This window comes from Siniperca chuatsi, linkage group LG6, assembly GCF_020085105.1.
Source record: "Siniperca chuatsi isolate FFG_IHB_CAS linkage group LG6, ASM2008510v1, whole genome shotgun sequence".
In the NCBI taxonomy this organism is placed as follows: domain Eukaryota; kingdom Metazoa; phylum Chordata; class Actinopteri; order Centrarchiformes; family Sinipercidae; genus Siniperca; species Siniperca chuatsi.
In genome coordinates this window covers 4,151,139-4,437,980 of record NC_058047.1, presented here as the reverse complement: position 1 = coordinate 4,437,980, position 286,842 = coordinate 4,151,139, and the positions used below count along the sequence as shown (strand labels likewise).

The 286,842-nt window shown below is 39.5% G+C and overlaps 6 protein-coding genes, 1 long non-coding RNA gene and 1 other non-coding gene across 11 annotated transcripts; 6 read left to right on the top strand and 2 right to left on the bottom strand.

The window, feature by feature from the left end:
• Positions 1 to 8,927: 8,927 nt before the first annotated feature.
• Positions 8,928 to 11,231, top strand: LOC122878021 (regulator of G-protein signaling 5-like). The gene is made up of 5 exons (XM_044200311.1): positions 8,928 to 9,080; positions 9,595 to 9,678; positions 9,786 to 9,847; positions 10,001 to 10,167; positions 10,436 to 11,231. Exons 1-5 carry the CDS (start codon positions 9,037 to 9,039, stop codon positions 10,649 to 10,651), a joined length of 573 nt encoding a protein of 190 aa, XP_044056246.1. The 5' UTR covers positions 8,928 to 9,036; the 3' UTR covers positions 10,652 to 11,231.
• Positions 11,232 to 23,727: 12,496 nt separating this feature from the next.
• LOC122877806 lies at positions 23,728 to 26,200 on the bottom strand. Its single transcript, XR_006378353.1, has 2 exons — positions 26,070 to 26,200; positions 23,728 to 25,879 (listed from the first exon to the last, which is right to left on the bottom strand). It is a non-coding gene; the product is annotated as an uncharacterized LOC122877806 (long non-coding RNA).
• A 5,335-nt stretch (positions 26,201 to 31,535) lies between these two features.
• rgs5a (regulator of G protein signaling 5a) lies at positions 31,536 to 42,863 on the top strand. The gene is made up of 5 exons (XM_044199891.1): positions 31,536 to 31,689; positions 32,619 to 32,732; positions 33,905 to 33,966; positions 37,566 to 37,732; positions 39,708 to 42,863. Exons 1-5 carry the CDS (start codon positions 31,646 to 31,648, stop codon positions 39,870 to 39,872), a joined length of 552 nt encoding a protein of 183 aa, XP_044055826.1. The 5' UTR covers positions 31,536 to 31,645; the 3' UTR covers positions 39,873 to 42,863.
• Positions 42,864 to 57,238: 14,375 nt separating this feature from the next.
• On the bottom strand, positions 57,239 to 64,285 carry rgs4 (regulator of G protein signaling 4). The gene is made up of 5 exons (XM_044200266.1): positions 64,115 to 64,285; positions 63,702 to 63,803; positions 61,708 to 61,772; positions 59,784 to 59,947; positions 57,239 to 58,866 (listed from the first exon to the last, which is right to left on the bottom strand). The coding sequence occupies exons 1-5, from the start codon at positions 64,156 to 64,158 to the stop codon at positions 58,621 to 58,623; spliced, it is 621 nt and encodes a 206-aa protein (XP_044056201.1). The 5' UTR covers positions 64,159 to 64,285; the 3' UTR covers positions 57,239 to 58,620.
• A 16,173-nt stretch (positions 64,286 to 80,458) lies between these two features.
• On the top strand, positions 80,459 to 86,557 carry LOC122877699 (fetuin-B-like). The gene is made up of 7 exons (XM_044199596.1): positions 80,459 to 80,740; positions 82,001 to 82,114; positions 82,444 to 82,531; positions 82,802 to 82,968; positions 83,664 to 83,777; positions 84,346 to 84,432; positions 85,305 to 86,557. Exons 1-7 carry the CDS (start codon positions 80,525 to 80,527, stop codon positions 86,043 to 86,045), a joined length of 1,527 nt encoding a protein of 508 aa, XP_044055531.1. The 5' UTR covers positions 80,459 to 80,524; the 3' UTR covers positions 86,046 to 86,557.
• A 1,760-nt stretch (positions 86,558 to 88,317) lies between these two features.
• On the top strand, positions 88,318 to 92,218 carry LOC122878025 (fetuin-B-like). The gene is made up of 7 exons (XM_044200319.1): positions 88,318 to 88,774; positions 88,989 to 89,102; positions 89,353 to 89,431; positions 89,962 to 90,128; positions 90,561 to 90,674; positions 91,166 to 91,300; positions 91,767 to 92,218. The coding sequence occupies exons 1-7, from the start codon at positions 88,577 to 88,579 to the stop codon at positions 92,022 to 92,024; spliced, it is 1,065 nt and encodes a 354-aa protein (XP_044056254.1). The 5' UTR covers positions 88,318 to 88,576; the 3' UTR covers positions 92,025 to 92,218.
• A 1,268-nt stretch (positions 92,219 to 93,486) lies between these two features.
• trnah-gug lies at positions 93,487 to 93,558 on the top strand. The gene has a single exon. It is a non-coding gene; the product is annotated as a tRNA-His (tRNA).
• A 7,015-nt stretch (positions 93,559 to 100,573) lies between these two features.
• nos1apa (nitric oxide synthase 1 (neuronal) adaptor protein a) lies at positions 100,574 to 277,178 on the top strand. 4 transcript variants are annotated; one of them, XM_044198866.1, is made up of 13 exons: positions 100,611 to 101,103; positions 101,499 to 101,570; positions 162,248 to 162,340; positions 165,434 to 165,492; positions 195,895 to 196,003; positions 208,835 to 208,976; positions 215,182 to 215,399; positions 229,853 to 230,014; positions 245,374 to 245,539; positions 249,033 to 249,209; positions 271,448 to 271,644; positions 271,826 to 271,950; positions 275,464 to 277,178. In XM_044198866.1, the coding sequence occupies exons 1-13, from the start codon at positions 100,999 to 101,001 to the stop codon at positions 276,125 to 276,127; spliced, it is 2,289 nt and encodes a 762-aa protein (XP_044054801.1). In that variant the 5' UTR covers positions 100,611 to 100,998; the 3' UTR covers positions 276,128 to 277,178. The 4 variants fall into 4 exon arrangements, with proteins under 4 accessions (XP_044054803.1, XP_044054804.1, XP_044054801.1 ...); XM_044198867.1 differs by having other exon boundaries at positions 100,615 to 101,103; positions 215,230 to 215,399; XM_044198868.1 differs by lacking the exons at positions 271,448 to 271,644; positions 271,826 to 271,950; positions 275,464 to 277,178 and having other exon boundaries at positions 100,574 to 101,103; positions 249,033 to 251,805.
• The last annotated feature ends 9,664 nt before the right edge of the window (positions 277,179 to 286,842 follow it).

The following is a 286,842-nucleotide window of genomic DNA, read 5'->3' as shown; positions in this document are numbered from 1 at the left end:
GATCCCCGAAGGGAAACTCTTTGTTACAGCAGCTCGCCTTTACGTCAGTGCACACAGGAGAAAGTACTAGCAAAAAATATAATACAATACACTATAAAACAGGTCAGAAAATAAATTAAGTACCAGGTGGGTATAAGTATAAGATAAAATAAGTGTGAAGTACAAAGTGGGTTTACCGGTTGATGATGATAATACGGTATGATAATAATACAATGTAATAATATTAGTAATAAGTAGTAGTGCGTACTGTCAAGTTAAGTGTAGCCTATTAAGATTATTATGAGACGGTGGATATTGCACAGCAGTAATGGAGGTATGAATAATATCAATATCAATAAATAGGAAAAACTAAATATTGCACAGGAATATTACACAGAATATTGCACATATTATTTCAAGTATTGCAGAGATGTTAATGATCAATGTCCAGTTTAGCTCTGTGGTGCTTTTTGGGGGGATGAGTCTTCCGCTGAAGGTGCTCCTTTGTTTGACCAGCACATCATGGAGTGGGTGGGAGACACCGTCCAAGATGGCGTGTAATTTGGCCAGCATCTTCCTCTCTGACACCACCAACAGAGAGTCCTTCCTGGCCCTTCCTGTACAGAGCTTGAGTGACATGACTGATTCTCTGACAAGCACTATCATGAGGATTACATTTTGGGTTTTGAATAAAATATCTGGTCAACTATTAGATGGACTGCCATGACATTTGGTACAAACATTCATGTTCCCCACATGATGACTTTAATCTAACCAGCAATCTAACAAAGCCACCACCAGGTCAATATTTCACTTAGCTAGTGAAATATCTCAGCATCTTCTTAATGGAACAAAAACTGCTAAAGACATACTGTACAAAGAACACAAACAAACAAAGAATCCTAATCACTTTGGTGATCTCCTATTCAACTAGTGCCATCATCAGCTCAAAATATCAATTTGTCCATACTTTGGTTTGTGGCCAGTTACCTGCAAAATTAATGACTTTCCAATCGGTACTTTGTGTTTAGTGCTAATTAGCAAATGTTAGCATGCTAACACCTAAAGCCAAGATGGTGACCATGGTAAACATTACCTGCTAAACATCAGTATGTTAACATTGTGAATATGAGCATGTTGCTTGGCTGTAGACTCTGAGTCTTGTTATAAAATAAGAGCTACCACCTGGTACTGTGCAGTATCCAGCTGACTAATGCTTGTGTGACTTCTGCTATACTACCTGAGGTATAACTGCACACTGCACTGATGGTGCACACTGTACTACTTCCATTCACAGTTTCAATTCTTGAAACTTGAGAATTCAGACACCTTGTAGTAACAACAGTAAAGTGCATGCACATCTTACATAACTAAACAGAGAAAGAATGGAGGTCAAATTCCAACTTAAACAGAAAATTGAAGAAAAAGCTAATAGAGCTCAAGACATGACGTTTGAACATAAAGTGATTTCTGATATTAAGTAGTGCAAAAACAACAATGTAATGAACACCAGCAAAGAAAAACAAAAATTATTTCACAGATTATCACTTTAAATCTCAGGACAGTTTGCATATTGTAGGCTCGGTTGACCTCTGTCTAAACAGCCCCCTGGGAGTAGTTACAGATTATAGTAGTGTTGCTGAGAGGGGAGCCCACTCCAGTGGTTATTGTTTAACAGCCACAGTGAGCATCTGGCTGGGCCTGCGGCAGGCTGCTCCTCTCCTCCCCAGAGGACGATCAGACAGATGAGCAACCTGAGGCTCCTGCATGCACACTGCCAGGCGGACTCCCACAGAGACCAAACAGGACCACTTTACAAATGTTGGGAGGTTTGGGAAAATGGCAACTATACGTTTTTTTTAATTTTAGACAAATTGTGAATATAAGGTCCTATCTGGGTGGATCACATTTCTCAAATCTAATATTTAGCATCCCAACCAAAACTGTCATGTATTTGAAACCAAACGATTTTGTTAAACTTGATCATTATTCCAGAGGAAGTGACTGAGACACAGAAACATTTTATGTTTTGAAAAGAATTTTAAATTCTAGTCCAGATCATGAACCCTCGCATAGCCAGACTACATCTTGTGAACCCAGTTTTTAATATGAGATTTTAGCAAATATCTGGGTGTTTTTTACACTGAAGGTTGCATAATTACAGTATCCTTATAAAACACATTATTAAGAAGACATTTTTCATAGGACAGGGCACTGTAATCAGTTTAAGGCACAAGAAATCTCAAATGCAATGTAAGGCACAATAGCTGTCCCTTCCTCACACAGGAACCCGCTAGCAAACGTTCAATCAACAGGTCACCATAAAAAGATGTCGAGCGGTGTGTGGTGCTAGGCTTTATAGAGGTGATGATGTCATAGCTGTGCCCCAGGTTCTCCTGCGCCCTGTTTGGCAGTTCGTCTAATAGAAATCCAGTGTTTGGATTCAAGTCTAAATCTCACGTCTAACTGTGAATTATTGGCCTTTGTTACCCATTCACGCCTCGGTCAAGGCTTTGCCTTTCCCAAGTAGGCCGCTGTCTTTGTCCTCCACACGTGTTGAGGCCCAACAGCACTAATTAACACGTTATCTTTCTTGTTTAATCCGTTCAAAAAAGGAGGTGTAAAAACCTCTCAGCAATTCCTCTTTCTGTTCGAATGTTTTCTTCACTCGTTCACTTATTCATTAAATGGGCTTTCAACTGTCCCCTTCCGATCTTTACTGAGTCACCGCTCTGAGGGACCTTCAGAGAAAGGAAAATAAAAACAAACAAGCCAATGTAATGCTGGGAAACATTACAGACACTTCCTGTGGCATTGACCTGAGACTAGGATCTTGGTTTTTTTTCTATTTCACCTTCTCTTCTCCAACACATCCAGGCCATGAACACAAACAAGCCACAAACACGGGGCTGTTACTCTAATATGATTGCTTCTGCTGTGTTTTCATCACTTCCTCAGGCATAAAGTCACACCAAGAACACCCACCAGGGAAGCTTGTCCACATTTGTCTCCATTTAGTTTCATTGATTGCACAGTGAGGCTGCACACATGCATCAGTAGCCTGGCAGTACACTGGAAATTCACACATAAGACAACTTTGAGTATGTCATCAGAACAGCTGCTCAGTGTGTTTGTTCTTCAGCCTAATGTGTACATTCTGTATTGTGAAAGTGATTTGCAATCGGCATCACAAAGCAAAGTACATTTAACAGCTGGTTAATGCTTCATGTGGAAACAAAGGAGTGCAGCGTCCTTGTTGGAGCATGTGGAGAGCACAATCGTTTTTTAGCTGTGTCATCAATAGAAACACAAGGAGCGAGATGTTCATCCTGTTTGTTACTATCTGTTCAACATCAAACCTAGTCTCAAATTCTGACTCAGTCAATCTTACCTTGATAGAAAAAATCATTGAGTTGCCAGTTTATAAGGTAAACCTAGATAAAAAATAATGCAGTCTAATACAACAGCCCTGCATTAAATCTAACCTTCATAAAGGTTATAATGTTCAGCTTTTTTTGGAAATATTTTAGAGAGAAAGTCACCACCCGTAGGCTTGAATGGTGTCTCGGACAAGTTTGAGTACTACAATGGCTTCCAACAGTGCAATAGTGGTGTGAGAAGATTCTAGCTTGGATGTTTTGATACTTTTTTCACAGTAAAATTGGGTCACAGTCATCCACTTGAGTGCTGTCCATATTACGGACCTACGCAAATCTGAAAGTCTCACAGAATTCAGCTTAACTGACCTTTTAACCTCAGTGAGATGCATGCAAGCTAGTTTTGAGCAGCACAACACAGTTTTTGCACATTATGTGCTGTAAAAATCACCTCCATTAACATAATATGCCAACAAGAATGTATGTGATTATGTGTACAGTGCAATAAGAATAATGTGGAGGTCGTCTTTAAGAAGAGAGAGCATTTCTTTTGTGTATTCCTATTTCCCGTCTGACACAGGTATGGTACTAATGGGGCTAGATTCTAATTCTGGTTCCAGAACTGCTGTGGTAATCATTTAATAGCGATAAGTAGACTTTCCTCAGTTCCTTGGCCTAATTTTTATGGTAATGGGAAGCTCTTAACCTCAGAAGGAAAGTTGGCTAATAACAGATTGCCATCAGGGTGTAATTTACCATCAAATAACTTACTATTATTGCCTGTTGGTGGTCTATTTGTTTCGGGCTGCTCTGTTACCGACAATGGGGTGAAAGAGAGGTATCAGGGACCTCATCTGATTTATTTGTCATTTTCTCTTTACTGACAATACTTCATGGAGGGTGGCATAACAGCATCCCCTGAAGAGAGGATGATCCAAATCCTACTTTCTCATCTCCGCAGCAGAACCCGGATGGAGGTGAACTGTGAAAGGAGCATGCTGAGCTGAGGATGAGCTTTCTCTCCATCACAGCTGAGCCCAAATTAAACTGAAAGGTCTTCACCAGGCTTGAGATGGACAGCCTGAGATAGAAAAGGACTTCCAATTTCAGGTAGCGTGAGGTAAAGGGGCTTAGTCCGAATGCAAATAATATGAACAGAAGTGTGGGCTGAGGTAAAGTAGGGCCCTGGGACGCAAGTGTCCTAAACTGGCCTCAGCGTCGATTCTGTCCCAGAGGTGATGAAGCAAGCTAGGAGTGAGATCTTACCTTTCATTTGAAACTCAGTCAGACGGGTAAATGTCACTTCTGGTTTATCAGGATTTGCTGGTGATGCGTTTCTTTGGTGCTATTTAATATTCTAACTTGAAACTTTCAAGATAAATTGTGTTCAGGTTTTTTTTTTCAGAATTCTCATAAGGGCCATTTTGAAATTCAGAGCAAATGACTGTTGTCCAAAGAGTTTCTAAAAAAAAATAGTAAATCAACAATGGAAGTCTTTCCTTCATAAGCCACATTCAGTCAGCCTCAAAACTGCTGCAGAGATAAATTTGTTGAGCTCTTTAACTGTCCGTCTGTAACAGCTTCATTCAACCCAAAGTCAACAGGTAACCAATGATTGCAGACAGGTGAGCACAGACACAGAGATGAGGCATCAGCGCTGGGAGCAGTGACAAACATATGAAGGATTCAAATAATAAGACTGAAACCCAGTGTGACATGTCAATAAAGGTTGCACATTTGAAACAATCGAGTAAGCGAAAGGTGGACATCAGAACATGTTGCTAAATTTGGTGGTAAAGTTAAAGCAATTTTTAGATGGCTAGGTAAAATACACAGAAACAAATTCAAGCACTTTCAAGTACTGCAGCACTGAACTCCTTGGATATTGTCAAAAATTGTAACTGCGTCATTTTCAAACAAACAACTAATTCTTTTCCCACTGAAGGTTGTGTGCACTTGTTGTCTCTAGACAAAATGCATCGTTTTAAATTAAGCTATAGTCAAAAATCACCACAGCTTTAATATAGTCTCTGAGATGTTGTTGAAAAAATGGTTATTTGCAACTTTGACATCAAAAATACTTTTTCTGTTTTAACAAATGTCTTTTGACTTGCAAATCATTACTGTGGACAGTTGATCAAGAAAATCTCATGTATTTGAATTTTGTCCAACACTGACAGTGTCTAAAGTAGAGCATTATATGTAGTAACAGATCTGACTGCAACTTGTAACTGTCCAGTTACTCTCCTAAACTCTTTCTAGGATGGAATACTAGGCACTGTGCAGAGTGATGTACTATAAACAACAGTTAAAGTTACCCATCACATACAGATGAGCACAATCATTTCTCGGTACAATTAATGCATCAAATGCGAGGGTCACGTATCCACAAATCAGCCTATAACACACACATGCATGAGCATTGTAAATAACAAATAAATTGTCCAGGCTGCCTACAAGGGATCCAGTCCTCATCAACACCCATCACATACAATAGGTTACAGTGCTAAGAGTGAATAATACAGTTAATTGGGAATAGCCCTTACCTTAAAACAGAAGCGACCACAGATGCCTGTTTTTTTTCCTTGACCTTTGAGTTAAAGTTGGTGAAGTTTATGATATTGCGCCGCCACGCATCGATGGTGATGACAAGAATAGCATGCATGCCGGTATCTTTATTAGAGTCACTCTCATGCATGAGTCATACATCAATGGTCTAATATTACGAATGATCCATGATTATGAAGATATGGAAAAATAGAAATGCATGGCAAAAACACTCACAATTTCACAAATCGTGTTTTCAGGGGAGCTCATATCTGGCTCGCCTGTAGTTCGCACCCTGATTATCATTGTTACATGCAAAGTACACAGGGATGGCTAGCATAGAAGTGGCATGTTCAATATATCCATATTTTTTTAGCAGTGTGAAAAAAATGTTTTTCAACTTAATTTTGAGTGTTTTTAGTGTTACATCTGATGTAAAGTGATATTTCCAGTTTAATAGCTTGATGCATGTGTGTGTGTGTTGTATCAGCCAGCTTCAAGGACAGTGAATCCCCAGCTTCCAGAAAACCCCTTTGCTCAACAATATTATACACCTTGGCTCTTTAATTCCCCCTTTCCGGTTGTCCTTTGTCATTGGGACTGACAGAAGCGCAGAAGTGTGCTGACATCACAGTATGAGCGTATGAGTAGGTGAGTGGGTGGCCGGGTTCCCTCTGGCTTCTCAAGCAACCCTTTGTTCTTTCCTAGCAATTAATGGTGCAGTTAAATCCTCCCCAGCATAATGAATTAGACAGGTTAAGTAATCCCTGTGCAGTTGTCTTTCTTCCCAGCCGGAGCCATCCACTCGACATTAGCTGACTCAACCCAATCAGTGCTGCGTTGTCTTGGTACACTGTGAGCTCTTGCTAAATGCTTGTGTATCACAGGCAGTGCCCTTTGCACTGCATCCTTTTAAGCCCCGGGATATCCTTAGTCTGGACCAAACACTTTTAAGGATAATTTGTAAATTTTGCCTTTCAGAACGACCCAAGTGAATAGCTATTCCAAAAATGACTAATATGAATTTTTTTCGGATCTTCCACCTCGATGGTCATGGTCTCGGTAAGCTTTGGCAACTAAACATCTTGACTGAAGGTTAGGAAAAGATCTTGATGATTAAAGGAAAAAAAATATTGACTGTTGGCAGGAGATTTCCAGTCATCTAACAAGTCTGTTTCCACTATTGTATCTGAGAGGACACCATCATCATTCACACAACTACAAAAGGTTGCTTGTCTGGAAAATGCAAGGTTGTTTTAAGCATTTAAGCAAATAAACAAAGAGATCTTTTTTCTGATAAATAAACTATCTAACTCATTCCCACTTCCTCTTTAAAGAGTCAGTCTGTTCAAATTATATAGTTTTCTTTTTGTCAAAAAATTGCATGAAAAGACCAAACCAAAAATTAGTGGATACTACTAACAAGTATTGCCTTTGTATCTAAAGCCTTGTAGAGCTTATTCCTCTTTGCTATAGAGCTCCTTTGTTGTTGTTGTTCAGAAACCATAAAAACACATGAGCTATACCATTGCAGTGGGTGACATGTTCCTTTTTTAAGATGGACATGGGCTCTGTAGTTTATCTTCACTCAATCCCATATACACTGATGCTGATGCCGTAATTACACATTAGTGCACAAATGTGTCCCATCCCCATCCCATCCCCCCCATATTTGCTAAAAACTACAGTGCCCAGCTGTTTTAGGAAATTATTTAGCTTAAACTGCTGTACGTAATTGTGAGGGTTACGTCTTCATTAGCAACCAATGGGCTTAGGGCTGAGAGCCACAGATACGGTAGGGCAGTTGGAAGGAGAAAGAAAGAGAAAGTAGTAAATAACTACTTTAATTGTACAACAGATGTCATTGACAATTACTTTTGTGTTGATTTGAGATGTACAGATCAATAATCAGTTAGGGGGAGAGGGAGGCACAATGCAAAGACCACGTAGAATAGTAATTGTAGTATTAATATTAATAAATTAGTAATAATAGGAATGACAGCTATAGGAAAAATAATGTCAGCATCACATTATTTTAGATATACACAATAGGTGCAATTGGGAAATAGTGGATGAAGTGCTCTGATTCCTGTAATGGCTCTGGTGGCTCTAGGTCTTCTTGTAGCATTAGGAGGAAAAACAACAAATTCAAACAAATTCTGCTTTAATCAGCTAACTTCTCTATTTTGGAAATATTCCAGCTAGAGGCCACTGTAAAGCAGTGCAAGTAACGTGTTATAGTCATTACCATTCTTCAGTCACGTATTGCCTTCGATTAGCTAATGTCTTTTTAATCTGAATTATATGACATCTCCTAGATAGGCAACCTGTAGCTCGCCATATGGGAAACGGTCCCACTTCAGCTTTATTGTGTTGAGCAGTTGGTTGTACATCTAGCTTGCTAACAGTGATATAATTAAACAGAGTCAATACAACATTTCCTTCCCATCATTCTGTGGAATTAGCACTTTTATCGGGCCCATAAAGAGTCTGAGTGCGATTGTGTTTACCACTAGAAAGGTTCTTTATCATCCTGCCTATTTCTTCAATTATGTACCAGGAACAAAGGAGCAAAGGAGCTGTCGAGAAGGGATTTGAAAACACAGGATGTTATTAGTGATTGGGTTACAAAATATCTAAAAGCTGGCTTTCCAGAGCCCATATGCACAACACTAAATATATACATACAGTATTATCACATCTACACACTGGATGGAGGGTTTATTTTCTACTTTCATGTGTGTAAATAAGTTTAAAAGAGAAGGGTGAAAACAAAACACAAAGTTTCACTGTGGCGTGTTTTCAGGGACGTGCAAGGAAAACATAGCATAGACTATCAGTGGCTTTTATCATTTTACAGTAATTTCCCAGCCTTGTCCTTGCATATCCTCCCCCATTTTATGACTTTGTCTCCCTACCCTCCCTCCCTCTTTCTCTTGTTCTCTCTCTACCTCTCCGTGATTGGCTGAGAGGGCTGATGACATGTCAGAGGCAGGGGAGGTAGGACTATAAAACCTCTGTTCCGGCTCTGTTCAGACACGCAGAAAATCTTGCTCCCTACTGAGCTTTACCAAACGGATATTTAAACGTCACCCGACAGAGACACCACCACTACCAGCTCCAAACTGCTGCGATGTGTAAAGGACTAGCATCACTGCCTACCTGCTGCTTGGAAAGGTACATGAAGCTTTATGCAAACACTCACATGGCTGAATTTTGGGGATTTGGATAACAGGATATGGAAGACAGCACTGCTGTTTTATCTTTGAGCATCTGCGTGTGAGCATTTGGGAAGCTAAAAGAGAATGTCAGTTTCAGGTTATACTACTTCTATCATCAACTTATAAACCCACTTGGTACTGCACACTTATTTTATTTTTTCACTTATTTTATTTTATACTTACCCATTTGGTACTATATTTATTTGGTTACCTGTATTATAGTGTACTATAGTGTATTATATTTTTTTGCTAGTACTTCTACTCCTTGTGTGCACTGACGTGATAGCGAGCTGCTGTAACAAAAGAGTGTCCCCTCGGGGATCAATAAAGTATTTCTGATTCTGATTCTGAAATTTAGACCTTGCACTCTGTGCTGAATGTGCTGAATTTCACTGCACAGTAATGGGTTGTCAGTATGCAGTTAAGGTCTTGTGAAAAAATGTATCTAACCTGTTTTCTTTTCCTCACAGGGCCAAGGAGCTGAAAGCAAGGCTGGGAAGCATTTTGCAGAAAACCAATTGGAATATTTCTGGCTGCAAAACAGGGCAAAATAAGTAAGCATCATACATACTGTACTACATATTAGTATCAGTTCATTATTGTCACTGTGTTCTTGATTTATATTCTGGGTTAAATCTAACCTTGCTTCATCTATTTTCAGGCCAACTCTGGAGGAATGCCTTAGGTGGAAACAGTCCTTCGAAAAACTCCTGTCTAGCAAATGTAAGTAAACATTTAGATTTTTGCATTTTTTGACACATTTACACACAAAAAAGCAAATGCCAGTAAACTCATTCTGTAGACACACTTACAGACACATGCTGCCCCTGCGGGACTATTATGTACCAAGTAATCAAATTTCCTCTCTTTCCTCAGATGGACTGTGTGCCTTCACAACCTTCCTGGTATCGGAGTTCAGCGAGGAGAACATTGCGTTCTACTTTGCCTGTGAGGATTACAGGAGTACCAAGTCTCCTGCCAAACTACCAGCCAAAGCCCAGAAGATCTATGATGAATTCATCGGCAGCGACGCTCCCCGGGAGGTAAGGAAACACCAAATCTGAACAAAGGATTGAAATATGAATCTTAAAAGTTAGATGATGAGGCCCCCAAAACACACATTAATGCTAAATGCACCCACAGTTCTACCAACACTGCAAAACAGTACATTTTACCATTTCTCTTTTACACCAAAGCATTGATTTCCAGTTATATGCCCAGTTAGACACTGTCCATATAGCCATTAACCTCTCCAAAATGGACCCAAACCAAAGACTAATGTGGTTCTGTCTCCTTATCCCTTTTTACCAGATTAACATTGACCACGAAACCCGTGACATCACCAAAGCCAACATGCTGGTGCTGTCACCTTCTTGCTTCGACCTGGCCCAGCACAAGATCTACATGCTCATGGCCAAAGACTGCTACCCTCGCTTCCTCCGCTCTCCAGCCTACAGGGATCTAGTGTGCCAAGCCACACCAAGTGCCAAGGCCACCAAGCAGCTCCGGGAGGAAAAGAAGGCGTGAAATCTCTATGTGAGCCGATGGAGGATTGTTAGTGGTCACCTCAAGGGTTGAGAAGGCATGGCATTAAGTGCTGCATCATGAAGTTGGACGTGGTTGCAGACACAGAGATAGTAATGAGAGCAGCGTGGATGGCCGTATTCTGTAGACGCCATCTATTCAAAGATAAGGATAAAGTGAAAAGGAAAATAGAAGAAAAGTTGATGCCTTAAGTGGACTGTTGTGTGAATACAGATGACGTTTGGACAGCAAAGTCTAGAGAGTAGAGTGACAATCAAACAGGAGGTCAGGAGAAGTGGGAAATGCACTTTTCTTTGCCATTAGGCAAACTTTTGTGGTTATAATGTGCAATGTCTGTCAAAATCTTACACTGTTTGTGAACAGGCATGTAGGGTACTCTATGATTTTGTATTTATTTGTATTTATTTGCCTGTAATATACAGTATTTGTTGCATTTTTACCAAACAAATAAGAAAAAAAATGTGTAATATAATTTATAATATAATATTTATATCACTGTTGTCTTTTTTTTACGTGCCAGCAAATAAACTAAATTATTTGAAAAATAAAGTATGAAAAAATACTAAATGTGTTGTCCTTATTGAACAAAATCATGGTTTAAATATTATTTTGATCTTCGGGGTATAAGATGAGTTTCTGAGCAGAGCCACATACTTGTGTACAATACAGTAACAGTAACGAAAAATACATTTCACTTATTATGACACGTCCACCATTGGCATTTTCAGTATCTCATTTAGCCCGGTGACATAGATGAAACATCAAATGTAAACTTACAGTATGGTCAGGGGAAGTTTGCACGTAGTTGTTCAAATACCCTGCTTGTTTAATCATTCACATTACCTGATATAAAAATGACTGATATACTGTATTTGCTCTATTATGAGGCACTCTGCAGCCGATGTTGTGCAGAACTGTTATTCACCTAGGAAACTGCTCTGCTCTATGTCATAAAGAACTCAGACAATGACAGCATCCGTCTGCTCTGAGCTTTTGTCCCACATTGTGTGAATGAGAAACAGCTTTCTAGCAAACAGGAAGCACAAAGATATGATGTGACAACATTAACGTAATAGGAAGAGCAATAAAACTTATTATTACCTTAGCAACTGTTTGCACTAGCCATCGACTTCAGGTAATAAATTACAGCAAAGCTGTTACCAGGCTGGAGCACAACCACAGCTGTCTGCAAACCAAGCAGGTAGAAAAAACATAACAGAGAAATAACACAAAACCCTCCAAAGCCCTCTAGTTAGGTAATAATGACATTGACTGCAGTGACAATGCTGGTTATCTAATTTGTTCTCATTAAAATGTTAACTATTACCATTATGATTACTTTGGTAAAGTGCATTTCACCTGGAGGTGGAGTACAAAATGTGGCCGAATGTCTACTTTGTGTATTCAGATGTCATCAGTGTAGAGTGGAGCCAGTGTCAGGTGGACAACAGCTGGCCCACAGGCCTGATGCATATGAACATCTCATAATGCTGCTTCCCTCTCCATAGTAACCCTTTGACATTTGTATCTAGATCTAAGCATAGCAATGACCATCTGTAATACTGGTTTTACTGTATAAGTTTTGACATATTTTGATCAATATTGCAGGGGACATCCAAGAGGTATATGTTCAGTTTTCAAGACAGAATATTTCTTTTACAATAAAGGGAGAGGAGAAAAATACTTTGATTTTATGTGTTAAATAAATCCCCAAATTTCCCAGTCACCTAAATCACTTGCTACAGAGTGAAGACAAAACTGGATGCACTTGAAATGTTGGTTATGATTCTGTACTGCACTGTAAAAATGTGTGTGCATGCTTTTGTGAGTATGTTGGGTATGTTGTTGAACCAAGAAGTAACTGCTAGATTTACAGTAATAGATGTCTGTGTAATACCTTTTTAGCCCCTTTAAGCTCATTGTTTTGGTTTTATGGCCCACACATTTACTTTATGGTTCAGTCTCTGCCACAGTTTTCTGCTGGTGAACGTAGAGTATTTAGCAGCTAGAGACTCTGATATTTTTCTTAGGAGTTGGTGAAGACCACACCAGAGTTTAAAGGAGATTGCAAATTGAACTTACATTCATCAAGCAGACAGAAACGTAGATCCAAATAAATGCTAATTTTGCTCCATGTCTAATGGATGTGAAAGTACGTATCTGTTTGCTAACACATTAGCCATAGATTCTATAAGATGGTGAAATGTGGTGGCTGTGTATCTGTCAGCTTGTTTTGAGTATTTCTGCCCCCTTATGGCCACAAACAAATTAATGCAGCTTTAAAATTCACCCTTGTTTTCATTACCAAACAAGTGGTTTAGTTAATATGGCTAAAGACTAACTTGATGCTAAATCTTGCAGGGTGGAATGCATTTTCCTCTATGGCTTGAAAATTCAAGTCTGTTGCATGTGTGGCCACACCAAAATGTAATGTAACATCGGACCATTGTGTATCGTGAAGTGTTGCGTTTCACAATGGATGGTTAGATGACAGCGAACAAGATTTTCATTTATTTACACACACATATTACAACTGCTAACTACTCATGGCCAGTTTGGACTTTCACTGACTGTTTGGAAAGAAATGCTTTTCTTGGGGTAAAACAGACCACTAGGCCTCTGCCAGTTTCAGCCAGTTTAGCCCAGTCTGATTAACAGTCTAATTAATATTGAAATGTAATTTAAATTCTTGCCGTATAAGTGGTAAACTGATGTTCTCTAATGAGGCAGATATTGTGAAAAGTCACTACAGTTTTATCCACGTGCCGTTAATACCAAAAGGAGTGAAAAGGCCAATAATACAATTTTAGCATTTTTAGTCACATTTATGCCCATAAATAGCACTCAATGTGCTCAAAGCTAACACCCAGCTGACCCCTCCACGGCGTAGGATTTCTCCAGAAGACAAATACTGTACAAGGACACAAAACTGAATTAGTTCGATTTTTTTTCTCTTTTGTTTCCGACTTTGGACACGGAAATAATGTTATTAAACAAATTAATGTTTTACATGTTTGTTTCGTAACATAAGGCCACAGAGCTAAACACAAGGGTGTTTGTTTTTTGTTTTTGTTATTTCTTAGTCACTAAAAACCTTTTTAAGATACTGTTTTGTGAAATACTATAACATTTATTACATGTTATAAAATCATCATCATTGCATTTTGGGTGTTAAGTAGTAAAGTAGTTTAGTAGCTTAGATTTATCCCAGTAAAATATGTCACTGTATGCCCTGTTGGTTGCCCTTCATCCACCAGTAGTGTGTGGTATAATCATGAAGTGACAATGACATCTGGTGGTTTGAACTGCAATAACTATTTGCCATCTGGAAATTTGATCAGTCATTTAAATCTCATTGTATGACCATTTGGCAACACAAATGCCGAAATGGTATATAAATTCAGTATTGACCCATTGACTCATGACATCTTTTCAAACCAGTGGTTCCCAAACTGGGGGTCAGGTCCCAAAAGGAAAGTAATGACAGAGACATAAAAAAACCTGAAATTGTGTGAAATACTTGATACATTTACCCCACCGAGCCTATAAAAAATGTATTAATGAAACATTTCAAGACAGAAAAATCACTCTTTGGTTGCTCATGACTCATTCCCACACCAAGGCCATAACCTGTGATGACGAGTCTCAAGTAGATATTATTTCAGAAAAGAAAATGTTCTTCAGGCACTCTAAGGTAGAGCCAGGAGAGGAGTTATATTAAAAGCCCTTATTTAGTCAGGCATATTATTTAAAATGCATTTCAATCTCGGAGGTCCACATCAGGGCAGAAAGGGTCAAAACGAATTTTTAACACCTGTGTTTACACCAATACGCTAAATAGGCAATACACCGGGAATGAACAACATCGTATCACATAATGAAATAACCAACATATACAGAGAACACAGCACAAGGACATCAAAACTAATAGCATAAAAATATAAAAGAAATAATGACTTTACAAATCATATCACGTAGGATGATGCAGCCCCATCAGTAAGTACAGTTAGAAAGTTGTTTATTAGAAGGGTTTATAATCTATTTTCCAATTAATTTTCTTCCCAAGCCAAGAAGGTTGGGAACCACAATCTTAAACAGATTTATTTACCATTTGACTTTTTTTTTGCTAGAAGCAGATTTTAAAATTAGCTTTTTAAGGGTGATAGAGAAGCACTGGCTGCCTGAATGTGGGTTTCTTTCAAAGCACTGGGGGGCAGTAGAGGCTGTGAATAAACCTAAACATACACTCCTGTCTGATTTAGTTTTTCCTCCATTGTCTTTCTCACTTCTGACCTTTAATGACATCTCAAACAAGATAATAGAGATATTGAGCAGAGGGCTAAGATGAAACCTAAACGACCAAGGTCAGGAGGGGAGGGTGAGGAAGAGAGGATGGAGGTTTGGGTGGAGTTTAAAGAGGAAGGTGTACCTTCTAAATTGCTTTTTTTTTTTTTATCAATTCTGCTTTTTAAGGTAAACGGCTACTTCAAAATAAAAATAGAATCAATATAAAATACAAGTGGTCAAATAAAACATAACTAAATTGAAATAAATGACATTTAGGACATGTGCTCCATGTCCTAAGCATACTGTACTGAACCCTGTGACCTTGAGTTTAAAATAGGTGCCGAGAACACACAATGTTCTGCATGTTTCTGTAAGGTTGAGGCGCGACCCCCTTGGTGGCCGTTAAGACGAGAGCAGATCTGGAGTAGATGACCCACAGTGCACATTCCTCAGTATCTCCCCCAGGACTGGACATGTGCTGTGCATCTTCCCGACGCAGACACACCTCATTGTGGCCTAAACCTCCGGAGGGCCTTCTTTTCCTCCCATAGTATGTCCCTCGCCTCCCCTCATGCATGCCTTCTCCACAAAAACTAATTTTTTGAGCCGTTCTTTACGTTATTGTAACAGAGTAGAAATCAAGGAGCAGCATTTGAAAAGAGTAAAAACTGCAGTAGGAGAGCAGATAGAAAGGATGAGAGGATTCGTGATAAACATATTATCATATTATACATATTAAACATATTATAACACAGATGAGTGAGCAAGAACAGAGAGAGACGAGAGGAAGGAACACAACGGCAACAGCATATTACACTCCAAAGCGTGGGAAATCTCCTGGTGTGGGTCCCTTGTGAAAAAGGAAAACTGTGCTATGTATTTACTCTCAGTTCTTCAGGGTTCACATCCTCTGTCCTCTCAGGATCACACTGGCCTGGAAAAAAGGCTTCACATACTGAATATCTGCTGCATCTTTCATTTTCCATATTAATGTATCATTTAACTTTACCATGTATGTATTTCAGTAATGAGTGGCAGTTTTTCAGTTTCGGTATGATTGATATATTCTCGCAGCGAAGGTTCTGGAAAATGTCATGATGTATCATGACACTACTTAAATACTTAAATACATGTTTAATTTAAATTTTTTCCAACTCCTTTGGACTGAAGCCTTAAGAATGGCTAATAGCCATCAGCATAAGCAGTGGTGGAATATAACTAGTAAGTACATTTACTCAAGTACTGTAGTACAATTTTGAGGTACTTGTATTTCATTTAAATGTTTCCATTTTCTGCTACTTTATACTGTTTATGCCTTGATGCATAGTTAATACAATTTAATAATATAATTTATAATTATATATTTGGAGTATTTTTGCATTGTTGAATTAGATCCTTTACTTAAAAAGTAAAAGTACTGAGTACTTCATCCACCACTGAGTGCTGTCATTTTCAGACTGTTCAGCACATGTTGCTCATAACAAGGCAAAGTATTGCACTTAATAGAGAGTAAAGTAACTTAAAATATGCACAAATAGATAAATGAACAGAAGATAAAGAATAAATGGAGCAAATATTTAGATAATAATAGTAAAGATAACAAAAGGACAAATGATTAAATAAGGAAACAAAAGAATATACCTATAGCTCTCTATGTTATGTCACATACGTTTAAAATGTCGTGTAGCAATCCACTGTATCGACATGAGGTTATTGAGCTTACTTTGGATGGAACTGCAGCAGAGTGTTGCTGTATATAAATCCACTCTAAGCACATACAGGTTTAGATGACTATTTCATGTCAGCTATAGTTTTTATTTTTCACCCAGTGTGACCTTAATCCTTTGTCTAAGCCTTTCCCAGCATACATTGTGTTCTGTGAAGGCTCCACGATTTATCTTTTTTTCCGTATGTGTCTTTTTTATGGTCATCACTTTGAACTCTTCGAAGATCTTGAAAGCACATCTGCCAGATCTAATCGCATGTGTTTTACCAAAATGCCATTGTTGATGTATTTCTGTTGTAGACGCTTCAATAATTAAGACCAGATGTTTGAACAATAACAAAGCCGGCCTTGCAACACATCTCTTGATTCCGAGATGTTTCGAATAGAACAAAAAGCTCATTCATTCCCTAACTCACACTGAACTGTGAAATGTTTGTACATATTTTCAGAATTTACTGCTCTGTGCCTCATTTATTCTCTCTGGATCAAAAGCCAACTATTGTAATTAAAATTTGAACCAGGTCGGACAGTCACTGCTTATAAATGTGGATTTTCAAAGTGGGATTAGACAGCACTTATACTGAGAGAGTTCAAGTGAAGTTAAAACATTAATTGCAATGAATTTATCTTTTGTTAGTCCCAAAAAAATGCAACGTTATGTAATGTGGCAAATGTCAACAGTCTGGAAAATCATGACAGTATCTCCCATTATCTGCATCAGCGGAGTGAACAGTGGTTAAATCCCACCGACAAGGATAGACCAACAGAATAGATGGTAAACAGCTAAACTACAGCTTGAACTAACAACTTGTTTCGTCTTGTAAAGTTAGGATTGTCATTTATGCCTTCATGTGCATTCTTTATTAAAAAAAATTGAAATGTGCTTTATGTTGTTTGTCTAGATTTTGTCTTTATCTTTTATTTTTCAATTTTTACAGTTAACATCATCCTGCCTATTAACTGCAGATAAAAACTAGCAATCTGGCTACGTCTGGCACATTTCTATCATAATTATGTCAAATAATGTGCATCGCCCCTGATAAATAAACAAAGTACCATGATTGGAAATGCTCTCCATACTCTTCTGTTGAGTATTGATCAGGTTTGGCAGGTTGTAGCTTGCCAATGGCATCTAATTGAATTACTTCTGTATATAATGTATTAATTCACGTTAGCTGGTCATTCAGTCAGTTTTTGGTAAATGGACTGTACTTACATACACTGTGTGGTATGTAGACAACTCTCTTCACATGTTTTTATGTAGAAGCCTGTTTTTCATGGTTTGGCGTCTTAGTTCCAATTAACGTAATTCTTAATGCTACAGGATACAATGATATTTCAGACAATAGTGTGCTTCCAACTCAGCCCAGTATCCGTAAGAATTACATCCATATTGGACAATTCCAAACCTCGTAATTTATGTCGAATGTCAACGTTCAGTGCAAATGCACAAAGTAGTTTATCCTTGATGTAGTGAGGCAAAAAGGAAGGGTGTGGAGGTTGGTTTGGTGGATGAAAATGTAGCACGTCTGGATTTCATGCAGGAAAGGTTTTGCAGAATCATCTAATATCTGCATTCTTGTCTGGCAATAGGGATTTCCAACTTTATGTCAGGAGTTTCTGTTTGTCCCTTTCCTGTTTAATTATGACAATACCCCGTCCACAAAACCAGTTCCATAAAGAAAAGCTTTTCCCAGTTTAGTGTGGAAGAACTTGACTGGCCTGCACAGAGCCCTGACCTCAACCCCATTCAACACCTTCGGTATGAACTGGAACACCAACTCAGTGTTGGACCTCACTGATGCTCTTGTGGCTGAATGGGAGAAAACTCCTGCAGCCAGATTCCAAAATTTGGTGGAAAGCCATCCTAGAGGAGTGGAGGTTGTTCAATCACCATATGGTTTTGGAATAATCATATTCGGGTGTAATGTTCAGGTGTCCACATAGTTTTGACCATGTGTACTTTATTTATTAAAATGGGAGACTTATGATGATGTAGATCTATTGAAATGGTATACTGTATGTTGCAGAAACTTTCATGTCTATTCTGTCGGGGACTGCATCAGTGTTTGAGTTCTGATAGAGGCAAAAATATAGTAACATACACAGCACAGGCCTACATCATGTAACTCTGAGAGCTGAGACCGTCACCTGATTAAACCTCCTCTTGAAGTGCATTAATCCCTCCTCAATGTGTACAAGACATAATGTCCGTGAGCTCCATAGGCAAACACACTGTTAAGGCTTTCCACCATGTGAGTAAACACGTGTCTGTTCACTGGCGGCACACAGAGCAACACCAGCCAAGCAATCACCTCAAACTGTTGCTATTTTCCATATCCAGGCTTAGTTTTACTGTCATGTTTGGTTTGGCTTTTTGCTGAATGCCAATTATACCCTGAGGCTATTTGGTCAGATTTGTGTCTAGATCTCTGAAAACCAAACTCACTTACAGGCCTGAAATAATTGTCTTGTGATAATCACTGTTGCTCTAAACTTGAGGTTCATTTGATCTGATATAGATGTGGAAGTTTCTTAGCTGTCAAACACACAGGAATAACTTCTGCAGTTGGACAGTGTTTCTCATGCATTTCTGTCCAGCTCATGTATTTTCATGTGTTTTATGTAGCTGTAATTCTTAAACAAAACCTTAGCTGCCATTGAAACTGTCAACAACAGCTGGAATGAAATCCAAACTGTAAATGTATGAAAGCACAAATAGTACTGCAAAAGGAGTACTGGGTTTACCGTGATACTGTAAATTATATTTTCTATTGGTTTAGCCGGTGTAATCTGTGTTACATAAAAAGAAGCCCAGCAACAGATCCATTGTTAGCCTTTAGCGCTGACCTCTCCAATGGAAAATCCTTTTTCTCTCTAAACAAAGAATGCAATTTATTTCTCTAAGGCAGGAATGATAACGAATACATCATTATTTATCCTCTGATTTCTTCCCCCCTCAGTGTTAAGGCCACGATTCCGTAACAGACAAATCCGTCGTAATTCAAGAGAAAACAGTCTTTGTAGCTCTTCTCTGCCCCCCGTAAGCTCCAGGTTCACCGGAAAAGCCTTTGCAAATAAACAACTTAATGAAAACAATTAATGGTGCTGTGGGAAAAGCAATTTAATTTCCTCTCGCAGGCCTGTGGACAGAGCACTGAGAAACTGGACACCTCCTTTATCACCCTGCCTCATGCCTGAGGTTCAGCACGGCCGCCTTAGCAAGAAAGCGAGAACAGGGGTTTGTAGAAACTTTCTCCCAAATTGTATTCGGTCTGGCACCTGTAAAGTGCAAAGTCCATGGCTGATAATGTTAAAAATGCACTTACAATTTCCTGAACGTGTCATGGCTTTAATTCAGTGCTGTTAGTGATGACCTCTGTGACCTCCTTCCCTCCCTCTCTGTCATCATACAGACATGTTTTCTGTATAAGCACTTAGCATAGACGAGTACGATAGTTATCTCACGATCATGGGATAGTTATATCATATCCTGTGCATTGGAAAATTAACTGAACTGTGTTTTTTTTATCAGCTCCTTAACATCTGTTTGCTCTTTGACTATACTAAAAGGAATGAATGTGTTGGAGGTGATTTTTTTTGTCAGTCTTTCACTCCAACAGAAATTCTGAAACTGAAAGGTATTCACAGGATGGACACAATAACAACAAATACTAATATACAAATACTTACAAATTTTTTAGGCCAATGTTTGCTGTGTTGTTGTATTTGAATGCATTATACGTCGAGGTGTTTATGTTATTCTGTCCACACTGCATGTGTATGGAGAAAAAAATACTATAGGCGTGATATAAAATGAATGTAGATCTTATCAATGCCACTCCAACAGATTTTAAAAACTAAACATGATAAGTTTCAGTACGGGAATATTCCACCATCCATCTAACCAGTGCCTGTTCATGGTCTTGAGGCACTGAGAAATCCAAGCATGCATTAGGTGAGATGCAGGGTGCACCTGTGTCCAATTGCTATAGCATTGATTGACTGAAAAAAACAACACCTTTGATGTTTCAAGGTGTTGGATTTTCAAATCTACCTGAGGAACAAGAGTATGCTTAAGCATGTCATCTATACAGGACGTTTAGTATGTTACCTCTCTCTAAAAATCAGGCTAACACACAGTAGAGCAGTCAGGAGAGGTTTCCAGTCGTATGATGGTTTGTTTTATGCTAATAATTCAAAATTAATAATAATACCAAACAAAAAAAACTGTTAAAGCCCTTTTTGAGAATTCCTTACTTTGTCAACTCCTAGCAATAGTATCAAAAAAAGACATTGTGGTACAACCCCATAAATCTGCCCTTTGCACACTGGCAATAAATGGGCTAAAAGCAACACGTGGACTGGTTGGTCAAATTTTTCTGCAAACAGTCATTTATGCCATTAGAATAATTTCAAAGATTTTGCAATCACATGTAAATTCTACACATCAGGGCTTTTAGGACTGTTTTTAAGCCTGCAGAGAAGCAAGACATGCATTGCACAACAGTGACTGCAACTCATTATCAGAAAGATTTTGCCGACAGGAGTTTATAAGGAAGACATTACCTCCATAGTGTGTTGGCCAAACCTTCTAGCCTGGAGTACCAGGCATTCTCAGGATTAAGGAATCAAAGATTAAGGAATAAGAACTGATCTGGGTTCAGCAAACAAAATGGCAACAATAAGGCCCCATTCAGTATTTACCACAGAACCCCAGCTGCTGACCTGCTGACATCACTGTGAGACTTTTTTAAATCTGATTCACACATATACATTCTCCTCCAGAGCTCCCTTGCCTTGCAGTGTTTATCTCTGAGCTCCCATTGTTGACCTTTAAACAGTGGGAAGTGAGCAAAATGTCAGGAGAACTGTCGGCAATCTCCATAATCTGAGCCAAGGAGTCATAACAAACTGAAAGATTAGTCCAGGATCGTCACTCACTGGTATTTCTGGAATAATGTCAAATGCCAAGATTACACTCGCCTTCCTGTTTGGCAAAAAAGCATCTGGCAACCATGTAGCAGTCGCCTTATTTTCTTCCCTGGAAGACAGCAATCATGGCAAATACCACACTCAGTGAAAAAAAATCATGATAGCATAATAGAAGGATGATGGTTGTGATGCAAATAATGTGTTACCATTTCAAAAATGGAGTGATAAGTTTCCACTCATCTGAGTTCAAAGGGGTAATTGTTGTCGTTAATAGGTAATACCAGTGAACTAAAAACAGGTGTTGCTGTGTACAAGTACAACAGGAATTCTTCATGAATAGATCCAACAACCAGAGTTCCAAATATGTGATTTCAGCCAACTCTGGCTGCATAACACCTGTTATGGCTTTAAAAATTAAAGCAGTTTTTGTGAGCATTTGTATTAATCAAAAAACAATGTTACAATGTTCAGGTTCAGTGGAATCCAGTAGAAAAACAAGAGCTCAAAATCTTGCAAATAAGCTCAATACAACAATAACTGCATAATTGATACTTACTGCATATCACATATTTGTCAGGTTGTTAATTGCAATCAACTGCCTTTTGATACAATATATATCTTTATTATGCCATTTGGGGACCATTACTTTTGAAAAACAGTGTTTTATGGTGTTGTCTGAGCTTTCAGATGGCCATTACGTCTATAAATTGAGCGTAGAGCTTCTGTCAGTATGGTAAACAAAGCACCTGGATGCCAACTGGTGCCAGTTTATTTGAACAGCGGTGCAGCTAGTGCTGTTGGCCTAAGTACACATCCACTCAAAGGCCTGTCCCTTCCTGAACTTTGGCTTCCAGGAAATTCTGTAATGAAAGCAAACCTCCTATGTAGCTTTGTGTGCTTGTCTTGTCTGTGCAGGCGGATTGGAGCTGTACCGTCACAAATAAACAAATAAAATACAGCATTGTTTAAAGCCGCCAGGGGATATGCCCTCACTATACTTTTTTTCTTTCACCACATGGTACAAAGTCACTTAACTATGCACTCTGCTACTGGCTCAAAATCTGAAAAGCAATGTAAAGAGATGTTGAGGAAAAGTTTTGCTATTGCTAAAGTATGACACTGTGCTCCAAAAGTTAATTATTTTTTTAATAAATTATGAATGCAAATTGGATGATCTGAAAGAGTCTATTTTACCTTAAGATTACACTTCAGTATAAGCTTGTGAACAGAGCATATAGTCAGAAGTACCATAGAGTTATTATATTACATTAGTTAATTTTGTTTCTTACCTTTCATGGAGTCAGTGACTTTTTGATGGCCTCAATCAAAGTTTTCAATGACTCTGGTTTAAAAAAAATAATAAAAACCGTACCAGGCTTTATTATTGGTTGTGGGATAAAACTGTGAAGCCAAGACCGCCTGATGTTTCAGTCAGTTTCAGTAAGTGCTGCCCTTATATAACTGGCAGGTCTCTTTTGTCTTGAAATTATGAATGCAAATTGGATGATCTGAAAGAGTCTATTTTACCTTAAGACTAAACTTCAGTATAAGCTTGTGAACAGAGCATATAGTCAGAAGTACCATAGAGTTATTATATTCCATTAGTTAATTTTGTTTCTTACCTTTCATGGAGTCAGTGACTTTTTGATGGCCTCAATCAAAGTTTTCAATGACTCTGGTTTAAAGAAAATAATAAAAACCGTACCAGGCTTTATTATTGGTTGTGGGATAAAACTGTGAAACCAAGACGGCCTGATGTTTCAGTCAGTTTCAGTAAGTGCTGCCCTTATATAACTGGCAGGTCTCTTTTGTCTGGCTGGCTGCAACAACGGTGTTAATAACATAGTACTGAAACCAGTGTTTTATGAATACATTGCTGTGCCAACAAATATCCCATTCAATAGCTACTGGCTGCAAATCAAAGTAAGCCTCAGGCTCATTTGAGCAACTCATCTCTTTCTTTTCAGTAGTCTGAATGTTCTTTGGAACAAGGAATGTTTATTTGTTAGTGTTAAACTGAAATTAGAATTTTCCATGTGGTTCCTCACTGGCAGATTTTGAGGATTGTTTACTTTCAATGTTCTCGTTTTGCACACTTTACATAAATCAATTACTCAAGTTAAATAAAGTCCACTCAAGTTACTCAGTAAGTTATATGTTAAAGTAATATTTTAAACCGCTTTATTAAAAAGAATGTAGCAGTCCTCTTTTCGTTAGATTTGAGGGCTGCATTTGATACAATTGATCATGGCATTTTAATCAATCGACTTGAGAAATGGGTTGGTCTCTCTGGCACAGTGTTCAACTGGTTTCACTCATACCTGTCTGAAAGAATTCTTTGTTAGTTTAGATGTCTGTCATAGACACTTGACATAAAATACGGCGTTCTGCAGGGAAGCATTCTGGGTCCTATTCTCTTTTGTTTATACATGCTCCCTCTGGACAACATAATTAAATCACCATAATGTCAAATATCACAGACTTTACATCTTTGTTTCACCAGACAACCACAGATCTTTAAATGCTCTTTTTACCTGTCTCACTGACTAAAAAGCTATGAGGAGAAAACAGAAATTTTACTCATTGAAAAAAAAAAAAAAAACAGCCCCTCCAAAAAGCAGAAGGGCAGAGACTTGAGTCAGTGCTTGCTAGCCTGTCGAAGCAAATCAGACACGTTACTGATCTGGGAGTGGTTTTAGACTCTGATCTTAACTTTATTAGCAATTTTAAACAAGGTCACAAAAATTATAGTTTTTCCATCTGAGGAACATTGCCAAAATTAGATCATTTAACTCAGAATGATGCTGAATTGCTGATACATTCTTTTATTACTAGTCGCTTAAACTACAACTCTCTATTCACTGGTCTCCCTAAAAAGTCTAAGAAAATGACAGATAATTCACAACGCTGCAGCCAGGATTTTGACCAATACAAAAAAAGCGAGATCACATTACCCCTCTCCTCGCATCACTGCAGTGGCTCCCTGCATCTTCTGGAATTGATTTTAAAGTCCTTTTACTTGTGTACAAAGCATTACATAATCTAGCACCCTCACACATTAGGGAATGCCTCTCATTTTATGTCCCAGCAAGAACTCAGATTTTCCACTGCCTTTTTAGAAGATACTAAAGTGTCTCACAAGAAATCTGGGGAGGTTGCTTTCTGTTTTTATGGCCCTAAAATGTGGAAAGCCCTCCCTTAGTATTTTTAAAAATAAAGACCTCTTTTTAACTTTTCTAATTTGGGTTGATATTGCTGGTATCATTTAACTGTTATTTTCTTTTGCCTTTGTTTATTATTGATGTCTTGTGAAGCACTTTGTCCTGCATCTTTGCATGAGATATGCTGTAAAAATAAAATTTTGTATTATTATTATTATTATTATTATTCCATCTCATGCATTCTATTTTAATCTTTATTTAAATTTTACTATTATGATCAAGAGGGTTTTATTGGGTGGAAGACCTCATGCTGACGGCCTGGGGGCAGGACAGAAATGGGGCCGGGAACCTCAGGCGGACAGCCCCTGTTGTTGCAGCCCAACAGGGAGATCAGGAGGATGTTGCAGCTCAAGAGGATCGTGTGACTGCTGCAGCACAGAGTTCAGGAGGTTGCGGCCCAACCGGACCAGGGTATGGCTGCAATCCAGCAGTGGTAGGAGTTTGCTGCATCTCAGAGAGTTCAGCTCAACTAGAACTGGAGATGGTTGCGGCCCAAGACATGGCTGCTACGATCGAACAGGGAGTTCAGGGAGCTGCTGCAGCACCGAGGGTTCAGGAGGTTGCTGCAACTCAGGAACTAGTGTCTGTTACAGCTTAGCAGGAACAGGCAAGACTGATGACAGCACAGGCTCAGTGGGTTGCTGCACCCATGAACAGTAGGACCTCCACGGCGCAGGGCAGCAGTGAGGCGCGACGTTGGCGGGAGCCACGCTGGACAGGAACAGACTGAGGTGCAGGCTGGCTAGCAGGCCAGAAACCAAGCTGGCGGCCTCCAAAAGCCAGACAAGTTCCTTCAAATGTGGTCAGGGTTTGGGTCAGCTCAGGACAGGCTGGTTGTAGACCAACGTACCTGAGCTTAACTGACAGAGGGCTAGCATGCTGGTTGTTAGTAGACCGGAGTGAAGGCTGAGGTCTCTGGGTAAAAAGGAAGTCCGTGACCCAGGAATGGCCTCCCTCAGCCCCGGCAATGCTGACGACCTTGCTTTGACTCTGGAAATGACGGCCTCTCGGCAGAAGTCTTCAACTTCCTCCCAAATGTCCCTGAAGCAGATCAAATCGCAGATCATTTGATATTCCTCCTCCCAGTAGTCTGCTGGGTCCATGTTTCTGGTCAGTCCGTACTGTTATAATTAGTCAAGCCAGGAAACAGGGTATACCAGGAAACAGGACCCAAACACAGACTAGCAGGCAGAGCTGGTACAGATCACTATTTATTAACAAAAAGGCTTACACTGGAGAAGGCAGGCAACAGTAGCTCACAGCAGGTAAGCAAGCTCAAACAGAAGAAACAAAATCCAATGGTGGACAGGCAAAATCCACAAACAGGGAAACAACAAACCAGATGGACAGAGGTGCAACACCGATCTGACACAGAACAAAGCAAGAACACAGACTAAATACACTCAGGTAGGGGAGACAACAAGACACAGGTGAAACTAATAGACACTGGTGAAACTAATCAAAGCAATCAGCGACAGGAAGCAAAACTACCAGACTTATGAGGGTAGGAGAATTTCAAAATAAAACAGGAAATCAATTAGACACAAACCCAAAACCATGACATAAGAGAATTTTAATCCAGCTTTAGTTGTTACTAATGGAAATTGAATTGCAAGAGCTTAGATTGTGACATTCATTAAAAACATTTCCCCATTATGTTGATAACAAGTGTAATTTTGGCGGCATTATGGTTCTCACAAAACATATTTGCTGTTGCAAAGCTGTCTGAGCAAATGAAAAGACGTGACCTGTAGAACGCCCTGCTGTGTCCATGTTTATACCAGGGGAACCCACAGTAGCAACAGACCTGCTACAACTGGCACCCAACGCAACCTGGCAGAAGAAAACAACATGACTGATCCGCAGCAGGGCGTATTGGTATGGACCTCATCGGGCCATTTCACCGGAGCGCACGTGGATATCGCTTTGTGTTAGTTCTGGTAGATTACGTAACGCAATATCACGAAGCAGTGCATCTACGCACCATCTCTGCAAAGAGCGTGGCACAGATACTGTTTCAGGTCATCTCCCAAGTCGGGATCGCGAAAGAGATCCTGAATGACAAAGGCACCTCAATTATGTCATGCACACTGAGAGAACTTTCCAGATTATTGGGCATCAAGTCAATTCGAACCAGCGTGTACCACCCTCAGACCGACAGTCTCGTCGAGCTTCTGAACAAAACCTTGAAGTCCATGATCCGTAAATTTGTGCACAAGGACGAGCGCAATTGAGATAGTGGCTATATCCTCTGTTATTTGCAGTGTGGTAGGTACCTCAGGCCTCCATGGGATTTTCTCCCTTCGAGCTGCTGTTCGGCAGAAAACCACAGGGGGTTCTGGACCTAGTTAGAGAAAACTTGGAGGAGGGTCTGAGCAAGAACGAGGTTAAATATGTTCTGGACCTGAGACTAAAAGTCCACACAGTAGAGCAGCTGTCACGGGAGAATTTGCTCCAGGTCCAGGAATGCAAACAACACTTGTACAACAGAGGGGCTAGGTTAAGGCAATTCACAGATATAGTGCTTATATTGCTCCCTTCTTCCAACTCCAAATTACTCGCCAGGTGGCAAGGACCCTTTGTGGTCACACGGCGAGTGGGCGACGTAGACTATGAGGTTGTGCGGTCAGACAGGAGAGGGGCAACGCAAATTTACCACCTCAGCCTCTTCAAAGCATGGAGAGAGACGTTTCTCTGGTGACAATGGTGAAAGAGAGAGATGAATTGGGGCCTGAGGTTTTAAAATCGACCAATCCTGCCTCTCTCTCTCTCTTATGACGACCATCTCAGACAGCAGAGTCAAGTTGCAACGGTGTTTTGCTGATGTGTTCTCCCCCCTGCCGGGTAGCACAAATCTCATAGAGCACACTGAGACTCACCTGGACGGTGCTTTCACAGCCCTACCACAAACAAAAAGTGGTTCAGGAAGAATTAAAGGCCATGCTGAAGATAGGGGTAATAGAAGAGTCCAACAGTGCCTGGTGTAGCCCCATCCTTCTTCAAGAAGGATGGGACTATATGGTTCTGTGTGGACTATCGCAAGGTGAATGACGTGTTACGCTTTGATGCCTATCGGATGCCCCGGGTCAACGAACTCCTGGATCGGTTAGGCAATGCTCGTTTTTTAATGTTTCTGGATTTGACCTATAGCTACTGACAGATTCCCTTGTCTCCAGAGTCTAAGGAGAAAACGGCCTTCTCCACTCCCCACGTACGGGTTGTACCAATTTGTCACACTTCCGTTCAGGTTGTTTGGGTCCCGGCCACCTTCCAACACCTCATGGACCAGGTGCTGCATCCAAATGCCGCATATGCGGCCGCCTACCAGGATGATGTTATCATCCACAGAAACAGCTGGGCAGAGCCTGCGCGGCAGGGGGCCACGTGCTAGAGTCACTGTGGCAGGCCGGGCTCACCGGCAACCATAAGAAGTGTGCGGTTAGACAGAGGGAGGCACGGTATCTGGGGTACCACTTGGGCGGAGGGCAGATGCGTCCCCAGGTAGATAAAACAGCTGCGATCACCACTTGCCCAAGGCCCAAGTCCAAAATAGAGGTGAGGTGGTTCTTGGGGCTGGAGCGGTGCCAGATGGCGTTCGATAGGGTGAAACAAGCCCTCTGTGGGGAGCTACTCCTCCACACACCTAACGTCTCTTTCCCTTTTGTCCTGCAGATTGATGCATCGAACAAAGGAGTGGGGACTGTTTTGTCCCAGCAGGTGCAGGGGAGTCGACCGCCAGATCGTTTACATCAGCTGGAAACTGTCAGAGAGGGAGGCCAGGTACCAGTACCATCGAGAAAGAGTGCCTGGCCATCCAGAGCACAATCAAGGCCCTGTGGTATTACCTGCTGGGGCGCCCATTCACCCTCTGTTCGGGCCACCCGGATCACTCGGTGGTATCTCGCCCTGCAGCCAATTAACTTCAAGTTGGTCCATAGGGGGGTAGGTTAGGCCGGATGGCTCCCTGGCCTAAGGGCGGTGGGGGTATGTGGAGGTGGGTGTGGTTAGCTGTTAGCTGCAGAGGGAGAGGTGGCAGAGTGGCTCAGGTGAGCAGCGTCAGGGAGAGATAATTGTCACAGCTGTGTCTTGTTGACTAATTATGCTCTTCCCTTGCTGGGCCTGAGGGACTGACAGACACACACAGACAAGACAGTCAGCCACGCTGGCTGTGGAACTTTGGACTTTTGGTGTAAACGGTGATAAGAAGAAGAGGATCTCAACCAGCGCGACCAAGCCGGGCAAGCCAGAGGTGTGGTGGTTGAGTGTTTTGTTGGTTACTGAAATATGTGTGTGTGAGCCGTTTGAGCAAATAAAAAGACGTGACCCGTGCAACGCCCTGCTGTGTCCATGTTTGTGCCAGGGGAACCCACAGTAGCAACAGACCTGCTACAATAACATATTAAATAAATGAGAGCACATCCAGCTCATAATAACAAAAAATCTGTGCTTGTGTTACTTTCTAACACGCCAGGTTTTTCAGCAACATCATTTACAATAGATCTATCACACCACGTGTCCTCTCCTTGATTCTCCTCCCCATGTGACTGGTCTGAATAAATGAAAACAATGTGATTCACTGGATTTCTTACTGAATAAAATCCACCTATGTGTTTGGAGGCTGACTTTCATTGCTGTTATGGCCTTGAAATAATAAATGAATAAAAAAAGAAATGAAAAAAATTTTACAAATTAAAAGAGTGAAAAACTCTGTCGATGAAAAAGCTTGTGGGCATGTAATGCTTTTGTTATCATCAGAATGTCCAAACAGATAGCTGTTATCCAGTTCCTCCAAACATATAATAAAAATGTCAAGGATTAAAAAAAAATAGAGAGGCTGGTCCAAAATAAAGCAGAAGCTAGTAGCATGAAACTACTAAAAGGAATACCAACTATAATTCTGACACAGGGACATTGAAAATTTAAGAGCGGATTGTGTTCACATCCAAACTACTTTTTATTTCCTCTAAAATGATACATGAGAGACTGTCCTCAGCAGAACAACAGCAGTGGCTGTATGTTCAAACACTCACAACAACCTGTGTTTATGTTTTCCTCAAGCAACCCAGAATTGGTCCCCCCTGACTAATGCTAATTGTGATGAATTTATGCCATAGGTGGTTTGAAGTTAATTTTGAGGGGGATTGCGATGTGGATTAATAGCCCGAACAATCAATGATCTGGCTGTTGGACAATTGGATCAATTTCTGATTTTTTTTGGTTGACTGGGGCAATGGCTTGGAGGTTAAGGCGTCGACCATAAACCGCAACGTCCCTGGTTCAGGTTGGCTGGGGACCTTTGTTGCCCATCTTTCTCCCCTCATTTCCTGTCATCTCTCTATTGTCAAAATCTCTAATAAAGACATGCAATGTCCAATTGAAGTTTTGGTCAGCTGTCTTGCAGTTTGAGAAATTCCCACATTCCTGCTATAAAAAGATCCATTATAAACTGCAAAGAGCTTGTTTTAATATTACCGAAGTAGTATTTTTGTAACCATATTGTGTGTCTGCATTGACCATATACTGTTACTGAGTTATTGTAACACACAAGATTAGTAAAAGTGTACACTGTCTGCCCAGCTTTAAAAAAGTAGGGTGGTAGGATAGCATATAAAGTATTGGATATTTAACCTCAATACCTTTTTTGGTACAGACCAAAACCAAGCAGTGAATATAAACAACTGTCAAATACCAAAAGTTGAGATCAAATGTCTGGTCAGATTCTTTGATTAGAGAGTTCCTGATTTAAATTGAAGATTTGCCAGTTTAAAGCACTAAACATTTGAGAAGTTTGCCTTCTTTTGTTAAAAGAATAATAGTTTTTTTTAGAAAAACTGGTTTATGCTTCTTAAAGTAAGGTACTGTATCAGAAAAAAGTCTGGCTTAGTATTGTTACCAACAATTAGGCATTGTATCAACACTAGTATCAAAAATTTCTAACTACAAATTTCTAACTTTAACCATCCTGTCCTGTTGTCTAAACTTAAGCCAGACCTTAATCATAGAGGTGGCTAATCACGAAATGCTTATATGAGTAACTTTTATAACAGCCAAATGGGTTGTTTTTATACGCAAATGACCTGTTTGTTTCTCTGTGGTTAAATGACTGGATGTGTAGCATGGCAGAGCAAGGCCAAATTAAAATCTATAATAAAATACAATATGTTAGTTACTGCATTTCAAAGTTGGTCAAAAAGGCAATGACCAGCTCTGCTCCAACTAAAGTTAAAACATGAACTAAATTTGAGTTACAAAGATTGGATGCAACTTTAATGTTAGTTCTGTAGAAATTGAGCCATTGTAGCAGAAAGTAGTAAAATGATAAACCATGAAAAAGAAAAAGAACAGAGCAAATAGGCATTAAATGATTGTAACTGACAAATGAAAAAAACATTACATCATGTTAATTAGAAATGTATTAATGAAAATATAGCAAAAGCTCACTGACAATGTGATACATACTGTGATAAATAGCATCTAACATCAAATTTTTCTTAAATAGAACTTTAATATCAATGCTTGCATCCTGCACACTGGTCCTGGATCTGTTGGTTAATTGAAACCTCAAAGCAAACAGCCATTCACATCTGAAAACCCGCCCTTCCTCAGCCAGGCTCCTCAGCTGCCCGTGCTGTACACATTCCAGTCTGATTGGCTTAGTTGTTGGCCCAAAGCCCAAAGGGAGTCTGTATAAAACTCCCCATGTGCTGAAAGCCAGAGTCAGAAAGCAAAAGCGACTCTAAGACTCACAGGGGTCTAACAGGAAGACTGAATTCATTCTGAAATACTGCAACTGAAAAGCGCTGGAAAATGTGTAAAGGATTAGCTGCCTTACCCCAAACCTGCCTGGAAAGGTGAGACCTGCATCATCACATTATCTTTCCTGTCATGTCTTAACAGTGTGTTCCTCTGATGTGGTTTGGATCCGTTAAAGTTCGAATATATTTCAAATCTCTTAAGAGTGGTTCTAATCATACTATGTCCAATTAGATTTAAAAACATAAACTGTAAATCCATGTTGCCTTCATTCTTGGGTCAAGAGTTTCCAGCTGAAAGAGTAAAAAGGCTTAAAGTTCATCTTTTTGGACTTTTGGACTGAAATGAATTTTTGTTTCCTGGAAAAACAACAGACTTGTTGGCCTGAAGAACTGTTTCATCTGTGTTATACCAGTTTTTATGCTAACTTGAATGTGTTTTGCTTTTATTTTATTACAATAGCTTAAGAAGATTACTCAAGAGAGTCAGAGAAATGTATTATGTTGCTTATGCACGCAAACTTGTGGGGAGGTCAGAGCGGTTTCTAAACACACAAAATCAGAGAAAACTATTTTAACAAAGTCTACTCTGGTCAAAACATGACTACATGACAATAAAACATTTTCACCATTTGGTTAATATTGGTTTTAGAATGTGATACTGATCAGATATTGTGCTGGATTAAAATACAAAACACTGAGTGTAACATTTTTACATTACAGATAATGTCTAGAGTAACTTTATAATCAAATAAATAGTTTTGTCTGAATATGAGAATTTTGAACTTTTGTTTTTGGCCTTAACTGGTACTTTTTCCCTTCTGTTGCCTCATATTTATAGTTTTTGTAGCAAATTAAGTTTCAAATTTGATTAATCAGCCAGCTGACATGCTTATATATTTAATCTTAGTGTCTTGTATAAATACAACATACCAGAGTCATGTCATGACTAGATTATTATTACTTTTGTGTCTAAGTTAAAACAATTACTTTGTCACACAAGTCATGTTCTGCTTTCTGTCTTCTAGGGCTAAGGAGATCAAGTCGAAATTGGGTGTTTTACTGCAGAAGCCAGAAAATGCCATCGACCTCATTATCCCCTACCCCGAGAAGCCGGAGAAGAAGCCGGAGAAGCTGCACAAGTGAGTGTCTTTCTCTGCTTCTGTCTCAGAGAGATAAATGTCTGTGGAGATGGAGAATGTTTGCCAGAGTGTTAACCAGATAATTGATGGTAAAGTGGCAGAGCAGAGCCCGTGAGCAGGTACGAGATGTGGAGATCAAAGGACATTAAACCTCTCCAGACACTGACTGTGCTCAGACGTCAGTGTTAGATGCTACAAAGCTTTAGATACTTACCTTTTATTAGGCATTACCCTGAAAAGACTAGATTAGACATAAATGATGTATTATATGTTGAACACACTTTACTTTTTTTCCTTTATTCTTGTTATACCATACACTTATATAGCAATGTTGAAGGAAAGTTTGCAGTTTTGCCCTGCCTTGGTTTTTCCTTTTTAACATATTGATAATTTGTGTTAGCCCTTATTTCTTCTGCACATAGATAACAGCAAATGCTTTTACAATCTCATCATTCTGTTTGTTTGACTTGACTTGAATTTATAATTACTGCAGATATGTTCCACACTTTATCCCCACACTATTAAGTTTGAATACGAGCTAGAAATCCATCCCAGTGCTCATTAAGCATTTGCTTGAGATCATATTAAAATGAATGGTAGATGACAGTTCTGTTCTTTTACTAAGACACCTGTTTGGACGCACCACTCACTGGCCTGGCATTGGTCCTTCCAGTTAATTTTCAAACTTGAACAATATTGCAGCTGCTTTGGAAACCTTCTCCTAAAGGTGAGAGAAAGGACATGCAGTTTCAGAATCGTAGCTCCTCCTTTAAATTGTTCAGAGTTTCAGCCCAGTATCTAAATGCTCCCCAGGATTGGTCCCACGCATGCACCAGACGCAATCTATTCTCAGTGGATGTTTCCAGACTTGAATCTGCAGCGCAAACTGAGATCAAAGGATGCAGTCTGGCTTTGTGAGACTAGAAACATGCGTCAATTGTGTATCGTAATATTATGGCTTGTTGTTTGAAGCTTTTCAGCAACAGTGACTCACTCTGTAGATGATTGAGACTAATTCATGGTTGAAATCAAAAAGATTTTGCATTTCAGGAGAGAATGTGTCAGTGACCGTTAAAATGAAAGGGGTTTCTCAGAAGCTTCTTGTCATCAAATTTTCCTCACAAACACTTTTGCTGAAGCTTCCTGACTGAGTTGTATTATTTTGTGTGCAGGCCTACTCCTGAGGAGGCTGCTCAGTGGCGTGAGAGTCTGGACCGAGTCCTGACCAACAGCTGTAGGTCTACCGTCTCTTAATCTCTCTTTTACTCACTCTCTCTCTCACTCACTCACTCACACACACACACACACACACACACACACACACACATTTATTTGTGTCACTGTAGGTGGCATTGCATCAACTTACACTCATTCCCTGGAGGCTTACCCTAACTTAAATGATAACCTACCTGCCTAGCCTAAAACCTTACCCAACGCTTAACCAAAACATCAAGTCTTAACCCCACCATTTAGCGACATACCTTGTGGGGTAACAGCTTGTTGTCCTAATATGGGATCTGAATCCCCATAATGTGACTACATGAACAGATTAGTACGGGGTATCTATTGTATTTTAATTGTATCTCATTATCTCACAGATTTAATGAACTTGCATTCAGGAGTGGTAGAGTTTCGGATTGAATGTATTTTGTCCATCGTGTGATGTGACTGATGAAAAACTATTACATATTATACATATTTCTCAGCAAACATTGTCACATTACTCTAAAAACCTTTTAAACCTACTCAGTTAAAAAAAAATGATAACCTTGCTGATTTCCTCAAGGAAATAACAGATGTAATGTTGCTTGTTCACATGTAGCGGCCATCTTTTTCTTCTAATAATAATAATAATAATGATGCTATTTCTGCACACCAACTTTTTACACATAGCTGTGGATGCTCAGTTATTTCCCCACAACAAGCAACCTCCTTGTTAAAATCCAAAAATAGAACACATTTCCCATGTTAAGGTAGCCAGTTACTTAAACTCTACAATGACTCTGCTTTGTTGGCTTCCTCACAACCAAACACTCATCATTATTTCTAGTATATATTATATACTATCCAAAGCTGTGGTCTTCATTATGTAACAGCTGGCACTTCACTTTAACGTTAAGCATTCAAATAAGAGAAAACATATCCTTCTCTGAGGTCTGGTATCTTGTAGACTGTTTAAACAGGTACAGTACACCTAGCAGGGTTTGGTTTCCATAACAACAAAACAGCTCATATGCTTTTTATTTTTTATATTTATATTGTTACACATCAATGTGACCAGTAGTTTGTTTAATTGAATGATGCAGATAATGACAATGTGGTTTTTATTATTGTCTCATGCATATAAATATTGTATACCCACCCTGCATGGACTTACAAGACACCCCAAACAGCACAAGCATTTTCAAATGATACTAAATAGTCCAAAAACATCTCCTACAGTCGTTTTTATTGCACTGTATCACATCTTAACTAAACTTCAGTTGCATTTCTCGAATTTTCAATACCCAATTTGGATTTAGACCGTTGCAGATATTTGCAACGGTCTAAATCTGATACATGACGAAGTAATCCAGGATCACCTTTCTCCCAAGAAGTATTTTGCTAATGTGAAACTGTTATATAATCATAATTTGCAGGCGATAAGTTTACATTAATATAGTTTAAACTGAATGTGTAGACTGAGAAAAATGTAAGCATTGCTCAATGGGAGAAAAACACATTTACTACCACCACCACCACACATACCAGAAACCAACCTCTGGCTCCACTGTTTACTTCACAAAGTGTACCAAAAGCCTGAGAGCCAGCAAGACTGATGATTAACTCTAATGGGTAATGGTATTTAGCGGTACATGTAAACTGTCCTACTAATAAGTCACTTAAGTTGCCCCTGTGGATCAAACAGATGCACGTACAGATGTTACTGACCAGCTGATACATGTGAACAGAGAAACATTTTCTCTGCAGAGCTAAGTAGGTGGTAAAAGACCTTTCTAAGTGGCTCCTTCAGCACAGTCTAGGGCAGAGAGATGGATGTTTCTCCTGTGCTTACAAGCTTGGATGTATCGGCCCATGGAGGTTGTGTGTGTTATGGTAACATCTCCAGGGAGAAGTCTAAATGATTCCAGCGTTGATTTATGGCACAGTTGCGGCAAACTGCTGCACTGTGATTGTTTGCCTACATGAGATTTTACATTAACATTATTCTTTATAGCTTCTCCCTTGTTAATTCCCATGTGATTCTCAGTGAGTTATTACCTCACAGATGCAGCACTACACCCCCTTTGCCTTAAAATTTTAAATTGCAGAATGCAATGTATATTATGCAACAGGAAATAATGTATGATTACTCAGATAAAAAGACTGCACTTGTAGAAAAATGAATCTCATGTTCATGTCTGTGCAGTTTTTAATTACAGGAATTTTTCAGTGTTTCTTTACTTGAAAGATTACGCAGCTAGTTCCACCTATGAGGGGCAGTGAAGTTGATTACAACTTACTGAAGTTAATTTTACAAGAACATCTAGCAGATTTATGCTGACATTGAAGTAAAATATTAGAATAAATGCATGAATAACAAACAAACACTAAACATGAGGCCACATTTTCTGCTGATTGTTGCAGCTCTGATACACAAACAGCTTGTCATCAGTGCCTGTGTGCTTCTCTTTTTGTGTGTCGTTGTACTGAAGGTAAAAAAAAAAAAAAGCTGCAGCTTGATTGCGACTCAGTGCTATTTTGAACCAAACTACCCATTCAGATTGCAGATAAAAGGCCATAGCAGAATGCTTATCATCTGCAGCACATGCTCGTTCAGACAATGGGACCTCTCTCAGGCATTATGTTAAATTACAATGGTCGTCGCTGAAATGAGTGGTTGTTTCATCAAGCCTTATTTTTGATCCCTATTTTGACTGTGGTTATCTGTGCTTTTACATTTATCCAAATAAAAGTTTTGTTTCAATTTTGCACACTTTCTTTGACATTTCTGAAAGGTAGTAGTTATTGTAAAGTAAAGTTGTAAGTTTAGTTTAATTATTTTGACTAAATGTTTTTAATTACTTGTGAAGTTTTAAAGAAGTCTCTGGATGTTTTTTCTCCCTTTATGATACATAAAACATCTACAGTTTCCTGATCTCTGTTTTGGGTCCACAAAGAAAGTTGTTGAAAAGCTAATACTAAAATATGCATCACCATTTTATCACCATTTTATGATGTTAATTGTGTTTTCTTTTCATTTTCCACTACTTTACTTCTGCAAATCATACAATAAAAGCTTTAGACATGGAATCTGTCAGACACCTAGGCCCAAAAAGTCATTATTTTGTTATATAATAAAATCCGTCATGGCTTTATTCAAACATGACAGCACCATTATGGAAAGAGCCACAATTCTCATGTGATATTTGGCATCTGGTAGGTGAGAGGCAGTAGTGTCACTGCCTGAAAACAGGTGTGACTGGGAAAATGATATTAAGGAAGAAGAGTGTTCTCAGTTCTCTAACTGGCTGCATCACGATGGATTTTAAAATTTATTATTATTATTATTTTAAAACTTATCTCTTCTGACTGGCAGATTCTCCAATAAAGTTTCTTATCAATTTCATAATAGATTACAAGGAATATAGAATTCTGGTGTTAATTTTATACAGTCCAAAGGTGCCCAAGCAGAGATTAAAAATGACAAACATCAGTTTGTGACTAATTTCTTTTTGGTCTTGTGCTTTGCTAAATAATCATCGCAGTTGGCGTAGATGAAAGCCGTTAATTTTGGGAAGGAGACAGATGGTTTGATGATTGTTGTGGTTTTCCTTTTTATCTTTCCATCAGATGGTCTGACTGCTTTCCGTAGCTTCCTGCAGTCTGAGTTCAGTGATGAGAATATTGAGTTCTGGATGGCCTGCGAGGACTTCAAAAAGGCCAAGAACCCTGTGAAGATGGCCGCCAAGGCCAAGAAGATATATGAAGACTTCATCCAGTCTGAGGGACCAAGAGAGGTCAGGGACTCCTGTGACTTGCCCCTTTTTATGAGCTCAATTTGACATGAAATAGAAAGGGTTCATTAAGTTAATGATGGGTACCAATGTTTAAATTATGAGCTCTCATTTTAATATGAAATGAAAGTCGCTGAAACTGGTTCACCCATTAGTTGGCAACAATCTCATACTTAAAAGATTATATAGTACACAGACATACTGTATTCTGTATTCAGTCACTCATTTTAAAAATGTTAATTCTGTGCAATTCTGCACTGCCACAATTAACCACAGTTACAAAGCAGTTTAATGTAGAGACATTGCTTTTTTAAGGTCAAATCTGTTTCTAAATGTGCAGAGTTCTAGATGTTAAATCCACATTCCTTGGAAGATGCCCTCAGTATGTTGGCAATGCATGAAAGCAGAGATTTTCTCAACACCTGTCCAGGAGTTGGAATAACAGTGTACTTAAAATAAAAAAGAATTTATTGTTGGAGACAAAGGTGCCTGTATAACAATTTGCACACATTTGAAGGAGTAAGTCTTTATCTAATCAGTGAACGAATGTGTAGAGGAGAAATACAGACGTGCTTGAGTGTAAACAGATGAGGTCATAGACGGAGAATGTACTGAGACTCTGCACTGAACAGCACAAGCGCGAGAACACACGTAATAAACACAAACATGCTTAGCACGTTTTCTGTAATAATTCCATCTTGGCTTAGGGACTTGACTTCTACTTCACTACATTTCAGTGCGATCCTTTTACTGACCTATAGTTATCTGATGGCTCTAGTTACTATAGTTAGTTTAACAAATTAAAAGAACACTTGTTCGCTTTCTTTCTAAGAGTTAGATGATAAGACCGATAACACTCTCCTGTTTGTACGCTAAATATGAAGCTGCCACCTGCAAGCAGTTAGCTTAGCTTAGCACAAAGACTGGAAACAATGGTGGACAGCTAACCTGGCTCTGTCCAAAGGTAACAAAATCTGCCTACTAGCACCTCTAAAGCTCATTTATGAACAAAATCTTACTCATTTGTTAATTCATACAAAAACCAAAGTGTAAAAATGGCATGTTTAATGGATGGACTAAACAAAAACTGACATCAGAAATTAAAAACTGGGCTTCTTTTATTATGATTGGGCGGGCTTGAGGCTCTGATTTGGCTACTTGGTGTCAGTCAAATCTGGCAACACTGACTGAGATAGTGAGACATAGTGAGCATATAAAATATAGTTGTTAAATAAATCTTGGATCTCCAAAATCCAGGCAGCAATAATGTGATGCATTGCAAGTTTCAACTCCAACAGTATAATGAAGTAGTCACAACCCAACTACAACAATAAAATACAACTTCACATTACACATTTATGCAAGAACAAGTTCAAACTCTTAAAAAGAACCATCATGTTTCATCTCTCTATTGTCCACTTGATAATAGTCAGAAAATGCTCAAAAAATACTTTTAAAAAGTTTAGATTGCAGTTTGATTTATCAAAATTTACTGCTAATACTTGTTTTCTTTCACTTAGGATGCAAACCTAAATTCTAATGTACTATTTTTAGTAATTATTTTTCTCCTTAATAGACCTAGATTTATTACAGAATTTGCTTACAATTTTAAACCAGTTGTTGTAAACATCGGGTCTCTGTTAGGTCTTTTCCTTGGAATAATATTCTAGCACACAGGACTTGATGTAGTATGTTTATATTTCATTTGGAATAAACATAACAACTGGCTAGTTAAAATAAGGAGTGAATAAATAAAATTCAATAGTATCTTGCCTAAAATGGCATTATGCTAATGTGGAATCATCCTCTTCCTCTTCCTCTCCCTGAGTCCTCTCTTGCAGACACAGCATCACAATTCTGCATATATTTACTGTATATCGTCAATATTCGTATTTACCATCAATACTTGCCGTTTTTTTCATCTTCATCCTCACTTTAGTTGTTTCTGATAGCATGTCCTGTCGTCCTCCCACCACAGGTGAACATTGATCACTTCACCAAGGATGTGACCCTGAGGAACCTGGTGGATCTCTCCCCTGCGACTTTTGACCTGGCCCAGAAGAGGATCTACGCCCTGATGGAGAAAGACTCCTTCGGTCGTTTCCTCCGGTCTGAGCAGTACCAGGAGCTCCTGGTCAATTAAACCTGAAAGAGTTAAAGGAGCTGGGGTGGGGTGGGGTTGTGGGGTGTAGAGATTTCAAATAGCAGTTACATAACCTGAAAATAATACTAAACTACTTACGATAACTTTGTTTATTCTAATAAACTACCATTGTGTAAGACAGCTCAAGAACTGAATACTTTTATTTTACAAAACAAAACAGGAAGGGTGAGAAAATGATATTTCTAAATTATACTTCAAATGCAACTAAATGGAAAGACTGCCTTTTGAAATAGCCCTACCTCCCCACCCAACACACACACACACACACACATGTTCTTAAACTTCTATACTCACGAAGACCTTCCATTGACAACAATCAACTTTTGGATGCAATTGCAAAGTATGTTCATAATATAATCACTTAAAAACATTATCTGGCTCACACTTGTGCATCAAGATGTTGTTGTAGCTTTGCCAGACCTGTCTAGACAGATGTATAGTTTTGTGTAAGCAGGACCCTATTGACTACCATGCATTCTGTAGCATACGCCAAGGAGGACTTTCTGACAAAGAGCACTAACAATGTCAGCAAAAAGGAGGCTTGCTCTGGTAATGGTTTCACTAGGTGAGAAGGGAGAATATTACTAGTCTTGCTTTGACCTGCTCCGTATTGTCTTAGCTATCAACAAACAATATCTGGTCTGAAAGATCCACAAAGCATCCCAAGTAGACCAATCCCAATTTTGCAGTGTTCGCACTGAGAGTTCCTACATGTACTGTAGTTACATTTTGGAAAAGCAGCATCACTGGTACAGCTGGACAGTACAGTATGGAGACATTACAGTATGGAGAGCGTCTTTGGTAGCACAACACTGACGCATAAGTATAGATTTGCCTTAATGCAGGGCTGTTTCAGGCCATTTTGATGCCCTAGGCCAGAAATCCACTAGCGCCCTTTATAATAATAATAAGCTTAATTTATAGAGCACTTATCAAAACAAAGTACAAAGTGCTTCACAGAGAGAGAAAATAAAATACCACAGTGATTGATAAAATACATGAAGGGCAAAAGACCCCTGCCTGAAGATCTTAGGGGATTGATCTCTTCATTTAATATTTTCTGACAAATACATTAAAAATTAACTTCTCAACTTCTGGTCTGTGTCATGTCATTAGCGCCACAGGGGACCGCCTAGCTCACCTATGCCTAAAAACGGCCATGCCTTAATGTTGTTTTCAATGGAATGCAAACTTTTAGGGGTCACATTATAAACTAAATCAGAATGAACCAAATTAAAATATGACTAAAGAAAAAGTATTTTGTAGTTTTGTCAAACAAATAGCTTGACCCCAAAAAGATTCACCTTAAATGTAGATGAACGTTAAATCCTTTCAAAACAATACATAACCCAGTTTTGGCCGTCCTTCCCTTGCCACAGATATAAAAGTCTCATTCAGACAGACGTCAGAGTGGCATTTTGAGTGCCTGTAAAGGACATGACCTATAACATTTTCAGTCTATGGGAGAAAACCATTTGGAAACTCTAAATAGTTACAACATTATAACAGTTACACAGCTGGCTGTTTTAAATCAGTGGATTAGTTTAATATTTTTGAGAGATTTGTTTTCCAGCAAGGACCAAATATTTTTTCAATTTAATAAAAGAATCTGTAACATAGTGGGCCTTATCAATGTGTGACTAATAATTATCACACAACTCTCTATTTGTCTCTTCCACTCTCTCACACGGACATAGACAGTAAGTTTGGATTTTCACCAAACCCCCCTTTTGGTGGCGATGCATCCTGTGAGAGTCATCCTTGAGAACAGTGCTGGATGGTTGGCTCAGTGGTCGAGCTCCTTGGCTACCACTAAACTGCAAGTTGCTAAGATGGGAAAATCAAGTAGGAGGGAATCTCAGAAAAAGAAGTAATCAGAGCAGTGGTTTTAACAGAGAAAGGGTCTTTTTCCCATGTGATAATACCAAAGTTGTATGTATGCATGCAGAGTCACTAAAAAGGTCCAGACCTGGTTTTAGTGCACCAGTAAAAAAAACATGGGAGACAGAACTTGCAGGTTTGCAGCACTGGACAATGCCAATACTGGTTATTGAGAATCCTTTTATTATGGTCTTTGAATTACAAGCCATGGAGCACATCATATTTAAAGTCTAATATCAAAAGTCACAGTTGATCAATCCGACGTTATATGTACTTTTCACTTTTCTTGTGCACTTATTTTCCAGGTTTACACGTCACACCACAAGTTATCATTCACTACTACATATTATAACAAAACACTGGTATTTGCCTAATTTACACTAAGCTGAGACATAGACGGATGAGATGGTGGATTTGGTGTTGGTGTGCAATGTTTAAGTGTCCTAAATATATCATATCCATCAATATATCATAAAGTGTGATTATATTTACTTGTTAATGCTTTTTTGTATTAAACAAAAGCATATATGTCTGAATCAAGACATGACTATTGTTATCTAGATATTCAGCATTTTATAAGTCCTTATTGTTGTCTAAAATGCAACTCTTCCGCACAAATCTGAAATACTGAAAATACTATTGATCAGGAGTGAATTTTTGAATATATTACTTAAAAGGGCATTGGAACGACCAACAAATCTAAAAAATCGGAGCAATTTAAAAAAAAACAGCATTGACGAGGGTTTATGGCACAGATTGGACAGTCTGGTGTCATAACCTTAAGTGTCATCAATCAATCAATCAAGTCAACAATCATATCACAGAAAAATCAATAAGGGCTTAACAGTGCTGAGTATGCATTATTTGATGTAGCCTTGCATGTACGTTTTGGAGTCGACCACATAAAAATATATATGCATACAATTCCTGAAGATGTATTTATTTTTACGTGTAAATATCGACCATTTACAAGCAATTGTGTCTAAGTTATTTTTAAATACAACAATGAAACCCATGGTTCTTTGAATGGCGAGCTGGCAAGGATTCTTCCCAGAGTCTTTTCATTGTTATAAAAGAGGAAACACCTGATTTGCAATTGTCACTTTGTTTTTCTTTATTAGATACCTATTTGTAATATGTGTGTACCATTGGCGGCTGGTGACTCAAAAAATTGGGGAGGACAGGAGGACAACCAACCCCTGGCATCATATTATTTTACACTAGTTGGCTACGTATCTCTACTTTGTTATGTTCAACAGAAAATTAAACAGTAAAACGATAGCTTACAAGATTTCTTATAAACAACTTCATTTTATTCAATCCTGTTGTTTCCAGATTAACCATACAGGCCTAATGCAGAAGAAAGAGTATTTATCAAGGGTGTGAGACGTAACAAGAAGCAGGCCTCAACACCTGTGAAGGAAAGAGTGGTGACTGATGATGACCCGATTTCCATTTAGACAAACAAGGCTTACTTCCAATTCCACGATGCATTATCACAAGTACAGGTTCACCAGGGCATGATAAAGTAGTGTGTGGTTTCTGTTAAGAGAAATTAAATATACATATAAGTAAACAGCTGGCAATTATCCTTAACAAAGTAGTTTAAACACACCAGCTCTATTTCTAAGCTCAAAGGAAATATCAAAGTAATTATCACAACACCATTGGAACCCATGTTGAAACACTAGGTGCAATTTTCTGAAACGGCCACTATCAGGTTAAGACCATCATGGGGAATTATGAGAATGAGCCACTGCCCACTACTATGAAAGACACTCACAAATGTATCAATAAGCCAACTAGCAATATCCTCCAGCAGTGCAGCAGTCTGATGTCCATACCGGGATCCAGTCCCGGGTGAGCAGAGTGCAGGTGCACGTCGGCTGCCACACACCACCGTACTCCCGCTGTGGGTCCAACCCGGACAGCTGAGGCAGCAAGGCCCAAGGCCGCGTCAGCAGAGCGGAGCCGTCCGTCCGCTCCCCAACGGCATCCTGCTGCGATCCCCATTCCAAATTCATTCTCGCCATTAGCTTAACAGTCATTCAGGGCTGCTACAACAAGCTAACTGTTATGTTGGCTAACGTAAGTAGCTACTGCTAGATAAAAAAAGGGAAATGTAAATCTGAAAAAATGTATGTAAAATGTAATTTTTTAGTGATGTGTTTAAAAGTAGTTTGCAATTTGCACATTATAATTTCTTTTCTAATGTGCTGGTACTGTATGAATCGCTTTACCGCCAGTTCGTCACACTCACATACAAATTTGCAAATTATCATTGGACCAATGCAATGTCAATATTGTATTCTGGTTGTTGATTGGTTAGGGAGGACGTCCTCCATTGGAGCATCATTTTAGGCATTTTGGCCAATAAGAGATTAGCATGAAAAAAAAATAAGTACATTAAATTGATATAAGAGATCCAGCCCTAAGGAGGACAGTAGGAGGATCCTCCTCTGCCTCCCACCCCCGCTTCACATAGACTGCCTGTTCCCCTCTTCCCTGCAGGTGTTGCTGTTGAAGCATTTTAATCAGAATTTCAATAATGGAGTGAGAGAAAAATTATTTTATAAAATTATACTGAGATTTTGGTAATGGTTTATGGCAACCAATTACATTTTTTCATATTTTGATCTCCCTCTTGCCTCTCAAAAATGCCTCTATGGACCAGCCTCCTGAAGTCTTTAAGACAGCAATGAAAAACTAGAACATACTCAGGAAACGCATTGCCACAAAATCCTCCAAATTAGTTTTTTCAATAATGAAAATGTTAATGGGGCCCTGTGGAGTTTTCTTGTAAAGAAGTTATGTTTACATTCAGTTTTACTCACCAAAATGCATTGTGTGTATCCTTGAGCTCTAAAAAATGTGTTGAGTGCATTTCCTTCCTCATAAAACATTTGCAAAGTCGATTTTTTTTTGTATTTTAAATCCTGCATTGCTTACATCCATGCTGACTTGCTAGCTGTCTTCTTCTTTCCTGTCTTTGCTGGTGCATTGAAGCATACAGTATCCTGAAGCGTTACCGTTACCCATCGATCAGTGGAACAGTGTGACACCATTGGTAGGACTGTGTATCACATTGTGCACATGCATGAGATAAACAAAACAGGGACATAGTGCTACTAGAGGTCTAAAACTCCACAAGGAACCTTTAAGTTCTTAGGTGACAAATTTGTCAAATTCTCTGGTTTATGACTAAATACTTAATAATGATATCCCCATCAGCCACAGCTGCACCTTGTGTTTAGTACTAATTAGCAAGTGTTAGCACGCTAACACGCTAAAATAAAACGGTAAACATGGTAAACATTTTACCTGCTAAAGGTCAGCTTGTTAGCATTGTCATTATATGAGCATTTTAGCATGCTGATGTTAGCATTTAGCTCGAAGCAACGCTCTGCCTAGCAGCCTCTAGCATGGATGACTTTTAACTCTTGTTCAAAGCAAAAAACAAATGAATGAAACAAATAGATTTTTTTTTAACTTAACACGTGACACATGGTGTCTCCAGCTGTACCTTTTTTAGGAAAGTGTAATATATGAGAGGTTCACGCTGTCCCCAAAGATACCACCCCATCTATGCAAGCAGTCCAACTAGAGTTGCTATAGGGAAGTGACAAGGACATGATCCCTCAGTGGCTTCCCACCAATGTCAAAACTGGTGAAAATTGAAAATATGTAATTTACAAAGAGTTTGGTGGGCCAGGGTTTAACATTTCACAAAATTTTAATGAATTCTGTTAAGTAGTTCTGGAATTATCTTTGGAACTATCAAACAAACACAAACAGACAAACAAGACTGGAAACAAAAGGGAAAAATGCCTCAAACTGTCAAAGGAAAATAGCTTTAAGAATACAGATTATTTGATAAATCTGTTCCCTCTTTTTGTATTTCCTCCTTAGAGTAAATTAATAGTTTTAAAGAACAAAGCAGCATGTTAAGAGTACGGCAGTAAAACACGTCAGCGATGAGTGTAAAACAGCGGAAACAGATGCGGCTAAGGAACTGGCTGCCAACACAAACACTGTCAGAGGCTTGCATAGACGCATCCATTACTACCGCACTTCCTAGAAATAGATGGAAACGGTCAGATGCCTTGGGTCCCCAAAGGACGTTTCTGAAAAAGTTTTTGTTGAGTTTAACTCACTGCTTTTACATGTACGGTACTCTGTCACATTTACAGAGGCATCGTAGTAGCTTCTCAGAAAAGTGAGCATGTGTGAGTACAGAGGTCTAAAATGATGTAATGCCAAAAGGTTTAAATGTTTCCCAAAACAGACATTTTTTATGCTAACAAGTATCTGTTACTGTTCTTGAAACCATGTACTAATGTAACCTAAGAATCTCTTTTTTTATTTCACTTGATACGTGACCTTATTTTCCTCCACATGTGCCAAAATACAAAGAGGTATTTTACTCTGACAGGAGTGCGTGATAAGGTTTTAGTGATAAAGTTTTCATAGAAAGATTAAATGCATATGCTTTGCCAGCAGTAATGATTAGCCCTGTAAGCACAAGCAGACATTTTCAAATCTGTTTCTTGGAGCAACAACAGTGATCAGACTTGACATAAGAAACCACACGTTATACCTAAATGTAAGTTTAATATGGTCGTCTCTTTCTGGGATTCAGTTTCATTCTATGGGAGAGACATCTATGTAGAAAGTTATACAGACATGTTGAGAGCTAGACTTGGGAAAAACAGACTATTTTACACTCCGGGGAGTACAAATCTGTGATGATGGATTAAGACCATAAAACTATACAGTGCTGTATATGTTTACTCAAGCTTCAATAAAAGGCAGAGGGCATGGGTGCTGCAGCATCAGTTAGCACACAGGGAGCTGATTGCTCACTTAGTCCCTCATTAAAGACGACAACACTTCTCAAGTTGTTGACAACATTGTGGCAAAGAGTTTTCATGGCTTCAGGGCTTTTAATACACTTTGGAGAAAAATAATGATCTGTTTTCATGTGTGAGAAAATAAAAGAGTCATTTCCCCAGTGATATCAGTGGCTGGCAGCGCTACACCCACAGGGTTCCTTGGTAAAGGTCTGAGCAGTTTGAGCTGTCCACAGAACTGACAACACATGAACTGCTTACTTAAGAGTGAAGGTAACATCACTGCTTTAAAAGCTGCCAATTCTTTCCACATCAGAATCATGCTGCACTCAAGTGTTTTTCTGACATGAGGAGTACACATTATGCTTGGCATCCAGTTTTAATTTGTGTGAACCCTATTGCTAGGTGACTGCCAATGAAAATGGACTTTGACTTGTTCCCTTTTTAAAAATGAAAAAAATAAATTGTGCGTGTGAGAGAATGATGACATTTAGGAATGAGAAAGAGGTAAACAAAATTTCCAATAATACTGTAAAAAATCCAAAAAGGAACTTGCATCGCTGACAATTTTAAGAAATATCCTGTTTTCCACTGAACAAGTAGTGAGTATTGATACAAGAAGTACAAGCCTGACATGAGCAAATATTTGAAACCACCAAAAAGCCTTCTGGACATGGTGAAGTGAGGAGAACTTGGAATGAGGAAACATGTGTGAAAGAGCAGTTTTACCTAGTCCTCTGAGAACCACTGCACAATGCAAAAAGATGGGGGGCGTGTCTCTGCAGACCGGATACTTTGAATGGGCTGGGTAACTGTCAATAACTTTTTTATTTGGCCAGTCAGAGGCTTACAATCCTCTGTCAATCAAAAACAATTTTCTCCAATTAGCAGCCTGAACCAGTTTTTGATTCGGCTAATCATCTTTCTCGTAGGGAGAAGGGGGAGGTTTGACACAAAGAAGCAAAGTTGCCTTTTTCTTAATGTTTAGTTCCTAAGTTAAAGTGCCTACTTCATACAATGGAACCCTACTACGCATGCTCAAACCCCATTGGGTCACAGAACTAGGGGCCTGAGGAAGGAGGACTGCAGTTGGACCCTTCTCTGCCCACCGTGTCATGGTACAGCTGTACCATTACTAGTGTCTCTGTCTGTTTGTCCCCTGTGTTTGTCTGTATGTGTGTGTGGGTGTGTGTGCTGGCGGGGCGCGGCCTCCCGTGAACTTCCAATCAGAGACTGACAACACCTGCTACTCATCTGTTGCTGCTCACCTGCTCTCCATCCACCAATCAACACCTTGCAGTATATCTACCCGGCTCTTCTCACCAGTCTTTGCCAGATTGTCCATTTCCCAAATAGTACTAAGTCTTGGCCTCTGACTTGCTGCATAGAAAGATTTCCTGCATGTTTTCTGGAACCCTGACTAACACTTTAACTCCATGTGTTCAAGTTCATTCCTCCAATCTACTCAGTGGCTCTCCAGAAATATCTTACCACAGATCCTCCACTGCTCCATTTCAGCCTGCTGTCATCGCTCCGCCTGCCTGCTCTCACCAGTCTCTTGCCAGCCAGCTGTCCTCGCCCAGTCCACCTGCTCACGGCAATTGCTTCCACACACCTGGCTACCCTTTGTGTTTACAATAAACCAAACTAACCATTTCAACTCTCTCTGTGTCAGTCGTGTTTTTGGGTCCAGCCTCTGTGTACCATAACACACCAGGCATGATCCTGGAAAAATTAAGGCTTGTTAGCTAATGCTGGAACACATGATCCATTTTTTGCTTGATTATCTAAACAAATCACTTTTTTGTGCAGTGGCCTTTCTAAAATAAGCAGTGGTGAACCTCGTGTTTTGATCAAAGAGTTGATAAGCCATAAGCAGACGGCGTTAGCTAGCACACTAGCTAGTTGAACTGATTGGCCGAATTTAAAAAATGATTGACAGTTACATGCCCTCTCAAAGTCTCTGGTCTGTAGAGATACAAACTTGGAGGGGGGAGTAAAAGCTTGCCACAAATTTACCAAAAAATAAGGCCAACTAGGAGGTCCCTTAAGCAGCCAGTCTCTGACCCAATCAGAGAATCTGGCAGCTTCAACAACATCTGGATGTGTAGCAGGTTTTGGTGCTATCCAGTTCAGCAAGCCTTGTACAGTCAGTGTCATGGATAGGATTTTTTTTTTATATACCAAATAAACATAGGCAAACTTAAATAAGATTGTATTAGTCAGTGAAGATTGATAATTACAATAGAATAAACAATAGAAACAAAATACAGCTTTTAATCTTGAGAGCAGACAACAATTTTCACAGCTGCATTAACAAATGTGGGGTCAGCTGGTTGCCTCTGTGGAGAGCGAGGTAGCAGGTGAGGAGACTCATGCTACAACAAGTCAAGCAGCACGACAGCAGAGGAGGGGTGCCAGTGGCCAGAAGACCACTTCCTACAAAAACAAAAAGCTGACTTTTCCACAACGCAGTAAGAGCTGCACACAGTCAGATGTACAAATAACTCTCTGTACTGCCACATTCACTGAATGGACTCTCGGGCACATCCACTGTGCATCCCCATAAGTAATCACCACTGAGACTGGCAAATGCAGTGGAGCAGCAGTCTACTCCTCCACTTCCCCAGTCTGAGGACAAAATTGTCTCTGCATGGGACCCTGTGTGATCCACAAGTGTTCCCTTCAGTTACCGTATGCCGCCTTGTGAGCAATTAAACCAAAATAGACTTTCATTAATGTGTTTTATGTGGTATAATTTCCTGTTTGATACATAATAAATTTGAAAGCCCAGTTGTTGGGTCACTTTATATTGCATCACAAATGATGCAATATAAACATGCAGCATAATTTCTTTGCTGCTTTTATTTCCTCAACCTGCAAAAGAAGGTAGTGTATACTGCCGTACACTGTGTCATGACCAGCTCATACTGTATGCTGTGGCAGATAGCGGGAGAGATGCAAAGGATATGTTTAACTATTTTCTTTACAAAACATAAACTAAAATGCAAAAAAGAGATGAGAAAAGAAAATCACTGAGATCAGTGTTATAGGGGAGAGGATGTGTGAGGGATGTGGTGTGCAAAAATAAACAAAACCAAATGTAAAGTATGGATGGGGCCTCCCCAAGGGGACTGAGGTGGCAGCTTTTATAGTTGCTATGGAGCATTGGGCCCAGGTGCTCCCACTTGTACTAAGGTGACTAAGATCAAGCGAGCAAAGCATCCATCAATATCCATGGTAACAGATGTTTCTAGCTTATAGAGGAGAGTGCATCCCACAGTTTTACCTGTGGGATGCACTACCTCACAGCTGTGATTCTGACTGTGGAGTGAAGAGGGAAGGCCTCTCACATGCCCACCAGCTGCCCTCAGTTTGTCTCTCTGGCCTTCACACCTGCTCCTTATCAGCTAATCATCCTGCTGACCTGCTGCCTGCCTGCACCTCATATTCCAATCAAGCTTCCTGTATGTATAACATGCCCTCAACACACTTATGAAAGAGCTGGCTTTGTTACCTTGCTTGTCTGTCTTCAAGTGATTATTTCACCCACAATCTTTTGAGTGTCAAACACACCTTGAAGATGGTGTGTAAAATGTTTGTAGTTTTCTGTATTATGGAGAAGGTGCTGGCCATTTTCTCTGAATTGAACCGCCCATCATTATTTGAACAAATAGCACTTGCAGAGGTAGCACAGGTAATGTAATCTGAGTGCCATTGATTGCCTCAGCCCCTTGCTCTTTGCCACAATTAATAATCTGCTTGTAAAGTCAATATATGACTAAACCAGCAAATTAATTAAAGACAGAGGAGGAGTAGACCCAATGACATGAGGTTACTTATCACATAAGACAAATAAGTAGGCTTTAGGTTATATGGGAATGGCAGAATAATAGGAGGGAAAGGTCAAATTTTCATTAGTCAGAACAAGAGTTTATGTTTTTTGGCATATTTCTGTTTTGCCTCAACAATGCAGGTTGGATAAGATGGGAAGTCCTCCCTTTATTTCAAATAGGGAGGACAAGTATTCATTACTAGGACTGCACTTTATGTTCCCCAAAGTCTCTCTCACCCAAGGTAAGCCATAACTTTCAATGAATATTTGTACCCTATTTTTCTTTACTGTGGTCACAAAGTTCTCTCATAAAAATCATCTCTGCCCGTCTGCACTTAAATATTTTCACATTTTTGCCAATGAAAAGATCCTGAAAGAACATTCTTTGTTCTTTCGGGACCTGATCCCATGCCATTTTCTCAGTACAGAGAGTTTTTGTAAATATGACAATTAAGAAGGGATAAGTCGACGTAGCTCTACAAATGATGTCTACATTACACAGATTAAGAAAACTTCTTTTTAAAGAGTCAAACTTCATATCAATTTTATTTTATTGGTGCTTTTTAGTTTAATTTTCTAATCAAGTTCTTATTTTTACCAGTGTGTGTCATGTATTTTTTCATATTTAATTATTTAACTGTAACAATCATTTCAAAGAATTCACTGTCATCATAGGTGCCAAATTAAGTTTTTCCCAGGGGTTGCCTGAAACCTGAATCTATATATAATGCTTACAATGTGCAAAGACCACATCATCACCAGTGCCAACTAAGTTTAATCAATACCAAAGAAAGTAATCAGCTCAAATAAATCAGGATTGACATACTACAACTAGGCTTCACACACATGCATACACACACACACCCATCACATACACACATGCTCAGATTGGATTTGAAGCTATTTAAACAAGAGAAACTAATGCAATTGACCATAAAGTGCATTCAATCCAGACACTGTTACACTAGTACAGCTACCATTAATGGCTCACTCACTACAGATGTCCACTGACTGGTGATGTTGGTGTCCCTTGACTGCCCACAGTTTTTCTGTTTTTCAAAAGGTCTAGCTGATAAATGATGGGATGTTGTTACCGTTTAATGGCATTGGTTTGAAAGTCTTTGTGCAATCCATTTTGGTCAGACAGCTGTTTCATAAAGTGATGCAAAATGACACAATTGCATCACTTTATGAAACCACTGAGTTATGCAATCCAAGGGGAGTATCGGATGACTCCAAGAAAGTTTAAATATAGGAATGGACACAAGTCACAGTTAATCTCACTGCTTTGACATCATGTCCGATCCACACAGTATTTATCTTCATTGGACCACGGTTCTCCTGATATGGTCACCCTGCAGTATGATTTTTTTTTTTTTCTTTTTTTCCTGTGGATTCCTCACAATTACCAGTGGGTGTCCAAGCACCCATGTCATCGCCACACACGACGTCATTATCATTATAAAAATGTAGAGTCAAACACAATACTCGGAATCAATATCCACATCAAAAGTATCAACTTCAAAGACTGCAGTGTCACTCATCCCTACAAGGTATGTGGGAGCCAAACCCGGTACTTTATTGAGCATACCTACCGATGAATAATGGCATAACAAAAGCAATATAGTGTAAATGCATGCAAAGTACAAATGCCGCAAAACAGGCCAGGTCATTATTTTAATACTTGTTACATACACACAGCCTCCCTCTGTCCATCACAAACCACTACTCAAAAATCCACTGCCTTCAGTAATGCATCGATGCACTGAACAATGGTATATAAATTGCTTTGCCATATAATTAAAAGCATATGTTTTGGTTGTGTGTTTGTGTTGCCCTGTTTTTCTGATACTGTTGCTTCCTTCGTTCTTCATCTTCACTGGCAGTTTTGATGAAGAGGAGGGGAAAAAAAGGAAATCATTTAGCATAACATTTTTTGAGATGGAGTATTTGTATAGTTATTGCCAACAGCAAGAGGAATGGCATTGTCACAAGAACCCCATTACACAAAGTCAGAGTGGAGCATCAATAGTTTAAGAGCAGCATAGAGAAGCAAAATAGATTTCACCTACAGGTACAGACTCTTATTCTACCCATACAGTGTCCCATAAATGCTTAGTGAATATATTATCACTGCACACAGTCAAATGTCAAAACATGTCACTAGGCTGTCACAAACCTGATATTTCAGCCTTCCACAGATAATAGCACCAGCACAAACATAACACAATAACAAAAACAAACAGACACAGTGAGATGAATCCCCTTAGCCCTGCAGTGTTTATTATTCAAACTTCTATATTAATAAACCAGAGCTCCAGACATGCAGCCCTAGGGATGTATGTATGAGTGCATGCGCGTGTTCATGTGATAGAGATAAGTGGCTTTGCGTGTGCATGTGTTAGCGTGTACGTGCTTCCTTGCATGCATGATCAAATTAGAGCACCAGATCCTCCTGTCAGATTTTAATTAGCAGGCCTCACAGCTGCTTGGCGTTAGGAAGGCAGGAGAGAACATCCAGCAATAAGCAGGTTAACTCTGAATGAAGCTCCGATCAGGCCTGAAAGCTTGAGCCTGAACAGACTCTGGCTAGTATTACAGCTGCAGGCGAAGAAAAGCACACTAACACAAGCCTTTTATAACATAACCCCTACATCACATGCTGTAGCTATGTTTAATCTAAATTAAAATGTAATGTAGCATACTGTGTGGTCAATGGAGAGAAATCACTCTACACACAGGAGCTGGTGAATGGTATCATTATTTCATTATTGCGATGTATTTCCTTTTAAAACAGCATGTTAGGGTGTTAACATACTGAACTGAAAAGACGGTGAACATGGTAAACAATGTAACTGCTTAACATCAGAATGTTAGCATGATCACTGTGAGCCTGTTAGCATGCTGATGTTAGCTTTTAGCTCAAAGCACCACTGTGCCTAAGTACAGCCTGACAGAGCTGCTAGCATGGTTGTAGACTCTGTCTTGTTTTTCCTGTAAGTACCAGCAATGGTGGCTTTGTGGCCATTTTGCCACTAGTTTTTAGCCACTTTTGTTTTTTCTATGTCGGAGGTATCGTAGCTGTCTGAAATAATGTAGAAAGGACTAAAATAGGAATTCTGAGAGGCCACCACTGACTGTGTATGTTGAAGCCACAACCAGTCCAGGTACTGGCATGGCAGCAGTAGTGAATGAGAAGCCAGAGGTGGCAAACAAGAGGCTTGCCACCTCTGGATTGTTAACTGAAGAGGTTTGTCCCCAGCGTTACTGTATTTATGTGGAAAACGAAGGCAAAAATATCTGCTCCAATCTTTCTGTTCTGAATGTTTATGTGAAGTTTGCAGGCTGACTCCCAGAGGAACAAACTTTTTTAAGGTCTGATTTTAACACCGACTTCAACTGGTTGTAAAGTAGTTTGATCTTACTTGCATTCATATGCAGTTATAGCTTCAATATATTTGTCTTAACTTCTGTCCCTTTTTAAATAATCTTCAGAGACAAAAGGGAAATTCTGACTTAAATCATTGTTTTTCCGTTCAACTGTGGCTCACTTTTAAACACTACGTATGTCAACTGTATGTCGCTCACTCATTTAGATCAATTTCAGCTACAACCAAAAAGTTCAGTGTTGTATTCATCACTGTGCATTTGTTTGATAGAAATGTGTGGGCTGGATGTTTAATTCTGGAACAGGTGGTCGGGGCCTTTGGGGGCTCACGTATTGCATTGACAAGCCTTTTTTATATCTGTAAGAAAAGCTGTTGGAAGTAGGTGAGTGAGGCTTTGTGTGCAGTAATTATGACTGTCTGCACATTTCTCACTATCAGCATGAGTCCTGGTCTCAACATAAAGTAGTACTTGGAGTATGTGACGTCCAAATTTACATACGTTGGATTTCTCCTATCAATAAAAGTCAAGCAAAAAATTTCATCACCCGCCAAAGAATTTGATTGAAAATAAAGGGCCTGTGACGAGAGCTTTTGGTCTGTTAGATAAACATTTTGTGTAGAATTTGTTTTAATTGTCATTCAACTATAGTGGAGTTTAGTATTCAAAACAAGTTGAATCCTGAAGCACAGTGTTAGCACCCTGCTGGCAGAAACAAAGTGTTCAGTAATGATTCAACTTATGCGCAGTGAAATGACTGCAAACTGTGTGTGCTGTCTGAATGGATGAGAAGCAGATGAGCTTCATGGCTCACAGAAGTTAATGTAACTCAATAAAAGGAGGTCAGTTATACAAGAAGATCAGATATGGTTACCAAAAGTCAAACATTCTCTGTTGTCTCACTGAGATTTCCAACTTGCCTCTGAAAAGTTGTCCATCATTGTACTGCAGCATTTATTTATTTTTTTAGTAACTTCTGGTTAGAGTTATGGATAAAGGGCCCAGTTCAGAGGTACAACTTCCATACCTACCAAAGTGACATTAGCGTGTCCTAATAGGGCATGTCCTACTCCTCTTTTATTCAAAATGCAAAAAAACGTATGTTTACATTACCCGACTGTCTCAAGTAATATAACGGCATTAGACATTCAGTTAAAAATAGGAATTAGTGTGACCTGGTTGGGTGCACAAAGCAACTTAGTTTCAGAGGCTAATTGTCATGTCCTGAAATGGATCGTTCTTGTTTTTTGGTTAAGATGTCAGAGTATCTGCTGCTGACATGACAAAGAGGAAGAGCTGATTTTTACATTTTAAGGGGTGTCAGTCTGGCAATTAAACCCATATCATCCTGCCTTAATAAGCTGTTACACCACCAACAGTGATTTAATCATTCTTGGTTTTAATGGAGAATTTAAGTCACCTTTTATTTTTCCTCTCTTTATGCTGTCTCAATGGATTCACCATACTGATCACAATAAAACCTTTAAATCTTTGGAATTTCCATCATCATGGTCAAGTACTGGCATTAAATATCACTACAAAAATATTGTCCATTTGTAGCTCCAGTCTAAAATGTGAATGTTTCGGTCCACATTCTAGCTGCTGGCCCCCTCACTACTCCTACACTCTCATTCATTTTAGATGACAGATACGAATTCACACAAGCACACCAGCCCCAGTGGATTTATCACTTTCTTGTAGACTCCTGTGTTTTACTTGCAGAATCCAAGCATACTGAGGCTGACATACATACAGCAGTATATCAGACAGAAATTTGAATTTGTTCCTGTGCAGACATGAGTGTGTGTGTACGTTCTTTCCTTTTATGTATGCATGACTCTTCCTCAGGAGGAATTTTGCTAAAAATGGCACAACTGCCACTGCAATCATCTTGTCAAAGGATAAATTAATCAGCAACACAGGATAAATAGCAGCATCAGCTCAGCATACTCAGGATGTTTTCAAAGACTAACCCATTTTCGGCCTGCATGGAATAATTGGCGCTATATAAATAAAATTGAATTGAAAAACTCCTGGAGTACTAATCCACTTTGAAGCGCCTGCATGTATAACACAGATTCTGCCTCTAAAAAAACTACCTAGGCATCTTATATTCTATTTTTGTGCCTTTACTAAGCAGCAAAGCAGGCAGCCGGAATAAACCGACAGTAAACATTTAAGCATGTTTGCCCTCTCTCTGTCAAAGTTAGATGTGCTGATGATTAAATTTAAGCAAGTTTATTTATTGTATAGTGCGTCATGGTCCCAGATGTGTTGCCCTTAAATAGGCATGGAGTTAGGCTGTGAATGTGAATTCAGCTGCAGTAAACAGCCTTAGCTTCATGACAAATAAATTGACAGGGTGAACCAGTCTTAGACACAGAGGAGGCTTTTAAAGTTTAAAACTAAGATTTAAATGTCTGTAATAACTGTTTTGCACTCAGTGTTAAAAGCATTAAATTCTAAGGTTTTCAACATGCCTTGCCAAGATCCAAATCTTCTCTTTCAGCTTTGCATGCTGGGATGTCTGACACTGATTTTGAGAGGGATCTGAAGATGAAAAGATGCTCAAATCACCGCAAACCAATCTGGGTGGGAACTAACCAGGGTCAACCAACCAGTCAGCTAACTGGTGTGCTGCCATACATGTGTTTTGGGGTTTTTCTTGGTCAGATGTCAAGTCACTTAAGGACTTCTGTTTTATCAGCAAAAGAGGTACAGCCATGGAAAGTTTTGGATTTGAACTATCTCTTGATATGATAATAAAAAGCTTTCTTTCTTGTGTCATGACTGTCTTCTGGTGATTATTAGATACTAGTGTTAGATTCTGATGTGTAATCATTTATAATCTTCAGAAATTATACAGTGTCTGAGATTGCAGAGACCACCTTATGTCTACTGATTATAGATGATTACTGCATGATTACGAAGAGACAGTCTGAATTATGTCGAATTCATGAAAAAAACGTGTTGAAATCGTACAATAACTCACATGATCTCAACATTAAAAAATGTATTATGAAATAATGATCTTGTAATCATGAGAAGGTAAAGCCTGAAGTCGAGTTCATGAAATAAAAAATCGAATTGAGCACAATGAAGACAACTTATGTGTACAACAATACAGTTCATTAATCAGAAAAATCTAAATCAGAAATCACATAAGTTCTACAACCCACAATTAACTTCTGATCATCTGCATGTTGATCAGAAGTTAATTGTGATGTTGATCACATTTATAAAAAGGTAAGCTAATGCAACATTATTATTATTTTTTTATTATTATTATTATTATTATTATATCAAGTACAGACTCGCAGAGCTGCTAGCATGGCTGTAGACTCTTATTCAAGTTGAAAAGCATCCATCTGAAACAGACTAGCCACACAAAGTTCTGATTATCCAACACGTCATTTTATTTGTGAATAGTCACAGATATGATATAAATAGGACAATGACATCATTTAATAAATATCTATATTCAGTATCAAGTTTTCTATCCATCACAGCATACATTGATAAAGCATTTTAGTATGCAAGGTCACCAAAATACATTCAATTAAAGTGAACATACTATTAAGTACCCTGCACAAATTACAGTTAATAAACATCTTTAAATCAAGCAAATGAGTCACAATTAGACCTTTTCTCTTACTGTTTGGTAGCTATATGACATGCAACAGAAAATCAATACTGTACCATTGAAGCATGTGAAAAATTCCTAGTAGACATAGACAAGGTCAACATTTGCACGGTGCAGAGATCTTGTCAAGATGTTTATACAGTAGACGCAGAGTACGGGTTTCTGGCACAACTTCCAACAATTCCAGAGGTCAAAACACCAGTAACACTTGTAGCATATAGAACACCTTTAATGTTAGAACAATGTGTTTCGGCTTGTGGCCTTCTAAAGACTGTTGACAGCCAAAACTCACTGCGGATGAATACATGATGGTTAATTTAATGTAGCTCCAAAAAATAAACATGCCCACATCACCTGTACTGGGTTAATGGTCATCATCATAATTAAACATTGATGTTTTTAATACTGATAGGTTAGTCATTTGACTTTTATTTTGGTGTCTGTGTTCTCATCAATCACAGTTAAGTTGGGTCATTCTTATAAAGAACTTGATATTACTTTAAAGATATAACAAGTGTACATTATTACTTAAATAAATCCTTTACACTGCTCCACGGACAACATGCTCCACTGGCAGTAGGGTTGTTTGAAGGTGTGTCTGTTGGGTGGAGGTAGCTTTACCTGTTAGGGTTAGCTTTACCTTTTATCTGTTGTGAGTATCAATATAACCTTGCCATGCCAGGAAAGCAGGTTATGTTTTGCAGTGAAACCAGAAGCAAAAGCTAAGCTTTATAATGCAAACATTTAAACAGTCTTTTTATTGTACGTTGAAATATTAAAATATTTAGTCAGTTTCTATCAACTTTTGTGATTTGGAAAAATACATGACAGCTGATGATGAATGCAGAAATGGGAAATATTAAAATATATTTTTTCTGGTATAAGCACATCTGGACATACAGTAGCCACTTCAAACCCTTAAATGACTACCAAACTTCCAGGAAATAACGGCAAGTAAAAGCGCATCAAAAAAGAAAGTCTTGACCACATGTCACATTAACCTTCTAAACCACCGGGTTTTCTATTCTATAAGCACCGGACACGAACAAAACCAATCTTTACTAATGTCTACCTTCTCATACATAATCAGTCTTTGGCACGTTCTTCTAGTCTTCCCTGTTTGTCTGCCGTTTAGGCACCGCCAGTTAACGCCTGCCTGTTCTCAGCACAGTCACAGTTTTTCTTCTCCTTCTTCTCCCGAGCAGCAGTGGGCTGTGTCTGACACAGATCCTGGATCAGTTTGGAGTTGAGGAAGCGCCTGTAGGAGTCTTTCTCCATCAAGGTGACGATCATCTTCTGCGCCTCGTCGAAACAAGACCAGCATGCATTCTCGACGTTCTGCCTAGTTTCTTCTCTGGTTGCTGCGTCCAAGTTTACCTTTAATTACATAGAATGACAGGAAAGAAAGAGTTAAGATACTAAAACATTTCACAAGCATTTCAAGAGCATGAACTTGTAATTTGCATACATGGTAAAATACAGTTGGAAGGGAAAAGTCACTCGGGAAAGCAGAATATTAACTTTTATTGCTCCTCTAACATCTAAAAAACTTATTGGAGCTTGAGTGATTATTGTTGATGTTTGGCCACAGAACCACCATTAGGGAAACCAATAAAACTCAGCAAAAACTAAAAGTAATAAGGCTTTGATAGAAAAAAGACAATACACTGAAATTCCTGACCGTTTTTGGAAAGTATCGTTATAGCAAAAACAATTTGGGGAAAAATATGAAAAAACACTGTCACACGGAAAAGGACAAGCTCTTGTGAAAAGTGGAACAAAATACCCTTTCATGTCTATATTCTCTGTTTATTTTATTTTCCATTTTATTTTCATTAAGAGAAAACCCAATGGACTGAACTAAGTAGTGCGCCAAGATTCCTTCAACCAAGCTAAGCATCCAACTTCCCAGGATAATGATACCATAGAGTTTTAGCCTTTAATCAGAAAGGTGACTGAATGGTCATTAGTATAGAAGTGTTGTTGTGCATGTGCATATTCATAGCTTCGCAGTAACAAACAGCTTCAAGTATTCACTTAATTGAAGGACAATGTGCAGTTGCATTAATAAGCTTTTTTAGCCTCTCTTTCTTTGCCTTTTATAGAATCATTTCTGGCTTGTTTTGTCTTCCAAAGTTTCCACTTTGTAAGCCTTTTAAAGAAATGCTCTATAAATAAGCTTAATTTAGTGTTACATTTTTGTGGATACATTTTCCTCACACTGATCAAGCGCACTGATAGTTTCACATTTTATGTCACCAGTGTTGTCATATGTTTCTGATAAAAGTCATTACCTCATTAGGAGCATCTGCCGCAATATATTGCTGGTAGATCTGCTTGGCTCTAGTCGGCAACTTGGAAGGTGCAGTCTTCTTGTAGTCTTCGCAGGCGACCCAGAAGTCCATGTTCTCCTCGCTGAACTCTGACCTCAGAAAGCTGGCAAAGACCATACGACCCACTAACACGGACAGAAAAAAATATAGACCCATGAGTGCCGGTGTAGAGGTTTGTGATAACACACATTGACAAGGATGATTGATGCTGTGTTGAAGAATCATTCACAGGGTGTAATAAATGTTGTAATATATTGATGCTCCTTTAAAAGAATAAGAAAATACAGCCTCGTCATAAGTCAAAGGTAAATAAAATGACCTAAATCTGGCATACTTGCTTGCCAGACTTGTGACGAATGATGCAGCAGAATGAGTTACGCCGGTCCGATTTTCACACTTGCCAAAAGCTAGCCAAAATGCTGCTAACTAGCCTGGGCCAATGTGAAAGCCATATATTGGTTTGAATCAGCTCCCAATTGCTCATAAGGTGCCAGAAAACAGCGGAGTAATAAATCATTAATACATTCATTTTGAGGCATTAGTATAATTACAGCTGGACAACACCAGAAAGTGCTACATCAAGCTGCTTTTTAGGCTGTGTGTCCATGGGCCAGATTTGGCAGGACTTCAGCTGGATTGCTTTACAGCACAAAACTGAAATACAGAGCTGTTCTCCACTCACAGATGGAGCTAAAGTTTTTCAGAGTTTCTGGCAATAGAAAATTCTTAAGAGTGAGCAATGGATGAAAAAGTCACTTCAAACTAAGAGAAAATAAACACTCAACAAGCAAAGCCGGGGCGCACGAAAGCAGCATAATTATACTGAGTTATTACATTTTACCAAGAGAAAATAAATCCTAGCATCAATAATTGCATCCTGTCTTTTTAGATAGGCAAGTGTTTTCCAATATCCAAACCAGTTAATAAAAGAACACATTACACACAGATCTGAGCCTTTGTAGAAGTCATTTTTATCAAATTGATTAACTTCAGCACTACTGCTCCAAAATCCTACATGACTAAGAGGACAGATGGAGGAGACCATTGAGGCCGCAATAAGATAAACAAAAGAAGATCGATCCAATGAGAGCTGACAGATGAAGTCGGAAAGGAAGGAAGGAAGACACGACAATGTTGGAGGTCAGTGGATGAGGTCATGGAACGGAGGAGGTCAGAACTCAGCTGGTTCCCTCAAGGCCATTGCTCCCCTTTTGTGTCTACACACAGTATAATTCTCAGAGGGCTTATGCACACACACACACACACAGACACACATAAATTCAGCACTGGTCAGCATGCCCTGAGGGGCCACTGAGTAGTGCCTTGAGACACGTAGCAGAAGACCAGAGCATGAGAATGCGTCGAAGTGTGTGTGTGTGTGTGTGTGTGTGTGTGTGTGTGCGCTCAATTTACATGTTTGTTTCCCCCAGCCAAGTCTCCTTAACTTTCCTTTGACATCATGAAGACAGAATTAACGTGTCTCAATTAGCACTGGTCAAAAACCGATACATCTTCTGTACTAAAGCTATTTTATTTCTAACTTTGCGCCTTACAAAGAGTGAAGAAAGAGATTAAGCATCACTTTTGAGATTGCCAAAATCTTACTGGCAACCATTAGTGAGGAATGTGAAGGTCAGGGCCTTGTCTGATAATATTCCCATGATCGCAGCGCCATCATGTCACATGAGAATGGTGATGTTTCGTTTTGAGGAGTTTTTTTCATAAACCCTGAGAGAGATTCTGCTGGAGAACCAATGAGTCAAGCATCCGCTTGACAGTGTCAACATTATTAGTGTCAGACAAAGTCCTTTGAGCTTGCTTTGGCTTTGAACACAAGCTTGTTCTAGTTCAGGTTTTAGGTGTGAAACAATAATGTAACACTTACTTTCACTGCTCATCACGTGGCTGAAAGACTCCTTCCATTTCTCCACCTCAGCTGTAGTAGGCACCCTAAAACACAGATAAAGAGAGGCTTTTAAATAAGGTTGCACAGACTTTCAGAGTGGGGAGTTTAAAAGAAAAGCTGCAATATGTATGCAACTTTTTCTATGTAAACTATACAGTAAATTACATTTCACGTAGACTCACAAAATTTGTGTTCAGGATGTATTTGATCTGGTTTCATTTAGGGTTTTATCATCTTGATCCCAAGCAGCATGTATTCCCATTGGGAAGTTTGCATAAAACCATTTCTGTTTTGTTATATATAAATATGGTTTAATAAGGTAATTGTTGCAGCATTACTTTGTCCATTGACCAGGTTGAGAAACCACCGTGCTGGCTTCCTGTCATCCCACCCAAACAAATACAAAAAAAAACTATTTGAAATATTGTCTCCGAGAAGTATTTCCATCACAGTAAGACAGCCTTGTATGAAGGTTTTCCTTTGGTTCTAAAGAAGTACAGCTCATTGAAGTCCCAGCTACACCAATTCACTGATCAATAATGGCAGACAACGCATGCTAGTATGATTAGATTTGCTGTCATTTTCAAAACCTAAAGTAATGCCTCCTTAAAGATTGAATCACCTCAGAAACAACAGCATTATTGAAAATAATCAATAGCTATACCTGGTTAGAAAAGAATGTTCTATATTCATATACAGTACTAGAACAATGCATGCCACAGAGGCTCTACAGCATGTCTGTGTTGTGAATGGAATGAGTGATACTGCTGCTGAACAATGATAGCAGGAAAACTGAATATTGATTATCTGTAACTGTCTCTGAATGGGTTCCATGTTACTGAAAAGGAAATACTAAGTGGCTTCCTGAGGGCAGGTCATTATGGCCTGAATAAGCCCAAAGATAGATAGATAGATAGATAGATAGATAGATAGATAGATAGATAGATAGATATTCTAACAGAGTAATTATATGTAAGTAATATCAGTTATGAAGGCTTTAGAAATGTTCTCCATGGTAGCACAAACCAACACCTACACTACAATTACACACACGAAAGGAGACGCAGACTGTTTTCAAAACAAAACAAAGCAAGTGCCACTGAACCAAAAAATTCAAAAATCAAGCAGGAAATTATCTATTTCTCATTCAATAAAATGGCTTTTCAGCTTAGTGAGTCAATGCCAGCTCTCTTTCCAAATCAACCCATTCATCTCTTTTCAAAAAAAAACCTCAGACAACTTAAATGAAATCCTGAAATAAAGTACCAATGATTCATTCAGAAGCATGTACGTCAATATTGAAGGTCTAAAGTTTGAACAGTGGCACCAGCCGAGATTTTCCTCTTTGACCGTGGGGAGACTATTAAATCTGTCAAGTCTTAAGATTCAAGCCCCAATCACCAGTGTTAAAATCAAAGCCAAGTTGCCAGTCATTTTTGATTTTGTTAAGTCATTTAATTAGTGATTAGTGATCAAGATATGTGTCTTGTGGCCAAGAAAAAAAGTAATGGGGTTTTGGACTTAAACAAGGTGGATAAAAAGTAGTTCTGTCAATGAAAATTGCCCTCAAAATGTCAAAATATTAAAGTCCCCACCTACAGTGATTAAAGATAACTACTGAATAAATGGAACACATTTATCATAAAGCAGTATTTATCACCTTATAACTGGGGAAATGTATCCTCCTAGTGGTTGCTAACACAACCTTCATCACATTTCCCAAGTATTTGCCTATGGAGTGCTTCCAGATGGAAATGCAATTCATAAATTCCTTTTTAATGCAACATGTACCGAACCCCTCTCAAGAAACATGAATGTGGAGTTTGTTGCTTTAATCATAATCCTTGTGAATGTGATTAAAATCTCTTTTTGAGCTCCTGGGAGAGCGGCTTGATGTGGGATCGGAAGAATAAACACAATTAAATATTTTAAAACATCCACAAATTGAACTAGCAGAGACTACTTCCTCTGACCTCTTCGCAGCAGCAGTCTTGTCTTTCATCTGCTTCTGATCGGCTGCTTGGGGTTCAGGCTTCTGGAGTAAGAAGCTTATTTTGTGCTTGATGTCTTTGGCACTGTGGAGAGGCAGATCAGAAGACAGTGAGTGAAATGCATTTGGAAGATTTTAGTTTGTTTGTAGTAAGAATGTCTGTCTGCGCAAAGACTTGTTTGTATGAAGCTCTGCTTTATGTAAACAAGTGGTTAACAACTGGTTCCTCTTTTTCTATATTTAACTGTTGTTCAAATAGTAAGTGTTTTACTTGAAATAATAAAGATAAAGCTCATAAAAATCAGCATGTACACAGCTTCAGATACATAAAAGCTTCATTTTACTACAGTTATTTTAACAGGAATATAATAACATTTTTATCTTAATTGGTCTTACCTTTTCAAGCATGTTGCAGGAAGTGTTGCAAGTCCTTTACACATGGTTGAATGCTAAAGATCCAAAGTCAGTACTGTTGTTGTAAATGACTGTGTGTTATTGCGAGCAGCGAAGTTTTTACAGCAACGTTATCCAGTATTAGACAGGAGGCTTCGGGTGTCTCCACCCCCAACAGTTGTTTTATACCTCCAGAGTGCAGAAGGACAGAAAACTGACCAATCAAACCAGACCGGGAGAGAGAGAGAGAGAGAAAAAAAACAGGGAGGGAGGGAGAGAGGGAGAGAAATTGGGGGAATTTTACAGAAGATGGGATTGTATGTAACCAAAACAAAAGGTGTTTTCCACTGAGGGAGGCGTCGCAAGCACTTGAGGAGTTACTGAAGTCACCCCTCTGTGGAAGAAAGCTTTATCAAACAGAGCAAAAATAAAATCCAGGCACGGATGCTGTCATCAGTCTGTGATTGTCAATGCATTCAAGGAGGTGGGGAATGTTGTATTAATTTTTATTGGTGGACCCACTTTCCAAATTCCTGCAGCAAATAATTGTATACTAGAAAGTATATACTACGTGTCGTAGTATTTTTGCAGTTCACAAAACAACAATTGACTTTTCTGTTTTGCAATAACGGGACATTTTGCAATACGTGGTCTAACGTGCATGAATATGCAATATCTGCGAAAACCACAGTATAATTCGGACATTGACTGTAGTATACAAAAACCAGTGTACTTGGTGCCATTTTGTTCTAATAGAAAATGATTCAATACATTCACCAACAGATCAAACTGTCAGTCGAACTGTGACTGTGGAAAATCACTGCCAGTTAAACTTCATAAAGAAAGAGCAATATGTTTTTCTAAAGATTTGGTACTTTCTTGTTTTCTGACATCTTCTTGGACCTGTCTCACCACCATCCTCAACATACTGTACTACATACTTCACTGTTTTGAACTGACCAGAAATGATGCGAAACATGCAACAGGGACAACACATTCTTGTTTTGTTCTCCTGGGGCTGTCTCACCATGCACCACCTGCAATTTATTTTACATTTGCAGCTGTGAGTAGCTCATCCATTTTTGCATAGCACTGTATTACTGATGGTGTCCATCAACAGCACATGCATCAAGTTGAGTTATTCTGCATACTACATACTTTTTTGAGTGCTTAATTGCGTAGCTTTTACAGTGTCAGCATACTCAAAACCTGCATAGAATTAGTTTGTAATACGGAAATGGGACACAGCTCATATGTTGTGGCAGCAGTGCATTGTGGTCCAATGTGTTCAAGCTGATGGTGGAGTATTTGGTATTTCTGCAATAGTTGATTATACATGACAGACATCATCAGTCCAAAATATCCTCTCTTATGTTTTTTTAGGGACGGACATAGTATATGTCAATATATGTTGAAATTATCTTACCATTTTTGACCACGTCTAATAATAATAATCAACTTGGTCAAACAAAGATGAAGACAGCAGTCAAATGAATAGAATGTGCCACAGCATCTTAAAAAGAACTGGCCTTTTTTGTCTGCTGCTAAGCAACCGTTAGAGGAAATCCAGCCATCTGGAAGTCTGAAGAGTTCTCTAACAGATTTGCCTCCTTCTCTGTCTCTACACATCACAATGTAATCCAAACCTGTTCTGACCTTAACAGCTTAAAACAGGATTGCTGTCCATCCATGAATCCAGAATCCAGCTCAACAGCACAGCAAGTGATTTTAAAATCTTGTTTTGTTTGCTTATTTGTCTTCAATATGAATTCAATATTAAATAGATAATTCAAACCTAAACTACTGCTTAAGCACACCTCTTTTTTTTTTATTATGAAGCACTTGAGCTGTATCCTCCAATCATTGCCCCTTGTTGCTTCTTTGTAAAGTAAGTGCTGAGGGACTGTGAATCCTCTCAGAGACAACAAGCTGTGCAGATTGCTTTGATCTGCTCATTCATCTCAACCTGAGAGGACAAACTAATTCAACATCTGCAGCCTCACTCCCAGGTAATAAACAAATGGGATTAAGCTATAGGCAAGCACATGAAAGTTCAAAGTGTAGAGGCTAACACTCTGCATTTAAATAAATGCATGCATGAAAATAAGCATCACCTCCCTCTTTACTTCTCTCTGTCTCCCGGCGCCTATTTTACACATGACCTCATATCTAAATCTGTAGCCCTGAGCAGTTGTTTCTTTTATCTGATGCCTAAAAGCAGCTTGGATTCTTTTCTCCAAGTGATCGAAGAGCAGCTGAAGCAAAAACATACCTTTCTGATTTGTAGCCAACACATGTAGGCATTTAAAGCATGGAGGGCTGCCAAAGGTTCACTTTAAAGGAGGAATAAATTGAAACAGTGTGGCCAATTTTTAAAAATTGACTACAATCAGAGAGGAGGTCATAATGGTTGTTTATGCATTTGGCAAATGGTCTTCTGAATGATGAATGTGCTGGCTCCCTATAATCTACTGACAAGTATTTTACACAGTTTTAAATGCATTTTCCTAAAAAAAAAAAAAATGAAATATAACAAAGACCACCCTCATGTCTTACAAAGTCATAGGAAAAATACATTTTCAGGGAAACATGGTGCTTCTTTGATGACATTTGTCTATGTTTTATATTTTACATATCAGAAGAAATGTTCATATGTATTATATCTGCAAATGTTCACAGCCATCATTTTAACTGGACTGTCTGTGGAAACTAAAATGGTTCAGATATGGTTAAGATCAGGTTATTAAGATCATTTTATTAGGTTAAGAAAAACATCAACCCTGTCTACTATGCCACCAGACTGAAAAGTAGTGTTAAAAATATTCTGACAAAACAAATCCAACTTACAAGATTTTTCCTAAGCTTTCGACCACACGATCTTTATCAGTGGATGGAGTTAGCTTAGTTGTCACTTGACAGTTTGCAATTAAATTTCACTTGGACTTTAACAGTGTGACAGGTCTATTTGGTTTCTGTCGACGAGGGGTTGATTATGACTTCTGCCTTGCAATCTCCTGTTGCTAACTGGCGCTCATCCAGACAGCAGGATACGATTAGAGCACCACAGGCCAGGCTTACACAGCAGCAAGGTGATGATGGCTATGTGTGTTCCTGGTTCACACACATCGCACCTGAGAAGCCTGCCCCATCGCTCAACAAGCCTTTTCAACAGTATCTCATCAAGTGCTGCAGCAGCTAGACACAGATATGCAGGTGTTAGGTAAGACCTGTTGATGGACAGCAACAAATGCACGGAAAGGCAGTACAAACTGGGCAGAACCAGGATTCTAAATTTCAGAGATGAAAGACAAAAATGATACTTGAAGAAAATGCAATCAGGATGCAAAGTGAAAGGAGACAGCAAGTATAAATACATTATTTAAGTTCATTCAATTATTAAATTATACAAGTAGTATATTTTACTCAGTAACAGTATATTTTCCTTTTGTATGGTTGTGGTATCATGTCCTCAGTATTTAGAAAGGACATACATACTGTTCCTAGCCCTTCTTAGAGCGTGAGACTGCTAGTGCCTCACCCACATGAATATGTTCAGCCCATTCTCATTCCCAGGGTGTCAAATACAGACGCACAAGTTACCCTTTAGCGTTTGTATGAGGCACACATGGCAGCGAGAAAGCCTTAAGGAAGTCAGGCGACATAGTATAATGAGCGACATAAGGAGCGAGGGGAGGTGGTGGGATGGATGGATGGCACAAACAAACAGGACTTTCACCCAGCAGACCGGGGTTCATGTCATGTCATGTGAAACGAAAAGTTAACGTTGGGTTATTAAGTCTAACCAACACGTGACTTAGAAGTCACATGACTTCCCCCTACCTAACCAAGTAGTTTCTGAAAGCGTCTCCTACAGATGCTAAAGGCTACCATGTGTGTCCATGTACAACGCTGAGGGGTGTGACAAAACGTCAGTATATGACGCCCTGGGAATGAGAACGGGTTGACATTCCATATCTATTGTGAAGAGATTATGATATTATTGTGTGAGCAAAATTCTCATATTGATTTGACAGATGTACAAGATGAAAGCTAGCTTATGCATACAACAAGGCTATCCAGCCTGTAATTGTTAAGATAAGCTGCTCTTGATTAAAAGCGTTTGATGTATCAATGGACTGACTAATATGAATATTTGTTGATATGTTAATAGACTAGGAATCTATAGCCATGCTAGTGGTTCTGTCTGGGTGTACAAAAATTAAGGGAATCAACAAAGTTATTAGAATTCATCCTGTGGGGGACATGAATGTCTGTATCAAATTTCATGACAATCCATTCAATAGTTGTGGAGAAATTTCACTCAAAACCACAAATGACTACCTCATGGTGGTGATCGAGGAAAAGTCAGGGGATCACCAAAGTCGGTAGGATTCATTGTCTGAGAACCATTAATGTCTGTACTGAATTGTGTGCCAGTCCATATAGTACATGTTGATATATTTCACTGGATAATTGAAAACTTCTCGACCTCTTGATGGTGCACGCAGCAATACATTTCCCTAAAATATATTTAGCTAATGCAAATAAGTTGTGTTCGAAAGTAAGTCACACACTCAGTCCAGCAACAGGGTGGCTGTTCTCAGCCAAATGGAAGCTCACAGCATGACACCCCTTTGGTGCCCTGAGGTGTAAAAACACAGTGACACAAAATGGATTCATATGGGCATTTTCAGAGTTATGGTTAGGTTAACCAACTAAACTACTCGGTTCAGGTTTGGGAAAGATTTTTTCAAGTCTATCATACTCACATTACCGTATGTGTAATTGAGATTCAGCTTTCAGTTAAACATTGTCATTTAACCACAGTGTTAGCATGGACACTTGATGAGGGCAGCTTTAATTGATAAATGTGTAAATGACTGTAGGCAAGAGACGAAAGGCGAACTGCCAAGTCACACTGTGTACGCCCACAGAACAGTCATTATTTGCACAACCACAAGAGGTCACTTGACGGGAAAATGAAGGTCATTTTGGCATTTTATGATGCTAGCGAAGTCTGCAGGAAGGTAACTGTGAGGCATCAGTGTTAACCACCCAAACTAATCTGACTGTTAATTTCCCTTAATATATTTTACATACATTTCTATTTTTCCAAACCACCACTCAAAAAATAACTCCTAATTTGTTGTAATTATAGCCTCCTGACCATAAGTTACCTCAGAATACCCTTGTCTGTGGGTCATGTGATGGGAATTAGCCTCCGGTGTTGATGGTGTTTATATATAGATTCAGAGTAAAAATCCAATTTGTGCTGGAGGCTTTCAGCATGTTGTGTTTCCAAAGCAATGATGCGTTGTCGCTGCGAGTGTTGTTTTGACCAAAACAAGACAGCTGAATGAGATTAGCAGCATTGCAAGTTATTTCAGGTAACAGGTTAGTAGGAAGGCAATCATTCGAGTTGAAAAAAGTGTGTTTAATGTGTGTTGGTGTGGGTCACATCACAGTTGCAATTTCATTAATGGCTCCAAAGGTCAAGAGGAGCCAAGGCAGCATCAGGGCAGTGGATACGGACCCTCATAAACCACATCAGGTGACAGGGAATGGCCGTGGTAAAGTGGCTTAGTCTCAATAAATTATCCCACTCACGCCTCTCATCATCCCCGTTGATCTTACAGCTCCTCAGAAGAGGGAAGCCAAAGCCCTTCATAAGCCATATACTTCATTCCCATCAGTCAGGTAGAGGACAGTTAGCGAAGGATAATTGCATCTCTCTTATGGTCAAGAGCTGCATCTGTCATCATGAGACATACTCAAAGTGTAGGGCAGGATGTGGAAATTAAAGAGGGCAGCTAGCAGTCCCAGTCTGACATCATTATTCCATTGTGACTTTGCTTGTTTTCTGTGCTCTGTTTACCGAAAGCAATGGCTGGCAGCATATCCCAGTTCACATATGGGTCTGCATTACAGCAGTTTTCATAGCAACATTCAAAACATCCTGATTATTCCTGAAAATATTTAAAACTGGGATATGACACTCCATATGAAGAGTGTATGGAGTGGACATGAACTTAATCTGAACCTCAGTTGTCCTCTCATAAATGACTCACCAGGTAAGTGAAGCAGAGCAGGATGCACTTCGTCATCCCCCTGGATGACACCTCTACCGTGACAGCATGGGCAATACATCTTCCCATTCCACACCTTTACCCTCTAGTGGATGAGAAACAGAGAAAACGTGTTAGGGAGGAAAAAGGTTGTAATGGTCAGAGTAAGGTGGTGTTTAGCTGGGTGGGGCTACAGGCACTGAGGACCTCTGCTTACACATTCAGATGAATTGTTCTGGCTTGGTGTAGTACTTAAAACGCTCACTCCAACTGCACCAACTACACTGATATACTAGTTAATTAGGTACACCTATACAAACCACTCTGCCTATTATATACATGAGACTAACTTCAGAATTTCAGAAACAGAAGTGTCTCAGTGTGATGTAATTAGTTGAATCTGGTCCTTTCTGGTACAGTATCAATATAGTACAGAATATTATAAAATTCACAAAGGTATGATTCATTATAAGGGCTGATTGAGATTATACTGTACATGTAATAAGGACCAAGAGTCCCAAACGCACTACTTTGAGGTAAATACTAACATCAGCAAGCTAACATGCTCACAACGACAACGTTGACATGTTGTTTGGCCGGTAATGTCAGGTAACATCTGAATACTAACACAAAGTGCACCTGAGGCTGATGAGAATGTGATTATTTTTGATGATGGTGCCAGACAAAAATTTAGGGGATCACATAAGTTCCACAAATCATCCTGTGGGAAACATCACTGTACCAAATTCTACAGCAATCCATCCAATAGCTGTTTGAACATTTCACTTAAAGCTAGAAATGGTGGCATTGTCGTGGTGGCTGTACAATGTCTGTACAAATATTTGGTGCTTATCCATCTAGTAAATGTTGAGATATTTCACTGGATAAGGGCAAACTTTGACTCCGTGACACAGGATGAAAAGTCAGCAGATCAGCAAAATGTTTAGGTTTCATCTTCTGGTGACCTTAAATATTTGTACAAAATGTTATGGCAATCCATCCAGTAGTTGCTGAGGACCAAAGCAGTGGATTGACCGACCGATCAACATTTTTATCCCTAAAGTCACGATGCTAGCATAGCTAAAAAGGTAACTCAGTGTATATACGATTGATGCATTTACTCACACAAATTTTTGACTGGTGAAGTTTGAGTGTCTTTCACTTGCCTGCACTTCATGCTGCAGTTTCTTTTTTCTGTGTTTTCTCTGATCCATCCCCTCTTGTTTTCTAGCAGCAAATATAGAAGTTTTCATGACATGGCTAAAGTTAGGCAATTGCTGCAAGTGAAGGTAGAATTTTTCAAGTCAACAAAAATTCACTCTCACACAATGCAGGCTCCTCCACTCCAACCTCTCCACACAAGGACCTAGACAGGACCAGAACAGTTGTTTTATGAAAATGTCACAGCTGCTAACTTTGAGGAGGTTTGTCTGGCATGACAGTTCAAACACCAGCTGGCTCCAATAATAAAGGGTTGCTCAGACATTACTCTGAAGACGGTTTTCATTATGCGCCCTCAGCTGTGACAATTAGCATATCGAATCCAAACAAAGAAGTAGACTTTTCCAGCTTCAGCTAAATGACCCGTAGCACAGAACCCATGGTGCTAGTGCAGAGGAAGAGAGAAGGATTGTTTATAGACCTCATCAGTAAGTCGGTCATGGCGGGCCATAATGAGCTGTGATGAGGCTACGTGTGGAACAGCATACAGGTTAAGATACCTATCAGAACTGCTGCTGTTGGGTTCAGAGCTTTGATCTAAAGTGGAGCGCGATGATGGATGAGTCACTGAGCTGTGTGTGTTTGTGTGCATGCTTGAATCTGTGTGATGTTTATGTGCTTGGCGCTGTGTAGATGTGTGAGTTTGCAGTGGGATTGCCTGCATGTGGTGTATAAAAGCATTTTTGTGTATTTGTATGGCTGTGGAGGGAGATTAAGTGCTATGCAGTGTGTTTTGTCTCCTTGTGTAGAAGTCATAAACACCTGGCTTAATGGGAGCCACTCTGACTGTGTGACAAACAATATAACGCTGCTAGATACATGCACACATAGCCACACTTTTCCTTTTTTGGCTTTATGCTTTAATAAAAATTTCACTGTCAACCTCAGTAATGCCAAGCCACTGTCTGTCACAGCTGTTTAGAGCTCTGTGAACTTGTAAAATGACATTTACTGGACTTGCTGTTGTCAGATTTTCAAATTCTTGCAAGCAGTCCGAGTTATACCAAACCTGATAATTGATAACATGTTGCTACCACCTTCTCGTTAGTGCATAAAAAAAGACATCACTTTGTAATGTTTCGCATGTCCACTTAACCTGCTTTGGAAATAAAACAATTAAATTATGAATTTGAACACCTCTGCATTTGACAGAAATATTTTAATGATGATGGATTTTGGCCTGCACTTGACACCTAAAATCTGTTGTCTGTGTTTAACAAAGCCTCACTTCAGTACAGAACTGGCCCCTCTGGTTTTGACGCATTTCACATTTGTGGTCCATGAATAGCGCATTCACCACAACTCTCTTCATCAGTAAGTGAAATGGCAAAATGACCACTTGAAGAAACCAATTAAAAATTGGGAGTTTGAGAGTGCTTTCAGAACAACTGTTGATCCCATTTAAGTCTTTTTGTATCAAATATAGATATACTCCTACATAAATAATTCGTGTTGGTAATTTGAAACCTGCCGTAATGATTGTCATGATTGTATTAGTATTATGCTCCATTTATTATATTGCACAAATCAAGCTCTGTTGGTGATAATCAGCAGTCAGCTTGACCATGACCTAACGGTTACAGTTTAATGGTTCATAAAGTAGTCACTGCTGTACAATGTAGTATATGTACACATTAACACACACACCATCTTTCTATAAATATCATTACATCCGTGGTTATGTCATATAAACACTGACAATTATAGTCGGAGACACATTGACCACAGGCCCCTCTGGAGACTAACTTAAGACTGTAAGTCTGCAGACGGCCTGTGAGTGTTCTGTGGTGCCATAATGTGACCAATAGTCAGCTATGTCATAGCCTACAGGCCACAGCTGTTGTACTGGAGGATGGTCGGTGTAATAATAAACATCAGCGTCTCATATGAATGGAGGAAAAAAAAGGGAACCTCTGCTTATTGTGATAATGTCAGAGTGCATATGGTTTATTACGCATCCAGCATGTTTTTAATATGAGTAGACAATGTGTCAGACCTTATATTTCTTCTTTCCAGTGCAATATATCAGTGGTAAATATCACTGGGGTTCCTGAAAGAAAGTATACAACCCATGGTGTACTGCGGTCATTCTGCAAACAACATCAACGCAACCAAAGTGTGGTAATTATCTATCCCCAACCCAAGTGATACATGTACGTATGTACCTTGTGTATTTTGGATCCCATTGTGGTCTGTCTGCCAACTAAGGTCTTACAAATCTTTCAAATTCAAACTTGTTGTCTGCAACATGAGCTGCAGGTAAAATAACAACAAAATAACTTCCAAACGCAAAATGCCAGAAGTTTTTGGTACTTACTGATGCACTAAACAATTCTAGCTCTGCTGGATTGTGCCATTATGCTGGCCAGAAATAATACTGCAAGAATATTAGTTTAGGAAGGCAGTGTAGTTGAAAATGTAAAAGAATATGGGCAGACCTCATATTCCAATGTGTAAAATATTGTAATAGAGTTGTAGTATCACTCCCAGCTAGCAGTGTCAGAACCAAGAACCAAGTTTTGTTGAATCAATCAGTAGTAAGCAGTGTTGTCAAGACTACCACCACGAATACGGTATGGAAGCCCCCTCATCGCAATACACACACACAAAAATGTATATATTTTTGTATTTTGTGCATAATGTATTATGTATTTCTGTCTCGTAAGTGATGTCTGTCAGTCTTCATTTTGGGATTCAAAAAGCTGTGAAATGTGCTTTCTAATGTGCAAATTTCCCGTGTGTTTACGTGTATTCGTGTGTGTTTGTCGTCTGTCCATTTACTGCCAATAAAATGGTCACACCAGGTCCTGCGTCATGAGGTGTGTAATTTGGGGCATTAAGGGGCAGTCACTGATCTCGTCTTCCTTGTTTGTCATGGAAAAAGCTATTTCAGGCCATTTTCCTCTAAACTGTTGTTCAACCTCACACTTAAGCGCAAGGACGAGAGCATTTTAGACAAATGTGTAGACTTAAATTTGGGATTGAACTTTGTGGCTGATTTATGCAAGTTAAAACCCTGTTTTGCTTTTTAACCATGTCAAAGGTTTTTTTACATCTCAGTTTATTTGGATAGTAATGTGACTTTCAAAATCATTCATTATTAGAGTTAGGATCCTCATTCTGTGCTGAAGAAAATGGCTTTTTGAGCATCTATGTTTTGTTGTTACATAATAATTCAATGTCTGCATGAATTTAAAAACTCTTAACAAAAATGACCAGTCTTCCAGAGTCAAATGCATATTCATGCACACACCTTTTCCAGAACGGCTCAGTAATGCAATTTAAGGAAGGAACAACTGTTTTCTATGTTTTAAATCAAAAAGTAAGTTCTTCATTCCCCATGAAGTATTCAGGCACTCGCTGGCCACTCAGTAACAACATGTACTGCTCTCTCCCTCCAAGCTTCATTAAAATCAGACTGGCTGTGTAGCAGTTACATCCTCCATTGAGTCACCTTATTAAGAGGTATAACTGGTAAACACTCCATACAGAGCGAGTCATAGAAAAATGAGAGACATCCTGCAGATATAAACAAACGAAAGATTAGGGGGAGTTATTAGATAATTAGAATAGTTAGAATTAGAATAAGTTATCTTTCAAATCAAACATCCCGTTCCACATTTTTTGACTTAAACATTAAACATGTCATGTGATATGCTACTTCAATACATCCTAAGAACAAACATTACTGGGACCACTACAGAGAATTGCAGATGAACATTTAACAGACACAAAACAAGGGCAAATTGCACTCAGCTGCAAAACTTATGGGCATGTTTGCACTGTAATATCATTAGCGCAATATCTTTTGTGAATCGGACCTTGAGACGGGGCAGAAAGCGGTTGCAAATGATACGCAATTCATGGTGCTATCAGCGACCGCAATTCATTAATTCTTTCTGAATTCGCCTGTGTGTGTGTGTGTGTGTGTGTGTGTGTGTGTGTGTGTGTGTGTGTGTGTGTGTGTCAGGATGCTGTATAGAGCACTCAGTGAACTGTGCTGTATCTCCTTGAGGGAGGACTGGCCCACCGGCACAGTGAACAGAGGGTCAGCACAGAGCAGCGATGGGAAACAACAGCAACTGTAATCTAATGTACAGCTCAGTGTATTAAAATAAACCAGTTTGCAACCATTTAAATACTGCTCGCTCCACCCTCCCCTTCCAAGCATGTAGGAGAAACTATGGTGGCTGCGAAACTCGCTAAAACACTAAAGGCCCTATCTACAGCCAGTGTTTGGTTAGTCTGTTCTGGGCTACTGTAGAAACATGGTGGTGCAACATGGCGACCTCCGTGGAAGGGGACCCGCTCCCTCTGAAGATATAAACAGCTTATTCTAAGGTAATGAAAACACAGCGATTCTTATTTTCAGGTGATTGTACACTAATGAAAACATACTTATGACAATAGATCCTCCTAAATTGTTACACACTGGTCCTTTAACATTATAATATTGTAAATATAATTGAGGACAAACATGGGAAAGACTCCTCTTGGTGGGCAGATTTCAATTCCCAAACAGTGTTTTGGTCAACACTAACTAGTGTTCTAAAACAATGCACAAGGTATATTAAATTGCACATTACCCTAGCAAAGACACTGATGCTTTACACTAGTTAGGTTACTGGTGAAATCAGCCTAACAATGGGTTAAACTGAGTATTTGGTAAGTCATAAATGTGATAGTGTACTTTGCAGTGTCCTAACATAGAAAATAATGGAGAGGGTTGTTCTTCACCTCCACCTTGTTCATTATTGTCTTTAAACAAGTCATCTCATCATCATCATCATCATTATCACTTACATAGTAGTGGTAATGTCACTTAACTAGTATTTTAAGTATGTTGTTACCTTGTGTACAAGTGAGTAGCAGATTTGTGTTTATAGTACTTGTTTGATTTGATTTATTATATCACAAATCATTGTTTGCTGAGGAAACAGGTGAGATATACACCTCTTTACAGTGTGGAAAATACGGTACATAATGTTTTTACAATGTAATTTTTTAATGGGGAGGAGGGGGCAGAAGACCAACCTGTACACTAAAGCATGTCTGATAACAGGAATAGAATTAAAGTATGTCTCTGAAATATGAGTTTCGAGTACAGTAAAATCCCTTAATCTGAGTCGCATCTTCCTTTACAAGAACACAAGTATAAATACATTTGTATTAATTCATCAATTTATTTCATCATTTACATTTTTGGACAAGACAAAGTCATTTTTAAATCAGGAGTTCAAACACTTATTGTGCAAAACCAAACTGGGCAGTAGAGGAGTAGAGGAAATGATGATGGACCAAAGTTGAAAAGTTTGTGAATTCTTCTCACTATGTGTGAGTTAAACCAAGTGTCAGTTGTTAGTCAGACGTTGCAATATACTGTAGCACCACCTTGTGTCTTATATAAGACAGTGTACTCTCAAAGTACATCCCTGAGAACTGACACAGTAGTTCTAGGAACTGAAAGGAAGACTTGGCTAATTTTCAACCTTATCTTTATGTACTTGTCACAATTATATTTTCATGTTTGTAAACTGAATCTAAATCCTACGCCTGATGATTCACTCACAGGCCAAGCAATATGTTTTCTTGGTTTCAAAGCCAAAGCTTTATTCTTACTTCTTTCTTTATCTGGACAAGATAGCAGAGGTATAACAGCATCAGCCTCTGTCCTTTTTGCTCTGAGTGCCAAAGTCCTCTTTGCTAGTCACCAGAGAAAGAAAACTGTTGATGGATGAAAAACGAGCTATTCAATTTTTACTGCTTTGGGGGCAAAACAAAGTAAAGTTTAGACTAAAGAGGAAAGGCCATGTTGTTACACAAATCGAAATAGTTTCTTTTGTGTAGACTTAGCTTATTATGCTGAGTTTATTAGTCTCACCTCAGTTGAAATTTTAACATCCTAGTTAGTATGTACGTTAAGAATGTTTAGCATGTTGTGTTGATAGCATGCTAATGCTAAAAATCGATGCAACAGAGGCCAAAATATCCTGATTTTTAGTCCCAAGACCATAATGGACACCATAATACATCTCAGTAGCATCTTTTGTTTGATCCTCCCTGACTAGGTCATCTGCTATATAACATTATTCTGTCATTTTTAACCTGTTGGTCAAAAATTAGGAGATCACAAAACTCACTAGGATCCTCTGGGGGACCATTAATGTCTGTAACATTCATAGCATCATGGCATTCCATCCAGAACTTTAATTTATTGTATAACAATGCATCATATTTTAAATGATCAGTGGTTTTCAAAAGCATAATCAAATAACTATAACTGTCAAATATAAGTAAGAAATATATTTTTCTCTGAAATCATGTGGCTTAGAAGTAGCATAAAATAGATATAATCAAGTAAAGTAACAGATCGACCAACAATCTCTAGCGTGGCTAAAAATGAACACTAATCCTACACGTAACCTTAACCTGTGCAGGATGGAGGTGTCCCGTTTACATTTTCACCCTTGCCCCATACAGAGTCTGTGTGCAAACTAGTTCTGCTGGTCTGTGTTTGCATTATCACAGGCAACTGACATGGCATATTAACAATACATAAGGAAAAATTCTTTAAAACAAGAAAAATTAAATGTTCTTGGATCCAAATCCCTCTCATCTGAAGTTTTTTACTGAGTCGTTGCTTTATTCCAGCAATGGATGTGTCAATGCCCTAGAAGTCATTTCACTCTCTGACAAATCAGTCTCACAAATAAAACAAACACAATTTTAGTGTGACACTATTCACCAATGCAATGAACACCATGCATGCAAATAAAATTGACAAGTATGTTTTTTTCCCCCATGAAATAGCTGTAGAGGAACTGTACTACCCCTTTAGAAAGTAAATATGTGGAGGTCATATTCAAATGGCCAGTATGTCAACCTACACTGACTTGCGTTCAGTTCTAGTGCTTTTCCACTAAATTAGCTCTGGTTCTTGAACTGGTTCTGTTCAAGATTCTTGAACCTTGGTGCTATCTAACGAACCAGCCCGCGTTTCTACCAGTTTTGAGCGGAACCATTGTAATCAAAGATGCGTCGTCAACAGAGGGCGTTACACAATGACCAGTAGAATTAGAATATGACATGCCCACTTTGGTTCGCAAGAAAAACCTGCTATTTTTTGGTTCCAGCTGAGAACTAACTTTTCGGGTTCTAGTGACAAATCCAGTGAGTTATTCGGACCATCAGGGGGAAAGTGAGAAATATGCACAAATCTATCCTAATGTAATTTATTCCCATACAGGCTGCTCAGAGTAATCGCAGTCAGCGTCTCTTCTTGCAGCAGCACACCGTCTCTCCATCTCCTCCACACTATGCACACACAGGCAGGAGTGAGAGTGAGTTACTATGGTAATGAGGACGCTCTGTAACTTGGCAATAACACAGTAGGAGAACAAGGTGGGGTGGTAGAGAACATAGGCACAGTTGCAGCAGGCTTAGTAGTGATAAGACGGTCATTTCAGTCACCCGCCACTAGTGAACCGACTCATGTAGCTCCAGCTGTGAGATGTTTATTGTCCCACCCAACAGTGAAGTTAAATAACCGCCCTTGAGCGGTCATGTCCAAACAGTTCTGTGTCTTACGCAGAAATTGCAACAGAGCAGCTGCACAAGAAATATTGATTTTTAGCCTGGTGATTCCATGGATTGTTTATTTTGTTATGACAGAGGTCAAATGTTTCACTCACTGCAGTGCCTGCACCTACAGCCAAAAAATCAAAAAATATCTCTTTCCCTTCAACATAACTGTTGATCTTTTAGAAGTGATTTTGGGTGAAAGTTTAGGAATGTGCTGAATGTAATATGTCTCCGTTCATGACCTCTGCTTATATCTTCCTCATTTCATCCTCATAGCCTCCAAAACAAATTGATACTCTGCAAACCCTGGTTAACATTCAGTGATATCATTTTTCTAATAGTTACTCTTATAGTATCGGCACATAGCTACTAAAACATGACTGAAGTGTGGTTAAAGTTAAGCAATTGAAAGTACTTGGTTAAGGAAGGGTAGGGAAAGATTGTGGTGAATGTTTCCAGCCATTCCAATCATGATTTGTGTGTCAGGTAACGTTAACCCACAACCTAACATTAGTTACATTACTTGCTGTGTTGTTGTTCGCTCTATATCATGGTATTTCTCATGATATTGGATTTCTCCAGAATCACGTACCCCACCTTTAAGGAAAAGTACCAAAACAGTTTTAAAGGTCTTGCATTCAAAATCCTACTGAAGTAAAATACAGAGGTTTTATCAGCAAAATGTACTTCAAAAAGTAAAATCAAAAGTAAAATGTCTACCGTGCATGCTACTGTAGCCTTCAAGTCTTTGAAATCACTGGTGAGCCAACTTACTCTAAGCCCACTCTATGTATCATTATATACTGTATATATCTAGTGTATTATATAATGTCTTGTAGAATAAAGGGGGATTTATAGCTGTGGGCAATGGCAACATTTTAAAATCATAGAAATGCTCCAGTCAATGAAAAGTCTGAGGTCACTGCAGCTGCATTGCTTTCTGCTTTACTGTGATATAATCAAGGCATATACACCCCAGAGATGTCAATAGATTTAATGATGACAATGGTGACCTGATACTGCTTTGGTCAGCTGGTTGTAGAATGAGCACTATGTTTGAATGGAGTTCTAAATACTCACTTTGATCATTTTACACCATTCTTTAACTTTTAGATTATGACTACTGTGTTATTGCATCTTGTAAACGCTGCTTTCCTGAACAAGCACTAAGCCTACATTCAGAGCCAAGAGTGGATCAAGTGACTTCCAGCCCACTGACCGTCCCTATTGATCACAGAGAAGAGAGTATAACTGCAGGGCTGATTATCTCCCACCTGATAAGAGCCATTGTGCAAGTCTGTACAGGAGCTGATTGGTTGGCAGATAGATCAACTGATGCAGCATTCCTTGATAGGACTGTGTGTTTTGAGAGGGGGTAGGGGTCAATGGTTATGTTTACCTGAGATGACAGGCAGTGCAGTGTGTGTGTGGGGGCTTACAGTAAACAGTAGCAGAAGGTATAAAAGGTCACCCTATCCCTCTCTGGGCATCTCTCCTACCAGCCTGTGTGTGTTTGAGAGAGACAGACTTATCCCAGGCCTTTACCATGAAGCACTGCGTGCTGTTGTCGCTGCTGTTGGTGTTGGGGTGTGTGCACGTCCACGGTGCACCGGTGGAGCAGGGTGGCTTGGAGCAGGGGTCATGTGAAGATGCATCTGCGAAGGGTGCTGCAGAACTGGCTCTCACCAAGATCAACCAGGACCGGCAGGAGGGCTACATCTTCAGCCTGCACCGCCTGTCCAACGTCCACACGACGAAACATGTGAGTCATGCCGCTGAGCGCCACTGTGACACTGAACACAATCCAATTAATTTAATATTATTGATGCAGTATACTGTTTCCCTATAGAGTAGACCAATGCTATTTAGGGAGGAATTCCTTTCCTTTATTTTCTAGTCCAGTGCCAGACCTTGGAATAGCTGCCAACATCTCCAATTTGTTCAGTTATTAAAACAAAACGAAGAATTAATGGTTGACGTTAGTACCATCCATATCTGTCAGATCTGGAGATACAGCCACAGACAGCTTTACAATGGATTTCATTAAATAAATCCCCAGTTTAAGCCAATTATTAATAAATTATTCATGAGAGAAATTGTTATCTCAAATATCCATTTGTCTATTTCATTGTAAAGTGCATGAGTGTGAAACACTGTTGGTTAAAGTTGGTTAAACCAAGAGATAGCTCTACAAATGGACAGTTGAGTAATACAGCTAAGTATAATGTTCATTCTTGTTGTCACTTACAAGTGAAGGTTTAGGTAAGTGGGTTAAAGAGGACATGTTGAAATCCTGTGTGATGGGATGTGATGTGATGTGTGTTTATAAATATACTGTATGTCTACAATTAAGCTAACAAGTAAAAGATGATTATAACAAATAGGTATGAAGCCAAAACTATGCAAATAAGATCCAGGTTTCCATGATGGGACCATAAAACTCTCAGTTGAAACCCACAATAGTTCTTTTTCTAGTGACCAACCACAAATGTTTAACAGCAGTGAATCTTTAGTGTTTGCATGAAATTACAGCAACAAGTGCGAGACCCCGAAAACAAAGTTATACATAAAAAGCTAAGACAAGGACAATTCATAAGAGATGATTAAAGGAAAGTGACTAAAGGTGATGTTTGAATATTATAAATCAGTATTCACAGATCGCCAGATCTCATGTGGCAGGTCATCCCAAAATTAGTTTCAGGGTCAAATTCATTAGAAGTTAATTATGAGTGTAATTACGAATCAGACATCAAACATTTAAGCAAAGGATGTTATTAATGACGTGTCAGCTATGTAGTAGAAGACGGATCTGTTTTGATTGTGTGAAAGATCAGGCGATACCAAGGATTACGGGAATGGTAACAGTTGTCATGTAAATGTGAGAAACTGATTTTAGGGCTTCATTTGTCATTTGAACCATCACACAATGACACATTTTCCTACCCAGTGGAAGGTAATTTCCATTAGGATGCTATTGACTGTAATTATTGCTTGATAATTGCATATGTGTGTACATTCACAGGGAGAGAACGGCGTGGTTTTCTACCTGACTCTGGATGTTGTTGAGACCAACTGCAGCGTTCTCAGCAGGAAGGACTGGAAGACCTGCGAGGCTCGTCCCACCCATGACACACCGGTTAGAAAACACACGTACCCACCACATACTGTATAAAATGGTACACACACACATATTCATGACATGAATGACATTCTTGCATGCACACACACACAATACAAGGTTTATTTGGGCTTTTTCATTATTTTAATTCTATTCCATTTCAATTGCTTGTGTGCCTAAAATGCCTTAAATCAACATGTCTTACTGTATTAACATAACGAGCACTACACTTTCTTGCTCATCCATAAAGAGTAGTTCTTAAGTTAGTCTAGTCAAGTCTTCTTTGTTTGCATACGTGCAGCACACTGAAATATTGTATGTGCTTATTATTGTATTGGTCTTTGCAGGTATATGGACAGTGCAAAGCTGCCATCTACATCAGTAAGGTGAACAGAGTGGTGCGTCTCTACAAATACAACTGCGTTGTCAGACCAGGTAAAAAAATACTAATAATAAAAGCAAATACGAGAACTCGTGTTTTCTTTTATTTTCAAATGAAATAAGACATCTACTCCCACACTCATTGAGTATTTGAAAATGAAAAATTCTGCCAATGGAGTGAAACAGTTCCACTCTTTTCAGTTCAGCTGGACTTGTTTGACTCTTGTTTTGGAAATAAGTGAAATATATAACAGATTTCGCGTTTTAAGACTAAGATTTTGTGCAGTGCAAAACAATCTTATGATCGCTTTTCTCTATGCTCAGTTCCTGCAGCTAAGGTGCACGAACTGTGTCCTGACTGTTCTTCTCTTATCGCCATGGACAACGCTGAGGTTCAGAAGGCTGTGTCTCTCTCACTGGAGAAGTTCAACAGAGAGAGCGGGTTGGCAAATCGTTTCGCTCTGCTCAAAGTCAGCCGCGCCACTGCCGGGGTAAGTTTTCCACATCAAGATATCATGTGACATACTGTATGGTCCCATCTTTCAGTATATTGTGTATATATTTGCCATGTTTGCCACAGAAAGTTATGTTGAGAGGGAGGATGAATGCTCCTGAAGCTAATACCTCAGTGCTTTTTTATAACACCCAAAAAATATCTAAACTCTTGAGGAGTTGAAATGCAGCAGAGCACAGCTCTCAATCATTACATGAAACCCATTTTTTACAGCATCAAATAACTAATTAAAACCAAACCTATCAGAAAAGTGAACATTTGAACATCCATCAGCGTGATAAGAACTACCTAAACTGACAGAAACTGCCATCTTTGTGAAAAAAAAGAAGTATACTTTTGAGTTTTTAGCTTGGCCCATGTCCCATCCGCTAACATGGAGGGGGCGGGGGCAGCCAGCCACCAGGGGGCGATCGAGATGTTTTGGCTTCACTTTTAGGGAGCTGACATGTCTTCCATCTCTGTATATATATCTCTACAGTCAATGGGTGCACTGCTTCCCTCTCAATCCCCATGACCTACCCCTCTTGTGTGCGTTCGATGGTTTGCGCTCCCACCTCCTGCTCTTCCATCAACTTCTGACCAAGGATCTCATATTGTTGTGTCTATTCCTTTGTTAAAGGTTTTCTTTCTTTCTTTCTGTGTGTGTGTGTGTGTGTGTGTGTGTGTATCCAGATGGCCATGTCGATGTATTACTATGTACAGTACACCATCCAGGAGACCACCTGTCCCATGACCACAGAAGCAGTGACGGCTGATAAGTGCCCCCTCATGGAGTGCGAGTTCGCTGTGAGTCATGACAAATTGTTAATTCACAGTATATTTGAATATTTTATCTTTTAACTATTAATTGTATTACATTATTTATATATTTTAACTTTGAGAATTTGTTTTGCATGTTGAAAAGAGATAATCCTTGTTAATTAGTGCTTTGGTCCTTTAGTTAAACATTCAGTCCATTCATTACAGCTACTACTTCTCAAGGCTGTGTCTCTACATGCTACTTGCTCTACAAGTCGAACTTTATTTGGCTTGTATTTTCACAGAACCTGTTGAGAGAAATAATAAAATTGAAGACCAGTTTTTAGTCTGGCTTTTCAGTTTTAAGTGTAATAAATCAGGGAATTATTTGAGTTTTTAACACTGTAACCAAAGACCTCCAGAAGCATCCTTCTGTTTCCTCTCATAACTCTGGATCAGTATGCTTTGGGTTCATATCAGTGAGTAAGTTTATGATAGTAAAGGATTACTCTGAAATTCAGTTTTTTTAACTCTTAAACTCTAGTAAAGCCACAGGCATAACCATTCCTCCACTCTCGCCTCTCTTACTTGTTTTTTCTTGTTCTTCTCTCCTCAGCACAAGGGCTTCTGTAAGGCATCCCTCTTCTACTCTCCCACTCGTGATGCTGAGACCAGTGTAAACTGTGAGATCTATGAGCCTGAGGTAAGACTCACTGAGCCATGTTAAAACACAGTGTCATATTGATTTACTTATTTTCTTTTTTTAATGTCTTTCTGTAGTAAAAGGAAAAAGCATACATTAATTATTCTTTGTTTTAAATGTATGAGAATAAATAAATGTCATTCTTTCAGAGATGTAGATTTGAGACTTGGACTCGAGTAACAAAAAATGAAGACTTGAATTTGTCCCTACTGATTTGTCCTGACTTGAGACTTGGATAAAAAATCTCAAGTTTGGTAGAATACCAGAACAATAAAAATGAATAATACAGTTACAGGCAGGCCATGCATAGTTGCATCCACAGATTTTGAAGTTTTATTATTAGTCCCTGTTACTTTAAATGACATGGTCTCAGCTATGTAAACAGTATTTACACCATCTGTAAAGATTCAGAAAATAAGCTAGTACTGTAAGTAATAATTTCTAATCTTAACATTGTAGTTACCAAAGTAATTGCTGAGATCTGGGAATACGGTGACATCCAATGGAGCAAAAACGTGATCATTCAAACGATCAGACAGGTTGTCTGGCACTGCCTGTCTTCCTTAAAACGATGATCTCAGCAGTTATTTTGGTGATAACAATTGTATCATACAGAAACAATAGCCAACCCTACAAAAATAAGATCCAAGTCGTATTTAAGTGGAATTCTTCTTCAGAACATGCTCTGAAAGACTTGAGACTTGGACTTGCTCCAAAAGACTTAATGACAGCTCTGCATTCTTCTTATGCAGTTAATGTTATGTCTTTATGGTTTATAACCATGGTGGATGTAGCAGAGGTTACACACATCTTAAATCCTACCAATTTACCCAAATTGTACACATCACTCATTTAAACTCTGTGTTCTCCAGGCTGCTGATAGAGAGAAGAAACTGCACCTGCTGGGCGGAGAGACTGACCACAGCCACAAAGATACACAGGCACACAACCACGACGGCACACCCACTGCCAACCAGACACACACACACGACCACGTGCACGACCACACCAAGAGTCACGCTCATCACGACAAAACCCACAAGCACGCTGACAACAGCGGCCACCACCACACACACGACCATGATGCGGGCAGCAGCCACAGACACGCTCACGACCACTCCCATGACCACGGGCATGGCCACGATCACGTGCACACTCATCACGCCAAGGCACACAACCACAGCGGCGACTCGCCCAACCAACACCACGACTACAAGCATGCCGATGGCGAGCACACCCACGAGCACGACCACGAGCTCGCTCTGGACCACGACCACAAGCATGCTCACCTGCACGAGCACGAGCACCACCACCATCACCATCAGCACGACCACGAGGTCGCAGCCCACGACCAACCAAAGGGCATAGTGAGGATACTGCCCGCCATGGACCAGCCCACGACCCTGCCTTCCTTCCCTGATGTCCCCGCTGGTGGCCCTGAGGTGGGAGTCACCCTGCCCCTCAAGCCCGACCCCCAGATCCCCGGACAGATGGAACCCACCATCCAGGCCTTCCCCACCTCAGTCTCAGCCCAGTGCAGTCCCTCGGTGGCAGTAGCCACCCTGGTGGAGAGACTCTTCACTGAGGACCCCATGTTCAAGCCAGCTGCATAAGGTTGTCCTTGGAACTCACTTGGGAACTGAATGGATCTTGAAAAAACTCACAGACTGAAGTTTAGTGAAGACAGGAAAACACTTAACAGATTTGCTCCAGACATATTGATAGACAATTTCACACACCACGACTGCTTCCCTGGGTCATTCTCAGGCAAAATGGTGGTTTATTAAAAGCACATAACTATTCCTGTCTCTCTTCACTTCAACCACATAATAAAGGCCAAGTGCATTAAAAAAAAAAACACACAACATTAACATCAACCAGTTTTTTCCATTTTCTCTGTTGGTAGGAAATTGGTCATAAACAATAAAATAATAAAACCACTAAACTGGTCATTTCCATTTTACAATCCTCAGAGACAACAAAACTGTAAAAACTGACCGTAACATGCTTACATTCTTCTTCATGAGTCAATGTACAATCAACCCGGCAAACATGAAAGTTTTCTATGTTTGTATGTTATCTGTGCTTGGCTGCACAAAATAATAAATGATACCACAAATACTCATCCAGTGTTTTTTGTATTGAATTCAATGCACTTGTTCCCTCACAACCGACTCTCCCTGTGTTTCCTGTCACTGATATCACAAGTGTCACTGGCGTCAAACAAAACGGCATGAAAATAATCTTTAAAAAGCTTGTGGTTACATGACAAGCAGCAGATGGATTTTCTAAACAACACATTATCTACCGTGAGAAGTGGCTGTTTTATTAATTTGCTGACAGTAACTGAAGTACACCAAAATAAAATGTATTTTTTTCTTTTCCCGGATAATATCAATGTACATTGTTACCTACAGTACATAATGTAATTAATGCATTTAAAGTTTACAGTTAACAGTAATCTTTTCTTTTTTAATCATATTCAAACTGATTCAGAGCATCAAGTAATGTTTGTATTGTTGCCGTTCTGAACTTAGCCTCTTTGTCTCTGACCTTTCTTGTGTCTATATGTAAGAGAAAAGAGGGATACAGAGCTGGAGCACAAACTCCATAAGAATGTGAGAAACTAAAAAAAAGCACTTAGATTGTGCAGACCTCCACAGGCCACAGAATCATCTGAATTTGAATAATAGAAAACTTTTTAATCTGCATCTTGATCCAGATCTACATTGGAATTTACATAGTAAAAGACAAGCATGCTGATATTTTGAGAAAACCTCAATCCTGGAAAATATAAGGGATATATATATATATATATATATATGCTGTATATACTGTAATTATATGGCAAAAACTCAAGTGAATTAGACTCATGACCACTGAGTTATTCTATTCAAATGTTTCATTTTGGCATAGCGCCACCTAGTGTGAGGGTGAACAAAATTTGGTTGCAATAGTATATGTTCAAAAATGATGGCTGTTACATGTAATAGGCCAAGCCTGGACAATTTTGGCAAACCATTATATGAAAACTGTGTAGAATATGAAAGGAGGAGTCACTGAAGTATGGTGCAGATTGGGTGCCAACCTGCTCAAAGTAGTTTATGGGCTCCTGCTAATAGACGAACATTACCTCAGAGGCAGAAATAATTGTTAACTTTGTGTAGCTTTCACACATCAGATAAAACAACAGTAGCTCTAGAACAGTATGAACTACACTCACCCACTCTATGTATATTATCTTTGTAGCCCCTAAACACCACCCACACATAACTGACAACTGCAATTCTGGTAAGTTGCAAAAGTGAAAAAAAAAAAATGCTTTCACAATAATGACACATTTTGTAGTTTGCACTCCAAATATAATGCACATTAATATAACTTGTGTACTAATATGTGGTCAAGCATTTTTATTTTATTTATTTTAGAGGTGCAAAAATACGTTAAAATAATTAACATATGGACAGCGGAGAAGTGGCTGAAGTAGCCGTTTGAAAAGTTTCTACATTTCGATCCTTGATTTCACCATGACTCGTAGTTCTGTTGTAACTGTTGTGAGTCCAAGCTGACAACAGCTCACATTCTGTGCTGAGGAGCAAGCTGCAAACGTTTCACTGTTGTTAATTGTTGGTAACCAAAACATACAATAGGTTTTTCAATGAGGCATTCCTTTAAACTAGGCTCTATGGAATTTGTCACATTAAAGAAATTAAATTAGCTGTACTGTATTCGATGAGTTTTTCTTTGTTTGAGTTAATTTCCCCTGTTGCCCAGTGCACTCTGACCCTTCAGTCAGTCTGAGCCAGCCATTGGCCTTCAGAGCAGCAGATAGCAGCTGTTTGCTCATCCTTTGGGAAAGAGGGGAAAGTCCAGCATCAGCCTCACATGTGTCTGTCCAAACCCTGTCCAGAAAAACTAGGATAACAGGTCTTGCAAAGGGTGATTTAAAGACCAGGGCCTGTCTTAGTCTAAATGTTAAATTACCCAGGCTAGGCTTTAGTAATTCAGTTGGGTAAAATTAGGGGTTTATTTGATCCAGTCTGTGTGTGTGTGTGTGTGCGTGCGTGCGTGTGTGTGTGTGTGTGTGTGTGTGTGTGTGTGTGTGTGTGTGTGTGTGTGTGTGTGTGTGTGTGTGTGTTAGAGGATGAGTGTGTACCTGTTGGTCCTGTGTCTGGCTTTGCTGCAGCAGGAGGGAATAGCCAGGCCAGACCCTCCAGGCTGCAATAGCCCTGAGGTGGTGAGGGTGGCAGAAGAGGCCCTGGAGCAGATCAACCAGGACCGGACAAACGGATACATCCTGAGCCTCAACAGACTGTATGACCTCTCTCACACTCCTGAAAAGGTGAGGGCGAATACTCGTGCACACACACATGCACACACAAAAACATGAGCAGGGTTGTACACCATCTTGCATCTTGAAAGGTGCAACAGTATTTGCAGAAAGAGGGTGGAAGCAGTCGATGGGCAGGCAGCAGCCCAGAAGCAAATACGAAGAAAATTAACTGTGTGTGTGTGTGTGTGTGTGTGCGTGTGTGTGTGTGTCTGTGTGTGTCCAGGAGAAAGGTGGGTCACTCTACAAACTGACCATCGATGTCATGGAGACCAAATGCCACATCACCAGCAGGAAACCATGGAAACAATGTGAAGTCAGAGATATTGGTGATGTTCCAGTAAGTGCCACATGGTGGTGTATCTTCACTCTTCAGAATCAACACAATGACTGCTTTATTTGTGGGCCATTACAGGCTTAACCTCAACCCAATTATTTAGGCTTTTTTAAAATATTAGATCATTTTCACAAGTCCAAATTCCATTCAGTGTGAAATCACTTTCCATGTTTGTTTGTTGACCTGGTTATTAGTTTGGTTATGCAGTATGTGCATGTATCTATACTTACATCTGTATGCTTGTGTCCTTCAGGTGTATGGAGAATGTGAGGTATCTGCCTACGTCGACTCTAAAGTCAAACTTCAAAATTACTCGTGTGCACTTCGTGAAGGTAGATCGATGGAGTCATTTACACTCATATTTCATTCGTTTGATAACACCAAAACACAAGTCTCTGTGCTAGAAAGTGTTGCAAGTCTATTTTGTTGGCACTTTACCGCTTTGATTTTGTAAATGTTAGTGAGGTGTGAAATTAGAGATGCTGACATACATTGAATTCTTTCTCTATATATGCTCTGTCCCAAAATACCTCCCTGAGGCAAGTAAACATGTCATCCATGAGTGATTACGCAGAGTTGCAGTTGGATATTAAAGTAAATATATGTCACTGACAAAGTACTATCGGTTTTAATTTTTTTTACATTTTTTTACACAATTTGGCTAAGTGAAGGAAAACACACCTGGATAAAGCAAACTGTCAGAGGGAAGCTGAACATAGCTGAAAGGGTTCATACTGCAGGATGGAGGTTGGGAGTTAGGAGTACATGTAAACCATACAAAGTGCCTGGGTTGAATCCTCAACAAACACCTTGCTTCAGCTACATTCCACTGACCTTTGACCCTGTTAATTCTTGTGTTTAGTTCCTGCTACTGCGGTGGTGGATGTGTGTCCGGACTGTCCCACGGCTGACAACTTGAATGAGCCCGTTGTCAAGGAGACAGCCAATCTCTCCCTGCAGAGGTTCAATGAAGAGAGCCGCCTGGCCAACTACTTTACTCTGGAAAACATTACAAGAGCCAGTTCACAGGTAAAGAAAAAAACTAAATAATCAAGTAATCAACTAAAGGATGCCTGTTCCGAGTGAAGATTCTGTGTACAGACAAGAGAGTTCATGTTTTAACTACAGACTACATTTCCTACAGACCATGTAGCTCTTGTTGCAAAGTAGATATTTTTTCGTTGGTTTTTATCAGGTTCATCCTTCTAGACTTGAGTCCACCTGAGGCTACACCTTCACTGTTCTGTGCTCTTAAAGGGGTTGGCCACTTAAATGTGGCAACTTTTTACTTTGAAAAGTATCAGGGAACAGTTTTGATGTTATGTGTGTGGCACTTTTATCAGATTGATTATATTTGGTTTTATATTACATCTAAAACTTTCCAACCTTATTATTTTATCATTCTTATTTTGGTAAGCAGTTGACCGGTGTGGGTATGCATGGCTTTGTGTGCTTTGTCAGTGGGTTGTCGGTCCATCGTACTTTGTGGAGTTCACCATTCTGGAGACGGTGTGTTCAAAGAAAACAGATGCCAATGAACTGAGCAACTGCCCACCTATGGACTGTCAGTTTGCTGTGAGTCACACGCACACGCACACACACAAATGTATTTAGGGTGTTTCAATATATGATTTACTGCACTTACTCAGCACAAGTTCTTCAAACAGGGCTTTCCACAGTCTAAAGCTGAACAAGACTGTTGGATGTGAAATTGGCCTGAAATACAGTCTGGCTGTTAGATGCTTGTTTTAAAAAAAGCCGTATTGATGGAAGACCGCTCCAAGAACTCCCTAGAAATGGAAATACAAAATGTAGATTTTATTCAGTCTGTATTTTCACTCTTGTGTAAATTCCCAAAAGAACTTAAGGCCTCAAATGCTCTTTTATTGCCATTATTTAAATTCTTTTTATGTGTCTTGTCTTCGCTGTGGTGGTTGTTGCTTGTGTACACCACCTTGGTTCCACCCATACTCCACTCCATTGCAGAATCTTTTCTGGCTCTAAACACGATGCCGCCACAAGTTGTAAATCCAGGCTCAGCTATTCTTGATTTTCTTTTCTCGCAGCATAGAGGCTTCTGTTTGGGATCACACGAGGCCCATGAGGACCAGTTTGAAATCAGACTCCCTGTCGGAAAGAAGGACAGCTCATTTCAGAATCAGAGGCCTGTAGAGGTGAAGTGTGAGATCTACGAACCTCAGGTACCTGCTTCAACTGCACTTATGCACCACACAATAGGACTTAATGTATCTGATCTTTAAAATTTTAAATGGACATAAACAACAAACTAATTCTTCTACCAATCTATTAATCTATAAATCTAAATTTCAGACATCCTGATATCAGAGGCATCTCTGATGTCAGGATATCTGAAATTTAGATTTATGAAGGCTTTTAGATTTCTTCAAAGTTCCAGTAATCAATATAGTTTATTTGATCACTGAATCAAACACTGTGTATAAAGTGAAAAGGGTCGCTTATAATGATGAGCACACAGAGAAATACCATCCAATTCTGCAGCTCTACAGTGCTTTTGCTGTTTAGAGAGAGAGTTTTATGGTACAGTCTCACCACTGACATCAACTTGTTCCTTTACAGTTTCCTGAGGTCAGTAGAAGCTGAAATAGTGAGCCACACTCTATCTTTCTCTTTCCTCTTCCTCTGTAGGCTGCCGCTGTGGAGGAGCAGGCCCATGCAAAAGCACATGGGGTGCACATGGGGCATCAGCACGACAATCACACACACCTGCACCCCCATGAGCACACGCACTCCGTCACACCCAGCTCAGACCTCACTGTCTCCAAGCCAAGGGGCTCCCTCGGGACTGTGGTGGATCAGCCTGCTCCTCTCAGATTTTCCCCAGCAGCCAGCTCCTGCCCCGGACCGCACAGACACCATCTGGGCTTAGACAAACTCAAGCTCTGATTGGCCGGACCAGGACGGTTGATCTTTGATCAGCTATTCAGCTACATTTTTCCTGCATGTTGTAATTAGTTAAGAAAGACAAGAAATTGCAACCTAGAAGTAATATATGGTAGTAAGGCAGTAAATTATACCCACAATAATCTGTGGAAATAATCAGATTACAGTGATTGTTTGATTAAAGCATTTACATAACAGGAAGTTGTATCATTTTCTGGCATAACATGAGAATTCTTTGGCAGGTTATGCAAATATATCTGAACAGGGTTCTGTGGAGACATTTCAAAAATGTAACTTAAGTTAATGATCATTTAACTGATCATAAAAGATTACTTACACTGCACATACTGGAATAGTACATTGTATTACATACATTGTACATGAGGTTTTCAAACTGTGAGGCACGCCTACACGGGGGGGGCGCAGGAGAGTTGAGGGAAACGGACAGAGAGACGTCACGTGAGGCAAAGATAATCCGTGATTAAACGTCCGTGAATCTGCTTAGAAGTCATAGAAAAACGACTCCTTATCACTCCTGAACTTGCCTGAGAATCATCACATTTTTAAGTTTTCTTCAGCATCAGAGTAATCCAGTGCTACTGCAAACAGGAATTGCTAACAGCTTATTCGGCATACTTTTAATGGTGCCAATTTGCCAAAATGTCAAATTTATTTGAGGGGGGGTCCCACAGTGTCAGACTCATGCTTTGTAGATTATTATAAAGGATTTGTTGGTGTATTTCTCAGAAATATATTTTCCAAAGATTGACAGATACTAAATTATCAGATTTGTGTAGAGTGTGTACAGTACAGATGTGTTACGGTTACTGACTTATCAACTGACAGCTGATTTTTTTTTTGTATTCTGTTTTGTTTCAAACCTTTGAAAGTGAAAACCCATTTAACAATATTTGCTGTGATTTTACATATTTAGTGTTATTCAAAGTACAGTATTAAGCTTTCTGCCTCAATGAAATTGAACTGAGTAGGTAAAATAGTTATGTAAAATCATGTCCAACAAGGACTGGTGAGGTGGGGAAAGTCTGGGGCATCTGTATTGGCTGTGTGACACAGCTGGGGTTGTTAACGCGGATCAGGGTGTGAGGCTTTAAAAAATCATATTATGTCCACCTTATCACCCCTTTCCCACCCAGTGTGACTTGAATCAACACTGCTGATGATATAAATGCTGATAGGCTACAACTGTTTAAACACGTTTTCAACTGTTTACATGCATATTTTGATATTTTTGTGATTCGAAATGAACCTTCATACGGTTTAAACTACATTTGTGGGGAAACAGAAAGCTCAGTTGAGACCCGCACACTGAGCGGGGATGAGTAGGATTGGGCTGTATGAGTAATTCTAGCTCAACATGATAACACTGTAACACACGTCGCCTCTGTCACTACACGCAGATCTCAGTCAGGTGTCTTCGTTTCGTCGGCAGTCTCCTGTCTAGCTCGCCGTGATCGTATAGTGGTTAGTACTCTGCGTTGTGGCCGCAGCAACCCCGGTTCGAATCCGGGTCACGGCAGCCTTTTGAGGGGGCCACTTCGGTTCCTGTCCAGTGTCATTCAAGAAGGTATTCGTTTGCTTTGCAAAACATATTTCACTTCAGGCTTAGAAGAACCTGTTGCTAACAAGTAATCACAACTGCAGAGAAGGTGCCACAAATTAATTAAATTGCCTAAGAACAATGTAATGCTGAGGCACTTTCTTTTACTTTTGCTCCAATGTAATATTGTACGTTTTACTGCTCCACTACTAGATACAGTACTTCTACATATATATAAAAGTATTTAGCAGCATATAGACCAGCTACAACATTAGAATATGTTAAAATATAAACTATATTAATGTAATTAATAACATCATTTGTTATAATACTAAAATTCTAAATGTAGGACTTAAATTATAGTATTGCAACTTTTAGTTAAGTAAATTATTTGAATACTTTTTCCACCTATGAGGCCTGCACAGTATGAGTCCAGCACAATGCATAGGCTGAAGATGATTAAAAGTAAGAAACAAACACAGCATGAAAAGTGCATCACAGTCGCAGTCACAGTCTTCTCAAGTGAAGATGGCAGTTGAAAAAATGACACTGAATGAGCATGTAAACTGACTGCCATTCAGAAACCACTTTAATCTAAGGTCAACCCATATCGGCTTTAGTGAACAGGTTTCGGATGTGTAATAGCGTTGTCCACAAGAACGCAGGCACAGTAAAGTGTAAAAACACTGATGATGTTCCAGTTTTCCAAGATGATGACATGTACATGCACACTTCTGGGTTCATGACTAGCAGGAAAAACTCCACGACCCCCAGACCTAAACATCAGCAGACGTCTACTGCAGACGTCATCATGTCATCAATCTGATTTTGGCCTTGAAGGTACAGTTACTCAAAAAGGGAGAATTGGAGTGTGTCTTTGCTTTACAGACATTATGAGTACATAAAGTAAAATATATATATATTTTAAAAGACAAAGAAATGTGCTTTTGGGGGTCAAGGGCCCCAGGAAATGGAAAAAGAGAGAAATCCCAGGGCACTATGAGCCCTCAGTAAATTGCATGGTTGACACAGGGTGTCTAGCTTACTCACATAAAATTCACATAATGTCCAGTTTTCCACTTGTTTGTCATACTCCAAAGAAAGAAAACAACAGGAACAAGTGATGAAACGGTATGGTGGAGTTATTGTGTGTATCTCAATCACTCTCTATGTGTGTGTGCAGACATATCTCATCAAGACTTTTCTTCTTGGCCTGTATATCAGACTGAAAATGGATCACACCTCTTGCCCTCGATAGGTTTACTGCTGTGTGTTAGGCACCGGACTGAGTCAAGAGGCCCACAACAGAAGAGCATTGCTGTGATTTGTGGCGACAGTTTCATAGGCCTGTTAAGGCCGAAGCACACAATGTGCTCGGTAGACTGAGAGAATGTGAAACAGTTCGGGAGAAGAACAAATATTTGGACCTCAGTCTCCAGGGGAAGCTGGTTGAATACAAATTAATTTACTCATTCATAAAAGAGTCCTCTGGCAGCCAAGCAACAAAGACAAAGTGACTAATGTTTACTGTTACACAACACAGAGCGATCCAAGGAAAAGAAAACGCAGAGCAGTAGCTCACACAGTAAGTGTTGTATTGTGCTCTTGACATTGTTCTCTGAATGTGATTAATTAAAGGCAGTGCAACATAGATGTAGCCACTTTCATCTGTTTCTAATGTTCAAATACATGTTTTCTTTTCTTTTAAATTTTAAAATTAAATCATGATGTATCAAGTAGTTTAAGAGATAAGCCGTTGCTTGAAAATATCCGTCATCAGTCCTACTTAAAGTATGTTTTCTGGGCACAATAAAATGAATGTATTGAAATTATAAGACATACCAGTCAATAAAGAGGATACATTATGAAATTGTGAATTCATTCAACATTGTGCAGTTTTCCCACATGCTGTTCAAGGAAACTGTACTGCCTCTTTACTCACTTCTGTCAGACAATTTCACTGATCATATTTGTAGAAGTAATTCACACTAAAAAAAATACAACTTAGAGATCTGCTTGTGCAAATGCATATTTGTCTTTCTTATGTGAATTTCCATTGCAAATTTACATAAATAGATTATTTTGGCTAAAGAAGTTGTTCTGCACTTCATAATGTGTCCACATGGTGTCACCCTTACTTCTGTTTTCACTTCATAACCATGCCATCAATCTGCAACGGAGAGTCATGATTTAAACATACTGATGTAACATTTAAAATGTTACTTCCTTCTGATGTGTAATAGGTGAAGAAAGCAGGCAGTGTCTGAGAGAAAAACATGAGATGGGCTTCGGTGTATGGTGTTGTCATACATTTTGTCAGTTCAGTTCCTGATATATACAGTATTTGGTCCATGGTCAGTAGTCTGTTTCAGTGGTTATCAAACTTGGGGTTGAGACGATCAGGGGGACTCAAGAGAAATTTGAGGGCTTATCAGATACTTCTGTTAAGGTTTTTCCTCAAAAATGTTTTATCTTCTCTTGAGAAATACTGGATACTTTCACCTTTTGAGGCTTGTAAAAATCCTTTGAATGAAATAATTGAAATAGGAAAATCTTTCTTTGATTAAAGTGCTCACATCCCACGCTAAGACCTTAACATGTGATGAGGGATGACAAGTAGACATTATTTTATTTTAAGGCATCACAAGTCAAAAAGGTTGGGAACCACTGGACTTTTTCATTGCTTCTGTACTGTTTAAAAAAGCCATTTCATACCAGGACTTTTTACTTTAGTTTATGAGTGATGGCAATGTCATCTGGTCAGTCTACCAGTTCAGTCCAGATTGAAATATCCCAACAACTACTGGATGGATTGCCATAAAATGTTGCACATTCATGGTGCCCAGAAGATAAATCCTACTGACTTTACAGATCCCCTGACTTTTCATCTAGCGCCACCATGAGAAGTGCTGCTCTGTATGCCACATGAGTTAGATGTACTGAAAAGTCATGAACAAAGCATTAAAATAGTTTAAATAAGCACTGCAATATTATGTGTGTAGTAGGTGTTGGTTGCACTTCTATAAGGTTATTACTGAGCCCTCTGGAGTCATTGTAAGCCTAATTTAACCAAACATCTCCATGAAGAGATCCTCTTTTCCAAACATCGGAGCCATCTAAACACTCCGTGTTAATTACATGACTGGAAATGAAAGTATTCAAATGAATACTATGCTGAACATGTTCCTTTTTGACTGTATACTCAGCTTTCTAACACAACAAAGAGTCATTTAACTGCTGTCTGAGCACATTACTCAATTAACGCTGGTTTACAAGAGCCTTGTATGTACGTAGATAATGGATTTTGTTGGCACCCCTGAGTGTGAGCTGCAATTTCTCTGTTCTGTTAATATTCCATGTTGCAACACAGCTTCAGGCACAGTTATACATGTATTGTTGTCATCATTTGTCCCACTGCTTTCCTCCTTGTCTGTCTTCTTCACTAAAACGCTCCTAGGAGAAGTGGATCTACTCCTCTAGTTGTGTGCCCCACATTCTTTGAAAATCACCATTATTAATTCAGCTTAAGAGACCCTCAAGATGTGTAAGGCTGTGTGTGTGTGTGTGTGTGTGTGTGTGCGCGCGCACTGACGTGTGCATACTTGTGCGCAGACAGTCTTGTACACACACAGTCATTTGTGTGTGTGCTTGCTGTTGCTTGTGGCTGAGAGAGATGCCAGAGAGAAGGTATCCAAGCTTCAGGGCTCCTGCTGACACACTGACCTCACACTGAGTGGAGTTGGCACCAAAAGAAAACCAAAGCTCTGTTTCACACTGAAAGATGAAGCTGGTGTGTTCAGATTAATCCACTCGAGAGCATTTTCAAAAAATTCTGTTTTTGGATGTGAAAAATACCAGCTTAGTGTGGACGGAGGAAATAGCTCTTAATAGATTAGTGTGAAAATAATCTAAGGATGTGAACAAAATCTCTTCCAATTTACTATTGAGTGTACTACATTTACTGTCCACCATTTTATTTGCGTGTCTGAATTCTGAGTGTATAAATGTATCCACTTTATGTTGCCCTCAAAAATTCCGCAATGGAATGAAAAAAGTGCTTTCTGCTAACAACATTTTATAGATGTGAAAATTACAGTTGCCATATCCTTACCTGAGGGCATCTGTCAGTGATGATGCAAAATGATAATGATAATTAAGTGTCCAAAATCTCTACTTGGAAAGATGCTATAATCATGTAAAAATGTATCTTTAAATGATAGCAAATGATGCATTTTAGGTCTGCCATACCAAATTTGAGGGTTTGCGGATGCTATTAGAAATTTTGAGATTATGCCACTTGTAAACACAGACACCTGTGAACAGCAGCTTTAAAACTGCAGCTATCCATTTTCTAAACCACTTGTGCTGTTGAGTCTCTTGGGAGGCTGAAGCCTATCCCAGCATGCATTGGGCAGGAGGCGGCGTACACCCTAGACAGGTCACCGGTGTTAGGCCTAACGCAGTTCACCTCAAACAGTTACAATTTTACCATATCCTCACCTGAGGGCAAACACATCATTACATCTGACGTGTCCAATACATGTAACACACACTGTCTTATGTAGGATTACTGGTATTGTGTAGAAACTAACTCCATGACATACTAGCAGGCAGAGGTCTGCCCAGATTGTAGAAAGCTTTGTGGTATAGCTCACCCAGTCTGTCAGTTCTCTGCAGAGAGAGACTATAGTATTGCAGCCATTTGTTGTTGTTGTTTTTTTTGCTATGTGGCTGTGAAAGCCTTACATGTTACCTTTTGGCTTTTAAGAGGAACCATGCTGTTATTGTGCACTGATCTCCAAACCTACTTCATGTTGGAAGCATATGCTTTAAAAGCCAAAGCCCTAATCAACAGATCAACATGTATTTGAAGACCTGGCAGGGATTAGGTTGCTCTCTATCCTTTTTAAAGAGCCTTAAGAGCACACAGGGTCCCTGAGAGGGGAATTGGTTGTATTCAGCAATAATTCCTCATGCAGAGACAGCAGCTGTTCTTGTCTGCCATCTAGCTGTTTTGCTGTCATGAGAGCAAGGTGGTCGTGACCTCAGGGACTTTTAAAGAAAAATAGCATAACACAGCAGCTCTTATGTAGATAATATCCTTCAAAATACTGCATATAGAATCAAATGAGGCAATAATATGAGTGCTGTGTGGGCCTCAATGTCAACATTGTGCTTGAAAACCTGAGGCTTAGTCATTTAAAGCTTGGAGATAGTCTCATATTGTTTGTACTATTTCTGTTCAAAGATGCATCACCTAGGCAGCTTTCAGAAATTAAAGGAGGGAATTCATTGTGATGAATGACGATGATGTTTTAATTTGTGTGAAGCAAGACAACAATTCTGAGTAAATCATATGCAACATCATCCTACTACCGTATGAGCCCTCAAGACACCATTAGCAGCAGTACTTTATATATTTCCAAAGAGGTGGTGAGAATGTGAATTACTGCTGCCCCACTTCCCCTTCCCTCCCCGCCTGGGACCACCTTTAGGGGAGTGCTGCCTCTTTACTCGCAGGGCGACACAGATGGTCTGTGCATTATACAACATGACAACTGCATTAAACATGAACACAGCTCTACTGTGTCCACTGACCACATATCACTGTGGTTTATGGAAGGTCTCTCGTACCGAAGATGCTTTTATTCCAGATGCTTGAACAGAATGTGCTGAGGATGCTCAGTGTGAAGGATCTTTTTTAAATGACCAACAACACCAGCATGTTGCCATTGTACACGTCCTAAATTGGCAACATCAATTGTATGTTTTGACCGGATTGTATTTAGGCTGATAATATTATATCAGTGTCTCATTTTAATGTAAATGGACCTGCGGACAGTTAAATACATACAGTATCTCCTCTATTAATCTATGTGATTTGTGTATAAGCATACTTGTTTTAACTTATAGGATCTGAGGTCACTTTTGCTATTTTGATTTACATACAGTAATGAATAGAAGTCCTTGATTTTTACCTAAAAGCCATTTTTCACATTAAGATTAAGGTTAGAAAACTGCATTTAATCCTTAAAAAACTAAAGTGACGCTTTAGATGTTATGTGTCTGTCCTTAAATGTTTGATTATTAAAGCAGCCTGTCCACTAATGATGGAAAAAGCACAAATTTAGAAAACACGTGTATTTAAACTCAGAGGTTTAAGGGATTTTAAGTTTATATATAAGATTTAATATAAGAGGGTTATGTATAAATAATGGGATCAAAAAATGGGGAGACAATATTTCTGCTTTAAAATAACTTCAAAAAGGTAAGATTATACCCTTGTGTCAGGTTTTTTCCAACTCATTTCTATATGTTATGAGGGGTGAGTGTTTTACAAAAAATGCATATAAGCCTTTTATTGAACAATTCAGGGATTTCATTATATATATACATATATATATATATATATATATATATATATATATATGCCAGAGAAAGAAAAATTGAAAGAGAGAAATCATAATTTCTTATTCTTACATTTTCATCTTTTATGATATCTCTATAGGTGCTAACATATATGGCCACTAGTTGGTAGCCTTGCTCTTTTTATTTTATTCAGAGGCAGAGGTTTGTGATTAATACACATCAACCCCTTCTGTAAAGCCATATTAACGTTTCTTATTCGCATCGGATTAGAGTTTAATTCCTAAAGTGTAAATTACCATCTCATCTTCTAGCCAGTATCTTTGATCATTTATAATATAATAGCCAACAGGTAATTTATTTTCCTAGTATGCATATTGTGCTAAAAAACATTGCAAGTTAATGTTTCACCTCTGTTAATAACAAAGCCAAGGTTTATATAATAAAAATGTGAATATAAAGGAGGTGACACCACTCCTTTGTTTACCTGAGTGAAATTCAGGTTTTTCCCCTGTGTGTGTGTGTGTGTGTGAGCGTGTGTGTGTGGAGGGTGGGAGGGGAGAGAGGGGGCAGGTACCAGACTTTGAGCCCCTCCTCCAGAGAGCCACGGTGCGCCTCTGTTCCAATGGAAACAGGTGGGATCCCCGGACTCCTCCAATCACACCCTCCCTCCGTGCTGGGGGATAGTCCAGGGCAGGAGGCAGGACCCAACCAACTTCCACACTCACCACAGGAAAAGTCGTGAAAACACATCTGTCCCAGCGTGTCGCTGTTTCTGGTTCCTGCATGTGTTTTTAAAGCTGTTACGGTGAATATTTGCAGGGCAGCAGTTCGCCGGAGGCTGGAGAAGTAGTTGCCGCCACTTGGCCGCTGTTGAGGGCGGTGTAGTAGCGTTGTAATGCTGGGACAGTTTGCTGCGATGGAGAACATGTAACGTTACTAACCGGATTTGGAATTGTCTTTTCTTGGATTACTCCCTCGACTCGACTCGGTTCATTTCCCTTTGATATTCTCTTGGTTCCTCTGGTAGTGTGGAAGGTAAATACTTTGAAAATGCCTGGAAAAACAAAGTACAACCTCGTTGACGATGGGCATGATTTGAGGATCCCGTTGCACAACGAGGAAGCTTTCCAGCATGGGATCAACTTCGAGGCAAAGGTAAATTCTCAAGCAGCTGTACAAGTGTAGATAGATAGCCAGTTAACGTTCGGTTAGTCGTTAATGTCTATGTATGCTTTTGAGCGTTGTCTTCGTTAACGTAAGCCAACCTGTCTACTCTGTAAATTTAAAACTATTTTGTATTCAAAACTGGTCAAGATTACTGAAATAACGTTTGGCGACTTTTTTTGGGGGGGGGGGCCAGAAATCTAATTGTGAGAGATTTGGCTAGCTAGTAAAGCAAGTTGTTAGCTAGTTGAGGGAACGAAGTTGCGCAGAGTCAATCATTAACTTAAATGGACACTTGAACTGTTTCAGTAAATAAAAATCAAGTGAATGCCAACTATTGTTTCATTAATGTGTTGTACCTGTCATATTTACCTTCCCGACGACAGTACATCGGCAGTCTGGATGTGACGCGGCCGAGCAGCCGAGTTGAGATTGTGGCTGCGATGAGAAGGATAAGGGTGAGTGGAACCTGGACAAAACTCCCTGTCAAATTATGCAATTTTTCACATCCTCGCTCATCAGCTAATGAGCATATCTGGTAGAATATGACAAGGGGTGTTTTAGGATTAACTGTGGTCCACTGCTACATTTGGCATATGTATGCTTGAATAAACAGCAACTTACTGTATATCAGGAAAGCGTCAACTTTTTGAATTGGTTGACTGTCCTCCCTGGTGAAGCTATTTTTGATGGAAGAATGTGAGGAATTGAAACACTACAAAAGTGCTTGTGGTTTGGTTTTTATTTCTGATGCCAAATGAAAAGAGCACCATAATTGTTAAAGTGTAATGTTGCTTTGGGGGATTTTGCCCACTAGCACTGGTAGAGAAATTTGTTCAGTTGATTTGTGAAATATACTATATATAATTGTATGCAAAATGCACGAAATGAGGATTTGAATAATGGTCGGACTACTTGGTGACCTTTCCCTCTGGAGCCCCAGAGAATGGCATGACAAATCTCCAAAAGGAGGCATAAAGATGTGTTAAATAGATGATTGTACACACAATTACAGTGTTATCATTTAGACATAGAAGGTATGAAAGCACGTTGGCGTTTAACCGTGCAGACTTTGTACTGTCTCGGACACGGCTTACTTGGCGGGAGGTTTGGTCTCCCATGTGCTCTGTCACTGTTTTGAAGCAATGCACTGGAGTGTGATCTCTCCCCCTCTCTCTCCCGCTTTCTATTATGTAAACCTAAGATTTACAGCTTTTTCAGCTCCAGAAAGTAGACTTAATCTTAATCAGTGTGTCTGCCAGCTTGGCAGCGGTTTGCTTAGCAACCTAATAGGTTGTGCCAGTGGTGTAGAGGTATTTGAGGATTGTGGTGATGAACTGGTAGGTGTATAGTGTTTAATAGATGATTTCTTCAAACCCACACACACAGTAAAGGATAAGCTCACATTTTGTTTGTATTTTATTACTTAATGATTTTAAGGGGAGAGCAAAACTTGGCAAAACAGCAGGGTAAAATAAGGGTTATAAGGAATTAATGTATCATCAGTTCACTTTTCCTGACATTTTATTTCAAGCAACTGCCATTTTCTATTAAACTGACTGTCGGTTAGCAGCGTCAGTGGCAGTCGGAGTGCAGTCTTAAAGTGCGTGTTGTTATGTGATGAGGTTCATTCCAGCGGGACACCCTCTCTGATATACATGTGTGTACACACTGTTGAGCATAAGTTGCAAAATGTTCTTATTGCCCTTTTCAGGGAAGTGACCCGCTCCTACAAAGTGGACCTCCCAGTGTGCTACCATGGCAGCTGTTGTTGGCAGGGAAACAGGCTTTGGTTTGGCCCCTCCAGTGTGAAAGTGGTTTGACATTGGCTTGAGAACACAATGGAGGGAAACCACAGGTATCTAACTTGGAAGGGAGGTCACACTGGAAAGCATGGGACTGCTGGAGTAGCTCAGAAGGCATTTGTTTTACTTGAGTAGCAAGTAAGCCAAAGCAACCTTAAAGCCAGAGTGCGGAACTTTTGTCCCCCCCTTCTGGCAGTGAGAGTAATTACACAAACGCTGTTGACGCGTGCTTATGATGTATGCCTACAGTGAGCTCTCCCCAGGCTCGTGTTCAGAAATAGTTACAGAAATACAGAGACATTTCCACAGTTCCAAGACAATAATCCATTATTTAGGTAGAGTAAATGTAATAGCTACATAGCCTACTCTAAATATTTTACCAACCTGTCCAAGAGCAGCAACATGACCTCTGTGTCTGCCCTCATCGTTCTCTCTGTGCTCTCTGGCGAGGAAAAGCTAAAGCTACACCAATGTCCGTGTTTGTCTTTACCGCCGATCGTTTCTTTTTTGGACTATAATCCTTCCTCTGAACGTCGAGTTTCTTTTTTATCCGGAGCATTAGCCACTTTTCCTCGACACTTCTTAGGTTCGGTGGGGGGGGGGGGATGAGAGTCAGTGTCAGTAGGGGTCCTGGGCCTTGTTGATGAGGCCAGCTGCAGATGGAAAGAAACTGTTTTTGTGGCGTGAGGGGAGTGTCTCACACAGTTTGTGTCTGGGGTGGGAGGGTCAGCCACAATCTCTCCAGCTCGCCTCAGAGTCCTGGAGGCATACAGGTCGTGGAGGGAAGGAAGATTACAGCCAGTCACCTTCTCGGCGGGTTCTTCCTGTAATCCACAACCATCTCGACTGTCTTAAGAGCGTTGAGCTCCAGGTTGTTCTGACTGCACCAGGTCACCAGACAGTCAGTCTCCCACATGTAGGCAGACTCATCCCCATCAGAGATGAGCCCAATGAGGGTGGTGTCATCCGCAAACTTCAGGAGTTTGACGGACTGGTGACTGGATGTACAGCTGTTGGTGTACAGGGAGAAGAGCAGAGGGGAAAGAACGCAGCCTTGAGGGGAACCGGTGCTGATGGTCCAGGAGTCAGAGACATGTTTCCCCAGCCTCACGTTCTGCCTCCTGTTGGACAGGAAGTCTGTGATCCACCTGCAGGTGGAGTCAGGCACACTCAGCTGGGAGAGCTTGTCCTGTAGCAGGGCCGGGATGATGGTGTTGAAGGCAGAGCTGAAATCCACAAACAGGATCCTGGTGCAGGTTCCTGAGGAGTCCAGGGGCTAGAGGAAGAAGTGGAAGGCCATGTTTACTGCATCGTCTACAGACATGTTGGCTCTGTAGGCAAACTGCAGGGGGTCCAGGTGTGGGTCTGTGATAGCTTTGAGGTGGGACAACACAAGGCGCTCAAAAGACTTCATTACCACAGAGGTCAGGGCAACGGGTCTGTAGTCATTAAGTCCAGCAGTCCTTGGTTTTCTTTGGGGACGGGGATGATGGTGGAGGATTTGAAGCAGGCTGGCACATGGCATGTCTCCAGTGAGGTGTTAGTCTGTGAACACTGGAGACAGCTGATCAGCACAGTGCTTCAGGGTGGATAAGGAGAGAAAGTCTGGTCCAGCTGCTTTGTGGGGGTTCTGCCTCCTGAACAGTCTGTTGACGTCCCTCTCCAGGATGGAGAGAGTCATTGTTGCAGTAGGGGAGGGTGGAGCCTCTGGGGTGGGCAGTTGTGGAAAGGCCCAGGCCCCTGCTGAGGTGGGGGATGTGGGCTGGAGCTGGTGGATGGATTCACGGGGGATGGTGTCAGGACTGTCCCATTGTCTCTCAAAGCGACAGTAGAACTAATTCAGTTGGTTGGCCAGGTGCGAGTCGTTAATGGAGTGGGGGGGCTTAGGTTTGTAGTTAGCCCCCCCTCTAGAGTCGATTGCTGAGAACCGGTGTTGTAGTCTCTCGACGAGTACCGTTGTTTAGCTTCTCTCACAGCCTTGCTAAACTTGTACTTTGACTCACTAAACCTGTCCCTGTCTCCACTCCTGAACGCTTCTTCCTTTTCCAACCTTAGCTGTCTGAGTTTAGCTGTGAACCAGGGTTTGTTATTGTTGTAACTCACCCTGGTGCGTGATGGTGCACAGCAGTCCTCACAGAAGCTGATGTATGATGTCACAGCCTCTGTGAACTCATGCACGAAATAAACTCACGCGGGGAGTAGAAGGGTTTACAGTTTAGGAATAATTATTCCAGATCAAGAGAAGAGTGCTGTTGAATCATTGTCACATCGTTACACTAGCCACTGTTGATGTTAAAACAGATACCTCCACCTTTCGTTTTGCTGGAAAGTTCTGTGTTGTGATCTGCTCTGAAGAGTTGGAAGCCTGCCAGTTGCAGCGCAGAGTCCGGTATCGATCCACACAGCCACGTCTCCGGAAAGTGTAAAACAGAAGATGAATAAAAGTCTATGTTTTTCCTCATCAGTAGCTGAAGTTCATCCAGTTTATTGCACAGTGAGCGCACGTTGGAGAGAAATATTCCCAGTAACGGTGTGCAAAGTTCACGCTGACAGAGGTGCACAAGCGCACCGGCACGCTTCCCTCTCCTCCGGCGTTTCACTGCACGAGCAAAGGTGAGAGCACCTTTGACCAGAATGTCCATTAATTCCACTGATGGAAGCAGAAAAGATGGAAATAAGCCTGCTGGTGTAGTTCCCTCTCTGGTGAAAGAGATATCATGCAGCTCTTTTGATTCCGATTCTTTTGATTCCGATTCTTTTGATTCCGATTCAGAAACGGATTCCACCTTTTTATTCAATCCTTGTTGAGTAAGAAAAGAAACCAAAAGGCAGAAATGACCTTTATGATGTCATAAAATTGCCTAGAATTCCCACAATGTTTGCTCCCATTTGAGTTGGGTGTTTAACCAAAACACTGTGAATCAATATCGTGGTCTTGATTTATATAGGATTGAAGCAACAAAAAAAAAAGAGGCTTTAGTTAGAGAAATTATTGTTTTTACTCCCTAAACCGCTGGATGTTTTTACTGTGAAGCAGATCCAGAAAGTACTGGAGAAGTGTTTGCTGACAAAGCATGGTAAAGGCACAGATCAGAGACCTCTACTCTGTCTGTTGAATGAGCGGGAATACACAGGTACATCTAAAGAATGACACTGTAGACTACATTACGACTACATTAATATGAGAGTTTTTGTGACACAGGTCTTTAGTCTATGATGGTGAATAGAAAGATTCCCAGACCACTCGAAAGCCTTTCCACACTCAAGCATGCCTGTTCAGTTACTACGAGAAGTGGATGTAAACGTTTGGATTCAGATGTTCAGTCATTTAGTCTAGCAGTCTTGGTAGTCTTAATGTAGCCACAGAAAGTTTTTTTTATTTTTTTATTTTTTTTTACTTCTTCACTTTGAAAAAAGTCAACTCTGACACTGCTTTTGGCTACATCAAGCACAGTCTTTGCTTACCATTTTAAAAGAACTTCAGGGACAATGAAGCACAGATTCTATAGTCTAGTTTCTAGTTTGCACTTTCATGTAACTTTTGATGCCTTGTGGAGTTTCTGAAAGAAAGTTTTGTAAAATGATGCTCCCCACAGTGTCTGCTCGTTTCCAAGATTTCTATCAGCCTCTCTTTCTGCAGAGTCAGTCAGAGCTATGCTGGTTGCCAGGCAACCGGTTGATGTATGGTGTCATTGTTCATTGTGTGCATGAGTCACCTGTAAGCCAGTGGCTGATAACAAACTAATGACATGGCAAAGCAGGAAATAGCCACCTACAGTGGAGCAATACGTGCGGTGCTGCAGGATCTGGCGTAGTTTGTCAACCCCACACACACACACACACACACACACACACACACACACGTTTAGTTAGTAGATAATAGTTATAGTTTATCACAGATGGAGAAACAATTTAAGATTCACTTGGTGTATGCGAATTGTTCCCTTTTCTGTTTTAAGATTGCAACTCTCGATTATTTTCGTTCTTTATTATTATTTTTGTTATGATTGTGATTGTTTTTTGTGATTATTTGATCAATTAATTGTTGTGAAGTAGTAAAAATGCAAATCACATTTTTTAGAAGAATTTTTGCAGCTGAAACGAGAGATGTGTGACATTTCTGCTTGATTAATGATTTAAAAGGTGAATTGATTAATAAAATTGTTGATTAATTTTCTGTCAACACACAAATCAATTGATGGACTAATCATTTCAGCACCAGTTCTGGTGTTCTCCATGTTTTAGCTATAAAAGAACTGTAGATAAATGATGTCAACCATCTGATATGGATTGAACAAGCTTTTTTCTTGTTGTCAGCTGAAGTCCACACTGAGACGAACATGCTGTGTAATATAAAGGTCCTTATAAATTAAATTTATTATTATCACCAACTGGCAAGACCGGTAGCAGCTTATCTGGTTAAAAGGAGATGAGACCTTTACAGTGAATTAAAGGGATTAATTTCTCATTAATCTGCCTTTGCTGGGTTAACTGGCCGTAAGAAGATGGAGCAGCATGGGATGAGAAGATTAGGTGTGTCTGTGGAGACATCTGAGGAGACTGAAAGAGCACAGTGGTGGTGCTGGAGTGGGAAAAAGAGAGAAATGGAAATCCTTTGTCCATCCCTCCAGCTGCCAGGCTGAACAGTGTGGACCAGGACCTTTGTGGGTTCACCGGGCATCTTTTAAACACCAAACAATTAACTGGTGGTAAGAAAACACAGTGGGAGTTCATTAATCTGGGTTCATTTTACACTTTAGTGTCCCGTTATTGTCTTAACACTTGAGTGGTACAGTGTAGTGAGATATGGAGTGCAGAAATGGACAGGATGCAGCATATTAATGTTTTAATGATGAGTCATTGCGTAATAACATGAGCAAATTCAAAATGTCAAAAATAAATGACTCTTAACTTACTAGCGTTGAAACCGATGAAAACTGATGAACATGATTATTTTTCTAACCAACTGTCAAGGTAAATGATTTATAGGGATGTTAACAAGGAAAAAGTCAAAAAGAATCCTCACATTTTAAAAAAACAAGCTGTAACAAGCAAATGTTTGATGTTTTTACTTGATAAATGACTGGAGTGATCAGTTTTTAAAACTCATATATGTCAGCACCTAATTTTTTGTCAGTTGAATGATTTATAGGGTAATTGTTTCAGCAGTACGTGTTATGTGATACTTATACAGGTCCACACAGGCCTTTTCATCACGACAAGGATAAAACCTTGGAAAAAGAGTTTTTGCAAGGAATTTCTGAAATTTCAAATGATTAAATATCAACGACTAAATTCATCCATCTTGCCAAATTGTCCCTGTAGGGATCAATACAGTATCACATTAACATGAACTAGCTGTAATCATTGCGTTGAGGCAACACTATTACCTGTTCCAGCTAAGCTAAATGACTCAGTGAAGTAATTACATGGTTGTTAGTGCCTTTGATTTAGACTTTGCATATTATGCTCTATCTACTGTGTGCACAAAAAAATACACACTTACAGTATTTACACTCATAATGTAGGCTAGCGGTGGCTGTATTTACTTAAGAACTGTCCCACCACTCCACTGTTCTGGCTTTGTCTGGAATTTATGATGGCATCCTTATTTAAAAGTCTTCACAGGGTTGTTTTAATATAGAACCAGTGGGTAGTTCATGAGAATGACAAATAATCACAAAAATGAAATAAATAAATGAGGAAAAAAGATGATGATAATGTTTAAGTGACAATCATAAATAGATAATAAAGTGAAAATGATATCTGTATTGTTGTTTATTTTGGCCATTGTCTCAAATATCTGCTTTTAATTAGTGGCTTCTGGCGTTAACCTGCCTTAGTTTGATTGATGTTAACAATATATAGAGGCTCAATCCCTGTCCAGTTAATCCACCCAGATTAATATATGTGCTTTTCAGCAGACATTTCTTGCATTAAGAAAAAAGGACCTCATTTATTTATGCTGCTGTTGCATTTCATCAGCACATTGTCATACTCTGCAGCCTCTTTACAATTATTCATCACAGGAATGACTTAGTGAGAATAGTTAATTAGTGAGAACTCTGGGTGACTGGTATTTTTGTAGTGTGATCCTATTTACAAAAGTAGATGACCATAAAGTTGCACTGTAACTAATTTACTCTAAAACTCCCCGAAAAGTGGTTTCATCCATTTAAAAAAGTTACAGCAGAAAAAGCATCTTTGAAGAACCAGCATTTGCTGAAAAATATATTCATAGCCACAATTATTGTGGCCAAAAACCACACGAAAACTCAGCCAATCCCAGTTTATTAAGCTTGGCTGCCATTCTCGATACATGCCTGTGTACTGTCCTCACTCACCACAGCAACAATGGAGTAGCAGCTCTGTCTGTTAAACACATCTGAGTAACAGACGAGGCTGAATCACTCTGAGGAATAACGCTGCAGATGTAACACTGTCATGTCAGGTCAGAGGAAACACACATGCTTCTTAGGCTGCTTCTGTCTGTACTTGCCTCACACACGCTCACATGCAACCCTCCCAGTTTACCTAAACACATTATAAACCATCACATGAAGTGTCTTCAGGTAGAGGAGTGTAAAGCTCACTAAACTGCTGGAGGACTCTTTCAATTACACACTTGGTATCATTTTTTTGTTCTTGACTAATGTAACTCTCCTTGCATGGTACGGAGAACGATGTCCATGGTACTTTGAATGAAGATGCCCTTCACTCAAAACTAAAGAGGTTATTCATTCCCTGAGTTAAATCCTGTAATCCTAAATCACTAACCCCGTCCAGCAGGGGTTCTGTGTGTCATTTGTCGTGGGGTGCCTAAAATTACTCGCAATAAGTGGGTCACATTTTGATTTTGAACTGAAAATGGTAACAGCGTCATTTGGGTGAATATTCTCATCCGCTGGATGACACTGAAGAATTTGTGCAGCTTGTCAACAGAAGTTGTTTGACTGGTTAATAAAAAGTTGTTTGCTCTCAACAATGCTTGCGTGCTTTACAGATCCTTGATATTAGCTTCCTGTTACAAAGACATGAGCTACTGAAGAAGTCCAGCTGGTCAATATTAACATTAAAATTACTTCAACTGGATGCAGACTCTAATGGGTAAAGTGTATCCAGGTCAAACTAACTTCAGCAGCACATCGATGACTTTGTCCTCACACATCCCCATGATTGTGTCTAACTTCTTCAGTTAGCTCGACTTTTCCCAACTTGAAATAACTTGGGAGGTTTTTTTGTTTCCTTTGACATGGCGATGTGCTGCTCTGAATAATTACAGCAAAGCAAATGTACAATATGATTGATCAATCAATTAGGGCTGCAAGTAATGATTATTTTCATCATGGATTAATCTGCTAATTAACCTGATTTATGATTAACTGTTTGGTTTATAAAACATCAGAAATAAGTAAAACATTTCCATCCTCATTTCCCAGAGAACAAGATGATGTCTTCAAATTTCCTTTTATGAGCTACCGACCCACAAACCCCCAAAGATATTCAATTTACTCTAATGTAAGATAAGAAAAAGCAGCCCAAATCTCACATTTGAGAAGCTGGAACCATCAAATACTTTTTGCTAAAAAAAATTACTCAAACGATTAATCTGTTATCAAAATAGTTGCTGAATACTTTCCCATTGACCGACTAATACATTAATCTTTCACCTGCTGCTTATTAACATTCTAGAAGAGTTATGATCAATCCTTTGCTTTGTAGCCAAACCCCCAACAACATAGCAAAAATCCAAAAAAAATTTAGAGCTTGGTGTGCTCCCTGTGTGTACTGTGACAGAAACTGTAAGCAAAATGCTGTTGATAGAGAAACAGACAGTGGGAAAAAAGTGGAGAAAGGGTCACCTCAACTGGCAGTTTGTGTTTTGTGCCTCAAATCCGAGCTCAAGGGGGAAAATAGATAAAAATGCATTATTTCAGCCATGTAAGATTTCGTTAGAAAACAGACAAATTGATATCTGTTAAAAAATGGAAGGATTTAGAAAATAAATAAATCGGGAAGGACAGTCTTGCATTGCACCTCACAGTAGAAACTAGATAGCGGGAGCATCTGCTAGTCTATAAAGGTTATCACCACATTTTTCAGACATGAATGAAGACCAGAGGTCTATTGAAAATCATGCAGTCTGTGGCACATCAGCACACGAAGTGGCCTGCTTGTCTAGCACCTGTGTATAATTTGGAAATCTGTTTTTCAGTAAAGAAAGTCATTTTGAAGCATGAATTCAGGAAATGGTGATGGAGGGGTTTGTCTGGAAAGATGATCTCAGATTTCTCTTCCTGAAGAATATTGTGTTTGTCCCCCTCCCTGCTGTTTTGAAGTCAGTAAAGATTCTTGTTAAACTTTTTTTTCATGTATGAATATCTTTGAAGAACATTGTAAAGCATCTCTTTGTGTACTTCAAGCCCTTTCTCTTTTCTACCCTGAGCTCAGAGATATTGTTCAGAGACCTTTTTCTTACTTAAGGTCACAGTTGAAAGGTCAAAAAGTGAGCCAATAATGACCCGTGCATGGTTCGTTACCCTCCCTCCCTTTACTCCCGCTACTCCTCAACTTCTGATTTTCTGCACTGAGGGGATTGGATTGGTGGATCAATTGAGCATGATGGGTATTTGTGTAGATCATGTTAATGTGTTATTCAGCACTTGCTTAGTGTTACGTTTATTTACACAGTTGCCACTATCTCCTGTACTGACTTGCTGTCAGTGAAGTGTTTAGGAGGCAGGCTGTAAATCCCACATAAGCTGAGTGTATTTAAAAAGTGGCTAATGCTTAACTAGCTTTATTGTTGACAAGACAGTAAATGGGTTGGTGAGCTGCTGACTATTCAAAGGTGTGAGCTGTTCTAGGGTCTCCTCGCAGTTGGACCTGCCTGGAATACCTCCACTGGCACTCAACTGACTCCTTTCAACATGAAAGAGTAGTGGTTCTGCTCCAAGCTCCTTCTGGATGTCCGAGCACCTCACCCTGTCTTTAAGGGTCTGGACACCCTGCGATTTGCCGCTTGTATCTGTGATCTCATTCTTTCGGTCAGTACCCAGAGCTCATGACCATAGGTGAGGGTTGGATCGACCTGTTAATTGGGAGCTTCACCTTCAGGCTCAGTTCCTTCACCACCATAATAACAACATGTATGCTAACATATGCTGGATAACATAGCCTCATGGTCGACTAAAAATTACACTGAAAATAACTAGCACAGCAAAACTGTCAGACTGAAACAGAGTAGTAACAAAGTGGCAAGTCAGTCTGAATATCAGGCTGCTCTTACCCTTTTTTGTGTGTGTATGTGTGTATTCTATACTGTATTACTGTATACATACACCTCCTGCCTGGTTTCCTCAGTGAAGCTCAGGACTGTAAGTCAAGCATCAATCAATTTTGCTCCTGACCGGTCTGTCTCTCTCTACCACCAGCTTTATGGTTTTCAAATTCTCCTCGTCTTGCTCTCCATCTCTCTTCTCCCCAATCCCACCTTTTCTCTCCCTTTCCATCATCTCTTTATATTATCCCCCTCTCGGTAGAGTTCAATGGTGCCGACCCCCTTTTCATCCCCCATGCTGTCCTTTTCCTCGAACAATCTGTTAAGCCCTTCACATTGTACTGCCCTTCATCAGAGGCTGAGTGAAACATTGGATGATTCACGGGTTCTTTCCTCAGAAATAGGGGGGACTTTGTCTGCCCCTCCTGTAACTAAAGGAGACACAGACTTAATTTGATCCCTCCCTTCTCATAATTAATGTCCGCTGTGCCACCGAAATATATCTCATCCCGCAGAATTTTTATTAACATTTTAATCCCGAGAACATTAAATAACCCAGAGATAAATATCCAAGAACCAGGTCCTTGCTCCTGGTCATAGGAGGAGGGATGGTGCTGCTGATAATGTCACTGTAGACAGGAAATCGCTTAATAAATTGAAAAAGGAGGTAGACATTTTCCTTTTTGTTTTTATTTATTTCAACCTTGTGGGGATATGCAACCAATAAATGACAGTAAATCTCATAAACTTTCAGGACGTTTTACCTTTCACAACAGTGTTTCAGGGAGGATCTTGAATCTCTATATAGATATACAGTATATTTGCTGCTGGTTTATTCAGGGAATGAATCCTGATCCAGTGAATTTGAATGTTTGCGCATGATGAAGATATCCTCCTTTTTGAGGATAACACACACACCACCCTCCTTAGCCTCCAAACTGGCAATGACAAAGTAGGCAAACAGTCTCAAACTGAGTTGTCAGCAGTATTAACTGCACTCCAATTACATCTTTACCTCCTTTGATCCCTCCCTCCATCTTTTCGTTTTTGCTTGTATTTCTGAAACACTCCGATGCTGCTGTTCACAACCCACTGCTCATCTTCTTTCTCTGACAAGATAATGTAATGTAATAGCACACAGATGCTGCAGAATTCCCTCCCAGCGTTTCACTTTCTTTTTCCTAACCCACACAGACACTACAAGCATCGCCCCATGCATCACCTGACTCTTCACCCCCTCTTGTAAATGTCAGCAATAAATTGGGGAATGAGTCTGGGTTGTGCCATGAGCCAGGCGGTGTGACGGTGGTGATCTAGGTGATTTGGGGGGGGGGGGGTTTGAGTCTGTTGCGACTTTGACATGGTTGCCCTGCAGCATCAACATGGGAAGTTGCAGTGGAAAAGATGCGGCGCCTGGCAGCAAGGAGAGCTTTCAGAAGTATAGGAAAGGTCAACTTCAGAGGAACATCACTGTGATGTCCATTAGTTGTCTAAACTAAATACCTGCTTTGACATCAGTCAAATGTTGACGGAATGTTTAATTTGCTAGAAAGTTTCAATCCTTAGTGCCTTTTCACACAGGCAGGTTGCTCAGGAGAAATGCTTTTAAACTGCAACAATACAACTATGCAATGGAAGTCTTTCGCATGACATGTTTTGGCAGCTGTTAAAGACAGGCAGGGGCAGGTTTCAGAAAGATTTCATCACATGAAATATACAGTATTTACTGACTGCAGTCACCTCGCACATTATGCGAAAAAACACAACCTAGGCGGAGAAGTCCCATGATGATCTTGATGCTCTTTTAGAGCTTTTTCCTCACTAACAAATAGAAGACATAGGGAAATACTGAACTGCTGCTTCAAATTTAAAGATTTTGGCACAAGACCATAGCTATTACCAGCTTCATGCCCTTTCCTACCAGAGTCAGTGTCTTACTGAGAGTTTCACACATTATTGTGAAACCAGTGTGTTGTCTGTGTATGTAATGTGATGTAAGATGATTCAGTTGTATGTAAGTGAACTATTCAGTCCAGTATGTCCCAAATGTTATAAGTTTTTCTACAGGACAGAGGAAGGCATTTGACCAATTAGCGAGCCAGAAAACTGATATCACCTTCAAATAAAATGATAATTTTTTTCATTCTGAGCTGTTGACCTTCAGTACTATTTCTTTTACATGCTGTAGTGTGAAAGTACAGGATATAATGCAACCCCAGTTAGCAAGTAAGTAAGTGTTGGGCAATCTGTGCAAGTCTGTGCATAATCATATAGATCAGGATCGTAGGTTTTGCTGCTTTTCTTTGTTTTGTATCATTGTAACATGGATATCTTTGCATTTTAGACTGTGGGTTGGACAAAACAAGCATTGTGAAGACAACACTGGGGATTTTTTAATAAATAATTCATCAATTAATTGAAAAAATAATAAGACATGATAATAAAAATAATCACCAGTGCCAATTCAACCACTGTGGAGACTAAGTTTGTCCTGTAACTGTCCTGTCAGTAACCATGGTGGTCTGAAGAATCAGTGTGACTGTGTGCGTCCGTATGGCAGACCAGAGGAGCCTGAGATGCCCCCCCTGAGGTGTGAGGATGCAGACTTTTGGTGGCTGGTGTTTAACTGCTGTCTGGATTGCTGTGTGGTTGTCTACTGTGCGTCTGCTTGGGGGTGTTAATCTAGTATTCATCTATCACCTCATCCCCTTGATTTTCTGTCTTTCATGACACTCGGCCTATTGTATGTATCCCTGTGTTGGTGAGATGACCTCCAACCTGATTCTTTGGTTAATTTAGAGCTGCAATTCAGGCTCTTCATTGGCAGTTCTTCGGCACATGTTTGCCCTTTCCTGTACTAAAGTGTGGCTAGTCTAAGAAGGCAAGATTGAAGGAAAACAAGCAGTCAGACAGAGATTACAATGACGTTTTGGCACCTCCAGCTACAGTTTGACAGGATTACAAACCACTCATCGACAGACCACACACACACATGATTGCTTTGGCAACCAGCTCTTCAGTCTCGGTGCTTCCCTTCCCTCTAAGGCCAGCTCCCCTCCACTTTCATTGGCCTCTTTATTATCTGCACAGCATCCACTTTACAGTTGAAAGTGGACTATTTATGAACGCCTTCAGGAACAGGTGGAGAATCAAGACATCCAGAGATGCACAGGAACAAAGTTCTCCCTCTGGCTACTTTTTTCTACTCCAGCTCCTCATCTCATTCTTTCCTCTTATCCTTTATTTAGCTTACCTCTCTAGATTTCCTCTCCTGCTGCCACATCCACATCTTTTAGCTCTCCTTCTCCACCTCTAGTCCCTTTCCTACCTCCTCTTTTCATCCTAATCCTTCCCTGCCCTCCTCCCTCTTTCTTTTCATCCTCAACACCCTAAGTTCCCCTTCCCCCTCTACTCCTCCCTCTTGTATTCATCTGGCTTCTTTTTCCTGTCCCTCTCCTCTTCATTCTCCTTTAGTTCTTCCTCCCTCTTCATTCCTCCCCCTCCATATCTTCATCTTGCCCCTTCTCTTTCTCTTAATTATGCTCCTCTGCCTCCTCTCCTCCCTCCCCCCAGTGTAGTTTCGAGCATTGTTGGATAGCTCGTCTTCCCTGCATACTGCCTGCATACTTGGCGTGGTTTTCATAGCTCAACTTTCAGCGAGAGTGACTCTTCCCCTCTATCATAGACTGTATATAAAGATGGACGACATGACAGCTCTCCAAACGTGAAGCCAAAACATCTCGATCGCCCCCTGGTGGCGGGCTGCAGTATAGGTCATAAACCCCGCCCCTCCACGTTAAAAATACATTTTTCACAAATATGGTTTCTGTCATTTTAGGTAGTTCTTATCACGCTGAAGTATGTTCAAGTGTTAATTTTTCGAATAAGTTTGGTTCTAATTAGTTATTTGATGCTATAAAAAGGGGGTTTCACATCATGATTGACAGCTGAGGCCGGCTCGCGATTGAGTCGGTCGGTTGTATGGGCAGGACCTCAATACTGCGGCACCAATGCTGAATGATAACAGTCCAAAAAATTTGCTTTACAGTGATTAAAAAAAAATGAGAAAAGCAGCACATCTTCAAAGATATGCTGCCATTATCAAAATGTGTTGCCTAATTTTCTGTCGACTATTTGTTTCAGCAGCTGTAATAGATATTGGGTCATTCTGTGTCAAATCAGATGTTTTTGTTTACGTTTTAGATATTGTTCAAACGTACGTATATGCTATTTGAGACCAAAAAATAAGTTCTGTAAAATCTTTTGGCTGAATTGAGAATTGCATCAATTGCAACAGTGTACAACAGATCTAAATGATTGAAAGGCCAAGCAGATCTTTTCATTACTGGCCCTTGAAAATGGAAAAAAGTGCAAAATGGGTGGTTTTGGGGACCCAGGAAGTCCCCCAAAGTACATACATATGGACGTTTCCATACTTCTGGGTGAAAATCCATTATTTGATGGATGCTATACCAAATTTCAGTGCCTCTAACATAAACAGAATCCAATATATGGCAATAGATAGATAGAAGAATGGACCCATTTAATGTATTTAAGTATGGGCATTGTTTCTCTTCTTTATAATGAGCACTGTTTATATATATGTTATATATTTGGTTAAAGTACATTGAGAGATTAGAATTGCTTTAGAAATGCTTTTTGTTCTGTTGTTAAGAGAAAGTCTAAATATACAGTTTAATCGTAATCCGTTATCTTTCTATTAAAGGGATGGACCATCCAAAGCGGTTAATTCACTTATCATTTACCCTTTCACATGTAAATGAAAACAATTAATTTAGAAAGCTAGTAGGTTCTGGTTCTGGGACTGGTTCTTAGAAAACTCAGAAACACCTAAAAAATGACCCTAAAAGTACTCCAAACAGTTTCAGATATTGCGAAGCCAAATGATTACATTATTTGAGTTTAACAGATGAATATGTACCTCATTATCTCTTAGATTTTCAAAAAGCTGAAGCTTATAAAGAGCACATAAAGTTTCTTTAATGAAATTGCTGAAGGGAAAGGAGGACATACTGTATTTAGATAAATATTTGACTTCTACCCACAGTGCACTTGTTTGGCCTCAGAACACTTGGATTATGCTGCATGATGCTTTTGGAGTCCTTTCATGGTCAGGCTTTGGTCTCTTTGGAACTGGTTACCAGCTATGTTTGTTGTTTTGTCGTTGCTCTTGGTAACTTATTGTAAATAATTAGTGAATTTTTGATTTGGAGCGAACATTTCCTTTTAAAGTCACCTCTGTCTGAGTCGAGGCCTTTCTGCTACTTTCTGTTCATCCTGTACACTCACAGACATGGGTATATGAAAGCACACACTCCGTGGCACAGTGCTGAGTGATAATGTTATGCAGTCATCTGACGCTCCCAGGCTGACCTTGGAGCTGCCCTCATCTATCAGCTCCGGGCCTCGGCATTATCTTGCCGCTACAACCGTCCCTCCTCCCATCTGGTCTTGGCGGCTGCGTCTCAATCCTGCAGTTGGCCCTCCTGTCCTTATCTTCTTCCCTTTGCTGTATCTTAATGCTGCAAGCAGCCCATCCAAACACCTCTCCTAACCTCGGTTGTATTTCGGCGCACCCAGTCCTTGCCCCCTTCTGTCCTCGGTTACATTTCAGTGCTGCAGCTAACCTTCTTGCCTCCTTTTGCATTTCCTCTAGTCAAATTCAAGACTGCCAAATAATGATCCTCACTTCCATTAATCCTTTTAAAATGTCACAGGTGTTTTAGAGCCAGACGTCTCTTTGCCATGGGAGGTTTAGGAAATAACTGTATTTGACAGCAAAGTAAATAACAGTGTTAAAACCATCATCACCCCGTACTTCCATGGTACAATAGTAATATTAAATACTATAGAGCTGTCTTGTATGCTTTACGTGTTCTGTTCCTGCGAAGGTTTCCTCTGGCTGTAACTGCCGCCACACGGGCTGTCACATTTTTTATGCACAAAAAATTGGACAAGCCGAGGAGAGTATCAGAGCACATCCTCTTAGCATTGCTTCAAATGATTCCCCTGCCTTTTAGATTGGCACAGATGAGAGAGTCAAGGAAATAGGATGATAGGGAGGTTACAGAGATTGTTAGCTCTCCTGTGTGTGTGTGTGTGTGTGTGTGTGTGTGTCTGTGTGTGTGTGTGTGCTGGAAGGATGAAATGATGTTGCCCTCCAATATGGTTTTAATGAAACCCTTTCCCCTCCACAGACACTTTCATTAAAGCTGCAGGCTGCTGCTGTCAGCCCTCCTTTACTCATAGACACTGTGTGGATAAACTCCTCCTCAGAAACCCCTGAACCCACAAACATTCTTCATTCCATTATTATTTTTTTTCTGTCTTTTGTCTTACTTGTTTTCTACTCTCTCTCAAACTGTATTGCTTGTTATTGTCTCCCTTTATTTCTCCATCCCTCGCTGTCCTTCCCTCTTACAATTTTATTCAGTTTCTTTCTGCTTCAAACATTTAATTGGCAAAACAGTTTATCTGGAACAATGCAAACAAAAACCCACTCTTGTAAAACAGCTTTTACATTTAACATATTGAGATGATTATATGATTTGAAAACATCGAATGTATAATAGCGCAAAACATTTTCATTTATAATCAAAGTTGTAATTAAATTTAATTCATAATGATGCATACCAGCACTTAGAGGTAATTATGTTATCAACTGCTTAGAATGTGAAGATTTGCTGATATTCTCTGTTTTTATTTCTGTATATATATGTAAATTGAATATCTTTGGATTTTAGACTGTTGGTCATATAAAAACAAGCATTCTGAAGACCTCACTTTGGGCTCGGGAAAGTTTGCTGAGCCTTTTTTACCATTTGCTGACATCTTATCAATTGAACTATTAACCGATTAATAAAAAAGAAAAGAAGGAAATAGTCGGATTAACTGATAAAAAAAAATTCGTCCCTTGCAGCTCTATCTCCATTGTAATGATGGACGACAGTGACTGCATGGTTTGATATCAATCTTGGTATCGTCCCAAAATATCATCCCACTCACTTATCTCTGTAACGCTGTGGTCTCGCTGCCTGCTCTTCGCTGTGGTTTTTCTCCCCAGCTGACATGCCCGTCATTGTCCTGCTGTACACGGTGTCTGAGGGGGAACGGGGAGAAGATGATATATATCTTGCCGATTGTCTTATTCACAGCTCAAAGGAGAGCATGTCGCTTAATTGATTCTAGTTTAGTCTGGTGGGGTAAAGTAGCATGGAGGCCATCCATCACTGTCATCACCATCCATCACCACGTTGTTGGAGATAGAAAGGATTAAAAACACAAGTAGAGGCTCAAAATTAAGAGGTGAGAAACACTAACTCAGTGTCTCTTCTTTTACCTCTTTTACCTTTTCAGTTCCTCCCAGCCTGTCTACATTTTATGCACTCTCTCCTCTCTGTCTTCAGGGTCTCGTCAAGTCTTGAAAAAGTCTGTAGAGGTCTTAAATAGATGTTTGGCTGGCATTACATGTTGTGTTACCCTACAGCCCTTTGATGTTTCACATATATCCAAATAATGTTGTAGTAAACTTGATTTGTTTGGTCTGAGTTTGGGAGTGATGCTGTAGATACCTCAGCTTTGGGCAGTAAAGTTGATTTATTCCTGCATCCAATTAGCAGTAGCTGCATATGTTAGACTCTAATAGGGCAGACAGCATGGAGGATTATAGCATGCAACCAAGTTCTGAAAGGTCTTTTTTGAAAGGTCTGAAACCATTTTTTTTCAGTTACAAAATTAGTTTTGAATTTCATTTGAATGGGCATTAAATCATCTGAAACTTGCTGACACCCTTACTCTTTGCCTGTTTTCTCTCTCTCTGCTGTATATCTGTTTAACAGAGAAACTGCAATTAGTAAGCGATTAATTCACATGTAGGCCACCTCTGTGCCTCTGGACAGGGTTGGCTTTTCAGTCCCCACCTCCTCTTCTCCACATCTCAATGTGTCCTTGGGCAAGACACTGAACCCCAAATTGCTCCCGATGGTTGGCCAGCACCCTGCGTGGTAGCTCGCTGCCATCAGTGTGTAGGTGAATGCGCTTTGGATAAAAGCGTTGTATAAATGTAGCCTTTTACCATTTACTGGCCAGGCTACTGTAGAGTTTTGGGTCGAGGCCAGTTGCTGCTACAGAGACACCTGTAGTTTCCACCACTCCTCTATCCAACCCTTATTTCCTCTGTTTTTCTGTGTTGGTGAAGAGTTTGAAGGATCCAGAAAGTCCAATTATAACATTCTCCTCACTATGGTGGTTTTAGCTAGCTTTCTGTCCATTCAGCCAAGCTGCTGTGTTGCCTCATTTCCCCAAAATTTGTTTGTTTGTTGTGCTGTAAATTTCTGAATCAATTGCATTTTTTGAGATCAACTTTTTTCTGCTGGTTTACCTGGTCTCTTGAAGAATCGCTCACAAGATACACCATCATTAAGAGACTGAGTGACACATGGAGTATGTGCTGGACAGCAGCCAGGGACTCATGCCAGCCTTACTTATTGTGGTGTCAGATATGCATTAGAAAAACATTTGAGACTTTTGAGGACCAGGTCCACATGGAGTAAATTTATTGAGCAATGTCTTCAGTCTGTCGTGAGCTGCAGAGAATGACAGGGTGCTTTCAGTTACTCAGCTGAATCTTCTTTTTGTGCTGCACTACTTGTATGTTCCTTCAATATGTATGTCGACATGGTTTTGTCTGTTCTTTGTGTGTCAGATTTTGCTGCATAAAAACTAGTTTTCTGCAAACATAGATCATTCTCTTTAATCGTTTAAGTGCAAAATTGATATTACGACCACATATGTGCCATGCACAAATATGTGTATGTTGACAAAAAAATAATTAAGCATACATTAGCTTAATTACTGGCTTAATTATCGTTAATTATGTGAATATGTCACAGTGCCTCCTTTCTTTTGAGAAGGAATGGCTTGAAAATGTCACATTTGGTTTGTTTACCAGCTACTGAAAAGAGATATCAATGACCCAGAAAAGGGGTTTTAAAAATATACCAGTATGGTGTTTGACCTTCACTTAACTGTAGGATTTCTCAAATATTTTCATGTCACAGACATCCTGATAAAAAGCCATAAGCCAAACCCCTCATTTTTTAAGATTCAGCCCTCTGCAGCCTATCAGTATTTAGTGTTATAGAAATGATTAGTTTCATCAGCCTTACTTTTCATGGCCGCAGTTTGCTGACTATTGTTTTACTCTAAATGGGTCAATTTGGCACTTTTAGTTAAGTTCATGCCGGTCAGGTTTTTAAAACTGCAGTCTTTCTTGGCCAGCTGCCAGCATTTCTTATCTCACATTAATGCACAAAATGGTTGGCAAAGTTCTGTTTTTGAGCTCAATGAAATGATGTTTTTGTATGATAATAAAATTATGGGTTAATGTACTTGGAGAGAAAACACAGGCATTGCAGCTTATGATGGCATTGCAGCCTCCATTACAATAATTTAACTGAAACTTCCAGAAAAGATATGTTATTGGAAGGCACTGACCTCTTCAATGTAAGATCCATAAAACGATACAATCTCATTCTTACCATCTCCATTGAACCTGAGCTGTAAGAAATTATTCAGGCTTGTAATTTTTCACAACTCTCATTCACTTGCAATGGGCGATTACCATTCTCTCATCCATTCCCAGACTTTTGTCTCTCTACTCGCATACTTGAATAGTCCTTTAACATTGTGCGCCTTTTCTGCTCATATGCTGCATTGCAGAGTATTGCCTTCAGCCATCCTTACATGAGTTTGTCAGAATTGTTTCCTGTTAACAAGCTCCTGTCAACCAGATCGATAATAACAAAACCCATCCAGCACAGAGCTTTTCATTAGCAGCAGATTTTTAAATATTTAATTTAGAAACACAGATTTTCCTCCTTATGCAGGACTCCCAGTGTTCATAGATCACTGGAGTGCAAACAGAAAGGTTAGTAATATTTATCACTTGTTCTTATTAGGCTCAAAACAAACACATATAATGAATGCAGGAAATTGTCTCTTAAGTATTACAAATAACAATGTTCTCAAGACATACAGTATGAGTTACTGAACCTGATGCTGAGAACAGAAAAGAAGTGAAAGCAAACAGACCTTGACAGTGTAAAACTTATGTTTGGTTTAACTTGAAGACTCTCCGATGTGCAGTAAGTTATCAAAGTTTCAAACACAAATCCAGCAATCCAGCTCCCTTTTGTCCCGCAGGTTTTTCGAAAGACAAACTCCGTCTGAGTGGAAATCATTTTCGAGGTCTGCTGTGACTCTTCCAACTCAGACTTGTCACAAAAATTGCCCTTGCAAAGCAGTATGATGAAATTTCATCAGGATTTCTCTCTCCCCCTGCATTCTGTCGTGGAATAAGAATAACTTCAGGGGCAGCTTCAGACCCTGACTGCACTCGGTTAACCTCAGCAAAGTTTCCAAAACTGAGTCTAATGAATCAAGTTGTGCTGTGGATTTTGAGTCATCAGAGGCCAGCTGCTGTGTTGATAAGGCAGCATCAGAGAGCAGACATTGCAATGCCCATGCACACAAGGAACATGCATGATCAATCATTTAACAGATGTATGACTGCTGTGTTTGTGTGCCTGATTTACTTTCACTAATCGAGGCGGCTTGTTTCAGTGATGTGGGCTTTTTATCTCATTAGCTGGTTGTGCGAAATAGAGCCTGTTAGAGGGCAGATCATGGCTTCACGCCTGCCACTGAGGGAGAGAAAATCTAAGGAGGAGGATATGCCTGAAGAAGGAAAGGGAGGGGGAAAGTAGGAAAAACATATATAACAGGAGAGAGAAATTAATGAAGAAGAACATGTGAATGAATGAGGATACAAACCAAAGAACACTGTGTTCTGCTGTTGAGGATTTGACTGGAAGTCATGGGTGGATTCTTCAAAACAAGTTTTCAAAAATACTCATGCTGGTGGGACAGGAGACAAACGGAGTCCTTTAGAGTAACGATACCTTAGCCATTACCACTGTAGTGTATTTGTTTTTTCCATAAAATGTCAGAAAATACTTCCTAGAGCCCAGGGTAATATCTTGTGATTGTGTGTTCTGTCTGACAAATAGTTCAACATTAAAAGTATTCAATTTTAAATAGTATAGCCTAAAAACAGAGAAATGCAGCAAATTGTCACCTTTTGAGAAGCTCGAACCAGATAATGTTTTAGCAGTTTTGCTTGGTAAATAAATTGGATAATTTCAATTTTCAAAATAGTTATTTCATTTTCTAACTAACAGATTAATTGACTGCTTGTTTCAGCACTATTCTTGAGTGAACTTTTGATTAGGCTGCATATACAGGGCAGTTCTAAGGTGAGCGTGGGCTTCAATTCAATTTGCAGCACAGCATCATTAGACAGTCACCCTCTGGAAAATGATGGCTATATCCCTTGCAGCTTTTTAAGGCTTAAAAGCATCTTTTCCTACCACATTAATGGAGAATTAAGCCATGGAGAGGTAAGGTTTATGTGTAAGTAAGTAAAGTTTATTTAATATAGCACTTTTCACAGAGCAAGGTCACAAAGCCCTTCACAAAAGTAAAATTGTTAAAAATAACCCCATAAAGACCTTAAAGGCAAGACAAAGGCCAGTTTGAATAAATGAGTCTAGAGATAGCAGAATGTAAGTCTATAGGAAGAGTGTTCCACAGTGTTGGAGCCACCACTTCAAAGGCAAGATCACCTTTTATTTTCAGTCAAGCTCAAGGGACAACCAGTAAGCCCTGGTCAGAAGACCTAAGTGACCTACTGGTGATATAAGGGTGGAAAAATTCATCCTGAACCTGATGAGAAGCCAATGTAAAGAAGATAAGATGGTTAACAGCCTTGCAGCAGTGTTCTGGACCATTTTTGTGTGTGTGTGTGTGTGTGTGTGTACTGTATCCTGTTCTTTTAGATTGGCATTAGTAAACTCTCTCTCAGTCAGCATTGAACAAAATAAACACACATTGTTCTATTTTGGGACTACTTTGGTGTCGTGTTTACCCCGAGACAAGTCCCATATTAACAGATGGAAAACAAAACATGCTGAAAGTAAGCCAGCATAACAACATGTCGGAATATTACCATAAATCAACAGAGATCAATAGACCTATGTTATGTGATATGCAGCATGAATAAAACAAGATGTTGAAAAGTCATACTTGCACGAGAAGTTGAGCAAATACCAGCATATGGCAGGACATACTGTACACACAACAAGATGCCATGGGAATGTTTATATAGTGTGTGTGTGCATGCGTGTGTGTTGAGGTGGTGTCTGTTGTGGGTACAGGAGTGCAGGTAGAATTGTTTTTGTAAGGTGTGGTTAAGAGGTTAAGATGTGTGTAATGTCAACATTTCCATTCACCCACCCTCCCTCTGTTGAATTCTGGGATAGCTTTAATATAGCTGGCCAGAGTGTTACTGTGTGTGTCTGTGTGTGTGTGTGTGTGTGTGTGTGTGTGTGTGTGTACTGGAAGTATATGTTGGTTTCAGGAAGGAGATTTTATGGAAGGGAAATGGGAGAACAATACCTCTGGCCACAGTGTAGGACAGTCAGTGAGGCAGTGAACTGCCTGACTGCTCTGCAAAAAATGACGCACTCAGCAGGAGAAATTCTTGTGCACAGGCTCTAAAGCTGCACCCTCCAAGATTTTATTGCAACAAAACCTAAAATTGAAAGCCCCAGTGGTTGGCGCAAAAGGCTGCAATGTCCATTACAGCCTCACAATACGAAATTCTTTGATGGAATGGACCAACAAGTCTGCCAAACCAAACAACAAAATTCGTTAGTCCATGCATCCCTGAATGGCACATGAAAGCGTATTCTGATTGGACGCCACAACCGACAGGACGACACTTCTGTTTGAAAAATAAAATCGGTTTGGGTTCTTATATCGCTGTGGTTAAGATTTTGTTAGGTTTATGCACAAAACCATTTGGTTAGGGTTGGGGAAAGGGTTGAAATAAACATTTTAAGGTTAGGGGACCTTCATCGTCATGGTTACAGTAGAAACGACTTGGTTAAGGTCATGGAATGACCATGGTTATGGTTAAAAGAAACCAACGCTGACTGTTGGTAGGAAACAGGAAATCAACAGTGGTTTCCTGTGTTAATGTCCGATGTTTTGTATAGCGTCACCTGACGTCATCCTTTGCTCCTCATGGACAAGATTCATAATTACTTCGGCCGCTACACAGCTTTGTCACTTGAATGTAAATGTTTTTTCTGCGCATTTGCTGAAACGACTCGTGCTCTCGTTCTTCTTGAGAGGACAGTCTCAAACGGACAGTGAACAGACAGTTTGCTGGCACTAAAATTGTGATGGGGGTGGTGCAGGAGGAAAGGTCACGTGGTTTGGGTTTATCCCCCTTTGGAGCCTCTATGTGCTCTTTAAATTTAATCGCAATTTGCTGGTTATATTTTAAGATATCTTGTGTAAAAGTGGACAAGTTTGCCCTCAAGGTTGCGCTTAAAGTAAAGGTCATGGAGAATCCAAAAGGGAAAGAGTTTCTTGAGTGAATGTACTCTGTGAACGTCTTGCGGCATGGGGCTAACATTTCCTAAACTAAAACTTTAGAGAGACATTTAAACAGTTCCCTAAAGAGACTAGAACAAGTACTTCATTCAGAAAAGTTAAAGTTTTTGAATGCATTGCTTTCATTCATTTGGCAGATGCTTTTGTCCAAAACGGCTGCCCCCTTTTCAGAAAACCCACCATAAATTTATAAAAGAACATAACATTTTGTGACATATAAGTGTTTATTACAGTCAGTGTCACAAAAAATTCCCTGAATTGCCAATACTTCCATGAGATAAGGCAACTTGATCATGTCAATGTACCGTACATTGCCTTAACAAGTGTAAGTTTTGATCTCAGTTTATCCACCACAGTAGAAAGAGAATCTGACAGAGGGTAAAAATACAGGATTAAATACCTTGGAAAGCATCATTTTTTGCAGTGCTTCAATCCCTTTTGTTCTAATTTAAGAAAGGAACACAATAAGTGATGGACCTTGTAGGAAAAAAGGAAGCAGAGGAGGAAGTGGATGAAGGGCTCTGAGACCAAACATAGCTTAGATACTGACAGAGATACAGTAGCAGAGCCACAAGCAGGACAGCTAACACTGTAGTCTTTTTGAACAATTACGTCACATTCGTTTCTTGAATATGCTTGAAGGTGACTTTTTTATTACTTCTGTACTTCAGGCTTCCTCGGGGGATGTTTTCTGTACTTTAAATCTTCTAAAACATCACTTTAAACTTCTCACGGTGCAGAGCTGAGGTAGAAAGGAGCCGCTGGAATGCTGTTAGTGGCTACAGTCTGATCCTCAGTGCTCTTTGGAGCTAGTCTAATTTTCCATCTCACCAGAGACTCAGGATAATTAGTCCCAATGAGGGATTACCTTCCGGTCACTGCACATTTCAGATTGGCCAGACAAAATGGCCGCCCTGCGTGACCCCAGATGCCACAGATCTGTGAGTGAACTCTTGACTGGCTGGCTGGAAAGCAGGGAGGCTGGTTGGTTGACACCAGCTGACCATATTTTGTTTGATTAACTGACGAGTGGATTTGTATACTGATTACTTAGTATTGCACTCACTGAGCTGAAAGTGCTACTAATCAATGAACGAACCAGTTGTGAAAATAATTTCCTGCTGCATGCTTATTTTGTTGCATGTAGTCACATGTATTGGATTATTTCTTCTTACGTGTGCAGAGTAATGCACACTAACTAAAACCAGTGTCCAGTTTTATGGCAGCTAATGTTTTTGTCTTCTTTGCCTTTTATCACAGGGTCAGAGTTGAATTGATGATGCATTACTGCCTAAACAGTTTCATCTTGTGGCTTCCTTAGAGCTCTACATAATTTACAACTTCCTAATTGTCTTGTAGATAAAGTGCCTTGACGTTGGGGCCCTAACTGACAAGGAGAAGCCAATTGTTTAATGTTGTATGCGGGCTGATTGGCCAGCCTGCTGAGTTATTGGTTAAATGTCACTGGCAATGTGGAGAAATTACTTTTAGTTTCTTGGTAGACTTGCAGGGCTGGGAGATGTGGAAAGTGCTGACTGACTGATATCTCAGGATCTCAGAATACTCAGTGCAGTTTAATCCAATAGATGCATGTGAAAGCCTTAAAGGGACAGTTCACCCCAAAATCAAAAATACATATTTTTCCTCTTACCTGTAGTGCTATTTATCCATCTAGATGGTTTTGGTGTGAGTTGCCGAGTTTTGGAGATATCGGTCGTAGAGATGTCTGCCTTTTTGGAGTATAATGGACCTAGATGGCAAGTGCCAAAAAAAAAAAAAATCAATTTGAAAAACTGAACATCAAAGTCTCTTTCCAGAAATCATGACCCGCTTACTCAAGATAAGCCAGTTTCTGCTTTGGAATATACATTAGTGTATCCAAGCAAAATCAGACTTAAAGGGACCGTTCACCCCAAAATCACGACCTTGTTGTGAGCACTTTCATGTAGGAACTATTTTCTTTCTACCAATAGTTCCTACATAAAAGTGCTCACAACAAGGTCGTGATTTTGGGGTGAACGGTCCCTTTAAGTCTGATTTTGCTTGGATACACTAATGTATATTCCAAAGCGGAAATTGGCAGCTAATGAGATATTGTCCACAAACAGCTGCCACTGCAGGGTTATTGACATATTTACATTGTTTTGCATATATTTATAATAAAAAATGAATCAATATGCTTAGGAAGGCAAATGATGGCTTAGGGTTCTGTTTTTATGCTGACAGTACAGGTACTGTATTAACAACATCAGCAAAAAATGTGTGACCTGAAAAATTTACTCATTTGGAAATTTCTAATCAAAGCCTTCCCCTTTTTTAATCAGAATATTTAGTATTGGGAACCATTAATAACTTTTACTATGACAAACAATTGATCATAATAAACCAGATTTAGAATTGAAGTTTATTTGCAGTTTTATACATAAAACATGGATGATTTTGTTTTCAGATACTTTTGTAAGAATAACTCTGTAATTCATAACTGAATTAATAATAACCACTGTCAACTTACAGCAAGGTGGGCCTGGGTTTGAATCTTGGCTGTTGTCCTTTCTGACTGGAGTTCAGAGTTCTCTGTAGACTCATGGATTTCCTGCAGATGCACTGGTTTCCCCCCACAGTCCAAAGACAAGGAAATAACATGAAGACAATATCGTAGAAAAGGTTTCAGTCGTAGTCATCTGGACACTGTTTTCAGAATCAAGACGTTTCGGCTCCCATCCGGAAGTCATTCTCAATTGAGAATGACTTCCGGATGGGAGCCGAAACGTGATGACTACGACTGAAACCTTCTCTACGATAGAACACTCCTGGACGAATGAGGGATTATTGTGAAGACAATAGGTTTAAATCTCAGTGTGAGTGAGTTTTACTCTTTATGTAAATTAAGTATATTTACATTGCTAATTAAATCTAATTTGCCAGACTTGCACAGGCAAAATGGCTGGCAGCCAAAAAGATACAACTCATTTGGTTTTGATTGTTGGAATATCCACACAATTTTTTGTGAAGAAATTTCTCATCCTCTACTTGTGTAGATGGACTGATTTTGACACCACTATACAACGTTTTGTTTTTCTGATGGAACCAGTTAATCCTCTGAATGATATGCCTTAGTTTATGGGGACAAACATCTGCATTTCAGTCCATCTTCCTCATTTAACAATTGTCCTTGTTATGTCTTTCTTTAATGTCCTCACATTGCAACTGTCAAGCTGTGTCTCATGGTGTGGAGTACCATAATTATCATTGTACAGACAGGTTTACAGGCAACTAATAATTTTGGCCCTAGATGAATGGACAGATGGACGGATCGATGATTGATCTCTGCACACTGTAAGATCATAAATGCCTGTATTAACAACCATAACAAATTCCAGCCATGACTGGGCAGTCTGAAATTTAACAGCATTTTTTTCATGTTCTTAGGTCATGTAAGGGAACATAAATGATAAAACAGAATAGTTCACAAATATGTTATCTTCACTTACTATCAAACACCCCTTTTATAAGAATTTCCTATTTATTTTATTAGAAGAAAGAGGTTAGGAATTAATAACAAAATAAATGAAAATACGGTGATGATGATATTTAAATCATACAAAATGAAAAGCCATAACATCTCACAGTTGGTGTTTCTAGTTATATTAGTCACATTTAATTGGTTGACTTGCACCACTCTGTCACTGTTGATTTGGCTGCAGTATATTCATTAGGGGCTCCTAGTGCCTGTACAGTTTCGAAGTTTGATAGCACATCCTCAAAGCTTAACATTGTAACCTGTTATTAAAATATTCATAAGCCCGACTATCAGAGAGCTTTGAAGTGTGCTGGCACCTGTGGCAGAATTATCTATGAAGAAAAAGGCTGCTGTTTAAAACATGCTGCATATCCTGTTCCCATTTGAAATTTAACAATGGCATTTATATTCCCTGAATCTTCCTGAAAAACGTTGGGGGGCGGGACAAGTTTGATCATGTGGCAAAAGCTCTGGACAAAGAAGCTTGGCCAGGTTGAAAAATTTCAAGTTCCTGTGGCTAAACGTCAGAGCACAATTTGTGAATTTGCAGCTTTCTAATAAAAGTGGTCGTACACTCAATTTCTCTGTTATCAGCCTGCTGTCGTGTTCACATCCCCAACTCAGTCTGTAACATAATCCCCCTCCTGCTTAACAGGAAAAGGTCCTGAGTCAGTCTCTAGAAACAATGGTGTGATTCTGACACACTCTCTAAACCACAGTAGCAATTTTTAGTTCAATGCGAAAGTCCTTCAGTGGGCATCCTGTCCTTTTTGTTCATGCATGATTGGCTAATGGGTCGTTCCTGGCTCTCAGTAGTGAATTAAAGTATTAGCTAATGCATAATGACATAGGAGGACTGTGCTCATGGTGAAGGCCTTTCTGCTGTAGCATGCTATACTTCTTCTTTAGCAGTGCTATTAAACAGTGATCGTGTGCTAATAAGGGGGGTGGAATGCGGCCCACCTGCTCCCCCTCCATCAACCCCCCTGTGATGATAAATTGCCCGACCCAGTGAGCTGTGATAGCTTGGTTTATTCGCAGAATTATTCACTACAGCTCACCTGCATACTTTTGCTCGTTATTGACAACCAAAGACTGAAAATATAAATTGGGATCAACTAGGGTTTTCATTCAGGGTCATGCAGTGTAGCTGGCCAAATGTCAGCTAGCATAGTTGGAGTGAGTGTTCATTTTCTTTTTTTTAGTTTATTTGCTTTTTAAACTGCGGCTCTCCAGCCTTTCAGTGCTGTGCTTTGCTGATAAACAACGTGAAATATATCCAAGAAGTTGCTTTGAAATGATTGATGAAGTCTAGTGTGGTACAAGAGAAGGTAGCAGCACATTCAGAGCTGCAGATTCAAGGTGCTCACTGCATCAGTTATGAGGGGCATGGTGTGATTACATACAATATTTAGTTTGACATAGAGCCATCTTTGATTTAGATTTTTCTCTCTCTATTATTATTTTTTTCTACTTGAACAAAACCTCAAGTAGGAATAATAAAGGCTTAATTAAAATAGGTAGTGACATTGCTGCCAAATAATCTGTGAAGCTGGTACTGAAATCTGCAGCCAGGGCTATTGCAGATAACATTGCTGTTGATTGATTGAATGTTGCTGTAGATTTCCTTGAATTGGACTAATGTTCTGGTCTAGTGTTGAACTGATTTGAACGACCCTTTAATTAAGCTTCCTGCTGATTGGCTGGATAATTTTCACAATAAACATGCTAAGCATGCACTTCAAAGGTTTCACATTGACCTGATTTTTTACATATTCTTAAACATTATACCATTATACTGGAAATCGAATATCAATCACAATTTATTTATATTATAGTATATTGTGTTGTAATTCACACAGTGTAAAACTAAGGTGTTAAATAGTGCTGTATAGCTTATGATAGTAGACTTCAAAGTGCCTACATCAGAATGATCAAAATAATTACAAACCCTTGTAATGAATGGAGTATGAAGTTAATATCATTACAGGTCAGAAAACGGTAATCCAACGAACACAGGAATAATTACAGCTCTGAATGTTTCTGAACTGTCAGGGGGCTTGCAAATGAGCTGCTTGGATACTTGCGGAAGTTTGATTTGGATTAACATTTGTGCACATGAATAGGTGAGTCATCTTTGCCCCAGTACATCAAAACATCATTAGTGCTAGTTTTTTCTCAAAATTAAGACTGATTTTCCAATAAACCCTGTTGCTTTTGGATGCTTCTTTCACCCCTGAGTTTTTTCATTGTTCACTTCCCTCTGCTGAAAACTTTGAAATCTCCAACTCCATTCACTTCAGTTAACAGCAGAGAACCATTTTGATTCAGTTCATTTGATTCTTTTTATTCGCTTTTAGAAATTGGCCCTGCCACAACAGCAGCAGTCTTAAGCCATACTCCCCCACCTCACATACTAATGAACTATGAGAATAAAAACCCAGATGTAATAAAATATATCACTAACTGCATTAAATATGCAACTAGTTATACAGCTATAACTGCATGAGTAGGCTGTAGGCTAGAAAGATGTCTGACCACAGCTGAAACAGTGGCAAGCCAGTAGCAATCATCTTTTTAAGCCTAGGTGTTGATTTTTTCAAATGAAATGTTAAGATTTAGCAGTTACCCAGGTCACAGGGCCATGTTTCCATTATGTCTGGGATGAAGGTAGAGCGCTGTATTTTCAGAAAAATTATTTGTCAGTGTTGTGTTCCTCTTTCCAGACTAACAAGGGAAGTACTATTGATTAACTCCTTTAGCCAGGAAAGTAGCATTGTGTGTTTTCTTCTTCCTCTTTTGTCACCGGCCTAGCAAGTCCTGCTATCATAATCAGAGACGCTATTCAATTCTGACAGCTGTGGACTTTTCCACTTAACTAGACAGGAAAACATTTTCCATGCTACCACTGGGAAGGTTTTTTTTTTTTTTTAGCAAATCTGGAAAGTCTGCAGACCTAACGTGTCATTCTGAGCACAGGCAACATCTTAATATCCTTAACAAATTTGCTGTATGCCTAAAAGCCATACTCTGTTTTAAAATGGAAAGCGGGTAGAAACTTGTACTACAGTGCCATTATTAATACAAGCTTGGAAAGCTTTCATTCTGTGCCTCCCTCAAAGGTGTAAGGAATTACATTGTCAGATTTTGTAGGTTATAAGTATGGTCATGCACAATTAATGATATATTTCTATTCATTTTTTTCAGTCTTTGTTTTCTTTGGAGTTTTTTATCTTCCAGTCTCTAATCTAGTGATGTTTCTGATTTGATTTCTTATGAATGGCAGAGCCTGTACTCACTCATTTCAGCTCCATGTTATCTCAACATGAGACTAAATGACATCCAATTGGGAAAATGAAACTAAGTGTCCCGCCTGGGTTGTCTTGCTCCCCAGGCAAGTATCATGTGGAGCTGATCAACTGCAGGATGCTAGCAGCCTCTTGAACACTTGAACACTTTATTAAGATGGATCTGTCTAGCCTGCCTTGTACTGATGACAGTGACACAGACTGCTCGTCTCAGCCTCAAGGCCAAGAGTGTAACATCAACCCCGGATAAAGGCTTTTTCATTTTAGAGACAGATTGAAAAGGGCTAACTCAGTTAAGTGGCTTGTAAGTGCATTGTAAGATTTAAAAATTACTTGGCAGCTATATCCCTCCACCTCACTCCAATCTAATGCTAAACTCCCATTCCACTTCATGTAAACAATCTCCTTTTCCTTGATTGTCTCTTGCATTTGTTTCACTTTCTCCTTGCAACCCTTCTTCTCCGTCATTTTGTAAGTCAAGATACTACACGTATAGTTATGAGGCAGGAGACATGAGAAAATTGTCTCAATATTTAGCAGGAGACACATCATATGCACTCCCCCTCTTCCCTGAGTACTTGATACAGCTCCTGATCATGCTAATTAAAGTAGATATCACCACTGATGCTGAAAGAATTAAGAGGTTTTGAAATTAAACTTTTTCTCCCAAATGTGTTTCGTCTCTTGTGTTTATCACACCACGGGTAATAGATGGAAGACGTGGATCTATTTGCATTGCTAATTTTATTTGAATAAAATGTTAACTGTGCCCATAGGCGCAGGCCAACTGTAGAAGGAGAATGAAAGTGAGTTGAGACTCTGATCATGTGAGCGGGGAGATTTAGAAGCCTACAGGTTGGAGAAGTGGTTTGAACTGGTTCAGATCCCTGGGAAACAGAAATCTCTGTGGGGAAAGTTAGAGGAGCAACACTCCTTTTTCTCAAGAAGTCACGGTAGTTTCCTTGAATGAAACTGTCCTAGCTCAATGACCAGCAGTAGAAGACTGTGATTACATGGGCGGCGCCCAGGTCTTATCTGAGTGTTTGTAACAGTGTGTGAAGCTGTGTCTTGAGGCAAAGAGACCAACCAAGCTTGGCAAAGCAATCCTGAAAGGGAACATTTTTATCTGTTTGGATATGAGGTGGAATTTGTGTTGAAATGTTATCAAGCCCTCAAACAATTTGGAAACACAAGCTCTATTTGATTGTGTCTGTGTGTGTGTGTGTGTGTGTGTGTGTGTGTGTGTGTGTATGTGTATGCAGCTGTGCTCATTACATACTGTAGGATTGTAGATGTACTGTGTGGATGTTGACCTGTTATTGGGCAAGCAGCCAACATCTTATTTAGTAGAAGGAAAACACAGTTCCTGTGTTTGTGGTTTTATCTTTCCTCAGTACAACTTTGCATAACGTGATTAACTAAAGTATTATAACTACAGGTGGAATAAGAATGAGGTAGAAATGGCCCTAAATTGGTACTGGTCCCTGATTGGTCAGAACTGAAATACCATTAAGCCACTGGGCAGTTGGTGCTGCTCTCAGTATTTAAAAAAACCTCACTCTCACACAGCCTACTGTAAAATTAATTTTATCTGCTCATAATTATGATTTAATTAATTTGTAAGTAGCATATGACAATGTGGTTCATTGTGGTTCTGTTTTCATTCTGTGGACAGATTAAAACACCCGGAAATATGGGCTCACTTTAGAGCTAAGTCAGTGAAAATCCTGATTACTTATTTTGTACCGCTCTGTGGTTCATTCACTCTGGGGTGACGCGAGGTGGAGATGCATCTGCACGATTTGAATCTTTCAACTTAAGTGAAAAATTTGCACGAATCCCGTGGCTTTATGAATCTGCTTCATAATCTTGGTGCATTGTTTGTTCAAACGGTTCAGGAAAGTGTGTTGGTCTTCAAATTGTGTACTTAAAATATGAAATGGTAATTCTGCAACTATCAGATGGATTTCGTTTCCTGTCAAGAGTCAAACCTGGCAGACAGCACCTCTTTTCAGGCAGGAGTGGAATTAATGCCCCAAAGCCAGATTGAAAACCACTTGGACTCTTATTAACACCCATTTATGACTAACGAGTCGCTCCTCTGTCACAACACTAAGAGCTCATTTGTTTTGAACTATACTTTGAACTGTTATCTAATGACAAAGTTGTCCACAGCTAATGCAATTCCCCACTTCCTGTCTCATTGCCAAAACTTTCAATAGGTCTGAGTCCATCCATCAGAACAAGCCTCATCAGGGCAAGCCAGGCAGTCGTATCAAAAATAATGTGCTCTTCATAATGGGATAGCCATAATGTTCCTCACAGTTTGGGGTATTAACTGAGTTCATACATCACCCACACTGTAGGAACTGTGGGCTAGTTTGGCATAGAAGCACCCCTGGGATGATAGGGAGGTACGCTGCATACCATAGGTAGCTAATGATCAAGATAACTGCAGTGAACTAATGTAAGGTGAGTGAGTAGGGTTTTCCTCATGGGTGTTAATTAGAGGTTGGGTTGTTTTTCTCACAGATACTTAAAATGTATAGGATGGTTTTCATACATGAGGGAAACGAACTGGAAAGTTACAGAGAGATAGTATGGGAAAAGAGGTTTAGTGTTGAGTTAATGTGGTTAAATGTTGAGGAAATAAAAGAAAATAAGAATGAAAATGGAGAGTGGTGAGAGATTTCAGTAGTCAGTATCAAACAAGGATAAAGGCAACCGCTCCCCTCCCCCAAGACATGTTCCTTGCTGCATTGGAAAGGCCTCTAAAACAACATTTGAGGAGCATCATTCCAAAAACAAGATATCTAGTATCTTAAGTAAGCTCTATGTATTTTTCCACATGGCTGAGCTAAAGAGACGAAGTTACTGACTGAGATTGTTTTCCACAGGTATTGACGTGGCATTCTTGGAGTGAATGTACTTTGACCGATAATGGACATGGCAGTACACTGTATCGCTTTTTATCCTTTTTTATGCCCAGTATGGTGTCCACTTTTCTGTATTACACCATCTGTCCATTCGTTTGGTGTGACCAACATATTCTAAAAACTAATAGCTAAATTGACATTAAGTGCACATTCACTCCCCCAAAAAGAAGAAACCATTCGTCATTTAGATATAAAATCTGTGATGCGCATTCATGTTCTCAAGAACCAGAAAGCTGTGAATTTCGGAGACTCCATGAGCTTTCCTGTATTAAGAGTTCCTGTAGTATGTAATTGCAGAAAAAAAACCCCAACCCTCAAACTCCATTCAGGTGCTGCGCCTTGTCACTGGGACGAAACTGTTAGGGGATTGTTGCAACACGGTCCGTTTCTCTTGTAACAGAGGAAGTCACTTACCAGCGCATTGCTGCTAACTGTACTTGCTGCCATTAGCTAGTTACCTAACATAGCGGTCATATTAGCTGACTCTACATGGACTGGGAACTCGGAGTACCGGGGGAGTGTTAGTGTTTGTGAACACCGCTAGCACAGGAGCTTTGGACCGACAGGAGGAGGAGGTTTTCAGGCCCGGGGCGGGGACCCAGTGGGGGATGCTGCTGGGGAGCGGGGCCAGAATGAGTACCAGACCGGAACCAGGCGAGCAGGCAGGTGTGGAAGTCAGGGCATGTAGTCACCACTAGTTGGCAGTGCAAGCAAGATTAATAGCCTGGGTGCAGTTATTCGTTACTTAGTTGTAAATGCACAGTATTTGCAGTGCTCATTTTTGCCTCCAACAGGAACAAATCTTTAAATTTGATCAACCAATGACCTTTCCCCTAATGCCAAAATTAGGTCACATTTTCGCTAACTACTCTACACAATGATTTCTCTAACAAAACACAGGTATACGCCAAAAGAGAAGGCTGAGTACAAGGAAAAAAATGTAGAAAAGAAGGTAAAAAGGCCCACATTCTTACCCCAAGGATATCATCAAATCAAAACCACCTATCTTCAGATTAATAGTGAACCAAATAGAAGTATGTTGGCCTGAGACAGTGTTAGCCACTCTGACTTCTATAAAAAGACAGTAAAATTTTTAATTGTACCAATTGTCACCAAGGTAAACAGGCGTAGATAGAAGCTGGCTACATTGCTTTGGAATTAACTTAATTATGCAAGCTTTGGAATATAGTCTATTGACAGTATGTGTAGGATCAGATTTAGGCACGCTCACGTCTGCTATATATGTGCTGTATATAGACCAGCATGCCATGCATTTCCTCATGTAATCCCAGCCTTGTACTAGGTATTACGTGTGATAAATCATTGGCCCCAAGGTGAGATTTATGAAAGACCACAATTAGTTTGCATACATTCAGTGTTCCTATAGCCTTCTCAGGCCTTTCTTACAAAGTCAGTCATAATGAGATTATCTGATTGAATGAAGGATAAATGTAGCCTAACCTCTTCAAATGAAACATAGGACTTGGTAAGACGGTGTAGTCCCTCATTCGTCCAGGAGTGTTCCATCGACTGAAACCTTTTCTACGATAGGACTTGGTATACATAGTTCCTTACTAGCTCAACTGTTCACTTTGGCTCTGGCTGCCAATAACAGTGCCCTGGGAGACAGTGAAGCATGAAGCTGGAAGTGGAGAGGGAAAACCAGGGCATCCAGGGCAAACACACACAGGCAGGCACTCACACCTACAAGAGAGAGAGAGAGAGAAAAAAAGTATATCTGTGAATGCTGGTAGTCAGGAGGAGATGGAAAAACTCCTGGGAGCAAATAAGACACACACACATGTTCTCACCTTTCCAGTGACCATGTTATTTACCATTACTGAGTTTCACATCTGCTGAAAAATTTTCAGTCAAGCATGAAAGCAAGCTTGTCCTTGCTCAGCATCAATGCCATTCTTCACATTATGCAAATCAGGCTAGGATCGGATCGAAGATTGGGAGAGGTCCCACAATCTCAACATCGACAATGGTGGCAATGATGATAATGATGACAGCAAAAGTCATTACCATAGTTACCATGCTAAGTTGCTTAAGGGGAACAGCTGGAGCTGTAGGAGGATATATATATATATATATATATATATATATATATATATATATATATATATGAGAGAGACAGAGAGAGAGAGAGAGAGAGAGAGAGAGCTCTGTAAGCAGGTGTTATATATTATATTATTATTATTATTTCATCTATGAGTTTGAAGATAAATTAGTTATTAGTTAACATGGCCACAATCATTTTGTTCTCTGTCACAACAATTGTGAGGTCAGCAGGAGAATTACCCCGTTCACACTACAAAGTAATCTACCAGGAGTATGCGCTTGCATGTATTTGATTGCACTGCCTGATGGTGTTACTTTGCATGTAGCGAAAGTTGAGACCCCAGCTGTGCTAACAAACTGGCTTCATTGAAAGGAATGCATTTTTTTGACACAGTGCTATTGGCACTGATTTTTAATTGCTATTATAAATTATATTATTTAGTAGTCCAAAGGAATTTCTGAGTCCACTGAGAAAGTTAGTCATGTCCTGATACCCACCCTCATTAAGTCATATTAGCAGTCCTGTCATGTGGTGACCCACCGGAGGTTTGGCCCCTGTCTCTGTTGGGGCTCTGCCCTGAAATTTCAGAAGCATTGGTTTAGATAATGACTAACCACATTGTTGGGTCAGTAATGAAGAGTTGTCATTAGTGTTTGTGTGTCAGTGTGTGAATTAATATTACTTTCTTTTCAGTACATTGACCAGGTTAAACCAGAGTTGAGCTTAGTGTGGTTTCATGTAATGAGACCTTAAAGCCTCTGTTCCATTCCATTCAGCTGGCAAGCTTGAAAGTGTCCAGCTTTTTACATAAATGCACTTATCTAACAACCTCATTTATAGTTGAAAGTGAGAAAATATACGTTTTCTTTTTAAAAGCCCATTAAAGTCTGGAAGCATTTTAGGACTTAAAGTAAGACATCACAAGAATACATTATCATGGAAGGATGATCACACTGAATTGGTATTCTGCTTTAAATGTATACTAATATTTCAGATATTAAAGTACATGTAGCCTATATATCAAATACATGCAGTCCACTTTCAGCTGTTTAGCTTAAAAGTGTCTGTTTCTTTGACAAACTGCGTCTAGATAGCTTCTTATTCTGACTAACTTCAAGTGATGCTGGAGGTAAAGAAAAAACGATTTCAGTGTTAAGTGCAGCTCTGAAGCCAGAGTTGGTAGTTGCGTAGCTGAAAGCGAAGCATCGGCCCGTGAGCTCAGCAAAGAGAAATCCAGCGAATGCTGTCAGCTTTGATACCATTCTTCCTGGAGAAGCTGAGGCTTTGAAATGCACTCCAATTACAGTAACTTTGCCTTGCAAAGCTAAGCCTGTATCACTGTGTAAGCATGCCAGCCTGCCATGTTTTATACTCCCTATAAGTTCAAGAGAGCTGTCTGAGAATGGTTCTACCTGCGTGAGTGCATGCATGAATAAAAATGTGTGTCAAGAAGAGCGAGGCCCAGTCTAACTTTGGCGGTGTGTCAGAACATTTGCTGACAAAGAGGGAGTGCTTCGGGTGGTGTGTCTGATAGCTGCCCACTCATATCAGCACACAGAAAGGATGGGTGGGAGAGGGGGGAGGTGGGATTGTTTGGTCCGGACACAAAAATGCAAAGTAGAAATGACTTCTTCTACATTTTTGCATGAAAGACTGAAGAATTCCTCTTCTACAACAGATGGCTGTTTAAAACTGCTAGTACATGTATGAACACACTTAAATCAAAATGTTTAGCTATTTTAATAATCAGTTTTTCTCTATTAATAATCAGTTGTGTAAAATGTATACCATTTGTAGGATTCAGCTACTCAAGTGAATAGTTGCAGCTTTCTCAATTTCATGTCTCTACAAAATGACAACCTGTAAGGACAAAATAAGCAGTTGGAAAAGCTGTGTATTTGCCCATATTTTGGCGAAAATAAGTAATCTGAACATACTGAGAATATGAATGGGCAGTGAAGAAGAGGATTATGCTGCTGAAGTGAATTGAAAAGTTTTGGATGTATTGATACTTTTTTTCTGCCTTTTAAAACTGGTCATTGTTGGAATCCACTGAAACCAACATGAATTAAGGTGACCACAGTCACTGTGCTCTGTGAGGGACGAACTTTATTACACTTAACTTTTCCATTCATAGTGGATGGCTCTATGATACTCGAAAGACCATCTCGGATTATTGACACAACTGAACAGGCAGCGGCTGCAGCATCAGTAAGTCATGTGTTGGTGTGTTGAGCCAGCCTGGGCAGTGTTCATACTTCTATGCTGGCAGCATTCTCCTGCTCCTCTTTGCTGGGGCGCCTGGGCCTTTTCAGTTCTTCCCACTTTACTCCCTGAAGTTGAAACAAATATCAGGAGCAAAGCAAGCTGCCAGTCAGCCTCAGCCTCAGCCTCCCTCTGCTGCTTTTTCCTTGGTCTGCTGAGCACGCATGAGTCCAGGTCGGCCCCACATCACAGCGACCACAACTGCCATTGTAAGACTGCTCTGCAACTGCTCAGTCTACAGGGACAGAACACTGGAATGGAGGTGCCTCTTTAATTTTTTTTCTTAAACATTTATCTTTTGAAAGTCCCTCCCCTGGGCATGTGCACAAAAAGCCCCCCGCCCAATTGCCCGCTCTTTAAGTCTACAAATGTGACCATATGTGAGCATTTTGCCTCTACTTACTACTGTGTTGGATGTTATATGTTTCTTGCACAAAGGGTAATCTGATACTTCACTATACAAACCCAGCTTGTGGTGTAGAGAAAGGGATGGTTCAAAGGTTTATTTAATTTCATGTAAATAAAGGTGTTGTTTGCAGGGCAATCAATCATTTTATTGGACAAACAGGATAGGTGGCTTCATACCTGCACATTTATATCTACAAGCCAGCTGCTCCACTGCAGGCTGACTTAACACCCCACATCTAACAGCATCAGTGTCTGTCTGTTGTCCGTTGGCGTCACCAGATGTGAGGGTATTAATTTGAATCCCTGTGATGAAATGGGAGACAAGGAATAACATTTTAAAACCTGAAACCCTTTGGAATAACTGAAAATTAGATTACTCCACTCTCTGTGGAGCAGTTGAATAATAATGTTGCAGCATTAAAGGAATTCTTAATTTGCACAAAGGCGCTTTGACATATCTTCCTTAATCATAGCCTTTTTTATCAGGAGAAACATCGATGGGGGAAATGTACGATGCCCTTTGCTAATGGAAATGCCTCAATGGAATGTTTGATGTTTGCCTGTGGGGTAAATGATAACCAGACTGGGTTATTGGGGAATATTCTGAAGTAAGCCTTTCTGAATTACATCAGAATCTGCTTTCAAGATTGAGAATGCTTTCTTTTTGCAAAAGCGACATGCCAAACTGAGCATCTCTTCGTCTATACTGGGTTTAACTTTCATTTTCCTGTATTGTTTGAATCCTATTGAGAAAGCCTTATCTAGGGCTGGCTTCTGCTCTAATGGAGGGGATCACTGAGGATCACTATCGCTAATGCAATATTCTCTATTCCATATCTAATATTACCTGTCTGTGGAGAAGAAGCAAGGCTGACAAGAAGAGAGATAGCTGGCTTTTTTCTGTTGGCCTGTATGGCTCTTTCTGATTTTCTGTTCTCAGTCTCCCGCCACATGAAGCTCAAAGTACTCTTTGCTTTGCAGACACCAAAAGCACCGTTCTGAATTCAAGTTTCACCGCTTCTTTCTCTCTTTCTCTTTCTGCCAATTACAGACCCCTCATCGTCTGATTGACGCATTCCTATCAGCATCACACCTCCAACCTATTCAGGAATCTCACTGCTGAGTGCTGGACCTTTCATATTCAATCTTGTGCAAAACAGCTCGCCTTTCCTTTCTCGCTCCCTCTTTCCAGCAGTCTCGTAATTTTGTTTAGACAAAGGATTTCTTCCCTCCTCCAAATCCATTTGAATTCACCAGCAAGTGCTGTAAGGGAAATCCAATTTTTGCCACCAACCTATGGTGTGGAAGAACAAAGCAGGGCATTTGCATGGAGTGCAGGGGAAATGGTGTGATGTGTGGGAGATGAAACCAAGAATTCCCCTGATTGCTTTACTGATCTGGATATTGAATAGGTTTCGTAGTGGAATGTAAATCAAGTGCTCAAAGAAATTGCTCTGAAAATAGAAATCGGCTAAATAAACCAATAAAAAATAAGAAAGGACAAAAATAATTAAATGGCAAGGAGGTGAGGTACGAATTATGAGCTTGATACTACATAAGTGAAAAGGTTCTTGTTATTTTTACAGACCTTTTACAAAGCTTTCAGTACAGTAAAAGCTACTTCCCAGAATGAAATGGGCTTGGAAATGAATTAGAGTGTGACTATAGGTCAGGTTTGAAAGCATTTTGAAAGTGGAAATGTTTTAGTCGTTTTAGTGGAAATTGTTGGCCTATACATTGGAGGGATTTCTCCAGTTGTAGAAAAGAAAGAAAAAACAGCAAATTTGTCGCTCATTCAAAATGTGCAGAGATAACCATAATCTTCTCTGAAAGTAGAAATACTCATTGTAGTCATAGGTCAGTTGCATCTCAGTTCTCAGGGGTCTGTGACCAAGATGGAAAAATAAGGCTACTTATCCATCACCCTGGACATATGGGTTTGCCATTCAGTTGACCACAAGAGGGGTGCGGCTGCATTTGATTCACAAGCTAACTGATTGCACTGGAATGTCTCACTCTATATCTTTCAGTCAGTCTGCACTTTCAGCTGCATTTTCACCAACTTTGTCAAATCTATTTGAGTGTGCTGTACAAATAAATTGTATGTTTGGGAATCAGTTGTAATCAGATGACTAAGGTTTACAAAATTGGGAAATACATGTAGTACAAGACAGTTTAGACTTATGACGGGTGCATTGTTGAACAACTGGTGTCTGACACTGTCTGATTTGCTCAGATGGAATAAACTCTATTCATCTGCTGTATTAGACACGGTATCTGGTATATCTTTGTTGGGGGAAACTCGTTTGACACAGGAAGTTTTATGTTTACCGTTTGTGTTGCAGAGAGAGAGGAAGAACTAGGTTGCTAGGTGTGCTATCAACAAAACATAGAAGCAGAAACAATGACCTACAAGTGGGAAGTGTCTTGCAGAAAATACATCACAAATTTAAAAAAAATTAACTAAATTAGCATTAATTGATTTTTCTGGCCACTCTTACCACAGGGAAACAAGGTATAGACACAACAATCACCTCACACATCATCTTGTACATATGTTTTGGCAAACGTGTTACATACCGCATACAGTTATACACCTGTTTACACATCGCACAGATACAGAGCAACATTATAATTCATTTTGTGTTTCATGCCACCTGGAAAATGTTAGTCCAATATTAACTCTCCTTTCAGCTCTGTTGTGGTCTCCACTAACTTCTGAGGGAAATACTGTATGTGGGCTAAACCAAAACAGTAATGTTGCAGTACCAAAACAAGGAGCTGAAAGACGCTAAAAAATCTCAGTAGAGCTGAGGGGAACTGCAGATTCGGGTGATAATTCTCTGTGGGTTTGTCTCTACAAATGACCCCTTTCACACTGCACAGTTATTTGACCCATTGTTAATATTTTAAAAAAGTAAATGTAAATAATAATCTCCAAAAATACCACTTTAAACTTAATTTTGATGAGAGCTGAAGTAAATTATCAATTCATTGATTAGTGCCAAACATTTGCTGGTTCCAGCTTCTCAATTATGCTGCCCTTTTCTGTTTTATATCATTGTAAATTGAATATCTTTACTTGCAGACTGTTGGTCAGACAAAACAAGCACTTTGAAGGTGTCAGGGCTCTGAGAAAATATGAAAAACAATCAATAGATGAATCAATAGTGAAAATAAGCATCAGTTGCTGTCCTCATTTAGACTTTATTTATTCTCATTTTTGATGTATTTAGAGTTGAAGAATGCCTCCCTGCCTCTCTGCCCTGGAGCTTTCTCTCCTCTCTTTCCCCTGCAGGGAAACCAGTGGTACAGCTGATAAGATTGTCGAACATGGAGCCTCTGCCCATAGCTCACCACAGCTCCGGTATTCACACAGGTCCTCCTTACTTGCTGTGTAAATGAAGGAAAGTACAGGCTGTTGGTGCTTCGTATAACAGCAATACCATGAGATAAGATAGCAGAGCAGAACAGAGGAACCCTTCTACCTTTAGTGGCTTGAATATCAGTAACGGTGCAGAGGAGACACAGAGTTGGTACAGTAATACACTGTGTATGTCTGTGCTGTGTGTTTTGTGTGTGACAGCTCCCCCTGGCTCTCTGTGGGTTCCTCCCTTGCCAGGTTATTTTAGGCTTTATTTGGCTTTTGGTGGAATAATCTCAATGGAAGAGGAACAACTGCTGGGAAAAGTGTATCCTGGAGCATCCTTCCTCTTTATATGTGTGTCTGTTTTTTTTTTTTTGTGAGCGGTGGTGACATTTATATATATTTATATATATAAATAATATTTATATTTTTTGTTAGTACTTCTATTCCTGTGTGCACTGATGTAAAGGCGAGCTGCTGTAACAAAAGAGTTTCCCCTCTGGGATCAATAAAGTATTTCTGATTCTGATTTGTCTGTGAAAATCCTTGTTCTTCCTAGTGTGTGTGTGTGTGTGTGTGTGTGTGTTTGTTTGCCTGTGTGTGTGTATGTCTCTACTTGTATATACATGCCTGCAAGCATCCATGATTGTGTGTATGTACCCGAGTTGGTGTTTTTTTTTTTTTACTGCAGGGGTGTGTGTCTCGTCTGATACGTGAGCTTGTGGCAGCAGTGGCAGTCCAAGACAATAAAAAGACCATTTCCTTGACTCTGCAGGGAGCAGGAATGCTGCGGTCATCAGTCTGATGCCCACATTACTGTACGGCTTTTAACAGGAGCCTTTATAGATGGAGCAGAAGTACTGACCTCTGTGGCCAGCTACCGCCGTCTTTGTTAGCCGTGGATGATGGGGAAGAAAGAAAAAGCTCTGTTCCTGCAAGAAAAAAATGGTGTGCAAAGAGAGACATTTTCGAGAGAGGAAAGTGTGGAAGTAGATGAGATAGAGATGCTTTGGTCTCTAATCCTGGAACTATAACCACTTGGCGACGGCTCTCATCCAAAGTGCCTTACATTAACCTGATTTGAATAACGTGTCCAGTAAAAATGGCCCCAGTGGAAGTGTGAGTCTGAACCCAGAAAGCCCTGGTACCTTGCTCTACCCAGTAAGCTACATCACTGCGGGTGAATCACAGTAGATGATACTGCAAATCTGTAAGACACTCTAGTTGTGAGGAGCAAAGATAGCCAGTTAGATAACAGGCATTTTCACATTTTCAGACTTGCAGTCTGGAGGTAAATAATTGCCAGTGTCACATCCAAACAACCGTAATGGCCGATAATGAGCAACTGGTCTTTGCCAGGACAAACAATAGATGATTCTGCTCTATTTTCTCTTCCTGTCTTGTTTCCTCAGCAAGCTCGGCATAGCAAGGAGAGAGTGATACAAACACAACTTTCTTTGTTGCACACATGTATCTGGAGGAAGACGTGCATATGTTGTTTTACGGAGTATACTAGAGAATATTAGGATTAGTCATTGTGATGTTTATAAACCAATTTGTCGCTGGCTGATTGTTACTGATATGTTATCGTTAATTTCTTGCCTGCTGTACCGTTGCCTGCAGTGGCATAGTTGCAATGCATGCTGTCATCCATAGCTACTATTTATCTAAAGTCACAGTTCATTCTCATCCATTCCATTCTCTAGGACAGCTTAGAGAATGGGCGTGACTGGATTTCACGTCAGTTTCAAAAACAACAAGCCAGTTTGTTTCAGTATGTGGCTCATTGGCCTTAATTCTTAATATAACAGTTTAGGCACTCAATACTGGAAGATTGTCAATAAGAAAAAATAAATAACGAAAATAAATAACACAAATTTAAGACTCTAAACTGTTGAGAATTCCTGAACGATTGCAGCTTGCACTTGTTTACAGGGCACTGAGGGCAGGCACAATGGACTGACTAAAATGCACACGAGAAGGCGCATTGTAGCGGGGCTCAAGCACTTTGACCATATATTTAAATCCAAACAGGATAACGATGACCCTAGCCATACATCAACACTGGAATGATGAATGATGAATGAAAATGTTGAAGTCCTCCAAGAATGTGCAAGTGTGTGAGTAAATTCAATCCCTCTGAAAATGTGTGTAATGACTAGAAGATATGAGCTCACAGATGCTCACAGCTTGAGCAAATCCACAAGTAGGAATGTGTGGAAAATCTCCAAATCCAGATGTGCCCAGCTGATGCAGACACATCCACATGGAGCTGGATGCTGTAAACATACCTGAAAATATTGACTCATGACTTCATCCTCATTTTCAGTACTTTTGAAAAATGTATTCAAATTCAGGCTGCAGCTCCACACAATGCGGAATAAGTGTTCCACTACCTTAAGGCACTGTATCTTTTAAATAGGGAATTGTGATTATATAGTCATGTATTGAAATCCCCTTACAGGTTTGAAAGCTTTATTTACCTAAGGCCTGATGGACTATTACAGTGTATAATCTTCTCATTAAGCTGCCATGAATCTGCCTCTGGGTACTCTTTAGACCTCCCTTGTTGGCAGGCGCCACTGTTTATAATCCCCAAATAATATTCCCCTTGTAATACTTGATATTGTTGTGTATATTTAGCTTTTTGTCAGCAAAAGCGGAAGCAAACTCTCCCTCAAAAGCAATGGCATTCCTCTAATCCAATGCTAATTGCCCTTGTAAAACACAGTTTACCACTATTTAATAATATTGTAGAGAAGGTACATGACACATTTTATATGATCCACTTTGAGTGATTTATTAAATGTGAACTCTGTTAATGACACCCTTTGCAGTTCCTTCTCAAACTAATATTTCACCCTAAGGTGTATTTAATGTGTACAAACAGGATGTCCGCCTTTAGTGCCGTCAGATACATTGTGGGCGACTTCATTAAACTGCCAATTAAAGCTGTAAGAGCTGATAATCCCTTACTGTGTCTTCTGAAGGGCTTTATCATGACAGCCAGTAGCACTGCCCACGCTGTAATTTAATTCCAGCCAAGACCACCTTGTCAACAGCAGAGGTTCCTCTATGTAATTGGTTGTCTGGTGGCTTTGCTTTTTCGCTTCCTGTTTGTGATTGTGTGTCTCTACATGTGTTTTTCTTACTGAGGTGAGGAGATTAAAGCTGCACTGGGAGCCTTGGTGACGTAGAGATTCGGCAAGTGTTGTTTTGTGTTTGCTTTGGGCATTGTTCTCTTGTGTTCTGGAGTTGTGAAAATGGTTCAGCTCTTGGCCGGCCTTTTGTTGAGGTTTCCAGTCCAATGTGTGGTGAAGTGCTGTGATATGGAGGAAATGTTAGCAACATGGGATCTGAGGCCTGACTACTTGGCTCTACAACATTGTCCACAGGATGCCATGACCTTCTGAACCAACAACCCAAGTCTAGATGGACTCTGCCAGCTTCTAAAACAATGCTTCCTCAATTATGAAATAATGTTAAATGTCCAGCAGTCCTTATAAGACAAATTCATAGTACACACAAGATGTATACATAAGGCAAGATGTTTTGTAAAATTCCTTTGGTTTCAGCAGCCTTAAATTACAGAATGTCTCATTTCCACTAAACATTAGATTCAGCAAAAATGTATTAAATATATAAATTCCATATATTGAATTAACACATACATGACTGATTTTTTGTGACTGTTTTTGTAATTGGTAAGTTAAAAGAAAGTTTCATGTCAAGTTTTCATGTTTTTTTAGCAATGTCAGTTGCTTGCTTCTTGTATTTATAGAAGCTTTCTGGAAAAGCCAATACACCTACTGGCTGTGAAAATGCTATTTGTCTGCTTACAGTCCAGTTCTGTTCCAACCTAGATGCCATGATAGCACCAGAGCAGTGTGCTGCTATAAGCACTTTTGTAAGTGTCGCTTTGGTGATCTGTGACTTGCAGTCATAGTTTCGGATAAGTTAAGGTGAAATACCAATCATCCCTGGAATTGGATATAACAGCCCCTTACCCACCTTTTATTTATCACTGCCTATACACAAAATGATGCTAGTAAAGTGGTACAGTGTACTTTAGAGGTTAAACCTTTTGGCAGAAATGCGCCGAATAATAAAAAGAAGTGCAGAAGTGTTTTTTAGAGAGCCTCAGTCTGCATCTTTTTGTCTGTTTCTGCTATTTCCATGTCCTGTGCTTTGTCTGCCTGTTTTTTATTCAAACCACCTGACAGTGTCTTGAGTCCTTCAGACTTTGAGTAATAAATGGGCCCAATGCTGGAATAAAAGGCTTTTATTAGCTGCATGGTGAAAGAATGAAACCTCCTTGCCATACTGCAGACATAAATAAAAAAACACTGAATGTCTACAGAGAACAGCAGCCACCCCACATTAAAGCTACTGTAGTCTGTGAACACACGCACACACACTGAGTCATTTGGCATGTGTCACTGTGGAATTTAGAGTAAGACTGACTGGCAGCTTTTTACATGGTAATGAGTGTGTCTCTCATCGGACCAGACGTTCACAGAATTGGAATCTTTACACAAGAAAGGTTGGTTTAGATAAAGAGACAATTTAAATTACTACCATCAGACCTAATTGATTCATGTTATTATATCACTTTTAAAACAGCTGTCTGGTTTATTTAGATTGGTTTTGGTGTTTGTAATTGCAAACTGCCTCTTGAGCAGCAATAATGTGAATGAACTGAAAGCTTTCTTGGCTTTCTCTTTTTCATAATTTTTTGAAGTTGTTGTTGGAGTTTAGTATCATCTCTGGTCCCAAACAGACTCTGTAGACTTCTAAAACATTTGCTGTCAAAGCCTTGTTTTCGTTGGGACTAGTCCATTTGAAAACTACAAAGAGATAAAGAAACACTGATGATTTCAGATTTGACATATTTACAGACAGAAATAGCACAGATAATGAAAGAAATGCAGAGAGAACGTGTCTTCCATCCCTCTTGATATCATGCTGTGTATGAGTCAAACAAATGGAGGAAGGGAAAAAGAGTTTCCATAACCTACTTTCTGGCCCTTCGGGCTTTTCATCCTGCTGTGCTTACTCAACAGGTTGCGTTGATACTGATGTGGGTACTCAAGTGCCACCTCATCCTCCAATTAAAATCTCTGTGGTATTGAGGTAGAAATGATGTTTGGCAACAAAAAAAAGTTACTTTATTTTGTTGCGATGCAGCTTTGCATATAATGTTGCTATAATGTGGCAGTAATTTTGACTTTGCAGTTTGCACTAAATTGTTACTACTTTACTTTGTGAATATAACAGAAATGGGGATACTGTTTCTGTTCCAATGTTTTATTGATATATAACATGAAATATTTAGGGTCAGAAAATCTAAGGCCACCACTGTTTCAGGTTTGATACTGGCTAATTATATGTAACTGACTGTTCGCTTAACCCTTCCTTTAAACAGAAATTGCCCAATCATAGCTTAGCAACTGTACCCAGGCACTGCAGGTGTGTCAAGCTTTAGATTTCTCAACACGCTGAAGCGATGTGCATGGGACTCTAGTGAGAGCGATGCTTAGTTTGAAAGGATGTGCTGTTTTTTTTCATTCCAAAATCAAATACACAAGAGCAAAAGTCCAAGGAATGTATTAAACGGTGTGACTGATTTAATGTATGCATGCCTGGCTAACTAGTTCACTGCCTATAGTACTAACCTGCCATTACTTCCAAGGCCAAGGAGCGTTAGCTAACTATGCTGTTTTATGGGGTTATGTTAGAAAACCTCCCGTTCAGGACTGGAAAATCCATTGGAAGGAAGCTGGTCCCGGATGCTAATATAATGTTTAGCCTAAACTTTAAGCCTTAAGCGTTTCTGTCCTGCTCTTCATTAGATTTGGGGAAGTTCACACATCTGCAACTCCAGCCACACTACCTGAGATAGTGTTATGTTTGGGTTGCTTGTCCAGTTATGTTTTTCAATAGTAAAAATTTGAACAGGGTTTTATTTGAATAACATAATATCCGATCTTACATTTTTATCACCATTCTGTGCTATAATACTAGCTATACGTTGCAGTACAGAAACTGTTATTTGTTTGTCTTCTCATGGATCGCAAACTGGTGAGGATGGTGACTTTTTGCATGGGACATATAGTTTTATCCTCAGTCTTTTATAGTATGATATCATTAGCCACCCATGGCAAGTGTATGACCCTTTTACAGGGTCCTCGATTTAAAAGACGCAATTTTCAACCAACTCACGTCTTCACATCACTTTTGTCTACCCTTGTCTGAAATCAAGGACTCATTGTTTCAAAGGTGACCACAAATTTAAACTCGTAATTCTGCAGCATTATCATTGTAAACTGCATACATGCCATGCTAGACTGGAAAGCTTGACAGGTGTAGCAACAGTAACTAAGGGGGTCGGGGCTTCATTTGGCGAAGGGGCAGTTGGCTGTGATTGTAGTTGAGTTTTAGTTCAGTTCTATAAATAAGTGGAGTACAATAAAAATGATGGTCTTGTTTTGACATAATCAGTAGTTCCACTTACATCTGACATATTCATCATCAAATAAAATCTATTATGAATGAAAGAAAGCTGTAATCTCTCTAGCCGATGAGGGCCATTAGCCGCTTCAGCTTTTATACAGCAGTGCCCTGAAAATGAAAGCTCGCTGGAAGTGATTTGTCAATACACCAACTGCCTCTAAATTGAGTTTGTCTCTCTATCCTTTTGGGGAAAAGAGAGATTTCTCCTCTGACATGGTTCAATAAGAGCAAAGAAAAGTCTCTGTAACTCATCTCCTCTCTCTTCCTGCTCTTACTACATTAGGTGGAGGAAAACTGATAGGGAAAAGGTAGAAGCTGATGAGAGAGACTGACGGGAAGGCTGAAATTACCTTAAATGACCTTAGCAGCTCACTTTCATCTATGCCTTTGATAGTAAATCCGTCCTCTGAAAACCCTTCATCATATAATTGTCTGGAAGATGTTACATCTTCAATTCAGCTTGCCACAAACAAACAGTGTATTGATCAATTTCACAGACAATCCGCCAACTGAATAGCACTGCACCCATTGTAACAGAGATAGAAGACAGACTAGCTAAAGAGATTTCTAATGATATAATCTGATATATCATCATCTTACGCTTTAGACAGTAAGTCAGACGGGCATTGATCGGGCTGACAGAAATCTCTAACTGTCGAATGAGACACAGATGTTCCTGATCTGATTCTTTAGATGTCACGATAAACATCTGTTGTCTTTGAAGCTTCTCTATGCATGGATCCATCCAACATGGGTACAGATATATGACCTCAGATGCAACAGATGGAGAGAAAGAAAAGAGATCGGTCAGGCGAGAGGCAGAGATGGGGAGACAGTTTTGAACTATGCATTAATGCTGTGACAGTCGACAGAAAAATAGATTTCTCTCATTTCCTATAGGACACAACAGGAGACTGTGCCAACAGTCTTGGAAAGTCTAATTTATCGAGCCTGAAGACTAAACTTCAGAGTTAAATTTTCCACGCTGGAGACAGTCCAGATGTTGAAATGTCTTCTTCATGGATGTTTTTTATGTATTAGTGATGCATGTTGGACCAAACTAGACCCTCTACTTGGCAAAGAGAAAACTGTTTGTTTGTGGTTGACTGCCAGTCTTTATGGGGTTTTTTTTGTGGGACAAAACGTGCTCACGTGATCACAACAGGTGTTGTTGCAGAATACAGCAACTGACAACTCACTGCTATAAACTACCACTGTCAGACTCGTAACTGACGGAATTGGCTTGGAGGAGCCCACAGCATCAGCTCTCTGTTCACATTCAGTCAACTGTTTGCATCACTTTATCAAAGGCATACAATGAAACCATTAGTTCTTTGGATTGTTCTTTTCCCCCAACTGTGCTACTGTACAAGATGTACATTTTATGGACAAAAGTATGTGGACAAGGGAACAAAATGTATGGACACCCCAATAATAGAACATTTCATTCCAAAACCATGGGCATTAGTCTGCTGATATAACAGCCTCCACTCTTCTGCAAAGGCCTTCCACCAGAGTTTGGACCCTGGCTGCAGAAATCTTCTCTAATTCAGACACAAAAGCATTAGTGAGGTCGACCACTGATGTTGAGCGATGAGGCCTGGCTCACAGTTCCGGTTGATCACAAAGTTGTTGGATGGAGTTGATTTCCGGGCTCTATGAAGGCCAGTCAAGTTATTCCACACCAAACTGGGAAAACCATTTCTTTATGAACCTGTCTTTGTGCACGGGAGCATTGTCATGCTAAAACAGTAAGGGATGTGTGATTGAGGCTAATCGCGCCTACAAAAGACATTTGAAGACTTGATCATAAAAAGCTAACGTGGCAGATTTATGGATATACAGTGTCTTTGATCAAAAGCCTCATCAAAACCACACAGTTGGAAAACTAGGCAAAACTATTACATTGCATGTACATACTGTGAATAAACAAACAGTACTTGTAACATGTACGCATACTTTAACCTTCTTGACCTTGGAAATGGCAGTTGGCATAACAGCCTCACCTCAAGGTCCACTTAGTAGCTCTTCTGGAGCCTTCAGTCGTATCTAATGATCTATCACAGGATCTTCCTCAGCAGATTGATATGAACAAAAGCTCCAGAACAGCTACTAAGTGGACCTTGTGGTGAGATTGTTTTGCCAATGTACATATACTTTAGCAGAGTCACATCATATATCACTGTTTAAACTATTTTGCCTTTTCATAGTTCCTTCTATGAAAAGACACGCTCAAAATACTTTTTTACATGAGTGTAATGTGATTTTAAATTGGTTTTCCTGAGAATTTTTACAATATATTGCTCTTCTTGTTAGACGCTAAAAGTACAGGCCAATTTGTTCTTTTGTGTGTGGTGTTGCGCATACCAATATATATTCAATTGCAAATTTTGGCTTTGATTCAAAGACACTGCAGTGTCGCTGAGATTGATGAAACATGATGGACCCTGTAGCGTCTTAAGCACAAATAGTTTTGGAAAATGAAATGCCTTTTCATAAACAACATTGCTTGAGATTGAATCAGCCACCGGTCTGTGGAAAAAAGGGGTGGGGGGAGAGGCATGGGGTGATGTGGACAGAAAATATATGATAGGGGGAGAGAGCGTGAGGAGCAAGTGAGTGTAAAAGAAAGGAAAAATGTGCTCTATCAATATGGCTGTGGGAATGGGAGTAAAAAATGACAGAGTGGTAAGAGAGGAAAAATGAACATACACAGATCCACTAGAATGACCAGCAGTAAAAGAATATGATTAAAATGGATGGTTAAAAAGAAAAAAAGACTTCAAGGGGGTTGATGTATAGGAGAGAGAAAGTGATGAAAGCTTTGTGGTTGGCAGGAAAGAGAGACGTATTTGGTGGTGCAGGAGCCTGAGCAAGACGGTGTCTCTGGGGAGTTGACTTGGGAGCTGTCTAATCAGAAGATGCAACAGAAGCTCTTCACAGATGAGTGGCTATGTGACACTGGCTGATGCTTTGGTTCTGTAGTAGAGAAACCCTGTAATTGCATTGAACTGTTATTTTCCTGTTATTTTGAAGTGGAATTGTGCAAGCTCACCCATATGTGGGTGAGATCTGCAGTAATGCATCATGAGCTTTAGAAAATGTGCATTAGAAAAGTGAGAGCAGTTTTTAAATCAGGGAAAATGGTCTGTCTTGGACATACTTGGAGTTGATTTGTAGAGCTGCCACTTTTATTGGACATTTGAACTATCTTTTGAATGTGAGAAAAAATTAATACTGGATTTGTAGTGATTTGAAATGATCTGTTCAAAATTCACAGTCTATAATTACAATGCCAAAGCATCTGGAAAGCAATCGCATTAGTATGGCAACATATGCATTCAATCCCGTAGACGACAAAATTGTCTCCTGACTTCAGTCAAATTGTCGTATATTAATGTGACCCTGACAACAATTCACCAGGAGTGAACAGGCATATCAACCCACAAAAAGCAACATTTTGGAGCAACATTAGCGTCCAAGTTTGATTATCCGGTCTGGGCCAATAAACAGTGTTTATCATATTACACTTGCTATGATATTTGTGAGATATTGCTGAACATTCCTTTTACCTTTAAAATACAACCTCCTCTATTTAGCTACATTATGATGAGATCAGAGTAGGTGGATAACAGCAGCCTGTACCAGTGTATGGTACATGTCGTTGACAGCCCTGTGCTACTGTACTAATGTCCTGTTTGCTTTGTTTTCTCTCCTGTGCTTATGATGTCATAAATTCAATCAAATTTACATTTTATCATTGTGTTTGCAAGAGGAAAAATAGAGAAAAGGATAACAAAAAATGGCTACGTTTATACTGTTATACTGTTGTACGTTTAGACCGCTCACGTCTGATTTTTATAACTTAAATATTGGACTAAATGTGTTATTATTTGTACAGTTAATATTTTTGCTTTTCATGCCTTTTCTGCTTCGTGTTCTGCAGCAGCACAGGGGACTTCCAAAATAAAATAAAAAAACAGAGATGGTTGACAAGAAGTCTTGTATAAAGGTTGTAGTGAAATAGGGGGGTAAAAATGAACTAAAGAAGACACTTCTCCTCACTACAGGAGTGCTCTAGTTTCTTCCTGTGGTGAAGAACAGACACAGTGAGCTTTTTATATTGTAGCTGTGGAGGCCTTCCTCCAATAGCTCTTATTGTTGGTTTTCTCCTTCTTCGTCTGGCAGTCCCTCTGGCTCTTCCTAGGGGAAGTGTTAGAGATATTGCCTGCCTCCTCTTTCTGGGTGATTTAAGGGTGTTCTGATTGGTTCATGGTTCTCAGGTGTATCTACAGTCGGTCCAAGTGCCCAAAGACTCAAGTAATCTTTTGATGAACTTTTGCAGGTACATGTTAGGCCAGGGTGTAAAAATCACTGATCCTTGCACACCTCCGAGCTCCAATGTTGTTATATTCTGGTGGTCAGTCCAAGCACAAAGTAAAGCACTTTAAGTCACATGGGATATGCCATATGTTAGACCCCTACTGATGTACATCTAATGTTGTAAAATGACATAACTGATTGGGAGACCAGTGACCTTAAAATAAATATTCTACCAGAGAATACAGAGAAGAGGGAAAAAAAATATCTTCCAGTGCATATGCAGTAAAAAAAAATAGTCTAAAGTATGACCAGTAACTTCAGGTGCTCTATGAAGGATAAAACCACATGCATTTCAGTTCATCAAGCACCTAATGACAACACGACAGTTTGCGCATTTAAGAGACCTCGACTTTCAGTTTGTGTAATTATGAGCTTAATGATCTGAGCTGTTAATTAAACTTCATATTCTCACTATATTATTGCTTCTCCCTCCCCCATCTCTCCTTCTCTCTTTGTCTCCTTTTCTCTCCCCTTTTACTCTCTCTATTATTCTTTACTTATTATTCTTTATCCTTTTCCTTCTCTTTAGAGTAGACATTAGATGGATCTGGGCTCATGACTGGCCAGGGAGAAAACTTGTTGCTCAGAAGGTTTGGAGCAAATTGGCATGTGGCATAATGGAGCTTCTTGGTCGAGTGTGTTTGTCTGTGCATGCGCAGACAGAAGAGGCCTGGCTGACATAGCAGAGCTGGACACCATGCCAGCAGGAACTGTGTTCCCTGTATAAATGATGGACAAGAAGTTTGACAACAGTAACACCATAATCATCTCAGAAAGGCCTTTGTCAATGAGCTAAATAAATACTGTAGCTTGTTTAACAGCAGACCAGGCACCCTTTACCTCAGCCAACACTTTCCGCTGCCCTGCTGAGATCATTGAACACTCACATTGACTGCCGTTAGTTGACCTCATGGTGTACTGTGTGTGTCGGCATGTGTCTGCATGTATATTTGAATCTTTTATTTTGCTCCCTGTACATTCAGCCTCCCTCAATGAATTGTGGTCATCAACAGAAATGCAGGCTTTTATTGTGCTCTCCTAGCTTCCGGCTGATATTTCTGAGAGTGAAAATAGGACGCTATTGTGCTGGTGTGTTGGCGTCTTTGTTGCCAAAATGATGGATTATACTAGAAACAGGAGGAAAGGACCTTTAGGAAATAACCACCCGTTTATCAGGAAATAGTGTGCGCAAATGTTAAACTGACTTATTTGCATGATGGATGAGCCTATTCTTGGACTTAAGTATTCATTTCATTTCAGTTTGTTTCCATGTTCGCTAATATCCTGTCACTGGTTGACATACCGTAACACTCCATCTCCAAACTGCTGCACGTAAGCAAATCCTGTTTACTGTAACCCAGAGCAGCCAAACGCAGGAATAAATACCTGTTTGCACGAGACCAGTTTCCCAATCAAAAGCGAATTTCTATTATCATCAAATGTAAAACAGAAAAATTACCTATAGGGCTGCCTCTAACAACTATTTTTTAGTCAGTTAATCTCTCCGTATATATTTTATAATTAAATCAGTAATTTGACAAAAACGAATTTAACTCTTCACAGCCTTCCCCTGTGGATGGTGTTGGCCAAGGTCCAGAATGAACATTCCCCCTCAATTCTGTAATTAAAAATAAATTCTAAATGTGTAGGCCTAAACTGTAAAAAAAAAACAATAATGACAAAAGATCATCACAATTTACCACAGCCCAATGTGATATCTTCAAATAGCTAATATAGCAGTAAAAAAAACCTAACCTCCTGAAAAAAACTATCCCATTTACAAATATATGGAACGTAGAAAAGCAAAACCAAGTCTGAGTTTTTCATATGCTTAGTTTTTAGTCAGTCATTAAAAAAACTTTTTGTAAGCTGATACCGGAGCTGCTGATTCATTTCAAGATCTACTTGAAATAGGAACACTTCAATATAAAACAGATCACATTAAAGAAGTAATACTACTTCATGAGATCTTGAATAAAAACACAGGAAGGTCACATCTCAGAATACTGGACTAATTACGATCCAGTTGATCCTGAACAACAGCTGTTAGTATGACAGACACACACAGGGCTAAACTGCATTCTGGCTTGGCGCAGCATTGTCTTACCTACAGAGTTTGCCTCTGTTGAGTCTTTTTGTTGTTTTTTCTCTTGCTTTTTGTCTTCCTTTTATGGCAAAAACATATTGAGGCTGCAGTTAAAATTATGAATTTAATAGCCTTTTAGGTGCAAATTCAGGAGGCTCATCTAGCAGCGAGATTGGGGATTATCCTAAATGACCTAAACTGTGTGTGTGATCTGTTATCTGTGCTCATTAAAACGTCCTCACCACCTCGTCTGGTCTAGAGGTGCTGCATTTGGGGAAAAGTCAGACTGAATGAATTGCCTGTTGTGGAAAAGGAATGCCTGTGCGATTCCTCAAGTGCAGCAGTTTCCGTGGTACAAGTGTTTTAATTACATGCATCTCACATTATACAGATAGATGCAGAGGTGATATTATAAATCATATCACAGCTTTATCTTGGAATGGAAGCTGAAAGCACTAGGAAGAGTGCGAGCTGTGTGGTGGCTGATGTGAATTCAATGCTGGGGCCGTATCAGACAGGAATAGACAAGCTTATTAGAGTTAAGTGCTTTCTGTCATATTGTGCTGCATACACTTAGCCAGTCAAACACCGCATGAAATCTGTTAAATTGCCACTGTAATCATCTCTGCGTAGGTCAGTCATGCAATCCATCAGGCTTAGCAATGTTTAAATCTGGCATAGGACTGGTGTAGGACAGTCAACATTACAGCAGATTACACACCCATAAAACTCTGACACATAAACATGCACTTTGAGACTTGAGAATAATGGTTGTGCTTCAGCTTTCTCTAAATTTCTGTATGAAAATATAGGAGTGTGTATGTGTCTGTGTGTTTCCTGTCTTTTGTTGAAGGTATCAACAGGTTGTTGAGTACAGTGGTTAGAATAATTTGCACTCTTTTTCCAGCACTGTAGGAAGAAAATGGTGAAATGTTCTTCCCTGTAGACTGTATTACTAAAGGTGCCATGTGGAGTTTTCATTGTAAAAAAAAAAAAAAAAAAAAAAAGTATTCTTAACAGTATACTTTACATTCAGGGTTTCTTACCAAATTCATTGAGTTTTGTGTCACCTCATCCGTTCAGCCTGTCGTATTAATGTTAGCCAATTTCTTGTTGGGAGGGGGAATTATTTGTAAATGGGATAGTTTTTTTCAGGAGGTTAGGTTTTTTTTACTGCTCTATTAGCTATTTGAAGATCTTTTGTCTTTTTTTTAACAGTTTAGGCCTACACATTTAAAATGTATTTTTAATTACAGAATTGAGGGGGAATGTTCATTCTGGACCTTGGCCAACACCATCCACAGGGGAAGGCTATGAAGAGTTAAATTCTTTTTTTTTTTTTCAAATTACCAATTTAATTACAAAATATATACTGAGAGATTAACTGATAATAAAAAAAAGAGTTGTTAGAGGCAGCCCTATAGGTCATTTCCACAGTGCCAGTATTGGTTAACAACTCTGTATGGTATCTTGAAGTTTGTAAAGAACTTTGTTGGCCAAAAGGCTTCTCAGTGCCTCAAATGATATTTGGGCTGTGGTCAGAAAAAGGACGGGGAAAAAAGATCTCACACACACACACACACACACACACACATATCAGTATGATGATGATTAATAATAAGCATTTTGTTTGGCAATTTTCTACAATAAAGTGTACAAAGTTCATTAAAACGAGGACATTTATTAAACAGCAACAACAGAAAAAAGCTTACACGAGAAAAGCTAATACATCAGAATTTTTTTACAGTTTAATTTTTATATGCATTACAGTTTGTATACTGAGAGGGAGGAAGACTCTTTTTTTTCTCTTCAGACTAGTGAACTGTGATAATGATGGTCTACTTTACGCAGTGGGTTTCTGAATCTATCCAGAGGTAATGTCAGTAAATTATGTGTGTGTGTGTGTGTGTGTGCGCATGCGTGTGCGTGTTTACTTGTACTTGCTACATAGTGAGGACTGAAACACGTTTTTTACCTACAGAGTGAGGACATTTTTTGAAAGTGGGGACATTTTGGCCGGTCCTCACAATTTCAAAGGGCTGTTTGAAGGTTAAGACTTGGTTTTAAGGGTTAGGTTAGAATTAGACAATGGTTAGGGTGAGGGTAAGGGTTAGGGTTAGGCATTTAGTTGTGATGGTTAAGGTTAGGGTAGGGGCTAGGGAATGCATTATGTCAATGTGTGTGTGTGTGTGTGTGTGTGTGTGTGTGTGTATGTAGCTGAATGTGAGGTGTTGTGAAGTGCTTTTAAGTGCTCTCAGGTTAAAAGCTGTATTGGGCTGTCTATTTATCATTCACTATATGTCCACCTATCTATGAACAATACCCAAAAGAATCATTATAGCAAATAAAGGGCTGGAACTAGCATTCCCCCCCTTTTCAATAAACCAATTGATTTTTTTGACGAATTGATAAATTGTTTAGTATAACATGGCTGAAAATAAGGACAAATGCTCACTACAAAGCTGCTAGAGCCTAATGTGTCATCGTCCAATTGCTTATTTTGTCTTAACAGTTAAAAACTAAATGGATTTGGTTTATAATATGAGTTCGAGTAAAGCTGCAATTCCTCTCATTAGAGAAACTGGAACCCAAAGCATCTAAATTGTTGTAGATTAATTTTCTGCTAATCGACTAATCAGTTAATTGACTCATAGTTTTAGCACTTCTACACATAATTTTACAAAGCAGGCTGGGAGCTGCTGTGAACCCCTCATAGATAGGATCCTCTGTAAACCTCACACGTTTTGTTCATCAGTCAACTAACAAACACACTGAGAGTCAGGACTGTTGTGTTTGTAACCCAGGGTTGAGGAGCTGATTGGGTTCAAGTCCAGCTTTGTTAAAGCTCCTCGACTTGATTTTTCAGAGTGCTGACGAGGCCCCGAGTTCTGCATTCTGTCATCTTCTATTATACTGCGACCCTTCGTACACATACAGTCACTGCGTCAGCTTGCAGTCAGACACATTTCAAATGTAGTTTTTATTTTACTCCGTGCCCTGGTATGAGTCAGGGGCACAACACACAATGTAGATGTTGAACGCTGAACATCTGAATTATTGTAGATGTTGAACATATGCTGATTAGAATGACCTCTATATTCATTAAAATGAGTTTTGTAAATGTAAGCACAGATGTCCATAGTCAGGCACAGTTTCTGCCTTCATAAAATGTTTTCTTTAGAAATTAGACTTACACCTCTGATATCACTTTAAAACTGTCTGAAACTGTTTTCATATTTATACCGTAACATGTCATTATATCTAGAGCTGAAACGAATACTTGATTCATTTATTAGTTGATCAACAGAAAATAATCAGAAACTATTTTAATAAAATTATTGTTCATTTTTTTCAAGCAAAAAAGCCTCATAAAATAAAATTTCAGAAGTTCAGAGGAGTGACAAACAAAAACTATTAAAGCTTGACATCTTAGATTTTGCTGTACACACATACGGTTACTTAAGAATCCTGTTTTTTCTCTTGTGCACAACTGAAGAACAGCCCTTTTTAAATGCTGTTATAAACCTAAGGGGAGTGCGTTATGTCACTGCTTCCATGTGAACTGGAGTCTTGAAGTCTTTTTTTACAAGGGAAATGCAACTAAATTAGACAAAACCTGGTCAATATAAGTCCAGAGTGAAACTACAGAGAACAGAGTAAAGAACAGAGAGGGCGACTGACATCTACAATGGCAGGAATATTGACAGATTGATTGACAGAAAGTGGCAGCAAGCAGTTGGGAAAGCATGACAGCTAAAGTTCAAAAAAGCATCTACACTTTTGTGTAGATTTGATTTAAAGGCGACTGAATGCAAACACAGCAAGTGATGAACACAATCAGACGTTTTCTTTATACTGTATCAGCAGTGCATATTTTTGTGTTACCGATGCCTGAACCGTAGAATTTTGGCAGCTCCAAGTGATATAGCGCATGGTCACTTTTGAAGGCTTAAAGAACCTGGGGTGGCATCAGTCAGCTGACTGTTTTTTAGTGCTGGAGGTGGTGAAGTAAGTCAGCTAGTTTGAACGGAATACTGTCTCACTGCTGTTGCCGTTTTGTTGCTGTCTTAAGTTTCGATTTCTCACTTCCTTGCACTGACCAGCTTTTCCACGAGCATCAATACCTGAGACCAGAATTTAATTTGAGCAAACAAGGTGAATCTTGCAGCATCTCAGGGTCGAAGGCTCATGACTTAGGCTGCTTTTCTGCATAAAATAGCTGACCAGTGCAGCATTAATGAGCGTCCACTTTCAGAAGCACAATAATGTATCACCCAGCAAGACACACCAACTAGCCAACTCAGCAATAGACAGACAGACGGCACTTGGAGCTGATGTCTCTCCAGGCTACTGCGACAGGTGGTTCTATACGACTCAATTACATCCCACTGCTTCAGAACCATCAACATGCAGAGGAGATGTAGGCAGTCGCCTGGCTGCACGTGTGTTTGCATATGCATGAATATGAACACAGGATTCCTACAATAACATAAAGCCAAATTATCCACCTTTTACACCTGCTTTGTATTTGATATGCAAACAGTGTGTTTCCATACTGTATTGACTGTAGTTGCCTGCTGCAGTGCTGTTGTTTGACAGTGCTCACAGCTCCATTAGAGGAGTGGAGACGATGGAAGCTGTCTTAGTCTGATCTATGGTGTGTAAATTGACTGTGACAGAGGTCTGCCGATCATGCTGTGTTCATTCAGCAGGGCTGTTTGGCATTTTCTGTGATAATTCTGTCATTAGTGTGAAACATTGAATTGGAGTGGATGGGAATGCCTGCTCTATTAGTATGATTCTTAGGTGGCAAGGTGTGAAAGAATAACTTCAATTTTTTATATGTTTCTTTGCATAATTCGAAAGGTGGACTTGACCTGCAGTCACACCAGGATCTGACTACTCCAGTCAGAGTTTCTCTACTGTTGGCCACAAAGCAGCTTCACTCAAGCACTTGTTTGGGGTTAAGTGCCTCGCTCAAATTAATTTTAGGGTCCTTCAGTTTTTCCAGCAAACTTTAAATGATACTTCTAGAGCTGGATATTGAACACTAGTCATTTTTGAATACTGACTTGTGTTGTAGCACTGATTGCCTGTCAAGTATTGAAAGCTGACGTATAATGCTTGGAATATAATAGTCTAAAACGTCTAGTTTGGCGGTCATAGCATATAAATGGGCTTATAGGAACCCACAAATTAATATTGCCAGATCCAGAATGCCACGTATTCAAACATATTACAATGTTTACAGCAAAATGTATAAATCACTAAAAAAAAACTTGTACTATATATTTATAATAATGGAGAAATCATAATAAATACCAATTAGATATTCCATCTTGCCTTCTTTTCCAGACTTTTGAAACAAGGTTAGAACATTTAAACATCAAAATTAAACATCCTCTCCAATTTCTTTGTTCAACACAATGGCCCCATGTAACTGTGTTTTAAACACATTTTGTGTGAACAAAATGTGTAAATTAACATTTCATTTCATCATATTCTGATACCGTCTTCAGCTCTATAATGTTTTTTCTGCCTCTAGACATGACTCAAACGGACTGACCCATCTTCAAATTTTTGAGAGGCTGTAGCAATGTCAGTCTACCCTCATCCCCCAAAATATTAATACATCTCTGTCTGTCTTCTGTCTGCAGTATGAGTTCAAGGTGAAAAACATCAAGAAGAAAAAAGTCAACATCGTGGTGTCTGTAGACGGCGTGAAAGTCAACTTGAGGAAAAAGAAAAAAGTGAGTGACCTTTTTTATTTGATCTCTATTTCTTACTTGGAAAAGAAGGACCTTCTCCTTGGGTGCATTTAATGTGTTTTGGTAGTGTCATGTCAAATTAAAAGCAGCAGATTTTGATCCTATAGCAGGGTATACTGCCAAGAAGAAGAAAAATCTGAATATTTTTGTACTAACGAGCCAATGTCAATTTCAATATAGGCTACAATGTCTTTTATTTGGCTTTGATTGGCTCTCTTTCTCATTATAACAACATATGAAAGTTTCTTGTTTCTTGGTGCTAAAACACTAGATGTTGGGTTAGTCACTTTAAAGAACCAGACCAGATCCATTTCCTATATCCTGCATCTGGCAGGAGGTGGTGATCGATCCTCGTCTTAATTAGACGACGGACAGAGGTGAGCATTGAGACATTGCAAGGGAGGACAAAGGGCCTGAGAGTAATCGAAAGTATGGGGGAGGAAGTAGAAGAAAAGAGGGACAGATGTTGAAGAGTAAAGAAAAGCGAGAAAGAAAGCGAAAGAAAGGAGCGAGAAATAAACCTGAAGAAGCTGGAGGAGGGGGTGCTGAGACTGGAGACAAGTGGATCTGTGTTTCCAGGTGTGGTGAGGTTGACAGCTGTAATCCACAGAGACAGACTGGAGTCGACTTCACTCGCTGAGAATCACAGAGAGTCTGACAGGTGGGAAACCAGTAGATAGGATCAAAGGGAAGTTAATTTAGTAGTGCTGCCTATCCTCCTCACCAGCATTCAGTTTTTCATTTTAATTCATTAATCCAGACTTGAAACCATTCACTGGTTTTCAGCTCTGCTGGACAGAGTCCTCTAAAATGTATTTAATATTTAATAACCGTAGTGACTGTCAACCATCATCTTGTGTTTAAACTGTTGCCCAATTCAGACAGATTATATGTGCAGGGCCAGAGACTCGTATTCAATTGTTTTACCGGTCTGCATGTTGATAGGGAGACAAGGTAGATCAAAAATCTGATAGCTGGCAGTTAGCGTGGCCAGACTTTCTCATCTGATTTTTTTTTACCATCCACTGAACTTTCCCTGGTTCCTTAGAGCATTATGAAATGTATGGACTTCTGAAGACTTGTTGATCTTTTTGCATTGAGTGTGGGGTTGAGATGCAGACAATCATCCCTCTAAATTCACTGTACAAAGTTGCTGCCTCAGCTAGAAAGTTGCCACCAGTTTCTGCTAAAAATGTTTAAATTGATCTAACCTGACATTTTTATAAGCATCTACTACAATTTATCTAAATAAGTCTGCAGCTCAAAGAATGACATCTGTTGAAAGGTTCACCAAACAGTCATCAAACACTGTAATTACTATATGTTGGACTCAGCTAATCTACATACAACAAAAATGGCAATTTTGGATATGTGGGATTTGTTGTCTCAATGGCCCTCTAAGGGACAGCCTATTCATTACACCAATATAAATGCTCACTTGTGTAAGTGTGTGTGCCTGTCTACATATCCATATTCTTTTGTGTGTGAACAGTTGTGTGTGGATGGTACATCATTTGGAGAATATGTGGAATATTACTATGATCATATACCCATACCCTAGCTGATATTTTTGTATCAGACCTGCCTGATAGCGGATGGTATGTGCCACTCTTAAATCTAATTTCATAGCTGTTTTTATATACTTTTTATGTTGGTGTAGTCAAGGTGGAATCCCTGCCTTATCAGAAATGGTTGATATTAGATTACGAATAACTGATGTTAATTAAAAGATCAGTATCGACTGAATACATCAGCAAACTATAATCTCCACTCAGCTGTTGATGGGAGAAAAATGCTTTTTGAAGTGAGATGGGGAGTGTGTACTGTAAATTGCAGGAAACATGCCATTTATTGCTACTTTTTCAAATCAACTGATCATAAATTGGTGGCGCATCCTACTGCTGCCAGTGATGGTGTTCCCTCTGTGTTTGGTTCTGTTTGGGTTCACTGCAGTTTTAATAAGGTTTAATACAGTTGCCAAGCGGGAGGAGCTATTTCAGGCTACGCTGTCTCTGGAAGTAGAAGTTCTGTTCATTTTCTCCTCACACCGTGTTTGGTGACTCACAAACTCTCCTGTTTGATTCATCAGTACAAAAGAAATTTACAGTGGGTAAAGTTAAGAAACCAATGAATCCTCCCACTTCGCAACTCTATTATCCTCAGGTCTATTAAGATCAGCTCTGACTGTCCTTGAGTCGCTTTCAGATTGGGTCTCTTTAAAAAAATTAATTAATTAATTTATGCCCGTTGGGTCCAGGTAGGCTTTCCACCGGTCCATTTCGGATCAGAACCAAAGTTTGAAGTAAATGCATTTTAATATTGCATGTAATAAATGAGTGAAGCAATGATAATGAAAACAAGTCCTGAAAATGGATCAGGTCCAAAGTTTGAAGCCATGAAAATATCTACTTTTATTGTCTGTGATGGAAATGATCTGAATGAACATCCCTTATGTGTTCTATTGGCTGATGGGGTAAATATTAAAGCCATCATCGAAGGCTCAATGTCAAATTAATTGGCTGGCTGGAATGAAAGGCTGGTCGTTAGAAGGATGTTTTGCCTCCACCTGTTTTCTTGTCTCGTTTGCTCCCTGGTCGGAAAGCTGAAATGTCAAGTGTGACGGTCAGCAATCTATTTACATCTCTGAGTACGTCGGAGGCAAAGAAAGACCGCAGATAGGAGTGATTGAATGACTGAGTCAACAAAGGTCTGTGGAGATAGAAATCAATATGAATAATTCCTGTGCTCACGTGTTGACATTTTGATTGTGACATTAAACTGGAAGGTAGATTTAATCAAATGGACAGACAGTTAGGCAAAAGGAAAAGGAAAAATTGAAATAAATGTCTTAAAGATGGAAATGTTAGAATTATATCTACATCAATAGATGATGCAGTTCACTCTTGATTATGATACAAGGGACAGAAATGTATGTATGTATTTTATTTATTTATTTATTTATTTACAATTTTTGGTTTAGTTTTCAACTGTCCGAAGGCGTTTTCCCTTCCTTCAGTCCTTAGCTTTATGTATTAAAAATTTGGTTTGAACTAACATTTTTATTTATTTCCACAGAAGAAGGAGTGGATGTGGGATGAGAGCAAGATGATGGTGATGCAGGATCCCATTTACAGGTAAGCTCGACACAAGCTTTCATTTGTACATAACATTTAAATTCTTTAACTCAATGTGAAATGCTAATATACATTTTTTTAATTCTTATTGTAACGCCTTCAGTCCTTGTGGCTCATTCCAAACGAATTTTAATCCAAACTTGATTAAATACACTGTGGTGGCTCAGGAAATGAGCATCCTTTGTCTCTGTCACTGCAAGCGTTTCCATTTTGGAGAAAGAAGGATATTGTAGCTTGCTGATGATAACTTTTACTGACTCCAGAACAGAGCAGCACAAAGGTTTCAGAAAAATAGATGAGTTATTAGGAAGTGTGGATGCATAAACACAGTGTTATCGGAGAGTAGAGGGCCACTGATAACATGGAATACAGAAATGTGACAGCAAAATTTGGTGAGTCAGAGATAGTTTTTTGACTATGGCTGAACAATACATTCAGTTCTTTTTAATATTGCATTTTGAGAAAAGATGCAATAAAGGCATTTTGAAAAATGCATTTTAATAATGCATGTAATAAATGAGTGAAGCAATGATAATGAAAACAAGTCCTGAAATTGACTGTTGTATTGTAATCATGACAATATTGACACAAACGTTTCACTTATATATATACAATATTTCCAGCCATTTTGGAACATTATCACCTCCGCTGTTCATTGTTCAAAGATTAAAACATACTATAAAAGTTCCTCACTTAACATCTCCACTCTCTTTGAAGTGTCATCAATTATTTGAACCTGAGATAACCCAGTATACCTTTTAACAAGCTAGTACTGTTCTCAAACAATATATCACATTTTTCTATAGTGGTCGTCTGCTTTTGTTAGTAACAACACAGTTCTATCAAAATCACAGTGTGATGTTTTATCCACATCTTACAACAGCCTGAGTTTCTCGGTGGGAGCTCGAATTGAGGCACCTCATTTGCTCCAAATGGTTTCGATCAAGACACTGTGACCCCACCCTTCCTCAGTAGGGTAGTTAGGTTTGGGTGGGGGCTCTCTGACTGCTCCATGATGTGCTTGTGGGGTTGGTAGCTTCATTACCACACCCCCAGTTGGCAGCATAAAGTCCTCAGTCTCTTTGTTTTGCCTGGCCATTCTTAGATGAACACATAAATAATAGATATTTTCAAGGGGACTTAGGTTTAAGGCATTTAAATTTCTCAGTCTTAGGGTTTAGATGCCAACATGATATTTCTAAGAATAATGTTAATAATATTTATAAAACTTGGGACCTGTAACCATAAGATTCAGTTCATTCAGTCCATTTGCTGCAGGGGTGTATCAGTAGTCCTTTGATATGAACTTATACCACCCTCTGTTGTCGGCTGTGTAGACATGCTACACACACATACGCAGACACACACACACACAGTTGCACAGTGCTGAGAGGCAGCTAAAGTGGTGGCTCGGCACCATTAATCTCTCTTTCTCATAGACACACATTCATACATGCAGTCACATAGAAGTTTGGTCAAACCAGTGAAAGGTGCATGAGGAACACTCATGTTCTATAGAGGAATAGAAAGAAAGCTGAAGTCTGGTTTTGCCACAGACACACACCGTTCATATTCTGTATTGAATGACTCATACTTTCTCCCTACCCACACACACACACACACACACACACACACACACACACACACACACACACACACAAACACTCACTCTCACTCTCACTCCCAGGCGGGCACAGCTCAGAAGTGCGTCCAGGAGCCCAGTTGGGGCTTCGGGCTTTGGAAATGATTCTGTCAGAAAGATGGATTTTGCCTGGCTGTTTGTGTAAGCATCTCTGAGCTTATAAATTCGGAAAGATTTTGTTTGGTTGGATATGCCGTAGGTTGCCCTGCTCATCTGAGCCTTATGCACAGTTTGTGATATTACAGTCACAAAGTTTCCCCACAGGAGGAGGCTGGGTAGCAGGGGGGGACGTAAAGCAGAGTACAATGGGTAAGCCTCATCAATCTGTCGTTGACATCTGCTGAGCTGAGTCTGACAGATCCTGGAGACATCTTATCTTTTCTGTTCAACATATCACAAGATGATGGCTCAAACTCAAGCTTCACTCATTAAATATATGGCCTTTGCTGTGTGAAAAAGCACCTGTGCTCATTTTACCATATAAGTGATTAAATTTAATCTGATGTCAGTGGAGGCTAGACTTCAGTATCGTTTAAGCAATAGCTCACGACTCCGCTTCGCGTCGGGCCGAACAACGCCCCTTAGCTGTGATATAATCACAATTTATCACGGCCTGGAGTGAGCTATTGCTTTTGCAGTTACCAAGTATGGCAATATGAAAGTTATAGACACATTCCAATTTAAACAGTTTTTATTAATATGTTCATAAAGCATTGTTCTTACAAAGAAATAGGCCCTCCTGGCTGCTTGCACATAGTGCAACGTACTAGCTTTTTTTTTTTTAATCACAGATTGATTTCATGATTTGGCTATTTATTTATATTAATTTTTATGTTGCCATTTATTATGCAACCACTGAAAAACTTCCCAGCGTCAGTAGGATGACTGCTTGTATTTTTTGTTAGGTGGAGGTGTGTCGCTTGGCGTGGCGAGGATATTGCTCCATTTTCTCTGGTCACCTAGTTTCGGTCGCCAATAGCTCTGGAGAGAGGTTTTGCACTTGCCACTCACGGCCATAATCTCTCGTGTCAAGACCCGCATCAGAAAGTTTCTGAATCGTGGTGCTGCGGAGGCACTGGTTACTGTGTTTCTTCTGCGTTGCTGCTTGCTTGCATATTCTGGGCAACAAATGACACTTTTTACATTTAGGCTGCAGCTTAGGTCATTAACAGCCAGGATAGCTAATAGACTACCCTACATATAGTTATATAGAATTTTTTAATAACTCTATGGTACCCTAATCTTAGCCAAAAGAATATGCACTAGGCCGACTTACCAAACATCGTCGACACCGCAGATCACTTTTTCTTTGGGTGAAGATAGAAGGCTGGTGCATCCGAGGGTAGGCGGGAGAGATATTTCTCTATAGATGAAACGGGTCAGAGAGGATCATCAGGCTGTTCACACATGAATCCCCTTGTGCTCTCTTTGTTCTTCTCCTGTGGGTCATTGTGATTCTTTGTATGCTTGTTGAAGGCCAGTGTTGCATATTTCAGCCTGTTTTCGTCTCTTTTGATGGCTACAGCTGCGCATGTAGACGCAGCAACTGGTAGCTCCTTCAAACTTGCTACATTTTTGTTTTAAACTGTTATTTTTTTCGGCTTTATTGCTGAAACATCATTAAATTATATCTGATTGGATCTGATTTAAAAGGCTAAGCCAAAATTGTTCAAATCGGGAGATTTTGACTATGGCAACGGCTGCGCATGTAGATGCTGCAGAGTTTGGATTAAAGAGCAGCGGCCTTTGAGACGAACTACCCAGCCAGATCAACAAGACCACACTCCACAATCTGGCAAGAAAACACACTGATAATCTGTTAGAAATGATATGAATTGATATTATATATGATATAAATGATCTGATTCTCTTCAATTCATTTTTGTTTATATAGCGCCAATTCATAAGAGAAGTTATCTCATTGCACTTTTTCTATAGAGCAGGTCTAGACCGTACTCTTTATAATATTATTTACAGAGACCCAACAATTCCCTCAATTGCTCCCAAGAGCATGCTTGCCAACCCTTTTGATTTCTCTGCCCCTCTCCCCGCTGTCCTCCTGGAGTGATCCCGCCACATGATGAAATATCAAGATCTGCCCATCCACTATATTTATTAGAAATAGTATCTGCTGTTTGTGATTGTGTTTTTTAAATTACGTACTTATTCCACATATTTGTCAGTTGTCTCTAAACAGAGAGCGAGAGAGACAAGCAGACATGGGGAGGGGCACACACACACACACACACACACACACACACACACACACACACAGGCAGATCATCACCCACCATCAACCCCCCACAGAAACACATAAAAAGCTTTAAGTTATAAATTCATGAGGTTATTATAAAGATCAGCTCTTTATTGTGATTAGAAAAGAGCAGAGGAGCTGAATCGCATGTTGTCTTATTTTGACACATGATGAACTGTCGTGTCGAGTCCTTTCCTTCTAAGGGTTTTCACAACGCCGGTGAATACATTGTTGCACGTTGTTGTGTCTTTGAGGAGACACCAGGATTGACTGAGCGGTGGGCCATTAATGTATCAGGTAAGTCCTGCGCGGAGACCAACATAGCTGCTCAGCCTTTCGAAAAGCACTCACTACTTTTAAACCAACAACTGTCAGTAGTGCGTGAAGAAGTGTTCAGCTGTTTTTTAAAGCTTTAGCCACAGTTTTGAGCACCAGCTATTGTCCGCCATATTTTAACCACAATAAACATCCATTGAGATATGTGTAATTGGCGAGGAATCTGTTTCAATAAAATTAATAAAAATGCAAAAATTTAAAGGTTAGGTTTAGATTTTTTTCATGTCTGTCTTAATACAACACTCACATGTATGTACATTGCGAGAGTTGTTGGTTGCAGTTGCAGACAGTGTTTCCTTGCTGAGCCGCAGCAGAGGGATATGTCCTGGCAGTCACATGCAGGTTTCTTGATGGTGTTTTTTCTCGGTAACAAACCTACTGTAGATGTGACTGCCAGGACATATCTGTCAGCTGCAGCTCAGCAAGGAAATGCTGTCCGTGGAAACACAATGAGGGATTTTATTATTTTTTTTAAAGACTTTTAAAAATACCCATAACTCTTTCAACATACATATTGAGTGTTGTATTACTGTAATAATAAGTGTAACTAAATCTGAACCTATGCCTGGTTCTAATAAAGTTAAAATTTCCTCCTCATAATTTTTGGAACCGATTGCCATACAGAACAGGATCTCAGTACCCAACTGTACCAGAAGCAGGTGTTAATTCAGTAGACGTGGCCCACCTCTGCTGTGAACAGCTGTGGGAAACCCTGAGTCATACCAGATGAGAGTAGCAGTCAATCTCTTGACGTTGTTCTATTATCAGTCAGTGTATCCTCTGGTGGCCTTGACTGATTCAATTCAATTAATAATCAGCCACATTCTTATATGAATGTTCTGTTTAAACTCTGTACTTCCCACAGGTCACTTCACAACCTAACAGTTGGGACAGTACTGTGATATCTATGTCCGTGGCTTCTTTCAAAGTTATGTTAAACTGGAAGTTAATTTGTTATCAATATGCAAGAAATGCAGTTTATAGCTCTCAGCTTGAGCAATGCATATCTGAATTTTATTTGAAAAGTGACCCCATGCAGTGTGCTGTCTAGTTAGGCGAAGAGAGATTAGTCTATAAATGAAAATGTGGGAAAGATTTAGCATGTGTATCAGCCGCATATTGTTAAAGTGTAAATTAGAAGGCTGTTTTGGCCACTGGAAATCCCCATGTGAGAAAACATAGTGTGAATGTAACCTTTTGGTGATATGTTTGAAATACTGCGCTCCATAAGCTAAAGTGATACATATTCACATCTAGCTTTTCAAATACAGGGGACAAAATGCACATCAAAGACCCTCAACTGGCGGTGGGTTTTTCAGATTCACAGAGGCTGGACACCGTGTGTCTAAATCATTTGGGAGGATTCAGCTGAGTGCTTTGCATTTCGTCTGGCATTCCTTTTCATCTTCAGCTGCTTTCTAGCTGGAGCTGCTGGCTCACTGCCACTGAGGCTGTCCACCACCTCGTATGCAACATCAGCGCTGGCAGGGGTGGCATGGCAGCAAACGCACTCAATTGCATTTACACATTTACTTACAACATGTCTAAGGACACTTGTGGTGATATTCCACCATCTTCCCATTTCCTAAAACCTAACTGTAAATCTGATATATCCCATTGACAAAGAGACAATAAACAAAATATATTCATTCCGAGGGTCTAAACGGTGTATTTCTCATAAGTATAGATTAACAAAGCATACATGTACAAACATTAACATTAACGTATGCGCGAGCATATGCAAGAAATGCGTCTCACAGGCAGACACAACTTACATACACAAGGATATTCATTCAGATAGTCACAAGTGTGCACACATACTGTCTTATAAAACAAGCCAAACTAGAAGACGGTTGACAACTTTTCCAAATCACGTACAGTTCCATGCTGCACTATAGCTGTAAAAACATATACACTGTCACACCACCTGCTTGGACAATGTCAAATTGCTGTCAGAGAAGGCAGGTCTGTGGCTGCTGTAGCTGTACAGGATGTAGCTGTCTGACTCCTCTTCCCATCTGAATACCACTACTACTACCTCTACTACTGATAATAATGAGCATATAAATTAGTAGAGAACTTTTCAAAAGCCAAGTACTTCACATAAAACAACAAATTTAAAAACATTACAAAAGACAAGCTGAATCAAATGAAAAATCTAATTAAGCTGGGCAAACACTATATGTGTATTTCATTAACCTTGTATGTTGTGGTAACACGCTCATCCCGTATGATTCCTTTGATTGGTCCTAACATGGATGCTCACACTGAACATAATTGGTTTTGTCCATTGAAAGTTCCAGTAAGGCTTTATTCAAACAAGAAAGCCACATCCTCAAAAATGTTAAAGAAAAGAGAAAGGCAGTGTTACTTTGTGCAATTCTACTTCTAACGAAAAGCATGTCTGTTTTGCAGTGGAGCTGAGCTTTGTTCATATCACAGCACAGTCTCAGTCAAGACTGCAGTTAGCCAAGACATGTACTATAAAATACTACTCCAATAATATTAAAACAAGCTCACCGCAGTTTTTAACGGATGTTTTGACAGAAACCATGTGGGAAATTGGATCGTGAAACTGTTCTAATTGCAAGACAGCAGACCAGAATTTCTGACATGCCAGAAATCCATTAAATCGTCCAACAGTCAAGTCACTAAATGTTTGGGCAATTAATCAGGTGTTGCAACTTCCCTCAAACTGAACTTCAAATGAAAGAAAGTCTAGTTAGAATTTGGCCTGATTTGAAAACTACTTGGGGGTTCAACTAATTCCAGTCAAGAAATAAAAGAAAAATTCAAGTAAAATCAAGCATAATTGCTCCCATCAAAATATGTTTCAAAAATAAATTTCAAAGAGGATACTGATGAAGGGAACTGTGGCGGCTCTCAAATGGCCTTGAAGTCATGTGGCAAACTAGTGTGTTCCTCTTCCAAAAGTGACAATAACTCCATGTCACACAAAGATGTGAAGGGCTAATGACGACCAGTATAAGCAAAGCTCTCTTTTTGGACTAGTATGCGTCACTATTGTTTACTGGTCCATTGTCTGCTTTGTGCCTACAATGTGCTCCAGTGACGATGAGTGTTTTATTCACAGCTGCTTTCAGCTGTCAGTGATGTCAAACTACTGTATAATCAACCATAGTACTCATATTATGTCACTTCTAAAGTGTTGTAACTGTAGATTACAGTGTTGCCATGGGTTCTGTGATAATTCTCAGTTTTTTGTAAAGCGAAGGGATCATCTCAGCAACAGGAAGAAAGTAGTAAAGCCCACCTCTTGCTTGATTTTATTGGCTGCCTGGGTCAAGTGTGACATTGACAAGCGGTGCGATTCCGCACCTTGCGCTGAGAAGTTGACAATATTTTAACTTTTATGCGTGTCTGAAAACCGCTAGAAAAATGCGTTGCACGGCGCACCATAGGAAAACAATGGTTTTGCTGGCAACACATTTCTAGTGACGCATGTCTGTGATCAGCCCTTAAGTGTGGGCGTGAGTTGTGAGCAGTTCAACCAAAGAGCAAATTTGCCTTCTCAGATTGTTTAATTTGAAGTATTTCTTTAAGGACTGAAGAGGTGAAAATGTCTAATTTTCATAAAAAATAAAATCATCATTTAATTTTATTTTTTTTTTCCCCACCGCGGCTCATCGTGTGACCATGGCAACCACAGAAACTATAGAGAGGGAAACAATATAGGAGCTTATTTTACTGATATCTGAGTTCCCTAAATGATACACGTCTTCACCTGCAGAGAACAGACAGGTCAATGAAGAGAAACGGTATTGGAGCAACATCATCTTCAAAGTATGAGTATCCGGTCTGGGACAATAAACAATGTTTATGATACTAGTTAGCAAAATTTACTATATAAATTGTGTCATACTGCTAACCATTTCCTCTATTGTAAGCTATAACATGCTCTATTTAGCTGCGTGATGAGATTATACTAGGTGGATATTGGACAGCAGTAGTCTGTGGTGTACCGGTTGGTAGGATCAGAGGGATCCGGGAGCCGCGGCGGAGTTGCGTGCTGCTGTTGCCCATACAGAACACAGATGTTGTCGGAGAGCAACCGCTCACTGTCTGAAAGCATCTTTAATGTTGCATGGCAACGAGAAGGATGTAACGCTCCTGCATGTTTGAGCGCTCGCTCTCTTTTGCTGTGTGATGCTCACAGCTGCTCTTTGTCTTGAATAGGAGCACCATGTGCCCTTTTGATTAGGGCTTTGTTTGAATGTACAGGTAAATTAGGTCATTTGCAGCCACATGTAACCTTTGATGCCTCAGCCAGTGGTGCACAATTACAGCAATCTGCTACAGCTTACTGCTAAATCAAACAGTTCATTTTGAATATTAGAGGTAATGTCAAAAGAATTTTTTTTGGCCATCATGAACAGAACTATTTTAAGCTATACATTGCACTTAGCAGGCCTGTACTAATGTAGTAGTAGCTCTCAAAGTATAGAAATGATTCAAATTTGATTCTCGGCTGAACATTTGAATCTCAAACAAAGTAAAGCTCACTGTTTGTTTTTCAGCATCCAGTTTGCTTTCAGAGACTTTTTATAACTTCTGCTGAAAAAATAGATATAGAAAAAGAGAAAGAGAAAAATGGGGAAGTTGCATTAAAGAGGAATTCAGAATGATACTGTAGCCTGCTAAGATTCAGATGTGTATACATGTGCGTCTAAGGCGTGTACATGTGAATCACACCTGTGTCTGGGATTCTGTTGCTGCGCTAATGGGCCAACTCTAAGGGTCTCCTACTTTTTTAAACTACCACAAAAGAAGCATATTACCCTCTATGTCATTGGAAATGTCCTGGAAAAAGATTTTTTGAATAGAGTTGGAGTCTGACTCACACTTAGTGAGTGGCATGCTGCCCCAGATGATGGAGTACAGCACTATTCTTCACTACTGTTCTCTTTTGTATATATTCCATTAGAGCAAGCAAAATTATCTCTAACGATTAAAGATCAAATCTGCTGTAGAGAATATTTTTAGGTAATTTGCACTAGAGATGAGATTCAAAAATCAGAGGAAATGTCTCCTTGATTCCCTTGCTGACCATCTGTTTATTATTCATCCATACATCTACAGAAACACTGGATGGTCACGTGTCATCAGATACTCGAATATATGAAATGTATGTTTAAATCAAGTCTCGACATCTATTTGTTTGTCTTTCATTACACATAATGGATATTGCACAATAAGTAGTCATTTTACATACTGTAAAACCTACTTCATTTTAAAATGATCTTTATAGTGATGTGAAATGTTTCGTCATTTATCAACTAAATGGTTTTCCCGAATATGCTTTTGGACAATGATTGTTCCCTGACTTTAAGTACGCTTTCAGTTGCTTAACATACCCATAAGCAAGTGAATCACGTTTTAGTCGCCACAAGCAAATGTTGAAGGGAAAACATGTTGCAGATACATTCACGAAAAACTTTTCCTTACTATGTTAATTACAATGTAATCTGGGCTGCATAAGGTTTCTTTAAAAACATATTTGCTGTTGCAGATTAGTATTATATAAGCACAATTTTTAAGACCATTGTCCAAAAGTACCATTGCTGGATCACTTGTTCTGTCATGTAACATTTTCAAAACTCATTTGCATTTTAGAGGAATAAGGGAGCTCACATGGTGGCTCAATTGTGTCTCAAAAGTGTAAATTAATTAAGGTCCCTGTGAAGTTTCTTTTACCACTAGTGGCACCATAGAGCAATTCTTTTGATGAGCAGGTCCCCCTATTTTTAAATCTCATACTCCTCCTGCATGCACACAAGGATGCCATCCATGCCACCAGTCCAGTAATACGCATCTATATCGACTGCAGAGAGCCCTCCCAAGTCTCCCATTTTACTTGTGAAATCCTTGTTTTAGTGACTTTTGTGGCATCTCATAGTCATGAAGTCAATATCTCATGGGTATCACACTGTCAATACAAAGTAAAAAGTATTTGTTGTAATGCTACTTCAGTGATAACATAGCAAGGTGCTGTGATTGAGAATTCAATATGAAATAATATAAAACTAGCTTTTGTTAACAATGTTTAAAATCTTTATATTCAGAGTTTTGAGTGTACGGCTTACTATGTCTGCATGCGAGCCAGATAATACAGTGCTCATAAACATAACAATGCCCATAACAATAAACAAACTATGACAAAACAAGCAGAACAGAATTTTGGGTGCTGCAGGAGGTATTACTGTAAACACTGGTCATGTACATGACACAGAGGACACTCATGGTAGGTGGACAGTTTCAGCCAAGGAGGAGCACTTTTAGTCACCTTGCTGTTGCTATTGTCACTTAACATTTACAGGTGTAGATCTCTCTGCTCTGTCTCTTAACACACACAGACAGGGTGGGTGTGTGTGTGTATTTTACATTTCACCTGCCAGAGAGCCGCAGCCTCGGGGCAAAACCAGCAGACCAACTCTGTCAGGAGTGTAGCAGAATCCCCTGGATTAAGCACATATACCCATCCGCACACATCAAACTGGCAGCCTCAACACCTTTTTTTAGTCATGCTCACAAAGTTCTAGGCAAACACAAACACCCACATACACACAGGACAAACACCCAGTTTGAACACACGCTAGATCTTTATTCGTTGAGAGCAACTCGGGTGGTCGGTCTGGGCAGTTTGCCTTTTATACCAGGAATAACTAATTGTCCACATGTGGAAACCAAATGTGCACGTGCAGCTATCATGAAAGCTACGGCTGAAATAATTCTTTATAGAGATTTATTTTAAGTATCCCCATAATCTGTTAGTGTTAGCAGGCTCAACAGAGAAAATAGGTAACACACACATTCCCTCTCTGAAAAAGTAATGACAATATCATAATAATGCGGTTGGATTTCTAAAATTCACTTTTGGTCAAAGGTACAGTAAATCACAGTGATTTACAGAGATTGGGTACGAAGCCCCAACACTGAACGAGGCAGCAACTGACCTGAAAGTTGCCTTGCATTCATCATGGCGAGGATGAATACAAGGCAACCCCGACGCCAATTACAACGGCTAAGTGAAGTAAAGTCTGCTAGAAGAAAGTCTCCTAGAAGATGTGAATGCAGCATTGAGTGCGATCCCTACCACAATCATCACTGAAACCAATGAGCTACTATAAGAGCAACCATGGGAGCCATGAGAAACAGTACCCACCATGGAAACGAAGGCTGGAGGCAAAAATCAAGGAGGCACGGAGAGAAGTGAGCCAACTGACAGAGGCTGAGAGAGGTGCAATGAGAAAGCAAGTACCCAAGAAGTACAACCAGATGCCCATACCTGAAGCACTCGAAACTGCCAAACAAAGCCTAAAGAGGTACACGAGAGATAATGAAGCCAGAAGAATAAACCGGCTGTTAGCAGCTCAACCTGCGAAAGTGTACGCTCAATGGCAGGGTAATAACAGCAGAGCAGACCCACCAAGGCTGGAAACTGAACAGTACTGGAAAAGTATATGGGAGAGGGAGGCATCACACAACAGTGATGCACAGTGGCTGGTGGCTCTGAGAGAGGACCACAGCAACCTCCCTGAACAGAATCCAGTCACCATCACAGCGGCAGACATCCAAGAAAGAGTCTCAGGTATGAAAAACTGGACAGCACTGGGCCCTGACAGGATCCACACCTACTGGCTAAAGAAGCTCACTGCACTCCACGAGCGCCTAGCAGCACAAATGAATCAGCTGCTAAGGGATGGGACGCACCCTGAATGGCTTACCGAACGGCGTACAATCCTGATCCCAAAGGATCCCGCAAAGGGTACAGTCCTATCCAACTATCGGCCAATAACCTGTCTCTCCACAACATGGAAGCTCATGTCAGGCATCATCGCGGCTAAGACAAGTGGACACATGCATCAATACATGAGCAAAGCACAGAAGGGCATCGGCAAAGGAACCAGAGGAGCCAAACACCAACTCCTGATTGACAGAACAGTCACCCAAGACTGCAGGACCCGACACACCAACCTGTGCACTGTCTGGATTGATTACGAGAAAGCATATGAGTCAATGCCACACACATGGATCACTGAATGCTTGGAGATGTACAACATCTATATATATATGAGGACCCGAGCTCAAAGGATGAGTTTTTTAAAATTTATATATTCATTTAACAATATAATAATCTATATTAATAATATAAATTATTTCTTCTAACTTTTTAAAAGTGAGACTGAATTTATTGTAATGTAGCTCATCAATAGTAAATGCTAAATGGACTGTATTTGTATAGAAGATATCCCAATTTAAAGTTCGCTATAGAATATGTTTTTGATAGAGTTCACTTCCTGGTTGAGGGGAAACCTGGTATACTATGCACTACTTTATACAGAAAAGAAACAGATCTAAACACCTTACTACTTGCAAATACATGTAGTTATCACCCCACACCCCTAAAACGAGGTCTACCAAGAAGTCAGATTTTCAGACTCAGAACAATTTGTCACACCACAGAGGATTTTATTGATAAATCGGTAGATATGAAACAAAGGTTTATAGAACATGGTTATCCAAATGATTGTGTGGAGGAAGCCCATCATTTGGCCGTACTGAAATAAAGAAGTTAATTGTTACAAAAGAATCCCCCAAAGAAAAAGAAATACTCTATCATGTTTAGTACAACCTATACCCCCAACTGTCACAGACTCGGTTCCATCATTAAAAACATTGGCACATATTATCATCATAACCAGCAGTATCCATGGATTTTTAGAAGAGTCTATCGAAGAGGACATAATCTCAGAGACAGCCTTGTACATGCTAATGCAAAATCAATGAAAACAAGTACACAGTCCTTGTTAAAACTTCTTCCAAATGGGTGCTACAAATGCAGAGGATGTGCTCAATGTAATAATATGGTCAAAGGTAACTACTTTACCCATCCTCACACTGGGAAAAAGTATTTGATCAATGATGTCATCACATGTTCAATTTCTCATGTAATTTACATGATCAAAAGTCCTTGTGGGTTATGATATGTTAGTAAAACGTCACGCTCATTAAAGCAGAGAACATAAGAGCTCCATTAGGAGAAATGATAGAGATTACCCAATAGCAGTACATTTCAGTGACTTCATACATGATATCCCATCATTTAGGTTCCAGGGCATTGAAAAGGTGACTGCCAGAGAGAGGTGGTAACATTGATAAAATACTTAATAGAAGAGAAGTATATTGGATATTTAATTTACAAAATCTATCCCCAAAGGACTGACTGACGAGATACCATGGCATTTCATGCTCTAAGGAGTTTTGAGATTCTATAGAGCTATTTATGGTACACTCAAGATACAAATGGGACATATGATTGCCCAACTTGGAATGACTTATGAAAACTGAGGGACCCAAACGTTAGTATGATTAATAAATAGTGATGCTGAGCAAGAGCAGTGTGCAGGATTTTCTTTTTTTTTTCTCAAGATGGAAGTGATACTTTCCTATGCACCTTCATCAAATAGTTAGTAAGATAGTTGGATGTGCGAATATCTTCTTTAAATATGTCAAATTCTAAGAAATTGCAGTAGAGAAATGCCAGAGATATGCTTGAAGAGTCACTATTTCATTGTTATTCCTGACACTGACGTTTATTTTTCTGTTGAACAATGTCCCTATAGTACATATTATGTTCAAAGTTATTTAAAAAAGCTAATTTAATGGATGTTTATGTAATGCGTTAATTATTTTAAAAAAATAATAAAAAAATGCTATCAGCAGATATATTGCTGACAGATTTTTAAAACTTTCAAACGTCTTTATTGGATCTATATACAGTATGTTTTGCCTCAAAAATGCAGTATCGTTCAGGCTATAACTGTAATAGTGTGTTACATCTTCGACTGCTGACTCTGTACAAGGGTTGTCAGTCCATCACTAAACATGACTTTGCTAGTGTCTTGCAGCGTTTCTTTGTGGGTGTGTGTATCAGAGAGGTATTTGACAGGAGTGAGAGTGTGTGAATTGTTTATGTGTATATACATACAGTATCTGTCTCGGCTTAAAACTTTTCCTGCCCTCAACTGTGGTAATTGCTGTCATCCTCTGACAAGCAGTCCGCCCTCGCTGACTCCCACCTAACAGTCTGTGTTAGAAGTGTTTGGCTCTGCCCCTTCATTCTCACTTTAAACTCCTCCAGTGAGAAGTTCACACCCACCCAATTAATGTCAATCTTATGTTTATGTGTTCTAGAAACACCCTGATTATGTGATATGGAAGACAAGCTCTGATATGGAGCGAATACACACATTATCCACATGGTTTGCTTTGATATTTCAGTGTACTCATTCCATGCTGATTACACACCGCACACTCATTGTGCACACATACCGGAAACACATACACACATACGAAAGCCCATAAAGTTTCTCACAACCTCATTCAGTCCTATACAATCTCTGTCTCAGCAGCATCCTATTCTGCTGTGCTCTGAGCTAATGGACTGTCCAGTCAAATTTGATAGTCTGCTCACTTCCCTAAAGGGAAAAACTCGTAGAAGAAAAAAGAAATGGAAAGAACCATTTACCTTGGACAGAAACTCTTCCAAAATATAGTTGATAACATTCAAAGGGTCAGTTCACTCAAATTACAAAATAAGTGGTCATGCAGTTTTGTTTTTATGTACCAAGGGTTTGATATCTTCCTTTGAAGTTTCTGCCACAACTCCAATATAATGGAAGTGAAGGAAATTTCATTTTTGCCCCTCAAAGCTTTAAAAAAAAAAACATTGTACTTGAAAACTCCATTTCCTGGTTAGTCTAAATAATCTACAGAGTCTCTGTAAACTCTTTTCATATTGCTACAGTAGAAAATAGTTCTAGTGAAAACACAGAGAGGTCTGAGGATTAATCACCTGGTGACTGTTTCTGGAAAGTCAAGTTACTAGTGAGTTTTTCATCTAGTGGCCTTTTTTGATGCTTTGAGCAAACAAATAACATTCACCTCCATTGTATTGAGGTTGCAGCAGAAATCTCAGACACAGATATCTCAGCAGATAAAACCAAAACGCTCTAAATGACTAGATGCCACTTAATTTGGTAATTTGGATCAATTAACCCTTAATTTGTATGCTACAACATTCAAGAGAATTAGGGTCAGACAGTGCTGATGGGGATGAGCTATTGATTATTAGGGTAGCTAATGATTATTTTTATTATTGATTTATCTACCAATTATTTTCAGGATTAATTGTTTGATCTATTAAATGTCAGGAAATAGTGAAAATAGCCCACTGAAAGTTCCTGGAGCCCATGATCACATCTTCAGTCCAAAACCCAAAGATAGTCATTTTAGTATCAAAGAAGACTAGGGAAACAGACAATATCCCCATTAGAGAAGCTTTCTCTAATGTTTCTTTCTAAAATTTCTGCCATTTTTGCTTAAAGAATGACATTACAGAGTAATCTGTTAATCGAATCATCATTTCAGCTCAAGTAAAAGTAAAGCACGGCAAGTAAAAAGTCAGCAAACTAACTCAGGAATGTCTGTTATGCAGTAATCATCAAGTTTGCAAACATTAGTATGTAGAGTGTAATGAATTGAGCAAGGGTGTTTTGTTGCTTATGGATTCAACTTTTTAAAGTTTAAATTTTAAGAATGTGTCGTTTCTTCTTTCAAAAATGAAAAAGTTGTGCATTAAGTTCTGTTTCTGTTGCTTTGTCAGCCATTCCAATTTATCAGTCAGGCTCTTGTTTTTGTATATGATATGTGAAGGGAGGATGTTGGGTAAGCAATACCCACTCATTTTGTTCTATTGGGGGAATTTTTGAGGGCACTGAATATATTTCACACTCAGAATTTGGACACTCAAATAAAATAGCAGCAATTAAATGTAGTGCACTATATGGTAAAGAGAGCGCTTTTTCCGACACCAAACAACCTTTGCTGAAAGAAAATGTCTCTAATGTGCTTCAAAGACATACTGGCATAGACGTACGCCGGTTCTTTGCATTATTACAGTGCTGGGGACCGTCCAAATACTGAGAAAAACAACATTAGCCCGACTTAATCATTGATAGTCTCAACACACAGCTCGGCCAGCCTCCTTCTCCTCCCAGTGTGATTCATAAAGGAGAAGTTAAAGAAGAAGCACCCCTCAAATCTGTACAGCACCAGGTCATGCCTCTGCAGCCGGTTTGGGGTCCTGTATTATTCCTTCAGCTCATGCTTTGACTGACATTTTTAATTTTGTTACAAGAACTAGTGAAACACCTGACTGGGCCAACGTTCATCATTACAGTCCCGAGGAAACAGGTGTCGTTGGAGACCTGTTGCTTTAATTTCCATGATAATGAAGGTCTTTAGATGTCTGACTTCTACATTCTTATAATTTAAGGGACAAGACACCTTCTCAATTCAGACTGTGTCCTAAATGCCACAGTTAATGCTAGACATATGACGCATACAGATTTAATTAGAGTTATGTCCTCTGTGTTTTGCTGTGCTGTGTTTTATAGTTTCAGAAGTTTAATTAGTTATGTTCTCTCAGACAGATGTTTTAGCATCCTGGTTTCTATTTTTTTGTTTCTAAGTAAAGTCTTGAATTTAAATTACTTTATCTTAACACATGCTTTTTTAAGTTTTAGATTTGTCTTTCTAAAGCCTCCAGATGGCTCGAAAAACTGTAAGTAAACGGTAAAAAGAGATGTCTGTAGACACACTCTGCCCACTCGCCAGTTTACCTTTTGTTCATAGACTCTGTAACATTGACCACCCTGAAATGGAACTGTAACACTAGATAAGTTGTTTGAAAAGAGGAAAGTGGCAGCAAAATGGCAGCACATTAGTTCTGTGGGCTTGTAATTGTGTCTAAAATGACCTTTAACTGTTAACTGTGCCTGTGCAGCTCAGAGAAAACAGCACTAACTGGAGAAAATGCCTGTACAGCTGCCATGGTTATTGGATTTACTGCCCTCTCAAATCCAAATAAAACAAAAATATCTGGAAAGGTGTTGCAGGTCTTTTCATCACCTCTCCTATAATCCACTTAATAGGGATTTCAATTTTACTTTCTTTTGTTTTTCATGGTTTTTCACTTTCCTCATGTAAAGAAGCAATCCAGTATATTTTTGACTCATTCAGTATATTGATATCTCAGTCGTCAACTGGATTGAAATGACTCAGAGGGTATGGTACTGTGTTATTACCATTGCTAACACTTAAAGAGATTGCATTTCCTGAGAACGTAAGTGCTTCAGTTTGTGTGTCTGCATTTATTTATTCCTTCCACACTGATACAACCTTCTACTGCTGCAGCTGCTGCTCTAAACCTCTCTCAATTGAATGTAAATGAAGATAAAGATGGTTCAGTTCTTGTTTTCCTTCTCTCTGCCCACTCATTGCTTTCCACTGCCTCTGGGCATTGTGTCTGTGTGTATCTGTTAGTGTTTAGGTATGTGAGCCTGACCTTGGTATGTGTGTCTGCAAAGACAGACCACATTCCCCTGGGTAGATGTGGGTGTGGTGGCTGGCTATGATGCACATGCACACACACACACAAGCTTGAAAACACACAGACACTGATCAGTATACAGAACAGGAAAAGGTGATTTGTGTTTGGGAGTAAAGGCTTGTTGTGGCGCTGAGTCAATTCCGCCTCTTTTTGTTGTTCAACCTTACACAATTATTCTCCACCAAATTGATACAGCTTTATTTAATTTATACTTGAGACATACTGTGTTCATTTCTTACCAATTTTTCACTTACAAATACCTTGAATTTTAAAAAGGGGTTGGTCAATTTAAACTGATTTTTCATATATTTTATGTTCCCAGGCACAAGAAGATGTTCCATTGCCTGCTGCAAGATTTATTTGCACTTCATTATTGATTTATTTTGTCCAAATTGACCTGCCCTAATTATACTTTTGAGTATTGTTGTACAGTGTTGCAGTGATTCTTTGTTGGCCCACTGGACGAAACACCATGAGACTGTACATGCCCACATAATATATATGCACTCAAACATTACACTACACACTATCAAAGATTCTGCAGTATTGTTTCCTATAGGTGGCTTGCAGTGAGACCACTTGCTGCAGACATGTCGTGTGTGTATGTGCTGTTTCACACATCTGTACTATATGTTTACATAAGATGTGTGTGTGGCCTCAGCTTAAGGGGCTAAAGACCTGACTATGGTTTTAAAGGAATTACCCTTCCACTTAGCTGAGTGATTAGTTTTCATAAACAGTCACGACAACCTTAAAGGTCCAGTGTGGAGGATTTAGGGTCATCTAGTGGTGAAATTGCAGTCTGTAACCATTTTAATATTACTCATGATTGTACATCATAATTAGAAATATTATATTCCATTTCTCCCAATAGCTCCTCCTAAATGTTACACACTGGACCTTTTAAGAGCTACACACACACACACACATATTTATTCACAGATGGACACTGTGGAATAGATGTTTAACTTAATTTGAGATCTGACTTGACACGTTTAACGGTGCTCCCTGAAGTTCATTCATATTAAATGAGAGAATACATTACCACTGTAATGTATCGTTAGGTTGCAGATGCAGTGCATTTAATTAGTATTCATTGGTAAGCGTTGACTAAGTTTTACTTAAACTAAAGCTGTATATTATCAGATAAAGTTGAAAGCTCTGAAAAAACTAGTACATGGGCATTTGAGTTGAGATTATTTTGTGACACATAGTCTTACCAAGGTCAAGAACATACTAAGGACATACTAAGTCAAAAGTGTAGAAAAGTTCCAGAAACACATTACTTTTGGGATTTATTGCAAACACAAATTGTTTTTAGACAGGTATTATCAAGTCATGACTATTATAATGTAAGTACTGTATATGTAATTATTTTTCTTGTATTGAAAGTTTATATAATATTATCTTTACCTGTCTACTTGGGAATGTTGCTCATAGACACGTCCATAGCTTCACTGGCCGTAGGCTAAACCAGTCTAGCTTACCATCCACAAAGCAAAGGGTAGATGTTGGGTCCAATGTGCCTGTGGGGAGGAGAGTGTGGAGTGTGCAACATAATGGCAAGGCAGAAGTTCTACTAAACTGTCACTAAATTCATATAAAAAGTTTATTATAACTACTCCCAATTATAAAGTTATGTATAAACACTTAAATATGTTGCTGAAAAAACCAATCTCACAAGATCCATCAGTAGCTGTTCTGGAGCTTTCAGTGGTATCACACAATCTTCCTTTAAATCTCCAATTATTATGTCTGTTAGTGCATACAGCACAACAATGTTTTTATTATTTCTAAACAAAGATAAGGGCTTCCTAATTTGTAAAAGCAGACGCTGGCATCCCCTGTGCAGTGCATGTTGGAGAATAGCACTGATTTAGAAAAGAGTGGGAGGGTGAGAGGAGTGGAAAGCAACACTTAACAGAGAGAGGGAGGGAAGTTTGGGTAGAAGAGGTACAGAAAAGGACATGGAGGAGTGGTTGGGCTGAAATCTTATTAGATTAGATTAGGTGCAGTGAAGAAGGGAGGAAAACAGGGCAAAGTTAATAAGAAAACTTCACTGTGCAGCAGTTTAACTTCACTACAAAGAGTTTTCTGTTTTCAGATGTATTCACTTTTTAGCTTGTCAGCTTTTATTGGTACTACAAAGAATCCAGCAGTCTTTCTCACATTTGATGCGTCTGGGTTTTGAATACATTATGGTGTAAATATTCACTCTTTGATTGTTTGGTTTCATCCTTGACTGACTCAGTTGAGTTGTCATAGTACCGAAATGATGACAGATATCTCAGAGTTGCTTTTTGTCTTGGCAGATTCCTAAAAAGATCAGATAAATTCCACATTCAAATACAAATAATGGTTGCATGTAGGTTGCATGCCTCTGTATCCAAGTTTGTACTATATTCTGTTTGCTATAGTAGTCCAGAACAGAATTTTAAATACAGTATCCGAAGACATGCAGCTTTTTGCTGTAAACACTGATTAGAACACACAAGTCGTACTGTATGTGGTGGGAAAAGTCCGAACACTTTCAGCAGGAGTTGTCAGCAGATTTTATGCCTCTCCATCACGCCCTCTGTCTCATATGTATGAGCTGTGCATGAGCTTTCTATCTCTTTTTCGTTTCACTTTCATCCCTGGCAGTTCAAATGATGTTTGGTTTAGTTTTCTTTCTCCCTCTCTTCCTTCTCCTCTTTCTGTAGTTCTCTGGAGACTCAGAAAAGAGACAAAACCACTAAGCTGCTTCATCTGCTGTTGTGTTAATAAACCTGCCATCACACAACCAATCTGTTCAGTCACCTTGCAAGATGTTGTTGGTGCATAATGTGTCATATTCTTATTTCAGTATTGCATATGTGTATATGTACTGTATGAGCTCAAGAGCTTTTCTCTCTCTTGATGTTCTCGTTCTCTTGAATAGAAGTAAAATGTAGTTTTTGCAACAAGGACAACAAATGGCTTAGGCCTCTACAGGGAGGACAGGAGTAAAAATGGAATAAAATGAAATAAGGAGAACAAGTAAGAAACAGTCCCTTAAGAAATTTTACTTTCACAGGTGGATGTTGAACAAAATGAATTGTAAATTATATACAATCTAAAAGTTCCTGTCGGGCTGAATACCAAACTCACAGCTTGCAAGGAAGTACTGCATGAGATAATACCTAATTCAGGGCAAAAAAGATTGTTAGTGAATATACTATGGTAGCCACAAAGCCCCAAGAGGCATCATAGGGGCCTGTGGGGAAATAAAACTTATGCAATTTTAGAAATGTATCATCCTTTTAAAATTCATGCATTTTGTTATTTTTTTAAAGCACCTGGCTAGCTTAAGTTTGGGGGCGTTTGCTGTTGTCAACTTTGCTTTGAATCAGTGTGGGAAGTAACTGTGAAGTAAGAGCTTTTGTTTTAGATATTATTTTTTTGACTCTTTTTTTTGTGCTCTCATCTTTAACATTATTAGGAATGCACTGATCCAAACCGCTGAGTAAGGTCAGTATCATCGAAACAGGTATTGGCCAGACGTGACCGATCCACATTAAAAACAGATGGGCTGCAGATTCAGCTCTTAGTGCCACAGCAATCCCGGGCCTCATGTTACTTTTGCATAAAAATGAGCGCAAAGAGTTCCACACTGTGAGGTATGCATATTTTAAATGTGGGGGAAAGAGAGCACTGGTATTGGATCGGGAATCTGTATTGGTGCATCTTTAAACATTATTTAGACTAGTTTTGTCATTTGTCTGCAACATTTTCTCCTTAGTCCATACTCTGTTGCACATATCCATACATGTTCATACACATCAACGTGTACATATGACCAAATACAAACTTTCCCAGAGGTCCACACACCTAATGCAGAATATCAATATACCACATAAATATTTCAAATATTCTTGATTTGTTTGAGGTTTGTGTTTACGTGAGCAAAAGTGGGGGCATTATTCAGTTTGTCTCAGCTGCGCTCAGTTTATTGCAGGGCATTAGATATTGATTTAGTGACCTAATTTCTCATAAAAGACCCCAAAATATGTTCATATGCATAACCTGGGGCGCTTTCCTTTAAAAATAATAATAATAAATATTAAATCAGGGAATAAAAATGAGACAGAGCTGCTAACTTCTCACCTTGACTTTAATAAGTGCAGTAGGGAATTGCCTGTCTGCTAGATGATTAAGTCTGTTATGTTGTGTTACTGTCAGAATTGCCAAGTCTGTGCTATAAGATTTCAGGGGTTTTCTTTATGTGGGCACATGGGTTGAGCTGACACAACGGCTTTTCTGATAATGAACCTCTACCTTTTCACCCTGCCTTTTATAGTCACTTTTAGTCAGCATAATTCCTGATCAGTATGCTGTGTGATTAAGTCTGGTTTACATCAGTGTTGCCAAATCCATGCTGTTTTTGGAAAAGATTTTAGGTCTGGGCTGTCACAGAAACCTGTCTGTGTAATAAAATATGCAGGAAAAAGAACAGGGCTTGTTATTGTAAAGCAGAACACTGAACTATTGAGTGGTTTTAGTGTGACACAGTCAAAAGGCTTTGTATAACCTCTTTAAATGTCCTTTTGTTTAAATTGATACTCTACTTTAAGTCTACAGCTGAAATCAAAGTCAAGTCATCTGCTGCAGTTATAAGCCAAGACACACCGAACTGACGAGCATCAGCACATTAAGATGTTTTCTAACATAACTTCATCATTCACACACTGACGTCTTAATGACATGCTGCTTGGCTTTTGCTGTCAAAATGTAAAAACCATTCAAACAGGAGTGAGAGTCAGTGATAGACTGTAGAGTTCTTCCTCAAAATTAAAACTGAAATGATAAGTGATAAAATAAACATCACAAAATATTATGTAACTCATTGTACAAAGGAGCCTAGAGGTGTACTGGCTTTAGGTCAAAAGTCAAATACTTCCCGTAATTGTACTGGTTTCAAATGCTCATATAAGACAGACAGACAGACTGGACAGACAGACCAAATGTGAGGAAAAAGGCTAAACGAGATGGTGACTGGAGAGATGAGGGTAATACAGACTGTTAACTCTACAGATAAAGCTAAAAGAGAGTGAGGAGAACCACATTACATTGTTATTCTTATAAAATTAATATAAAATAGCAGCTACTCTCTCCCTCACAGGACAGTTTTATTTTTAGAAATATTGCTCATGTGATGCCAGTGGTCCCTATACCAGTCATAAATATCAAACATGTTTAAAATGATCTTAATGAGAACAAGGGGCAGCTACTGGATCAGAAACAAACAATTAGAATCCTTCAACACCACACACTGAATGCTTTTTTATTTCCCAACTGACCCAGACTGGAACAGACTAGGCCCAAGATAAAAAATGTGAAAAAAAAAAAAAAGGTTTTGGGGGACTGTACAATTAATAAACATGTCCCAAAAACCACTTGCAGAATTTAAACTGCAGAGAGGGCACGTCCTGGCTCTGTATTCACGTATTGTAACACTTATGCCAATTAGCCTAATGGACAGAGATTGCTGTAATTACTGCTCAAAAGCTCTATCTTTTAAAGGCTGTAACTTCTACATTATGCAGCTGATTGACGCTAAACCTGTCACTCAAACCTAGCCATTCTTTCACCCCTAATTAGCCTTATGAGGTCAGTCTAATTAACTATTAGAGTTTTAAAACACCATAAATATAATTGACACATCAAAATCCACCTTTCCTTTCGGCTTATACTGTTTAGTCCAATGGAGGAGCCATAATTAAGTATTTAACTCACGTAACATCTTCACCACTGCCCATATTTTGACCACATTTACAGGGGTTATGGAACTTATTAATTATTCAGTTCTGATGTACAATTCAATTGATCAAAATAGGTGGTAGGCAGAAACAGGCTGGGAATGGTGCATTTCAGGACTCTATAAGACATTTCTGCTTAATTGTGAAGGTGTGAAGAATTACATGCGCCAATATGTATCAGCCAGAAAAAGTTTAGAAGCGCAGTCAGCGCCCTACTCCACCAGCCAACAGGATATTTTCATGAATCTACACAGTGATCCACTGAGTCAATGTTTCCAGGGTGACACACTGCAGTATCCTATGTATGTTTCATGTTGCTGAAGCTGATACTGAAGCTTTTATAGATTTCCACTAACAGGATGGTAAATGCTTGGAGACGATATCAATTCAGATGTATTTGGCTTTTATTCCTAAACATGATGCACACACACATGCACGCGCGCTCGCACACACAACCACACACATCTACATCCTGATTGGACACAGGTGTGTTATTGTATTGATTCCCTGTAACTGTGTGATTGTTGATGCTGTGTGTGTGGTGCTTTGCCTCTTGGCCTTTGATTTATAGCAGCTGTGTTTCACAGGCAGCGATTTGTAAGAAAAAATGACAGAGGCATTCTACAACAAGCTCACTTCATTACTCAAACATCACATCACAGCTTGATAGACTGTTAACAAGATGGGGTTATTAACAAGGTTAGCTGAGTGAGAGTGTGTGTGGTCATTGAGTCTTGTTAATGTGGCATTACACTACTGTACCTGTCAAAAGTTAATGAATGCCAGGACAAACAGCTGGGTTTCATGTATGTTTATTTGTGCACATGTAACCCGTGCAGCCTTTAAACAGAAGCTGACAGGTTTTCTGCTTATATTTTGCTGATAAGACGAGGCTGCAGCAGGTTAAATGTGAAGGAACGGGAGCGTTTTTGTCAAACTCTTAATGCACCGCTGAACTTTAACTCACCGGATGAGTCATGAATCATCTGCTTTGCTCCGCTGTCTCGCTCTCTTTTCAGTCCTTATTCATGCACGATCTCCGTCTCGCCCTTTTCTCTCTCCCTCTCTCTATCTAGCTATTCACTCGTAATCCTTCACATACTCACTTTCTGCCTCTCTCCATCCTCTCATTTACTTTGAGCTTTTACTCTCTCTGTCTCCGCCTCGTGCATTAAACTACGCAGTCTTTTTCATATGATCTTCTCTCACTAACAATAACTTTAATCTTGGTGCCATTTTTCAGTCGTCATGGCAGAATTGTTCTGATGGCTTCTTTTAAGGATGCTGATTGAAAGAATCTTAAATTTAATCTTAAATGTTTGACAAATCACAGTTGAGTCGGGGAGGAGGTGGTAACACAGCCAAGTGATGGCTTGACCGTCAAATCAATCTTGTGAGATAAAATGATTAAAACAAATCAAGTCACCTTTACCTTTTGAATTCTAAATCAAAACTAAACACTTCTTTCTGTAAGAACCAGAGCTCGACTGATATGGGATATTTGAGGCAGACATCAAAATATCACAAAACATGACATTTCAGCAGTGATCCCTAGAATTTGGTTACTAAAGAGTAGTGACAGATATGTTTGAGCCAAGATATTTTGCCAACTGGGTCGCAGCCAAGAACTCATCAGTTCAAGTCCCCCTACCTCAGAAAACCCCAGAAAGATCAATTCTGTAACAAATTTGTATTGTTTGATATCTTCATATGTTATCTTTAGCTGTTCATTTATATTCTAGTATATTCTAGTCTAGAAACTATATTTCCCACCATGAATATCTAAAGCATGTATTTTTAATTTCCAAACTTTCTCCACACAGCCAGAAAGACATTTTCTGATGAGGAAATGCTAGCCCTTTTTTAAATTTGTGTGGCCTAATTAGAGACATTTTCAAATATTGAGTCTTAGAAATACTGGAATAGAATGTAAATTGTCTCCAGCAGTTTGACCTCAGTGTCCTGAGAATGGTAGCTACAAACCAAGTTATCAAAAACAACAGAAAATCTCATTGTAGTCATTTTTGACTTTGATGTCTTCATGATTTGATAACATGATTAAGTAATAGGATGGCACCAGTACCTTCACAGGTATCAGACATTGAATTTTGGTCTATTGAGGGAACTGCTTCCTCTGCACCTTTTCCTCAATGGCTTTCTCTCTGTATGACTGTTAAATCATTGCTGCACAATGATGAGTCAAGAGAGACACATTTTCATTCTGAGGCACTGCTGATGTTTCCAAGAGACATAAATGTAGATTTTAATTTAATTCTTATCTCATTTTTAGATTTCTCCTCCAAATGTCTCTGATTATGTAGATTATCTAAAATTAAAATTGATTAATATTGATCACCGGTGTTACAGAGTGTGTCAATATTTGCCAGAAAAGTTGTGCCTCATGTTTGACTCGTTTCACTATTAATGATCTGTCTTTCCTATTTTGACTACTTATGAAATCTTCACCTGGATGTTTGGCAGCTGTTCCTGTTACAGACACTTGATAGAGATGTATCTGAGCCGTCATCTCTGAGCTGCTTGGGGATTTGTCAGCTAACCCAGTCAGCCGAGCTTCACTTGTCTGGCAGCAGTTATGTTTCTTTTTATCACTGCCTACAATTTTTGAAAAAGATTAATTTCTCAGTAGGCAACAATTGGCAAAACACAAGACCTTTTCCCCTGCTTTAGATTAAAAAAAAAAAAATATCTGCCGGGACGTTGATTTTTATCACAGTGACTGGGGGTTGGCGGGTGAAGGGAGGGCAAAGAAGGAGTTGAAAGGGGAGACATCTAAAAGGTTTTTGCAAAGTGCTGCCGGATGGGAGCGGTCAGTTTTCTTCCAGTAGATAACACGGCTTGATAATGGAGACCCTGTTAGCCCTGTGTGTTTGTTGACATAGACACGTACAGAGATGTTTCTGCTACCCTCATTAAGCCACGGCTACCCACCTCCCCGAATTTTCAGTGCCACTGTAATCCCTTGTGCATAATGTTGCCTATTTCTGAGTATTTTTCAGCAAGTACTCTGTATACTGTATTGCCACAACAGGATCCACATAATTTCTGTTCTGAGCCACTCATTTGCTGCAGTAAGCAAATGAAGATGCGTAAAGCTACGGTTAATGCTAACTCACGCCTGCATGTGCTTCACAGTAAGTGTTTTAAAGGATGGGCAGTGGTAGGCCTTCACTGTGTCAAGCAGGACATTGACAAAATACTGACAGGTTTCCTAACTTTACAAAAATTTTCGTAACGTAGATGTTATAACACCTCATAAAGGAAAACTTTTATTACAACATGGGATCTGTTTTTATAGCTCTGGTCAATGGCCTATCAGTTATGGTTCACTCACAAGATCTGGGAGCAAAGCAACATAGATAAGAATAGGTTCAGTGGGGCAAGAAACACAAGCAGTCTGAAAATCAGACAGGTTGTAAACAAAGCAACAGGTTAGTCAAACTTATTTGAAAGCAAAATTAAGACAAACTGTAAAATTATTACTAAAACAGTCCATGTTAACATCCATCACAGTTTATAGGCCGACCACCTGGTTGAAGTTTAATCTGTCGTGCTTGCCGTAGTTATGTGCACCCACAGCTTTCCTGTGCATTGAGGAATTATTAGTGACGTTAAAGGAGGGTGTGCACTCTGTGTTTTACCTCCAAATAAAGTGGTAGCTAAGCTATGTAAACTGAGTGAGCTGCACACTTCGGTGAGTGCAACACACTATCACTATCATAATTGATAGAATAAATGGCCAAATCTATTAAAATATATTCCAAGTTGTAATATATTGTAGTTTTCCTTTAACAAGCTGGATAAAGTAGCCTGGCATCGCCAGACTAATTCGTAAATGCATATTAGTCTGGGACCTCTCAGTTCGTTTACGATTTCAAAGGGCCGTTTTCGACGGCTGCGGACCAAAATGTCTCTGGACGCAACTGGAAAGACCTACAACCAATCAGAGCAACAAAACATGTTGAGCGCCACATGTAAGTTGGGGCGGTGCTTGGTCCGTTTTCAAACAGGGAAAAAATGGCAGCATGGTCACAAACTTTTGCAAATTACAGCTAAACAGACAACTAAAAATCTGAAAACATTTGAGGAAACATCACGGACTAACTTACATCTTGTTGTTTGAGTCCTCCACACCAGACGGAAACGTTTTATGAGAAACACTCTGTGCAGTTTGATGGGCTTTTCTACATTCCTACTTCTTTGCTCCATAAAATGATATTAAAATCCTTACCTTCCATCCCACCATCATTGTCATTATATTGTTTGAAATCTGTTTCTGCACTGGTGAAATCTGTAGTTTGTTTTTCAGAAACTGATAGCTGGCATTTTCAAAGTAAGTGGGAGTAAGATCACTGCTAATGTGTTGTGAGATGCTGTGATATCACTTAAGAATCTCTGGGAAATTAAATTAAATTTAATCCATGCCTGATTTAATCCAAGTTGACTTCTTGGACCGTAGATTTTTGCACAAGTCACTGCAGATAGCTGTGTCTGGTATTTTGACAGTCTGCTAAAAGACAAAGACACCATCCATTCCACAAGACCTCAGCTAGTCTGGCTCCCAGAGAAAAGGCCAAAACAAATACCACAGAAATGCCACTGAGTGAATAGATGAGACCCCTGATTTCTAGTGCGCAACACATACACATTCACACAAATATGCACATACAGTACGTACAAAACCAACGTGCACAGAAACACACCCAGACACACATTTGAACAAAGACGGCAGGATCATTTGCATAATCTTCACCTAATTTCTGCTCTTGCCTGGTTGTCCATTGTCTCATTGTGATAAATTACCCCAAATATAACACCAGGCCCCTTAATTATGGCACTAATTGGCCAATTAGGAAGCTGTTCTGCCTGAGGTTTCTGCTACTTCCTTCAACCAGTTGATATTTCAAGTTAACTCTATCAAGCAACATCAACAACTGGCGCCAGAGTGTCATTCACTCATTAACTTTCCAAATCCAGCCATACATCGCAGCACTTCATTTTGAACAATCTGGAAAATGCAAAAAGGAGGTACAACCTTAATGGTGTTGAGGTAACATATTGTGCTCTAATGAAGGTTTTCAGGGCACAGCCAAAACATGTAAGCATAGATAAGACTACTTTGCTGAATGGGTATGCTCATTTAAGTTCTTCTACTACGAAGAAACCTTTTGCAACGGAGAGCCACCTTTTTGCTTTTTCAAGATTCTGTGCATAGGTTTTAGGTAGAGCACCCAGTACCGGAGACTGTATTAGTTTATTCATTTTGTTAGATATTTGAATCACAGTTTTTCTATGCAAAGTAGTGATGTAGACTGCAATCACTCACAGGGTTTGTAAAATCTTGCAAGTCTTGTTTTACAATAATGACATTGAAAAGGCAACACAATCTTTTCAGTGATGAGCTTACTTATCATGCTCTGATGAAGGCTTCAGGTCACAGCTGTAACATGTAAGCATGGATGAGACTCTTTTGATCTATACTGATTAATGTTTATTACAATAATGATTTAGGAATCTTTTTTGCAACAGAAAGCCTCCTTTTTGCTTCTTCACTCATTCAATCGCTAATTTTTTTCTCTTTCCAAAGTAGTGATGTAGTCTGCAATCACTTAAAGGTCTGGAAAAGCCTTCAAGTGCCATAATAATGTTGAAAAATCAAAAAGGTGGCACATCTTCATAGTAATAAGGTTGCTCGATATGCTCTGATGAAGACTTTCGGGTTACAGCCAAAACATGTAAGAATGGATGAATACAGAGTAAGTTTATTACAATGAAGATTTTAGAAACTTTTTCAATTGTGTGCAGCCCTTTTCTCTCTTTGCAAAGTCACACAGTGATGTAGCCTGCAAGTCTAGGTTTATAATTACAACGTGATTATACAGGAAAAGGAATACATGTTAAGTATTGTGATCATCATCATGACAAATCTCGCAGTAGGATAAGTGGAAAATTTGCACATTAGCAAAGAAGAACAATATGCAGAAGATAGTAGTGCACCCTTGACATTTTTGTTAAATTGTACAAACCCCTTTGGAATGATGCAGGGGGTCATTAGATCAGAGCTACCTGGTCATAAAACAGAAAAGAAACATGAGGCTATTTGAGGAGCTATGAATGTCATAGGATCTTAATGATCTTACTGTATATTCTAAGATGACACATCAATAATAATACAAACAATAATAACTAATTGGCATTGATAAATATGTATTTTAGGAAAATAATGCCACCCTGGTCTACTTAACGATGAAACATTTATGTTGAACATATCTGCTAAATGTTTAAACATTCTGTCTTGTTAAAGCGTTGGTCTCATTTAGACTCTGAACACGACGATTTCCAGCTTCTTGCTTTCAGTCTTGTGTCCATATTGTCATCTGCAATGCTTTATCTCTCCAGCAGTGTTCTTTTGTCATCATAAATTAGATCCAGTGTAGAGCTTAACTCATGCAATGTTCTCCCTCCTGCAGGTTATTGTGTACCTCTTTTTGCTCTCCCTTTTGCTGCCAAACTTATTTCTTCCTATTTACCTGCCCTGCAGGATATTGTATATCTCTTCACTGTTTGTTGCACACAATCTCTCCCTACCACAAGAACTCTATTTTTGTCTCAAACTTAGTTCCCCCTGCATCCTTTTTCACACAGGATATTTTTTCTATCTAATCACAACTTTCTTTACCCCCTTTTTTGAGCTTGAGAGCTAAATTTCTTTTGCCTTCGGATTAAAACAAACTTAACATAATGTTTATTTTTGTCACATTGAAACACCAGGCTGAGTGCCTATTTTGCGTCTTAAGATACATTTAGAACTGCTGCCAGGCTCTGATTCTGTTTTGCATCATATCCAGATTAGGGTTTTTTTTTTCATTTCTGACCTATTTTATTCAATTCTATCTTTCAGGATATTCTATGTGTCTCATGACTCCCAGGATCTGAAGATTTTCAGCTACATCGCCAGAGATGGACAGAGTAATGTCTTCCGCTGCAATGTCTTCAAGTCCAAGAAGAAGGTAAGAAAGCCGACAGGAGTGTTGTAAAGCTTTAACCTTTTAAGCCATGAAATACTTCAGAAATGTTACATAAATGCAGAGCCTAAATGGAGGCCAAGAGCTTACCCTTAGTTATCAAGTTAGAAATCTGGCCTGACCTGTGATTATTGGGTCCAGCTGGGTTTAGGCACAAATGCCAAGCTCTGGAAACTCTCACAGTATATCTGTCTGAAACAGGAAACCCCTAATTAATTTCCCATAAAGCATTAAGGCTTTTGACTGAAGTTTGGACTGACCTAACACTTGGGACAGTCAGGTGTAAAGAATTAATTTAATTGAAATTAAATTCAAATTAAAAACAAACTTCGAATATATTAGGAAAAAGACTGCACATCCAGTTTTTCTTATGCAAGTTCATCGTAGAGAGGAGCTCAGAGATTTCCACACTGCTCTTGTGTTCAAGAAAGTTATTTAATCAGTACATCACACTAATGTTAGATCTTTGTTGACATAACAAAGGTTAGACTACATATTATTATAAAAGAAAAAGAAAACATCATGGTTACAAGCTTTACCAACTTTTTTTTCTTACAGTGTGAACTGATAAACTAAATTAGATTTGCCAAATTTACTGATGCACAGAAGATAAAGAAACAAAATGCTAGAACGTGTTTGTTTTGATTTCATATCGTATTAGTGAAGGAATTTGTGTTTTTGCATGACTTGCAATAACCAACTCATTAAACATTGTTTCTGTATAATGGCAAGATGGAAAAAGGCAGCCACTAAATGTTTCATTTCCAATGTTTTCACAGTCTGTTAGTCGTGTATTGTTTAAATCAATTCTTTTTCCTCTCTTAAATCATGTCACATCTGAGTCACATCCTGACAACCTCCAATAAAGAGACACACAGCTGTCGAGCAGCAGTAATTCCTCCTGGCACTATAGGCTTGTCATTGTTGAGGTTTTAGGAACAACTTGGAAACCCATTTGGGGTGAACGCGTTGCTGCTGAGCCAAGCAGAGAAGGTCAAAACAGAGTCCAGCAGTGTGACACAATTAGAAAATGTGCTCCCAGTTTTCCACTTTAGCTGCCAGTTCGCAGGACTGGATGGTTAAGTCCAGGGGTTAGCCGAGTGAAGCACACACTGCCTCATTATCTCTTACAGACAGACCGAAATAAAGACATGAGCGCACACACACACACACACACACACACACACTCTGTTCGGAAGACAAAATGGAAAGTGACACATACCAAAATTCTCTGGGGCAACTATGGCCCTGAGGTCATTAAGATGGAAACCAGTCTGTCTGTGTGTGTGTGTGTAGACATGCAATGTTTTTTTACAGCATAGTGGTGTAGAAACTATGGGCAAGATTTTTCATGGAAAGCACCATTATGTTTTACAGGTACAACTCATTTATTACTGTCTACATCTGGATAATTTTTCTGAACATTTACAAGTTTGTCAAAGTTGTTAAAAATGCACCGTTTATGATGGCAAACCCAGCTTGAAAGCACCTTCTTTAGTTACTAACAGTAATAATAGAACGTTTATAAGACAATATGTTTTTAGAGATTATGATTATTTCTTGGTAGAGACGTTGTTTCCGTGTGGGTGTCTTGTGATTGACAGAAGGTAGAGCACCCTGCAGTATGAAAACACTTGTACTGGTACAGCAAAATAAGGTTAACAAACTAACTACTTCATTTGGATTTAACTGTGATGGGTCTTTTTGGGGACTTATACAACCATCTTATCTTATCTAAGTTGATATGGCAAACTTGTTAGCAAACAGCTGCCTTTTTACTCATCCAGCAGACACGGCATTTATTAAGCATAAGTGTTTATATGGAGTTGTGTTTGTGCCCACCTGTTGAATGTTAGTCCAATATTCACTCTCCCTTTACCTTTGCTTTGGTCTCCACCAGATTCTGAGATATTTTGTTGTGTTTATCTGTTTCTTCCACTTTCTTCGCCAGCTAGTCGCTAACTTTGTTTGTCCGTCGTTAGTCCTGGGCAGGTGAGAGTGAACCAAGCGGTAAAGTCTCAGGCCGCAAAACCGAAACAATAAGCTGAAAGACGCTACAAGCTTGGATGAAAAGCTTAGGGGAACTGCAGTGTTGGGTGATTATTCTCTCTGTTTTTGTCACTTTTGACACCTTTCACATTACACATAGTCATTTGATCCGTTGTTAATATGAAACTATTGATTAGTGCAACTTTAAATAAAACAATATAAACATAAAATAACTTAAACTTAAATGAAAACATTAGGTCTAAACACTATTCCATTTACAATACAATTCTGTCAGCACATAAATATAATTACTAAACCAAATGCTCATGTCAAGTATGCAAAAAAACTAAGACTTACTTGTCTGTGCCTATAAATAATGAACTAAGGTCATTGTGAGTCTGACGGAATTATCTACAATGTATGGTCTACTGTTTGTTTACAGCAAATAATATCAGGGTTTACTTCATTACATTTGTGCTTGTACCAATAGAAAGAAGTGGAGTAAACACTGTATTGTCATTTAAACAGTTCCAAAAAGTTGTGTTAATATTCCTGAGACCACAGATGAAGACAGAAGGAGAAACAGAAGAGAAGAGACAAGACACAAGGAAAGACGAGAAAAAAAAACATATATAAAAGGGCTACACAAAGAAAGTGCGGAAAGATGTGGAAGATTGAAAAAGACAAAAAGAGAATGAAACACTCTTGGCATAATAAAAAAAGAGTGGGCATGCACATATCAAACATGCAATAAAAATGTCATCCAAAGCACTGTATGGTTTCGTGTGAGTGTGTTGTGCCGTGTGGAAGGTTGCGAGTGTAAGATTAAGTAGAAGATTAAGCAGACTTTATTTCCCTCTTAACTACCAGCAGTGAAAGAATGGCTTGGCTTTAAATCACAGTGGCATACAAAGCCTTTAGTGGCCTATCAGTTCTAACACTGAGACAGGGTGTATGTCTCTCTCTCCTATTCTGACTCATACTCTCTCACTCTTCCCCTTCTTCCTCCTATCAGCAGTTTAAAGGAGGCTAATTAATGACCTGGCCTCTATTATGTAGAATTGAAGTTAGAGTGATAGAGCCGAGACCAGTGAGTGTTCATCACAATACAGAATGCTGCTTCGGCTGAGAGGGCTGTGTGTGTGTGTGTGTGTGTGTGTGTGTGTGTGTGTGTGTGTGTGTGTGTGTGTGTGATTGATTGTGTTTATGTATAAGCCTCTAAAATGATTGTATTTTATGGTGTTTTGTCTGATTGGAAGAGGCAGTTTTAGGTGAGAAATAACAGTCTGAGCGAAGGGTCAGGGCAGAGTTTCTCAACCTGGAGGTCGGGACCCCACGTCAGGTGTAAAGCCCAACTAAAAGTGAATTTTTCAGGCTGATAGTTGAGAACTTATCAACTAATATTCAGTTCTTCGCCATGCAAGCAGCATGATTCTATGGATGGCGATGTTGGTCTGTGATCCCTTGACTTTTCCTCATATTTCTCAACAGCTATTGGATGGATTGCCATGAAATGTTGTACAAGACATTCATGTTGTCCTTAGGATGAATTGTAATAACTTAGGTGATTCCAATAATCTTCAGCTGTACTAAACTAAGATGGCCATCATGGTAAATGTTATATGTGCTAAACATCAGTATGTTAGCATTGTCATTGTGAGCATGCTAGCATTTAGCTCAAAGCACCGCTGTCTCTAAGTAAAGCCTCAAAGAGATGCTAGTGAGGCTGTAAACACACACACACACGTCATTATGCAGTTTTCAGTCTTGTTTATCTTGAAAACCACTAGCCAGATTTGGTATCGGTCATGCACCCCATAGGATTAATTCAAGTTATTGTAGTGATCCCATGACCTTTCTTTTAGCGCCATCACCAGGTCAGAGTTTCCATTTGTACACAAGAAATGTCAAAATCCAGTGGGCAGATTGTCATAAAATGTACTGAGTAGTAAAGCTTTGCATAGTAAAGCCAGTCCAGCTCTAGCCCATATCATGTGTTAGTATCATTACAGCTGCTGTCCAATCTTCACCAATGAGGCAGTAACACATTAACAAGCCAAGCGTGAAGAGAGACACACATGAAGATAATAAAGCCGATGCATAAAAGCTGGTTACGCTCTTTTAAACCTGATAATGGACTACAACACAACACATCTCATCACTGCTGCTAAATGGAAACCTTGCAGCTGGCAGCTGTGCTTTTTATGTTGTTATTGTTGCAATTATACTGATAGGCCACATGATTCCTTTTTTCAGTAAGGGAAGTTTTCCAAATGAATTTAACACCCACTGGATTAAAAACATAAAAACAACAAATAATGGACCTCAGTGAGTTGAAACAACAGTCTTTGGTCCTTATTTATTTATTTATTTATTTATTTATTTATCTAAATGTTATGATGGATACAAACTAATCTGCTGTCCACTGCTGGTTGATGAGATGGAGAGAGGGTTGTGGTTATTGTGTCAAGTATTAATTGAGTTCTCTCTCTGTGGATAGATGCCCTCCAACCATATGCTGTCATTCTGTGTCGGCTAATGGCTTCAACTTGTTCAGCCTTGGACATGGAAGACAAGTTGAATCTTCTGCCCTCGGGGATGATTGAAAAGCCCAAATAATAATGAAATGCATTATGAATGATTTTTTGAAAAATCTGCTCATGCTCTAGGTAATTACGCTGGAAAGTACTGAGTGAGCTACAGCATAATGAAGCCTGTTTTAAGTCGTAAATTGTAGTCTAAAATTGTGCAGGAAGTGGGGTGGATGTGTAGCGTAACATGGACAGTGTTTAAATATAGTTGGCCTGGATAAAGTTTCAGAATTTGACTGAGGATCAATGGTTTTATCATTGACATTGAGGAGTGCTAATATAAAATGACATATGACTATTTCTAGACATATCAATGATAATGACTCGCATCATTCTCGATACAGCTTGGTTAAGTTAATTGGATTTAATAGCCTTTCAGCACTTTTTATTGAATATCCATATTTCAGTGAAATGATTCTTCTGTCTTCACTCTCTCATTCTTATTTTCTCAATCTAATTTATTTTTGACCTCTCTGTCAAGGTTGCAGTGCTTTTACAGCAGAAATAAACCACAGTTGAGCAAATCATTGCATACATAGTGTATGTGTGTTTGCTTCACATTGCTTCTTTCCAGATGCACATATCAGTGGTGTGATATATTGATCATGAGATGTCAGTACTGCGATGTAAACACAGGCAGAAGTCAATAATGCTACTCTGTTTTATAGGCCAATGTGTACTTTTGTGAAACAGGATAAAGTTTAGTTTCTACAGCAACTAGTACACTACCAGCTCTGTCCAACACACTCCCTGTCTGTCTTAATCTCCAGTGTTTCTGTCTCCTGCTGTGTCTCTATTTACAACCCATATTGTAAGCTGTGGTTTCATGAAACTTGACAGACTTTACCCTTGGTATCTACACTTACTTGGTTGTTTGAAGGCAAATGCCTGGTTTACAAGAAGCACCCGAATTGCACCTTTAGTTTTGGTCTCTGTGGGTCTAGACCGACTCATCTGAGGAGGTGGGGCAGGTTCAGTCTGGCATTTAGGGCCACAACAGAACACACCTTTGTAGGCTGCCTCTGAACTGGGACACAACTTAACCTGCTGCCTGCTCAGTCGTCTGTGAAGCTACACCTGAACCCTATCCATGATAACAATAGACGATAACCACCATCACTTTCTATACCTGCTTTTCCTGTGCAGGGTACAGTTTGGACAGCCCGCCAGTCTATCACAGGGCTAACAGACATACAGTACCACATTCATACTCACATTCACGCCTATGGGTAATTAAGCGTTCCCTGGTCCACCTAACCTGCATCTGTCTTATGACTGAGCTAGGAAACAGAAGCATCCAGAGGAAACCCAAGCAGCCATGGGAAGCACATGCAAACTCCACACAAGAAAGGCTCAGTCAGCCGATTGGTCAACCCTTCACCAGGACCTTCTTGCATTTAGTTGACAGTGCTAACAACTGAGCCACCGTGCCACCCTGTGGTACCACCAGACAGCCATACTGCTGTTGATAGAACAGAAGGAATGACAGTTACATTGGCTTAGCCAGTCATTTTGACTTTTAATGAATGTCTCAAATTTGAAATTTTGCTGAAGTTTTCTGAAGGCGCCACTTGATTTATTTTACCTCAATTTCTTTAATACTAATTGCCAAAAATGTGTTTATGTGAATGGGTCAATGCACCTCAGCTGACCCTTCATCGCTCCCCTCCTTCCAACCAGGGTTGGATGAGCATCAGATGCTGTCCGACTGTTGGGAAGTAAAGTTATGAAATATATTGACGTTGAAATGTCATTTAAACTAATCCAGGAAAGGAGAAAGAAAGAGGGACAGAAAGTGAGAGATAAATAGAAACTTTTGGTAACAGCAGATGCTGTGTAATTCTGATGTATAGCAGTAAAGTGTATATAACTAAACTGCAGACTGTAGTCTCTGGTAACAGTGACAACCAGATTTTAACCTGTGACAGCTGTCACATATGAATATAATAATATAGAAATATAATAAGTCTAAGAATCTGATCAACCACTTAATGCCAACATGCGATACTTGACAGTTTTTGATACTACGGACACATTTCTGTCTGTACTGAAAATATTAAGGTTTGATACCCAGCTCTAGCATTGCATTGTAGTGTGTGAATGTGTGTGTGTGTTTGTATGATGTACCTTTTTCTTTACCCACAGCCTGGAAAGCGAGCTAATGGTCCAGAAGTGTCATAGGGGCATCATGACTTAATTTCATCACACTCCACTTACTTCATGCTCTCACACTCAAACACGCTCACAGTCACACTCAAACCTGTTCATTGATTAGTACTCCTGCAGTGTTCTTACACACTCTCAATCTGCCCAGTGTTATTCCTCCCAGCTGTCCCACTAATTTCCTTGAGGTAATCAAAGTGTTTGATGAATATCCGGCCTGGCTGTGCCCTAATCATTACAGTAGTTAGCTGGTGATCAGGGAGTTGCTGGTGCAACTCTCTAAATAAAACTCCACTATTGTTTTAAGTTGCCCCAGGTAACACAGTTAATAAGAGGCAGCAGAATAAATCTGAGGTAGTGTAGGATGTGTAAGTTATGGATGGATGTGGTTAATATGTAAACACAGGATGAAGAGCGAAAGGATGAGCTCATCAACAGAGGTGAGAAACGTTGGAAAGGCTTTAATCAGAAGTAACTCCCCTGCCGTCCTCTCATTGTTTACCCTGCTTTTTCCTAAATTGCATTATATTCCCTTTTGTCCCTTATCTTTGCTTGTGCCAAGACTTCCAAGAGGACAGCGAAAGCCCCACTGAACCTTTGTGGGTAATCTGGGCTAAATAATGCATTGTGCTTTTGACTAGGCCCTATCCTATAGCTACTAAGAGAGAATATTCTCACTGGCAGCTTGATATATAGAGAAGAGAGAGACAGAACGACAGAGATACAGAGAGAGTACATTTATTCAGTTGAATTGACAGAGAGGAAAAGTGATGGGGAGAGCGATAGAGACATAGAAAGAGAGCTACACAGAGATGGTGACAGATGTCCAACTTAAGAACTATTTCATGTCTTTACAGCAGGATATACGGGCTTTGCATTTGAGTGACAAATCTCTTAGCAGTCTTGTCAGCTGCCAAAATTGGAGATCCATTGGAGAATTGGCTCAGGGCATAAAATGTCTAGATACAGGACAACTGTCCAAATACAATTTTTGTTAACTGAAAAAGATTAGTGTGTTGGAAGGTACTGTCCATTCAACAAAGGTATAAATAACACTGAAGACTCTGACAAGGCCCATTTGTAAGGGATTAACAAGAACAGTTGCCAATAAGTCTTATACCAAATGACCAAACAGGGTCTTTCTCAGTATCTTCCAGTATGACCCATAGGACTGTTCCAAAAACAACCCTTTATGAGTGTTTTGTGATCTGTGATGGTTAATACATGGTTAAGTTTAGCCAACTAAAACCACTTGGTTATTGCTAAAGTCATTGTCTTGGTTGGTGTCCTTGGGCAAGACACTGAACCCTAAATTGCTCCCGAGGGCTGTGCCTTTGGTGTGTGAATGATTAGTTTGTTTCTTTGAACTGATGAGCAGTTGGCACCTGCCAACAGTGTATGAATGTGTGCGAATAGGGTGAATGTGATATGTAGTGTGTGAAGCGCTTTGAGTGGTCGTAAGCATAGAAAGGCACTATACAAGTACAGTCCATTTAGCATTTACCATTTTAACAAGCCTGATTAAAAGAAACCAGCGTTGACTGTTGGTACAAGATGGGACATGAACCACAATCTCCCATGTCAAAGTCGCACACTTTGTTGACCCAGTCTTCTTCCCAAGAAGATGTTCAGACCAAAAACAACCCTGCGATTTAAAAAAAAAAAAAAAAAAAAAAAAAAAAAAAAAAAAAAGGGGCCGCATTGCTTGGGGTGTGTTGCTTCAGGTACCTGTGAGACAATGAAATATGATCCACAAAGTCCAGTTTGTGTTACAAATCCATGAATTTGAAGGCTTATGAAACATCCAAACACTGCACAGCAGTTTATAATATTACAATGTAGGGTTGTACAACTTTGGAAAGGTATCACAGCGGCAGTCCTTTTTATTTTTCATTGTGATGATCGCCAGGCAAACAGTAGAAATACAGCGTTGAGATTACAAAGTAATCAGGAAAATAGGTTTTGTGATTGTAAAACAAAGTCATGCTACTTCCGCTTTTGCTACTTAGAGAGGACAGTAATTACTGTCATGGCCGCAAGAGGTCAAAAGTTTCAGGAGAATGTAATCATTGGTCTTTTTAAGTGTTTGAACAGATAGCCAATGCTGTTGTTTATCTTGTGAAGACAGTTGACCCTCATGATTGTGGATTTACTACTTTGAACTTTGCCTGAAAGTTGTTCTTATTCAGTTTAAATAGGACCAACCTAATTATTGGTCCAAAAGAGCAAAGACAGAAACTGTGCTCATCATTAACCACACTATCTCAACAGATTTCATCACAGGTAAAGAACGTAATCAAAGCAGCCCTCTGTAATTTAAAGACCATTGCAAAGGTCAAAGCTTTTCTTTTTCCCAGTGAAACAGCTTGTGCATGTTTTTATTATAATAAGGCTTAACTACTGTAAGACATTGCTCTCCAGTCTACCCAAAAAAGTCTATAAACAATTTCATCTTACAGAACGCTGCTGGCAGAGTTTAACTGGAACAAAGAACTGAGCCCACATCACTGCTGTTCTTAAGTCCCTGCACTGGCTTCGAGGTCTTTTCAGGATAGATGTTTAAGATCCCGGTAATATAAATATAATCTCACTCTAGCACTTGACTGTATAGTCGATATGGTTCAAAGATATGTCCCCTTCCTCTGTGGTGCCCTCAGATCCACAGACTCTCTGCTGCTTACTGAGTACGGTGAAGCTCCCTGCTGCAGTTTGGACCCAAAGTGCCTGAAAAAAAAAATTTTTTTTACTACTACCCCCCCAAATCCTGCATACTTCTGTTCAATTTTACAATATTGAAATCTACCCTATTTTTTAAAACCCCCAAACAGAACACAACTAACCTGAATGACCTAATAATGAAGTGAAAACAATATGGCAAATTAATCTTATTATCTGGATACATTCAATGCATTCTAAGCTGTATGTCTTGTATGAAAGGTGCTATATATACTGTATATCAACTGCAATATTATCAATCACATATTATCTATATGTTTTAAATATATGGAGTTTTGCACTGCTTTTGACACAAATCAAAAGGCATAACTTTAAAGGAACAAACTGAGAAAGAGAATCAGATAGACATAAAGGGGACAAAGGGAAAGAAACAAAGGGACTCACTGTGTTTCACTGTGTTTTCCAATGAGTCAGTGTATGAGTCAGGGGAGCTTGAGCCTTTGGTGTGTTGACTATGTACAATAACACCAGCATCTGCTCTCATCCCCTGTATAACTGCCTCTGGAAACGTCTTCAAAGGAAAACATGTGTTTACTGTCAGGCTGAGGACCAGCGTGGGGTGAAAAGACGTGAATGGAGGGTCCACAAAGTAGAAGGAGGAGATGGGGGGGTAATTGATGGATGAAGGAGATGGAGAAGAAGAGAACAGCACAGCATGGGAAAACTGAACACAGGGTCTGAGGAGGAAGAGAGCAAGGGAGAGACGAGAGTAAAGGACAGAAGGGTTGCTACAAAATTGAGATACCTGCATAAGTATGAACAGTATATTTGCATGTGGCTGTCTCTGACCAGTTGCATCCCCTCCACTATAAGGAGTGCAAATTCAGGTTAAACCACAACAAGAATTCACCTGTGGCTCTCCATAAAGATCTTAAACACACAGGACAATACTGTATTTTATGTATTTTTTTTATAATGACTGTGTTAGTTTTATGTCTTGTCTTGACGTGTTTTTCTGTCAGCTGAAGCCTGTTTTGCTGTTTCTGAACAGCAGTCTGCTCCAAGGCAATTTTCTCTTCAAGTGACAATAATTTATCTTATCTTTTCTCGATGCTGGTAGAGTGATTCGTCTTATCTGTTTCAGGATATTAATACTTGTGGCCATCCGTATATAATGACCATAGTTCTATCCTGCATTTATGCACACACTTTATATCCTGCACTTGCTCATTGCACTTCTGCTTAGACCTAAACTGCATTTCGTTGCCTTGTACTTGTACATGTGTAATGACAATAAGGTTGAATCTAATCTAATCTAATAAAAAAAAAAGATTTATACAAGTTTACAGCTAAAGATGGTTTAGGCTGACATCTGTGTCTTTTTTTATGTTATAATATCTGTCTGTATAAACTTAGCTGCTCATTTACTAATTCTGGAGACACTCCCCATACTCAGCTACTCATGTTCATGTTTCCTGGTTGGTTGTTAACATTTCCACTACATTCCAACAGTAACGAGTTGAAACAACTTCAGAAACACAACACTGACTCTGTAATTAGTTTACTGCACTTTGAATGTGTGTAAGGTTACAGATTGCCGCTTTGATGGTATGTGTTTGTTTTAATGGGGTGTCCATTAAAACAAATACAGAGCATCACTGATTTTTACACAGGTCAGTTGGTAGCTCAAAAATGGTGCCGTCACCAGGGCTGCAACTAATGATTATTTGATCATTATAATAATCTGTTAAATTAAACACCCTGAAATGCATTTGGGCATAATCCCCATCACATAAAGGAATCATTCCTGATTAATATTCCCTCTTAGATTGTTAGTAAGTACATTTTTTATGTTACCGTATACCATATTTATGTTACCATTGTCTGTTGTTATCCATTGCCACACTATTCAGAATAATCTAGTGAAACACGTATTTTTGGAAGTTGGATGATAAAAGCTTGGACTTCCACCAGATTTCCATGAATTTGTAACCCCTACAGCCATGAAAAGTGTTCACATTTTTGAAATGGCAACATGCCGTCAATTACTTTTAGTGAGGGTCTAAACACAACACAGTGGAGGCCATAAAGGCAGCTTAGTCATCATTGGTAGTAGCTGTTACTCAGATTATGTAAGTGTCAGTGGGTATGGAGGACTTTTTCTGGACATAAATTCCTATTCTGCTGATACTGGCAGCTGCTGGCTAGTCACCATGGAAACATCAGCAACAAATGAAGCCGAAGCAGCATGTTTTAATGAAAAATAATAATAATAATAAATTACACTGTGAGAACACTAAGACTGCAGCCAAACCTCACCACTGAACAGAACATTTTTCTTACCCCAAAACCAAAAGCCTCTGTGGACTGAAGTCCAGGCCCAGCACCTCAGATATTGGCAAAACCAGTTAAAGTTTTTAATGTAACAAAACACCCCGATGTACCTAATACATTTTAATTTGCATATGATACTAAGTCTGGTGTCACATAATTCTGATAGTGATCTGGACAGAACGCTTTGTGAGAAAAGACTTCTGACTGGTCCAGAGTTGATAACAGGGACAAGAAAGATTTTGTTTTTGCTTATTCAGCTGAGCATGAGTGGTGTTTGGAGGCTAGGCCTCAGTGCTTTAAAATGAAATCCTTTCTGCCTGTGCACCTCTCTACTGTGACAAGCCACACAAAAGCAGACAGAAGTCACCTAAGTTGTTTTCACTTGACCTGCCTTTTCAGAGCAGGGTGGAAAGAGTAAGGGAGGAGATAAGCAGACACATCCAGCGCTTTGCACCTGAGGACAAAGGAAAAAAATCTAAAATAGAAATTCTGTGTGATATTTCAGTCAGTTTGGACAGTTGACACAGACAACCTCCTCTACCTGAGATTTAATTGTGTAATATCATCAGGTGACCTTGTTGGTCCATGTGACACTGAATTATTAACTGACTCTGTGACCTATATAGATTAAGGTCAACTGCATTTCCTGCCTGTTGTGTCTGTTTAATACAAAATACACTTGTTTCTGGGGCATCCAGTATGCATCTGACACTAGTGGAAAAAGGCACAGTACATCTGGACTTTAATATTTCCTGGGAAAATCCCCTGGCACGTAGGAAGTGATAGGTTTTACTTTTCTGGTGTGTTTGGAATACCCAGAAAAAGAACTGACAGGCAGGATAGCCATAGGAAAGAGCACCATCTACAGAAACTCAAACTTAGTCAAGAGAAAATCTAAGGAAAAAGACATCACAATACTGAATAAAATCTTTGAACTTAAGTTTAAAGACACTGCACAGCAATGAGTGTTTTGAACCAAATGGCAACACAAAAGTGGTACAAATTGTGTTCTAATAATTACAGCTGCATTTCTTTCTTTCTCTTTCTCTCTCCACCCACCCAGAGTCAGGCCATGCGTATTGTGCGGACAGTCGGCCAGGCGTTCGAGGTTTGTCATAAACTCAGTCTGCAGCACACGCAGCAGAATGCAGATGGACAGGAGGACTGCCACAGCGAAAAGAACGGCAACGACTCCTCTGTCACAGGTACACAAACACACACACAGAACAACATGCACCTCTCTAACAGTCAGCATCCCATTCTTACTGGCCTGGATTGTTTGTAAATGTTTTGCACACCTGCTGTCATGACTTTTAACTTTCAAGATTTTCAACAAGCCTCGAAGGACTTATTGAAAATCAAGAATCTTTTTACGCTTATCTTTTAGCAGAAGATCTTGTGCTTGTTCACTTTTACATTATAACATTGAAGAATCACAAGGCAACATTAAACAGAAGAGCTACAGAGTTTAGGGTGAATGATTCGAGTGGGAGTTCTGCATTTTAATCAAAGTTGTTGAAAGTATCTGTTGCAACCTTTTAGACGCTCCTTGGTGAAGTCAGTAACAAATGGAAATAATGAAAAACGGTCTTTCTTGAAGGAGATGTTTTTTATTCTTCATTTGTTGTCTTACCTTTATCCAAAGTTGTTCTGGTATTACTGTAGTATCACTGAAAACTGATACCCATTTCAGACTAGGAAGGTCAATGATTATTTCTGTGGCAAAGGCAAGAAAAAATGATGTACTTTATTGTGTACAGCACAATTTCTTAACACCTTTCTTACACAAAGCACAGCAGATGATTCCACAGATGTAAATGCAATAGAACTTACATGCTTTTTTGGACAAGCACAACAATAGAGAAAATACACAGGCAGGCAGACATATGTGGGTGGAGTTGATGTAACGGTTCATAACGGTTCATAATGCCCCCAAAATATATATAAACTAGTTTAAACTAGTTTGAACTGGTTTTGTATTAAATAGCAAATGTCATTTGAAATAATTATCTTTGTACTACAATACCATTTTTTTTTAATTATTATCTTTTTGTTGCTGTGCCTTCCTCATTATCCAGCAAGGATCTCTAAACCCTTCTCTCGCTCCGTATATTACAAAAAAAACTGTTCTGTCTGTTATGGGACCATTGTAGTCACTAAAGTAATTGCCTATTTTTTTCCTAACTTGTAACAATTCGGAAAGTTGTTTTTTTTCCCCCAATATTGCAGCGTACTGTTCGGATTAATTGCCATGAAGCTAACATACGATGTGATCAATCAATTATTGTCACCTGCTGAACTCAATCACACGGATCATGACACATCCTTTCTCATGGTCAAGTTAGTTATGAGATGACAGCATTAACAGTTGTCTCATTAAATGTATGACCTTTTCCCTGAAGGTCCATGTTCCAGATAGAACTGATGGCCGTAGCTATAAAAATAAAAACAAAGTTGTAATAAGCTGTCTTATTCCTTTAAAAAACGTAAAGGAAGGGTTTAGGTTTTGGGTTTGGGACAGGAAGGAAGATGGAGTACCAGGAAGAAGAAGCCAGGATCCATTTGTCCCTGTGTGAACAAGATTTCAGCCCAATAGTAGTGCAGAGCAAACCTCATCTCTTTAGAAAGACAAGATAAATAAACCAGGAAGGAAAGGCATTTTTAGGTCATGGAATAAAACTACAACATATTGAATAGTATCATCAAGGCCATGGGGGAAATTGAATACAAAGTCCAAAAATAACGCTAAATCTGAAGTCTTAGCAATACATTTCCCGGTACGCACACCTACACACTTCTCACTCAGTCATATGTCCTCAGATAACACAAACAGATTGTAATGTACACGCACTCCAAACACACACACACACATGCACATACACATTCGTGCCCAAGTTGGCAATCAGGAGAGGGCATTGCTGTAGTGAAAGTCACAGATGAGTCAACCCAAACAAAGGAGGCACTGCACAACAACACTAGTGGGCTGAGCTACTTTTATCTGCTGCCTCGTGCCTGGACACGATGGGCTTCACTGCAGACACGTGGCTCTGAATGGGGTCTGAGAGGACAGACACGGAGATTCAGCAGTTGGAAGAGTCCACGGACAGCGCTCTTTCACGACATCGTTCCAGTCATTACAGCAGCCAGTGCTGGTCACCCTCCCCACGCCGATCTGAGAGCGCCAGGCTGGGGTGTTATTTCCATATCCCCCTTCCAGCCCTCCAGAGACAAGCTCTCTTTCACATGCTGATGAGCCCAGAGATCACCCACACATTATAACTGTACATCCACACGTAATGAAAGGACCCCACATGCATACAAACTCAGGCCTATACACACACGCTTAGCTCACACTCGCTGTCATGGTGTGTTAAGCAACACAAGAGCCGTCACGCACAGCCAATGAGCTTATCTGGAGAACTAATTATCATGGCAATGAAAGGATAAGGAAGAGAAGAGTGGGAGATTGCGGATTAGAGAAACGGAAAGCTGGAAGAAAACATGGATAGTGGAGGGGAGGAGGAAGAAGAGATGGATATTAGAGGAAAAAGGAACTTGGGATCGTGTAGGATGAGAGGAGCAAGAAAAGATGAAATATAGAAGTGAATTGGAGAGGGGATGGAGAACTGGGTTGAGCAGCAGAGCGTCGGAAGAAAACGGGAAAGAGCAGAAAGTACAGAGCAAGTGATGTTTTGTTCTCAGAAGAATGTTTGTGCAGCATTTCAGAGCAACTGTATGAAATTCTGCAAGATAAAATGAACAATATAATCTTATTAAGAAACAAATAACTGTATAAAAATGACTTACATCACTGGAACTAATAAAGTCCACTCAATGGAAAATAATGCCAAACTGTGGAACAGTAATATTTTCATTGCAGTTCACATTAACATAAGACATACCACAGGCATTCAGCAGTTCAACGCACAGTATGTAATTTCCGCCGCTAGGGGTCTGTCACATCAAAACAATAACAAAAGACGTAGTTTGATGATGTCGTAACGTAAAATGGGAGTTGTTTTCTTCACCATTGCCTTCATCGCAGTCTGGTTCTCCCGTTTAGGATTCCTTCAGTATTCAGTCATTCAGGATGTTTTTACCGGGTGCCAAATTATCCTACCTTGATTAAACGGATTTCTCTAGGTATGAAAATTCGACAACTCAACAAATTATATAATATAGGTCTAGTCATTTTTAGACATTTTAATGCGGAAAAGTTACATATTATACCTTTCAGTGATCACAAAGTACTGAACACTGAATTAAAGCCTACAGGACATATGATGGGACGTCTTCAGAATATACTGAACCTAAAATGTTTATATGATTAAGCTATTTAGACTCATTCAGTTTGATTTTTAGATTTAGATTTCTTTACAAAGGAGATATGCTGCCCAAAGTTGCAATAATTGCACTTGTTTCTAATGCAGATTCACTTGTTTAAGTCATTTTCTAAATGCCAGTAGCTTAAATAAGGCAGATCATTTCACTGTAGTGTTGTTTATTATAGCTTATTTGGTCATCCATGCACTGGAAAGGAAAGTCAGACAAGTTGCAACAAACTGCATATTAGCATAAACGATAAACTGTACTATACTGCACATTTAAGATATACTAACATTATAATGCTAACACGAACACACGTTAGCGTTAATGCCAAGTGGTCTAAAACGCATACCACATAACCCCAACGTCTCCCATTCCACGTTTGTTGCATGTCATTCCCCTCTCTCTTCCCATGTTTCCTGTCTATCTCGACTACTAACTATTAAATAAAGGTGGAAATACAAAAAAATACATAATAAAAAAAACCCTAATAAAAGGCCAATCACAGGTGATGCACCTGAAACAAGTGTAATAACATAGTCAATATATGGCACATAACCTATAAATTATAGCCTGATGTCAAAATATCGCATTTCATTCATAATGACTCCAAATAACAAAAACAGCTTGAAATGCCTTGATCTGAGACTGAAAGTAAAACATTACTTGTTCAGTTGGATATATCACATGATGTCCCCTATTTAACACAATTCATATTCATTTTGGAGACCAGGGGGGACATCAGGAGAAAAACATGTCAGCAACAAAGAGCAGGAGGAAGGGTAGGACAGCACAGCACTGATCGGTGGGTAGAAAGGAGGAGGAAGAGGAGTGGTAATGGAGAAAGAGGTGAGGGTAGTGCTGCCAGCAGGTTATCAAGCATGAGGTTTGTGGGAGGGAGGAGAGGGAGCAGTGTGCCAGTGCCAGATTGTTGGAGGTTTAAGTGGAGGGGGAGGACAGCACTAATAGCTGGGTGCACAGGAGGAAGAAGGGAAGTAAAAATGGAAGAAGAGGCGGATGAAGATGGAGGTGGGATGGACACTGGAGGTGAGCAGTTGAAGGAGAGGATGAAAAGGAAGAGGACACTGCAGCAGGAGCGGCAATGAAGATGAAACAACTAGCAGATACAGGCCTAATTGCACAGAAATGCACATTGAATACGCAATCAAATCTGAAGTGAGAGAGTTAATCTGTGATTAAGTTTATTAAGATGTGTGGCAAAGCAAATCAAACAGACTCGAAGCAGTTTAAACACTTGACATAATTTTCCATTTCCCTTATTATGAGGAGCTACCGCGAGATACAGTCAACTTTCTGATGGGGTAAAAAAAAATGAAGAAAGATTAGATTTCCAGTTATGACCTTGCAGCTAAACGAGAATATTACCAGGGGTGGAGGGAGAGCAAGAATACTGTGGTGATCAGGAAATGGAGAGAAATGAAGAGTGGGGAGATCTCACCTCATGAACAGAGCTCCTCCAGTTTTTCTTTAACAGCCAGGCTCGTCACTGCTCTCTGTATCCCTGTTTTTTCTTACATTCCTACATTCCTTGGGTCTTTAGCAACCCGACATTTACTGTAGCCTATAGCCGATTATTTTATATATATATATATATATAGAGAGAGAGAGAGAGAGAGAGAGAGAGATTTTTTGCCATTTACGACATTTATTAATCATTTATAGACTTCTCATAGGCTGGCACCTACCAAAGCCAAATTAGTCAGCACAGTAATCACAAAGTGACACATCACAATGTGAGTTTAAGAGTTGCTAGATGCATTTTTCAGCTTATTGTATGGAACCAGGCCAGCTGTTTGAGGCTGTTTGAGAGGCAGCCTTGACTAAATATTAGTAACTGTCATCTATTCTGGGTAGAAATAGCTTTGCCACTTAAGTGAGCACGGCCCCAGTAGCTCCAAGTACAATCATATATTTTTAGTCCAATCAAATTGCCAGGAAGCAAATGCAATTCCATCTATTCGGCAGTTGTCAATAACTATGCTTAAACATCAAAATGCATCACATGCAAGTAAAACATTAACTAGAACACTGGCACCTATATTTCCCCTGTTATACAATTTACTTTGACTTGTGTGAGGTTATGATACACAGCCAGCAACTTCATGCTTTGTAATCAGGGGAAGAAGTGTTCCAACAACTGTGACAAACAGTGTTATAGTTGTGTTCTGGTGTATTGACTGGTGAGGCAAATCAAATACACTTGAAATATTAAAATATTCAACAACATTCAGACTGCCAAAGGCAAAGACAATCATATAATTCTGAGAAGGTTTAATCAACCTTTTGCTAGAAATTAGACTTTTTGTGTTGACTTTATCAGAATATTTTAAAGTGTAGGATAATTGTATTTGTATACATTTAGTCACTCTTATTCAAGTGTTTCAATGTATTGAGCTTTTGTGTTTTACTGAACTGGATGGTTTCCTTTGCCAAAGATATATATATTTTTTAAATGTAATTTAGTCAAAAATCAATCCTTACCAAATAAAAAGACAAGGAATGTCTCAATTCAGTTTTGACAAGAAAGTCAAATGGAACCCAGTTCCAAGGTAACAGTTTCATTAATGTGTGAAGGACTGCTCTTCATAAACTGTTTTGTTGCAGTCTGCATTGATTTTGTCTCATACACGGGCAATATTGTTGATCTCCATTGTTAATAATATCTGCTTCGGCGAAAACACAGTCTGTATCCAATTTGGTCCAATTTGTCCCATTAAAAATGAATTATCAGCAATGAGAATGCTAGTTACAAACTCAAAACACAAAATGGAAATTCCCATGAAACAAGAGAGTGCTGGCAGCATTGTATTATATTTAGACTTGCATTTTATTGTAGCTCTTTGTGTGGTAATATAGGAACTTATTTCACTGTTTATTTGCTGAGAGTTGTATCACAGAACAGCTAGAACTGTTAAACTCTTATTCAAGCACATAATCATACATATGTACTGTACTGTATACTGTACTATGGTTCTGTGGATAATGTTTCTTACTTGAGTGTATTCATGTGTGTCCGCTCATGTGTGCTTGTGTACATGGTCATGCCTACATGTGTGTATGCAGGCGTGCGTGCTTATCCACCTGTATGTGTGTGTACTTTCCTCGGCTCAGCTCGAGAGCTAACGGGCGCGGAGAAGACGGCGCCTGTCACCGAGGAGACGGATATCGATGCGGAAGAGGTGAGCCAGGTACCGGCAGCAGAGGAGTTAAACCTCAATAGAGGAGTGACTGATTTGGATGCCACAGCCAAGACACCTGACCTGAACCACTCAGAGAGCAAGGTAAATCATCCCGTGTTTGTATATGTATATGTGTTTGTACCAGCAGAGGCTTACATCAAATCTCCTAGTGATCTTTCTCCATGTGTGGCGCCAACATGGTAGTGCAGTGGACAAATGGCTGTTAACAAATAATGTCTGGAAAGCGATAAACTGCGATTAACTGTGTGTGTGTGTGTGTGTGTGTGTGTCAGTTCATTCAGGTTATAAGTAAAACTGAGCAGAAATTGTAAGTTAACAGAACTTATTTCAGTTCAGTTTAGAGTTTTGGCAATATCTTCCTTACAAGTTTGGCTTGTAAAGAAGTGAAATATTTAAATAGCAAACTCTCACAATGGGTTTAATGTGGAATTCTCATACATCAAGAATGACGGTAAATCTAATTTGGTTGAATTATTTAGTAGTTCGTAGGTCACAATCCTTTCCACCAGTTTGGTTGTGAGACTGGAAGCTATGGTTACTGTACTGGTAAGAAGGCAATGATTTTAGTAACTGCCAGACTCACTCATCATACTAGGAAGATAATAGTTTTTGTATAATACAATGTGTCAATATTCAGTGTTTAAAATGCAAAGAACAAAAAGAGAAACATTGATCATGATCTTGGGTCCTTCATTAGCAACTATGGACATTAGGGCGGTAGTGGCTCAGTCTGTAGGGTCTTGTGAACCAGAGGGTAGCCGATTTAAGTCCAGCTCAGACCAGACGGTACGGAGTGTGGACTGGTAGCTGGAGAGGTGCCAGTTCACCGGGCAGGAAATAAAATGTCTGTTCAGTCACTCCAGGTCAGGCTGATCCCTGAGTGTAACAGTGCATATCAGAAGTTTACACAAGTCTTCAGATATTCTAGTTTTATGCCTTTGAGGCTCTCCTATTCACAAGATTTCCATGAAGCTTGAAATGAAAAACTTTTTTCACTTTGATTTAAATATACGTGCTGGTATTAACCACCAGTAAAATCAGGTTTACACCAAGTCTGTGTTTATGTATGGCATGAGTATAGAAATAGCTCTCACTGCTTGGTTTCTATTCAGAAGCTGTCAGCAGTGTGTTGGCAGCTGAGCTCCAAGACTACTATGCTAGCCATCCACTTTAAGTGTCTATGTCTGTGTGGCCTCATGGTGTTAGTGATTTGATACTGCTCAGTCAGACCGTCTGCTCTCTGTGCCTGTGGAAACCCACCACCAGCAGTCTATCTATAACCAGAGAAATGATCTCTGGCCTGTCTGGAGGTGTGTGAGCGCACCTGTCTGGCTCAGCTGGCAGAGCAGCGTAGTAGCTGTTGTTTACTGGGATTTACAGTAGTATGCAGGGGTGTAATTGTGTTTTTGATCGAGGCAGCAGTGGGAGGTCGACACTGCATGATGAGGGAAGAGACGGGGTGCAGGGCGATGTTTAGTACACTACTCTTTGGCTTGAGACCTTGGGCTCTGCATCAAGTTGGCAACAATGGTGTCATTATCATTTTATTCAGTTTTTATTTTTTATTACTTCCCACCGCCTGGCTTTGCTGAGTGAGGGAGAACAGTAATGGACAAGGATAGAGGGAGGCCCTGGACTGGCTCCATGTGTTGTTTTGTGCCCTTCAAAGTATTTTCATCCTCAGTGTTATGTTACAGTGAAATATTTTTTATTTTATTGCAACATTTATCTTCCATTTGCAATTCATTTGGAAAAATTATTGCTTTTATAGTTTCTAGATTAAATCATGTCTCCTTAAAGTTACTATCTCCTCAATCTCTGAAACATTACTGAATATATTTTACAGTGTTACAAGTGTCCACTACCAATGCAAAATGTTTATACTGAGCATATCTGCAAAACAATTACTGTCAATGGATTTCATTATTTTCCCCTAGCTGCTCCTGGCAACTAAAGCGTGAATAACGTTTTTATGTAGGGAAAGATCATCCACAATCTTTCCCTAACCTTAACAAAGTGTTTTAGTAGCCTAAGAGTCTCAGTATGCTTCAAACTAAGTGCTTCCTGTCTAACAGCATCTGAAAACCCCTTTCTGACAGCGGAATCAGGAGGGCTGCATCCAACAATTTTGTACCTTTCTGAAATAGACAATCTGGCAACGACGTTCATGTTTTATGTTTTCTGAAAGTTTTATTAACGCTGGTATTCATTGAATTTTAATTCATATATTGTTACCATATTTTCTAAATTAACAGAACAAACATATAAATAAAACAGTCATGACTGGCCTGCTCAGAAAAAAATTGATGCACCACCATCACTGGGCAAAAGAAAGGCTGTGGCCTGAAAAGTTGAGGGACAAAGTTGCAGCATTAGCCAAACTCGCTGTTTTAGCCAAGCAATTATCTCAGGGGGCATATCTGCCAGCACAACCAACGAAATGTCTTGTGCCATATTGTTAGCCAATTACAGACTTACATTATTTATGCTCTCTGCTGGTCAGATGGTCAAATGCACCAAAACTAATTCAAAGTTTTTGTTTTTCAGTTCTTCATATTATTTTTCATCTTGCCGATAAAAGTGTCAAAAAATCCCCTTTGCAGGAAGAGCCCTGGTCTGTAGTTAACTCTGGGTAATTAGGTAGTTCCTCGGGCAGTCTCAATTAATGGTAAATAATTAAACAGACAAGCCGTTAGGCAACACTCCAGGCCAGAGTTTATTAAACTTTTCATCAGGACCCAAATGAGAATGTTATGTAACCTTATGTCCCAAGCTCACTGAAACACACCTGTTAACTCATCACATGAAGACTCACCAGAGCAAGACTTTGAGACCCATTTTGGGTCCTAACTCAGAGTTACAAAACCAAGCTATTCATCTCTTTAACAGTCCTTGGGTCCCATTAACGTTAGAGTTATGAGACCTTACATTACAGCCCTTGATTGAAAGCAACACAGCGTGAAATCACTGAAACAACGAGCTCTCAGCGACGACCTCTATTCTCAGGTCATTGGAGGAAGTGTGTGTCTGTGTGTGTTACAGTTTGTGTTGCTGCTTTTGCACGTACATGTACTGTATGTATTCTTTTCAATATTTTTGGGGGCACATTTGTTACTCTTAACAGCTTGACAGATTAAATGGGAATGTGCATGGACAAGTAGGGGAACATAACATTGAATAAGATGTGTGCATGCGTGCGTGCGTGTGTGTGTGTGTGTGCGTCTGTGTGCCTTTACATTAGTTCCCATGTGTATGCATTTTTATTACACAACTGTGTGTGATTTGATTCACTACAGGTTTTCTCTGGAAGCTCATGAAAGCAGCCTGTGAGTGTTAAAGTTCATTGTCTTCCTGTCAGCTCCCGTTAGACTGACAAATCCCTCGGCACCCTGCACTCAAACGATCCCATAGGACTCGGAGAGCACACATCAATCCTGCCTTGGGCTTTGTGTCCATGAGGTTGAGTCAGGACGTTTACTTTTAAAAGGCTTGCCTCTGGTATCAGAAAGAGTATTACTACAGAGAAAGTAGTCTAGTAAGACAAATTGCAAAGACAAAAGCCACAGTATAGAGATAACTGCATTTTACACATTTCAAGAGGCTGCACTTGTTTTGTTTTTTTGTTGTTTTTTGAAGAGACAGATGCTCATCGGAGGTTTCAATAAAAACTGAGTGCTGTGCAGAACAAAAAGAAAACAATAGATCAGACTGCATGAAACATAATGTCAAGATGAGTTCAAAGCCATAAAACAGAATCCCATACTTTTACATCAATCTTGTGTTTATAAGCTCCTGTTAAAAAATAGATCAGTGCTCAGAGTTTAAGTATAAGCTGTTGTTGTCTTTGTTTGTGAATTAGACAGAGAGAGAAGGGAACGTGTGTTTGTGTTCACATGTGCATGTGTGCTTTGGCTGTACAGCAAATGCTTTGATAGAGGTTTTGCCTCTGGCCCACTTTCAGATGCTGTCGGGCAGGTATAAACACTCTGATACATGAGTGTAGCGCCGCAGGCAGCACTCCACTGAGAGCACTCTTTCTCTGTTTTTTTCTCGTCCCATCATTAGTGTGCTCAATTGTGTTAAACCTAAATTAGTGAACAGGCCTACCAGGCACAATAGGTCTCTGTTTGAAGTGAGTGTTAACATTTCTTGCTGGAGAGTCACAGAGCTCAGTTAAAAGTAAGGATGTCTTTATTTTATGGGTCTAGAATATCCAAATAAATTACTAATAATTTCCAAGACATTTGTAACTATGTAATTTTGTACTAACTATAGGTGAAGCTAGAGACTGTGTTCACTTTCCAATTAAGTAATTCAAATTGAGTGCTAGCGTAACCTAGAGGGATTTAGTCAGTTCACAGTAGGTCAGCTTAACATGCAAAAATGTAATAGTACTAGTAGTAATAGTACCGAAATATGAATAGTCTTTTCCTAGCTGTTAAAGCTTAGGTAGTAATTGCTTTTATCCAGTGAGACTGTAAACATCCTGAATGCCGCTTTCACACATATGATTACTCACCTGGCCTCAGGACAACTGTGTGATGATGACTTGAAGACTTGTGTAGGAGGGAGGTAGGAGGTGTAAAGAGGAAGTGGTGTTGAATGTGAAAAAAAATCACAGTTTTCCTGTTTGTGTGACTTGGAAATGGATGTGTTGACGCACATTACGCAGCCATCAATCTAGAAAAGATGCTGCAGTGCCAGGACGATTAACAAGAAGTTAGGCATGGGACAACTTCCTAAAAGGCAATCAATATGGTTTTGCAGTTTGCTCACACAAATCACAGAAGCTGAATGTGACTGTGAATTGAGAAAATTGCCAAAAAAGGGACTCGTTTGCCCTAAAAGCAGTCAGGGTTAAACTAAGTGTAAGAGGAATAAAATATCAATAGCAGATATTCAAACATATCATTATAAGGTCACAGGACAAAAATATATGCATGCAGACAACGCGCTATTTGCCTCTTACCTTGCCATTATTCCAATGATGATGCGTGACTTAGGATATTCTTGGGAGGTTTTGGAACAAATGTAAAACACCATATAGCATAGACATTTTTATAATACTGGCTCTGCCCATCATTCAGATACGATTCGATTACTAAAAATCATCGATGCAAATTATTTGCAGGCCAGAGACAACCTAGAGACAGGCCAGAGACAACTTTGTACAGTGTGTCTATTGTAAAACCAAATTAGCCTACCACAATAGCACGACGTCTATGCTTCAGTATCGCAACAGAAAGCATAATGTTACAGTCTCTGCATCCTGTCCACAGAGCGGACCCGCTCAAGATATATATAAAGGCTAGTAAAGAATGTAGGCTACTTAATTATGGCTATATGTAATGGCTAAAACAGTGTGGTGGCTAGTTATGATGTCCCTAAGTTAGCTATGTTATGTTCAAGATATTAACCACAGAAAATAAAATGCTGTGGCCAATTTGTGAAAGCCTGAGCTTCATTCATGTTATTATTATGATAGTCACAGTTCTTGTCCACTTGTCTTTGCCTCCTACAAATGTCACAAAGAAGACAGTAAAGGCTTACATTACACCTGAGCTGTAGTTAGGTTGCAAAAGTATTTCTTATCCAATTACTCGATTAATCGATGGAATAATCGGTAGAATACTCGATAGCTGCAGCCCTAAAAGACATCCTTTTAAAACTATTAAATGTCTTGTATTATAAAGGCAGATAGCTCAAGTTATGAGTATCTTCAGACTTACTCAATAGAGACACAACTGTAGAACAACTTAAAAATTAAAATTCCTTTTTCTTTACCAATTATCGTCAGGTTTGTCAATGTACATTATTTCTAAGTCCCAAAATCAACCAGATGTCTCTGAAATGAATAACTAAAATGGAATTGGATACTTTACATCATATAAATTAAATTAAATCTGGATAAATTGATATTACATGACTGTAATTTCCAGTTGTAACAATTTAGCCATGTGGTTTAATCATGGAAGCAAGAGGCTCAAATGCAAATAGGCAGAACAACCCTGCCTTGTTTCCCTTGTGAGACAAAAAGTGTCAAATTACTGGTTGTTGGTTCCAACCGTGGTTACTCATGCAAAACAAGAACAGAACAATCAGCTTCGCCTACATTGAGGGGGTACTTTCCACTAAATCACACACTCAAAACTAGTCCATGCATTTCTTACCTCCATGGATGACTAAACTGTAAGTGAGGCAGTGAGGTAGAATGTTAAAAATATTAAATAACAATGTTGAAATTGAGAAGTAGTTACCATTGGGTACCGGTACTGAATTCCAGGTACCAGTACTGGTATCGGTTCATATGTGAAAGGTACCCAACCCTATGTAACATGCAGTATGTTATCGTTATGTCATAATTAGCATAATAGGTAACAGTTGTTTGTGAAAACTGTCATAACGTAAAACTATTGCCAGTTTTGGCCTCTTCTACAGACTTCATTGTCATTATATAATCAGCGTCATTGATATCAGAATATTGGAATTGATGCATTTGTGTTACTTTTACACAGCATATGGTTTCGTAACGTGTGTGCATTATAACTTAATGTGGGAAGTCTGATGCAATAAATCACAGGACTCATCCAAATTCACCTGATTAGGTCATGGTTTTAAGTTCACATCTGTGTATGTCAATTACTAACTAATAATGCTGAGGAGGTTTTGGTGGTCTGGTGATTCTCAAAGACTGGGTCACGACCCGGTATCGGGCCGTAAAGATGTTATCTGACAAGAACCGATCATCCAGTGCACATACTGGGCACTGGACAGTGAAGTAGGAGACATCTTGTGTCCAACACATTTGCATATTCACATTTAATGAGGAAGAACAATGTGGAAAACCCAACAGACAGAAAATGTTGTTAAAGCAAATATTTTTCTGTTTTACAACATGTCTGGAGAGGATCTTTTAAAGTAGACTCAGTCTGGTCACAGCCCCCCCCCCCACAACCCCTGGTCTAGAGTCTACATCTATCTCCATCCTTTTATCCACAGCTAACAACATCCACTCCTCCTCAGCCTTAACTCACGACCTCTTTACCTCAGGGACATACTCACACTTGGCATTTTGTCTGGTTGTCTCCTCAGCAGCCTCACAGGACAGAGACTTACCTTTTCAATACTCTCCACACACATGCAGGCAATAAAAAGGCAGCCTCTTAACTTTTCACTGACCGTAAACTCAGTGGGTTTGTGTGAGAATATCGCTTGACCCATCTAATATTGGAGAGACGAGGTCCAAGTCTGTCCCTGCTGGCGCTGCTTCTCTTGACAGCCTTGTTGTCTGATGATTCGACTTGTTAGTAAGTGTTTGTGTGTATGTGTGCACTCTGTGTGCCAACCAGCGAGGAGTCACAAGGCTACTTGCCAAAACCCTGTCATCGCACAGACGTTAGCATTATAGTGTTCCTTATCCTTGCCCTGTGTGTTTCTATCTGCATCTGCTTTCATATAGGAGGCAGTTCACCCTGAGCCTTGCACATGGGAATGTTTTCCTATGAGTTGTCAGCTGATAACAAACCACAAGGACTGTTACCCTGTAAGAAGTGTAAAACAGTGACCTTTTGACCTTAGGCAGAGCTGAGTCCGTTCAGAATTGATCAGGATTTTTCAGCCAGGCCTGGCCATTGTTTTTATGAAAGTCAACCTAAATATTTGTGCTGGCTCAAATGATCATACACACTTTTACTTCCATCACACTGGTCTTTGTTTCTCCCCTCTCTCTTTCTCTCTCTTTGCCCTCTATCGCTTGACTTTCCACTCCATTAGCCTGCATTTTGTGCTGACATTCAATACATTTTTCCAAACTCGACCATGTTGAATGCCAGGAATGTTCGAGAATTCAGTGCAGAAGTCTCTCATAGAAGATTTAGACAATCATGTGCAACTCCATTTCTCTACTGAAACCCAGCTGTAAAACTCATATACATACATAGCAGCTTTTAAAGATACCACAAAATGGACAGTTTCATCACCCTTGAAAACAGGTAGTGACAAACTAACAGGCATGCAAATAAGATCTAACCAATTAGGCAAGCACAGATTTTGGTTCATCCAATCTCAACATCCTGTTTCAACAAAAATTACACCTTATTATAGATGTAAAAATGCCATTTCTCAGTGTCTAACTAAACAAAATTTATTCTGGATTTAGTTTTAAAAAAAGATTTTGTTTAATCAAGCCTACTTGAACAGTTAAATATTTAGTCTCCATAACAAATTTACACTTGCTGATACCAGAGTGTACACACACACACACACACACACACACACACACACACACACACACACAGAGCTGCTGCTGTGACAGTAGGGGGGATCTGGGGAACTTGGGCTTATTAACTGTGCTCAGTTTTATTCTGGTTGTGCTTCTTCACTCTAACTAGAGGCCAGATGGGCAACTATGTTCTGCTGAATCCAGAGTCATCAGGCTTTCTTTGTAATCAAAGACTATGTAAAAATGATGTTGCTGATCAATATGATCTAATTTGTTCCTCCTCTCTCCTTGGAAATGTCTTGTAGTCTTTGGTTGGTTGGGTGTTGCCCCAACTTGCATGGTTACTGATCCCTAAACTATAGTTTAATTAAACCTTGCCCTGATCCAGGACTGTATACTCGTGAATTTGTGACTGAACATTTCAGTTTGTTATGTTGTTAAGAATGTTGGAAATATGAGCCGGGGGAAAAATGACATCAGGAGGCTGTAAAGTAACAAAAATGTTACGTTAAAATTTATCCCAATAGAAAAGGGTATATATATTGAGATGCCACCAATGCAGCACTGAATGGTCCACTGCAGAGCAGCATTCCAGCCATGGACCAGGGATACATTGTTTGTATGAGTTTAAGGGAAAATATAAATAATGCTTTTTGTTACTTTACAGCCTCCTGACATTGTTTTTTCCCAGTTTATAGGTTGCTTAGAATATTTCCTATAATCCGATGAGTTCTTATTTCCAAATGTCTTCATGTAACAAATTTTATGAGCAGATCTGTGACAGAAATGTCAGTCCGTGAAGATATCCATGCAGTGTAAGAGTTTCCGAAGTAAAAGGATTAAAAAATCAATTATTATAATCAGTTACTGTGGCTCTATGGAAATACCACACTGGTTAGCTTAGTAAGCACTTCACAAAGCACAGTTCAGTGTGCTAAATAGAAAATCGTCAGAAGGATTGGGTGGGGGGTGATACAAGTGAATACAGCACTGATATTATCATCTTTGACTTTGTATGGCAAACCGTTGCCTCCTTACACATATAGATACAGAGCAACATGAGCAATCATTTGCAACTCCTGTACATGTAAACATCCTAACTGGGTTAGAATATTCCTGCAAAGCTCTGACTATGGAAAACCATCCCAACATGCCTACCTAACTCCCATGTTAAACATCATACATTATGGGCACAATTTGATGTCACAAATCTTAAGGTGGCAGCAGTACCTGCCTTTGTCATTGAGATCACAATTTGTTTCCAGTGCATTAAATGCAAGTTGCTATTATTGAGTCAAACATGATGGGGGGATATTCTATTAACTGGCTTATTCATAGAAACAGGGAAACTTAACCCAAGGGTGTCAAAGCTTAATGTGAACATATTCACTTGAACAAAACCATCGCTACTACTTTTACTTCTATATAATGACTGTTACAGTTGATGGTACGATCTGATATTACAGGCAAACCCACAGTAGAGTGATCTCCAAGGCCTTTTCTCGAGAGCCCTTGATAAAGTTGTAAATCTGTGGCTGTCGGCAGTGACGGAAGCCAGATCCTGTCTAAACTCTTGGTGTTTTATTGCCTCTGTGTATGTGTCTGTCTGTGTGTGGGAGGGGACAGTCTGTTTGACAGACAGAGAGCAGCTAGCGTAATCACAGCTGGAGGAAGAGAAATAAAGACTTCCTTCATCCCATGTCATCTATCTTTAGGTTTCCTTTCTGTCTCACTTTCCCCTTTCTTTTTTTAAACCCCTTTTCTTCCCTGGTTTCTTCCTCGCCTCTTTCTGTGCCTCAGTAAGTATAACGAAAGGCTAAAAGATAAAGGAAGACTCCAGCTGTCTGCTAAGAACCTGTATTAGCATGTGTATGTGTGGGAATTAGATGGTAATAGCGGAACTTCCCTCTGGCATGCCAGAGTCGAGCAGTTATCATGAGGAATTTCAGTGGTAGGTCATTTTTTGCATCCTCTTTAACTCCCCTGCTCAGTTTGAATATTCTACTCTGCTGTCTTCTGTAATTGGCTTTGACTGTGGTAAACACGTTTAGGATTCAGTGTACCGGGATTGATTGTTGTTTCTCATTCTGTACAGTAAACACAGTACAGGGAGGCTAAAAGAGTGTTTGAATATGCAAGTCTATACTCAACAAACGGCTTACTGTGTGTTGTGTGTTTGTGAGAGAGAGTCTATTGGATATTTGTACATAAGCATTCATATTGGATTCAATGCCTGTCTTCCGTTTTTTGTCTCTCAAAATGAAAATTGATCACCGTGGATCATTTTCATCCATCCATCCATCATCCGTTCTACATGAAATTCCAAAGTTGACCAACCAAAAATGATGGATATAATCACTACTGAAATTCTTTTTATGAATGGACTTTTTATTTCCCAATACCCATACACAAAAAGATTACAAATGTGGTGTTTCTCAGTAATCTTCATCCACTGAACGCCTCATACACCCATATTTTCCTGCTCTATTAAACATCCCTTATGACATTTTCTTATATGCTACAACCCTTTCTAGCTCGACCATCCGTTTTTGAGGAGGCACTCCCAGCATGCGGTTCCTGTGAATAATTTGCCATCCAATCTTCATAGCTGTTTGGGCATTTTCGAAATTAAAGTGATTGGCTCAATGGGACGCTATAATTACAGGTCAAAACAAGGTGACATATTTCAGTAAAAAATTCTGTTTGGCCCAGAAGGGGAAAAATGTTCATTGACGCTTTATATATTTTGGTTGTAGCTCAGTCCGTAGGGACTTGACTTGGGAACCGATGGGTGCCTGGTTCATGTCCAGTACAGACCACGGTACAGAGTGTGGACTGGTAGCTGGAGAGGTTCCAGTTCACCTCCTGGGTACTGCCGAGGTTCCTTGAGCAAGGCCCCAAACCCCTAACTCAGCTATGTGGCAGCCCCGTCAGTCTAACTTCTCTCTTTAACAAATGCATGTGTATGGGTCCTTAGTGTGCATGTGTGTGTTTCGGGCCAATGTACAGTATTCCCAGAGGGAATTTCCCCCAAGGTGAATGATGAAGCAATTGTTCTTTTGCTTCTCCTTAAAGTGCTGTTAAAGCTGCATGAAAAAGATTTGTGACCACCAGGGGGGCAGCAACTTGATATAATTTAATCATGTTCTAAGCTCATCAACATTTTAGCAAACAGCGAGGGCCTTGAGACTTAACCATACAGTCTTTGCTGCCTTAAATAAGCTAAAAGATCCTGAAAGCTGCGTAGAGCAGTTGTTGGTGTTGATTCTCAGTGGGTTCAGCACTGTTATGCAGCCATTATATTTCTTTAGAACTGCTTATCGGGCACCCCTCTACAACTCCAGATTAGGGGAGACTGTGTCCAACAATTTCTGTAACTTTCCAAAACCGACATTCAAACCCACTTCACACAGCTGGTCAGCTGTGTGGAGGTGGGAAGGTAAGCAGAGTTTGAACATCTCTCCCTAGCTCTTTTTTTTTTTCATTCTTTTTCATTTTTTGTCACTTTTCGCCTGAACAGCCGAGTGCAACACTATGAATTCCTTCCAGGAGAGACTGTATAAACATGAGGATAATGGCGCACACTTTCAAACAATATTGCCTTCCCCCCCCCCCTGTGACAGCTGGCTTTTCACTCTGCCTTTCAGTGTGGCTATTCGGAACAACTATAAACACTTCCTTGTCTAGTATAACCAGGCCTTTAGTGACACTTTGACATTAAATTCATTTTTTGTCAAAAAAAAATATTTTTTCTCCATCTTTGGTGCTAAATGTTTATTGCACTACCCAGAAATGATCATCCAAATATTGTGGATGGTACTTCTAATGTCTGTCCTAGAATATTCTGTGGGTGATGACAGTGGATGTTTGCAACAGTAAATGTAAATGCTTTTTGTAAGTGCTTATTGGTTAAACTACCATTGTTATAAGAATTGGAGAGAATAGTAAAATATGGGTTCATTATGGAATAATGTTGGAGATTACGGCTCAGATGTATTTTAGAATGGGATTTCTTCTCCATCTGTGTTGTAGCTTATTCTGCTGCTGCTGACAGTCTGTTTATGTCTGTCTTCTTTTTCCCTTTCTCTATAATTAAGAATAGCTCCTGTGTCCACAGTGCTTGAAGCCAAACATGTCACCATTTCTCCTCTCTCATAGTTTGACTGCTGAACGTCTTATTCACTCTTCCAGTTACTGAACCTTCCCTCTTTGCCTAAGAAGACTCACTGTTTCAAAGCTAAAGCAGCAATCCTGTTTAACATGCTATACTTAGCAGGTGTTGTTCCAGGTGTCTGCTTCTGTGAAAACTAAGAGGTGAATTATGTGTCTGTTTTAAGGAGCACTTCAAGAGAAAGTGAGCTCATTTTATGTCATCTTACATGTTTCTGAGTCTTTGCCAACAAATTCTCTTTTGCTCTTTTCTTTCACACACACACACACACACACACACACGCACACACACACACGCACACACACACACACACAGCTGCTAGAGACTTCTGCCTTGCTATTCATTACGTGATGGCACCAAACAACCATCTTGTCATCTTGGATAATTTACTCTCATTAACCTAAAAGATCCAGCTCAGACAGGCCATCAGTCATATATTCCTCTCATGGAGAGTGTGTCTGTGTGTGTGTTTGTTTGCGTGCATCATTTCCTCTGTGTCACCAGAAAGTGCTTAAAGAGAGACATATGGTGAAGTGTTTTGGCATAGATTCCTTAAGGTGGGTTCAGGTTCAATTTAATCAGGTGTTGACTTGTTTGGCGACCCCATCCGGCGTCGCAGCTCCAGTCACTTTGAAGCACCTTGCGTCCCCTGTTAGTGATGTGACATTGTTTGGATTCAGTCAGCAACCTAATTGTTCAGACTTGGCAGCCATGAAACAGTTTTCAAAAAATGCTTGATATCCAGCAACCAGTTGCTGTGCATCTGACTTATGCAAGCTGGAGAAAACAGAAAAGCGGAGGTGACACCAGCAGAAACCAATAAATAAAGTTGTATAGCCAATCATGTATAAATCAAGCAATACTGCAATGATGAATCACTGTGCAGCAAGAACTCGCTAGCTAACCAACATTAGCGCTTCAGTAATAAAAAGAAATTATGCCACATTAAATAGATTAACTGTAAAATATGATCTATATTCATGCATTTGCAAAGCATTTGAGACAGATTGAAGTCTGATTGCACAAATCACCTCGGGGGGTGGTGTGAGACGCATTCTACCTTTTAACGCTTAAAAGGTAAATAAGGTAAGGCACATCAGTCTCTCCAAGACGCATTTGTATTCTTTACTCCCTAATCTATTAAGTCTTACCTGTGGGACTCTCAACCTGTGTCATAACATGCATTGGAGGTTCAAGCTGTACCCACAAGGTCCCACCTTTCTCCTTACAACCACAATGAGGAGGTTGAGGAGGAAAATTTGGATGAAGCCATAGTGTGTGTGCTCCAGCTAAGATGCCCTTACTCTATTCCTGTATCGGAAGTGATAGAAAATAAAATCTGATTGTCCACTTTGGACAGATTTTGAATCACATTTCTAAGACAGGGTGTTTTAGATATATGTGTTTTTTCCCCCACTTTCAGATGTTGCTATGCTAGCTTGGATTTCATAATTACCCTCAAACACCAAATGGTGCTGAAGTCATATCTACATAACAAAAAATGTTTCTGACTTTTCTAATGATAGAGAGGGCACAATGTGTGACTGGTTACTAGAGCCTTGAAACAATTAGGATGCTTGATAGCATTAGATGAAGGAGAACCCAGAGAGTCCCAAAGCTCATTATTGTTGGAGTGGAGTGTTTCAGTGCTGCTGATCTGCATTCTCAGCGCCGCTCATTCCACACTGGTACAACTAATCAGCAATTCCACATTTCAAATTCAGATTATTGTTTTGGTGATGACTTGTTCTCTAAGGCATTTTATTGATGCTATTGCTTGTCCTGATTATATTTATTTATTCATTAGTCATTTCTTTTTTTTTCCTGTGTATTTGCATTTCATTTGTTTTTATTGTTTGTTTATAGTTTTACTTAACTTCAAATCAGAAAAATATCAATATCATCCTCATTCACATGAAAAGTTTATAATATATATAAATAAAAATAAGTGAAGTAAAATAAAATACTGGATTGTGCAATAATATTTCTTTCATACCATTCAGAGTTTTACTTAATGGTCCAAACTTTTTGCATTTACGTCTTTTTCCTTGCTACTTGGCCGACTACTAAATGTTTTAGTTGCTCTAGGTCACTAAATATTAACTTCATCTCTCTCTCTCTCTCTCTCCTCCCTGGTGTCAGGCTTCAGAGGAGGCCTCTCTGCTGATGTCAAGCCCCAGGATGCTGCTCCCTGCATCAGGCACTTTGCCACCAGGTGCCCCCCTGTCTGTCCACCACCAGATCCAGCTGCTCCAACAGCAGCTCCAGCAACAACAGCAGCAGACACAAGTGGCTGTGGCACAGGTGAATCTCTCACACATACACAAACACACCCTTTTTTGCCTTTTGAAACTGTTGTAGGTTGAATTTGTAAACCAAAAAAGGGTTCAAGGCATTGTTCGTAAAAGTTAAAAGCAAAGGGAAAGCTCACTTCTGATTGGCCATTTAAAGAAATTATTGCTCAAAATGTATACAGTATGAACAATCATTATATTTTGATCGCTGGCAAGTGGCCATGGTCCAAGCAGGGTAATCAACTTTGAACCAAGCAGTCAATGTCTGCAAAGTGCAGTATACCAAGTAGCAGCTAGAATATTGTTTTGTAATTTTTTTGAACTGTTGAGGTCTCTGTTTTAGGTAATAATAACGTATCTGTGATGGAACATGCTCAATTGATAACTCAAATAGTTATACCCCACGGATTGTAGTATTTTATGCCTGTGAACACTTATTTTTCACATTCCCATTGTAGCTTTAAATTTGCCTGGATGGCTATGTAAGATATGTATTTCATACTTTAAAAATTTAAAACCTGTTTTCAGTTATATTACAATTCATATTCCTCCAATTCCTCAACATAGTGTGATGGTCATTACCATAACAAGTGGTACATAGACCTTGAGTATATTTCCACCAAGCAGTTCAGTTAGTTACACATTAGAACGGTTATTTTTGAGTTTCCATCCACAAAACTTGGTACCAATAGAACCACTCCTCCCTGTTTTTCGTTACCCCTCTGTTGAGGCAAAGCAGTTTTATTTATAAAGTACGTTCCATACACAGAGGTAGATTCAAGGTGCTGTACAGAGAAGTTACAACACAATTCAAAGTTAAAACAGCATAATTCAAAGTTAATAATAATAACAGTTTAAAGTTTAGAAACATTTAGTTAAAAGTGCTTGAGAACATTAATGTTTTCAGTCTGGATTTAAAAACTTAATTGAATGGGGCATTCCTAAGGCCATCAGGTAGTTGGCTCTAGTGTTGTGCTGCTTGTAACTAAAAGCCGCTTCTCCTTGTTGAGATTTTGCCCTGGACACCACTCCCCAACAATCTAAGAGGTCTTGCAGGTTATTATTGGTTAAGCATATCAGTTATATATTTAGAGCCAGCTCCATGTAATGATTTCTAAATACTTAATAGGACTTTAAAATCAATTCTGCGGCTTACTGGCAACCAGTGTACAGATTTAAGAACCGGGTGATGCGGGCTGTCCTTTTGGTTTTGTTAAGAACTCTTGCGGTTGAATTTTGAATAAGTTGCAGGTGCCTGATGGTCTTTTTAGGAAGACGTACCTAGCACACTGACCCGGAACTTAAAGGTGCAGCTTGAAACCCTGCAGTCCATTGATTTGCGACAGAATCATCACTTCTTGCACGACAAAGGACTCAATGCACAAACCCCGCCATTTTTAAATATTTCATCGATTGCGACAGAGACTCTAAACGCTCCACGCAAATAATTTTTATTTAATTCTGAAAATGTCGGGATGCAACTCTGTTTTGTGGACAATCAACGAGGTGCAGACGTTCCTCTGCATCGCCGGTGATGAGGAAATACAGTGAGAGCTGGATGGAGCAGTGAGGAACAGAAAGGTTTTTCAGCTCATTTCTCAGCGCATCGCTGTCCACGGCTTCCATTGCACGTCCGAGCAATGCAGGATGAAGCTCAGGAGCGATTACAGGAGGATCAACGAAGAAAAGTCGGTGTGTTGTAAATAGGAAAAGCTGGAGATTGTTCGACATGATGGACACCATCTATGGCCACAGGCCGGCGAGCATTGGAAGAGAGGGGGGCGTTATCTCGGCCACGGATTTTCTGGAGTCCATGGTGGACTCATTAATGCCAAATCTTCCAGTTGTATTACTGGGTGTATGAAATCCTTGTGAACTGTGAACATTTCGAAGCTCGGAGGATGTAAGAGAAGACAGACAAAGTGTTGTGTCAACAGAGAAATGGTATAAGATAGCATGATCGCTCATATATTTTCTTCTTGCATTATATTAAATATGTAACAGTCAAGTTAAAGACAGATATTTTGGGCTCTGCCTTGTTTGGTGTGAAGTGTAGCGTAAATCTTCTCTTGTCAACATAGAAAATTTAATTTCAAAAAAGAAAGAAATATACATACAAAATCCAAATACATGCTCTCAAGAAGATGGTTAGGAATAAAACGTTTTTAATAAGTATGGGCCAATAAATTATGAAAATATACCAACGTTTATTGGCCCACTTACCTTTCACATGGTGACACGCAATGAACCCAAATCGGTGAGCAGTCCATCCAGCCATCTTTTATCTATAACCACTTATACAGGGTACAGGGCAAGAAAATCTTAAAACCTTTTTTGTATTGAAATAAAAAAAATAGCCATCGCTGACCACACTGCCTGGGGAAAAGAAACATGTGATGGATTGGAAACACTCAAGGATGACTGACAGAGTGAAGATCAACACCCGCCTGCAGTCCAGTCTGGATTGGAAAAAAAGTTAGTACCGAGTGCACTCAGCATCAGACATCAATCACCCAGCTTGAGTGGCTGCAGTGGGAGAACTGACTTGTGACAACAGTGGCTTCGGGCTTATGAGCTGGATGAACAGACAAACACGCATACATACATGCAGTTTGTCAGCCTGCTTATAAAAGGCCTCAAGACTTGAAACTGCAATTTCACAACTCAACACACCCTCTTTGTTGTGTACACTCACACACATTCCTGACCCAGAAGTGTCCCTCTGATGTGTCAGAGATGGATACAGGGGTCCTGATGAAACCGCCTGTTCACACTGAACTTAGCTGTTCCCTTGTCTTCACCTGAACAACACTAGACAGACTGCTGTTACAACTGACAGCTCTCACATTCAGATTGAGCGTGCCCAGACATAAATGCCATTAATTATACCTTGATGAAGCCAGAGGTCACTGCCCGCTGGCAGAGACACTGGTGTAGATTTTAAAACTGCTTTGGCACGTGAAAGGAAGTATTTTACCCATTGTGGAATATTTCAAATAAGTTGGTGCTACCCCGAGGTAGTTCTGTCTGACCTTCGCTCTTTTGCCATTTAACTTGTAGTCCTAACTTGTCTGAGCTGCTGTAACAGTTTCCACACCGCATCTAAATTAGTTTCCAGTGACTCTTCAGTTTGTTTCTTGTAAGGCTTATTTGTCTAGTGAGTCTAACTCTGTGTGCTGCTATTGCCAATGTCTGTCATAGTAGTTCTTGACAATTTGACTAATCAATTAGTCAGTCGACAGAAAACAAACCTAAAATGTTTCTAAATTATTAGCCAACTCTGTGGTTCCCAACCTGAGGGTCAGAACCCCAAGGGGATCTGAAAGGTCGCAAGATAAATAATGTGATAGGAAAGGGAAAAAAAGGATAGATTGCTGCAGAAGTTTATTTTTAGTTTATAGCCAAGAATTAAACCAGCAGTTTAAGTCCTTTATTGAGTGAAAATGCCAACAGTTCACTGATATCCTGCCTTTAAAAAGTGAGGATTTGGTGCCCTTCTCTGTTATGTATTATTATAAATCAAATATCTTTGGGTGTTGATCGGCCAAAACAAGATATTTGAAGATGTCACCTTGGTCTCTGGGAATGTTTGCATTTATCACTATTTTCTAACATTTTATTGAATAAAAGATTCATCAGTTAATCAAAATAATTGTCAGTTTCAGCCCTACGTAATGGAAACAGGAGTTTTGAAATAACACTTTTTTGTTGGACTTTGGTGTTAAATACTTGTGAATTAGTTTTAATGTATTTCACAAACCATGTGAAATTTGAAATGACTTAAACCAGAATTAATTTCAACCACTTTATTTAATGAGTGCATTTGGCGGCAGATACAACATGTACTGAGACCCTTCTTTGTCTGTTAAGGCTGCACACACTCTTGGACATCCAAACTCACATGAACATTCATACACCATAGACCAGGGTATTTTCTTTCAAATTTTGTACATTTTTGCGTTTCTGTGTACACACACACACACAAAGAAGGAAACTGTTTCTGTAGTCTCTCTCTTTCTCCCTCACTCTCTCAAATTCCCTCTCACAGGTGAGACTAAAGTTGTCTAAGGACATTTCTAACCAACTGTAATGAGGGAGGAGAGCTTATTCCACCACTGAAGGTCAAACAGTAGCAAGTAACTGCTGCTGCCTAGATAATGCACATTGTGGATGAAGACAGAGGGAAATAGGGATTACGTGGCTGACACACTAGTAAAATGTGTGTGTGCATGTCTGTACATCTTTGTTTGTGTTAAGAGTTCCAAACTTTCCGTTTCCTGTTCAAAACAAACAGGCTTTCCCTGGTGTCTGTGCCCCAGTTTCACACCAGAAAGTAAACTGGAATTGTTGTTTTCACTTTTCTGCTTTTCCACTGGTGAAAGTATTTGTTGAAAACATTTCACAGGATCACAAAGTATCCAGCGTATTTATGTTAAAGGCAGATATTGCTTTTGTTTATGATTTGATTATCTCAAACAGCAGGCCCCCGCTGACTTTAGTTGTCAAGTTTGAGTGCAGCTCTGCCATAATAGGGTTGTTGTACTATCCCAATGCAACAACACACAACAGTGATAAACAAAGACATGCAGCCAGGAAAACTGATTTATTTGATTTTTTTTTTAAAGGAATATACATTTTGGCACAACACCAGTAATATTGAGCTGTCTTGACTTAAGATTTTCATGAAATCAAACCTTGGTTACGATACGATTTATGGTCAGTACTTTTCAGCAATTGTTATTGATTGTATTTACGTTCGGGATTGACCTCTCTAAATTGTTTCTCAAATTTTGTCTCATTGATATTAGCCTCACTGTTTACTGTCACTCTCCCACAGCCATATCATAGCTGCATTAAGTTACTGCCAATGCTAACCGAACATTTCCTACTGCTGCTGGTTCACATCAAAAGTGTTCAACTGGTGAAACACAGGATAGCAGTTATTGTAAAACAACAGTAAAAAACAGTATATTTGTCTTCGTGGGTAGTGCTAACAGCAATTCTTCATCAAAAATGCGTCCAAAAAAGAACAAGACAAAAGGGGTTTGTTCTTTCGAATTTCTTTTTGTCAGTCAGATCACTTTTTATTTTTGCAAGATAGTAAGGGAACACGAAAGAAAAGCCAGAGTGAGCTGTTAGATGAAGAGCAAGATGGAAAAAGACCAGTTACTGACTGACTTCTTTATTGAATCAATGGGAGTTTGTTTGGTTGCAGTGTTAACAGATACACCAGTTGCTCCTCTGTTGTGTTTCTGACAAAGTAGCTGCTCAAAGAGTATTTGCTGCTCTCCGAATTCTGGCATCTGTAGGATTAAACTGCACTTGCTGTCGCCAAATCAACCAGGACTGAAATTTTAAGGATTAGAACTTCAAAGGGCTGGTACACATACATTACTTAAAAATACTTAAGGACTTAAAATGTCAGAAGTACTAGAAGAGGTACTAAAACATGCTTTTATCCAATGATACTGCGCACAGCAATCATTTTAAAAAGAAAACCCTTTTCTTCCACCAACCCTTGTGGAATCAAGCAGTGCATGTTTATATGGCAAGGTTTTGAGATAGATGGCAATGAGAAAAAATGTCTTTGTTGTAAACTGGGTGAACCAGTCCTTTTTAAATTAGCTGTATCAATCAGGAATGGATTTAAAGCATCAATAAACCAATCACTGCTTCATGAAAACATTTAATTGATTAATCCGTCAGTTAATCGACAGGAAATTTATCTGCAGCTCTTTTGAGAATCGATTAATCATTTTTCATATTTCAAGAAATTTCACTGTTTTCTGATATTTTGTAGACTAAACAAATAATAGATTAATCATGACGAAAATCAGCATATCAATCGTTGCAGCGCTATTTTCCTTTAATTTGTCAGCTGTCTGTACTTTGCAAATCTTTGTTTGATAATCTCAACAGCAGTATTTCAAAGTGATTTTTCAGTATGGCAACATTTTTGTCATCCCAGGTTATTATGGAGGAAATTACTTAAAGGGATGAAGTGGTGATTATTTTCACTGTTGCTGATGAAAGTGCCTGTGACTTTGTGGCGCAACCAGGCAACTGGGAAAGTCTTGATGTTGAACCCTGCTGCACAGCCTGAGCAGAGGTCACAGTAAATGGAAGTAAATTAGCGAGCTGGCCAATGCTAATCACAGCTCACTCAGGGATGAGTGGAAGTGGAGATGCTTAATGAAGTCAGGGAAGTGAGGGAGATCAGTGACAATCTGTTTCCAGATGAAATTCGCTCTGCAGATGCTGCTTAACTCGCTCACACCCATATTATGCACATGACAAATGTAAGTGCATTTCTAATGGTTTCCTTATCATTGCACCAGCAAAATGATCATTTCCACTTCCCAGTTTATTCCTCCACAAATGAGATAAAAACAGAGACGAACCAGTGTTGGAGGGGTTTCAGACACTTCCATATCAAAGGGACCTGGCGTGGGCAGAGAATGCGATGATGGTAATCCTGTGTGAAAAGTACATCCTCAGCAACCAACCCTGTGGAGTCACAACACACAACCAACAGTCCTAATCCCTTTACACTACCAGTGGAAGAGTCGCTGTTTTTTCAGTCTTGTCTGAAAAGGAAATGGTATCATTTAAACAGCCTTATCTTCCAGTTTCTATGATTTCTGCATTTTTACAAGATTAGGAGGTAATTCACAAGGTCTTATTTTTTTAATGTCTCCGTATGAAGAGAGGGAAGCAAAACAGAGAGCTGTATGAAATATCTTATGTTATGTATGTTATGTTGAAATCAGTAAAATAGAGATGTTTTTTGCATTGTAAAGAACTGGCAAGATGGAAGGAAACTGGGAAGCAGAAATGTATGTTGTGAGAGGAGTTGGGAAGATGAAAATTGTCCTCACTGTCACTGTTCTGTTCTGGGGAACAGTTTTGAACAAAGAAAGCAATAAAATGGAAGAGAGATGCCTAATTAGAGCTTTATGGAGTAATTTCAGTTGCTTGAAGCTCCTTCAATTTCACAACACTCAGATAAGAGGGCAGAAAACTTTGAGTAGCAGCAGGTGTACTACCAAGGGACCACCACAGTGAAACACAAGTGGAGCACATTTTTAATTGGCTCTTTGTCTGGGTTCTACTTTTAGTAAGAGGTTTTAGATCTTCTGTCTTCAAGTTTGAAAAGGAATATCGACATTATTGTTTCTAAACTAGTGAGTTGGTCTACAAGTGGATTGTCTTACTGTTTGACAGTCTGGTTGAGTGTGTCCATTCTTCATTTTTGTGCATTTACACTGTAATCCTTAGATGGGGTGATCTATTCATTCATTTATTTCAGTTTAGACCTATTAACTAGGCCAGTCTTAAAACCATTTCCTGAAAAAATATAATCTCCTGCAGACAGGATGAGAAACCTTGAGGTCAGTCTCCCTTTTTTTGTAGCATTTGTGTTTTAACCACAATTAAAACATTTTTCCATCTATCCTGTATTTTTCACTACCTGATTACATTGTAATTACATAGGTGTACTACGTATTAAGTCTGAAATTGTGTGATATAGAGCAATGAAATTATGATTGTCTTGATACCAATCTGTTGCAGCACTGATGTATGCCTCCATATAAAATTAATTAGATAATGAGGAAAATGGAGTTATAACAGCATCAAAGCGCTACATTTCCACATGCAAATGAACTACTACAGTAGCGATGCGGGAGAAATAATAGTTTTGGTAATATATCTTGTCTTGCTGTATGTTCTCAATACCCTGTTAAAATCAGAATACTGCAATACGTTATCACTGCCAGGGCAGCAATATGGCAGACCTGTATCTTTCCTTTACCACCAGACTAGAAATGTTGAGTTTTTATGGATGATTGTCTTGCATTACATCAAGTATCACAGAATCACCTGGATTATGGGACCATCATTATCATGTGCAATGTGTCAATATAGTATTGTATCTTGAGTCAGTGCTGGTACTCTGCTTTGTTTAACATTGGTTATGGTCTCTAAAAAATTATAGTCTATGTAGGGAAATAAGGATTCAACTGATTAATAACAATACCTTTATTTGTATAGCACTTGTCAAAGCAGGAAGCAAAAAGACAATAATATGTAAAACAAAGATAAAAGGCATTTACAAAACTAACAAAAAACAAATAAAATTACATCACTAAGAAACTGTCCTCCCAGGAATAACAAAATAATTAGTTGTTAGTGAGCAAAATCCCCCAAAATGGCAGATTTACATTCATGTGACAAAGCCCTCTAGTGGCCTTAACCATAGTGTTGTCACATAATAAAACAGTTTTGTTCGTTCTAGAGGGCATAGACAAAGTACGTATTTTGTCATTTGATTTGTATGGATCAAAACTAGAGTCAGTACAGGTCACAGGCCCACAGGCAATCAGAGAAAAAGTAATATCTTTTTAATCCTAATAGATATCGCCATTTAATATTGTATTTATTTGGGAATTTAGTGGTATTCGAGTTCAGGTAGAACTTTAAAAAGACAATTAGATGGAGACACACATTTCCAGATAAGCAGACATACAGCAGTGGACAAAAGGAAACACCTGGAGAGATCGAGCTGTAATAATTTAGGGCTTATCATCTCTTATCAGTTTTTCATTCCATTTTTATATTTTATCTGCAGGACTGGCCTCTGTTTCCACAGAAACTTGGTCTGGTCATTTGCAGAATAAAACCAAATTTAACCTTGTGTGGTTGCATCAGAACAAGACGTTGTGTTCTTTTTGATCAGATATCCAGACAACAAAGCCAAGGTCTGACTTGCAAAAGAAAATGTTTTTTCCTAGCTTATTTTGCTTATCTTGCTTTGTCCCCTACTGTTTCTGCGTGGGATTATTCAGTGTCCTTTTACCAGCCAGTGCAGCTCAGTTAACATGGACAGCATCAGGACAAATGTGACACTTGCCACCATGGCCTCGGTATAAACCACGCAGGAGTGGCTGATGTGCTATTAGAGTTGTAAGGAGGGCGGCGTATGTTGAAGTCAAGCTCCACTCCTCCATAGCTCAAGATGGGGTCCTGTCAGCTGTATATTACACCACTAATCAGGGTCATCATCAGGGTGTCAGTCTTTACAAATTAGGTCTGCAGAGGCAGCATGGCCCGAACACAATCAGGAATCACCTCTATTTGTTGCTAAGTGCAAGGATAATGGAAGTAGATGACTGTCTTCCTCAGTTCTTGTTTTTCTGTCTGGCAGATGTGGGAGAGAAGGGGGCAGAGGTGGAGGAGGTATGGAGGCCTTGGGACTGTGAATTTTGACTCCATCTTGTGTCTCTCCGCCTCACTAGCTCCTTATGAGAGTGGGGAAATGAGGGAGATGGAGGTCGTAAACATTTATATACTGCAATTTCAATTTAAAGGTTTTGACAGTAATCTTAATCCACTGCAATACTGAAACAATTGATTAGTCCATTGAAAATTAATTATAATAATTTTTGTCCGTTTGTTTGTCATTTAAGTGATTTATCAAGCAAAAATGCCAAGTATTTGCTACTTTGCTGGACAAAACAAGCACGTTGAAGATGTCACCTTGTCACCACCTGGGAAATGATGGGCATTTTTCACAATTTCATGACGTTTTAAAGACAAAATGAGAACTGGATTAAATCTTTCAATTAAAAAAATAATAGAGGTCAATCAGTAATGAAAAGAATAACTCTATTTCAGTCAGAATGAAATTTATATCTAAGTACAAGCAAAAAAGTAAATTTGAAGACATGATGATTTTGTCCAGTAATTTATTTATTGGTTTATTTAACAGAGACGGTGTACATTAATAAACATTACTGTGCATGCATCATCCTTTATCTAGTTTATGTAGAACCTGGACAGAAGTTACACAGTCACCCTGAAAATGAACATGCAATTATTGGACTAGTTTATAAGCATGCAGGGCAATAATAAAAAGAAAATTAATGTTAGTATAAATACCATAGGGGACATCATTATGCTGCAGGTACTCATTAAAACATGCAACACAGAAGCACACAATACACAACATGCACAGCAATAAAATGGGGAATATTAATAGCAATTTGTACTAAACAAGACAACATTATAAGATTCAGTACTAATTGAAACAGCAACACAGTCTAGTTAATGACTACAACTAAATAAGACTGCATAGCAAACATCTGGGGCTACCATCTTCTCACCATTTTTAATTAATTAAATCATTTTCTGCAGTGCATAGCAGTGTTTCACAATGCTGAAGTGGCCTTGGCATATTGTTCAAATACCACAGTTTGTTTTGTAGTTTTTCCTTTTATATGTGTCACCATTGACGTCAAGAGCCAAGAGCCTCCGTGCTACCACAGTAACGAGTTCTGTGTTACCACATCAAGCTGAAATGAGAAACCCGGGGGTCATTACGAGTTTCAATGACTTGTACCTCCACACAAGGCCCTGTGATTAACAGCGCTTTGAAAATACACTGCTTACTCTTGTCGGCCCTTCACACCACCTGCCTTCCTAGAAATGTTATGGGTACCTGTTCAGATGCACTCTAGTATTGATTAAGCTATTTATATGTTCAAAACAGTATACAAGATGATTTACTGACAAGAAGCCATTAGAAAAAGCAAGGATCTCATCAATGTTCAGTTCCTTCACTAAAGGAAAAGTACCAATATAACAGTACAAAAATGCTTCACTACAACTAAAAGCCCTGTTTTCAGAAACTTACATAATTAAAAGTACATATGTATTATCAGCAAAATGTACTGTTGGGATTAAGGTAGGGCAGGTTTGGTTATTAGCAGAAATATCAAAGATATTTATGAATATTAATAAAATTATTAAAATTATCAAAATTATTAATAATTACGGGGCACCACCCTGGGATCAGGGACCAATAACCAAACATGAAAAACAGTCTCAAAGGTGGTTGTCCACTTAAAAATGCCAATATTTAAAATACTATCTTATATTAAAAAGGGTGGACAGTGAAGGGTGAAGTCCGAGCACCGACTGTCACAACCAGCTGTTATCACAACACGCACACACAGTAACCACAGGCAACGGCTCTTTAAAAGATACAATAGCAATACACACATAACAATATTTAACCTTAGCACTGATTAACAATCAATAACTTCAGCCAACAACCACTATCGTCTAATCTAAACACAATAAGCATACAACAGCAAGCATATAAGGTCTGTGTGTGTGGGTGTGTGTGTGTGTGTGTGTGTGTGGGTGTGGGTGTGTGTGTGTGTGTGGGTGTGGGTCTGGGTTTGGGACAATATAGAGGGAGGGTGCGAGGAAGACTGCAGACGTGACCACTTTGGTCTTCGTCACATATACCGATTATGCTACCACCCTGTCTCGGTCGTTTGAGATGTGTGTGTGTGTGTGTGTGTGTGTGTGTGTGTGTGTGTGTGTGTGTGTGTAAGTGTATATGTACGTGTAAAGGTGTGTAGGTTAGTGGAGAGGAAGGAGAAAGAAAGCACACAGAGTAAGGCACAAGAAATCTCAAATGCCGTGGCAGAGCATAATAGCTTTTATCACACAGGAACCCGGCAGCAATCTTTCATTCAACAGCCGTGTTACTGGACTTTGGTCTGATAAAGCACAGTTACTAGCTTCCATAGCGCCTAAAATAACAGTCCAACAGCGTGGTACCAATACACAATGGAATGTGCTAAGCACGGAAACACACAGCATTACAGGACATGGTGGTCCGTTACTTCTCAAAACACAATTCACAACAATGAAGCTCAGATGAAATAACACACAGTTATATATATATCTATATATATATAGATATAGATATCCAGTGAAATCCTCTCAAGCTCGGATACTGACTGGGCTGGATCCGCGCTGTCAACGGGTTCAACTGAAACTGTTCCTTCAGGGTCAGCGGAGGGAAGCAGCAGTTGAATTTTAGTGGGGAGGAAGCGGGGCTCAGCGGCTGTCCTTTTCTCCATGAAGAAGACGGTAAATCCGTGTCTCTTCCTTCTACAGGCAAAGAATGTTATGTGGAGTATAACAATCAGGAATTGTTTCAGCAAACACAAAACAGTCTGTAGCTCATCCAGCGAGTTGAGACCTTCCCAGGAAAATAAAAGTTCCACGTTGAGCGTCTCCTGCAGCGACCAAGGTCACAATGGAAAGACGTCGAGCGGTGTGTGGCGCTAGGCTTTATAGAGGTGATAATGTCATAGCTGTGCGCCAGGGTCTCCTGCGCCCTGTTTGGCAGCTCGTCCAATTGAAATCCAGTGCTTGGATTCAGGCCTTAATCTCGCGTCTAACTGTGAATTAACGGCTGGTGGAGATTTGGCACTATTTTACTGTTTTTAAACTTTGTTTTACATTCAAGCCTTTGGTCAAGGCTTTGCCTGTCCCAACTAGGCCGCTGCCTTTTTTCTCCACACGTGGGGAGGCCCAACACTACCAAAGTGGCAAGAGTAAAAGTACTCGTTTTGCAGTAAAATGTCCCCTGTGACTGATGACTGTATAAAGTAACATAAAAATACTCAGGTAAAGTACAACTTCCTCAAAATTGTACTTAAATACAGTACTTGAGTAAATGTACTTGGTTACTTTCCACCACTGGTGTCACTGGATAAAAGCACTTCATACTCTTTCCTACAGTACCTCTTTGCCTATTAGACAGCTGACATTTGAAGTCCTGCTGTTGTTGATGCTCAAACTCCAGGGTTACGATCGCCAAGCTATTGAGAGCCATGCCATGTCTCCTGTCGGAAAATCATTAGTAAGTTGTCTCCTTCAACACACTGGGCTTCTGAACCATTCTTGTAATTTGAAACCTTCAGAATTTCTCCTTTTGAAATTGTTGAAAGCAATTATGTGCTAAGGATGGGAGATGGCTGAAGAGCATGTCAGGTGGGACCACTAACATTTGATTTGGAGAGTACTTTGAAGTAAAAACGGGGGAGTCACTGCTGCTACAAAAGCTGCGGCACTGTGTGTGTGTGTGTGTGTGTGTGTGTGTTTGGACATGTGTGCACTGAGTGAACAGTGTCTTTCTCCCTTCCATCACTCACCTCTTATATAAATGATTCAGTGTAATGGAAGTTTTATCCTTTCAGTCTTAAATTGAAATAGAGTATCTGCTTTAATCTTGCAGACCACAGCAAGCAGACTGTGGCATTAAGGTTCCATGAGGATCAGAGCAGCCACGGGAGCTCTGCTACTCCTGTCATAAAAATGTAATAGAGGGATAGAAAGCCACAGTAATTACAGAGATCTAGTATCTGGTCCTTATGTTTTTTCAGTACCTTGGACCTGTCTCAGTGTGTGTATTTTCATAGTGTACATAATGGAGAGAGATCAAATATCAGAAAGTTAAAATCAATGATAACTTTAATTATCAGTTAGTCTGTTGATTATTTTTCTTGATCTTACTGATTTCTTACTGATCGTTTTGTCTATAAAATGTCTGAAAACAGTGAAAAACGTCTACCACAATTTTCCAGAGCCCAATGTGACATATTGCAAATTGGTTTTGTCCAACGGTCAAAATCCAGACGTGCTGAATGACATAAATTACATAAAACAGAGAAAATCAGAAAATACTCACTTCCAAGAAGCTAGTGCCTTGCTTTTGTTGTCTCCCAAAGAGAAAATTGTCTTTGACTGAATAAAAAAGACATGTCACAAAATAAATCAATAAAAATACACACTTCATTCACAAAAAACGTGTATGCAATTCAAAATACAAGAATTGTAAAACAAATGAATGTTTGTAAATATTGTGCTTAAGCACCTGTACCTCTTACCAGAATTCATCAGCTCATACTGAAAGTTCAACACATGAAAAGCGTCAGATATATAGTAATCATAATGGCCTGTTGAATAGTTGACATTTAATTTTCTGTCAATCAACTTATCGTTTGAGCTCGAGTAAAAATGTGTTTTTCAACTGACATTTATAGATGTGTCTAGTCAACTGGTCAGTATCTAACTTTAAACTGCTTCAACTTAGATGCTGTACATGTAACACGTGTCCAGCTATTAGTTATCAAACTTTAACGTCAGCACCAGCTGCTCTGTTTGTGTTCCTCCAATTGTGAGGTGAGTTTTACTTCACACATCCCCAGCGGATTGCCACTGATCGATCTGTTTCCTTCCAGCTGGAAAGACACTCAGATTGTTCTCTGTATTTTCTCGACATTGCTTTGATTAATTACCATGCAGTAAAAATACAGTGTGATTGATCAATCACTGCCATCTGCTGAGTCAGCCAGATCCTAAAGTCCCTCCTCTCCTGATCAGTTTAGTTAGTAGTCAAAGGCCTAAATAACAGCTACATTTGTTAAAATAATGGCTTTTGATGGGTGCAGTAGCACTTTTGCACATTTTCCTGGAAAGATAATAATAGTTTAATAAGAGTGTAATAATTTATCTGATAGATGCAACTTCCATAGTTTTTTCATGTGTGCTAAAATTCAGCCCTTTTGGTCTGGCATTTTAGATATTTTTGATAGGAGTCATTACCTCTAATCTAGAACCAGACTCTTTATGTATCATCCTCGGCTCATCTGAATCAGCGGTGAACGTTACTACAGCTCAGAAACTTTTTCTTTCCTATCCCCTCATCACAAAAAAAAACAAATATTGGAAGAAAACTACTTCCCGAACATTTAAAATGTGGCTGAATAACTTAACACTTTACATTTAGACAAGATTTGATTTGCTTCAAATGTCCAGTGTGTAGGATTTAGTGGCATCTAACGGTGAAATTGCAGATTTCAACCATTTGAATACCGCTCACATCACCCTCCCTTTCCAAGCGTGTAGGAGAAACTACGGTGGCTGCGAAAAACGCGAAAGGCCCTATCTAGAGCCAGTGTTTTTTTTTTTTGTTTTGTTTTTTGTCCGTTCTGGGCTACTGTAGAAATAACATGGTAGTGGTGCTACATGGCAGCCTCCGTGGAAGGGGAAACGCCCCCTATGTAGATAAAAACGGCTTATTCTAAGGTGATGAAAACACAACAATTCTTATTTTCAGGTGATTGTCTTCTAATTCATTAGATGACAATCAGCATTTTTCACCTTTGCAATATTTTAAATTATCATATGTGAAAGAATGTGAGTAAAGAAATAAATGGAATTTCGGTGGTTTAGGGTTAACATGAGGTACAGTTCAACAAAAGCTTAGTGGACCAGCAAACAGCACTCACTCCTGATTACCCTGATATGAAATTGTGTTTGAAAGGTCGACAGAGTTTGACCATGGCCTTCAAGTGGAGTGTATCTGTGTGTTTGGGGAATCCAGAAACGGGGTAGCAGTGCTGATTTAATGAGCGCTGACCTGGGAAAAATGTTTGTATTCACTGCCCTGAGCATCTTCTCCTATCTGTCTATCTATGTCTTGACTCACCTCCTCCTATGCAGGTCCACCTGTTGAAGGACCAGCTGAGTGCGGAGGCCACTGCGCGGCTGGAGGCACAGGCTCGAGTCCACCAGCTGCTGCTGCAGAACAAAGACCTGCTGCAGCACATTTCCCTGCTGGTTAAACAGATCCAGGACCTGGAGACCAAGATGTCTGGACCAAACTCCAGTGAGTAGATCATATAAGACCACATATGTACAGTGTGTATATATATATATATGATTGCACGCTTGCACAGGCATGTACACTGTGTACAGCTGCAGAGAAACGTATATGAAGTGATGTGAATTTTGTAATTTGTGACTGATCGGCCTCTATTGGCAGCCAGTAAGAAATGTAACACCTGCAACAGGTGTCTGGCAGAGCTCCACAGCCACCAAATCCCTTCCAGCCCCTTTAGCTATCATGATCTAATTTAGACACAAAAAGGTAAAGAGACAGGTTAGCATGAAGGCATCCAACAAAAACATTAAGCATATGCTTGTAAATGATCAACGGCCCATCAATCATTCACTTACAGTAAAAGAATATTTTGGTCATGTGCAATAACAATGTCAAAACAATCTTAATTGTTTCTTAGTTAAATCCTATGAACTATAATAACCTCTGCCAAGACAGCACAGTCCTCTAAATGTGTTATTTCTACAATAGAAAATGTTTAGAAATGTGTGTTCTGCCTTTGGATCAAGCTGTGCATCATAGTACTCATGATAATAGACAATAGATAAAGTGCAGTAGCTCAGGAGAAAGTAACAAAAAATCAAAAATTTGTGTTTCTGTCTCAAAATATTTAGAAGTGATTTAACAAACTCACTTAAAGTGCACCTAAAACTACTTACTTCTTCCCTTGTCTTTAGCTCTCACTTCTCAACAATCTATTAACAGATTTCTCACTCACATATATCACAAAATAGTCCACAAGCAACACATGCCCTCTGTAATCATATACTACCTAAACCACTGTTCAAGTTTAAATAAAGACTACTACTACTACTACTACAACTTAAAAGACCTTTAGGTAGTTATCAATGCTCATAAAACACGATGTAAAACACTGTTCGCTACTTAATCAAAAGAAAAAACAGAAAGATAAACAAAGGACAAGAGACAAAGTAACATGTTAAAAAGACATACTGTAATAGACCTTTTCCTTAGTAACCTGCCTAGTTTACCTGGCACCCCCAACCCTCCCGAACCTCAGTAAAGGCATGAAAAACTCCTGAATCTGCCTAGGAAACAATATGGATACAACTTTGACTCAGTCAGCCATAAGTAGTTTTCTGTATCCCACAAAAAAGTATGAAAAAGGACAATGGAAAAAAATGGACATTGACGATGATAAGAAAAAATAAATGAAAGATGGACACGTGGAGGTATAAAGATGATAATTTAACATCTTACACCACCACCTCTAGGTCAACACACACTACCACTGACAGGTAAAATTCTTGCATGTGACACAGCAAACATCCAGCCATAATAACCATGACCTACACACTGAGAGAGCAGAAATATTCAGCTCTGTATACACTCATAGAGACAGCAGACAGAGTGAGTGTACTGCAGACCTTGACAGGTTTCTAAATGGCAATTCCTACATTAAAGCTTCTGAGTACCAGTATGAGACTAGATTCTGTTATCATATCAACCCCTAACCGCTCTGGTTATCATGCAACACACACATTCTGCCGCTGTTCTTGCATCCACGACCTCCTCTGTCCTCTCTGTCACTCTCCCCACAGCTTCACATATTGTTAAGCCTGTTCATCAGCTATTCAGACAGACAATCTTCTCTGCACTATCGCAGTCCAGCCTGCCCTCCAGTTGTCACCCTGCGAGAAACAGTCTTTTATCTTATCAGCCAACTTTACAGAAATTTGGTGGGGAAAGTATTTTCTCATTGCCACCTCTGCATGTTGGACATTTTAAATGCACCTCTATTCGCACAAGGTCAGGAAAACTGTTGGACATACTTGGAGGCAAAAAAAGTCTTAAATGGAGATAAAATTGTTTATTTACAGCACAATGAAATGCAATGGGCAAATGTTTTTAACACATTTACAATAATAGACCTTTCTCATGACACATTCTGACTTGTCAGATACAGGTACACAACTTACAACATCAATTATGGCTGCATTTCATCTGTAGTGTGTCAGATTCAGAGTGCTGGGATTGTGCATGCTGGCTCACTAGCATGGCTTATTGACACACCTAAATAGAAAGGAGCCATCATTAATGTTATTAGTTACACCGTCCTTTTCCTGCTACCACAATTGAAAATGTCCCCCATGAGAAAGGTCTATTTCACAGATTTCACACATTTAGTAGAATTTTACAGCATGAAACGTGGTCAGACTATAGATGAGAAGAGTTGGGGATCCCATGCAATAGGTTTAAGCCCTGTTCACTGCTTGATCACTAGAAAGTCTCTTAAAGGAATACTCTCCTTAAGATATATGTTTTGAGTATCCAATACTCACCAACTGTAGGCTTGAAAGGTGGCTCTGAAAAGTTTATTTGCTTTATCTGCTGACTTCCTAAAGACTTCTCCCATGTGTGGTGTGAACCCAGGGTTGCCCAGCAAAAAAGTTGAACCTGGCTGAAAGTCTGCAGCAACGCAATACGACGTCTTCCAGGAAGTATTCATATTGTTTAACTCGCGATTGTTGTGATGAAAGATAAAATAGTTGCAGCCGAGATAACTTTCCAGAGTTGTCTGTGAGTATTACAAACTGTTGTGCAGCGTTTTTGCGTCTGACATTAATCTGTTACACCAACTGGACTTCCTGGATTGTATTTTATGTCTCACCGGTACCTTAAACAACACTACCCCACCAACGCAGCCCCCTGTGCTGTTTTACCACAGGGCTGTTTTCGGTCTGAATCCCCACTAACTTTGTAATACATATTTTCATTTGTGTTTCTTTCACGCTCCATGTGTGTCTGAGAAAACAGTGTCGCAAGCTTTTCCCAGACTTTAAATTTCAGACGCACAACAGAGAGAAGCAGATTATACTGCAGGAGTTGTTTGAGAAGTTTCTATGGATATTTTTATTGATGTTGTTGCTGATTTTTTAAAAACACTATACAGTAACTGCTGTGAATCCAAACTGACTACAGCTGCCGTCCTCCATGAAGGAACGAACTACAAACTTTTCAGAGTCATCTTTCATGCTTACTAGGGGTTAGTATTTGATACTGAAAAGGTGGAATATTCCTTTAATGTATCTTTCTCTCAGTTTTTGAGCTCCCGTTCTTTTCTCTGTGCCCATTAAGAAGGAAGCAAAACATGTTTCACTGAGCAGCCCTGATGATGATGAAATGCTTTGTAACATGTTTTTTTTTTTTCTTTTCTTGCTTACCCAATACAAAAACACATTGATTAATTGGTAACTTGTTGATGTTGTTAGAATTTTCAAGGAGCAGTAATCTGCTATCCACTACAATTCACAGATATCTATATCACATACATTATTCTTCTGCCATGATCCAACAGGAGGGGTGATAGCAAATGAATTTACATCAAGGCACAGTGGAACTTTTGAATGTGGTATAAAATATTTGATCTGTCCTTTATTCCTTGTCTCTCCCTCCCTCTGCTCATTCATCACTTTTTTGCTTCCTTTCCCTCTTTTTTTACCTTATCTCCTCTCTCCAGTGGGATCTCAGGACAGTTTGTTAGAGATCACCTTCCGATCGACAGTAACGTCAGTGATCTGCGACCCCACAACACCTAAACCTGAGATGTCTGCCCTCAACCTGCCCGCGCTGGGCACCACTGATGGGACCAGCAACGCCTTCTCATCTTCCAATGGGACTCTGGGAAGCCCCCTAGGTAGGGACCAGTGTCTTCTCAAACTGGAGTGTTTCCGTTTCCTCCCAGGGCCTCCGGCTCCTCGCCTCCCCTCGCCTCCCCCGCTGCTCAAGGCTAACAGGCCAGACAGCAAAGGTCAAGAGGTGTCTGAGGGCACAGCAAAGTTGTTGTCCTGTGATGTCAAATCTCTGGGCTGCCTGGACTTTGCCAGCTTTCGCGAGTCAGGTATCGCCTCAGAGTACGAGTCGAACACAGACGACAGCGATGACAGGGAGGATGAGGATGAGGGGGAGGACGATGAGGAGGAGATGGAGATCTTTGGCTGGGGGACGGACGAGGAGACACTAAGGCTGCTTAATGTTCTCAACAGACAGGGAACTCCTGACTGTCTGGGAGATGAAATAGCAGTGTAACTGCTCCCCTGAAGAATCCTGTTGAGATAAAACACAATAGCCTTGACCTGTTTTTGTCCATTCACTTCAAACTACTCTGTGGGAATAACCATGTAGCGAACTAACATCTGTCAGACGTGCACATTTATATATACAAGGCTTACACCAATATATTGGTGTAATATAGTTGCAATTGCATATAAGAGAAAGGAACAACTCAAATAGATAAATAAACAAAAACAAATTTGCTGTAGGCGGAAGGAACTGAGGTATAGACAACTTGAGTAGCCCTGATCTGGTCAAATTACATATCACAGTCTTTATTTATTTATTTATTCATTTATTGCACTGGTTAAGTTGCTATAAGAACTTTCCCCTCCCTCCAGTGTGTCTGTTTTCACATACATATCATTAATATATATATATATTTATCAAAGTATTTAATACTTTTATTATTACTATGTTGTATTAAAGGCATAATGAGTAGGATTTGTCGGATGCTCTTTGTAAACACACGATTCAATGTTGGCCCTTCCTCAACGGCTCAACGAGCGAGCGAGACAGCATCGGTGGTCGATTGAGCTAGAGAGTGAATGAGAGAGAGAGGGAGCGGCGTTATCGAGAACAAAGCAGTGAATCAGAGAAACGAAACGGTATTTTCTGATTGTTTCATGGCAGTTACGTTCTAAAGCACAAAAAAATACGGCCACACCTCCGCACAACCCTATGGGAAGGAGCCACATTGCCGGATTTTGTGTGAATGCAGCTGAAGCCATGCTTCATCCTGTCCGCTAGCCTCTGCTTTGCGTGTGTGTGTAGCTCAGCCCTGCTCTCAGTCAAACAGACACACAGACTGCCGCTAGTTTTTATAGAGTCCTGACCTCACACCCTGCGCGCTGCCCAAAGGTTGACACGAAGAAACGTTTTTGTTTTTTAGGAAAATCCTCCTCACTATGCCTTTAAGTATCAAGACTGTCAGACAGTCCTGGATCAGGGCTATGAATGTACAGAGGCACCAGAAACAACTGGGTTTCCTGCTAAGTTTTAAAATCAGCCTGAGTCCAAGCCGTCACACTCCACTCAGAGTCAGTGCACGTCGTCAGCTAGGGCATATGTCTGTAACTGTCACATTTATTTTCTGTTTGCTGCCAAAAAAATACGTAGTTTATTTACAGTCAAATTCGTGTGGATAAAATAAGAAGATAATTCACTTCACATTCAGTCGGAACACACCTTAAGAATATTAGTTTCACCTTAAGTATCCCCTATTGGTCACACCTGTAATACATGTGTCAAGAGACAACTGTGTGAATCTAATCTTTAATCTATATGCATACTCATATAGTCTTGTTTCTTAAAACCCATTTTGCTTCTTTCCTTCCTTTTCTTTTGCCTCTTTTCTTGATTACTCACACAGACCTCTTATCCATATATCACACACACTCCCAAAATCTCCTCCCAGCTCTGTTGATGAATTTCAATTTGAGAGCTCTATAACAAAATCCTCCCTTCGAAAAATTTTAATTGCAAGTTAGTCTGACTTTATCATGAAGATATCAGGATTTAACATGAAATCAAACCAAAAGCTAAGGTTAGTTCAGAGGCAGGCTTTCAGTTCGTCAGGATTGGGAGCATAGCTGTCAGTCATGCTGGCAGGAACAAGACGACAGGGTTTGGGGCTGGAGAGACTGATGAGCTCTTGTCCTTGCTGGAGTGAAAAGTGACTCTTCTGCTGAGCAAAGATGAACACTTCAACCAAATCCGTGGAGGAACTTTATTGCCGTCTCTATGTTTGGAGAGGGAAAGCCCTTTCTTGCTCAGCTCATAATTAATCAAAGACTATTTTTAGACAAAAAATCTGTATCTGTACTGTATGTACAAACTTTGTTTTCTACGTCATCCCACAGAACTGTTGAACTGCTCCGTCCTTGACTTCTGCAGGCACCCCTCTTTCTGTCTCCTCACAATTTGTTGACTTGGTAGTCAGAGCATGTTTGCACTCTTGTCCACACATTTCCCCGCTTTTTAATTTATGCAAAGCCGGGATTAGTTGGACCTCGAGGAACACTGTTTGTTTCTTTTATTCATCGTGTAAACAAAAACTCTTCCCTCCTGCCAGAACAGCAGCTCACGGATGACAGCCAAAAGTGGTCTCGTTTGTTTAAACCCAGCTCTGTGTATGGCCTCCAAGCACAATGCCGTATTAAAGTATTCATTTTGTTTCACGAGGAAAGCCACAGAGTTTTCTTTCTACGTACTGTAGCCCCAGTTTATCAGAGCATTTCTGTCAAATAAATGCAGACAGGCCAGTATTTGGCTAAGGTAGATGCTGCAGAGATTTAAAGGGGAACCAGGCCAATTCTCAATGTGCTCACTATCTTTTGGAAAGAGCCTTAGCCTGATAGGATCAAACCAATCTAGTGTGAATCCAGTAAACTAACTCCCAGTTAGCCACTTGCTTTCTGAGGGTGTTTGTATTAAAGGATAACAGAGATTCAATCAGAGATGTTATTTCTCTGAAAGTTTGTTTGGAAATTTGGACCAACTTTGCTGAATCAATCTCTGTAAAATGTGTTGGGTCCAGTGGTTCTATCAAAACTATTCACACAGCTTTGACACAAATGAGGGCTATTTGACGTTTAGTGCCAGGTTGATGTCTTCATGGGTCCAAAATTTGGACTTGATCCAAAATGAACCTGTGGAATAAAAACTTTTTTTTTTTAAAGGCCCAATGAAAGGGATCCGAGGATAGACTCGATCCAAAAAAGCAGGCAGAACACCACCACCGGCAGCAGCATGATGCTCCACAAATTAACGAGCAGCCACTATCAAAAAGAGTGGAAATGCTTGTTGAGGTGAGACCGTTCACACTCTCTGTCTCACCTCACCTGTTTTTCTCCTGTGATGGTGATGATGATGATGATGAACCATCTGATCAGAGTCTGTAGCAAGTCCACTTGGATCCACTTAGGTATTAGACATATTGTCACACAGACCTGAGACCTGCAGCGATGAAACGGGAACCTACCCGGATCAGAATAGACTGAATTTAATTTTGATTTGGCCTGGCTCGGGTCCTGGGTTTGGTTTCTGTTACTAGGGACCAAGTGGTCTCTTGTCCCAGGTACCCAAACAAGAAGATATTACTTGTTGATTTAGAGTTAAATTGTATGTCTGTCCATTCTTAATATAGTGTTTATTACAGAAATGACAGGAAATAAGGGGAGAGACAGATGCAGAATGACCCTGGCCGAACTCAAACCGTGGATGGTGGGGTTCATGGTCAGCACGAGGGCGATCCGTCATTACATTTTCCACTTGGGATGTTTTCTTTTCATTTAGATGGAAACAAGACTAAACAATTGCCATGAAATTAGAAATTAGACTCGTGCACCTTTTCAAGGTAAAAAAGATAAGGCAAAAGATAGGAAAGGAGCTCACGGCTTGAAGGTATTAATAAACAGATGTTTCATCTCCAAAAGGGAGCTGTGAACTATAAAAATGCCATTTAAATCACATTTCAGCAACTGATGCAATCAACGTCAGATAATATGATGAATTTAAAATGAAACAGCTCTTTAAATCGACCAAAAATATATTCAGACCTGTTGTAATAAATCGTCAGTTAAATACATCTCTACACTGATATTGCAATAATTGAAAAAGGTGGCCCCCTTTCATGATTCAATAATCCCATTTAATCAGAGTATTAGATTATCAGAACAATATCAGGCTCAATCACATTTTTGACTTATGTAGAGAGAGGTTACCTGGAAGCCTGGAGACGAGGGCTTGTCTGGAGAACAGTGAAAGTGATCATTTGAAGGTGTTATCACTACGTTATTTTATTTTTAATTACTCATGTCCTCCCTCTTGTGCCCTCGACCCACAAATGTGACCATTTAAAACAGAGTAAGGCAGAAAGTCAAAGTCCAGTGGCTCATTCACCTTGATGAGTTGTCACCTCACCTGACGTTGAGGACATTGGTGCCCATACAAAACATAGTAAACACACAGAAAAACTGTTTCCAGTACCTGTCAAATTTAATTTTGTCTAAACCTAATGCTTAAACCTCAACCTAAAGCTATTTCCACAGTTCCAAGTCACCAAGAATTTACAATATTCACACAGAACCAAGCAGTTAATAAGTAACGGATAATACCCAGCAAGTACTTTTCACAATTGTAATGTATGACTGACTTAGTTTTTACACAAATAACACTACCTCCAAGCTCTTTTGCTAGAAAGTAATGGACACCTGGCAGCCTATCAGAATGGAGACTTTTCAGTCGACATTGTATAATCTGTTTCTTGCAACACCAAAGATGCAATAGAAAAAGACTTTTGGAGTTCTGAGTTGTTTATTCTGAAATTTTGTTGTCGGAAATGTCTTTAACCAATTAAAACCGAGAGCATTTACGCAACCTTACGATACCATATTGAGGGCAAGATCATGAGATTAAGGCAATAGCATAAGTTTGTCATCATTTCTCAACCTACATGCACCATTTTTTTTTTAATTTCCTGAGTCATACCCGCATGATCAGGTCAACCCTAACAACAAGGCAGAAAAAGGAACAGAAAAAGACAAATAAAAACATTAAAATCCCACCTTAAATGTGCTGCCAGCTAGTGAAACTCACCATCCTTGCATCACTTTGACTCTTTTGCTAAAGAGTTGTGCGAAAACAAAACAAAGTAGAACACATCAAAGTGCACAGTTTCTTCCTGGACTTGGTACACATTGTTCCTGTGTAAAATTTGTGTGCACGCATTTTTTGCATTTTGCATCAAACTTTGATTCAGACTGCATCAAACTGTTCTGCAACTGCGTTTAGTCCTAACCCTGAAGTGGTCCTTTGAAAAAGATCAGTCAAAATGTTCTTACTTTACAGTATTTTCCTAATTTTTCTGTTCCTGTAAGGACATTATCATAAGTATAGAAATAAAACAAAGACTACGCACACAGGTTACAAACTTTGTTTTCTGTTTCTGCATTTTACCCTCGTGTTATAGACATTGCCATGTCTTAACTTGCATTTCTTTATTATAAAACCTGACACTTTTCTGTGTTCTAGCCTCTGGGGTAAATACTCTCGGTTCTCTCTCTTCGCCTTCCCTTTCATATCTTCTATATTTCTCTCACGTGTGTGCGACCTTAACCTTATTCTCCTGTCATCTCTTGAACTCAGCTCTTCCTCCAACCTCTCAAAATGTCCGACATACTGTATTTCTCAACGGTCTCCTGTTACTGATTTATCTATTAGCAATTCATGTTGTGTGGTGGCAAAAATAAGTACAGCCCTCTGCCTTTTACCTTGACAGAGATGCTGGAGGTCAGTTATCCTCATGTGAAGGTCCTGTGGTGGAGAGAGAGTTACAGGGAGAAGCTTTTCAGAAAATGTTGACTAATATTAATCGTCTGTTCAGGGGTTTGTAGTGAGATCACACGCAGAAGCAGAGGGGAGATTGGTTTCTTTTGTGAGTTATTTGTGTGGCAGGTTCTGTAAAGTTTTAACTCATTCCTAAATTCAAACTATCAGCATCTAATGAATTTATGGGATACAGTCGAATTCTGGCAAGAAGATGTGTGTATTTGTGGTTGCTGGCGAGTATATGCGAGAGTGAGGTCAGTCGTGGTCATCTACCATACTTCAGTGTCAGGAGACAGCTGGGACAATTGGTTGACACCGTAATGACCTTTTAGCATCCATAACAGACCCTCTGGCAGCAATATTTGTGACTCTGGGGTAACAGTAAGAAAGATAGCGTCTGTAGCTTCGGGAACTCAATCTGTTTCCGCATTGAAGTGTCTTTTATCAGACTTAGAAATGTGGGTTTGAGGTTTGTAATTTGTATTGACAGGCTGTCTGAAGGTCATGAAAAAAATCTCAAACTGTTGCAAGTATAAGGCCATAAAAGTCATTAAATCACATAATCCCAGTACAAAGCAATTTTTTCACATTTGCTCCCTGGATGAGCTCATCCTGTCCCTTCTTGTGTTACTTCTTTACTTGATCCTTTGGTCCATAAATGCATCTTATATTAGGTCTTTTAAACAATTCAATTTCACTCTCTTGTGTCGGACTCTATGCTTTAAACTGCTGATTTGCTGAGTCTAGTCTGATCTTAAATCTTTATCTCTCCCTCAGTTTGTCTCTCTCAGACGTTCTGTGGTTTCCTCCTTCTTCTCAGCATTAATTGATTGTCTGATGGGGCTTGTCATTGCCATCTGAGGACCATGTTGCCAACCAGTCCGACCAAGCAGAACAAGCTATGGTGACTTGTATCGATTTCCCCGTCACAGGCATATGTTGTTTGAAACTGGGGTTAACTACTGGGACAGCAAGGGAGCAGCGCGAATCAATACACTTCTTTACAAGCTCAGTCTGTCACCTGCAGGGAAACACTATAACACAATACCAAGCTTAGACCTAGGCAACCAATGTCTGACTCACCTACACATTCTCTGGATCTTAAAAATATTTCTGCTGGTTGGTTATGACATGTACTGTTCAGTCTTTAAGGAGTAGAACAGTATTGCTTTGGTTCTGTTTGCTAGCAAATTGGATTTGACCTTTACAATGAGGTTTAAGTGCTGACATTTACTTTTAAAGCAGTTGGAGGACGTTTACATCCATGTTTGGTGGACAGTGTAGGACAATGCAGCAGGACAGTGATCCTAAAGATATAGACAGGGCAACCAAGGAGTGTTTTAGGCCCAAACAGATTTATTCTTCACTGGTCGAGTCAGTCACATGACCTCAACCTGATCTTGTGTTTCACTGCTGAAGACCAGACTGAAGGCAAAAGCCCCCAAAACAAGCAGGAAGTCAAGATGGCTGCAGTACAGGCCTGATACAGCATCACAGGAGAAGATACCAAGGGGGATATTTACTAAGCCCAAAATACCTGAGTTTGTTCAAATAAAAGTACATACAGAATAAAATACACATATGAGCCACACATACATAAACAGCTACAGAGTATTGACTGTGCCTGTGAGGAGTTGGCTTAGGTTATTTTGTTAGTGTGAAGTAGTGTTGACAGAAACATGAGGGGTTAGTGGGTCACGTATAAACCGACCGTCACAGTGCTGAAATGAATGACCATGTACTTTTATTCCCTCTGCACCAGAAGAGCAGAGGGAATAAAGGACTTTTAAAGCCAAGCAATTAATCCTCTGAGCTCAGCGTTAATGATCAGAGCCAAACAGGACTCCACCTGCTTTGACTGTAACATTGAGTTATATTAGTGTAAATGTGTGTCTTTGTATTTGTCAGTGTGTGCTTTACCGAACTTCCAGATGGGAGCCGAAACGTCTTGATTCTGAAAACAGTGTCCAGATGACTACAACTGAAACCTTTTCTACAATTGGGTGTTTGTGTTATTTATCAAGCAAAAATGCCAAATAATTGCTGTTTTTTCTCTGTTATATATCGGTTTTGGACTGTTGGTCGGACAAAACAAGCAATTTGAAGACATCACCTTGAGCTACAAGAAATTGTGATGGGGTTTTTCAATTTTTTCTGACATTTCATAGACTAACGATTAAAAGTTAAATCAAAAAATAACTGACAGATGAAGCAATAATAAAAATCCTTAGTTGCAGCTCATGTGTACTTTAACTTTTGTGTGTATCCAGTGTAAGCATAGTCTGCTATTGTTTATACTACGGGTTGTTGCCTTCTGCAGCATTACATTCACAATCCCTGACCGCATTTTCCCATCAGGTGATTAGATTTAAACTGCCGACCTTCCACTAACATCTCTAACCTCTTGCCGCCACTGAAAAATCAGATTAGACTTCCTTGTGGAAGCGGTTTTCATGTATTTGCCTCACCATTCACACAAAAACTTATACACATTAAGAGGCAACAGAGACCTGAGCAAAGTTGCCCTCATGTTCTGACTAGATTTCGGCTGTGCATCGACATCTGGATGTGGTGGCAATTTGGTTTGATGGTCCCATGATGCCGAGCTACAGGCCATGCTGAGCTGCGGCTTGGCATGGCACATAATGTGGAACATGTGGAGCTCCAGATGTAAAGGGCTAACAGAGCAAACTGATCTTAAATCACAGCGCAGATGAATGACTGTTTCAGGCACATCTGTCTGCCAGCCTGTCTGCCTTGTCCCATTTCTTCGCTTTTTACGCTGCTTCCTTTGTGTTTCTTCACATATACGATGACAAAAGCAAGCTGACACTTTTAACACACACACAGGCTTGATTTAGAATTGAGATGAATGTCAGCATCAACCTTAAAGAGAACAACTCCCACTGAGGCTGCAGAACTCAAAGGGAAAGACAAGAGACACCGTTGATCGTTTTTAGCTTTTAGTCAGTAATATTTAACTTTTGTAGTTTTCCAGCACCTTTGGGATGAACTGGAACACTATGCGAGCCAGGTCTTATCATCCAACGTCAGTGACTGACCTCACTAAGGGAGCAAATCCCTACAGCCAGGAAAGCCCAGGGCTGGCAACATACATTAAATACATACATTTTACAAACATCCTTACAAGGATTGAAGGCCAAAAACACACAGAGAGACACAAAGAGAACCAGAAAGGGAGAAAGGCGGAGACTCAGAGAGTAATCTAATGCCCGGAACAACAGACTCGTTATTTTCTTGCAGCCTCATTTCCCTTGCTGTTTCATTCATGGCTACACTCGTACTTCTGTCTCTCAGATGCTCACACTCCAGGGAGCCTTGGGGTCAGACAGACAGTGATTTGGCCAATGGCTGGATGAATTATTGATCCGATGACTTTGATACGGAGGAGACTGAAGCCACCCAAACATGTCTGGCTACAACCTGCAGTCCTATAGTCTGCTGTTTGTATGCTATCCCATTTTTTTTTCTCTGCCCAATTTTTCCTGTCGTTGTCAATATAGCGGGCAATATAACCTAAATTTTAGATCACGTTATTTTTATCTTTGTACATTAACAGAGTTGTCCTAATGATTAAAAAAAGATTTTATGATTACTGAAACCTTCTGGGAACATGCATTTCAGCAGTAAAGTTACCTTATAGTTTTGTTTTGTGTAACTGCACCCCCAAATTCCCTCCCTCCCCAGCATATTTAAAAAATGCAGCAGAGGACTGCAGGACAAACACTGTAGGGGGCGTGGCCTCGTGTGTGCCGTGGTAGGTAAGGTAGGTAAAGGTAAGACACCAACCAGCGTGAGCAGCTGCTGTCAGACTCTCTGTGTCCACGCTGGGAACACACTGGAGCTTTGACAGTCAGAAGCACATTCATGGCCCTTTGTAAAAGTTTCTGTGTGGTACCTGTGTCGTAGCTGAGCTAACATTAGCGGTTCAGAGAGGCCGAGAGTGTCTGTGGGGGAGTGTCAGTACATAGCCGTAGCCCTGTTGTTTATCACGAGATCATCATGAAGGCGAAGAATGCAGTCCGGTGCTGCTTCTACAGCCGTCAAAAGCACATGTCTGAAGCATTGCATCAAAATTGAAAAATACCAAGTAGAGGTTTAGCAAAAACTAGCATAAACTTTTGTGAATGATGCATCTCAAACTGCATATATTTGAAAATTAGCGCTGTTTCACAGACTCCCACTCAAAGGCAGGGGGAGGTGGGTCACCCACATCTGATTAGAGGGCGTTAACATTCTTTTATATATATATATATATATATATATATATATATATATATATATATATTATATAAATGTCATGACATAAATTTGTCCCAAATGGTCGACGCTATGTCAGCACTGGCCTTGTGATGTTCAGGGTGATTTAAAACAGTAAATGGCATGTTGAGCCATTTTCAACTCATGAAATGCATCATATCAAGTTTTAAATTTGGTAAGACTGTTAATATTAGCACCAGCATTGATGTGTTTCATCACAGTACAGTCAATAATTTAGTTTACAGCTCAAAAAACACGTTTAAGAGTGCAGTATCTTTTGAGATCAGATATCATAATGTCTGAAGAGTCAACAACTCCTACAGCTTAGCTGTGATGTTTAATGTATTTCAAGTATTATTTTCTGATGAAGATTTGAATTTCCTGCATTGACTGCTTCTAGTTTGGTCAGTAATTTCCCAGAATGTTATGAACAAGTGCCAGCAAGTGGAGTGAACTCATTCCATGTGGCTGTGGGTTTTACATCCATGTGGAGAGGGTATTACCGTAATAGTGTAGTAAGTTAAAGAGAGCAAGCTTTCCCAGCTGAGAAAACCTGACATTTGTTCCCTTTAATTAGAAGTAAGTAGAGAGGTTGGAGCAGTATCTTAGCATCCTTTATGATGGGTTTCTCCCCATGCATCATTATTTTGAAATCTAGTGCAACATAGTGAGTCTGAAAAGAATGTCAATAAAACTGACATTTACTCTTGATGCTTTTGCACCAAGACTTTTTTGATTGTAGCTGCACTGGAAATATGTAGACATAAAAACTAGACTCAAAAACGCAAAATATGTCACTTTATGGCAATGTTGGTCAGTCAGTCCACCACTTTGGTCCAGACTGAAATATCTCGAAAGCTACTGGATGGATTAGCATGAAGTTTGGCACATATATCCTTGATGCCCGAAAGGTGAATACTACTGACTTTGGTGATCCCTGACTTTTCATCTAGTGCCACCATCAGGTGAAAGTTTTCACTTATCCTGTCACATTTTTCAACATCTACTAGATTGATTGGCACAAAATCTTGTGCCAAACATCAGCATGGTAACATTGTGACTGTGAGCTGACATTAGCATTTCGTTTAAAGTCCCACTGTAATTAAGTACAGCCTCACAGAGCCTCTAGCATAGCTGTAGACACTTGTATATTTATATGTAACCTTTCAGCATTTTTGATAATACTGTTCAGGTGGTAATGGGTTGCTGGTGGCACGACCTGTTTTTTAAGATCTAGTCAACAGTGCTGGATGCTCAGTTTCTATATAGCTTACAGTTGTTGACTTGTGGTTGGACTATTTTTAACAGAAACAAACTTTGTGACGATGAGTCTACAGATGTGTTTGCACAGTCAAATGAAGAACATTTTCCTCCAGTCTTTCTTGCTGACCTGGTAGAAACTGTCTAGTTTGGGCAAATTTAAACTTAAGCACAGATTTCCATCTACATCTCCATCTCCACTTGCTGAGCTGTCTTGTCATTCTGCTCTGTCCCTATCTAACCTGTATGACATCCATTTTCCATTCAGGGGACACACTAATGCCAGTGTCCATGTTTGTGTCATTGAGAGACGCTTTAGATAGGTACTAGGATACTCTGGCTGCTCTTTCAGAGTTTGTGGAAAATAATATCATAATTGAATCTCATTTTTCTAAACAGAGGAAGTGCAGCTCAAGTATCTAATGGGGTCTGCAAGGTCATGGCAGGATACCAGGTGAATTGTTTGCAAGGCAGCAGGAAAAATACTTCACATTTAACCATAACATTAGACAGAAACATTAGACTTCTGTAATGCTGAAGTGAACAAGGCAGTGGACATTTTGAGTGGACCAGCTAAGAGGCAATTTAAAAAGATGCTCTTCAAATTGTTTTTTAGGAGCTGGATCGGGTTACCGAAACAAATGCTATCTGTGGGATAGTACATCATCAAATCTGTGTGTTAACTACTTTTCTGGATTCAGGTTCATGCAGGTCCCGTTTTCTCAGGGCCCAATCTGACTCAGATCTGACAACACACAGAAAATTCATTATACTCCACAATCCATGTCGACCCACAATGTCTTCCTCCCTCACTAACTGGTTTGCTGCTCTGACATATTTCTCTCAGTGCTGCCACTGGCCAGACATAATGCAAAAAGTGCTACAGAATGTAATCTGCTGCTTGCATCATTATTGCATGCAGATCAGTGTAGTATTGCAGTCTTAAACAACATGAACAAAAAGGTTCATGTTACCAGCCATCCTGGGCTGTATTTTGAAAATTTTTTGTTACTTTGCCTACTCTTTACGTACTACTACATGTAACGCATTTAACACCAAATATTCCACAAATATGTGCTAAAGAAGGAGAATTTTTTTGTACCAGAGATCTGTCTGTCAAATCCTGCAGCCTCTCTGTCTGTCTGAGATGCCTTAGACATGATCTGAAGGCAGAAGGCTGAGACTGAGTTGTGCTGCAGTAATTGCTCTTCTATTGAACAGTCAGGGCAGGTCGGCTCACCTCATCTTACTTCTCCACCCTGTTTACAAAAATGTAATCAGTATTGGATTCAGTGGAGATTATGTGAGATTATTCATTGCATGGTCTAAATTCTAGAGAAGAGCTTCATTAGTATTACTTGTGATGGAGAATTTTAGCGTTGCACATTCAGAGGCTTGTTTCAGTGTTTCATTAGTATTAATTTCACTTAACAGTTTTGGTGCCATGTAGCCTAAATGCTGTTCCTGCCATTAAAACTATCCCAAAGGGAAAACCAGAGCCGTTGTGTCTGAAAGGGTTACTTCAGGTAGAGGAGGAAAAGGTGGAAGAAGAAGAAGAGGAGGAGGAGAAGATGAGTCGGTTTTGTTAATGGGGCTTCTGTTTTCCCCTGAGACAGAGGGGTCAGACCGGGAGGATCAGCCTGTCACAGCAAGATAGATGCTGACTGATGTTTTTGGGGATGGAATTCAAAGTTTGCTGCCCTGCTCTGTTTACGATTAGGTAGGCCCTGTTTAAGAAGAGGAGGGCAGGTCGGCTGTGACACAAGAGGAAGAGGGGTCAGCTTTGTAGATGGAGCCTCAGTTATCGGCAGAGTTCAGAGTTTACTGCTGTGCTGTCAGTTCCTCCTGATGCACTACTGAGTGCAGGAGAAAAGGCACATCTGGCTAATTAGATTAGATGAATAAAACTGAAATGATGCCCTAGGGGGTAATTAGCCTCGAGAATAGCCTATGGATAAGAGTGGAGACAGAGAGTACTGAAGATAATTCAACTAATTAATGCATGAACATCGACAATCATGCAGGAAATAAATATATCAAAATATGGCATTTCAATTTCAAATCCATATATAAATCATTTTCTGGTCATATGAGTAGTTTTGGTAGGCATTGACAAACAAGGTATTTTATTGGTATAGAGACTTTACAATATCCTCTAGATAAGAAACAAATACTGTATATAATCCATACAACTCTTCTCAAATACTTAGAAACCCATATATACACACACAGGAGTTTTTAGTTTCTTTCTATATACAGAACGTCATGAATGTTACATCTGATCCTCCAAGATTGGAAGTGAAATCCCCAGACGCGGCCAACTTTCCAAGTAGGAAATGACTAAAAGCAGACACAGAGTGAGGATGTGAAAGGCAGCGTGTCAGTCAGATAAATCAGAGACTTCCTCCATTAATCCAGTCCTGCATGCAGTCCCTCATCAGTCTGAGACAGACCCCCACCAGAGCCCACCCACTTTAATCATTCATGTTATAATGACCCCAGATAAAAAATTGATGAGCGGCTCTACCTCTCGTGTGTGTGTATGTGTGTGTGTACTTGTACCTGCTACATAGTGAGGACTAAAACACGTTTTTTACCTACAGAGTGAGGACATTTTTGGAAAGTGAGGATATTTTGGCCGGTCCTCACAACTTCAAAAGGCTGTTTGAAGGTGACGACTTGGTCTTAATGGTTTGGTTAGAATTAGGTTATGGTAAGGGTAAGGGTTAGGCATTTAGTTGTGATGGTTAAAGTTTGGGTAAGGGGCTAGGGAATGCATTATGTCAATGACGGTCCTCACAAAGATAGAAGTACAAGGATGTGTGTGTGGGAGGTATTTTTCTTCCCTGCTTTCAAACCTGAGACATGATTAGCTTCACTTAGACTAATACTTCTCCTCTCACACACACACACACACACACGCATATCTTAATGTTGCCAGGTGAAGAGCTCTAATTTAATACATCAGTGATAATGACCCTGTCTGGCCTGAGGATTAGTGTTTGTGTCTTCAAGTGAGTGTGTTTCAGGTCACTCATCCTCTCAGCCTGACACTCATCTCTCACATATTGTGCCCTCACAGCGTCTCGCTCTGATGCAGCTTGGCCCTGATCTGTTGCACCAGAACATCATTACACTCTGCAGCGCTCAATCCACTCAATGTTTTAAGGGGAAAAAATGAGGTGTATCTTTGATTAAAATTTTTAAATAAAACTGCAAAAATCTAATTATCATTGTGATAGACTGAAAAAAAACGATTTAAGATTTAAGCAGAGGACATCCTGAGCTGTCATTGCAACCAGAGCACCCTGTTTACCTTAAACTGTTTTAGACATGTTGCAGAAGGAATCAGAACAATTTCTTTTCTTTCTGAATATTGACTTAAGGCTGGAACATACATTCCCGGGCTTCTCATAGGCGATTGTACACAGGGGTTGTTTGGAGATGTTCTTCGGTGTATCCTCGCACAAGAATAATTCTAGCTTTTGTTACCTAATGAGTCCTCAAAACTTGGTTTTCATAAAACAAGGTAAAGTTCTGCCATGTTTCAGGAATTTCCCAGAAATAACTGTTGGTGCCGTAGAACAATACAGAACAAGCAGATCTGTGCACTAGCATCAAGAAAACGGCTCTTCATTCTTGTTTATTTAAAAACATTTTTTTACTTCCAATTGACAAAATAATCTCAACTTAAGGTTCACTTACTCTAGAGCTTTCGACCATCGTCATCAGTAGTACGTTTGTAAACTGTAGATGTTCAAACTTGTCATCCATGTTGACTTAAAGGTTGAGCTTGACAGTTCATTCTTGACCTTGGAAACAGCAGTTGACAAAACCATCTCAACTCAAGGTCCACTTACTCGCTTTATCTAGAGCTTCTGACCGTTTCACATGGTCCTCGTCAGCAGATTGAGTTTGATGTTTGATGGTTGAAATCTTAAGAGCTCCAGAACTTTGCATTGTAAATCTGCGAGATTATTTCACCCCATTTGCAAATTTAAGGACTTTTTTGTAGTCACAAACTCAAATCAGCGTAAAAGTCTCAACAAAACTTGTTATACCACTACAGATCACTGAAGAGAAGAAAAAGCCTGTGTGTGTGTGTGTGTGTGTGTGCGCTTGGCTCAGTGTGTGTGCTGCGTCTCGGTGACAGAAGTGGGTTACCCTCAGCTAAGAACAAAGTTAAGAGTTTAGCACTTTGATCAGTGATGCCAAAGACGAGCCGAGCTAATTACAGCCTCACGCTGGCTGCCTGGCAGAGTCGAGTCGAAGTCACAGAGGCGCTCCCTGAGAGGTCGAGATAGAGGATGTCTGTGAAAAATGACCCTGCAGTGAAAAATATACATTATTGTGGAGCAAAAATCTGTAATCGCGGTGTGAGGAGCTGATGTGTTTATCTATGTCAGGAGTAATCGCACTTTAATTAAACACCAAAAAGGGTGTATAACTATAAAACTGACAACACTACAAGTAATTAAACATGGTACCATAGATACAGAATATTTAGGGACATTAAATTTGTTTAACAGTGGAAGTAGCTGTGGATAGTATCCAGTTTAACACAGAAATAACAAATGTCTATCTGGAAAGAGATATCACTGCACTTGCAGGGTAGATTTTTTTTTAGTTGTCTAAAGGTCAGCAGCAGCTCTGCTACCTCACCTGTTGCAGAGGCAAATCCCTGTACTATTCCTGTAAAATCATTAGGTCATTAGGATCGGCTCAGGACATCTCTACTCAGAATCACTGATTTTCCCTTACGAAATGTATCAATTAATTGCCCAGTTGTTTGAAGTCTTAAAGCATATTTTTTGTTGATGGTAAAACAGTGAGAGTGTAAGAGTGATGGTCGTAACACCCACATTGTGTCTGTAATTGGAAACAACATAATTTCACATGGACACAGCATGGCAGACCTCTGGAAAATCCACACTTAAACTCAATTCTTACATGTTATTCAGCTGTTATATTCATTTCATTAAGGATTTTTGACTCTCAAAGCTTAAAAACAGTCTCACTAGATACTCACTTATAATCAAACTAGTTCGGTTTCTTTATATTTTAGAGCATAAAAAAATCTACTAGGTTCACTGTCACTGGAGTTTGCCTGGACTCTAATGTTGTGTTTTTGAGGCAAGACTTGTCCAAACACACAGGTTTGTAGACTAAACTATAATTATATACTGTAGGATTAACATGAATTTTCTTTTTATGGTAGATTTTCCGATTTAGTTTGTGTTGCAGGAGATTGGGTTATCATTTCAGTTGATTCAGCCTGGCCGCCCGCTGCTGGTACATGAGTGAGAGTGAGTGTTTTGTTGACCCATGTTGTTTTGTGCCCAATAGATGTCTCTTTATACTGCTCTGTTTCTCTTCTTGCTTTCTTTCCTGCTTGTTCTGCAGGGTGCAGAAGGGACGGTTTACATGTGAGGAAATTACTGAAATTTAACAACAAATCAGCTGACAGTGTGGGTGGATTACACATTGGATTACACACTGAAAATAGCCTTCCCAACTCAGCATCTGTATCTGTATTTGTTTCTAATCTGACTGTTGTTTGAATAATGCTGTTAATCCACAGAAGCTTCTGAAGAAAGACACAAAGGAAGAAATCCTCATTTTAGTGTTAATGAACGCTAATTATTACAGATGGAGTCCTTCAGGCGTGTTTGTAATTAAAAGACAACATAACACACATACAGCAATCTGCCAGCGTTGCACAGTCCTCAGAACTAAACAATCAGGCTGCAGGAGTTCTCTGGCATGAAAGTCTCTTCAGCTTTTATATTCACTCTGATTACAGCTTCTTCTCTTTTTCCGAAAATTATGCCCACAGCACCTAAATCTTAACCTCTGTCTCAATACAATGAGATGTGAGGCAAAGGTACTGCGTGACACAAAATGGACAGGTGCATGCCGGTGTTCCGAAAACAGAAAGGTAGTTATTGTAGTTTGGCTGCTGATTTGACCCACTTATCAACACGGTCAGCGATTGCTGCAGAAGTGTCTGTGACACAGCTCATGGAAGCAACTTCCATGAGCACACTGCAAACAGGAACTGCTGATAGCTTATTCGTTTTTGTACTTTTTATTAGTTGTGAGTTACTCCCCCAGTTTTTGTTGTGGAGCAACCATGTCCTTCAACACCCCACTCAAAAATCAACTGATGTTGATATGCATGTTGGTATTTTTAAGTGTGCCTCATTTTTCAAACTTACTGCACACTCAAACCATGGGTATCTTTGGTAGATAGTATGAAACTAGGACACAGTGCTGTTTTAGTAATTTTAACGACCTTTCATCAGGTTAAAACTTAATTTCATTCGCAGTGATTGCTTATTTTAAAATTGAATGTGTGACAGTCCAGCTGAAGTCTGCACCGCACACAGTCTTCACTGAAATATCACGTTTGCTGAAGTTGCCGTGTGAGGTGATTTAACAATTACCTTTCTATTTTAATGCTTCAGTAGGCAAGATTTGTAGAAAAAAATCTACCTGTTTCATCAGCCTGAATCACAGTGGGGCTGCAGCACAGAGGACTGTTTCAGCTCCACTAATTGGGAGGACATAGATTAACTGTTTGCCCAAATGAAATTGTCAGTTGAGAGGTACAGACACTGCTGGGAAATCTCAGCACAGGAAGTGACAAATCGAACAAAGTGTCTCTTTAACAGCAGTGAATGAGCGTCCTGTCAAGAGGAAACAGGACTCACTAACATCAGATCTTTCAATTTGGGGGTGATGAAATAACATTATCTCTAGAGAGAAGTGGCAGTGCCTTTATTTATGATTCAGCTTACTGAAAGATAGAAAGCAGGGTGTTCACTGGGGAGCTTTAGTTGCACGTGGTGCCTCCCGTCTAACATTTCTCTGAGTGCTGCCTGGTGGTCACTTTAAAAGCACAGGTTAGAGGGAGAGATGTGGAGGAGGAGGAAATACATTTTAAAAAGAACATAATTCAAAGTGTAAAACTGACCGTATGAATAAAATAGAAATTAACGTCTTCTCTGAAGCAATTTGGCTGCATTGTGACCAAATAAAAGCGCCTGGCCATTGGCCGGTGATCACCGCAATGTGCGCAGGGCTGTTGTCAGAACTTGTCACAAAGTCTCATTCACCGCCCCATGTTTAACTGTTGTCAGTTCATTAACAATATCATGTGATCGTTTTAGCTTTTCACACGTGGCCTTTGCGGCAGTTAACATTTACCCTAATATCCTTATTTCCAGTCTACACATGATTAGTGACGGCACCATGTAGTGCCGGCATGAGCCATTGTTTTCCTACGGAGAAACGCCAAACTTCGCCGCAGTGCTACCTAGAGCATTCGGCGCTGGCTGGATTGTACTAGATTCAACTTTAACCTTGTTTGTTGGTAACCTTTCAAATTCACAACCAATGAGATGACAGCTGTCCGTGATGTAACCTGAAAGCAACCCGGAATGGAGAACAAACTCATTCTTCACTTCCTTAGCAACATAATATTCATGGACCCAAACCCTTCTTGATCATCAGGTTCTTTCCCATCTTCTTCTCTGAAAGAGGATAACAGCTAGTGCCTTCTGTGTTAGACTGAAATACATAATTCTCCCCTAAACAGCCTTGTTGTTTTGTTTTTCAAATTTCCCAGACGTTTTAATTCTACTTCATGTACGTTGGTGATGTAAACCTCTGCTACACTAACACTTACTCAGCTCTTACCACTGATCGTGTGTGGTCGAATCAGTTCCATGAACACACACGGATCTGCCAGTACTTGCATACGGCAAGCTAAATATCTAGATAGAAAGCACAGAAGAGAATGGAAAAATAAATGTAGCATTTGTAATAAATTTCACTTTTAATGAAAGCAATTAAAAGGTAATAATTTAATAACTGTTTTATCCAATGTGATGGATTGCTTTTTGAACATGAAAGGTGGATGGGAGAATATTTGTATTTAATTAAAGCGATCACTTGTTCTGGAAAATAATCAAAGATTTGATTTAGGGGACGTCCATTTTACCATTTTTTGTTTTGTTACTATAAAAATTGGTACCACGAGCCGTCCGGTAGCCAAGTGGTAAAGGCGCATACCATATAACTTTAACATCCCCAGGCCTTTATTGTATGTCATCCCCTTCTCTCTCTCCCTGCCATTCCATGTCTGCATCTCTACCATCACTATCAAATTAAGGCAAAATGCCAAAAAAACATCATCCTTAAAAAAACTGGTACCACTGCCATGTCTAAATCATAATTTTCCTCCTGTATAATTTAGCTGTAACTTTAATTTCACTTGTGTTCTCTTTGGTTTTTGGATTTCACTAATGGTGTATTTCTGACGCCATGTCCTTCACTGAAACTCACTTTGGTGGGGACAAACTCTAGTCACTGTGGGTGTACTGACATTTGCATGCAGCACTTCGTTTAGAGTATACAGGAGCAAAGAGTTTCAGAGCTGGCTCAGGGACAGTCCAGCAGAGAAATGGTCATAAATAGTGATGATAAATCACATCTGTGTGTAAATGAGCCAGACTGAGACACCTGGGCTAATTTCCAAACAGCAGGTTTCACCTTTTCAGCAGCATGGGTTTCTAGAAGACATGTTGAGAGAAAAGCTGCAAAACATTAAATGTTTTGAATTATACATACATTTTCCATAGCACATTGTTAGGCATGTTACACAAACATCTTCCCTTTCTAGTGTCCTTCATATCGCCCTCCAAGGGGCTTACTACATTACAATTCATCCATTACCTCTCCATTAGGAGTTAAAGTGGGGCATATCGTGGCCTCATTGTCTGGTGGGATCAATGAGGGCGTTTTATAGCCTGTGCAGTGTGTCACTTTTGATCCCCAAGATCACTCGATTACCTTGAATACAGTCAGTACACCCTGAATGACCTTGGCAGGTAGGCAGAACATTGAACAAAGACTTAAAGCATGTAAATTAAGTGACTTTTGTAAAGGGCAAAAAGGTATTTACATAGACCTTATACTGTCCTCTCAATGAGCTCTGTAACCTTAACCAGTATGCGACTAGTATGAAATCCTCCAATAAAAACAAGACATGGCTTTCAAATATTTTCACCACCACCAAAGTTTCACCAGCAGCTGTAAAACTGCAATGAAAACAAAAATCGTTAACAGAAAAGAAGAGTCAAATCAATTACACATTACAATGACGCATGTAAGCTGCCAACTAGGGCCATGTTCATGCATACATCAGCATGAAAAGACGCAGCTGCATTGACTCAGTGTGTGTGTGTGTGGGGGGGCAACTCAACGCAGAGGGCTCCCGCAAAAAAAAAAGAAAGTTGCAAAAAAGTTGAACATAGCTCAACATTTGCTGCAATCTAATGCATTTTTTTTAACACAGGGCACGCTCACTGATGCTGCAGCATGACCAAGAGTCAGCAGTGAAGTGTGCAAAATTCTGTCCATCATAAAACACAATCTTAAATGCACAGATGGCAGAACAGATCTGAATGTGGCTACCTGCAAACCTGCACACACAGACACACAATCAACTATATAATTACATTTATTGCACGATCTTCTGTGGTTTCACTTTGCCCCTCTCTGCTGTAGTAATTGATTTGCAATTTGATGACTCCTATGAATAAGTGCCTGCATGCTGTACAGCTAATGTATATCTTTCTCTCTGTTCTTCTCATATCTCTTTCTCTAACTCCTTGAAGTTACTTTAAATGCCCTCTGCATCCCGTTGATTCATAATATTGGATCACATTGCCTCTGGCTAATGTGCTCTTGTAGATCTCTCGATTGGGTGAGTAAGTGAAATGCTTCTGTGTGCAAAGTGAAGTCAAGGTTACCTGTTCCACCCGATTTTGATTCCAAATGGCGATATTTTTTCTCCTTTTATCTGGCCTATACACTGTACCTCTCGGATATGCGTATGCAGCTCGAGGCTGCACTCTTGCCCATTACCTCCTCTGACTTGTCCTCTTGTAGAAGACATGAATCAGCAGCATTTTTGTGACTAAGCAGAAACAGCTCAATAATCTGCATCTTTAGAGGTAAAATTATCTGAAATCTGATACTTCTATGTCTCATTAAATGCCTTCCGAGAAACATTTCTCTCCAAGAGGTAAGATCTTCTGTCTTAAGTGGATTGACAACCACCTGAGCTCCCCTTTTATGTTTTGCTGTTTCTGATCCTGCATTTTGGTCCATTTCTGCTTCATTTTCATTAGTGTTATTGCTATTTACAGTATGTGCATGTGTCATTGCAATTGCCTTAAGTTTTGTTTTATATATATTATATATATAACAGTACATACAGCGTTACTGCACTGCCATCTGGCCCTCATATGTTGAATGCATTCTCATGAAATACCTTTGAGTCTTGCTGTGATGATGCAGTTTGTTTTGTACAAAGCTGCAGAGACACGGGGAACATGACATGGAATACTCCACCAAAATTTTACCTTTTGAGTATCAAATACTCGCTCCCCTTTAGGCTTGTTAGTTGGCCCTGAAAAGTTTATAGATTGCTTCTTTGTGAAGGACAGTAGCTGTAGTCAGCTTGGATTCACAGCAGTTACAATATATTCCAATTACACCCAAAGTGACAACAAAAAAAACTCCAAATAAACCATTCAAACCACTTCTGCAGTGTATTTCACTTCTCTGCTGTTGGTCCATATGTTTAGTACATTCCAGAGCTTTAGAGATATATCGGGGACAGAAGTAGTGTATTCAGCAGTGTTGTGGAGAAACTGTGAGTAACCAATCAACAGCATTCCTGCATTTTCAGTGGAGTATTCCTTTCACTTCCCTTCAAGAAGTGAGTTTGTGCATCTCATTCTCAAAGCCAACATCCCATTTGTATTCTTGAAGGGTCTGCAGCTTTGCAACAACATTTGCTGTTAAGGGCAGATGCATGCACATCTTCTGTTAAATCCTGCTATGTATTCACCTGTCTTTCTTTCTCCTCTTTGCCAGTTGATCAAAGTATGTTTGAGAACTCCACTGCCCAGCAGCAGAGTCCTCAGACCTCCAGGCAAGGCCAGCCCTCGGCACGACGCTCCCCAGCATCAACTAATCCTAACCTGGGGTCCAGCTCCATCGACTCTCCATCCTCTGGAGGCCAACAGAGGCTTAAAAATGCCATTAATCTGGGCAAGGCTGTCGGCGCAAAGGTTAGCACAACACAAGCATTAAGTTCTGCAAGTCCACACGTCACGTATTCCTTTAACTCTTGATATTTGGGTTATAGAGTCAATTTCATAACTTTATTGTTGTATCAGTGGAGCTGATTAGAATTTGACTCAAAAGTACTTCCTTCCTTTCTTTCTTTCTTTCTTTCTTTTTTTCTTTCAGGTCAATGACTTGTTAAGAAGAAAGGAGCCCAGCCACCTTGGGGACATTGGGGTCACTGAGGTCAACAAAAACGTTGGTGCCGTGTGGAGCTGTATGGACCAACTCAACCAGACCACTGCAAACAGGTATACACACACACACACACACACACACACACACACACACACATATTTCCTTTGTATTTGTGTTGTGAGGAAAGTACATGGTCAGTTTAAACTTAGCCTCTCCTAAACTTCATCATACTCTTAATTTCAACTCTAATCCTGAAACCAAGATCATCAGAAATTAAACCTTTACTCTCCCAAATAAATTCGCAGACTTTTGTCTCAAAGGTTGCTGGTTTGATTTCACATACTGACTCAGGCTTTTTGGTTTTCCTTTGACCTCTCTGATTAAATAAATCCTTTTTTAGTGATTTCGTACTATGTATTCGTTTTAAGGATGAGTATGTGAAAACCGCAAAACTTTCCAAGTCCACATATTCACTTTAATGATAAAACTCCTGGAAGACTTTACCTGTGCTGAAAGAAGTGTTCGTCACTGGAAATTAGGCACTGGGCTAGAAAAGGTGAATGATTTAAGATTTTTCCTGTGAAATGTGGTTTTAAATTAATAATGACACATCAAAGGCGCCTGTGAGATGTCTGAAATTGAATATGTCTAAACTTTTCAGCTTCTTCTACAGTCAAAATGGAAATGCCTTTTAATTGTCTGTTCAGGTATACACAAACCCAGATAAACACAATTGTACATACCAAGTTGAGTCTGTGTGTCTGTATTTGGGGATTTGTTCCAGAAGCATTGATCTGTTGTCTCTTCAACTGAAGATCAGTCAAGTAGAAGTCATTTTTCAGCACCTCTGCTCCCATTTGTCTCCATTTACTGGACTGTAAATAGATTCAGTTTAATTTACCAGTGATGATCTGTAAAGATTTTGCAGGATCTCTTTTGCTGAGAGTTTTTCTACATAATCACTGACCGACTCCCCACTGTTGAAACCTGGATTCATGAGGTGAAATGTGCAGTGGACTTGAGCCCAGAACATTCAAAACAAAACATTTTTTGTCATTTTCTTCAATGAAAGGAGCATGACATTTATCATTTATCTTTTTATTTATTCCAGTATTTGGATTGTTAATGACATTATCTATAGACTAGGGGTATAAAGATTAACCAATATGTATCGGGAAACCAATAAAAAGGTCAGAGATCTGGCTACATCGATACAGAATCGCAGATCCAACCTAAATTCTGCATGAAATTCAGAAAAAATCACGTACTTGCTTCGAGCCAGAAATAAATGACAGTCCACCGCATATAACCCTGACATTAGCCTGACATCATAAAATTGCTGTTTTGTGCGCTGATAGTAAAGTTGAGAGGAACAGTCAACACAAGGCGAGTAACGCTAGCATTAGCAGCTAATGCTACATTTAACTCGCCCTAACTTCTCCCGGTTGAAGGCAAAACTGTCACTGAAGCCATGTGCAGTGCTTGCAACAACATGCGCCAGTACAGCATTATTGAAAATACCAAATTCAGAGTGATGACACTGATCCAGGAACTCAAATAAAAAAATACCCAGCCAGCAGCATTTTAGAGAAGAACTCCTTAGGACTGACTAAAAAGTTATTTAGTGCCACTGCCCATGTTTACTACTTTTGGTGTGGCAGAAGATATCATTTCTGGGGCAATTTCTGATTTAGTATTTGAAATTAAAATTGAGGAAATAATTGATTTATTTTAGTAGCACTTAAAATATTAAATCCAAACGTGGCTGAATTTAAATGGCTTTGAATATCAGTATATCGTATCATTATAAATGTATCTGTATTGTTTTTCTAACGGATCATGGACTGTGTATCTAGATACATATTGAATCGTCTGAGAAGGAGAGATACTGTACATGTCCCTACTATACACACATCAGCCTGCTGTATATACAAATGAAGCTGAAAAGTTGACTTACTCCAAAATACGTTCTAGTTTGTCGTCCCTTGATAACAAAAAGGTGTCTGTGCTCTTTGTATTCTCATACAGCAGTGTTTATTGAACTGAATTGTCTTTGTGTGCATCGCTGTCAGCTCTAGTGAAAGATCATGCAGCGGTAATAATAAGTTCTTTCTTATCACCATGGGATATAGTTACCATGGTAATTTTCTGTCATTGTAGGGAACAGCTTGAGAAATGAGTATGTTTTTATAGACACTTTTAGTGCACAATGAGGAGCCATTAGAGTGAAAGTGGATTTAAGTTATTGCTGGTACCCACTAACACATGCTCCATCACTTACAGTAACGCGCTCTAATTGGTGGACATCCTGCCAAATTTGATGCCATTTCACCTATATATAAATGGCAACAACTCTCACGTCTAATTCAGTCGAAATTTTACACACTTCGTCAATACATAATGTACCAACAGTTTCTAATTTACGATGTAGTTATACTTAATACTTATAATAAGCCTTGTTTCCATCAGCCAATCAGCTTTCAGCATATATCTGACATGGTTAGTAGTGGCTGCATCAGCTAAAAAACTTTGTGTGCTAAGGGTCGTACTTGTATGCATATATGTATGTATATACTTTTTTACGTGTATCTTCAGAGAAAAGTCACTGTTATAACATGTCCAGAAAAACACTAGTTAGAATTTCTGTTTTGATTGATTGTCACTCATTCCAAAAATACATTGACATTAAAGGAATAGTTGAGTATTTTGGGAAATATGCTTATTTGCTTTCTTACCAAGAGGCTAGCTGTTTCCCCTTGTTTCCAGTGTTTATGCTAAGCTAAGCTAACTCTCCTCTGGCTCCAGATTATTTTTTAACAGAAAGACATGAGAGTAGTATCGATCTTCTCGTCTAGTGTATTTCTCAAAATGTCTCAAAATGTTTTTACTGCCCAGTGTGAAGACAGCAATGGAGAGCACAGTCAAGTCATACAGACTTAGCAAGAGCCAATCAAACAGGTTTAACACACTCTCACATTCAACCAGCAAACTCACAATATATATATATTTAAAAAAAAAAAGCCCTATACAGTTTAGTTTCTTTAATGAAATGAAAGTAGACATGGTTTGAAACAAACTCTAGTTTCTCTAGTACAATTCAGTAGGTCATCAATGTGAGTGTGTCACCAGTATCACTGCCTTCTGGTATGGTCATGTTTACTAGAAGAGTTTCATTGAACAACCTACTGCTGTTGTCTTCGTGACTTTGTAAGTGGATAGTTTCTGAAAGCTCTGAGTTCACAAGTTTGTGACTTTGCTGATTTTTTTAAAACAAAATCAAAGGAATTTTTTTTCTTAATTACTTTTATGGTCAACCCTTTTCCTTGTTACTAGTGAAACACTGAAATGTAGAATAGAAATGATGCAGGACAACAAGGCACCTGGCAACTGTGTTTGAAAGACTTAAAACATTTCAACGCCAAGCGCATAGTTTACTCAACTTCCCATGCCGAAAATACAACCTCACAACATTTGAAGGCAGTACCAAAACCTTTGGCAGTACAATACTTACTTTTGACCTCTGATGGTCCCTGAAGGCTTTGTCTGTTTTCTAATTGCCTCTATATCTCTCGCTCTCCCCTTCTTTCTCCGTCACTCTCCGCCTTCCCTTTACTCCTCTCTTCCAGTCACATCTCCACCTTCGACTCCTTCCCTCGGCTGGACCCGCCACCCCAATCGGGGAAGAAGCGCCTCCCTCGGGCGCTGAAGACCACCCAGGACATGATGATCTCCTCTGACCCCGTGGTCTCCTCTCCGGACACTGCTGACTCTTCCTCCTTCCTCTCTTCTCCTGACAAGACACCCCTCATCGCCAAGGAGGAGCTGAGGAACAGCGAGGAGGAACAGCAGCAGGGCGAGAAGGAGGAAGAGTGGTCAGAGCAGATCACAGTGCCGCTGGACCCAGCAGAGAATAAAGTTGCTGCTGATTGGGAGACGACAGGAAGCAACGGCAAAGTTGATGGAGTGATAGGTGGAGAAGAAGATGATGTGGAAAATGGAAGCACTGAAGGAGTCATGGAGGAACATCAGGCCCAGCACCAGCTCTCTGTACCAGACCTCATCAACAAAGATCCCCCCCTGATGGAGCCCAGAGCTAAGCCCTGCGACATCTGGCAGAAGATGTCAGGGCCGGACTCCCGGCTGGCCTCCACCCCCTGCTCGGGGAAAACTCCCTGCCGCATCAGCCTGGGCGAGGAGGTCCTGCTGGGGAACGGCGCCCCCTGCAGTAAAGGCACCGGAGTGAGCGCTGAAGACTCAGAGCACCACCCAGACCTGCTGTCGTTTGAGTAACGAACAGATGCAGGGCCAGATAACAGTTCAGTATGTCTCTAAAAGTTTGGAACTCTTTCTCTTAATTTCAACTCAAGAGGCACAAGAGGTAATTCAGACAGACTGCAATAAGTACTGTGGATCAAATATTCACTGCCACTTTTAAATATATAATTTGCTCTGTTCCAGAGTTAGTTTGAGGAAAAGTGCTTCCAGGAACCAGGGCAAGGGCTGCATCTGTTGCTTTTTAACTTTTAGCAACTTTCTATGTGTGGATGAGTTTAAAGGTCATGGTGATACAATCTGGCCTTCCAACATGGCCAATCTAATGTCAGTCAGACATTGCCAGCTTCTTCCTAATGATATGAACACAAAGCTAGACAAAGCTAGCACTAGATGAGTTGCAGAGAATTTAAATTTAAATATTTCCTCTATAGAGCACAAAACTATTAAGGAGTAGAATTTATGACAGTGTTCTTAACATGTTTTAGCTTTTACAACAGGTTTATAACATGTCATGTCTGCTTTACAGATGCAATAATACCAGATAATGTAATAATGAATGTAATTAATGTAGTGAAATATCCCTTTAAATGAGCTGAAAATGTAAAATCCTCCTAATGAATTACTGCAGAGCGTAAAAATAACTTCATACTGATACGATTTTTACCTGAAAAAGTAAAACATTATCACTTTACACCTTTCAAAAATTGCTTGGGTTGTACTTTTGCGTATCAGTATTAAGTTAATATATTATCAAGCCATTCATTTCAAGAACCCTGTTTCACATTTTTAAACCCAGTTAAAGGGACATTTGTTTCATGATGGTCACACTGTAAGTCCATATCATACAAAAGCTGCTATAATGAAACCAATTACAACCTGCAACTAATATGAGTTATATAGCAATATAATTTACATTCAGTATAATTAGAAAGTTTTAGCCATTAGTCATTAGTGTAATAATATTTCCTGCATGGACATTTCTTGAAAACTGAATGCAGACTCAGGTGGAGACAAAGGAACCGAGAGAAAGAGGCCGAACGAATGTGGATGTGTTAGAGATGGACAGGTTTGGGGGGGGGGGGGGGTTCACTTTCAGTTCAGTCATGTCTCTGAGCCCTTTTTGGTCCAGTAGGAGTTTTAGAACTTGTCCCCACCTACACTGGCCTTCGGCACAGACTGCGGCCCTGAAAGTGACCTTTTTAAAGCTTTCAGCAAGTAAAAATATTATCAGATATCAAATTTGATGATAAGAATATATAAATAAACAGTGTCAAATCCAGATGTGAGCCAGATTATAAAGGGGTTTTTTGTGGTAGTTTACTGGGACTCCAATATAAATAGCAGCTATTTTGCTTTTGCAAATTATTTTTCTCTTCACGTTTTGTTGCTGGAAGCACACTCTGAACTGTTCAGAGTTAAACAGTGCCCTCTGGCAGCAGGCGTGCCAGGGCATGAAATGCAAGTGAAAAACATGCTGTACTAATTCTAAAAAAATGTTTGTATTTTTTGGTGATAATATATCATAATCACAAATATTAACCCAATATATTGGGATTATATTATATTGGTATTTGCTCATTAAAGGTGAGCCAATTTGTGGGACTGGATTCAGGTTATTTACATGAGTGCATCTTCTAAACCTGACAGAGAGTCAGGACGGAGGTATGGATGGATGGGAGGACGGGCGGCATGTGGAGGGCGGGTGGGTAAAAAGTTTTTGAGCAAAAGAGAGGCAAGATAATGAGCTGTCAACAGAAAGAGATGAAAAAGGTGTATTTTATTCAAGCAGATCGTTAAGTGACAGACCAAAGACACAAATTAGTGGCTCAGTCAGACAGTTTGTTTTTGTCATATTGTGTAATTGCTCTGAAAGTTTATCTTCACTCAATTTTAGATTCTAGTGAGCTGTCTGTATGAAAAGAGAAGCAATAATTCATACAGACATTTTTCTCCTTTACTTTCACTTCATCTACTGATGAAAAAGTGAAAACCAAAGTCAAAGTAGTTAACTTAAATAGCAATTAGCATCTTTGTTTGAAATCTTTTGACTCAAAAAGAGACGGAGTCAGGTGTGTTCGGCTGGTAAAAGGTGAGCTGACATTAACCAGTATCCAGTCTGCTTCAACGTCATCTATATGTCGCTGTAGGAGGAGCAGGATCAAGCTGCCGTGGTTGTTTTAGCACAATCAAAGTGAACATCTGTATTCTATAACACTGTTATCTGAACTTCTGTTCTGTAGATCTGTGCGACTGGATTAAGATTCACTTTAGACAGAAATGGAGAGCAAGCCATACTGATCCCAAAGCCTAAAAATGACCAGTTTTTCTGTGAGGTCCTCTATAAGTGACCACTGTGTCCTTGCAGGGATTTCCTGAACCTCAAAAAAAGAGCAAAGAATTCCCAGAAGACAGTGAGTCGGACACAGAGCCAGCTGTAGTTGCGGTCAGGTCGTGCCCAGCTGAATGAGAGGAATGCAGAGCTGGACTTTGATAGAGAAAGGAAGCTTTGTCTCTCTCAGTCTGTCTCCTGTCTCACTGACGTTGTGTCCTGAAAGATCCCCATTTATTTTAAAGCTGTAACATAACAGCTGATGTCCCCCGAAAGCCAAGCCAAATTCCGAAAAAAAAAATCCCAATTAGTTTTATCTTGCAATCTACAGACGTTTCTGTGGACAGTTTTTACTGTTTGTTTATCTTCAACTTACAGTTGTTAATAAAAACTGTTTGCAGTCAGGTCTGTGGATTGTACAGAGTACCTGGGACATTGTTTGTGGAAACACATGCTGCTTTGAGCAGCACAAAAACTATTTGCATAGTTAGATAACACGTAAATGGGAAAATGTTGCGGGAAATGTGAACTGACCCTTTAAGGTCAGAGGGCAAGAGTGGAAAAATGTTATGAAAAATAAATGTGCTAAAGCAACCAGAAGTAGATACCTAAACGTAATTGCAGCACTGATAATCACCAACACTTTGATAAAGTTTTGGTCATATTTTCAGTGTTCAAACTGCATCACTCACCCATAATAAAAATAGGACTTTCACATCATTTTCACATAAAAACAAATTTTTAATGTTTTTAATGCTTCAGCTGTGTTTTTGTGTTAATATTAATTTAAATTGAATATCTTAAAGACACGGTTTCAAATTATTTTTGTGTTTCTCATAGCATTAACATTAATGACTAAATGTGCAACAATCAAAGTTAAAGTCTGGGGGGAAAAACATTATTTATTAAAAGTTTAACACTGAAAGATCTGCTTCATCAGGACTCTGTGGGTGTGGTTTGATCGCTTCTGACTGACAGTGCTGGCAACATAAGCCACAAAAAAAACAACAACCCTCAACTGTCATCACATTTTGATTACGATGTTTCTAAATCCTGATTGGTGCATGGAAATATGTGACTTGACCTTTTTTCTACTGAGCCCCGCCCACTTTAAACCAGGGAGAAAAGCACTGAGAGAAACACAAATACAGAAATCTCTTATGTGAAATAAGCAAAATTGGTTTGCAGAAAGTGGACTCCATCACACAAAATATGTTTTCATGGCCTTAAAACTAAAAAAAGTGTTGTACCTTGTCAACTGTCTGTCTTCTGAATCTGAAATGTATTTTCAGTGACACTGAGGTCACTTTCAGGATTCAGGTGATAAGCCAGTCTGTCAGCCAGCACAGAGATAATTGCTACACACCTGGATAAACCTGGTATCACAGAGGTTTTGACCGAACTGAACAAAACCAAACACACATGATCAGACTGACAACAGCTGCTTGTATTTAGTCAGGAGATAAAAGCAATAAGAGACTGAAAGGTTGCTCAGAGGGCATCAGACTGAAATGCCTTGTTTCTTTTCTTTTAGCAAAATCATGAGTGTAAAGAAAAGAAGGTAAATCCAGTTATCATGGAGATGGTAGATTTCTTTTGTATTTTCGGATGAAGGAACAGTGGTGTATATTTTATGGAAATATTCTATCGCTCTTTTTACAATATTTGTGAATATGCAAATTGGTTCTTGCGCTAATAAATGAAGGAAAGTGATTTATTTTGATATTCAGTCATAGAATCTAGTTATGGAAATCTTTGTTATTTAGCTGCCTCAGAATTTGATAAAAGAAATTATCTTGCTTTCTGTTTTTACGTTGTTGAATGTTGTTTTGTTTTTGTCTGCCGGTCGACAGCTATGATAAATGAAGGGAGCTCAATGCTGCACAAGGCTTTTTGAAAACGAGGCATGAATGGACCGCTAAAGCAAACCTGGGACTTCCTCTTTTTATCAAGTATATCTGAAAACTGTTGCAAATTAAATGAATTCTTTAATTTTTTACGTGTTGAAAATATGCTACAAAAATCAAAATGAATCAATGATTTGGCCCTTTTTTGTTTTATTTTCCTAATGTATCTTTTTTTTTTAAGTGGGGATGTAATAACTCCTGTAATGACTGTAATCTTTTTTTAAAAATCTGGAAATAGACCTAATCATGACCTTCTTGTTTTGTGTTGTGTGCCTTTGTGTCTTTTTAAAGATTAATGTGACTTTTTTCTCTCTGTGGAAAAAGCTTCTCTTCATTTATTCTGGGCATATCCTGTCTCTTATGTCTTTCCTTCGTCTCATTCCTGCGACGATAGCAGCCAGCCTCCCACTCAGCCCTCCCAGAAAACTTCCTGTTTTGACGGAGCTGATGTCCTCGTCAGTTTTAGCAGTTTTTTTTTTTCTGAATCTGTGTCAGTCTCCAGCTTAGACAGGCCCTTGTGTGTCCTCCCTCCGTCTGTTTTTAGAGAACCAAACACGGAGAGACGGCGGTGGCAGGAATTCAGGAATCGAAGCTGCTCTGATGTTTAATTAATCTGTGTTTGTCCTAATTTGTGGAAATCCTGGTCTTCCTCTTGGAGTCTCTGTGTGTCTCCGGCCTCGTATCAGGAATACGACGGAGGAAGAATCCGAGAATGGAGACGACTGCAGTGCTGTTCATTTACCTAACTTCCACATGAGTGGTGTAAACAGCCAATCAGCTAAGACGCACAGGTCATGTCACTGTTAATAATTCAAACACGATGCATTTATTTATTCTCTACAAAGGAATCTGGGCCGTCATGCATAATGAATCATTAAATGTGGGGGACAGTTAGCAGGCTGGATGAAGTCTATACAGCCTAACATTGTTTAAACAAGTTTCTTTATTGCATGTCCCAATATGAGTTTCTTGGCTAATTTGTGGAAAGAAGTTTGTGGAAAGAAGTTCCCCAGAAACATAAAAACAGTTCAACTGTTTCAGAACAAGTTATTAAAACTCACAGTAACCCAAACTCAACAAAATTCATATGAAGTGTTAATTCTTTAGCAACACTTTGGTGTAAAAGTGAATTAAGATACTAGAGCTAACCAGAAGATACTCCAGCGATTTAGTACTGGACTTCACACGAGGTTGAGAGGCTTGCAAGGGGCAGATGAGTCAAGCTCCAAAAACACTGGATGCTTCATTTCCCATAATGCAACTCGATATCTTTCATTAGACATTACTGACTTTGGAAAGCTCCCTTCCGAATCCCAGAGGCAGTTATCCAACTGTTTTCACTGGCTGAGTAGCACTAACAGTAGTACTAATCATGACAAGTAAACTGAACTTCATATGTAAAATCAGTGAAGTTTGTCTTTAAAGGTACAATGTGGAATTCCTGGCCACATGCTCCAAACAAAGAGGGGGCAGCATTTCACCTTGTGCAAGAAGTGCATGATTTACTAATTGCAGCGATGACACTGTTCAAAATTGTGTACAGTTAGACACACGTAATAGACCTTGCAATGTCTTCAAAAATGTATGCCGAACTTTCCAAACTTCCAGTCTTGCCTCATCTTATAAACATTTTTTCAGTCGGTCTACTACTGGGTCCATTTACAGAGTCGTCAGTTATTTAAAAAAAAAAAGGTGAACTACTAACAGCAGGGCAGAAATACGCAATATTCGACCAAATGCTGAAACTCTGAGAGTTTGGCTTCTTTTTATATCGCTTCTTTTCTTTGTCATGAAATGTGATTTCTTGCCCGGGAGAAGGTGATTGGGATGGTGATAAAGGTCGCTTGCCAAGACCTTTAGCCATCTTTGTGTTTCTGTGACACTAACCGGGGGCTGTACCAAAGATGCTCTATAACAACTTAACTAATTACTACTAACTTTCTGAGCCGTCTCTGGCTGTACCTTCAACGTGATTGAAAAGCCCTCGGGGCAGCTCTGCTTTTTTGTCCTCTCATGTTGGACTGAGGACAGACTGGACGTCATTCACCATCGCCTCTCGAGGAAGTGGTATTACAACACAGGAAGGGCCGGGGCTAGCTGGTTAGCATGCTTATTTCAGCAGATATCTCAGCACAGTACACAGAAGTCTTTGACATGACGTCAGAACTGTTAATTCTTCATATTCTGTCGATAAAGTTAGTTCATTTTTTTAACGTTTAAAACTAAAATTCTGGCCATATCTTAGACATTGTACCTTTTAAACAAGATAAGCGGCCCTCAGCTACCATTGGCTGCCAAAGATTTGAAAATCTCTTTGGTTTCCTTATTTGAAATAATTATTGTAAGTAGTGAAAGTCCCAGTGAAATTGCAGTGAGAGCATCTTTAGCTTCTGTAAGGTGACGTATTTCTGAGTGAAACTGAATGTGGGGTTCAACTACAAGAGGGAGTTGAAATTGTTCAAGGATTTGATTTGATCACTCCAAAGTTGGTATCACTTAGTGAGCATAGAGATTAAAAAATGATTGATCTGGGAGTGCTGTGAAGATATCGAGGTGCATCTTAACTTTGTCCTATTTTTTTCATATTTTTGCACATATTTTTCTTATTTTCACATTTATTTTCATCGCTGAACAAGTGTTGCTTACGTTTTACCTGGTTTAACAAATCTTACGAGAGTACCTGCACAGTTTAATAATCCTGTTCCCGCTTCCATCTAACAGGGCTTTCACACCAAAAGCACAAGAACGTCATATCGCTGATTTTTGACCAGATTTTTTCTAGCTTAAAGGTCCATTATGTAACATTTAGGAGGAGCTATTGGGAGAAATGGAATATGTATAATCACCTGAAAATAAGAATCGTTGTGTTTTCGTTACCTTAGAATAAGCTGTTTATATCTACATAGGGAGCGGGTCCTCTTCCATGGAGGCCGCCATGTTTCTACAGCAGCCCAGAACAGACAAACCAAACACCGGCTCCAGATAGGGCCGTTTGCGTTTAAGAATTAGCTTTTTTGTGTTTGGTGTGAAGTGTTGCTGGATGACCTTCCATAACAGCACTACAGCACTTCACTACACAGCTGGGTGTGGTAGTCCTGACTGCAACCAGCTGTGATGTCGAGTGTGGTCAGAGGTCCAACAGACCTGAAACTTTCAACCCACAGACGTCAGTGCAGCATTTTTCCCCCTTCAAACAAGATCCAGTCTGGAGTTGCTCTTTAAGGCCCCAAAAACACTTGGACTGGCCCTGTATGATACTTTGTGAGGCGTGAGTGCATTCTTTTCTGTGCTCCACAATATGTTGTTATTTATGTCGCAGTGGTATTTGTACCAAGCAGAGAGAGATCTGAAAGGAAAATTAGCACAGCAATCAGACAGACTGCCTTCGCTGTAAATGAGCTCTTCGAGGAGTCGCTTTCAGAGCGGCGTGAAAATGAATAATTAGATCTCCTTTGTGATTGTACAAAATAGGCCTCATACTGAGTGTGAGGTCGTTTCTGAGGCTGTAATATCTATGCAATGTATATTTAATACATTCAATTATTTGATGAGGCAGCCAGCTTCATAACACTCCCCCCCCCCAAACAGATGAGGAGGTGAATGTCAAACTGATGAATAGATGGGAACATTTATGAAACGTAAGCTGTACATCTGTATGACTGGAAATACAGATGAGGACATCGAGTAAGAGACCGATAAACATCGAAAGAAAGAACTCAAAGATGAAACTTCCTGTGACCTTCTCACCATGCAGGAAAGTCCTTCCTAAGTTCTTAGCAACTACTGGCTAGTTTCAAACTAGAAATTTACTAACAGGAGGTTTAATTTACCAACTGGTTTTATGCTTTATGGCATTTAAATACATTACACCACTTCACCTGGTGAAGGTGCTATAAGTCAAATTAAATTTGGAAAACCCAAACGTGGCCCCTCAGACTGTCCTCCCACAGGTTTCATGAAACTATGATGAATTCTTCTGGGGCTTCAAACTCACTGATTTGATTTCAATTTTCAAAGACCGGTCTCTGCACAAGTACTTGGTCGTCATAGGTCAGTTTCATACAAATTACTATTATCGTTTAGTGTGAATTTCAGTACACAGAATATTTATTTACTGCCGAAAAGGCGGAAATGGCGGCTCAGTCTCCCCCTGGCTTACGGTAACATTTCTCTTGAGTTTTCTTGATTTGTGCCCGCTACAGGGACCACCATTAAGCAGAACACCACACATACGCTTATCCATGGTTTGTCATCCTCTCTTTCTCAAACACAGGCAGCACTCTCGACCCTCTTGTCTGCCAGAGCATTAGTCACTGCCAGCTGGCAGGATGGAGTTCTTATCAGGTTTATTGATCAGCATGGGGAAAGATTACGGCCCTGTGTTTGTGTGTGTGTGTGTGTGTGTGTGTGTGTGTGTGTGTATGTGAGAGAGTCAACCCGAGAGGACTCTGTTGACCCAATCTAGCACCACAAAGCCTCAAAACAGCTTCATCCACACAGTAAAACCAAAATCATTAGAGTTGCAGCTGCACAGCAAGTGGGTTACCAAAGCTTTCAAGAGTTCGTGGTGATGACAGATTACTGATGACAGACTGATGAAAATATTACTTTCAGCAAATCTAACCTGAAGGAGCTTCATCGTCTTTGCAAAAGGAAACTACTTCGTTTATTAAATCGTGTTGTAATTCAATGGAACTGCACTGATGTAAAAGCAGCTACAATGTGTAAATCGGTGGTTCTCAGACTTTTCCTGCCATACCCCCTTTGGAAGAAGAAAAGATTAATGCCGGCCTATATTTCTTATAAATCAATGCCGTTTGTATCAACCATTAACAAAATTGGTGAAATAAGTGGCAAAACGGCCAAGCGGGAGCTCCACGGTTTGTTCTTGTTAGCATATGGTGAACATGTTAATCACTACCTCGTAATAATTTATGCCATATTACCTGTTTCTGATTGGTTGGGAGGGGTTCATCAAAATCGTATAACAGAACAAGGAATATTAAAGTGAAGTGAACCATGGCAACAGTGCTTGCCCTAGTTAATGCTGCATTATATAGGAGATATTAGCACTCCCTGAAATGGACCTAATCATGAGTAAATACAAACTTTAAGATGGTTTATGATATGAATACAGCCTCCCTTGTTTTCCTTTGGTAAGTGTTCATGGTATAAGAGAGACAGTGCAGTCTATGGCAGTGATTCCCAACAATGGTACATGTACTTTGTGTGGAGTAGCTCAGTTAATTTGAAAAAATAGAAATTATGATTTGGTAAAAATGTATCCACATATTTGTGCTTTGGAGGAAAATAAGTAGACGAGCAGGATTACAAATGAAGTGTGAGGCGGGTCTTTAGTACGTTGTTGATATTGTCACAATAATCAATAAACTACAAGCTACGACAGGCTGACTGCACAAGACACGCCTCCCACCAACCCGAGTCATTTGTGACACCTTAAAAAATAGTTAACAGGCGAGCGGAGAAGTCAAAATAGATCACTAATGGATGAATGTTTGAAATGTCCACCTTCTAATACTCTAATACAAACCAAACCAACAGAAAAAAAGAGTCTGAGCCTGAACATCGGCAATTCCACAATCACTGTCTTTTATAAAAGAAAATATTGTAACACTGTCCACTTCTATATAATTAATAGCATTAAATAATATCTATTTAAATCCATTCAAACAGACACGTTTGGAGCATGACCTCTGGTCTAAGGTGTCTGCATAAAGAAAATAGGTGGACCTCGCTGCATACGTCACTTACTTATTATGATACAGACACTCAAGACCTGCTTTGCTGTTATGTTAATTAATTTAAATAAATTTACTGTGTCTTGTATACTCATATCTTTAAGGTTAATGAAAAGTGTAAAGCATCCAAGGGAAACATTTAAATTATAGGCGACTTGCTCTTTGAGTTTAGCTGTAGAAACTTGCTGTAGACGTCTCGTGTGAGGAAAAGGTTGCAGGTTCAGCACATTAGCTTCTCTGGGGGCCACTGTACAGGTTTCCCCCTGAAATAGGACAAAGCAAGTGTTTGAAGAAAAACTAGAATTAAAACTGGCAGAGGCCACCATGTTTACAGTTATTAATCCAAGGCAAGATATGCTTACGTGTGTCCTCTTTTAATGAGAAAGAAAGTTGTAGAATTTAAGACAGAAAAAAGTTTTGTTTTGTTGTATTCATGCATTTTGATGTTGTGTTGTTGTCTTTGTTTCCCCTTGGTTCAGATCCACAGGGAGTGTCAGAGGTCCCTTGGGTTTTCCTTCCTCTCCTTTACTCTTCTTGTTCGTGCCCCTCTCGTCCTGTCTGCCTCTCTCTCTCTCTCTCTCGGGGCCGATCACGTCTCAGACAGTAATTGCTCCCGTCTCTCACAGCCCAAGTGTCTGTTCCTGCCTGACTTTGACTTTTGTTTTTTGTTCACTTTCACTCATGACTGACCAAAAGACAGAATGGCAGTCTTCAGAAAGGGTATGCTGTATACAT

Excerpts from the sequence above, each read along its gene's own strand:
- LOC122878025 (XM_044200319.1), top strand. The coding sequence starts at position 88,577 with ATGAGTGTGTACCTGTTGGTCCTGTGTCTGGCTTTGCTGCAGCAGGAG. Across the intron at positions 88,775-88,988 it reads TCTCTCACACTCCTGAAAAG|GAGAAAGGTGGGTCACTCTA; the intron begins GTGAGGGCGAAT and ends GTGTGTGTCCAG. Across the intron at positions 90,129-90,560 it reads TTACAAGAGCCAGTTCACAG|TGGGTTGTCGGTCCATCGTA; the intron begins GTAAAGAAAAAA and ends GTGCTTTGTCAG.
- rgs5a (XM_044199891.1), top strand. The coding sequence starts at position 31,646 with ATGTGTAAAGGATTAGCTGCCTTACCCCAAACCTGCCTGGAAAG. Across the intron at positions 31,690-32,618 it reads CCCCAAACCTGCCTGGAAAG|GGCTAAGGAGATCAAGTCGA; the intron begins GTGAGACCTGCA and ends TCTGTCTTCTAG. Across the intron at positions 37,733-39,707 it reads AGTCTGAGGGACCAAGAGAG|GTGAACATTGATCACTTCAC; the intron begins GTCAGGGACTCC and ends CTCCCACCACAG.
- nos1apa (XM_044198866.1), top strand. The coding sequence starts at position 100,999 with ATGCCTGGAAAAACAAAGTACAACCTCGTTGACGATGGGCATGATTTG. Across the intron at positions 208,977-215,181 it reads CAACGACTCCTCTGTCACAG|GCGTGCGTGCTTATCCACCT; the intron begins GTACACAAACAC and ends GTGTGTATGCAG. Across the intron at positions 215,400-229,852 it reads TGAACCACTCAGAGAGCAAG|GCTTCAGAGGAGGCCTCTCT; the intron begins GTAAATCATCCC and ends CCCTGGTGTCAG.
- LOC122878021 (XM_044200311.1), top strand. The coding sequence starts at position 9,037 with ATGTGTAAAGGACTAGCATCACTGCCTACCTGCTGCTTGGAAAG. Across the intron at positions 9,081-9,594 it reads CCTACCTGCTGCTTGGAAAG|GGCCAAGGAGCTGAAAGCAA; the intron begins GTACATGAAGCT and ends TTTTCCTCACAG. Across the intron at positions 9,848-10,000 it reads AAAACTCCTGTCTAGCAAAT|ATGGACTGTGTGCCTTCACA; the intron begins GTAAGTAAACAT and ends CTCTTTCCTCAG.
- rgs4 (XM_044200266.1), bottom strand. The coding sequence starts at position 64,158 with ATGTGTAAAGGACTTGCAACACTTCCTGCAACATGCTTGAAAAG. Across the intron at positions 61,773-63,701 it reads AAGACTGCTGCTGCGAAGAG|GGTGCCTACTACAGCTGAGG; the intron begins GTCAGAGGAAGT and ends TCTGTGTTTTAG. Across the intron at positions 58,867-59,783 it reads CGGCAGATGCTCCTAATGAG|GTAAACTTGGACGCAGCAAC; the intron begins GTAATGACTTTT and ends ATGTAATTAAAG.
- LOC122877699 (XM_044199596.1), top strand. The coding sequence starts at position 80,525 with ATGAAGCACTGCGTGCTGTTGTCGCTGCTGTTGGTGTTGGGGTGTGTG. Across the intron at positions 80,741-82,000 it reads ACGTCCACACGACGAAACAT|GGAGAGAACGGCGTGGTTTT; the intron begins GTGAGTCATGCC and ends GTACATTCACAG. Across the intron at positions 83,778-84,345 it reads TCATGGAGTGCGAGTTCGCT|CACAAGGGCTTCTGTAAGGC; the intron begins GTGAGTCATGAC and ends TTCTCTCCTCAG.